This window comes from Stegostoma tigrinum, chromosome 19, assembly GCF_030684315.1.
Source record: "Stegostoma tigrinum isolate sSteTig4 chromosome 19, sSteTig4.hap1, whole genome shotgun sequence".
Classification (NCBI taxonomy): Eukaryota; Metazoa; Chordata; class Chondrichthyes; order Orectolobiformes; family Stegostomatidae; genus Stegostoma; species Stegostoma tigrinum.
In genome coordinates, this window is record NC_081372.1 from 58,091,571 (window position 1) to 58,379,928 (window position 288,358).

At 43.2% G+C, this 288,358-nt stretch overlaps 1 protein-coding gene across 1 annotated transcript; it reads right to left on the reverse strand.

The window, feature by feature from the left end:
• Positions 1 to 27,628: 27,628 nt before the first annotated feature.
• bmp7b (bone morphogenetic protein 7b) lies at positions 27,629 to 193,125 on the reverse strand. The gene is made up of 7 exons (XM_059652876.1): positions 192,483 to 193,125; positions 91,478 to 91,670; positions 62,616 to 62,764; positions 56,948 to 57,145; positions 40,535 to 40,611; positions 37,862 to 37,972; positions 27,629 to 30,942 (listed from the first exon to the last, which is right to left on the reverse strand). Exons 1-7 carry the CDS (start codon positions 192,874 to 192,876, stop codon positions 30,793 to 30,795), a joined length of 1,272 nt encoding a protein of 423 aa, XP_059508859.1. The 5' UTR covers positions 192,877 to 193,125; the 3' UTR covers positions 27,629 to 30,792.
• Between the last annotated feature and the right edge of the window lie 95,233 nt (positions 193,126 to 288,358).

Here is a 288,358-nt window from a genome sequence, read left to right on the forward strand (position 1 = left end):
CAATCAACTATCACTTTAATTTAAGCAACTGGGTTAAATTTAAATTTAAAAAGGAAATTCAAATGGACAAACTTTTGGCACTTGATACAAGAAATCCAGTATAACAGCACGTACTCAGTCCAATCACACTCAAAAGTGCAGCAGTGTTAATTGTTAACACACCAAAACAATGCAGAGCACCAAAACTAAGTATATTCATTACATGAGGCACAAATCACAAAATTTCAACATAACTGTGAGAAAATGGGATACACCTAACAAACATAGCAAAATCCACCAGATACTAGTGTTAAGTTGCAATGTGCATATCAATTCCAGCAGACAGCATGAAATCCCAGCACTTCTGCATTGGCAATGTTGGACTGCAACCAAATAAATCTTTGGCAGAATCTTCCAGGGCTGGAGGAGGGATGGCAACTTTATTAGATAGGATAGTGAAGCCCCAGAACCCTGCTACTTACCCCTCTCCACTGGAATTAAGTTCTGATTGGGAAGGTTTTTCTTGCAACTTCCTGCCACCAATTAAGGACCCCAAGTGTTCAGTTAAGAAGAAATTAGGCCTATCCCGTTTGGGATACAATTTTCTCAAATTTCTTGTCACATAAAAGAGTCAACCCAACTGACTAGTACATCAGTGTGATTGGACTGTAAATTGTAACGGGTAGCAGCGGATGATGTCCCTTGATCAACACTACTTTGTGCATGATCACAGAGATGGATACAGGGCAGGAAAGTGGCTAGTACTACCCTGCTGCCCTTGCTTTTTACTTATTCACTCATGGGATGTGGTCACCACAAGCAGGGCCAGGATTTATCCCCCATCCCTAGTTGCCTTTGAGAAGGTGGTGATAAGCTGCCTTCTTGGACTGTTATAGTCTATTTGGTGTAGGTAGAACAACAATGCAGTTAGGAAGGGATCTCTAAGCCCCTACTCCTTTCATTGCACAATCTCTGACCACAAAATCTCATTTTCCACCTCAAAAAACTTGCCAGGACATTTAGATCCATGTGATCCTGGTTACTCTTCTGGCATCAGTGGCAGCCAAGCTCAAAGCACTGAATGGCCAGCAATTCTCATTGCATGGGACTTACACCCCCAGGGACTAGATACCAGAGAAAGACCTACTGCTGGCAACCAAACTGCTTGATTAGAGGAATTTAGGACAGGACCTGCTATGAACAGTCAGCTTGAGTGTCTCACCAGTTTTTGTTTCAATACATGAATATACAAAGACATTACAAGAATTAACAAATCTTCTTTTCTAATATCAAATAAACCAAAGATGACAGAGTGGAAGAATGAACTAACCGGTGACAGTCACAACAATTTATGAGAATCTCTGGGATAGTTGATCAGCTAAAACATACTTTACATTGAAGCCAACAGAAAATGAGAATCGTAGATCCTGACCTCCAGAGGCTTAAAAATTTGCTTTCAATAAATTATAGCTTTTATGTAAAATAACTGGCCAAATAGTTTGCATCCATATGGAACACCTACCACGTAAAAATGAAGCTTACTCGTGGCCAAAGCCACCGCTAGGTGGAGCCAACCGCACACACAATAGTTCCTTATTTGGCTTGTTCATTTAATTTCAGTGAAGTTCTTTGGGATGCTTTCAGTGTTAAAGGTGGTACACAATCTTTTTAGGTTTTTTTCTGCATGTGGAATCACTGAGATTCCTCTCCTTTGTTGTAAAGCTTAAGGGAAAGGGAAAAGAAAGTATGGAAACCCAACCATTGTGGGTGGCAGGGTGGCTCAGTGGTTAGCACAGTGCCAGGGACCCAGGTTCAATTCCAGCCTCAGGCAACTGTCTGTGCAGAGTTTGCACATTCTCCCCGTGTCTGCATGGGTTTCCTCCAGGTGGTCCAGTTTCCTCCCACAGTCCAAAGATGCGCAGGCTAGGTGGATTGGCCATGCTAAATTTCCTGTAGTGTTCAGGAGTGTGTGGGTTATATGGGGATGGGTCTGGCTGGGATGCTCCAATGGGTAGTGTGGGCTTGTTGGGCCAAAGGGCCTGTTTCCACACTGTAGGGAATCTAATCATATCAGTGATCATTTGTGAATAAAATTTTGGTAGTTTCTTATGGGCTTCTTCTCTTCAAAAAAAGGGTGGCACAGTGGTTAGCACTGCTGCCTCACAGCACCAGGGACCGTGGTTCAATTCCAGCTTCAGGTAACTGTCTATGTGGGTTTCTGTTGGGTGCTCTGGGTTTCCTCCCACAGTCCAAAGATGTGCACATTAGGTGGATTGGCCAGGTTAAATTGCCCATAGTGTCCAGGGATGTGTAGGTTAGGTGATTTAGCCATGGGAAATGTAGCGTTACAGAGTAGGGGGTTGAGTTGGTGTGGACTTGTTGTGCCCAATGACGTGTTTCCACACTGTGTGGATTCTAATAATTCTAAGTCACCTGTTTCTGGCAGATAATCTGTGGACAGGTAGATTATTTTCATTTCAGTAAGAAAGAAAGATAATGAGTTGAAACTTCTGAGTTAAATGTTACTTTAAGCAGAAAAAGAAGCTATCAGGATGTTATGGGCAATTACACACGGAGACATGGATCACAATGTCATATTTGCATTGGAAATAAAGACTCCATGAAGATACCTGTAGATCAAGAATCTAACTCTCATTTCATCGGCAAGACATGTCTGTCAGCAAACACAGTTATAGGCAAGAGATAGTAGGAACTGCAGATGCTGGAGAATCTGAGATAACAAGGTGTAGAGCTGGATGAACACAGCAGGCCAAGCAGCATCAGAGGAGCAGGAAGGCTTTGGAAATCCTTCCTGCTCCTCTGATGTTGCTTGGTCCGCTGTGTTCATCCAGCTCTACATCTTGTTATCATTGTTATAGGCAACTTCATCTAAGGAGACCTTATGTATCAGCAGCTCTACATGGGTTCCTCTGCTTAGTGTTCACAATCTGTCATGCACTGGTCTACAATGCAAGTTGAAAAAATACATTTTTAAAATATTGAACAGCTAGAGTATGATTTATTAGAAAATCAATATAAGTAGCATGTAGCATGCTAGCAATTGGTTGGAAGAAGACCATAGCTTTCTGTGTGTTTAATAAAAGGGCCATTTTCTCATGTTTCAGAAAAGGCATTGACAAGACTTTGAACTCTATTTCTGGCGGCACATATAAATATCACCTGCACACTGAAATCCTATGACTGCAGTTCAAGTGGCTTTGATTGAGTGTGCAGTAACTCACTGACCTTGTGATTACCTCATAAGGTTAAAGGTCCAAGTGCCAGATTTAAGTGACACTTAGGCTTGTTCCTAGCCAAGCCAAAGTATCAGTGGCTATTTTTGAGGAGTTTGCAATGCCTGGATTTACTGCAATCCCCGAACCCAAGCATTCCTTTCATCTCCAGATCCCTGGAATTGCTGGCACACCATATACCCTTTTGATACATGTCATCTTGTAGATACCTGGAACTGCCCCTCTGTTAGCCTTGATCTGCCATCATCAACCCTTGTCGTCTTTTAGGCTCGAGTCTCAGAACCTCACCAATGAACATCACTGTATAAATTTTGATTTCCCCACGATCATGCTTTGTTTACCAATCTGTAGATATCGACCTTCCTTGCATAATCTCACTTCCTTCTTCTGTTTCCCATAAGCCCTTATAGGACAACCGTCTCCTTCCCCTAGTCAGTTTGTCATACCCATTCATGTTTCACGGTGTCACTTAGTATGGATGCATCAATGGCTCCTCTCCACTAGTTCAACAAAGCTTCCCATATAAGGCAGTTCCCACTCAGTTTAAATCTAACAGGACAAGTACATCGCCTGCATTCCACTTCCAACCAGACATAATTCTGAAGACATGTGTTTCTCATTTGCTGCATATATAATTCCAAAGGTACAATTTAATCTGGTGAAGTTATGTTTTAATGAGCACGAATAACATACTAATGTATTAAAAACAGGTTCCTACCGATTACTGTCAGGAAGCACAATCCACCCTCAATCCTTTCTAGCCATGTTCCATGCCGCTGTCAAGCTGCTGACATTTTGTCTCCCTCTCAATTCAGTGCCCCATCCACCTTATTTCCCATCCCTGTATGATTCACAAGATTCTGCCTTCTACGTTTCTGTTGTCTCTGACTTTCTCATTATAGATCCCTCATGATTTGAACAGCTTTATAAAATCTTCTCTCTTCCTTCTCTTTTCTAAAGAGAGCCAGCTTATTTCATCCATCCATGTAACATAGGTCTCTTATCTCTGGCACCTTTCAAATGCTTTTTTTTGTATATTCTCCCTTGCATTATCCTTCCTAAAATGTAACAGCAAGAATTGGGTAGAATGTTCCAGGTGAGGCCAAATTAGTGTTTTATAAAGATTCACCAGAACTTTCTTGCTTTTGCACTCTGAATTTCTATTTAAAAAGCTCAAGATCCTGTACACATTTTTAATGTAAAACACCAGGTCCATCTGCTCTTGTCTCCTGTAGAATTGTCTGTTTTACTTTATAATGTTTACCCTAGTTGCTTATAACAAATGGAAGACTTCACAATAAATTTCCAGGTCCACTTATTCCAGCTAGATTTATCATTATCCTCCACACAGTTCACAAAACTTGTTTTTTTTTCTGTCAGTTTTAACGTTATGTCCTTGTGTATACAAATCTACCCTAACATACATCAAGAAAAGGATAGCCTTCAGTACCAATTAATTAATACTAAAGAATGTGGGGAGGAATTAAATACCATCACCAGAGATGCAGTATTATACAAACAAATGGGGCTTACGACAGATAAGTCCCCTGGCTTTGATGGCTTGCATCACAGGATCCTAAAAGAAGTAGCTACAGAAATAGGGGATATATTGATTGCAATTTTCCAAAATTGCTTGGATTCTGGAGAAGTGCCAGAGAATTAGAAAACAACAAGGTGACACCCAACCAAAAAGGACTGAGGCAAAAGGAGACCAATTAGATTAAGAGCTATTATTGGAAAAAATATCAGAATCAATTATTAAGGAAGTAATACCAGTGATAACAGCAGCACATTTGGAAAATTATAACCTAATTGAGCAGAGTCTGCATGGCTTCACATAAAGGAAATCGTACCTCACTAATTTATTACAGATTTTGCTGGAAGTCTCAACTGGAGTGGAGAGAGGGGAACAACAGATGTGTTGTATTTGGATTTTCAGATGGCATTTGACTAGTACCTCACAAAAGCTTATATCATAAGAACCCATGCTGTTAGAGATGGTATATTAGTGAACCTGGTAATGGGCAGGAAACAGCAAGTGAGGCCAAGAGGTTCTTTTTCAGTTTGAATACCTGTAACCACTGGGGTTCCACAGGAATCAGTGGGGACCACAAATGTTTACAATATAAGTTAATGATTTGGAGGAAAGAAGAGAATGTACTGTTGCCAAATTTACAGAAAACACCAAAATAGATAGAAAAGCAAGTTGTGGGAGGGTTACAAGCAATTTACAGAGAGGTATTGATTGCTTATATAAGCAAACATAAATTTGGTAAATGGAGTATCATGTGGAAAAATGTAAAGTTGTTCATTTTGGAAGGGAGTGCACAAGAACAGAACATTATTCAAATGGATTAAAACTGCAGAAAACTGCACACAAAGGGATTGAGGGTAATTGTGCACTAAAAACAGAAAGCTAGCACACAGATATGACCTCTGTAAAGCCATCATGGAGGCCAAGAAGCAGTACCAGACCTACCAAACAGACTCTTGCCATCTATGGCAAGGGCTAAACGACATTACAGGATGCAAAATGAAACAGTGTAAGATAGCAGACAATGACACATTCAATGCTTTCTATGCTTGGTTTGAGCAGAATACCAGTGATGTGGCAAAACCCGCCCCAACAGTCCCAGGCACACGTGTTCCCTCTGTCTCCACTTCAGAAGTCAGATCAGTCTTCCTGGGAGTCAAACCCAAGGAAAGTGATGGGCCTGTGTGGACCAACTGGTGGAGGAATTCACCAAAACCTTCAATCTCTCCTGCCTACAGGCTGAAGTCCCCAACTGCTTCAAGAAGACCAACATCATCCCTGTAACCAAGGAAACACATGCAGTGTGCCTCAATGACTACCGCCCAATAACTCTGACTTTAATAATCATGAAGTGAGCCTGGTCATCGTCCACAAAAACTCCCATCTCCCAAACTGCCTTGATCCCCTACAATTTGCCTACCGACATAACAGATCCACAGAGGATGCCATATCCCTAGTCCTGCACTCATCCCCGGAGCACATTGACAACAAAGACACCTACATCAGACTCCTGCTCATTGACTACAGCTCCGCTTTCAACACCATTATTCCCTCCAGACTGATCTCCAAACTCCGTGACCTTGGTCTCGGGTCTGCTCTCTGAACTGGATCCTCAGATTTCTGGCCTACAGGCCACAATCAATTAAAATAGGTAACCACACCTCCTCCACAATAAAACCCAACACTGGAGCCCTCGAAGGATGCATCTTAGCCCCCTACAGTACTCACCGTACATCTATGACTGTGTTGCCAAATTCTGAATGAATGCCATCTGTATGTTTGCTGATGACACCTCCGTAGGACAGATGGCTAATATCGATGAGTCAATCTACAGGAGGGAGATAGTAGGCTTGGTGATGTGGTGCAATGAAAACAATCCATCTCTTAAGGTCAACAAAACTAAAGAAATGATCATCGACTTCAGATAAAAAGGAGAACACACTACAGCTTAAATCAACAGAACTAAAGTTAAGAGGGTGAAGAACGTCAAGTTCCTTGGAATGATGATAACCAATGACTTGTCCTGGACTTCCCACATAGATGTGACAATCCTCAGAACATCACAGAAGCCAACCTTCCATCCATGGACTCTATTTACATGGCTCACTGCTGCAGTAAGGCGGCCAACATCATCAAAGACCCAACTGCACCCCTGTAATGACCTCCTACAACCCTTCCTTCAGGCAGATACAGAGGCCTGAACACATGCACAAACAGGTTCAGGAACAACTTCTTTCCAGTTGTTATCAGACTAGTGAATGGAGTCTAGCCTCAAAAAATGTAACCTGCGAGCCTCTAAGTCTTTTTGATCTGTACATCCTTTGCTTGCTGTAACCTGCCTGTACTGTTCGTAAACAAAGCTTTTCACTGTATTTTGGTACACATGACAATAAAATTAATCAACCACAGATACAGCAGGAAGTCAGGATGGCTAATGCAATGCAGGCCTTCATTTCAAGGGTTTTGGAATATAAGGGTAGGGAAATCTTACTGCAACAGCACAAGGTGCTGGTAAAACCACATCTGAAGCAACTTGAGCCACTTTGGTCTATTTATTTAAGGAAAGATTATTTGATTGGAGGCAGTTCAGAGAAAGTTCATTAGGATGATGGCCAGTATGGAGGGATTGTCTTATGAGCAAAGGCCAAACAGTAGGACTTGATTCACTGGAGTGGAGAAGAATAAGTAGTAATCTCATTGAAACATCAAGGATTTGTAAGGAGCTTGACTGATAACTGAGAGGGTGTTTCCCTTCATGGGAGTATCTAGTACCAGAGGGCATAGTCTCAGGGTAAAGGGGCACCAATTTAAAACTAAGATGGGGAGGAATTTCATCTTTCAGAAGGTTGAGTGTCCTTTGAACACCTTGCTACAGACAGTTGTGGAGGCAGAGTCCTTGTGTATATTTAAGGCTGAGACAGATAAATTCTTGACCAGTAGGGGAATCTGGGGTTATGGGAAAACACAGGTAAATAGATATGAGGAGTATCAGATCAGCCATGATCCTAAGCTCGAGCAACCTATTTCTCATGGACCACTGGGGAATTGCACTGTACAGTTTCCTCTAGTTTGAAGAACAACTATTCACTTTTACTCTTCATTTGATATTAATTATTTCATTCATTCGTGGGATTGGGTTGCACTGAACCAGAATTTATTTCCTATCCATGATTGCCCTTGAGGAGGGGATGACGAGCTGCCTTCTTAAATCATTGCAATCCATTTGGTGTAAATACACTTGCAATACTGTTAGGGAGGGTGTTCCATAATTTTGATCTAGTGACATTGAAGGAATAGCAATATATTTCAAAATCAGGATGGTGACTGACTTGGTGGTGGTGGCATTCCATACATTTGCTACCTTTGTCATTCTCATGCATACATTTGGAAGGTACTGTCTAAGCAGCATTGGAAAATTGTGGCAGTGAATCTTGTAGATGGTACACACTGTTGCTACTGTGTATCAGTGGTGGAGGGAGTGAATGTTTCCGGATCTGGTGCCATTCAAGGAGCTGCTTTGCTCTCGATGGTGTCAAGCATCTTGAGTGTTACTGGGATAAGTGCAGCTCCAAAAAGCAGGGAGTGTTTGATTGCACTCCTGAATTGTGCCTTGCAGATGATGCACAGACACTGGGCAGTCAAGAACTGAGATATTCAGTGCAGTATTCCTAGCTTCTGACCTGCTTTGGTAGCTACTGTATTTACATAACTTGTCAAGTTCAGTTGGGTCTTGTCAATGCTAGTCCTTGGCATATAGATACTGGGGAGTCAGCAACAACAAATTATTACTGATTGTCATGGTGCAATAACTAGATCAATCTCTTCCTAGAGATGGCCATTGCCTGGAACACGTCTGGCATAAATGTGACTTTACATCTGTACCCCAAGTCAGGAAATTAGTCAGCAGTAGAGAGATAATAGGAACTGCAGATGCTGGAGAATCTGAGATAACAAGGTGTAGAGCTGGATGAACACAGCAGGGCAAGTAGCATCAGAGGAGCAGGAAATCTGGCGCTTTGGGTCTGGACCCTTCTTCAGAAATGGGGCAGGGGAAGGGGATTCTGAAATAAATAGAGAGAGTGGGGGAGGCGGATAGAAGATGGATAAAGCAGCAGATAGGTGGAGAGGAGATGGACAGGTCAATGAGGTGGGGATGGAGCCAGTAAAGGTGAGTGTAGATGGGGAGTTAGGAAGGTTGTTGGTCAGTTAAGGGAAAACGGACAGGTCAAGAAGGCAGCGATGAGGCTGGTAGGTAGGAGGTGGGGATGGGGCTTGAGGTGGGAGGAGCGGATCAGTAGGAGAAAAGACGGACAGGTCAGGATGCCGGGAAAAGCTGGGCTGGTTCTGGGTTGGGGTCAGGGGTGGGGAGATTTTGAAGCCTGTGAAATCCACATTGATACCATTGGGCTGTAGGATTCCCAAGTGAAATATAAGGTGCTGTTCCTGCAACCTTCGGGTGGCATCGTTGTGGTGCTGGAGGCGGCCCAGGATGGACGTCGTCCAAGGAGTGGGAGGGGAGTTGAAGTGGTTTGCGACTGGGAGGTGCAGCCATTTGTTGCAAACCGAGCCTAGGTGTTCCACAAAGCGGTCTCCAAGCCTCTGCTTGGTTTCCCCGATGTACAGGAGGCCACATTGGGAGCAGCGGATACAGTATACCGCATTAAACAAATGTTCACCTGCACATCTGCTCATGTGGAAGGTTTTCTTGGGGCATGGGACAGGGGTGAGGAGAGGTGTAGAGGCAGGTGTAGCACTTCCTGCGGTTACAGGGAAAAGTGCCGGGTGTGGTGGGGCTAGTGGTGAGTGTGGAGCGGACAAGGGAGTCACGGAGAGAGTGGTGCTTCCGGAAGGCAGATAACGGTAGGGAAGGAAAAATGTCCTTGGCAGTGGGGTCAGATTGCAGGTAGCAGAGGAGATGGTCCAGGTGAACTTAAGGTTGGGGTGGAAGGTGTTAGTAAAGTGGATGAACTGTTCGAGCTCCTCATGGGAGCACAAGGTGGTGCCAATACAGTCATCAATATAATGGAGGAAGAGGTGGGGGATAAGGCCAGCGTAGCTGCGGAAGAGGGATTGTTCCACATAAGCTACAAAGAGGCAGGCATAGCTTGGGCCCATGTGGGTACCAATGGCCACCCCTTTTATCTGTAGGAAGTGGGACGAATTAACGGAGAAGTTGTTGAGGGTGAGGGCGAGTTCGGCTAGGCGGATGAGGGTGTCAGTGGAGGGGGACTGGTTGGGGCTGCAGGTCAGGAAGAAGCAGAGGGCCTTCAGGCCATCTGTATGGGGAATGCAAGTGTGGGGACTGGATGTCCATGGTAAAGATGTGTTGGGGACCAGGGAATCAGAGGTTTTGGAGGAAGTGGAAGGCGTGGGTAGTGTCATGGATGTAGGTGGGGTATCCTGGACCAAGGGGTAGAAAATGGAGTTGAGATAAGTGGAGATAAGTTTGGTGGGCAGGAGCAGGCGGAGACAATGGGTTGACCAGGGCAGTTGGGTTTGTGGATTTTGGGAAGGAGATAGAAACGGGTGGTGTGGGGTTGGGAAACGATAAGGTTGGAGTCTGTGGGAGGAAGGTCAACTGAGGTGATGGATGATCTGGAGGATGATGTTCTGTAGGTTGGGGGGGGTGGGGTCATAATCACGATGGCAGTAGGAGGAGGTGTCAGAGAGCTGGTGCCTGGCCTTAGTGATGTAGAGGTCAGTCCGCCATACTTCTACTGTGCCTCCCTTGTCCGCAGGCTTTATAGTGATTTTAGGGTTGGAGTGGAGAGCTGCGCGTTCTGTGGGAGAAGATGTTGGAGTTGGTGAGAGGAGTGGACAGGTTGAGGTGATTGATATCTCCATGGCAGCTGGAGTTGGAGAGGTCGAAGGAGAGTAGGAGGCCTTGGGGTGGTGTCCAGGAGGAGGGTTGAATACAAGGAAGTTACAACATTAATATGAAATATTAATTAGGCCTCAGCTAGAGTAGTGTGCGCAGTTCTGGAATCCAAATTGATCGCAATGGAGACTCTGCATACGAGATATACCAAGAATTTGTCTGGGAGTTTCAGTTCTGAAGAGATTGGGCAGACCGGGGCTGTTTTCCTTAAGGGTTTGAAAGGATAGATGAATGAGATGTAATATTAAGATAGGAGGGGTATAGATAGGGAAACATTTCTTCCTGTCTACCCTTTGGAGGGATCAATGACAAGAGGGCAGAAGGTTTAAAGGAAATGTGAGGAAATCTGGAATCCACTATCTGTAAAAGGATGATAGAGGTAGAAACTATCATAACATTTCATTATTTAGATATACACTTGTGATGCCAATGTACACAAGCGTATGGGCGAAGTGCTCAAAAATGGGATTAGAATACTTAGATAGTTGTCATCGATGCCATGGGCTGAAGGTCCTTTCTCTGTACTGTAGATCTCTATGACTTGTAGAAGTCTGTGCTGGATTTGCTCAATTTATGATTTCTTTACTTTACTGTTTGTAATTTTGCTATGGATAATATGGGGACAAATGTTTTGTGTTGGATGTCCCTATCCTTATGAAGAGGCTGAATTCTTCACTCATGAATCAAGGCCATTATGATTCAAAGTCTGGAATACTGCAACGTGTCATCTGCTTGCAGCCATCCTACAGTGTCACTGATTGAAAAACAATCAATTTTTCCGATTGTTGCCTTTTTAAACATTGGGCAGATGATGTAACTCCTAGCAGGGAGATTAGTTGATGGTGCTGAGGTAAATCAGTTTTTTCAACAGGGAAAGGGTCAAGTCCCCAAGCGTCATCCAGGTTTATTTCAGGTGTTGTGTCATGAGCAGCTCTTTATCTTGCCTAGCTCGGTAGACATCACAAACAGTGCACTGGCCAATGTGGTCTTTTATCTCACTGCTCATGGGTGACCAGTAATGTATTTCTTGCATCATTCTCAGGCTAGAGTCAATTCATGCTGTATCCATTGCAGCACTTCTTTTCTAATTTTCATACAGATAATGACTATTTCTTTGTAGAAAATGGCATCTCAGGCTATTACTTCGCCTCTGTACCTCCAATACTCTCTCATAGTAGCAGGCATGTCATGGATGGTTTCAACTTTTCAATCAGTGCTTCTTGCAGAATTTGCAGAGTTGTATCTTGGTGCACAGGTTTTGATTCACATCTCAGATTCAACGTGTCTGCTCGATTGATGGCTTCAACAACATGTTGAGTTGTTACTTCACACTTGGGAGATTTCACACTATTAGGATCTTTTCTGTTCTTCATAAGGAGTGCTGCTTTTGAAGCACGCTTGTAATGTAGATCTGCTTCCCTTGTTCATCACTTCCAAATAATACCATTTCAAACAAAGTAACATACTTTGTAATCACTTAAGTGCAGATAGAAGCAGTCTGAGGAAGTGGTTTGTGGTCAGATTTTATTACCACTTTGTTTCTTCCAAACAGGTATTGATTAAAATGCTCACAAGCAAAAAAGCCAGGCACTCATTTCCAATCTGTGCCTTATATAATCCAGTTTGTATCAAGGCCAAGGATATAAATCTAACTGGCTGTCCTTACTGCACAAGAGTTATTCCATGTCCTGGAGAAACGCAGGGGGTCTAGTAACATCTGGGGAGAAAGAAGTGGAGTTAACATTTTGAGTCCAATATGACTCTTCTGTGTTTGTTTCAGATTCTAGCATCTGCAGTATTGTGCTTTTATTCTTCCGAGTCCCAACTCATTGACATTACACTGCTATGTGACTTCATCATTGACACAATACCTTAGAAAGGGCATTATCACCACTAGTAGTTTGATTTTGGTAAAAATTCCTTCTTTTTCTGGGTGCAACACTATTGCATATCCTTAGCAATGACCTTGGGTAGAGGTTCACACTTATATTACCTAGTTTGTTATCATTTATCAAAAGTGTTCTTGAAATCTAAGTTACCAATGTCCATCTGCTGCCTTTAAAAATGTTGTTAGTAACAAACTTCTCAGCAAACTCCTCCAATTTAATCAAACCTGATTTCCTATTTGCAAATCCATGCTCACTATGCCCAATCAGATTGTTGTAAATCAGGTGTCTATTTATCTCGTTCTTTTGAATAAATTTTAGTAATTTTCCCTAATTACGAATGAAACAGTAACAGCTCTGTAAATTCAGTGATCCCTCTCACTCCCTGCTTAAATAGTGGTGTGACATTTGCTATCTTCAAATACAGCAAAATCATTCTGATTCTATAGAATTTTGGAAGATAGTTGATGCATCATCTCCATAGCTACCTTCTTTAAAAGTCTGGGATATAGACCACCAAATCCTCATTTTCTCTAGCCAGTTGGATCTCTAGTTCTGGGAGATTTCTGGCATCTACCTGAGTGAAAACAAAAAAAAAGCAGTAATCATTTATATTTCATGACCATTTCTCTATTTGCTACTATAAGTTCTCAAATCTGTGATTGCTGCATCTCTACTCCAATTATCATCTTTTTCGGAATCTTTCCTTGTTAGTACATAACCTATGTATTTAACTTCAGGCATCTTCGATTGCATTTTTTATTGCTTAGCTTAAGGTTTATCTAGAGCTTCTGCAAGTCAGTATATTTTTTGAGTAATATTCCCTCAGATGTTTTTATTGTTGGATTTCTTATTTCAAAAGTAATCCCAAGGACATTTTTCCGATTGTTGTCTTTTTAAACATTGGGCATCAGCATCATAGGCCAGCACTTACTGCACATACTGCACAGACCCCACCACCCAAGATCCTCCGACACTTCCGCCATCTACAATCCGACCCCACCACCCAAGTCATTTTTCCATCCCCACCCCTGTCTGCTTTCCGGAGAGACCACTCTCTCCGTGACTCCCTCGTTCGCTCCACACACCCCTCCAACCCCACCACACCCAGCACCTTCCCCTGCAATCGCAGGAAATGCTACACTTGCCCCCACACCTCCTCCCTCACCCCTATCCCAGGCCCCAAGATGACTTTCCACATTGAGCAGAGGTTCACCTGCACATCTGCCAATGTGGTATACTGCATCCACTGTACCCAGTGTGGCTTCCTCTACATTGGGGAAACCAAGCGGAGGCTTGGGGACCGCTTTGCAGAACACCTCTGCTCGCTTCGCAATAAACAACTGCACCTCCCAGTCGCAAACCATTTCCATTCCCCCTCCCATTCCTTAGATGACATGTCCATCATGGGCCTCCTGCAGTGCCACAATGATGCCACCCGAAGGTTGCAGGAACAGCAACTCATATTCCACTTGGGAACCCTGCAGCCCAATGGTATCAATGTAGACTTCACCAGCTTCAAAATCTCCCCTTCCCCCACCGCATCCCAAAACCAGCCCAGTTCGTCCCCTCCCCCCACTGCACCACACAACCAGCCCAGCTCTTCCCCTCCACCCACTGCATCCCAAAACCAGTCCAACCTGTCTCTGCCTCCCAAACCTGTTCTTCCTCTCACCCATCCCTTCCTCCCACCCCAAGCTGCACCTCCATCTCCTACCTACTAACCTCATCCCACCTCCTTGACCTGTCCATCTTCCCTGGACTGACCTATCCCTTCCCTACCTCCCCACCTATACTCTCCTCTCCACCTATCTTCTTTTCTTTCCGTCTTCGGTCCGCCTCCCCCTCTCTCCCTAGTTATTCCAGAACCCTCACCCCATTCCCCTCTCTGATGAAGGGTCTAGGCCCAAAACGTCAGCTTTTGTGCTCCTGAGATGCTGCTGGGCCTGCTGTGTTCATCCAGCCTCACATTTCATTATACTGCACATATCTAGTTGCCCTTGAGGAGGTGGTGAGCTGCCTTCTTGAACTGCTACAGTTCACTCACAGAACATAGAACATTACAGCGCAGTACAGACACTTCGGCCCTCAATGTTGCGCCAACCTGTGATACCAATCTGAAGCCCATCTAACTTACACTATTCCATTATCATCCATATGTTTATCCAACGACCATTTAATTCCCTTAAAATTGTCAAGTCTACTACTGTTGTAGAGAGGGCATTCCACACCTTTACTACTCTGAGTAAAGAATCTACATCTGACATCTGTCCTATATCTATCACCCCTCAATTTAAACCTACGTCCCCTCATGCTAGCCATCACCATCTGAGGAAAAAGGCTCTCACTGTCCACCCTATCTAATCCTCTGCTCATCTTGTATGTCTCTATTAAGTCACCTCTTAACCTTCTTCTCTCTAACGAAAACAGCCTCAAATCCCTCAGCCTTTCCTCATAAGCCCTTCCCTCCATACCAGGCAACATCCTGGTAAATCTCCTCTGCACCCTTTCCAATGCTTCCACATCCTTCCTATAACGCCGCGACCAGAACTGTACGCAATACTCCAAGTACTCGAGTGTGGGTACACCCACGGTGCTGTTATGGAAGGAAGTTCCAGGATTTTGATTCCAGTAACACTGAAGAAACCATGATATCTTTCAAAATCTGGGCAGCAAGTAGCTTGAAGGGAACGTGCAGGAGGTGGCATTCTGCTTAACTATGTTAACTCAATACTTCAAAGCTCCAAGATAATAAAATGTGAGGCTGGATGAACACAGCAGGCCAAGCAGCATCCCAGGAGCACAAAAGCTGATGTTTCGGGCTTAGACTCTTCATCAGAGAGGCCCGAAACGTCAGCTTTTGTGCTCCTGGGATGCTGCTTGGCCTGCTGTGTTCATCCAGCCTCACATTTTATTATCTTGGATTCTCCAGCATCTGCAGTTCCCATTATCACTTCAAAGCTGCAGACTCTTTTTTTTCTTTCACTACTTCTTTCTGTAGCTGGCTTAGAGCTCCGAAAGTCCACACATTTTCAGCTGCACTACTCTGACACCTTGTAACAAATGATACATGTTTAATCGCTACCAGACTGCACACACAGACTCTTATAGCAAAGCTAGAAGTCACGTGGCTACAGCAAGCCAGTATTTCTCCAAATACTGTCTGAGTTGTTAACTTTGCCTCAAACTAACATTTCTAAATGTTTTCTTACGAGTTGTTAAAATAACTGACCTGTTATCAGTGGATTTAGCCATGCATCCTTTTTTGGAATAGAATTTAATAGTTACAATTTTCCAGCCCTTTGACAATTCCGGTACCTAAGGAGATTGGAAGATCTTAGCCCACACCTGCATTATTTCCTCTTTTATTCCTTCCCCCACCCCAGTATCCTTACATGCATGCCATGCTATTTTGGCAATTCATCACTTTTTATGTGTAGCATGCCTTTCTAATAGTATCTCCTCTTTAGTCAACTGTAAGCTTATTCCAGTATTTCAAACAATCGTCTTTCATTTTACGTAATCTTTTGGTAAACATGGGTGCACAAATCTCATTTAGTACATCAACCATGCTGTGGCTTAATGCCCAATTGTTTTTTAAAACTTAATTAACTCTAATCTTTTTCTACAAATGTCTATAAAGAGTTTATTTATTCCTTTATATTAACTGCCAACTTCTTGTCATATTCCCCTTTTGCTGCTTTTCAGCCATAAATTCCATTTTTCTGCTTTACTTTAGTATCTGTGTCATCCAGGAAATCTTTCTTTAATTGCACAGCCTCCTCCTCTAGCAATAACATACCTCAACAGTATCAAGGTACATTATCAATCTCTTCTCTTTAAAATAGCTCATTGGTCCATTTTGATCGCTAAAGTCTAATTCCAAATTATCTTGGCCATTGCCCCATTAAGTACTTTGACTCTTGCTTTCACTTGTCCTTTTTTCAAGAGTTACCCTCATCTTTAAGGTCGTGATTTTTCCCAACTTGATCCACTTTATTCATTCTTCTATCTAGCCCGTAAGGGCACCATGCCTAGATTTAAGATCTAACCAGCCTGCGCTGGAGAGAATCTACCTTTACCAGAGCCACTTCCAATGTTCTGTGCAGCAGGATCACTGCCCTCAGCAATTTGGAAGGGAGGAGTCCAACTAAGCTTCATGAAGTTAAGCAGTTCCCAGGACAACAGATGAGACATTCAAAAGACGCCCTCCGAGTCTCTCCACCATCAAAATCTCCAACGAGTTATGGGAATCTCTAGATCAGAAATGGCCAAATTGGAACAGCAGCATCTGTGAAGCAGTGAACCATTGTATCTCTCTGACAGAGCCAGATGGAGGGCAAACACAGCACAGAAGGAACATAGAAACATCCAAGCATCCCATCCTCCTATTACAGCAAACACAGTATGGTTTACAGAGACAGTATTGAATTAATTAAACAACCTGAGGACCTAAGGATGGAAAATTCACCCTTGACCTGGAAGGCCAGGCTCACAACAGGAGTCCCAAATATTAGTGCACAAGTACAAAGCTGGAGTTTTTTTCTTCTAAGGTGTCAACAATAGTGCTTAGGAGACGAATTGCCCAAATTGAGAGGATCAGTAAGCCCAACTGGAGATAAGGTGTTGGATAGTTACAGATCATATTGCAGAAACCTGTTGAAATTAAACAGCCCAGAGCGAACAAGCTGGGGCACAAGGGTAACAAAATTGGTAATCGACGATACTTGTTTAATAATTATTTGGAGCATGAACCAACGGTTGTAGAGTTGGGGTAATACACCAAAAATCACTGCTACGAAAAGTATCCTCTTTTAAAGATTGTTCTTTATGATTCGCACTCCATTTATCCTCAAACGGATACTTTTCTTTTACTGTTTGGCAAATTTCCAAGAGCACAATTCCTGCAGGAAGCCATAATTCTTATTTCCTTTAACTATGAACCAAAACTCGTCCATTAAAATCCTTGCAAAATACACTACATAAAACTACCATTGCTGCAAAACAGGTTAACGCTGCAGGAGAAATTCTGAATGGTAAGAGTTGCCGTGATAATGGGAACTGCAGATGCTGGAGAATCAGAGGAGCAGGAAAGCTGATGTTTCACGCCTAGAAGGGTCTAGGCCCGAAACGTCAGCTTTTGTGCTCCTCTGATGCAGCTTGGCCTGCTGTGTTCATCCAGCTCTACACTTTGCTATCTTGAAAGAGCTGCCGTTACTTCCGAGGTTTCCAATGGGTCATTGCCCTCCTTTTTCAAATTTTACCTCATACACATTCGCCCGTTTCTTCTCCGCTGACTGACCTCCATTCTTTCCCGCCTTTCTCCGCGCGCCGTTTATTTCGAATTCAAATCTTCTGTTTCCTAACCGACCGCGTACCTCTTCCCCAGCCTCAACTCTCTTCCAACTGTTAGTGAGACTTTTTTTTTGTTTCCCAACGCGAAGGGCTCATCAACTACAGGTATTTTGAAAGTACGATGGATCAAATGCAAATACGTTTAGACCGAAATATCTTTTAGAAATAGATTAAACTGAAACAGGTTTGCGCAATGTCAGCAGTGTTTAAAAGCCTGAAACAGCGTTGAAAATTTGAAGTGATTTCGATATTTTATATCGAATGCAGATTCACTCCCTCAGACTATATTCAAATCCATTTTAAGCCCTTTCAGACTTCATCCTCCAAATCAAGAGTTAAAAACCAGTAACGAGGGAATTATTTTTCAAGTGTTGCACAGAGGAACTAAAGGCAAGTATCCATAGATGACAAATGAGAACTTAATTTGTTTTGGTGGACTCTACTTTTCTCCAATAATACTGTGGGATATTTTACCTGAGCAAACCAATTCTTCCTTTAATATCTTATCCAACAATTCACCCTTTCCTTCTGGTGGGTGATTAAATTTTCTTTTTAATTTGACAGTTCAGATAATTACATTAAGTTTTCCAAATCTGTACCAAGACTCTTTCCTACTTTTTTCTACTTTCCTCATTAATATGTTTTTACAGAATCTTTCTCTGGCTGAAATGCCAGGTTTGTCATAGATATGAATCCAAATTGCAGTTGTTGGCAAGTTATTTGATTATGAGTGATTTTTCTAGTCTGACCTGTTCTGTTTGCCATAAGATTAGGGGTCATATATCAGACTCACAGAATCCCTACAGTGTGGAAACAGGCCCTTCAGCCCAACATGTCAACACCAACCCTTGGAGCATCCCAACCAATCGCATAGAACCTACTTAATCTACACATCCCTGAACACTGTGGGCAATTTAGCGTGGCCAATTCACCTAACCCGCACATCCTTGGACTGTGGAAGGAAACCAGAGCACCAGGGGAAAAACCCACGCAGACATAGGGAGAATGTGCAAACTCCACACAGACAGTTGCTGCATGGCGGAATCGAACCCAGGTCCCTGGTGCTGTGAGGTAACAGTGCTAACCACTGAGCCACATATTTTGACTCCTACTTTTCAAAGCAAGCTAATGGGTAGCCATTAGGATGGGAACCTTGGGTGACCCTTCTTTTTCATAGTTCATGCTTCTTGAAGCTAATAGCAGCCTAATTGCTGACCTGGCTGAGATCAGCTAATACACCACAGTGATTGAAACAGGGAACATCTGACAGGTAAAAATCAGAACTATACCTTTACTCAAGAGGGCACATTTTGATAAGATGGGAGGCATGGTGGCTTAGTGGTTACCACTGCTGCCTGATAGCATCAGGGATCCATGTTTGATTACACCCTTAGATGACTCTGTGTGGAGTTCCCTGTGTCAGTGTGAGTTTCCGCTGGGTGCTCCAATTCCCTCCCACAGTCCAAAGATGTGCAGGTTATTTGATTTGATTTGATGTATTTATTGTCATGTGTACCTAAGTACAGTTAAAAGCTTTGTTTATGAACAGTATAAGCAGATCATAGTAAGCAAGGACATACAGATCATAGGGTGAATAAAAACTTAGAGGTATATAGGTTACATCGCACAGGACATGCACTAGGCAAGATCAACATTAGAAAAGAGCAATTTTAATAAGTTTTACAGATTTATAATTTATGTTTAAAAGTATAGAACAGTTATAAGAAAATATTAGAGTTAAATCCGCTGTAGGGAGTTCAGGAGTCGCATGGTGTCAGCCCTCTCTTGAATCTTGTTAGGTTAGGTGGTGTGGTTATAGTAAATTAATCCATGGTGTTCAGGGGTGAGCAGGCTAGATGGATTAGCCATGGTGATTGTGAGCTTACTGAGTAGGCTTGGGGGTGGGCCTGGGTGGGATGCTCTTTGTAGGGTTAGTACAGACTTGATGGGTCAAATGGCCGGTTTCTGCGCTGTAGGGGTTTGATGATTCCAAGTCCAAACACAAAGCATCTTATAGTGTGCAATCATTAACAATTATCATAGTACATTCCAATTTCCTTATCCTTCAAAATACACAGTGTCACTTCATGCCTGGGAAGTTCACGTCATGTGTTGTGGAAAATCTGTATGGGGAACATAAAGTTGGCAGGCTATTGAAAAGAATCCTACAGAAGTTTGCTAAAGTCTCCAGCGACTGGAATATTGGATGTTTTGAAGTGAAAAGTGGCAGAAAATGTGTGCAGTTTTAAGAAAATGTTCTTTCACAGCAAGTGTTGCTGGTTAAACCAGTGTGTATTTCCCATCACTGCACATCCTTGAAAAAGTAGTAGTGACTTGCCTTCATGAAGAACTGCAGTTCATCTGAAGTGATACTCCCATAGTGCAGTTAGGGAGCAAATTCCATGATTTTGACCCTGCAACACAAGGAATGGTGACATATTTCCAATCAGGATGGACATTAAGGTCCCCCATGCAGAATACATTCCGCGCCCTTGTCCACTCAGTGCTTCTTCGAAGCAGCGGTCAATATGGAAGAGCCATGATTCATCAGCCAATGGAGTAGTGTGTTCTGCAAAAGGAGGTTTCCTTGTTCATACCTGATCTGTTGTCATGAGACGTCATGAGATCTGAAGTCAATGTTGAGGGCTCTCAGGGCAACTCCCTTTTAATGATATACTACTGTGCCATCATCTCTGGTGGGTTTGTCATTACATTGGAACTAACCCTGCATGTTGTCTGCATTCCTACTCATTCTGGACACCTCACCACCTTGCTCCCACCTGCACTTATGGCTGTGACAGCCACTTCCATTTCACTCATAACCTCCCCTTGTCTCATTACAGGTGAAAGCAGCCCACAATAAGGCTGAAAGAACGAAAACGTGATGGGGGTGCATGGCAGCGTGGTGTGGAGGAGCAGGAACTACTTTTGTGTCTTTAATCTGTGATAGGAGAGAATCCTTATCGTAGCAGGAGAGGACTGTGACTACTCATGTAGTGATGCTGAGACCTTCATGCATCAGCAACCAAGTAAGAATTATTTCAACCATGTGTTGTGCACTCCCCATTACCCCCACTGTCATTGTATTCTTAACATGCCCAAGCTCATTCCTTCTCTTGTCTGCTGTAAGTGCATGTGACAAATTCACAGCCTCTGCCCTGAAGACGCCAGCCCGGCCAGACATCATCTCTTACTCCACCTCTGAGGAAGAAGACTCAAATCTCCCCAGAAGGTACACAGGCAAGGCTGTCTCCTACACCCTCCACCAGCTCTGATACTGATATCTTGGTGGGTACTTCAGCTAGATTAGTGTTAGGTGCACATTCTGGTGAGCGTGTCACTGTTATATTTTTACAGCTGTTTGAGGAGGGACTCCCCACGCCACTGATGCTCAGAGGACTGCCAAAAACCAGGTACCTGCTGAGTGTCAGACAGAAGAGGTACGCAGGTTAGTCAGAGGTACTGAGGAGGTTGGATCATAAGTTGGGCGAGTCATAGAGTCATACAGCACAGAAACAGCTTAGCACCAGTGGCAAAGCAAAGGCTGGTGAGGGTCCTTGATCTCTATCTAGGTCCCCTTTAGAAGGAGACAGGGCTAGGCACTTTGCCTGAGGAAGAACAACATAGAGACTCCCTAAAAGTTTCCTCTCAGGACACTCCAGAGGTGTCCAGAGTCTTCATTACTACCCTACCTGTTATCCAAAACCCTGTGGCAGTTCATGGCAAGGAGAATGATCATCTGGTTAGGACCCACGCAGTTTTTTTAGCCACACTCATCCCTAGGGTTGTCCACCCAAAAAAAACCAAAGCCAACAGGCTAAATTATAGGACAGGCTCCCTCCACACCAGCTGCAGACCGCAAGACTGCACCTATGTATAGGAGAAGGAAACTGAAAAAGAAAATCTGAGGGCACGTGGGTCATATAGGTAAAACCGAGTTGTAAGTACAGCATCATATCTTTAAATCTATCTCCAGCTTTTTCATCATCACTTCTTTGAGCAGCTATCACTGTAGTTGCAGTTGTCTGAGTTAAAGCTACCTTTTCCATAGCACCTGTATTAGCATGAAACTTAGTCATGATTGAATGAGGGAACATCAGATGTTGTGAAGGCTTCCATCAGTTTGAATCTTTTGTTAAACACCTGGAAAAGCATGAAAAGTTCAATCTGATCAGCTGCATTTACAGCGGAATTACTCAGGGTCACAGGCATCAGCAATATCTCATTTGCAGTCATTGAAAGGTGACTTCACAGAACTAAATAGTGATGTCTTGAAAAATGTCCATATTACGGAAGAAGAGATGCAAGAGGTTTTAAAACACACAAATGTTGATGAATCCCCAGGACCTGACCAATTGTATCCCAGAACTTTGTGGGAAGCTAGGCTAAAGGTTGCTGGGCCCCTTGCTGACATAGTTGTTTCATCGACAGTCACGAGTGAGGTGGAAAACTGGAGGATAGCTAATGTAGTGCCAGTATTTAAGAAGGGTGGTAAGGAAATGCCACGGAAATATAGACATTTGAAGTTGATATCGATGGTAGGTAAGTTGTCAGAGAGGATTCTGATGGACTGGATTTACATGCATTTGGAAAGGCAAGGACTGATTACGGATAGTCAGAATGGATTTTTTTGTGGGAAATCATGTCTCATTAATTTTTGAAGAGGTGTGACAAAGAAGATAAAGAAGAAGGCAGAGTATAAGACATTGTCAAATGGACTTCAGTGGGGCATTCGATAAGATTCCACATGGTAGACTGGTTAGCAAGGTTAGGAGTTAGCCGATCGGATACAAAATTGGCTTGAAGGTAGAAGACAGAGGGTGGTGGTACAAGGTTGTTTTTTGGTTCGTGACCGGTGGTGTGCTGCAGGGATTGGCACTGGGTCCACTGCTTTTCATCATTTATATAAATAATTTGTACGTGAATATAGGCGGTATGGTTAGTAAATTTGCAGATGACATGAAAATTGGTGGTGTGGTAGACCATAAAGAAGATTATCTCAGAGTACAATGGAACTTTGATCAGACGGGCCAAGAGCCAAGGAGTGGCAAAGGAGTTGAAAAGTGAGGTATTGCATTTTTGTAAGGCAAATCAGGGCTTATACAGTTAATGGTAGGGCCCTGGGGAATGTTGCTGAATAAAGAGTTGTAGTGGTACAGGTTCTTAGTTCCTGGAAAGTAGAGTTGCAAGTGGATAGGGTGATGGCAAAGGCATTAGGCACATTTATCCTTATTGGTGAGCATAGGAGTTGAGATCCATGTTGTGGCTATACAGGACATTAGTGAGGCTACTTTTAGAATACTGCATTCAATTCTGGTCTCCCTGCTGTAGGAAAGATGATGTTAAACTTTAAACAGTGCAGAAAAGATTTACAAGAATGTTGCTGGCGTTGGAGAGTTTGAGCTGTAGGGAAATGCTGAACAAGCTGGGGCTAAATTCCCTTCAGTATTGACAGCTGAGGAGTGATCTTAAAGAGGCCTATACAATCATGAGGGGTATAGCCACAGTTATTTCCCTAGGGTAGTGGAGTCCAAAATTAGAGGGCGTAAGTTTAAGATGAGATGGGCAAGATTTAAAAAGGACTTGAGGGGTAACTTTGCTCTATTGTCTCTGCCCACTTAAATGTTGAGAGCCCCCTTACAATTTTTATCCCCTTTAAATCTCAGCATTCTCACAATCTCCAATCCTCATAATTGAGTTCCCCAACTTCCCTCCTGCAGCATTGATCCCTGATAAACACCCCATAGCATTCAATAAATGTACACCCAGAACAGATTGAGGCACAGCTCCTTGATCGACTTGAATGGACAACTCTGACTCATGCCTAGCCATTCCCCTGACTGGTCTTTGTGCTGTTTCCAACTGATGTCCGAGATTGTTTGCAGTAGACACACAGGGCTTGCAGACTGTAGAGGTTCAGACTCGGGTCCCATGCCCAACTGACAGTGCCCAATCCCCCAGATTGATGATTGGAGGCTGCTCCTAACTTACTGTGCTGGGAAACCCTGACTGAAGGATGTGAGACTAACTCCCTTTAGACTTTGAGATAAGGCCCTTTGTTTGAAATATGTGCAGTGTGTTTGCCACTATACACAACAGCAACATTCCGGTGAAAAGGGCTGGTACACTCTGAAGTGCAGCATGGAAGTGTTGGATTTAAGTCTTAAGGCTGGTATATTTTGGTTGTTAATGTGCCTGTACAAGCGAGGTTGGGAAAGGTGGTGCCCATAAAGCATGCTCTGCAGTCTTGGTGACTGGTGTGCAAGATGGAGCGCTGGAGGAGCAAACAAAAAGCTGGAATACCGAGTAGCTGCTCTTTCATGTTGGGAGTTGTCACCGTCTAGTTTCTGTTTGACAGGAGAGAGAATATGAAACAGCATATAAATAAGATGAGATTAACTGATACTGAAATGCATGTCAATTGTCCTTTTGCCATTCATTAGGAAGAATTTCATCTCGCCATTAAACACACTGTTGGAATATTAGTCTTTTCGCTCTCAATGTTGAAAAACTCCTCAGTGCTGATGTCTCAGGATTTTCCCAACTTTCTTGCCAGTGCCTATGCTGTTCAGTGCCTGGGAACATTGTGTTCTCTGTGAACGTGATGGAATGTTGAATTAGTATCTACCTCTTAAGAGGAGATGTTAATCAATAACTACTTTAGATTTCATTTTCTCAAAGCTACTTTCTTCTTCAATGCAAAATTCATCCTGTAGTGTTATGTTCAAGTAAAGTCAAAGAAGCCCACAAACAGAAGCATCAGGTGCCCTTTGTGAGGCTTACTTTCTTCATCACCTACTTACACATGCTGTAAATAAAGGGAAACACACATATTTTTGGAGGAGTACTTGTTTATTCTTCTAATTTTTACAAACCACTGTATTTGAGAAACAGAAAACGTTTTTCAAAGTTGAGGGATGGAACAGTATTGCGTATATACATTCTGCCAGTCCAGTTTATAATAAATATGGTTTTAAATAGAAAGGACTTTTTCATTCAGAGTACAAAGATATTTTGGTACGGACCACTTGGAAGAATCTGAAACCACTAAAGAAATAAATATTTCTTTTCTTCTGTGAAAGTATTTACATAAAATATTATACACACACACTCTCGACATCACACAACAACTAAATCATTTGGTCTCAAGTAAAAGTACTTGCATTTATAGGTTCGCTGAGAACAGAGTTACTACAACTCAGAAAATTCAGGCACTTTAACAATTTGGTGGCTGTAGTCAAGAAAGAATTTTAAAATGAACTTACATTGGACTAAAACCACTATATAGACCACATTATTCTTTAAATTTGATCTCACAAGCTGTATTTTAACTAGAACCAGATGAAGATGGTGGGCTAGATTGTACTACACAATGAATTAAATTCAAATCAGCTTCATGTGTACATGCTTAAATGAAGAATCTTGAGCATGTATTTCAGCTTCGCTATCCTTCATCTGACTGCAAAGGCTTCTAAGCTTCATAGTAATAAATCTGTCACAGAATGCAGTTATCTGGTATTCCTGCCACTAATATCTCTCAATAAAATAAAGGTGAAAAGGCAATGCAAAAGGTCATTTTGACTATTCAGTGGATCAAGCAGCACATTATTGTGGGCAAAATGAGTTAAAGGTACTGTAACGTCAGGGTTCTACTGCTCGCCCAGTCTAACTTTCTTTACATTTGCTTGACATTTGGACTAAACATAAATGATTATTCAGGATTGATGTGAAAGATATCTTAATACTTGCTACACCCATTTGTAAATTATTTGCTGATTGCAGAATTTTCTATTGTTTTCTTATCTGGAGGCATAATTTGTTTCATAATAATTGGCCCTTGACATGTTTATGCCTGCAAAATTCTCACTCACGCAAATGGCTTCTCAAGGCTATAGTGAGAGGTCATCCTGAGTAAGCTATAGTAACAAAATGGGTGTATGGACTTTATGTAACATATATGCCATTCTCCAGGAAAGTCAGTAGGCTGACAGGTAAGTGATGGGAGAAATGAGTTGTGTGTTGCTTATAATTTAGTACATCCAATGTTATCGGCCTTTCATTTGTCAGAAGCCAATTGTCTCCTTCCTTAACTGGATGCTGTAGAGTTGTGAGAGAAGGAATCTTCTCACTTCAGTTTTCTTCCTGGCTTTCATTGACATTTTTAAGTTGCAACCTAGAGCAGCAGGCTTCCTGTTTATTCTTTTCCAGAGCAAAGCAATTCAGGATCCACCTTCTAATTAAAGGCACTATGCTTAGAGAAGCTCAAGGGACTTGGAATTTTCAGGCAGCAGCATACATAGGAGTGGTTAGGAGTCTGGAAAAGCTGACCCCTGGGTCTGTAGTGAGGTAAATTTTCCCAAGGACAGGAAGAAGAGAACAGTTTCTTCAATTAACCAGGAATGGATTAAAATGGCCTAGGAAACAAGCAGAAGAAGTGGGATCTCTTGAACCTGCAGGCAATGGACAAGGATGCTCCTGAACCTCAGGAATGCATGTTTGGTAAGGGGCCATGAACTCTGACTTGCACAGTACATCTCAAAAGACATCTGCAGTTCCATCAATTCCTGTCACTGCAGATGCATTGTATCTCCATCTGAGCAACCTAAACTCAAACTAACCCTTAGCCATATTGTCCCTTGTATCCAAGCTACAGGTACCGTACATGTACTGTACATTAATACTTTGAACATAAGGCATTCCTAACACAAGCACACACACACAATTTACCACAACCTGAAAAGCATCAAGGGACATGAAGTTGTTGGAAATGGGAGTTGAAGGTATAAAGTGGAAATGACAGATGACTTGTCAGCTATTGGCAGTTCATGACCACCATGCCTATGCTGAGATGATTGATATTTTGTCTGTAGATGTTTATTTGGGACATCACCTAGTTATTGATGAATCTCGATATCCATATTGTGTGCCCTATGGAGGTATACGTTGATGTGTGTAGAACAGCTAGAGGCCCTGCTGGTATACTCTAGCTGCTTCTGGGCTATGTAGCATTGAAACAATCCCAGCCCCAGAATTTCAACAGAAGGAAGCCGCGTAGCTGCATAGCTACTTCCATTTGCTCAAAAAGCTGGTTTCAGGAAAGTGAAAGTGAGGGTGAGTGAGTTACTGGACTTGTAGACTCCAGCTAGATTCCCCTGTCATTAGGCCAATTGTGTCACTGATATTTTACAAATGACAAGTGGTAGAGGGCCACCCATGCTATCGCATCAGCCATACACTCAAGAAAAATCCACCTCACTCCTGCCTCAATGGGCCCAATGTGCCCAAGTAAACTTACCTGCATTCCCAGGTTTTTCCTACCACTGCTACTGCTGCCTGGTTGCAGCTTCAAGCAGTTGCTACCTGATGCATCCATTTGGCTGGGAGCTCTTGGTGCTGGGCCTTATGGAGCTGCAAGTAACATCAGGCTGGTGCTTTCATAACTAACCTATGTGGTGTTACCCCTGAATCTTTGACCAGTGAATAGAGTCAGCACTTTGCCTTAAAATACTGGACCATGTGCATGTTGTTGATAACTCATTTACATAAATGCACGTCAATCCTTAAAATAAAATCTGTTTTTGGAAGAGAAGTTTGGGTGACTACTCTAAATGAATTAACTAAATTTCCATGGAGAACTGCAGTCTGTGTGATCATAGAATCCCTACAGTGTGGAAACAGGCCTTTTGGCCCAACAAGTCCACACCGACCCCTCATAGCATCCCACCCAGACCCATCCCCTATAATGCACCTAATCTACACATCCCTGAACACTATGGGCAATTTAGCATGGCTAATCCACCTAGGCTGCAAATCTTTGGACTGTGGGAGGAAACCAGAACACCTGGAGGAAATCCACATAGTCATGGGGAGAATGTGCAAACTCCACACAGAGTTGCCCGAGGGTTGAATCAAACCAGGGTTCTTGGTACTTTGAGGCAGCAGTGCTCACCACTGAGCCACTGTGCCACCTGTGCAGTGACAAGATACAATATATGCATAGGCACGCTATTCCATTATTTGAGAAACACTCGTGGTATTCTGTAAAATTCCTTGTTGCTATTTAGAGATAATGCACAACTATGCCTTTTTTTTAATGATGCAGTTCCCAGTCAGTAAATACAAGTTCAAAGGTGTGTGTTAGTCATTTGTGGCACCCGTACCATTGCAAGGAAATAGCAGGGCTACCTGATCTGTGAGAGATTACTGAACAAGATGAGTCAGAAATGAAAAACAGGACCTTAAAAAATGTTACTGAAAATATAGATCTTGAATTAACTTTAAAAAAACATGAAGATTGGATGATTGCTTTATTCAGAACAGGCTTGTGTAACAGCAACTTGGTAGAGCTATTTCCAGATTCATGATGAAAATGAAAATCTGGAAGCAATCATATCTTAGTAGGTAAATGATTTTTGAAGAGCAGTATGAACTGGATCTTGTATACATTGTGAAAGTTTGATCTCAAACTCCATCTCATCATAATCTAATTTAAAGGATATATACAGTCTCAATGTTTTCAGGCCTGTAGTCTTAGTGTAAATCCCTAATCAGTAATTGAAGTGGTTTATATTATTTTGGGGATCCAAGGTAAAGGCTGGAGTAAGAATACCACAACCTGGCAGTACCTCAGTTTTGAAATACAATTTTGTTTCTAAATCCCTCCATGGCCTCCCCCACCTCCAATGTCTGTGATCTCCTCCAGACCTCCAATCCTGTGCCTGTCCAGTTCTGGCCTCTTGCTCATCCCTACTTTAATCATAAATCTTGCCATCTCAATCTTCATATGTTTAAGGCTTTAGCTCAGGAATTTATTCCCTGTACCACTCTAGTTCTTTACTTTTATCTCCTACTTCAGAATGTACCCCAACACCTACCTCTTTGAACAGATTTTGCTCATCTTTCCTAATATCTCCTGAGTGCCATTTCATTTGATTATACTTCTATGAAGGACCTTGAGAGTTTTATATTATTAAAGGTGCTGTGTAAATGCAAGCTGTCCTTTTTCCATTAGCATTCATAATGGACAGCTTCAGATTGTTGTGGGTAATCCAAGGCACAGGTTTTGTTTTATTTTGAATATTGATTGAATAGGATCAATGGCTTGCTACCCATGAACTTGCTAGAAGGTGAGAATGTAATACAATGCTAGGTTTCTGAATTGCAATTTATTGGACAGGACAGAGGAATGTAGAGACTTGCTTTACTCCTTGTGTAGTAAATCATAAATATGACCTTTATGCGTGTTTCCGATTACATAGAGGATTCAGCACAGAAACAGGCCATTTGGCCCAACTGGTTTGTACATTTTGTTCTGCATCCTCCTCCCTTATGTCTTCTTCTATCAGCATAACTCTATTTCTCTCTCCCTCATTTGTTGATATAGCTTCTCGTTAAATGTGTTTATGCAATTTGCCTGAGCAAGTTCCACATAAAGATGTTTCTCCTTAATTCTCCTTTTGATTTTATTGATGATTGTCTTATTTGTATGGCTTCGGTTGAGACCACATGTGGAAACATTTCCTTTATGTCTACCTTATCAAATCCCTGTAAACTTTCAAAGACTTTGAGCCTCTTTCTCTGGAGACATGAATTTGAGCCTTTTCAGCCTTTCTTAATAAGTATATCCTCCTCTGTGCTAGCATCATCCTTGTGTAACATTTGCATATCTTATCTAGTACTGCTATATTCTTATAATATGAAGACCAGAGCTGTACACTATACTCCACAAGGAACTAAGAAACCTCAGGTGACCTGCAAATGAATGTTGCAGGCTTCACACTTCTGTAAATATCTCTTCATTTGCAGTGCTGTTCTTTAACCTTAATCAAAGAAACAAAACAGTCAACTTTCATATGTGCATTTCCAGTTTTCATAACTGCAGCTGCTGTGTGGCATTTTCAACCTCATGTCCTGAGTGTTATCTACTGTGCCAGGTTACCACCCAAACTGTGAGGTTTATAGTTCCGCAGACCTCTGTCCTGGCCACTGACCCTTGCTGCAGAGACTGATCTAATACTTTAGATCCATTCCTGTTAATATGTGGCAAAAATATTAACTGTCTCAGCTATCTGACCACTGCCAACATAACTGAGATCCGCATTTTGCAATGAGATCCTTTGAACAAACTAACCAGTGAGAGTCCTGCTATTTGTCCTTCAACCTCTGCATCACCCTTTCCTGCTGCCGAACCCTTGCACCCACCTCCAAGATGTGCTAAGATCAAATTTAGAGTCCATCACCTCCCTATTAATATCAGTTAACTCAACATAAACTCACAATCAAACTAGCCTCCCTCTCAGCCCCTAAATTCAGTACCTACATATTTAATATTCAAGGCAATTGCTGCTTTCTGTATTCCTAGCTTAAGAAAATAATCATTTTTTCATGGTTAGTAAGAAAATATTTCTTTTTGTGGCAAAGTTTTTTTTGAACCATAATTCCAGAATTTTCCATGAAATCAGTTGTCGAACTGCTGAGCTTCCAGTGAAGTTATGGGTCACAATTAACTATTAACCCAGAAATATCCAGTTATATTGATCTTTAGGCATTGTAATTGGGTTTGTTTTCCTGCTTATTAAATAACAAAGAGGAATAAATCAACTATCCGGAAAAAATCCTCTCTCCGCTAAAAATTACAATCTACCACCAAATACTTCTTATAATTCTGAGTTGTCTAATCCTTTAGGAGGCCATTCATACTCAGAAACTTTGCCATTCTTGCTCTAATTAAAGAAAGACAATGTACAGTCAACCTTAAAAAATAAAAATCGTTAAAAATAATTCAATTTACAGTTAAAATTTCCTTTTAAACAACCTCAGATCATTAGAGAAGTTGACATGTCACGAGGGATCCACGATTGGCAGTCTTCTCAACATCCAATAGATGGAGATTCTTTGTGGTTGAGGCTAATGACAGCCACACGCTCTGACCACCATATTCCTGTACTTTTTCAAGATAACGTTTGAGCTGTCATCAAAGTAAAGAACAGATATGGCATTGAGCTGTGTGGGAGCACAGCATGGCTTTGGGACATTTTCTGGGTTTATTAAATGAACCTGAATGTAAAATAGAGAGAAAAAAAGATGCTTCAAAGAAAAATTAAAGTACACTTAACAATGGGCACAGTCCATGTACATACACAGTTCACACACATATATCTTTAAGCAAGAAGCTCATTGTAGAGTAGCATCTTTCAAGATAGGACAGGAGATCATTCCACATAGAATACAAGTTTTTCCTCTATTAAAACCACTGAGTCTAAATGAGATGAAGGGAACTTCTAGCACCTTGCTCAATTAGTGCCTAGGTTAAAAAAAAGCAATAAAACCTGGAAGAGGCACATATTGGTCCAACTTATCTTGTACGCCTGAAAACAGAACTCCAGTATGCCCAGGATGTTCAGTTTTCAGTTTTACTGGTCTTGTACTTTTTATTCCCCTGAAATAGTGACTGTTTGCACTCTCCCAGCCCTAAATGCTTCCTGACCCTATTTGTCATCCACTGCCATGTTTGCATAATTGCCCTACACCAATATCTACCACCTAGATAACATGTGGTCTCTCCTTTATTCCTTAAACAGTCTCAATCTATCTCCATCCACTACGAACCTTTTCCACCCGACCGAACATGTTTTCATCTTGATTCACTTCTTTGATTCCAATCTTCTACCACTAAATAAGAAATGTTATCTTATGCCCAGACTTCCAACTAGATTTTCCAATTGTTAAGATTTCAGCATTATTCAAACCAATAGGCTCTTGGGTGAGGTGCGATGAAGTAGCTTCCCTTCTTTATTCGCCTGAACTCTGTTGTTTGCAACAAGTTTAATTTAGAAATGAATCCCTTCCCTTGTGGGTATTTCTCTGCCAAATGAAGTTATGTTTTAAAAAGAGCCAAGTTAAGCAGGCTTTTTTTTGAGTTAATAAAGAGTGATTTTATACTTTAGTAAATACAAGAAGAATTACGATGCAATACACATACAGGATTGGAAATAAGAGTAGAACCCAAAAACAAAATATCTTTTAAAAGAATGTAATTCAGATCAATCTTTGCATTGTTCGCAAATGGCAGATAGTTAAACATCCTTGTCATTTCAAGGAAATTTATGGACAACATTGACATTGCCAGGTGAGCAGCTGATTTCAGGATTCTTAGGGTGGAGTCTTATAGGAGTCTGAGTGATGTGAGCCATAGAGAGATGCGTGGCACGGTCAGGCAAAAAGTGCAGTGAGGCTCCTTTACAACTTTGGGAATATCTCCCACCAATGTCAGGCTTTTGCATTAGCAGTGTGAAGAGATTCCTGCTCAGCAGCAGCAATATGTTAATTGACAGGGATGAATGCTTGTCAAATGACTTGTTAATGCCACAACTTGCTTTGTTAATATTTAGACTTCCATCTTATCAACTTGCCAAACAAGCTAGACATTGGGAAAATTTGATAAGGAAACAAGAGCAAGCACCTGAAGGATGCAGCTGGCTGCATGCTCTGAATGACCTTGCAGTGGAAAATGGAGACCAACATCCCAGGGCATGCTTCATGGACAATAGCCACATGCACTCCATATCCATGGATGTTGGCATCCAACATATGTCAGCTTCTAAGCGCTCCATGAAACATCTCTAACCCACTCATAGGACATTTTGTCACTTCAAAACTGTACCTCAGGCTGCACTGGCAACAAGGACACACCCTGAAACATGCACCTAGCTCATGGACTGAACCAGGTTTCCTCCGGGTGCTCCAGTTTCCTCCCACAGTCCAGAGATGTGCAGGTTAGATGGATTGGCCATGCTAAATTGCCCACAATGTCCAAAGATGTGCAGGCAAGATGGATTACTTATGGGTAATGCAGTGTTACAGGGATAGGGTAGATCTGGGTGGATGCTCTTTGTAGGGTCAATGTGGACTTCTTGGGCTGAATGGCCTGTTTCCACATAGTAAGGATTCTGTGATTTAGCGCAGACACAAAATCAAGTAACTTGTCATTGTGGTCAGTAGGCCTCAGTCAAGTCAATGAGGATAGCCTTCCCTCAGGATTAATGCTACATTAATTCAAGAATAGCCATTGATATCAGTCCAGGCCTAGCTCAGTGTGGCCAGAGAAAGGCTATGGTCCTTATCAGGGTAAGGCGCCGATTGATATGCCACACATGTCTTCAGTTTTTCTCCCCAACCGGGGACTCTTCCTCTTGGAATGAGAGAGAGGCAGGCGTTGCAGAAGACAAAGATGGATGGCACAGCAATCGCCAATGGTGCAGGTGAGGATGTGTCTTGAGTGAGCAATTAGACAGCACAGAGAGCATACAGGATTAGAGCTATCAGAGATTGGGTGGGTCAGAGTGGTGGAGCGTGAGCCTTAATGGGAGTTGGGTACATTAGCACAGATGGAGTGAGTATGAGATATTGGAGAGAAGATGATACCACTTATGCCTCCGGAGCAGAGAACAACATTGAACTTCTTCCTACAGTACCATGCGTCCTTCCAGGTGTCTGAGGCTGATTTGTCCAAAGTGGCAATCTTGGATAAGGCCAGCATAGTCTAGTCTCATGGCATCTACTGCCTCATCCTGAAAGAAGACGTTGTCTACCTCTCCTCCACTGCATTGAGCAGGACCTCTAAGATCTTGCCCACAAATCAGAACACTGATTTCTGTCTGTCTACCATGTCTAAGATAAATGTAAGGAGTTGTGGAGGGCAGCTCTGGACTGACAGCATTGTCCAGGTGTATAGCAAGCTTTTAAAGATGGTACATGTACAAGCAATGTTGGTGAATGGAGAGTTGTTTGAGAAATGTGTGTGGTAAGATTGGGCAGAAGTCAGGTGTAAGAAATGTCATGGCGCAGTGAAGATAATTAATGAGGTGAGTATAGTAAGACACAGCAAAAAAAGTCACTAGACTGAGAGGCAAGCAACCCCTCCAAACAATTCATCAAAAGCTAGATTTAGATTCTGTCCATGGTATTGTTTACTTCTGAAGCTTATGGTGTTCTGATTCCTTCAATCTTTACCTGAATTGTAGCATTCAGAATGAGAGAGTCCTTTCATTGTCATGTTTCCTTTTGTCTGGTGTGATAGAATCTAGCATTCAGTTTGAGAGTTTCTTTACTTGCAACATGAGGGTGACTAGATATAATTCTTCAGCTGTGACTTTCATAGCACTCTAATGCTTGAACCCAGGCTAATGCACAGAGCTACCTTAGCCCACTTGCACATACAAGAACCTCAGTCCCCATAGTACCACACAAGAGAACCTGAGTCCCATTAACACACTACAGTAAGAGTGAAGGAGGGAGGTAGAAGCTGATGAAGGGTCTAGGCTCTCTGATGAAGGGTCTAGGCCCGAAACGTCAGCTTTTGTGCTCCTGAGATGCTGCTTGGCCTGCTGTGTTCATCCAGCCTCACATTTTATTATCACAGTAAGAGTGAAACTGGCTTTTTAACCTCTGTGCTTCTGAGGAAACTGAACTCCTTGGACATTTTTCATTAAATCAGGGGAAGCCAGCATAGATTCAATGACACGTAGGCCATGCCTGACAAACCTCAATCCTAATAGGGGATCTAGCCTGTTATCTTTGAATTTCTCTCCAGAGCTGCTGCTTAACCTGCTGAACATTTCTAGTGCTTCCTGTTCTTATTAACTTTTTTTTTAACCTTATTTTTGCAGTAACACACCTCAGTAAATTGTCCAATTATTTGCTTATTTTTTATTCACTTGTGGGGCATGGGTGTTGCTGTCTGGCCCACATTTATTGTGTGTCTTTAGTGCCCTTGAGAAGGTAGTGATGAGCTGCCTTCTTAAACCACTGCTATCCATGTGCTGTAGGTAGACCCACAAGCCCTTAGGGAGGGAATTCCAGCATTTTGACCCAGCAACAGTGAAGGAATGGTGATATTTTCCCAAGTTAAGATGGTGAGTGTCTTGGAGGGGAACTTGCAGGTGGTCATGTTTCCATGCATCTGCTCACCTTGTCCTTCTGTATGGAAGTGGTGGTGGGGTTTGAAAGGTGCTGTCTAAAGATCTTTGACAAGTTCCTGCAGTGCATCTTGTATGTAGTACAGTGTTGCTACTGAGCATCAATGGTGATCGGAGCAGTTGTTTGTGGTTGTGGTGGCAGTCAAGCAGGCTACTTTGTCCTGGATAGGGTCAAGCTCCTGAGTGATTTGGAGCTGCACGCATCCATGCAAGTGGGAAGTATTCATTCACACTCATGACTTATGCCATGTAGATGGTGAACAGGCTTTGGGGAGCAGAAGGTAAATTATTCGCTGCAGTATTCATAGCCTCTGACGTATTTGTAGCCAGTGTGTTTATATGGAAGTCCAGTTGAGTCTCTGCTAAATGGTAATCCCCAGGATGTCAGTAATTGTGGATCAGTGATGGTAATGCCATTGAATGTCAAGGGGCAGTGGTTAGGTTGTCTCCTATTGGAGATGGTGATTGCCTAGAATTTGTGTGAAGTGTATGTTACTTGCCACTTGTCAGCCTGAGCCTGGATATTGTTTAGACCTTGTTGCATTTGAACATGAATGCTTCAGTACCTGAGGAGTCACAAATAGTGCTGAACGTCATACAGTTCATGAGCGACCATCCCCATTTCTGACAGTATGATGGCAGGAAGGTTAATGATGAAGTAGATGAGGATGGTTGGGCCCAGGACACAACCTTGTGGAACTGGTAGAGAGATGCCCTGGAGCTGAGATGATTGACCTTCAACAACTACAAACATCTTTCTATGTGCCAGGTATGATTCTAACCAGCAGAGAGTCTGCCCTCAACACCCATTGATTCCAGTTCTGCTTGGGCTCCTTGATGCCACACTTGTTCAAATCCAGCCATGATGTCAAGGGCTGTCACTCCCACTTCACCTGTTGTATTCAGCTCTTTTGTCAATGTATGAACAAAGTCTGTGATGAGGTCAGGAGTTGAGTGGCCCTGGTGGAACCCAGACTGGGCATCACTGAGCACATGTTGCTTGATTGCACTATTGATGAGACATCTGTCACTTTACTGATGTTTGAGAGTAGTCTGATAGGATGGTAATTGGCCAAGTTGGATTTGTCCTGCTTTTTGTGTACAGGACATACTTGGCCAATTTTCCACATTGTTGTGTAGATGTCGGTGTTGTAACTGTACTGGAAGAGCTTGTCCAAGATGCAGCAAGTTCTGGAGCACAGGTCATCAATACTAGTGTGAGAATGTTGTCAGGGCCCGTAGCCTATGTAGTTTCCACTGCCTTTAACCGTTCCTTGATATCATATGGAGTGAATCGAATTGGCTGAAGACTGGGATCTGTGATGCTGAGAGGACCAATAGAGGATGCCAAGAAGCCCTCTTGCCCACTGACTCCCACTCCCAGTGGTGTGACTGCTCCCTTTTAACTCCTGAGCTCTACTCACTAAGCTGCATTTGAACACCCTGATGATACATCATCCCTACTCACTACTGTAACTGACTCCTCAGTTAATAATGTGACACCACCTCCACTTTTCCACCCTCCCGTGCCCCACCTGAAGATCCTGTAGCCTAGAATGTAGCCTCAAATACAACTCTGAAATGGGAGCTACATCACAATTCCATATGTCAATCCACACCTTAACTCATCTGTTTTCCGTATATTACTCCTAGCACTAAAGTTAAAGTTATCCAACTTGCCTTACTCCGTTGAAATTCAACGTGGCTGACCTCCCTCTTCCTTGGTTCCATTTACTAAAGTTTGCTGTGTCCCTGTTGGATGAACATGGCATCCCCTGCCCCTGCCAAAAGAGTCTAACCTCTTCCCAGCAGCACTAGTAAACCCACCCACAAGGATGTTGGTCTCATTCTGACTCAGACACACACTGTTCTATTTGTGGAGGTATCACCTTCACCAGGAAAGGTCCCAGTCTTCCAGGAATTTAAAAGCCTTCCTCTGTACCAAACAGCTATATTCAGATGTCCTATTTTCCTATTTCTGTACTCAATAGCACATGGCACTGGGTGTTATCTGTAGATTGCACCCTTTGACGTCCTACACTTTAGGCTACTCCCTAAATTTTTGAAGCAAGACCGTAATCCTTATTATACCTATGTAGTCGGTACCAGCATGTACCAAGACCAATGTCTTGTCACCCCCTTTCTTCAGGATTCTCTGCAGCTGCTCAGTAACATCCCTAAACCTGGCACCAGGGGGATAACACACCATCCTGTCTCTGTCTGCAGTTCCTTGAGGAGCCAGCACCTTCATCAGTTTCCAAAATGGAAAATTGATTTGTGAGGAGGACCTCATGGTCTCCTGCACTACCCACCAGATTCTGTTTGATTCCTATTCCCTTCTTTCCTCCAGTCCCTTGTGCGCTTGCGTGACTACATCGCTAACCATGCTATTCAGTAAGTTTCAGCATCGCAGGTGTGTCATAGTATCTCTTGCCACAGCTTGAGTCCCAAAATACAAAGCATAAGCTTCTACAATTGGGAATAATTTGTGCACACGTAGTCATCTAGAATGCTAGTAGAGTCCATGACCTTCCACATATGACAGATCACAAATTTCACATAGTTGACTTCACCGATCATAACTTAAACTGATAGTCTTACATGCTAACTTTTGGAATTATTTAAACATACTATTTTTTAAACCCTAACTTTAGTCTCCTTCTTGTATTCCCTCTGAATTTACTTATCCCTGATGTTTCTTGGTTAATCTCATGATAATTTCTCATTTCTTGGTCCTTGGTCCACTCTTGCCCCTACTGACCTGTGAAAGTAGTTAAGAAAGCAAAACAACAGAAGCCAAGAAAAGCCTCCTTTTCTCCCCTCACAACTGCCACACTCTACTCTCTGCTGGCTGCACTGAGGCCTTTTTTTCCCACACTTTGCATCAGTTGTTTCAGGGAGTGGTTTAAACCAGAGTAACTGTTGGGCCCAGTTAACTGTCCAAGCTACTGCAGCTGCACCCATTATTTCTTTCTTTGTTGATTACATCCAGTACTTACCAGAGTTTGAACAATTGCATGATTCGTAGCATTCATGTATGAGTTCAGTGGGAATGAGCATTCTCCCTCACAATAGTATGCAGCATATCCCTCAGGAGCTATGATCCAGTCCTTCAGGAAAGAGATGAAGAGGACATACTATCAGAAAAGAGACTCTATGTATTGCTATCACTGAATATTTTTGGGTTTTACTCAGCGTTTTCTACATCCTGCATACTAAGTAGACTTCACTTTAAAATGTCAGGTTCAGGGTGAGGCTGAAAAAGAAAAGAGACTACTTATAACATTCACTCAAAAAAGAAGGGGAATTATGTTAGACTGGAATTCACATCTAACTTTTGTAGTGTAATTATGACAACTTCTACAGCAACTTTAAATGGTATAGAACTTGTTCAGGTATCTTGGGTGATCAATATTTTGGTACATCTCAATTGATATTCTGAAGGTTTACTGGGGATTGGAACTGTAATAGACAACCTCAAGGACTTGTCAGTCAGATGCAAAGTGGAACTTCTCTTTTTTTAGTTCCAAATTTATGCCTTAACCTAATTCTGACAATGACTCTATTGCAGCAATGTGAAAATTGTTGGTTTAGCACAACAGCCATCATACTGGGGTCTCTATCAGCAAGACAGCCAGTTATCACTTTAGCTCATGCACCTTGCCCACTAGGAACTGAAGTGAGACTCAGAATCACATAAGATGCTCACTGGTAGCAGATTGAAGAGATGTTCATCTCATTAACCTGAACCAGATTTGAAATCAGGCCTCAAAAATGAAAAGTTAAAATTCTCTTCCCTCTCTGTGCCAGTAGTAAATCATTTATTCAAATGGATTATAGTCAGTAATAAAATAACATGCCAATCAGAAAATCTAGGCTCTAGTTTCTAATCTGGTCCCACAAGTTTTACATAGCAGCATATTTTATAGTTAGAGACTGGTTATAAGCAAACTAAGATTACAGAATTTTAAATAAAGCATGAACAATTAGTTTGCTTTATTGAAGTAGAGGAAAGAGCAACTGTATGTGGTGTTAGCTATGAAAGAAGTGACCTTCCCACTCCCAATATATAATGAAGGGCAGTCCTACCAGTTTCCGTCATCGATTCTGTGAACTGGTTAAGGACATTGCACTTATCTTGCTGACATCTAACATGTTAAATTAATGAGGATTCCACCAGCCCTATGTCGTCAGCTTATTATTGATATACTGGAAACACTGAAGGTCTCTACAACATTTAGTTTCAAATATTTAGGCATTGATTCTGTAGGACATTTATGTTGCATATTTTTAAATTTTTTTGTATTTTTTTCATTTAAATACATTACCAGCAGAAATTATTTTAAAAAGTTGAGTAGCTTCACCCCAAATGCCGTTGTATCTATTTTTAAATGTGATTTCTAATAGGAGAACAGCACCTTAGATTTCTCTCAGAGTTGTACTAGAGTGTCATAGCTTGCTGAAGTCCTGAAGCGGCACTTCAAATTCAACCTACAGATTCATTAAAAGTGTTACCAATGAAGCTAAGCTGACTACTGATGTTGAATATTACAATGTAGCTGCAAAAGTCTGAATGGGATTCTAAATCCTAATTTAGTTAAGGTCTCACATTGAAGTTAATCTGCATGTTTGCACAATAAAGCCCATCACAACCAGGCATGAGAGGAATGTTAACTAAAGAATGTTAACTAATCTCAGTGAGAATTTATAATTTATAATGAATATCTGAGAGTGGATGGAAATTTCTCAAGGAGTTGGTTGGCTAGCCCCAAATGAAAGATGCTTTAACTCTCTAATAAAGAGATAAAAAAATGTAGAGCTGGATGAACACAGCAGGCCAAGCGGCATCAGAGGAGCAAGAAGGCTGACGTTTTGGGCCTAGACCCTTCTTCCTATTTAGACATTGTCACGGTTGGGACCAAATTGGGAAGGCCTGAATTTGGACTGTAGTTCACTGGGGATGATCTGGTTCCGTAGGCAGGTACTAAGAAAGATGATGTGGCTGTAGTACCTGGTTTGCTTCAGGACGTGGTCGAGCAGTTTCAAGGCCGAAGAGATTATGAGAGAATTGCAGTGGGAGAGGGACCCCCTGTGATTTTTCTGGGGGAAGAATAGGGTAATTTCTTCAGGGAAGGCATCCTTAGAAGAGGCTTCACAGTGGGGTTAAAATTGTTTCAGAGATAGTAGGAACTGCAGATGCTGGAGAATCTGAGATAACAAGGTGTAGAGCTGGATGAACACAGCAGGCCAAGCAGCATCTGAAGAGCAGGAAGGCTGATGTTTTGGGCCTAGACCCTTCTCCAATGGACTACATTCAGGCCTTCCCAATTTGGCCCCAACCGTGACAATGTCTATATAGGAAGAAGGGTCTAGGCCCGAAATGTCAGCTTTCCTGCTCCTCTGATGTTGCTTGGCCTGTTGTGTTCATCCAGCTCTACACCTTGTTATCTCTAGCTTCTCCAGAACCTGCAGTTCCTACTATCTCTTTAACTCTCTAACATGCAGGTTGTGGAAGAGTTTATTCTTTATAAGACTTGTTCTGGCTAGAAGATGACTGTGAAACAATAATAAATCAAAAGAAAGAAACTACACAAATTGGAAACTTACATCTGAAATGATTTTGGATGGAAACACAAAAATGTTTTAAAGAGTTCTTTATATTTCGGAGTTACCTGCCATCCTAGGTCACGAAAGCTGACATACAGCTCATGCTTCATGCAGGCTTGCCGTTGGTCACTGCTACCGTTCTCTATTAATAAGAAAGGATAGAGGCCATTAACAATTAGGTATCAGGATGAGCTCTGCTTTAACTATGTAGGAACAAATTACTGCAGATGCTGGAATCTGTGCTGAAAATAAATGCTGGAGACCACAGCGGATCAGACAGCATGCAATGGAGAGTCAGCAAGCTAACATTTCGAGTCTAGATGACTCTTCGTCAGAGCTGGTGAAGTGTGGAGGAGACAGCATTTATGCTATAGTTTGGGGGGTGGGTACTGGTGGAGAAAAGATTTTGATAGTTCAGATTAAGTGATCAGAATGTGGGAATGGCAGAACAATGGTGCGTCCAACTGCCAGACTGGAAAGGACAGACAGTCCCACTGGTGGGGGGTGCGCAGGAGCGAGGGGTGAGAAAACATGATAACAAAGAACAAAGAAAATTACAGTACAGGAACAGATCCTTCGTCCCTCCAAGCCTGCACCAACATGCTGCCCATCACAACTAAAGCCCCCTACCTTCTGGGGACTGTATCCCTCTATTCCCATCCTATTCATATATTTGTCAAGACACCCTTTAAAAGCCACTCGTATCTGCTTCCACGACCTCCCCCAGCAGTGAGTTCCAGGCACCCACCACCCTCTGTGTAAAAAAACTTGCCTCGTACATCACCTTTAAACCTTGCCCCTCGCACCTTAAACCCATGGCCCCTGGTAACTAACTGTTCCATCCTGGGCAAAAGAAACATAATTAAACATAAAAAAAAACATAATGTAAGAAGCTAAGGGAAAGGGAAGAAGTGGGAGTTAGCTTACAATTTGAAGGTGTTAAACTCGATATTAAGTGCAGAAGGCAATAAAGAGTTTAGTCTGAGCATAAGATGTTGTTCCTCCAGTTTGTGCTGTGATTCACTGGAACACTGCAGCATGTCAAGGACTGACGTGGGCATGCGAGCAGGATGCCGTGTTAAAATGACTGACTGCGGACTCATGCTTGTGCACAGATCAGAGGTGTTTCACAAAGTGGTCGCCCAGTCTGTGTTTGGTTTCTCCAAGAGGCCATATTGGGTGCAGCAAACAAGACTGGAGGAGGTGCAGGTGAAATGGTGAGCAGGGAGGAGGTTAAGGGGCAGGGGCACCTTTAGCGCTTACATAGGAAGGTGTCTTGGGATGGGGGACTGGTGTTGATGGTTGTGGAGTGGACTAGGATGTCCCGGAGGGAGTGATCCCTGCAAAATGCAGACAAGGGAAATGATGGAAGATGTATTTGATGGTGACATTCTGCTAGAGTTGTCTGAAATGGCAGAGAATGATCCTCTGAATGTGGAGGCTGGTAGGATGAAAAGTGAGGACAAGGGGTACCTGATCATGCTGTTGTAAATGATGGAAGGGGGCAAGGGCAGAAGCATGGCTGATAGTTTGGATGTGGTTGAGGGCCCTGTCAACCACAGTGGGTGGGAAACCACAGTTATAGAAGAAACAAGCCATGTCAGCAGCGCTGTTTTGGAAGGTGGCATCATCCAAACAGATGTGATGTAGGTGAAGGAGCTGGGAAAATGGGGTGGAGTTGTTGCAGGACGTGTGATGTGACACGCTGTGGTGGAGGTAGCTATGGGAATCAGTGGCTTTGTAGTGGAAGACAGTGGACAGTTTATTCACTGAAATGGAGGCAGTGAGGTTAAGCAAAGACCATAAGACCATAAGGGCAAAGGAAGGGAAGTGTCGAAAATGGACGATGTGAAAGTTATAGAGGGGTGGAAATTGAAGACAAAGTGAACAAATTTTTCAAGGCCCTGGCAGGAGCATGCAGTGGCACCAAAGTAGTCATTGATGTAGCGATAAAAGAGTTGTGGGAGGGCGCCAGTGTGAGACTGAAAACAAGGATCATTCTGTACACCCCATAAAGAGACAGGCATAGCTGGGACTCATTTGGATGCCCATAGCCACCCCTTTGACTTGGCAGAAATGAGATAAATTAAGGGAGAAATTGTTTAGTGAGAGAACAAGCTCAGCCTGGTGGAGGAGAGTGGTGATGGATGGGGATTTTCCAGGCCTCTGGTTGTGGAAGAAACTGAGAGCTCGCAGACCATCCTGATGAGGAATGAAAGTATAGAGGGATTGGACATCCATAGTGAAGAGGAGGCAGGCACCTGGAAATTATCAATATGGTGGAAGGCATCAGAGGAATTGTGGATGTAGGTGGGCAGGATCTGGACAGGTGGAGAGAGGATGAAGTCAAGGTAGGAGGAAATGAGCTCAGTGGATTGATACGATGGGCCTACCGGGGCAGTCTGGTTTGTGGATTTTGGGAAGGAGGTAGAAGCAGGCTGTCCAGGCTTGGGAGACCATCAGGTTGGAAGCAGTGGGGGGAAGACCTCAGGAGGTATTGAAGTCAGTAACAGTCCTGACAACAATGGCATGATGTTCAGATGAGGGGTCATGGACCAGTGGGCGGTAGGAAGAAGTGTCTAAGAGCTGGTGTTAAGCCTCCACAAGGTAAATTTCAGTGTGTCAGACTACAACAGCACCACCTTTGTTGGCCAGTATGATAACAAAGATAGGGTTAAACCTAAGAGAGTGAAGTGTGGCAATTTCAGAAGGGGATAGGTTAGAGTGGGTGAGAGGAACAGAGAAATTGAGATGGCTGATGTCACGGCAGTTTTCAATGAAGAGATCAAGGGCAGGTAGAGGCTGGCGAAGGGAACCAAGTGGACGGTGAATACTGGAGTTGGGTGAAGGGATCAGTGGAACGGGTGGGGGGAGTTCCTGCCTGAAGAAGTGAGCTTGGGGATGGAGGCAGCAGAAAACCTGTTCAACATCATGACAAGCCCGAAATTCATTAAGGTAGGGGTGTGAGGGTATGAAGCTGAGTCCTTTTCCAAGGACAGTCTGTTCAGCCTCAGAGGGAAAGGTCTGGAGGTATGGTGAAAGCACATAAGGGGCTGGGGTTGGGGTTGCGATTGGGGTCAAGTGGTCTCAGATGTACAGAAAATGATGGCATTTGAGGGCTGGAAAGGGAAGGATGCTAAGGGACAGTCTGGATGTTGGAGCCCATAACCTGCTGGAGTTTGTGTGTTATTATGTCTGTAAGAAAGACAAAAAGTGTTTTGTTGAGGTGATGAATGAGACAAAGGACGAGGTGAACCTGGGCACTGGTGCAGCTTTGAAATATGGTGAGTTGAAGTTGCTGCAGAGCGAAGCCTTAATCGTGGATCCCAAACTGGACGAACAACATATCTTCAGATGACAAAGTATGGAGCTGGATGAACACAGCAGGCCAAACAGCATCTCAGGAGCACAAAAGCTGACGTTTCGGGCCGAGACCCTTCATCAGAGAGGGGGATGGGGAGAGGGAACTGGAATAAATAGGGAGAGAGGGGGAGGCGGACCGAAGATGGAGAGAATGCAAGATAGGTAGAGAGGAGAGTGCAGGTGAGGAGGTAGGGAGGGGATAGGTCAGTCCAGGGAAGATGGACAGGTCAAGGAGGCGGGATGAGGTGGTAGGTAGGAAATGGAGGTGCGGCTTGAGGTGGGAGGAAGGGGTGGGTGAGAGGAAGAACAGGTTAGGGAAGAAGACAGGCTGGGCTGGTTTTGGGATGCAGTGGGGGGAGGGGACGAGCTGGACTGGTTAAGTGATGCAGTGGGGGGAGGGGAAGAATTGAGCTTGTTTTGGGATGCAGTGGGGGAAGGGGAGATTTTGAAGCTGGTGAAGTCCACATTGATACCATTGGGCTGCAGCGTTCCCAAGCGAAATATGAGTTGCTGTTCTTGCAACCTTCGGGTGGCATCATTGTGGCACTGCAGGAGGCCCATGATGGACATGTTGTCTGAGGAATGGGAGGGGGAGCTGAAATGGTTCGCGACTGCGAGGTGCAGCTGTTTGTTGCGAACCGAGCGGAGGTGTTCTGCAAAGTGGTCCCCAAGCCTCCGCTTGGTTTCCCCAATGTAGAGGAAGCCACACCGGGTACAATGGATACAATATACCACATTAGCAGATGTGCAGGTGAACGTCTGCTTGATATGGAAGGTCATTTTGGGGCCTGGTATAGGGGTGAGGGAGAAGGTGTGGGGGCAAGTGTAGCACTTCCTGCAGTTGCAGGGAAGGTGCCAGGTGTGGTGGGGTTGGAGGGGAGTGTGGAACGGACAAGGGAGACGTGGAGAGAGTGGTCTCTCCGGAAGGCAGACAAGGGTGGGGATGGAAAAATAGCTTGGGTGGTGGGGTTGAATTTTAGATGGCGGAAGTGTCGGAGGATGATTCTTTGTATCCGGAGGTTGGTGGGGTGGTATGTGAGAACGATGATCTCCATCTTCGACCATCATCTCCAACACCATCCATGACCTCATCACCTCAGGGGATCTCCCACCCACAGCCTCCACCCTCATTGTTCCCCAATCCTGCACGGCCCGTTTCTATCTCCTTCCCAAAATCCACAAACCTGCCTGCCCTGGTTGACCCATTGTCTCAGCCTCTTCCTGCCCCACCGAACTCATCTCCACCTATCTGGACTCCATTTTCTCCCCTTTGGTCCAGGAACTCCCTACCTACGTCCGTGACACCACCCGCGCCCTCCACCTCCTCCAGGACTTACAATTCCCTGGCCCCCAACACCTCATTTTCTCTACGGACGTCCAGTCCCTATACACCTGTATTCCTCATGCAAATGGCCTAAAGGCCCTCCGCTTCCTGTCCTGTAGGCTCGACCAATCCCCCTCCACCGACACCCTCATCCGCCTAGCCAAACTCATCCTCACCCTCAACAACTTCTCTTTCAATTCCTCCCGCTTCCTACAGACAAAGGCGGTGGCCATGGGTACCCGCATGGGCCCAAGCTATGCCTGCCTCTTTGTAGGTTACGTGGAACAGTCCCTCTTCCGCACCTACACAGGCCCCAAACCCCACCTCTTCCTCCGTTACATTGATGACTGTATTGGCGCCACCTCTTGCTCCCCAGAGGAGCACGAATAGTTCATCCACTTCACCAACACCTTCCACCCCAACCTCAAGTTCACCTGGGCCATCTCCAACACATCCCTCACCTTCCTGGACCTCTCTGTCTCCATCTCAGGTAACCAGCTAGAAACTGATGTCCATTTCAAGCCCACTGACTCCCACAGCTACCTAGAATACACCTCCTCCCACCCACCCTCCTGCAAAAATTCCACCCCCTATTCCCAATTCCTCCGCCTCCGCCACATCTGCTCCCAGGATGAGGCATTCCACTCCCGCACATCCTAGATGTCCACGTTCTTCAAGGACCGCAACTTTCCCCCCACAGTGGTTGAGAACGCCCTTGACCGCGTCTCCCGCATTTCCCGCAACACATCCCTCACACTCCGCCCCCACCACAACTGCCCCCAGAGGATCCCCCTCGTTCTCACTTACCACCCCACCAACCTCCGGATACAACGTATCTTCCTCCAACACTTTCGCCATCAACAATCCAACCCCACCACCCAAGCTATTTTGCCATCCCCACCCTTGTCTGCCTTCCGGAGAGACCACTCTCTCTGCGACTCCCTTGTCCGCTCCACACTCCTCTCCAACCCCACCACACCCAGCACCTTCCCCTGCAACTGCAGGAAGTGCTACACTTGCCCCCACACCTCCTCACTCACCCCTATCCCAGGCCCCAGGATGACCTTCCATATCAAACAGATATTCACCTGCACATCTGCCAATGTGGTATATTGTATCCATTGTACCTGGTGTGGCTTCCTCTACATTGGGGAAACCAAGCAGAGGCTTGGGGACCGCTTTGCAGAACACCTCCGCTCGGTTCGCAACAAACAGCTGCACCTCGCAGTCACGAACCATTTCAGCTCCCCCTCCCATTCCTCAGACAACATGTCCATCATGGGCCTCCTGCAGTGCCACAATGATGCCACCCAAAGGTTGCAAGAACAGCAACTCATATTCCACTTGGGAACGCTGCAGCCCAATGGTATCAATGTGGACTTAACCAGCTTCAAAATCTCCCCTTCCCCCACTGCAGCCCAAAACCAGCTCAGTTCTTCCACTCCCCCTTCCCCCACTGCATCACTTAACCAGTCCAGCTCGTCCCCTCCCCCCACTGCATCCCAAAACCAGGCCAGCCTGTCTCTGCCTCCCAAACCTGTTCTTCCTCTCACCCATCCCTTCCTCCCACCTCAAGCCGCACCTCCATTTCCTACCTACCACCTCATCCTACCTCCTTGACCTGTCCGTCTTCCCTGGACTGACCTATCCCCTCCCTACCACCCCACCTATACTCTACTCTCCACCTATCTTTTCTCTCCATCTTCGGTCCGCCTCCCCCTCTCTCCCTATTTATTCCAGTTCCCTCTCCCCATCCCCCTCTCTGATGAAGGGTCTCGGCCCGAAACGTCAGCTTTTCTGCTCCTGAGATGCTGTTTGGCCTGCTGTGTTCATCCAGCTTCATACTTTGTTATCTTGTATTCTCCAGCATCTGCAGTTCCCATTATCACTGATATCTTCAGATGAGGCACTTTACAGCTTTCTGCACTTAATGTGGAGTTCAACACCTTCAACTTGTGAACCAACTCCTATTTCTTCCCTTTCCTTTAGTTTGTTGCATTCTGTTATCATGTCTTTCCCCAGCCCCCACCCTGCCCACTCCAGTAGGACTGTCTGTCCTCTCAAATCTGGCTGGAGACATACCATTGTTCTGCCATTCTCACATTCTGATCATTTAATCTGAACTATCACCACCTTTCCTCCCCCTACACTCACTACTCCACACTTCCCAACCCCTAAACTATCGCATAAATGCTGTCTTCTCCATACTTCAGTGCTGATGAAGCGTCATCTAGACTCAAAGCATTAGCTTGCTTTCTCTCCATTGATGCGATCTGACCGCCCCCCATCCCCGTGATCTCCAGCATTTTTGTTTTCTGCCTCACTTATCTCCTCTAAGGTTTTGTGTCAAATATTCAAAGGTACCCACAGGTCTCAAATAGAAAACAGCTAATTATTTCTCATCAACCTCGTGAGGTTAGAGGGCAGAGAGAAAAGGAGAAAAAACTTGCATTTCCACTAGGCCTTTTGCAATCCCAGGATATCCTAAGGTGATTTTCAGCTGGTAAAGTACTCTGAAGTGTGGTCATTGTTATAATGTAGGAAACATGAGTGCCAATTTGTACACAAGCATCCACAAACAACTACGTGAAAACACTCAGCTAACCTGTTTAGGTGATTGGGAGACTGGTGTTGTCCATGACATCAGGGATAACTCTCCTATTCTTTGAAATAGTACCTTAGGATTATTTGTATTGATCCTACAGAGTGGGCAAGGCTTCAGTTTAGATTTCTTCTGAGAGGTGACAACCCTGAACGTGCAGTGCTCTCTCAGAACTACAGTGGAGTATCAACCCAGATTTTAATTCAGTTTGAATCCACAACTGCTTGGCTTGTAGGTGGGGATTTGCCTTGTAGCCATTGAACCATGGCTAACAAGTAACACCCTGACAGGAAATATCTTACTTCACCTTGAATAATTAAAGTGAAATTGTATCTATCCAAAGTACCACATGATACTTAATCTCATAAATAGAACTGATAGATTAATATTTCTCAATCTGGTTACTTGGAAAATATCTGTTTTTCATGATCTCCTTAAGTGAACTATCTGAAATTACATCTACAGATTTGACTTCACCTGACAAAGGCGCTACGCACTGAAAGGCTGTGATTTCAAATTAACCTGTTGGACGATAACCTGATGTCGTGTGACTTCTGACATTGTCCACCCCAACCCAACACTGGCACCTCCACTCAATTAAAATTAGCTCATCTAAACCACATGCAGAGTGGAACAGACAATTGATTAACTTAGGCAAAGCCACAAATAACAATCAGTTTTTCATAGGTGCAGCAAAGCATGGAAGTAACAACAGATCATGGCACCCAGCAAATCTTTTAAAAAGCAATGCCACATACAATTTTTTCAGCTATTGTGCTGATCATGCACAATACCATCGTCATACAACAGCAGAAGAACACAGTGCAACCACTTTTTGTGGATTGATTCCTAGGACGAGACATTTGTCCTATGAAATGCTGAGTAAATTGTTCTTTTGTTGTCTGCGTTTAAAAGAATGACAGGTAATTTCATTGAAAGATTAAAAGTTCTGACTGGCTTTGAGACGGTAGATATTAGGGGACTGTTTTGCTCATTTGGAGAGTCTAGATACATCAGGTTAAGGGGTTTATTGTTTAAGACAGATAGAAAGAGTAAATTCTTCACTGTAAGGCCATGAATATTTGAAATTCTCAACCACAGTGGAATGTAGATGCTTAGTTGTTGAGTGTCTTCATTCAACAATTCATTGTTATGATAGAGTCTTCAACTTCATCCCACAATATCCAGTTCAAGTTGAACACAGAATTCTGGCAATGTCTATGAAGGAGGTGAAAGACATCACACAAATGAAAAGCATCAAAGCAGCAGGAGTGATGGAATTCTCACTGAAATTTTTAAACAGTACAGGAGAACATTGCAACTCTGCATCCTTGTGCAACTCTGCACGGTTGTCCTAAAAGTCTAGAACGAATAGGATACCCTAAATATTGAAGGAATACATGATTGTGAGAAATATTCAAGAAACAGTCAAAACCCAAATCTGGAAATTGGAGAGGCATTTCTCTCCTCACCATCTCAGGAAGTATTGGAAAAATTGAAGGAAATGGGAATCATGTGAGAAAGTGCAGTTGATCAATTACAATTTTACTGAATAGTGAAACTGGCTGTTACGACATGGAGACAGACAACCAAGTCAAATCAGCTTCTCTGTGATAACAAGGTGTAGAGCTGGATGAACACAGCAGGCCAAGCAGCATCAGAGGAGCAGGAAAGCTGTTGTTTTGGGCCTAGACTCTTCATTTTCTGAAGATGAAGAAGAAAATGAAGAAGCGTCTAGGCCCAAAACATCAGCTTTCCTGCTCCTCTGATGCTGCTTGGCCTGCTGTGTTCATCCAGCTCTACACCTTGTTATCTAAGATTCTCCAGCATCTGCAGTTCCTACTATCTCAGCTTCTCTGTCCTTGTTTTCTCAACACTGCAAGATTAAAATATACAATGCTCAAAATTGATCCAGTGGTTTCTAACTAGACATTGAGTAGCCAATACCAAACAACAGATCTATAACTTAAACAATAGATTTTAATATGTATTAATAATACAGTAGCTTTAACAGAGCAAAGTTCGATCACAGAGTGATCTAAATAATGCTTGGGATTTAACCCAATCTTTGATTCTAGCCCCCATTCACGTAAGCCAGACACACAGATACAGTTAAGGATTAAATCAAAAGCAAATAAATGAGATGTAACCCACCAGTTCATTTAAGCAGATTCCACAATCCATTATCTCACAAGCATATGGGATTGTATCTTGCATGGTTTTTGAAGACACTGACGCATGTAAATAACTTTAGTAGGCACTGAACAGTATTCACTGAATACTTAAAACTCCAATTTCAAATAACCTTCCCACCATTCCTCAGCTCCCTTTCCAGCCCACCTCCTCCCATCCATCCCACCTTCCAACCGTCCCTTCCAGCCACCAACCTGATTCATCGACCAAGCGGTCATACCTACTACCAGTATCCATTTATCGCTACTACTCCACTACCCCCGCATCCGGTCCTGCCGAAGGGAAATACCCAAAATGTTGACTTCTCCTTTCCTCCAGATGCTGCCTGGCCTACTGCGTTCTTCCAGCCTCCTGTGTGTTTATCAGTAGACTACCTGTATTACCAGTGTTAAAGTGATGAAGGCAGACAAATAACAATCTCGTGCGATAATAACTATTTCTAGTGGTGCACCCTTAAAGATAGCTACTGTCTTACTGCCTTTTGGCTGCATGCGGGAACCCAATGCCATCTTTATCAGTTTAATTAAAATAGCAAACACTCCTAGTCTTGGTGAATATGTAAAATTGTCTAAGTCAGGAAAATTAGTGTGGGTGACATATGCTAGACAGAAAAGTTATTGAACATTGTGTTATCACATAGCCTGCCACCATATTACTACCTATTGTTAGCCACTAACTGTCTCCATTAACACCTTATTAACCTTCCTAGCGAGATTGTTATCAATTCCTTTGTCTTTACAACTGTTCTTCTCTCTCGTTGAGCTCTATCCTCACGTAATCGTTCCCTTTCCCCCACCCCTTCTGGATATTCCTAACTACCATCACTTCCGAGGAACTGTCACCAGGCCTGAAACGTTAATTCCAATTTTTCTTCACAGATGCTGCCAAAGTCTGCTGAGCTTTTTCAGCAACTTCTTTTTGTTACTGAGTTACAGCATCCGTAGTTCTTTCAGTTCTTATTGTGCATGTCCTGTTCACAAGACTTACTTCCTGTTGTTACAATTTGAGTACAACCTATCCTGAATTTGATGCTGGTTAATTTAAATAATTTGATAATTCAATTTTGGTGATCAATTTTCCACTTGATTGTTCTGTTTACTTGACATGGTTCAAATTTTTAATTTTTTCTTGGTGAAGTAAGGTGGCTTTGATTATCATTTATGGACTGTACTGTTTGGTTATGTCAATATTTTTAATGAAAATGTTCATGTATTGATTCCTAATTGAAAAATTATGTAAGGCAAATTAATAGCTTTAGATTAGATAAGTCCTAATCGTCACACTATTGTTTCAGAGCTGCTGCCAATGTTGGGGCAAATTTTTCATACAGAAGGTGGTATCTGTATGGAACGAGCTGCCAGAAGAAGTGGTCGAGATGAGTACAGTTGCAGCAATCAAAAGGCATTTGGACAGGAACGTGAATAGGAAAGGTTGTGAGGGTTTTGGGCTCAATGCAGGCAAATTAGACTAGTTCAGTTTAGGAAACCTGGTCAGCACGGACAAGTTGGGTCAAAGAGTCTGTTTCTGTGCTGTAAGATTTTTTGACTCGATGACTTTAACTAGTCAATGTCCAAGGAGAAGTGCTGTCCACATTAATGCATAATTGGTATTCTATGACTTGTTGTGTCTGCAGAGCTGACAGATGAGAAGGAGGATTGGAGAAGGATATGAAAAGTGGACTCACACAGCTGCAGACGGAATGGTGCTAAGAATGATATCTTTATGTTTTAGTGTAGGACTGCTTGGGGCAAACCAATGACTTTATACCATGCAGAGGTGGTGTGTTTATGGAATGAGCTGCCAGAGGAAGTGGTGGAGGCTGGTACAATTACAACGTTTAAAAGGCATCAGGATGAGTATATGTTTAGGAAGGGTTTAGAGAGGTATGGACCAAACACTGGCAAACAAAGTACTGGAAAAACTCAACAGATCTTTAGAGAGAAAAATAGATATTTTGAGTCGAGTGATTTTTCATCAGAACTAAATACAGCACGCAAGCGGTGGTATTTATGCTGATGACAGGAGGGAGGAGACTGAGTAGAGGATTTGGAGACAGTATCCAGAGAATAAGGCAGAAAACGGGATAGGCAAACAAAGATTGCTGATAAGCCAAGAAGGAGACAGAATGTCTGGTAGAGTGCGAATGAAAAGTGTAAATGATTGCTAATGGATTGGCTCTGCTAGGCCCAACCCACACAAAACAGAACCTTGGAGTGTAGGGGCAAGGGTAACAAACATAGAGTGGTAAATCCTACCCTTCCATATGTCTGTGAAATATGGATTTCCCACTCCAGGCATAGTAAATTTTTGGATCAGTTCCACATGAGATGCATTCATAACACCATAGGCATGAAATGGAAGAACAAGACACCAGCATACCGAAGATCAGAAATGTCCAGTGTTGAAGTGCTTATCATGAGAGATCAGTTTGGATGGGCATGTAGTGAGTATGACAGACAATAAAATCCCCAAGGTGGTCATCAACTTAAACTTTCACATCATTGGTGAGGTAGGCCAAGATTATCGTTTCAAGACTCCTTGAATACTAGCCTCACAAAGTGTAGCATGCCCACCTTTTATTGGGACAAAAAAAAACTACCTGGGGAGCCCAGATCATTTTCTTAGGGTGGGCAGAGTCCAAAACTAGAGGGCTTAGGTTCTAGATGAGAGGGGAAGGATTTAAAAAGGACCTGAGAGACAACGTTTTCACGCAGAGGGTGGTGCGTATATAGAATGAGGAAATGGCAGAAGCAGGTAAAATTACAACATTTAAAAGGCATCTGGATGGGGTATATAAGGAATATGGGCTAAATGCTGGCAAATGGGTCTAGGTAAAGTTGGGATGTCTGGCTGGTGGAGATGAGTTGGATGGAAGAGCCTGTTTCCATGCTGTGTGACTCTATAACCCTGAACGCCAACTTCAATAACAGTCAAATGATTGTCTTGAAGAAAACTTAAAACTCTGGATGTATGTATAATTAATGGAGTTGTGTTTGTATGCTGGTGGAGTAGGGGGTAATTTGGTGGGGGGGAGGGAGAGGGTAGAGGCATTTCCCGAGAGAATTCCTATGCTGTGACAGAGATAATGTGAGTCTGGAGCCTTGAGGCAGTTAGAATTGAATTCCATGACCTGTCATGCCAAGGTCCAGGAGCATGGGAGATCAGACTTAGACGTTTACCCAGTGATGATTGGGATCAGGGTTTGGGTGGATGGAAATTAAGGTCAGGGATTGGAGAGGTACACAGGTCAGGCTTAGAACTTTCAAAGGAAGTTCAGGAGTCAAAGGCATTTGGTGGTGGTGGGTAGGGGGAAGGAGGGATTGGTTACGACTAAAAGGTTGAGATTGGGGTCAAAGTTTTGGTTGTAAAATCAGGATCAATAATTAGGATGTTAGGGCTTGGAGAGGTAGATTAAGGTTAAGCTGTTAAGGAGTGGAGAATAAGATTCAGAGCAAGGTTAGTGGTTAGGACTTCAGAGAACATTGGCGTCAGGGATTATGGGGACATCAAGAGTCAGGTCTGCGATTGAGATCAGGGATTACGGTTTCGAGGTAGATCCAAAAGTGGGAATCCAGAATCTGGAAGGGCAAGATTGGGGTCAGCACTGGGGGTGATATCAGGGGAATTGGAGATAGTTTGGAGATCAGGCCTGGGTGTGGGAGAGGGTCAGAATTTTGGAGGAGAGGCTGAAGATTGGAGGAGGGAACCAGAGACAGCCAGTTATGGGGGAATTAGTGTTATAGCCTGGGGAAAAGATTGGGGGTGCAACATCGGAGGCAAGACTCAGTGTTGCAAATATGATAATGTGGATTAGCCAATTAAACATATAATCTTTTCGTCCTCACTGTCCATGGGTATAGTGACGGAAGATTGGAGAGTAGCACATGTCATTCCCTTGTTCAAAAAAGGGAATAGGGATAACCCCGGAAATTACAGGACAGTTAGCCTTAGTTCAGTGGTGGGCAAATTATTGGAAAGGACTCTGAGAGATAGGATTTATGATGACTTTGAAAGGCACAGTTTGATTCGTGATAGCATGGATTTGCGAGGGGTAGATCATGCCTCACAAACCTTATTGAAGTCTTTGAAGAGGTGACCAAACATGTGAATGAAGGTAGAACAGTGGATCTGGTATACATGGATTTAAGTAAGGCGTTTGATAATGTTCCCCATGGTAGGCTCAATCAGAGAGTAGGGAGGCATGGGATGGGGGAAATGTGGCAGATGATTGGATTCAGAATTGTCTGACCCTTAGAAGACAAGGGTTGGTAGTGGACGGAAAATATTCAACATGGTGCTCAGTTACGAATGGTGTACCACAAGGATCTGTTCTGGGTCCTCTTCTATTTGTGATTTTTGTAAATGATCTGGATGAAGGAGTGGAAGGGTGGATTAGCAAATTCGCGGATGATACAAAGGTGGGTTGAGTTGTGGACAGTGCGGAGGGCCATTCTGTGTTACAAAGGGACATTGATAGGATGCAGAGCTGGGCTGAGAAGTGGCAGATGGAGTTTAACCATGAAAAGTGTGAGGTGATTTATTTTGTAAGAACAAACTTGAAATCAGAATACAGGTTTAACAGAAAGATTCTTGGCAGTGTGGAGGAGCAGAGGGATCTTGGGGTTCATGTCCACAGTTCCCTGAAAGCTGCCACTCAGGCGGATAGAGTTGTTAAGAAGGTGTGCAGTGTGTTAGCTTTCATTAATAGAGGGATTGAGTGCAAGAGCCGTGAAGTTATGCTCCAGCTATACAAAAGCCTGGTTTGGCCACATCTGGAGTATTGTGTCCAGTTCTGCTCGCCTCATTACAAGAAAGATATGGAAGCGTTGGAAAAAGTGCAGAGGAGATTTACCAGGATGTTGCCTGGAATGGAAGGAAGGTCTTAGGAGGAAAGGCTGAGAGAGCTAGGGCTTATCTCTTAACAACAAAGGATGAGAGGTGACTTGATCGAGGTGTACAAAATGATCAGAGGTATAGATGGGGTGGACAGCCAGAGGCTTTTTCTTAGGGTTGAGGCAGCTATTATGAGGGGGCATTGTTTTAAAGTGAGTGGAGGTAGATATAGGGAAGATGTCAGAGGTAGGTTCTTCACTCAGAAAGTGGTGGGGGCGTGGAATGCATTGCTGGAGAGTGTAGTGGAGTCGCCCTCATTAGGGGCATTTAAGCGGCTATCAGATAGGCATGTGGATGATATTATAAGGTAGGGGTGGAGGTTAGATAGACCTTAGGTTAGGGTAAAAGTACGGCACAACATCGTGGGCCAAAGGCCCTGTATTGTACTGTAGTATTCTATGTTCTATGTTCTAATCTGAATCCTCCTGACTAACTATGTGCGGAAGGAATTTAAAGTGACCTTCTGTCACTGATAAAAGTTTAGTACCTGACCTTGTTGAGCAGGTAAAAATCCAATTTGAATGACTTTCTTTAAGTGTGCTGTCTTCAAAACATAGTAAAGCATCTTTGTAAAGATTTCACTGACTTCGAATGTTTCAGTTAGGATTTTCTGATTTTACACTTTCCAGATTAGAACCTGGGCGAAAGCAGAGAAACTTTCCTTTGCGGCAAAATTGATGGGGGATATCAAAAATTGCAAATTCTTCCCTTAAACTGCGCACTTCCCATTTCCATGGGGTGGGAGTGGAGTCAGCATGTGTGTCTTGCTTGTGCAGCTTCCAGAGACAGCTGTCGTTTAGATGGCATTTTGGTAAACTCACTGCATGGAACCTAGAGTGTACAGAATAAACCAGCTCACCGCCGTTTATTTTTCACTGCATTTTGAATAGTCAAGTACCCTTTTGGAAGACAGATATTGCAGTGGAAGTGTCTTGGGATGCTTTGGGCCGTGGGGTCAGGCATTCTTTGGGAGGGGATTTCACGTACCCTTTGAATTTGTTAATATTGTCATCAGTTATGTGTGAAAGACATATAAACCTGTTGGAACTGAAAAACCAATAAAAAGACCTGTCAGGAGCTGTTAAGAAATGTCAAGCCACTCAGACCTATCAAACAGTTTCAAGCTTGTCTAGACCTGTCAAGAAGTGTAAAACCTGTCAAGACTTTTAAAGAAGTATCACCCTGTTAAGGGGTGTCAAGGACTGCCCAACATTTGTCCAAATGTGCTTTTATGAATGGAAGTGTGTTGCTCAATAGAGTGCAGTCTGCAAAATACATTTTTAACAATATACCTTCATTCTTTTTCTGTGTGCATGCTTAATCACAGATACAAGGTGAGTTGGCATACGAAGGGTTGCAGGTGGAAGTTGGCTGGGTGTATGGGTGACCATGGGAGTATGGGTCAAGTTACATAGTATTGTATTCGGGCATGATGGGCCGCAGAGGATGTGCAGAGGGGTATACTATAACACAAGGCAAATGGGGATCATGTAAGATTGGTGGAGGGCCTTATGTAGTTTGTTTTGGCATGAATCAGGATGAATAATGTGTGGATGAAGGCGGATCTGATAATTTACATTTATTACTTTAATTTAATTTTGGACAGTCTCTGGAGGTCCAGGACAGGCTTTCTACCCAGCCCACCTTAGAATCTGGTAGCCTCCACATTACTGTCCAGGCTGGACTTCCAATCCAGACCATTACACAACTCCAATATGGAAGTCCATTTTTAAAGACCAAGTTTATGAAGTCGTGCATTTTCCCTTCTCTGTGTACTTGACCCTATAATGAAAATCAGCACCCTAGCTGTTACACATCCAGACATAATCTTGCAAAACAACTTTTGCCCATCGGCTGAAGATACTGAAGCCAGCTAGATGCCCTTCTGAAGTGCCACACAACTGTCTTAATAATACAACCAACATGCCAGCTATATCAAGGCTTGAGCTACAGTAAACTGTCTGGTTTTCTGAGACTCCACTTTACAGATTTTTTTATATTCAAATGTTTAATAGGAGAAATGACACTACAATGAGACCTTTTAGGTTGTGCTTGTAAGAATTGAATTTTAGCATTAGAACTGCATGAACAGTGAATGCCTACCTGTCAAGCTGGTTGCTCTGAAAGATTCCTGACTCTTAGAAGACCGAGAATGTCCCTGGTTCTTCTGTTTACCACTTGCTGATCGTGCACTGCGGATGTGAACCTCAGTGGCTTTGAAGAAGGCCACCATGAATGGTTGTTTAGTCTGAGGCCCTAGTCTCCCTACCAGACCAGCTATCTTGGGATTGACACTCTGCCCTTTTGGAAAAACAAATGTGTTAAAATTAGTTTATTTACCATTTCATATGCCTTTATTTGAGGTAAGGTCTTGCTATTTGTGGAGTTACATGAAAAACAATGTAAATTAATGAGCAGTTAGTATAATTTATAATGGAAGTCAATTGGATAGGTTTCAAACATCTGAAGAATAGAAAATAAAATTCAATTAAAAACAATGATTTCGGTAAATAAAAGATATTTTACTGTAGAAAGTAGCATAGTGTTCTGTATTCAATTATACTAATTCACAAAACAACATTAATGCACAAATTATGTATTGGTAATGTCACTGGACTAGTAATCCAAAGGCTCAGACGAATACTCCTGGGTCATGGTTTAGAAATACAGAAAACAGGAGCAGGACTAGGCCATTCAGCTCTTCGAACCTCCTTCACCATTCAATATGATCATGGTTTGGAGATGGTGATTACTTCAGTTTACAAATATAGAATTAAAAGCTTGTTCAGTGGTGACCACAAAATCATTGTTGATTGTCATAAAAACCCATTTGGCTCACTGATGCCCATTTTACCTTAAATGGTCTGGACTACACCCACTTAAATGGATGGCTTGGAAAAGACCTAGCAAAGCACTCAGTACTGTTCAATGAAGAGTGCAGGACCCAGCGAGTAATTGGGATCTGGCAAGCTTTGCCTTATGGTGTGGTGTCGGCAGGTTCAATTGAAACATTCTTTCTGAAAGGAAATTAAGACTAACATATTGAAAAGAAGAAAGTACACAGCTACAGGAGGAAGGCCAGGAAGGAGAAAAGAAATGGGACTGGGGCAAATAAATCACTTATTCAAAAAGCCACTGCGCATACCATGGGATGACTGGGAGGTGGATTAATAAGTTTGCTGATGACATCAAAATCAGTGGTGTAGTGGACAGTGAAGAAGGTTACCTCAGAGCACAATGGGACCCTGATGAAATGGGTTGATGGACTGAGGAGTGGCAGATGAAGTTTAATTTAGATAAATGTGAGGCGCTGCATTTTGGAAAGGCAAATCAAGGCAGGAGGTATACTCTTACTGGTAAGGTCCTGGGGAGGGTTGCTGAACAAAGAGACCTTGGAGTGCAGGTTCATAGCTCCTTGAAATTGGAGTCGCTGGTAGACAGGAGAGTCAAGAAGGTTCTGAATGTGAGTTTGCTCACTGAGCTGGAAGGTTAGTTTTCAGACATTTCACCATTCTAGGTAACATCATCAGTGAGCCTCTGACGAAGCGCTAGTGTTATGTCCCGCTTTCTATTTATCTGGTTAGGTTTCCTTGGGTTGGTGATGTCATTTCCTGTTCTTTTTCTCAGGGGATGGTAGATTGGCTCCAAATCAATGTGTTTGTTGATGGAGTTCCAGTTGGAATGCCATGCTTCTAGAAATTCTCGTGCATGTCTCTGTTTGGCTTGTCCTAGGATGGATGTGTTGTCCCAATCAAAGTGGTGTCCTTCCTTATCTGTATGTAAGGATACGAGTGATAGTGGGTCATGTCGTTTTGTGGCTAGTTGATGTTCATGTATCCTGGTGGCGAGCTTTCTGCCAGTTTGTCCAATGTAGTGTTTGTCACAGTTCTTGCAAGGTATTTTGTAGATGACGTTCGTTTTATTTGTTGTCTGTATAGGGTCTTTTAAGTTCATTAGCTGCTGTTTTAGTGTGTTGGTGGGTTTGTGGGCTACCCTGATGCCAAGAGGTCCGAGTAGTCTGGCAGTCATTTCGGAAATGTCTTTGATGTAGGGGAGAGTGGTTGTGGTTTCTGAGCCCGTCTGGTCTGTTTGTTTGGGTTTGTTGCTGAGAAATCGGCAGACTGTGTTCATAGGGTACCCGTTCTTTTTGAATACGCTGTATCGGTGATTTTCCTCTGCTCTGCGTAGTTCCTTTGTGCTGCAATGTGTGGTGGCTCGTTGGAATAATGTTCTAATGCAGCTTTGTTTGTGGGTGTTGGGATGGTTGCTCCTGTAGTTCAGTATTTGGTCCGTATGTGTTGTTTTTCTGTAGACGCTGGTTTGAAGTTCCCCATTGGCTGTTCGCTCTACTGTGACATCTAGGAATGGCAGTTTGTTGTTGTTTTCCTCCTCTTTTGTGAATGTTATGCCAGTAAGGGTATTATTGATGGTCTTGAATGTTTCCTCTAATTTGTTTTGTTTAGTGATGACGAAGGTGTCATCCACATAGCGGACCCAAAGTTTGGGTTGGATGATTGGCAGAGCTGCTTGTTCGAGTCTCTGCATTACTGCCTCTGCTAAGAACCCTGATATCAGAGATCCCATGGGTGTACCGTTGGTTTGTCTGTAGGTTTTGTTATTGAAAGTGAAGTGGGTGGTGAGGCATAGGTCCACTAGCTTGATGATGTTGTCCTTGCTGATGAGGTTGGTGGTGTCTGGCGTATGTGTCTTTGGCTCTTCTAATAGTGTAGTCAGTGTTTCTTTGGCCAGGTTGATGTTGATGGATGTGAACAGGGCTGTTACGTCAAAGGAGACCATTATTTCATCCTCTTCTATCTTGGTGTCTTTGATGGTGTTCAGGAATTCTTGGGTGGAGTGAATGGAGTGGTGGGAGTCTTCTACTAGGTGTTTTAGTCTTTGGTGTAGTTCCTTGGCTAATCTGTAGGTTGGTGTTCCAGGTAGCAACATTATGGGTCTGAGGGGGACTCCTGGTTTGTGAATTTTTGGTAGTCCGTAGAAGCGTGGTGTGTTGGATCCATCTGGTTTCATTTTTTGGAAGTCTCTCTTGTTTAATTCTCCAGATTTTTGAAGTTTTTTGAGTAAGGCTGTGATTCCATTCTCTAGTTGTGGGGTCAGGTCTATCGCCACCTGTTGGAATACTGCATTCAATTCTGGTCTCCCTGGTATAGGAAGGTCGTTGTGAAACTTGAAAGGATTCAGAAAAGATTTACATAGATATTATCAAGTTTGGAGGATTTGAGCTAAAGGGAGAGGCGGAATAGTCTGGAGCTATATTCCCTGGCACATTGGAGGCTTGGGGGTGAGCTTATAGAGCTTTATAAAATGAGAGACATGGGTAGGGTAAATAGACAATGTCTTTTCCTCGGGGTGAGGGGGTCCAAAAATAGAGGACATAGGTTTAAGATGAGAGAGGAAAGATTTAAAAGGGACCTGAGGGGAAACTTCACGCAGATGATGGTGTGTGTGTAGTATGAGCTGCCAGAGGAATTGGTGGAGGCTGGTGCAATTACAACATTTAAACAGCATCTGGATGGGTATCTGAATAGCAATATGGGCCAAATGCTGGAAAGTGGGACTAGATTAATTTAGGATATCTGGTTGGCATGAACGAATTGGATTGAAGGGTCTGTTTCCATGCTGAAGAGCTTCTGGCTCTATGATGGGCCTTCTTCTGTACTGTAACTATTCTGTGATTTTAAGCAGCACAAGCATACCAAGAAAAGGAGGTGCTAACTTGGTGAACTGACAACAATGGACTACTTATATGTTAAACAGTGGAAGCAGCATGTGATAGACAAGGAAAACGATTCTACAGCCAACACATTAAGCTTTGCAGTCCTTACACATTCAGTTATGAATGGTGGTGGTAATTCAACAACTAATCGTGGGAGAAGGTTTCACCTTTCATATGGGGAGCCCAGCTGCTCAATAGAGAAGGCAAGGCTGAAAAATTTGCAACCATCCTCAACCCAAATGCCAAGTGGATATTCTATCTCAACATCCTCTTGAGATTCTTCAACTAATTCAATTCATTTCAAAAAAAACATAGCTGAACACACTGGATGTTGCATTAGCTACACCTTCAGCCAAGCTATTCCCTTACAGTTACAAAGAAGTGGAGAACTGCACAGGTATTCCTAGTCCACAAAAAAAAACAGAGCAATCCCATCTGGCCAATTACTATCTCATCGCTGTCCTTGCAATTACCAATCACCAGCAAAGTGGTGGCGTTGATAACAAAACCTTTATCAAGTAGCACTTACTCAGCAATGACCTGCTCACACCAATCCTCAGTTTGGGCTGTTCCAAGGCCACTCATCTCCAGACTTCATTACTGTTTTGCTTCAAACATAGGCAAAAAAGCTAAATTCCAGAGGTGATGAGAGAGTGACTGCAATGGAAAAATTGAAGTTGGTATGAAATAAAGGAAACCTTTCATTTGGTTGGAGTTATATTTACCAAAAAGGAAAATTATAGTGGCTATTGGAGGCCAATTAATGCAGCTCCAGGACATCTTTGCACGAGTTCTTCAGGTCTGAGTTCTATGCCCAAACATTTTCAGCTGCTTCATGAATGACATTGCCTGTTTCCTAAGTCACAATCGGGAGATGTTTACTGATGATTGCACGGTGTTCAGCACCATTCGCAACCCATTAGGAACTGAGCAGTCTGCATTTGAATGACTCAGGATCTGTATCCAGGTTTGAGCTGACAAATGTCAAGTAACATTCATGTCAGACAAGTTCTGGCCAATGACTATCTCCAATAGAAGACAATCTAACCATTACCACTTAACAATCAGTGGCATAACCATCACTGAATTCCCCCATATCAACATCCTTGAGGTTACCATTGAGCAGAAACTGAATTGAGCCAGCCTGAAATATTTTGGCTCGATGAGCAGATCAGAAGCTAAGAATTCTATGGCAAGTAACTCTCCTGCTGACTCCTCAGAATCTGGCTACCATTTATGAGGCAAAAGTCAGGACTGTGAGTAATACTGTCCACTTGCCTGGATGAGTACAGCTCCATCAGCATTAAAGAAGCTTGAGACCATTCAGAGCAAAACAGCCCACTTGATTAGTGCCCCATCTATCTCCTTAAATACACACTTCCTTTCTGATGCAGAGTGACAGCAGCGTATTCTATATCCAAGATAGACTGCAGCAACTCCCCAGGGCTCCTTCAAACCCACTTTCCAAACCTTTGGCCTCCACCACCTGGAATAATAAGAGCAGCAGATTCATGTGAACACCACCAATGCAAATTCCTATTCCAAACAACACATCATCCTGACTTGGAAATATCACTATTTCTTCACTGACACTGAATCAAGATCCTTTATATTACCACTTTGGGTGCATCTACACCACATGGACTACAGTGGTTCAAGAAGGAAGCTCATCATGACCTTTCCAGGTTTAGATGTATGCATGTGTTGCAATATAAAGTGTAAGTTTAAAGTTTAATTAATCTCCCAAGGGGAAGCTGAAAGCTTTGGACCAGACCCACAAAATCTAAGAAAAAGTCAAATAATCTGATGGTTTAAAACCATCCACTTTTTGGTGAGCTGGTTAAGTTAAAGCTACTCACTGGTTCAGATGCAGATATGGATACTAGTGAAGATACAGGGTTAGACACATATAAATAAGTGCAGATAGAATCAAAACCTCGGATACATAGAACATAGAACAATTAGAGATTGCTGGTTAACACACTTTCCTACAATGCAAAGGTAGGATAGCCGGCAGTGCTGGAGTCTGAATCTTACCAGTGGTTGTCTGCACAAAGAGCTGAAGCCCCAGGTTATTGTTTGGATTCACGACCCAATGATTACTTGTGGCTGTAATATCAAATACCAACCACCCTTCCTCTGCAGCCCAGATGGTCCTAGAGTCCAGGGGAAACAAGTCGGACTCACTGAAAGAAATAAAGGGATATTATGCAAAGTCTTGGTAAACTGAATGAAAACAAAGTTACCTCATCTAGCTCTTAATTTATTTTACAATAGTTCCAGTCACACATTTCAATTCATACACATTTGTTCAATGGCAACTGGAAAAAAGGCTGTGGTTGCTGGAGTTTACCAAGCAGTGAGGAAGATAGTTGTGGTTGTTAGAGGTCAGTCATTTTAGCCACAGGAAATCAATGCTGGAGTTCCTCAAGGTATGTCATAGGCCTCTGAAATTTTCAGGTGCTTTGTCAAAGACCTACCTTCGATGTAAAGGCAGAGTGAGGATGATCGCAAATATTTGCACAATTTATAATTCGCAGCTCCTCAGATTCTGAAAGCAGTCTATGCCCATATGCAACAAAACTTGGACAACACCCAAGCTTGTGCTGACAGGTGATAAGTGGCAAGTACCAGACATGTGTCAGTCAATGACCATCTCCAGCAAAAAAGAGAATCCAACTGTTTCAGAGATAGTAGGAACTGCAGATGCTGGAGAACCTGAGATAACAAGGTATAGAGCTGGATGTACACAGCAGGCCAAGCAGCATCCTAGGAGCAGGAAAGCTAACATTTCGGATTTTCTGAATCCAACTGTGCTTTCTTTATCTAAAAAAAACACAATACTGCGAATGCTGGAAACGTTACATGCAAACAGAAGCTATTTCTAGCAGCTTCTAGAAATACTTGGCAGGTCAGGCAGCCTGTATGCATTGAGAACAGAATTAGTACAGAGGGATTTGAATGTTCTGGTATATTAATCACAAAATGTTAGCATTCAGATATGGCAAGTAATTAGGAAAGCAAATGGCATATTGGCTTGTATTGCAAGGGAGATTATGTTATTGTAGGGAGGTCTTGATACAGTTGTAGATGACATTGGTGAGATCACATATAGACTCCTGCATACAGTTTTAGTGTTTTCAAGGAGGAACATACTTGCATTGGAAGCACTTCAAAGAAAGGTCTTGGCTGATTCCTGGGGTGAAGGGTTGCCTCCATGAGGAAATGTTGAGCAAGTTGGTCTGATACTGACTGGAATTTAGAAAAATGAGGAGTGATTTTATTGAAATATAAGATTCTGAGTGAACCTAGAATTAGGAGCATAGTTTCAGAATAATGTGTTTCCCATTTAAGACAGAGATGACAGGAATTTCTCCTCTCAGAGGGTCAGTCGTCTTTGGAATTCTCTTCTGCAGAGAACAGTTAGAGATGGGCTACTGAATATATCCAAAGCTGGTGTGCCAGATTTTTGACTGAAACAGAGTCAAAGGTTATAATTAACAGGAGAGTTGATCTGATCATGATACTGTTGAATGGTGGACTAGGCTAATTGGCTTCAAACGTATATCAGAGTTTGGAGATTATGTAGCAATTAATTCACCTCCTGCCTGCCCACAGGTAGAAGGCAGGAGTCAGGAGTGCAATGGCATACTCTCCTCGTGCCTGAATAAGTGCAGCTCCAACAATGCTCCAGAAGCTTGACACTATCTAGGATGAAGCAACATGCTTGACTAGCACAACATGCACCACCCTGAACATTCATTCCCTCTTCTAGAACACACAGTGGCTGCAGAATATAATATTGTGATATCTTCTCATATCCATGTGCAGCCAAGTGGAACCTGTGATGCTAACAGGCTTATGGTAAATCAAGGGCTGTAGTGAGAGGATATGGTCTACCTAACATTCAGTTCCTAAAGGCAGTCTGACCCTCTAAGGGCAAGCTCCGCTAAAAAAGGAGGATACCACTGTAAGCCCAGCCTCTCTATTTCCTTTTTAAGACTATCACTCTCCTCTTCAGAGTTCACAATGTATCAAAGTTTTTGTATTATCCCAAATGTTGAAATTATGCCCTACATAGCTGAGTAATTAATATATGAATGTACACATTAGGATCAAGGCTGGTTGATCTGGTCCCTTTAGCTGGTCCACCATTTGATAAGATCATGACAGATCAAATTCTGGCCTCAACACCATTTTCTTGTCTACCCCCAATATATTTTGACTCCTACGTCAATCAGAAATTCTAATGCAGGCTTAAAACTATCCAACTACTCTTTGTCCAGTGTTTTCTGTGGAGGAGAATTCCACAAATCAATGACTCTCTCTGAGAAGAGAATTTTCTAATTCAATCTTAAATGAAAGAACCCCCTTTTATTTTTAAACTGTATCATTTAATTCAAGTCTTTCCCAGATGGGGAAGCATTCTCTTGCCATCTACCCTGTTAATTCCTCTCAGGACATATGTTTGAATAAGACCACCTCTCATTCTTCGAAACTATCTCGGATACAGACCCAATTTGCCCAACCTTTCTCAATAAAATACCCTCCTCACTCCAACCACTATACCAGGAATGAGTCAAAATAAACCTTTTTTGACTTCCTTCTCATAATGTTATGCTCTTTCTCATTTAAGAAATGAGTCCAAAACTCTACACAGTACATTAAATTTGATCTCACCAACACACCATAAAACTGTAGCAAAACTTTACTTTTTAATTCCTTTCTCTTTGTAATAAACAACAGTATCACCTTTGCCTTCCTCATCACTTGTTCTACATACATACTAAATTCCTGTGATTCACATACCCGGACATCCAGATCTTTCTGTAGCACATAGTTTTTGCAACTTTTTTTTTATTCATTCATATGATAAGGGTGTCACTGGCTAGGCCAGCATTTATTGCCCATCCCAGATTGCAGTTAAGTGTCAATCACATTGCTGTGGGTCTGGAGTCACATGTATTCTGGATGACATAAGGATGGCAGTTTCCTTCCTTAAAGGATATTAATGAACCAGATGGGTTTTTCCTATGTTATAGTCACAAAGACGGGACTATTACAACCTGGCCAATCACTGCTCAATAATCCATACTAATCCCTTCATTGATGCACATTTTAGATTCTTTTAGGACGATTTGACTCCCTGACCTCGCTACAGCCTGGGTCCAAACATAGACAAAAGATTTCGATTCCTGAGTTGGAGTGATCGCCTTTGATATTAAGGCAAATTTATGTGAAATCAAGGAACTCCTGTAAAATTTACGTTAATTGGAAATTAGGGGAAACTCTCTACTTGTTGAAGCCATGTCTACCACAATGGAAGGCGCTTATGGTCATTGGAGGTCAGTTGCTTCAGCCGAAGGAGCTACTTATAGGAGTTCCTCAGTGTGGTGTGCTCGGCCTGAACATCTTCAGCTACTTCATCAATGACCTTGCCTTCGTTATAAGGTCAAAGTAGGAATGTTTACTGATCATTGCAAAATATTTGTTCATGTTTGGACTTCTTCAGTGAACAAAACAGCCTTGCTGTCTTGCAGGAAGTCTTGAATAAAGTCTAGACCTGGCTTGATAAACACACCACACAATGGCTGGACAATCTGTAACAAGAGTCTAACTACCCATCATGTGGTATTTAGCCAGTGTGTGAAATACGTCCATTCGATAACATACAGCCAGTTGATATTATGCAGCCAGTTTTGTGATACATACGGAGTATTTGATATATGTTCTGTATGTATTATATATGCACTCATTGTGCCCAATAGTCAGCTTAAATGAATAATAATCAGAAACTGAATTTCTTCAATCTCGGATAACAAGATGTAGAGCTGGATGAACACTGCAGGCCAAGTAGCATCAGAGGAGCAGGAAGGCTGCCGTTTCGGGCCTAAACCTTTCTTCAGAAATGAAGAAATTTCTGAAGAAGGATCTAGACCTGAAACGTCAGCCTTCCTGCTCCTCTGATGCTGCTTAGCCTGCTGTGTTGATCCAGCTCTACATCTTGTTATCTGAGATTCTCCGGAATCTGCAGTTCCTACTATCTCTTACTTCAATCTCATATGGCTTTAACTTTAAAATTATACTTTGTCCCTGTGGATTGATATCAAATCAAAAGCAGCCTTGTCTCTTTCAAAATTTAATACAAATGTGATCATGTGTGGATGTTTAAAAATATCCATTCACTAAAAAATAGGACCTCACTAAATGAAAAATATTCACAATCTGCCAGCACAGTGCATCATCCCCACTATGGTAATAAAAGCATACTCTTTAAACTGTACACTGATGAATGTGCTTTCAGAGAAAACAAAGTACTGTTGGTTTTAGTGACCCATACAAAGGTTTGGTGGCAAAGCTTCAGTATTTAATGTCCAATTGAAATGTGTTTATTGATGCAGTAATAAAAATGACATTACCCTTAGTGCACCTTAGCAGAGCTTGCCATCATTTGTCACCTATACCTGATTTTATTCACAAAACTAAATAACTTAACTTGGGACTCTCATGTTGCAGTGGTAATATCTCTACCTCTGGGCCAGGAGACCTGGGTTCAAGACCCACTTGCTATGGAGGTGTATAATAACATCACTGAAAAGGTTGATTAAGAAAAAACAGACAAAAACACCTCAACTAGGGGCTCTTGTGGTACAGACCTGGTGTTCTCATCTCTGAGGCAGGAAACCTGGGTTCATGCCCCAACTGGTCCAGAAGTATGTAATAACCTGAAAAGTTTGATTAGAAATATCTGTAGAATTCAACTATCCTAATCCCAACTTCAACCTTGCAGTTGAAAGCCACCTGACTTACATTAGAAGCAAAAAATTGATGAGAAAAATAGATCAGCTGTATCAAAGATATTTATTTATTTGTGGTAGTATCCCCACCTCTGGTCTAGAAGGTCAGGGTTTAAATCTGACTTCAAGATGTGTTGACCACAGAGGCACTTCATTACATGTCCAAGCAGGTTGTTTAAAAAAATATATATTGCATTTAGGGGAGGCGATGGCCTAGTGGTATTATTGCTAGACTGTTTAATCCAGAGTCCCAAATGACATTCTGGAGACCCGAGTATGAATCCTGCCACAGCAGACGGTGGAATTTGAATTCAGTAAAATATCTGGAATAAAGAATCTAATGATGACCATGAATCCATTGTCGATTATTGGAAAAACCCGTCTTGTTCACTGATGTCCTTTAGGGAAGGAAACTGCCATCCTTACCCAGTCTCCAGACATGTGACTCCAGACCCACAGCAATGTGGTTGATTCTGAACTACCCCCTGGGCAATTAGGGATGGGCAATAAATGCTGCCTAGCCAGTAATGCCCTTATCCTGTTAATGAAAAAAAGATCTACAAGATGCAATGCAGCAACTCACCAAACTTTCTTCAACAGTGCCTTCCAAACTTGCAACTTCTACCAACTAGAAGAACATGGGCAGTAAATGCATGAGAACATCACCATCTGCATGTTCCCATTCAAATCATATACCATCTCGACTTGAAACTACATTGCTATTCCTTTGCTATAACTGGTCAAAAATCCAGAACTCCCTTCCTAACAGTATTGTAGATGTCCATACACCATTATGGCCAACAGTGATATGAGATATGGATATGGATCACCAGATGGCATTCAATAGGTTGACACGTTAAATGATTATTGCACAAGATTTAGATTCATAGTATTGGGGTTAATGTAATTACATGGATTGAGGATTGGTCAATATACAGAAGACACAGATGATGGATTAGTGGATTGTTTTCTGATTTTAGAGATGTAACTAGTGCAGTGCCACAAGGATCATTCCTAGGTCCTTAACTATTTACAATCTATTTTAATGATTTGGAGGAGGGAGCAGATGTAATGTATCCAAATCTGCTGATGATAGGAGAACAGTTGACAGGGTATGTTGTGATGAATACATAATGAAACTGCAAGGGTATGTAGATATCAATAGCAAGAAGTGATATAGGGGCGGAAGTCGTAGAATCTTTGTGGGTAGAGTTGAGGAAATGCAAAGGAAGAAAGACTCTGATGGAATTATGTACAGGCCCTATGGCAGCAGTCAGGATGTGGGGCAGGAAATAAATTAAGATATAGAAAAGACATTTAAGAAAGACACATTGCAATAATTACAGGGGACTTCAATATGCAGGTCAACTAAGTAAACCAAGTTGGTAAAAGATCTCAAGGAAAGAAATTTGTGGAATATTTACGAGATGGTTTTTGGGAGCAGCTTGTGATAGAGTCCACAAGGGAGCAGGCAATTCTGGATTTCGTGATATGTAATGAGATAGACTTGACCAGGGAGGTTAACTTGAAGGAATCCCGAAGGATACAAACCACATATGATGGAATTCACCCTGCAGTTTGAGAGGGGGAAGCTAGAATCAGGGGTAACAATATTACAATTGAGTAAAAGGAACTACAAAGACATGAGAGGGAAGTTGGCCAGAGTTGCTTGGGGGGTGGTGCTAGCAGAGAAGACAGTAGGGCAGCAATGGCAGAAGTTCATGGGGGGGTTAATTCAGGAGGCACAGCAGAAATTCCATCCCAAGGAAGAAGAAACATACTAAGGAGAGGATTAGGCAACATTGGCTAACAAGGGAAGTCAGGGGCAGCATTAAAGCAAAAGTATACAATATGGTGAAAATTTGTATGCATCCAGAGTCATGGGAAGTTTTTAAAAACCAGCTGAGGACAACTAAAAAAGCAAGCCATCATCACCCAGACCATCAACAACCTCACTACCTCGGGAGATCTCCCGTCCACAGCCTCCAACCTGATAGTTCCTCAAATCCGCACCACCCATTTCTATCTCCTACCCAAGATCCATAAACCCGATTGCCCCAGTCTCTACTTGCTCCTGCCCCACTGAGCTCAAATCCACTTACCTTGACTTTGTTCTTTCCCCTTTGGTCCAGGAACTCTCCACTTATGTTGGGGACGCAACTCATACCCTCCACCTTTTCCAAAACTTTCAATTCCCTGGCCCCCAATGCCTCATCTTCACAATGGATGTTCAGCCCCTGTACACCTGCATCTCCCATGAGGATGGCCTAAAATCCCTCGCTTCTTTTCCCTTAGGCCCAATCAGCCCCCCTCGACCAACATTCTCATTTGCTTGGCAGAACTGTTCCTCACCCTCCACAATTTTTCTTTTGATTCCTCCCACTTCATACAAACCAAGAGGTGGCTATGGGCACCTGTATGGGCCCAGCTAAGTCTGCCTCTTTGTAGGGTTTGTGGAACAGTCCCTCTTCAACAACTACACTGGCACCATACCTCACCTCTTTCTCCACTATATTGATGACTGCATTGGTGCTGCCATATGCTCTCATGAGGAGCTCGAACAGTTCATCAACTTTTCCAACACTTCCACCTCGCTCTCAAATTCATTGGACCATTTCTAACACCTCGCTCCCCTTCGTGGATTTCTCTATCTCTGGTAACCAACTCACCACTGACATCCATTTCAAACCCACTGACTCACACAATTCTCTTGACTACACCTCCTCTCATCACCATCCTGCAAAAGTTCCATCCCATACTTTCAATTCCTCTGCCACTGCTGCAAGTGCTCCCAGGATGAGGCATTCTATTCTATGACTTCCCTACTTTAGAGACCACAGTCGCCTCATCTCTGTTAGTAAGGATGCCCTCAACTGCATCTCCCCGATTTCCCGTGTTTCTGCCCTCAAACCCTCTTCCCCCAACAACAATAAGGATGAGTCCCCTTAATACTCACATACCACCTCACCAAACTCCAAATGCAATGCATCATCCTCTGACATTTCTGCCACCTAAAATCAGACCTCACCACCAAAAAGATACTTCCCTCCCCTCTTCACCCAACAACAATAAGGATGAGTCCCCTTAGTACTCACATACCACCTCACCAAACTCCAAATGCAATGCATCATCATCTGACATTTCTGCCACCTAAAATCAGACCTCACCACCAAAAAGATACTTCCCAACCCCTGACTGTTTTCTGCAGGTACTGTTCCCTCCAGGACTCCCTCATCAGCTCCAGACTCCCCACCAACCCCTCCACCACACCCTGTACCTTTGCCTGAAACTGCAGGAGGTGCAACACTTCCTCCTACACCTCTCTCACCTCCGTCCAAGGCCGCCAACAATCCTTCCAAATCTGTCAGAGATTCACCTGCACTTCATCTAACTTCATTTCCTGTATCCATTGGGCCTGATGTGGTCTCCTGTATAGCAGGGAGACCAAACACAAACTTGGGGACAAATTTGCAGAGCATCTGCACTGTACATGCACCAACCAACCCAACCTTCCAGTTGCCATCCACTTTAACTCCCTCTCCCATTGCCCTGGTGACATGTCCATCCTTTGCCTCCTCCACTGTCAGCATGAGGCCAAAGTAAACTTGAGGAACAACAGCTGATATTTTGCCTTTGGAGTTTACAGCTCAATGGCCTGAATATTGACTTAATCAGCTTCAGAATCTCTCCTTCCCCAACCTGTCTATCTTCCGACTCACCTATTCACTCCACCCTTCCCACTGACCAACCACAGTAACCCTGTATCTACATCCACTTATTTCCATCTTACCTATTCTCACCCCAGCCCCGTTCCCTTTATTTAATTTAGGCTCCCCTCCCACTCCCCAGTCCTGACAAAGGGTTTTGGCTTGTTGACTTTCCTGCCCCTTGGATGCTGTCTGACCTGCTGTGTTTTTCCACCTCCACGTTTTTGACTTTAAAAAAACAATAAAGGGGGAGAAGATCAAATGTGAGAGTAAGGTAGCTAGTTATATGAAAGAAGATTTCAAGAGTTTTTTTAGATATACAAGTCAGAGAGAAACAAGTGTACACAGTGGAAGATGCCAGCCCAACATACCAGAACTTCAAAAGAGTCAAGGGTCAGATGTAAGCATAGTGGCCATCAGTAAGGAGAAGGTGCTGAAGAAACTGAAAACTCTGAAGGTGAATATATCACCTGGTCCAGATGGACTACGCCCCAGAGTTCTGAAGGAGATTGCTGAGGAGATTGCAGAGGTATGTGTGGTGATCTTTCAGGACTCACTAGAGACATGGAGGGTCCCAAACGACCAGAAAATGCCTAATGTAATGCCCTATTAAAAAGGGAATGAATCAGAAGACAGAAAGTTATAGGCTGGTTAACCTGAACTCGGTCATTAGTAAGATTTTAGTATCCATTCTTAAGGATGAGATTGTGGAGCACTTGAAAGTGCATTGTGAAATAGGGCTGAGTCAGCACAGTTTTGTCAAGGAGAGGCCATGTCTGAAAAATCTTTTAGAATTCTTTGACGAGTTAACAAGCAAATTAGAAAAAAGAGAGCCAGTGGATGTGGTGTTTTTGGATTTCCAGAAGGCCGCACAGGAAACTGATAAATAAGATAAGAGATCATGATGTCAGGTAGGGACTAGGTACTGGCATGGAATAGAGGATTGGCTGACTAGAAGAAGACCAAGACTGGGATGAAATGGGTGTTTTTCAGAATGGCAACCAGTGACTAATGGAGTTCTGCAGAGGCCACTGTTGGGACCACAGCTATTCATGTTTTACATTAATTATGTAAATGTTGGAACTGAGTGCATTGTTACAAAGTTAGCACATGACACAAAGTTGGTGGAGAGACAGATAGTATTGAGGAAGCAAGTAGGCTTCAGAAGAACACGGACAGGTTAGGAGAGTGGACAAAAAAGTGGCAGATGGAAACAGTAGAAAAGTGTAAGGTTATGTACTTTTGACAGGAAGAATAGAGGTGTGGACTGTTTTCTAAGTGGGGAAAGGCAGCAGAAATCTGAAGCACAAAGCAACTTGGGAGTCATAGTTGAGGATTCTCTTAAGGTTAGCATGCATGTTCTATTGGCAGTTAGGAAAGAAAATGCAATGTTAGCATTAATTCAAGAGGGCTAGAATACAAGAGCAGCAATGTATGGCTTAGTCTGTATTAGGCTGTGGTCAAATTGCATTTGAAATTCTGTGAGCAGTTTTGGGCCTTGTATCTAAGGTATGATGTGTTGGTATTGGAGAGGGTCCGGAGGAAGTTCACAAGAATGATCCTGGGGAATGAAGGGCCTATAATGTGCGGAGCAGTTGAGGACTCTGGGTCTGTACTCGATGGAATTTAGAATGATAAGAGGAGGTTCTCATTGAAACTTACAGAATACTGAAAAGCCTGGATGGAATGGAAATAGACAAGATAGTGTTTTTGGATTTCCAGAAGGCCGCACCTGAAGGAGAGACTAGAGCATAGCTTCAGAGTGAAGAATAAACCTTTAGAACTCAGATGAGGAAAAATTTCTTGAAGCAGCAGGTGGTGAATCTGTGGAATTCACTGCTATGGAAAGTTGCGGAGGCCAAGTCATTTAGTATATTTAAATAAGAAATAGATAAGTTCTTGATTAGTAAGGGAATCAAGAGTTACAGGAAGAAGGCAGGAGAATGGGGTTGAGAAGCAGTCATGATTGAATGTTGGAGCAGATTTGCCAATTGATGAACTGAATGGCTAAGTGCTGCTCTGATATCTTATGGTCTCGTCGGTTATGTGAGTGGGGAGAAAATCTTAGCAGATGGGATTTAATGTAGGAAAGTCTAAACTCATACTTTGGTAAGAAGAATCAAAGGGCAGACCATTATTTAAATGGAGAGAGAATTCAAAAAGGTCCAGCACAGAAGAATCTGTGTGTTCTTGTCCATGAAGAACAAAAAGTTACTATTTGGTACACCAAATTATTATGAAGGCGAATGGAAATATGGCTTTTATTATTATATTTACAGGGTGTTGGTGAGGCTGCACCTGAAGTATTGTGTACAGTTTCGGTTGATAGATTCTTTTAAGAAAGGCTGTACTGGCATTGGAGGCAGTTGAAACAAGATTCATTACGCTGATTTCTGGGGTGAATGGGTTGATTTACCCAGAGTGGTTAAACAGGCTAGGCCTCAATTAATAAAATGTGAGGCTGGATGAACACAGCAGGCCAAGCAGCATCTCAGGAGCACAAAAGCGGGCCTAGACCCTTCATCAGAGAGGGGGATGGGGGGAGGGAACTGGAATAAATAGGGAGAGAGGGGGAGGCGGACCGAAGATGGAGAGTAAAGAAGATAGGTGGAGAGGGTGTAGGTGGGGAGGTAGGGAGGGGATAGGTCAGTCCAGGGAAGACGGACAGGTCAAGGAGGTGGGATGAGGTTAGTAGGTAGCTGGGGGTGCGGCTTGGGGTGGGAGGAAGGGATGGGTGAGAGGAAGAACCGGTTAGGGAGGCAGAGACAGGTTGGACTGGTTTTGGGATGCAGTGGGTGGGGGGGAAGAGCTGGGCTGGTTGTGTGGTGCAGTGGGGGGAGGGGATGCACTGGGCTGGTTTAGGGATGCAGTTGGGGAAGGGGAGATTTTGAAACTGGTGAAGTCCACATTGATACCATATGGCTGCAGGGTTCCCAGGCGGAATATGAGTTGCTGTTCCTGCAACCTTCGGGTGGCATCATTGTGGCAGTGCAGGAGGCCCATGATGGACATGTCATCTAGAGAATGGGAGGGGGAGTGGAAATGGTTTGCGACTGGGAGGTGCAGTTGTTTGTTGCGAACTGAGCGGAGGTGTTCTGCAAAGCGGTCCCCAAGCCTCCGGAGGCTTGGGGACCGCTTTGCAGAACACCTCCGCTCAGTTCGCAACAAACAACTGCACCTCCCAGTCGCAAACCATTTCCACTCCCCCTCCCATTCTCTAGATGACATGTCCATCATGGGCCTCCTGCACTGCCACAATGATGCCACCCGAAGGTTGCAGGAACAGCAACTCATATTCCGCCTGGGAACCCTGCAGCCATATGGTATCAATGTGGACTTCACCAGTTTCAAAATCTCCCCTTCCCCAACTGCATCCCTAAACCAGCCCAGTGCATCCCCTCCCCCCACTGCTCCACACAACCAGCCCAGCTCTTCCCCCCCACCCACTGCATCCCAAAACCAGTCCAACCTGTCTCTGCCTCCCTAACCGGTTCTTCCTCTCACCCATCCCTTCCTCCCACCCCAAGCCGCACCCCCAGCTACCTACTAACCTCATCCCACCTCCTTGACCTGTCCGTCTTCCCTGGACTGACCTATCCCCTCCCTACCTCCCCACCTACACCCTCTCCACCTATCTTCTTTACTCTCCATCTTCGGTCCGCCTCCCCCTCTCTCCCTATTTATTCCAGTTCCCTCCCCCCATCCCCCTCTCTGATGAAGGGTCTAGGCCCGAAACGTCAGCTTTTGTGCTCCTGAGATGCTGCTTGGCCTGCTGTGTTCATCCAGCCTCACATTTTATTATCTTGGAATCTCCAGCATCTGCAGTTCCCATTATCTCTAGGCCTCAATTAATTAGACTTCAGAAGAATAAGGGATGATCTTATTGAAACTTACAAAATTTCAGAGGGGTTTGATGGGGATAGTTGTTGAGAAGATGTTTCCACTCATGGGGAATCTTGAACTATATGACATAGTTATGGAATAATACTCTCCTGTCAGAGGGTAGTGAATGTTTGAAATTCTCCACTCCGGAGAGTTGTGGAAGCTAGATCACTGAAAGTATTTAAAGACGAGATAGATAAATCTTTGAAATGAAAAACAGTTGTAGGCTATTTTGAGTTGGCATGAAAGAGAAATTGAGGACGAGGGCAGATGATCTTATCGAGTGACCTAATCGTGTTCCTGGTTATTATGTTCATATGTTGAGAGAAATTGTATGGGATAATCAGAAGATCTCCATTTCCTTCAAAATTATGTCTTTAACAGATCATTGGATACAGCTGAAACTACTTGGTCAGATTTCTTTACAGGTTAATCAATACATGATTTGACAGAATACTAATTTATGAAATGTATATCAGCATGATTTGATAGTTTGAAGATTTTGGTGGGAACAGTCAAGTTTATCTCCTCGTCAGAAGACGTACATGAACAATTAGTACATTAAATTGTCCTTGAAAGTAACATTTCCTGCCTCAACCAGAACTGAGATACTAGGACATTATTTATCTAATGGGAAATTGTTTGCACACATTTCTTTGATGTAGTCAGCCAGATGTATCTATGCTGGGGGTTGTTAATGCTGGGAATTTATCTTTTTATGTTTGTTTCAAAAAAGAGTTTCATACTAATCTAACGTCTTGGCACTTGTACATCTAATGACATGTTGTGCCCTCATGGTGAGGCTGTGTGCAATACAGCAAATTATGACAGGTTTTGACAAACAGTTCCAGCGCAGTTCAGGCATTGGACGTGCTGTTTAAGTACTCAAGTCTCTCAGTCACAGTCCATGAGACAGTATAATAAAATGTGAGGCTAGATGAACACAGCAGGCCAAGCAGCATCTCAGGAGCACAAAAGCTGACGTTTCGGGCCTAGACCCTTCATCAGAGAGGGGGATGGGGAGAGGGAACTGGAATAAATAGGGAGAGAGGGGGAGGCGGACCGAAGATGGAGAGTAAAGAAGATAGGTGGAGAGAGTATAGGTGGGGAGGTGGGGAGGGGATAGGTCAGTCCAGGGAAGACGGACAGGTCAAGGAGGTGGGATGAGGTTAATCCAACCCCACCACACCCGGCACCTTCCCCTGCAACCGCAGGAAATGCTACACTTGCCCCCACACCTCCTCCCTCACCCCTATCCCAGGCCCCAAGATGACATTCCACATTAAGCAGAGGTTCACCTGCACATCTGCCAATGTGGTATGCTGCATCCACTGTACCCGGTGTGGCTTCCTCTACATTGGGGAAACCAAGCGGAGGCTTGGATGACATGTCCATCATGGGCCTCCTGCAGTGCCACAATGATGCCACCCGAAGGTTGCAGGAACAGCAACTCATATTCCGCCTGGGAACCCTGCAGCCTAATGGTATCAATGTGGACTTCACCAGTTTCAAAATCTCCCCTTCCCCAACTGCATCCCTAAACCAGCCCAGTTCGTCCCCTCCCCCCACTGCACCACACAACCAGCCCAGCTCTTCCCCCCCACCCACTGCATCCCAAAACCAGCCCAACCTGTCTCTGCCTCCCTAACCGGTTCTTCCTCTCACCCACCCCTTCCTCCCACCCCAAGCCGCACCCCCATCTACCTACTAACCTCATCCCACCTCCTTGACCTGTCCGTCTTCCCTGGACTGACCTATCCCCTCCCTACCTCCCCACCTATACTCTCTCCACCTATCTTCTTTACTCTCCATCTTCGGTCCGCCTCCCCCTCTCTCCCTATTTATTCCAGTTCCCTCTCCCCATCCCCCTCTCTGATGAAGGGTCTAGGCCCGAAACGTCAGCTTTTGTGCTCCTGAGATGCTGCTTGGCCTGCTGTGTTCATCCAGCCTCACATTTTATTATCTTGGAATTCTCCAGCATCTGCAGTTCCCATTATCCATGAGACAGTATGTTGCGTTTATTGCGTATGTGCTGCTTATGCTGTACACCAGTGTCAAGAGTTAAGTGGCCAGTTCATAGCCCTCAAAACGCAGTAATCAGTCTCTGGTTTGTGGCACTGGCTCAAATTCTGATGGTACAGCCTACTGCTGTGGAATGACAACATTATGGCTGCTGCCAGAAGAATGGAAATTGACTTATATGATGCGCTGAATTTGGTCACACCTGTGCTGGATGGCTGTCTGAGCGTGTGAAGTTCCTTGCTGTTGAACATAGGAAATAGATGCAGGAGCAGGCAAATCAGTCCTTTCAGCTTGCTCTACCATTTTCTACCATAATACCTTTTTCCTGCACTATCCCATATCCTTTGAAATATATTATCTCAAAATCTATTGATCTCTGTCTTGGACATATGCAATAACTGAGTCTCCACAACCTTCTGGGTAGAGAATTCCAAATACTTGCCTCCTTTGATGGAAGGAATTCCTCCTCATGGTTACCATTTAATGTGAAATCATGTTCCTTGTTTCCAGACACTTCCAGGCAATGGGAAACAGCTTTCCTGCATTCATCCTGTATGATTTTTGCATGTTTCAATGAGCTCACCTCTCATTCTCCTGAAATACTGGCTCCTTGATCTCTTCTCATTAAACAATCTCAACATTCCATTAATCTGTGTGGCTATTCTTAATTGCAAAATCTATGGCAAGTATATCTTTCCTTAGGGAAGGAGACAAAAAGGCACGGTGGCTCAGTGGTCAGCACTGCTGCCTCACAGTGCCAGGCACCTGGGTTTGATACCATCTTTGGATGACTTTCTGTGTGGAGTTTGCATGTTCTTCCTCTGTCTGCATCGTTTTCTATGGTGTGCTCAGGCTTCTTTCCATACTCTAAAAATGTGCAAGCTACATGGATTGGCCATGCTAATTACCCATAGTGTTCAGGGATGTGTAGGTTAGGTGCCTTAGCCATGGGAAATGCAGAGTTATAGGGATAAGGGTAGGGGGAATGTGCCTGGGAGGGATGCTCTTCAGAGGATCAGTGTGGACTCAGTGGGCCAAATGACCTGTTTCTACACTGTAGGGATTCTATGGAAAACTGTACACAACACTCCATATACAGTGTCACTGGGTCCCTGCACAATAAAAGTAAAACTTGCAGTTCCTGTATTTCTCTTAATAGATATGCAAAGCAATGTGGGTGCAGTTAGTGTCACTGTGAGAGAGAAGCTAACATTTCTCAGGAAGGGAACGCTGACTCCACTTGCTTCTCTCTATTGAGAGAAAGTAGAATAAATGCATTTCATTTGTATGTAAAGCCTTAATGAGCTCTCTCAAGTACCAGTGGATGGCAGACAATGAGATGTTGCAAATATCACCTGTTGCAGCCTGGAAAGAGATACACGAATGAAGTTTAATTACCAAAGCCACCTTCATAACCAATGATAATGCCATTTTTGCCTTGCTGTGAGCCTATAGTTCTGTCTACATGAGGCCTTAGATTTCAGTGATTGCTTCTTCACTGGCATGGAAAGGCAGTTGGTTTAGCTTAGTTGCCTGGAGACTGGTTTGCGATGCAGTGTAAACAGCATGGGATCAGAGATAGTAGAAACTGACGATGTTGGAGAATCTGAGATAACAAGGTGTAGAGCTGGATGAACACAGCAGGCCAAGCAGCATCAGAGGAGCAGGAAAGCTGACGTTTTGGGTCTGGACCCTTCTTTAGAAATGGGGGAGGGCGTGTGGGTTCAATTCCTGCACTGGCTGAAGTTACCATGAAGAATTCTTCTCTACCTCTCCCCTCGCCTGAGGTGTGGTGACCCTCAGGGTAAACCATCAACGGTCACCTCTCTAATGAGAAAGCAGTTCAGTGGTCTGGTAAGACTATAGTGTCTTTTTCTTTACTAATGTGGAGCTATCTGATGTACTATGGTTCACTTTTATTTCTCAAGTGCCAGAACACTCTTGAGAAGTGTAAGAATGGCAAACACCTCCCAGTTGCAAACCACTTCAAGTCCCCCTCCCAGTTCTTGGACGACATGTCCATCCTGGGTTTCCTCCAGTGCCACAAGGCATCCAAAGGTTGCAGGAACAGCACCTCATATTTCACTTGTGAACCCTTGAGCCCAATGGCCTCAATGTGGACTTCACAAGCTTCAAAATCTCCCCACCTCATCCCAAAACCAACCCAGCTCGTCCTCACCTCCTTGACCTGTCCATCTCTTCTCCCACCTATCCGCTCCTCCCACCTCACTGACCAACCCCTATCCTAAAACGCACCCAGCTTGTCCCTACCTCCTCTGAACAACCCCCAACCTAAAGTCACCTTCACTGGCTCCATCCCCACCTCTTTGACCTGTCTGTCTTCTCTTCACCTATCTGCTCCTTTATCCATCTTCCATCTTCCCCTTCACCAGCCCCCTCTTTGTTTATTCCAGAGTCCCCTTCCCCTTCCCCTCCCCCATTTCAGAAGGGTCCGGATCCGAAACATCAGCTTTCCTGCTCCTCTAATGTTGCCTGGCCTGCTGTATTCATCCAGCTCTACACCTTGTTACCCCATTACCCTACCCCTGATTTCCCCATGTCTAACCCAAACATCCCTGTGCACTATGGGAAATTTAGCACGACTAGCCTGCCTACCCTGCACATCTATGGACCATGGGAGGAAACCAGAGCACTCGGAGGCAACCCGCACAGACACAGGGAGAATGTGCAAATTCCACACAGTCACCCAAGGCTGGAATCTTTGGATTTGAGAGGCAGCAGTGCTAACCACTGAGCCACTGTGCTGCCCTACATTCTGGATCACCTTATCTTGAGATTGCAATTTGAGGTTCAATAAGCTGCCCTTATATTTTATCCACTTTACATTGGACATGCATCATTACCGTTTTCTTTTAAATTTCCATTGCATGTGTGTATGTATGTCAACACTTTTAAACACAGTACAGCAAAAAGGAATAACAAGTACATAGTATGTAACCTCTGTAGATCTTTATTGTACATGCTTTTTGAATTGCCTGAACATTGAAAGTGCCAAAAAAACCCCGAAAGGACCACAGAGGCTGGAAATCGGAAATCAGAAACAAAAACAGAAGTTGCTGGAAAAACTCTGCAGGTCTGCCAGCATCTGTGGAGAGAAATCAGAGTTAATGTTTTGGGCCCAGGGATTCTTTTTCAGAACTGATGGTAGCCTGGAAAATGTTGGTGTTTATGCAAAAGTTGGTGTGGGTGGGTTTGAGGAATAAATGATAGTGGAGATAGATTTGAAAGAGAGAGAAAAACAGTTGTATTGGGAAAGTATTGGGTAAAGGTCAGCCTGGAAGAATAAATAATTGCTAATGGGGATCATTAGTAACTGACAATGTAGTTACAGCCCATTTCAGGACAAGGCCTGAAGGATCGGGGTTGAGTAGCATCATGGGAGAAAATGCTGAAGACCTAAAATTGTTGAATTTGACTTTGAGTCCAAAAGGCTGAAGAGTTCCCCAAAGGAAAGTGAGGTGTTATTCTTTTGCTGGAGCATGACAGCAAGCCTGAGACAGAGATAGTGGTCTGGGAACGCGGCAGTGTGTTGAAGTGGCTGACAACTGGAGCTCAGGGTCTTCTTTGCAGACAGACGTAGGTGTTCTGTAAAGCAGTCATCCAGTCTGCTCTTCGTTTCCACATGGTGGAGGTGGCATTAGTCACTGGGAAATGCCAGATCCCTTGCTAAGTCCACAGTGAAAGTTAATCATATTCTTAGGGGCAGGGTTAGTGTTACTTACTAAATAGACAGTTTTGGTCTCTACAGAATAATTCATATTCATGTTCAATTTAGATTTCTTCTTATTTAATTAATAGATTTACATCAGGAAAGTAGGAAACTGTAAGCGGGTTAGCTTAACATTTGTTCCAGAGAAAATGCTCAAATCTATTAATGAGGAGGTCATAGCAGGGAACTAAGAAAATCTCAGCGCAATTAGGCAGAGTCAGCATGGTGTTATGAAAGGAAAGTCATACTTGATCACTTTGTTGCAGTCTTTTGAGGAGACAGCAATTAACATGGATAAAGCCGGTCTGAGGTGTGCTGTATATGGGTTGCCAGGAAGCATTTGATAAGGTGGCACATCAAGGGTTACTACACAAAATAAGAGCTTGTGTTGTAGGAGGTATCATATTATCTCAACATGTTACCTCAAAGTGGATTGATTATATAACAGGAAATAAATGGGATAGTTTTGAGTCAGCAAGACGTATGAGGTTGAGTACCACAGGGATCAGTGCTGAAGCCTCAATTATTTACCGTCTATGCAACTGTCTTAAATTAACGTGTGGTTGCCGATTTTGCTGATCAGTAGGGAGAAAAGTAGGATTATCTCAAAGCTTTTGGTCTTGTGTTCACAATGACATATGCGAGAATACTAATGTAAAGGGGAGCGACATTTTATACTGTATGAGAAGAGAGCACTGATGAGTTGGCAAGTAGATTTGATTGGTGGAGATGTTGCAAGCTAGATGATGACTAACTGTTAATTCCCAAGCTTTGCTTAAATCAACAAGGCATGATGACTTCAATTGGTCAAAGCATTGCCCTGAGGAATGGCCCAGAGAATGGCTGCCGCTATTGAAACAGACACAATGTATGTGTTCTTTCTCTCTGCACATAATGAGGTCTTGTATATTAACTAATATAACTTTCCGTAAGCACAAGTGTGTCAAACTGCGAACCAGACAGACAACCTTAAATTGGTCAATGTAATTTTTGGCACAGACAATATAATTTAGCAAGTATTGTCAACTTTCGAAATCACATTTAATGTTGGACACTATGTTTTGATTTGTACAAGTACAGGTTTGTATTGGGTGCAGTAAAATAGTATGCCTGTTGCAAACATTCAAAGGGGTATGTTGTTTGTGATATACGACACGACATACATATTGAGCATCACATCGGAACTTAACTTCATATACCACATTACTCATTTGTATGATTGGAAGGATGTCTCTTTTCTCTTTTTTTCAGCAATATTCAAGATCTGTACTATCAATAACTATGAGTAGGACGTTTAGTTATCAGTAAGAAGTGGAGTCTGCACAGGGATATAGATAGGTTAAATGAATAGGCAAAGGTTTAACAGATGGAGTAGAATAATGGAAAGTATGAACAATTGGCTTCACACAGCCAGTTGGGAGAAGGCACATCCACAGTGAAGTACGACCCATGTGAGTGTGTGTTACTAGAAGTCGGGTGTACTATGGGAATTCACTGTGCAGGGCAGAGGTACTTGAGGTTTTTTCGTTCATAGTTGTAAGGTCCTTTTCAGGGTTTACAGTTTGTAAGGCTATGTTCTTCAACTGAGCAGAGAGAAGGGAATCCTCGTTTAACAGCTATAGCTTCAGGGGCCTGCTGATTGGGAAAATAAATCAAAACAGTAATTCCACAGAAAAGTGGTATGTTGATTGGTTTATGATTTTTTTAAAAAATTGAAGAAGGGATTGACTGAGAAGTGATAGGAATAAGTGAAAGTCAGCCGACATTAGCAACAATATAAGCAAAGTAGCAACCAGCATAAGGGAAGTAAGTTAGAAGTATTTTTACTTAAGCATAATTTTTTTACAAAGGAAAGTTACTTAGGAGTTGAAAAGAAGTCATGGCAGCAGAGCCCACACCTGTGATACGTGGCAAATCATGGAAGCTTCAGTTTGTCTGCGGTGAACATGTGGGGAGGCTATCATTTTGGATTCTGTTGGGGGAGGTGATGGTGTGAGGGAAAGCAATGGCAGCCAACTTCATAGCTTCATGGATAGGTCTGCTGCATGGGGGGAGGGGAAACAACTGCAGAGTTGTAATGGTAGAGGATTCAGTTGTAAGGGAAACATTCAGCTGTTTCTCCAGCCACAAAAGTGATTCCAGAATGGTATATTGCCTCTCTTGATGCCAGGATCAGGGGCGTCACTGAATGCCAGTTAGCATTCTGAAAAGGAAGGGTAAACAGCCAGAGATTGTGGTACATATTGGTGCCATCGACCAAGGTAAGAAAATGGATGAGTTCCTGAAAGCACAATTCAGGAAACTAGGAAATAGATTAAAGAACAGTGTCTATTCACCCTATCCATGCTCCTCATGAATTTATAAACCTCTGTGATGTCACCCTCAGAATCCAGTGCTCCAGGGAAAAAAGCCACAGTCTATTCAGCCTCTCCCTATAACTCAAACCCTCTAGTCCTGGCAAGATCCTTGTAAATCTTTTTCTGGACCCACTCAAGTTTAACAATATCCTTCTTGTAGAAGGGCAATCAGAATTGTAAACAATATTCTAAAAGTGGCCTCACCAATGCCCTATACAGCTGCAAAATGACATCCCAAATTCTCTACTCTATGGGCTTCAGATTGGTATGACAGGTTGGCACAACATTGAGGGCCGAAGGGCCTGTACTGTGCTGTAAGGTTCTATGTTCTATGTTCTAACAGGAGGTGGTAATCTTTGGATTACGTCAAGTGCATTGTATGAGTGAGTGAGTATGGAAATAGAAAGTTAATCCAGCTAAATTCACGGCTAGAGAGATGATGCTGGAGGGAAAGCTTTCAATTTTTGGGTGGTAAATTGTAAGAAGGATAACCTTACACTACTAAAGGATAAAGACAGGCTGATTTATTTAGGCCAGTCGGTGACAAATGGAATTCAATCCAGATGAATGTTTGGTAATTGACATGGGCAGGACAAACCAGGCAAGGGGATGCATGATGAATGGTAGTACCTTGGGAAGCACCAAGGATGAGAGAGACTTGGATTGCATGTTCACTGGCCCCTTAAAGTAACAGGACAGGTAGATAAAGTGGTTAAGAAGGCATATGGTGCACTTGCATATATTAGTCAAATCATAGAGTTTAAGAGTGGGAAGGCTATGCTGAAACTTTATAAAACATTGGTTAGGCCACAGTTGTGTGTAGTTCTGGAATCCATGTTATGGGAGAGATGTGATTGCACAGGAGAGGGCGCAGAGGAAATTTCCTAGAATATTGTCTGGTCAGCAGAATTTCAGATTTGAAAAGAGATTTGAGAGACTGGGGTTGTTTTCCCTAGAGCAGAGGATGTTGACAGGAGACATGGTTGTAATGTATAACATTATGAGATCATAGATAGGGTAGGCAGGAGGAAACTTTCCCCCCGGAGGATTCAATAATCAGGAGGCAGGGATTGAAGCTAAGGAGCAGAGGTTTATAGGAGATGTGAGGAGAAACTTCATCACCCAGAGAATGGTGGGAAATCAGGAACTCACTGTCTGTCAGGGTGGCAGAGGCAGAAACCTTCATAACATTTAAAAATGTTTAGATGTGCACTTGTGATTCAAAGGCATATAAGCCACAGGCCAAGTGCTGGAAGATAGGATTAGATCAGTTAGGTAATTGTGTTTGACTGGTCTAGACAGGATGGGCCAAAGGGCTCTTCCTGTGCTGTTGATCTGTGACTGTATCCATTCCATTTTGGCAGGATGAGTAGAAAAGAAGCATATTGCTGTATTTAATTGGAGAGCGATAATGAACTGTGAAGGACAGGTGGATCTGAGTGTCTTGATATATTGATCACGTAAAGCCAGTATGGAGGTACACTAAGTGATTAGGAATTCAAATGGAATGTTGCATCTTGTGCAAGGCGAGGGAATACAAATGTGGTAACACTTTGCTGACATTGAAAGGGCGTTGGTGAACTCACATCAAGAATACTGTGTACAGTTTGTTCTGTTTATTTACAAAAGAGCATAACAGTATTTAAAGCAGTTCAAAAACGATTCATTGGACTAATTCCTAGGAATGGTGGAGATGGGATTAACTTTTGAAGAAAGATTGCTCAGATTGGATCTGTATCCACTGGAGTTTTGTAGCTGAGAAAGAAAACTATAGACTGAATTCTACTTATTCCACTGTGCCCATTTTGTTGAGTTTTACAAAAGGTTTCTGTTCATGACACCGAACAAGTTTACTCAATACATTTTGCGTCATTAAGTACCTACTCCACACTTACATCTTCTCCAAATCTAGCCCCATTCAACCACTCGCTGTACCCAGAACAACTTGGCACTGCCAGATTATCCTAGAATGGACTGGGTCTGGTGCCATCTTTAAATGGCTGTTGCATACTCAGACCAGCGCTATTAGTACAGAACTGTTTTTCATGGTTTCTGAGTTTTGCTGCAGAGATGGCAGGCAAGCAAAGAATGGCGCCCTGTCTTGTGGGCAGGGACCCGGGGTTTATGGTGGGCCCTCCCCAACCCTCGGCACCACTCACCTTATGCTATCCTCTGCACTGACCACTCACTCATTCAAGACACCTGTCCCTTTCAAAAGTAAAAGCTATGCCACACACTTTAGTTTCCCTTAATATCTGCCTTGGTCTCACTTCAGGAGGAAACTAACCCTGAATAGAACAATAACCCTCCTTAATAGGCAACTGTCCACTGCCTGGCGAGTATTTCACCTTGACACCCAGAACAAAGTTCCAAGGTGCAGTGTTCCTGACACAAGATAGGCCTTGATGATACAATGTGAGGCTGGATGAACACAGCAGGCCAAGCAGCATCTCAGGAGCACAAAAGCTGACGTTTCGGGCCCAGACCCTTCATCTGATGAAGGGTCTGGGCCCGAAACATCAGCTTTTGTGCTCCTGAGATGCTGCTTGGCCTGCTGTGTTCATCCAGCCTCACATTGTATCATCTTGGATTCTCCAGCATCTGCAGTTCCCATTATCACAAGATAGGCCTTGCTTTTTCTCACATTTCTCACGAGAACCCACATCGTGCAGGCTGCTACAAGATTCTGCCCTGACAGACAGATCTTGTGGAAACACATAAGATCCTGGGAGGATCGGTCAGGGACTGCTGGGAGAATCTCTCTCCTTGTGGAAGAGCCTAGAACCAGGTCAACAACAATCTTAACGGATGCAGGAGGTGGCTTGAGGGGCAGTTTGACTCACTTCTGCCCCTGGTTTGTATGTTCATGTGTTCATTATCTAGAAATTGTTCTAAATTTCGTGACGTTGACAAAGCTGAGTTGACAATTTGATTCTTTTTAAAACCATACTGATTTTGACCACCTCCCCTCTGGTTGTGCTGTCAGATAAAAAGAAAGACCTTGCATTTACATATTTTTCAAGATCTCAGAATGATATAATGTGTAACACATTTGATGAAATAATCTGAAGTGGGTAGTTACAATTACTATTGTAATGAATGGAAATGCAGAAGCTAAATTGTTCATAGCAAACTCCCATAAATAGCAATGAGATAAATGCCCACATAATCTGCTTCAGTGATTTTAATTGAGGGATAAATGTTGGTCAGGATATCAGAAGAACTTATCTCTTTTTTTAAACAGTGTCAAGGAACCTTGATTCAACTATCAAAGATGTCAGATGAGGAATATTCTGAAAATGGGCTAGTGTGGATACAGGCAAGATGTTACCTCTTGCAGGAGAGGCTGGAATTAAGGGATGTAGTTTAAAAACAAAATTTCTCTTTTAAATCAGAGATGATGAGAAATTTTCTCTCCTGCAGCATAGTTAGCCCGTGGAATTATCTTCCCTAGAAAAAGTGGAGGCTGTATCATTGAATGTATTCAAGGTTTAGTCAGATTTTTGATAGACAAAGGAGTCAAGGGTTATGGAGCAAAAACAAAGTTTGAGTTCTGAGGAAGGGTCACAGGACCCGAAATGTTAACTCTGTTTTTTCCTTCACAGATGCTGCCAGACCTGCTGTGCTTTTCCAGCAACTTTGTTTTTGTTCCTGATTTACAGCATTGTCAGTTCTTTTGGTTTTTATTAAGGGTTATGGAGGATGGTGTAAGATGTTGACTTGAGACCACAACCAAGTCAGCTTGACAGTTCTGGTCTCCCTGCTAGAAGAAAGATGTTGCAAAACTTGAAAGGGTTCAGGAAAGATTTACAAGGATGTTGCCAGTGGGGAGGTTTGAGCTGTAGGGAGAGCTGAATAGGAATAGGAGTGTCAGAGGCTGAGGGGTAACCTTATAGAAGTTTATAAAATCATGAGGGACGTGGATAGGGTGAATAGCCAAAGTCTTTTCCCTGAGATAGGTAAGTCCAAAACTAAATGGCTTTGGTTTAAGGCGAGAGGGAAAGATTTACATAGAACATAGAAGAACACAGCGCAGAACAGGCCCTTCGGCCCTCGATGTTGCGCCGACCTGAACTAATCTAAGCCCCTCCCCCTACACTATCCCATCATTATCCATATGCTTATTTAAAGAGGACCTAAGGGGCAATTTTTTCACGCAGAGGGTGGTGCATGTATGGAATGAGCTGCCAGTGGACATGGGGGAGGCTGGCACAATTGCAATATTTAAAAGGCATCTGGGTAGGTACATGAAGAAGAAGAGTTTAGATGGGCCAAATGCTAACAATTGGGGCGAGATTAATTTAGAATATCTGGTCAGCATGTATGAGTTGAACCAAAGGGTCTGTTTCCATGCTGTACATCTCCACGACTGTATGACCAAATGGCCTACTCTCAAGTGTAAATCCTATGATCTTTTTGCTCAAATCTCTGGAATGGGTGTTAAACCTACGACCTTCTGACTTAAAAGATGAGAGTGAGCCAAGTCTAACTCACTTTAACATTCAGAGGTGATTATAATCAATATTTTACATTGTACTCTAAGCCCTTGGACCATGCACTCCCCCAGTTCTGTATTTACACCCCGTGCCCTGTAACCCTCATTAAAAGGTACTTTATGTTGCAGTTTCCCAATTAATCATCAATGCTAAGCTTTCTCCAGCCATCAAAAAAGATACAGCGGACACAAATTTGCCAACTTTTGTTTTTGTGTAATTTGCCATACAATGTCAAGGCACAATAAATGGTGACAGCTCCTACAGGCAAACAAGTGGCAAATACTATCTCAGTATTGTTACATGTATAAATTCCACAGTGGTCAAAGTATATGTGTTATAAATGTACAGTGACTGATACTGTATTAAAAGCCATCAAAAACAAATATCATAGAGACATCAAGATGCAAATTCCTTTAACATGGTTCATCTACTTCGTAGTTTAATGTAAACTGACAAAATGCAATCTGAAAGAACGAGACTCTACTCCCACTTTCCAGTGGAAGGAGCTTTACGTCAAAGCCCAGTCTAATAGTGGAATCTCTGATCCATTTATTGTTTCGAGCATTGCAACACTGAAACAATCAATGCACATCCATTTGTAACTACAATAAAACATATTTAATCCCTTACCAATCCAGCTGGGAGAGAGTAGGTAGTGTAAACATGACAATGCATCCAACAACTATCTGTACAAAAATCATACAGACCTCAGCCTAGTCTCTGCTATGCCCTACTCTCATATAATTTCCTTACATGAATATATAATGCAGAAACAGGCTATTAAGGCAAACTAGTCTGCCTTGGTATTTATATTCCATATGAACCTCCCCGCTGCTACACAACTACTTTGTCTAATGCTATCAGCATAACAAAATCACACAGATTCACAGACCTCTATTCCTTTATCCGTCATGTGTCCATCTAACTTTCCCTTAAATATGATGATGACGACATTCATTTCACATGGTAATAGTTCTGTATGCTAACCACTTTCTGAGTGAAGAATTTGGTTCGGTAATCTTTATTCAATTAATGAGTCATTCATATGTATTTATGGACCAATTTGGACTCCGTCAAAGGTGAAATACCTTCGTTATACCCAAAGTTTTCAGAAAGCCTTCAAATAGTTTACACTTCGGACTTCTTTTCTAAAACAGACTTCTTTTCTAAAACATCCCAGTTCTGTTTTTGCTTTGTTGCTTTGACTGAGAGGTCAATCAGGAGGTATTTGGTCACTGCTTTGATGACATTGGTTAGCAGACAGGCGACAGAGAGTAGGAATAAAGGGATCATTTTTGAATTGGAAAGCAAGAATGAGAGTTGTGCAGTGTCCAGTGCTTTGGCCCCGCTACGCATAATATATATTGATTATTTGAATGAGAGAATCAAATATAATATTTCCGCATTTGCTGACAACATTATATGAGGTAGAATTGTGAGTGGCAAGGAGGATGTAATTCTGAGTGTGTTTTATATAAGTTGAGTGTTTGGGCAAATCAGTAGCAGATGGAGTACAGTGTAGATAAGTCTGAAGTTGTCTACTTAATTAGGAAAATCAGAATTGCGGTGTAATATTTAAATGTTGATAAATTGAGAAGTATTGATATTCAAAGGTCCCAGGTTGCCCTTGTATGTCAGTCACTGAAAGCAAGCGTTCAGGTACAGCAAGCAGTTCAGACTTGGTGTAATGGCCTTCAATACCAGAGGACTTGAATACTGGAGCAAGGAAGTCTTAGTCCAACTGTGCAGACCTTGGTGAGACCAAAACTGGAGTGTTGTTTGTACTGTTGATCTCTTTACCTAAGAAATAAACTTATCGTAGAGGGAGTTCAGCAAAGATTCACCAGACTGATTCCTCATATGGCAGGTTTGCCATATGAGGATAGATTACCGTATTCACTGGAGTTTAGAAGAATGTGAGGGGATCTGAGTGAAACATAGAACATTCTGAGAGGGCTGACAAGACTAGATGCAGGTGTAATGTTCAGAACATGGGTTTATGGTCTCAAGATACACAGTAGGCTATTTTGAACTGAATTGAGGCCACGTTTATTCAAAGGGTGGTGACTCTAGAAGTCTCTACCACAGAAGCCTAGGAGATCAGTTCCTGAACACAGTTAAGAAAAAAAAGAGTTCTGGAAGCTAAAGGTGTCGAGCGATATGGGGAAAGGGATACTGTGTTCAGAGGATCAGCCATGAATGGCAGAGAAGACTTATGGGGCTGAATGGCCTGCACCTGCTCCTAGTTTCTATGTTTTGTGTGTCCTATTTCTATTCTGGAGTTACACTCGATTTCTAGAGGACGCTTGATTGGTTAGGGCATTCACAGAGAACTAAGGACATTGCTCCTAGTAGCTTTTCTTTGCCTCAGGCACTAACACTATTTGTATAACATGCGGTAGTGTTTCGAATGAGGGCCAGTTGGATCTCATTGAGTATGCATTCCCTGAGTGGGGCTGTTAACCTGGACCAATCAGGAAGTTCTGTTGACAGATATAAACAGCAGTCCCAGAGATTCTCTCTCTCTACCTGATTCTGAGCTAGCTGGTTAGTGTCCTTGTACTGATCACGTGTAAATAAAGGGTGATGGGATAGTAGTCTCCATGGATTTATTTCACAGACCATTTTTTTTTCATAGAATCCCCACAGCATGGAAACAGGCCCTTGGGCCCAACAAGTCCACACTGACCATCCACTCAGACCATCCCCCTACAACCCACCTAATCTACATATCCCTGAACAATACGGGAAATTTAGCGTGGTCAATCCACCTAGCCTGCACAGTTTTGGACAATGGGAGCACCCAGAGGAAACCCAGGCAGACACGGGAAGAATGTGCAAACTCCACACAGACAGTCATCCCAGGGTGGAATTGAACCCAGATCCCTGGCACTGTGAAGCAGTGATGAATTAGAGGTAATATTAAACATGGAATGGAATTTAGTCTCGTGCCAAAATTGTTTCAATGATAGGAAAGTCTATGGAATTGGATGGGAGCAAACAAGTAGAAAGCCTGATGATTGAAACTGTGTGTCAAATAAATGAAGTCCACAGCGAAGTGGCAAACCTGCAACAATGTGGGCAGGCATGCCCATTTCATTAAGAAGGCTGTTAATATGCATTTGTGTGTTTCTGAATGTATTACAGGTAGCCTTTTGGTTTAAATGAGTGAGAGTCTCAGCCATCAGTTGAAGGGTGAAAGCCAGCCATTTCCTTTCACAAGAGAACTACATTTCCATCTGAGGGGCGCAGATCAAAGGGAGAGGGAGGGCAGGGCCTGAAGATCAGTCTGAGCAACACAGATCATAGGGAGAGAGGAATGCAGGGCCTGATGGCACAGTCTGAGGGGCACAGATGAGAAAGGCAGGGGAGGATAGGGCCTGATGGAGCATGGAACAGAACATCTAGTATAGGAACAACAGTCAGACATTTTTTTCACCTTAACCTCGGTAGACTACACCCTCTTTGGTATTAGAGTTTGTGTTACGAGCCAGCTGAACTTTACATTATAGAATATAATTATCGATTATTATTGAGAATTTATTAGGGGTAGTTTAATGGGGTAGTCTTTTGGTATGGAAATATTTTCTCAGTCATAAATTCATTCTGTACTTTCTACAGCATTATAATTCAGCTTTCATTGTTTTGTGCTGGAGATCAGAATGTTGCATATAGAGCAGAGTGGTGTCTGAACAGGCAAAAGCGGGCATTAGAACTATCACTAGCTCCTTCCCGTCTTCTCAAGAATCTGATTTACTTCTAACTATGCCAGTGTAGGGGCTTCCTGGATAAAGCATTGCCCATGGTGTCTAAATGCCTTTGTCAGTGTTCAACACTTGAGTCAGATGTGCTTTGAAACTCTCTTTTACTTCTAATCAATTTCACCATGTCCCTCTTCCTTCACTCACCTCTCTGTGTTTTCTTCCAGAACCTGGTAAATTGTTATGTGGAAAGTCTCGTTTTCAAAACGTTCCCTGGTATAGTCCTTATAGATTCGGAATTCTGCAGCTGTCACTGCCTCCCCTTCTGGGATCTTTGAGAGGTCAAACCTGAACTCTCTGTGATGTCGCCGCTGGTGGAAAATTTCCTTGTCATATTCCACTAGAAACAAGAAACAAGAAACACAGGAGGATATTCAGCAGACAGAACGTAATGTAGTACTGCACCTTATAACCAGCTGTAAATCTTTACTTTGGAGAAATGAACTAAATTGAAAACACACTTGCATCTGTTACATTTTTGCATTGTGAGGAAGCACACGAAAGTTTTGTCTATTCATGTTTTTTAATTGGTGCCAGTCTAAGATTAGAATTCAGCTGACCAAGATTTGTGACATCCTCATGTATCATTTGACAGCACAGAACTTGAACATTGCTGAACAAGAATGTACTTGTTGAAACTTTTCTTCTTGCAATCAAGGCAATTCACAAAAACAATTCAAAGGGAAAACCAAGCACTCTCTCCTCATGCAGTCAAAACATTGGTTTTTCCCTTGAATGGTTCTTCTTGTGAATTGCCCTGCTGAGTGCAAGTTAGAAAGCTTCTACAAATGTATCTTTTTATTAGCAGTAATTCATTTTGAGTTTGAAGCTAGAAGTTGATTTGGACTGTGGGACATATTTTCCACTTATATTCTGGGGTCCATACGAGAAAATAACATGAAAGGGAGGAAAACCATAGTTTTGTTTTGACTGATTACATGTCTGTGAAGAAATGAATGGCCTGGTGATAATTGCTGTATAAAAGTAAAATGCATTGACAGCCAAATCAGAGAATGATACAGCATTGGGGCAGGGGTTGTTTACCAAAACTGTACAAGGCATTAGTCAGTGAAATAACCCCTCAGAGGCTGCCATCCTGTCACCAAGTTACCTTTTATGTACACGTGGAAAGACCTTGATATTGATCCAGCTCCTTGAGAGCCAGCTCTCAGAGTGAACGGAATCTTTGACAATTCTGTTTATACTTGTCAACCAGCCCCAATCATGGAACTCACACTCTGAGGTCCACCTGGGTGACCTTGTTACAATCACGCATCGTTCCCTCTCTGAATCCAAGGACACAGGCCAGTTTTTTTTAAACGTAGCTCTACCTGTGGCGTTTCAGCACTGGGTCAGGTACCTCCAACTCTGCCTCTGATATGGATGGCATGTAACGCACAGCAGCTTGCCTCTTGCGCCAGGAGCATCTTGGATGAAATTCGTTCTCCTCTTCAAAGGTGTTGAGATGGTTCATTCCACACAAAACCCACTCTCTCTTTGAAAAGTTGCCCTCATTTAATTTTTAATATCTTTCTCTGCACATCTTAAAGGGCAGTAAACATGGGCACGTTCAGGAGTTGAACGCAGAATCACTCACGTGCCATTGCTCAATATATTCCAAAGCAAGAACCATACCCCTAGACCAAAGACGAAGGCACAACCTGGGCATGCACCCAAAGCAGATCCAGTGGAGGCAGGCGTCAGTTAAGTCCTGACTGGCTTGTTGCACCTGATGAGGCACCACTGATGTTGATGTTCGTCCTGATCATCTTCCCTGGAAGACTACTTTCATTGTCCCAGCTCTCCAGCATCTTTCACACACGCCCCCCTCTTTTTGCAAAGCACAACATGAAAGGATTATACAGCACGCTGTTTCTGTACTGTACTGTAAAACCCCCACAGACTGATTCAAGCATCAGAGCCCCATCTTCAGGAGGCCTATTGTCTACTTATTGGACTCATCAGTCACACTCACTGTGGGTGAGTTACCCAGTAACTATCCATGAAATGCAGCTGCTCTTGAACTGAAGCAAGAATATGGGAGTTCTTAAGGACGTAGGCTTCAGTGCAGATTCCAGGGTACCTGGCGCAGACTTCTAATGTGGTATCGATGATCACGTCAGACTTGTAGATTGATGAAATTGGAACCCTTTCCTCTTGATGAAGTTAGCTTATGATATGGTGCTCATAATCTATCCACAGTCAATAGTGCTCTGAGCCCAGAGAAGGGCAGCAATGTTGGCAAAGCCTGCCGTCTTGGCTGCAGCATTGACTTTGCCATAGAGAATGCAAAGCAATGTGGTCTGTCGCAAGCCACACTGGTAAAAGCCTTAATATGTTTGTGGGTTGAAGAAAGAGAGATCCTGCACAGGTTCCCACTGGAGCACTGGGAGCATCCAGTTGTTCAACAATTTAGCACTGTTGCGTTGATTATCACTCGGACAGGATGGGCACTCATTCTTTGAGGCCACAAGTCCCAATCAAGCAGATGATATATATCGATAGCTATTGTCTTGGGACATCTGCAGTCTGTGGTGGCATTGAACATTGCTTTCCTGGTGGAAATAGCAACAGGGACAATAGACTGTGATCCTCCTGTACCTTCTCTGCACCCTGATCTTCAACTGAGACTTCTTCCTGTGGAGGCTTTGACATCTGCTGGAAGTTGTGCTGGTATTAGACTTGCTGGCCCAGTTTCTCTGTGCCTTTATTGTAGCACAGTCATTCTGACGATAACCCCTGCAGCAGTTGGATCCATTGGTTATGGTTCCAATGAATGTAAGTGGGTAAATTTGGAAACAGAACTAGTCGTTAGTAGTATGAACAGTCAACATTTGCAACAGACACAATTGACAATTTAACATAATCCTCCATACAGTGGAATTTGGAGAACTTTGATAAGTAGAACCATGTAGTCGTTGTACATGGTACTTTGACAAAATGGACCTTATTTGGATGCATGCAATACAGGCTTTGCTGTTCAAATGTAGAAGAGATCATAAATGTGGTTGGATTACTGAAACCTTGTGACCCCCCTCCACATTCCCAGAGAAAAGCAACATGATATATAATAACATATTGGCAAATGCTCACAGTTCAAAATGAGAGGAAACTAGGCCTGTGCCCTTGTGTAGTCTATGAGCCCTGAGATTGTCTTTGTGAATTTGGCTTGCAGATGACACTTTTAAGGTTACTTGTAATTACTTCTCCTTCGCAGAGATGACTATGATCAATTTATAATGATATAGTCAAGATTGCTTATGGCCATGATTTTTATACAACACGGGTAGGAGCAAGTTACTGCAGATGCTGGAATCTGTACCCAAAACAAAAATGCTGGAAATCGCAGTGGCTGAGGCAGCATCCATGGAGAGAGAGCAAGCTAATGTTTCAAGTCTAGATGACTCTTCATCAGAGCTGATAGAAGGGTGGAGGAGGCAGTATTTATTCAATAATAGGAGTTAGAATACTGGGGCAGAAAGGGTGTTGATATTGCAGATTAAGTGATTAGGATGTGAGGATGTGAATCAGCACTATCAACATCCTTTCTCCCTCAGCACCCCGCCTCCCCATGTACTGCATATTTCACTTTGTGTACAACACAGCTGGTCACTGCATACATTTCATGTTAAGAGTTATTTGAATTCAGGTTTCTTTAACTTAAGTATAGTATTAAGTAATAATAATTGCCTTATTAATTCAGTAGGTTTTTGAAAGGCTTCACATTGCTTATAAGTTGACCCTGCATCCTCAGATGGAAAACAACTTCTTCTTGAAGTGCCTCTTGAAATCAAGGTGGCAGCAACGGAATAGGCAGCATACGGGCTCCTGTGCCTGGGATTACTCTCTTCATCAGCAATTTTTTTTCTTTCTCTATTTCTGTCCACCCCTTTTTTCTCAAACTTACCTGATTGATTGTTTGATTTATTGTTATGTGTCCTGAAATACAGTGAAAAGCTTTGTTTACGAGCAGTACAGACAGGTCATAGTAAGCAAGGATGTACAGATCAAAATGACTCAGACAAGTTACATTGCACTGGGCATGCGGTAGGCAAGATCACATTAGCAAGATCAATCATTATTTGAGGCTAGAGGGTCCATTCCTGAGGGAAGAAGCAGTTCCTGGACTTGTTCGGGTGTGTGTTCAGGCTTCTGTATCTTCTGCCCGATGGAAGAGATTGTAAGAGATCATTACCGGGGTGCGATGGGGCATTGATGATGTTGGCAGCCTTTCTGTCACAGCGAGCTGTGTAAATGAAGTCCGTGGATGGAATGATGGCTTCTATGATGGTCTGGGCTGGGAACACCACCTTCTATAGTTTCTTATGGCCCTGGGCAGAGCAGTTGCCATACTAGGCTGTTGTGTACCCAGACAGTATGCTTTCAAAGGTGCATTTGTAGAAGTTGGTGAGGGACTTTATGGACGTGCCAAATTTCCTGAGCAACCTGAGGAAGAAAAGGCCTTCTTGACTGTTTCATCTATGTGGGCAGTCCAAGGTAGGTTCTTGGATATCGTTACTCCAAGGACCTTGGCACTGTCCACACTCTCAAACTCAGCTCTGTTGATGTAGACTGGGTTGTGTTCTCCTTGTTTCTTTCTGAAATCCATGATCAGTTCTTTAGTTTTTCTGACATTGAGAGAGGTTGTTTTCATTGCACCATGTCACCAAACCCTCCGTCTCCCTTCTGTATTTTGACCTGTTGTTGCTAGATATCCATCCTACTACAGTGATGTCATCAACGAACTTGTAGATAACATTCGTTCAGAATTTTGCAGCACAGTCATAGGTGTACAGGAAGTACAGTATGGTGCTGAGGACACATTCCTTGGGGGGCTCCAGTGTTGGGTGTTATTGTGGAGGAGATGCAGTTGTCTATCTTCATTGATTGCGGCTGTGGGTCAGAAAGCTGAGGATCCAGTTGCAGAGAGCAGAGCCGAGACCAAGGTCACGGAGCTTGGAAATCAGTCTGGAGGGAATAATGGTGTTGAAAGCGGAGCTGTAGTCAATGAGCAGGAGTCTGATGTAGGTGTCTTTGTTGTTCAGATGCTCCAGGGATGAGTGCAGGACTAGGGATATGGCATCCACTGTGGACCTGTTATGTTAGTACAAAGAACAAAGAAAATTACAGCACAGGAACAGGCCCTTCGGCCCTCCAAGCCTGCGCCGATCAAGATCCTCTGTCTAACCTGTCATCTATTTTCTAACGGTCTGTGTCCATTCGCTCCCTGCCCATCCATGTACCTGTCCAAATATATCTTAAAAGACACTAACGTGTCTGCGTCTACCACCTCCGCTGGCAATGTGTTCCAGGCACCCACCACCCTCTGTGTAAAGAACTTTCCACGCATATCTCCCTTAAACTTTCCTCCTCTCACTTTGAACTCATGACCCCTAGTAACTGAGTCCCCCACTCTGGGAAAAAGCTTTTTGCTATCCACCCTGTCTATACCCCTCATGATTTTATAGACCTCAATCAGGCCCCCCCTCAATCTCCGTCTTTCTAATGGTAGGCAAATTGTAGGGGATTGAGGCAGACTGGGAGACTGGATTGACGGGGCCATGACCAGCTTCTTGAAGCACTTTGTGATAATTGAGGTCAGGGCCACTGGGCAGTAGTTATTAAGGCACACTGCATGTATTTCTTAGGTACAGGGATGATGGTGGTCTTCTTGAAGCAGGTGGAAACTTCAGATTGTAGGAGGGAGATGTTGAAGATGTCAATAAATACCTCCAGTAGGTCCGCACAGGATCTGAGTGCTCGGCTGGGGACACTTTCCTTGGATTGACTCCCAGGAAGACTGATTTGACGTCAGCAGCAGTGACGGAGGGAACAGGCGTGTCCGGGGTTGACGAGGCAGGCATCACTGCACTGCTGGCATTCTGCTCAAACTGAGCATGGAAAGCATTCAATGCATCGGGGAGGGATGTGTCTTTGTCCGCCATCTTACTCTGCTTCATCTTGAATCTGGTAATGTTGTTTAGGTCTTATCATACACTGCAGGAGAGTGTTTGGTAAGTTTGGGCCTCTAACTTGATCTGGTACTGCCTCTTGGCTTCCTAGGTAGCTTTGTGGCGGGCATGTCTGGATTTCTTGTATTGGACTGGGTCATCCAACTTGAATGCTGCCCTTCGGGTCTTCAGTCAGGAGTGGATTTCCTGGTTCATTCAAGGTTCACAATTGGGGAATACTCAGACTGATTGTTTTGGTACACTCCACGAAATCCCTGGCAATGGCGGCATATTCATCTAAGCTTGCTACTGAATACTTGAACACAGACAGTCCACCGATTCCAAGCAGTCCCAGACACGGTCTTCCACAGCCTTGGACCAGCATTGTACTTCCTTTTGTGAAGGATCCTCCCGTTTCAGCTTCTGCTTGTAAACTGGGAGGAGGAACACAGCGCTGTGATCGATCTGATTTTCCAAAGTGTGGCTAGGGATGGAGCAGTATGTGATTTTGATGTTTGTGTAGCAGTGGCCCAGAATGTTCAATCCTCTGGTGGGGCAGATGTGTTGGTTGTACTTTGGCAGCAGCCTCTTGATGTTGGCTGGTTGAAGTTGCCAGCCACAATGAATGGGGCTTCGGGGAATTTTGTCTCCAGATTGTTTGTGGTGATGTAAATCACGCCTAGGGCATTCTTCACATCCGAATGGGGTGGTATGTAGACTGCTGTCAGAACAGAGGAAGTGAACTCTCATGGTAGGTAGATGAAGAGAGCTCTTCAGCAGGGGGTGGCTTCAATAGGCTCCAGAGCAGTGGTGGTGTCTTCAGAAGCAGTGTGGCTACAGAATCGGTTGGTCAGCCTGTGAAGCCAGTGAGCAAGATTCTTACTTCCGCATTGAGTAGGCCCTTGGTAGCAGCATGGTGCGGTCTGGAAAGCCGGAGTGGGGCATTCTTGGTGGCATGGTGTGGACTGGTGAAGCCTGGAGCAGGCTCTGGTGGCAGCCTGGCGTGGACTGGTGAAGCCTGGAGCAGGCTCTGGCGGCAGCCTGACGTGGACTGGTGTAGCCCGGAGCAATCTCTGGCGGCAGCCTGACGTGGACTGGTGTAGCCCGGAGCAGGCTCTGGCGGCAGCAAGCTGGAGCAGTGGAGAAGGAAAAGTTGGACTCTCTTTAAGGATTTTATTTTATTCTAGGTTAAGGTGAATGTTGTCCACATATGGACGATGGTACTCACTTCTCACTGTATTTAATATTGAATGCATGTGACAATAAAGGACATTCTAATATTCTAATTACTCCACCCATTTGATCTTTCAGTTCTATTGTGCATTTGTGATTTGGATAAAGATGTAAGGTAACACAAGTTATGCTTCACAGAGTGAATGAATCTAGGTGAGCCCCAAACCTTCATGTTTCTTTAACTTTTACACTCCCTGTCAACCCTATCTTTCACACAAAACTCTTTCATTTAAGATGTAATATCCCAACATTGCCCCTTGAGCCCCAGGTTTACAGTTCAGCCGTGCTAATCATTGCACTGTCTCACCATCAAAGTGAAGGTGATGATGATAGTCACCGACTTTCTGATCCCCACCACAGAGAAAGGCCAGGCAAAGGAGAAATACAGTGAATAGGTGTGAAGTGAATTAGCGCTAAGAAAGCAACTGAAAAGCCCTGAGATACACCATGCTTTGATGCATGAGATGGGTGTCTGTCCCTGCATGCAATGTGGCCTGTCACTAACCTTCCAAAGAAAGATGTTGGTGCGCTCCAAAGTGGAGCATTGAAGTAGATAACTATCTTATAAAGTGGATCAGAAGTGTGCCATGATGATGTGGTGAGGCTCGAGCATGTCCAATGCCAACCTCCATGGACAAAGGATAGAGGTGGTTGTGACCCATTTAGCATGCTGGGAATGGTGGCCAAAACAGAGGCCTGGAGGATCAAATAGCAAGCTGGAATCAATAGGTATCCGATCTGACTTCCGTGACAGGGATTGTTGCTGTTTAGTTTCTGTCATCTGTGTGGGAGAATAGCAAACTGCATATAAGTGAGGTGAAAATAGGTAATAATGAGACATAAATGCAGCTAAATAAGCTTATCACTGCTCACCTGTGAAATTTTCATTGTTCAAACATTGGGTGGAAAATCGGTCTTTGGTCTCTTGATGTTGAGAATCTCATTTTTCTGATTGCTGCACATTTTCCCAACTGACTTATCATTGCACATTTTGCTCTGGGGCTGAGAAATTACTGTCCAGTGTCTTCAAGTGTGGCCTAAATGATCATCTCTACTTTTTTAACCTCATTATCTTAATTTCCAATGTAAAAAATCCAAAATTTCATTACTAAGTATAATCACAGATTCCAAACTCTCTTCTGTTTAGTTCTATGAAGAACTCTGCTGCTTAGGGTGTAATTTCTTTCACTATCCTATTTCCCAAAACAATTTCATATTTCTGTCTATTAAACAATATTTTCCCCTTATTGGCCTTCTCCTGCAATCTCTTCAACTTTTCTTGACTCGTTTCCATGCTCACGAACCAAATATCAGCAGTATACTCTTGTTTCTGTGTCCAAATTATTTATATTGCTTGTTTTTGAACCACTGATGTGTAAAAACATTGAGGCAATTCTCTTCTTTAAAACTAATCCAGACGTGAAGCCCATCACTTCTGAACAGAAGGCATTCGGAATTTGTCCTTGTGTGTTATACTTTGACTGAGTTCCTGGCAGGACCACAGACAGCCCTTAAAAATCCCTCTGTAACAATGGATTTGCTGTTTGATTTATATCAGCAACATTTCTTCAATTCAGTGCCAGGAACTGAGCATGTAATGTGGGATGCGATTGAGCTGGAGTGATTAAAGATAAGTAGTTGAGAAAAGACCAAATTGCGAGAGAGGCTTTGAAGTGTCTGGATTTGGAGGCATGTGGCATATGTTTAAACCTGTTTAATATTAAGCTGCATTGAATTTTATGGCCTGGGGATATCCACAAGATTATAAAAGAGAGACAGATTTCAATCAAGTGCAATGCCAGTCCTAAAATGTCCCAGGGACATTGTTTTCATGTTCTTCTTATTGAGGAATAAGCCAACCAAATTGTTCATAGCACTCAGCAGGATCTGAATTGCTGAGATTGGAGAGGAGAGTATAATGTCTTCAGGAGGGCAGCAGACCAATGTGAAAAAGGGAAAATTTGAAAAAACCATTTGACCATCCTTTGAGATAAGAGAATGTTAACGCTGAGTGATCCTGCAGAAGATTTGAGTGGCTAGCATGTCTTTCACTGGAAGCAGTGGTCTGTTGAAGGAGCCTGATTGACAGACTAATCATCCTGGATTTCCTGTCATTGCTGCAATGGACTCATTAAGCTTTCCCACATTTCTTTCATAACAATGGCACTAATTGTGTCACAGCATCCTCACAGTTCATGTAAAGAGTGAAATACAGTCACAAAAATTTTAAGTTTTACCCTTATCCCCATATCCTTATCTCCTCTCTTCCCCAATATGTTTTAAAGTTGCATCGATGTATGTCTGTATTTCATCGCCTCAAATGGCCCGTATCATTAATGTCAATGGTGAAAGATGAAACAAGTTTATTGTATAAGCTGTGTTAGTCACCAAAACTTGGCTCAATTTTTATTCTAATTATATATTAGGCAAAATCACAACTTTGGTCAGGATTAGGATTAAAGACGGCCCCTCACTTACCCACTGATCAGGATCAATGACATTGTGACTTCCCTCGTGGTAAAACAAACCAGAAGCACATAATGTGCAAGCAGCCCTATGAAAGAAAGAATTTATGTCTTTGTAGAACCCTTTACATCCTCAGGATGTGCCAAAGTGCCTATAACAGCCAGCGAAATGCTGTTGAAGTGTTGTATCCTGATGTGTAAACATGATAGGCAGTTTTCATACAGCAAGATCCCATAACCAGCAATTAGATTAATGACCAGATAATCTCTTTTATTGATAGTGGGTTTGGGATCAATTTTTCAGAGTCATAGTCTCAAAGACTGGTACAGCATGGTAAGATGCCCTTCAGCTCATGGTGGCTGTGTCAGACATTAAGCATCCATCTATTCTAATCTCTTTTTCCAGCACTTTGTTCATTGCCTTGTATGCAATGGCATTGCATGAGATCACATGAACACTTCTTAAATGTCTTGAGGGGTTCCACCTGTACCACCCTTTCACTCAGTGAGTTCCAGATACCAAAACCTGCTGGGTGAAAACGTGTTTCCTTAAATCCACTATAAGCCTCCTTCTCCTTATCTTAAAACTGTTCCCTTTGACTATTAACCCCACCACTAAGGAGAAAAGTTACTCCCTGCCTTTGCCCTTCAGATTTTTATACGCCTCAATCAGATCCTCTGTCAGTGGTCTGGACTCTCAGGAAAATGACCCAAGCCTGTCTAGTCTCTTTATAGCTGAATCTCTCCAGCCCAGGCTGCGTCCTGGTGAGTCAATAAATATTGATCTGATAAAGCACAACAGGTCAGACAGCATTGAGGAACAGGGAAGTCAAGGATTTGAGCTGAAACCCTTCATTAGGACTGGGAGAGGAGCCCAGAAATAGAGGAAGGGATATAGCTGGGTGGAGGGTATGTGTGATGGAGATAGTTGGATGCAGGAAAGAGTTATTGTGGTTGCTCAGTGGGTAGGGTGGAGCAGAAAGGTGAGTCAGAGGATGGACAGGTTGGGGGAGGAGAGATTTTGAAGCTGGTGAAGCCAATGTTCAGGCCATTGGGCTTTAAACTCCAAAGGCGAAATATCAGGTGTTGTTCTTCCAGTTCATGTTTGGCGTCACTCTGACAGTGGAGGTGGCAGAGGATGGGCGTGTCACCAGGGGGTTGGAAGGGGGATTTAAAGTGGCTGGCAGCCGGAAGGTTGGGATGGTTGGCGTGTGCAGAGCGCAATGCACCATCTCTAATACAGTCACCAGTTTTTTACACTTAGCAACGAGAACCACACAAGCCTTCCAGCTGTGGCCTAACTAATGTTATATACAGCTCCATCATAACCTTCCTGCTTTTTAAGTCCATACCTTGACTAATAAAGGCAAATATTCCATCTGCCTTCACTACCACCCTCTCTACTTGTCCTGCTACCTTCAAGGATCTATGGACACAGTCACCATGGTCCCTCTGATTCTTTGTACTTTCTAGGATCCTACCATTCAATGTGTACTCCGTTTCATTGTTAGTCCTCCCAAAAAGTATCACTTCACATTTTTCAGATTAAATTTCATTTGCCACTATTCAGCCTATCTGACTATCCTGTCTATCTGCTTTTTCCAGGATATTGAGGGAGAATTGTCTTCCAGGTTTTCAAACTAGTGGCATAGGATCACTTGCATTCACCTATGAGAGCAGATGAAGCCTCAGTTTAACATTTCATCCAGAAGATTGTGTTTACAACAATCCAGTGCCCCCTGATTTATGGCATCAAGTCGTTGGAGTAGAACCTGAATTCACAATCTTCAAACCCAAAATGAAAGGTTCCTTAGTAGAAATAAAAAGCCAAGGTGGCATACTAATTCAAAGACAGGGCTCGCCTGGTAGCTGAGTTCATAAACGTAGCAGGTCTAGTCATGCAAATCAGGAAAATTCCAAGATTGACCCTTGGCCAAAAACATCAGGCTGGCCGTGCAAACATTTTAATTCCTACTCATGTGCTTTACCATGATATGCATGTGTGAACCCTGAATAAGAGAAAGATTAGTGTCAGCTTTGATACCATCACAGTTAAATAACTTGCCAACAAGCACTTCCTTAAACTCAAAAATGAAGAACATCCTTTAGAAGAATTATGAGAAAGAAACCACCACATCTTCAGGAATGGGGACAGGTAAAAGATGAAAAAGTAAGAGGGTAGAAAGAAGTAACATAATTTATTGACAGCTACGTTCCCATCTTTGCTAATCCCATACTTAAATTTGCAGAAACCATCTTGTTTCGGGATTATATATTTTAAAGTGAGTGACTGAGTAGTGATTGCTCAATGTAAATATTGTTTGGATCACCAGCTTACAACTTCAAAGCAGGTTCACTTTCCAACACTGACTCAACGCTGGATGATACCAGACCCTTCACATTTTGTTTACAGCTTATTTGTAATGCTGTCACTAACAGGCAGATTCCAAGTATGCTTTGAACACATACACCAGCTAAGAAGTAGCTTTAGGAAGACACCATGATGAAAGTTAAGAGCAAATCATTAACATAATCTGGAACCCAGTCATCTGAAAGTTGAACTGTAGAATTCTGCCTTTGTTTGTGCATCTAAGTGAATCTTAGTGAAAGTGTATACTTAAATATACCACACACATATTTATATATGTATTTATTGAAGAGTCCACCATATTTTGCAAGAATTTTAAAATAGATCCCATGTATTTACCCTCGCTCCATATTGGATCTCAGAACACCTCTGAAACATTTCATAAGTGTCTGAATTAATATGAAAATTCATAATAATGTGTGAGTCTGTGCATTTGTAAGTGTGTGTGTGTGTGTTCACATTTGTGTGTTATTGTCAATAATGCAGAGCAATACCACAAACAACAGAATTCCGTTCATTGACATGGCTTCCAGCCTCTTTGTAGGGTCAAACTGTGAGGGAAATGTGGTATTTTCCCAGATGACCATCACTGGCATGTGTGCCACCTTTCTCAATGTGGTTCTGAGTAAGTGTTGTTTGAAACAGCCCACCCCACCAATCTGCCTCTGTCTTTGTTTCTGTCTTATGCCTATCTATTGACTAGTCATGATGTGGAGATGCTGGTGTTGGACTGGGGTGGTCAAATTCAGAAGTCAAACGACACCAGGTTATAGTCCACCAGGTTTATTTGAAATCAATTGAATTCTCCTGATGAAGGAGCAGCACTCTGAAAGCTTGTGATTTCAAATAAATCTGTGGGCATTTACCTGGTGTCATTTACCTTCTGACTATTGATTAGTGATTGGAGGAAAATTACTGTAGATACTTACAGAACAGGCTGTTCTTAGGTAACAAGGATGTATATTGCATGACAGAAGTATAATAATAAATACAACTACACTTGGTCATATCTAATTACCAGCAACTTACGTAGCTGATACAAACACATATTCCTCCAAAAACTAGAGTAGAACTCCTTGTTTCCATCCACCATCTGTATGGCATCAAAAGAATGGTTGGAGCCAATGTAAAATGAACACTAACTCCTCCAGAACCATTGCCTTATACAATTTGAAACACATGGCTGCTAGATGTTATATATAACATACGTCGTCTCAAATGTCTGGAGATTGATGATGCTCACTACTGTATATCCATATCCGTTATTATATCAAGACCCATTCCATCAACCAACAAGCCAGCTTTGTATCACCCACTGCCTTCTCTCCCTACAAGCTGACCATCCATTTCATCCTGTCAGTCTACAACTGGTCACCCTCTACGAGTGATTTAAAGCTGCTTGGACACCCTGCATGCTGCAAACCAGGCTAATTCTAACATGAGCTGAAATTCACATTCCAACTTAAGTATCAGGAAACAGTAAAACTCTCCTTAGCCTCAGACCCAATTGTGTAACAGAGGTAAATTTCACAATACCTGAAAAATTGATAATGCTGTGGAAGCAGAGGTTTTGAGGCTAATCTTGTTCATAATGCCTGCGCAGCATGTTTGGGCCAAGTAGCTTCCCCGTGATATTTTATAATATCTCTTTCTTTTGGATACGGGAGCAGAACAGGTCTGAACTATCAAAGCCACATGTTGCTGGACAGCATCTCAGTGGTAAAGGATTTATAGAGGGATTACCAGCTATCCACAGCTGCTGGCTTTCTTTCAACCTTTGTGAATTCCATTCATGTCTGTTCCCCTCCCACTTGAATTGATTTGCAGACAAGACTGTTTAGTGTAGCCATGCTGAACATGGTGTTTCAATCCACTACAGGCTGACTAGCTGAGTGTGAATGCAGCTTGTGGTCTTCTCTGGAATTCCAAATCTCTGCACATCCTCAATTACCCTGTCACTGTAAACGTTACAGTATTAAGTTGGTTTCAGGATCTGGCATAAATCGCTTTGGCTACATCTCTAACCTGTTTGAAAGAGAAGTAGAGAGAAAATGTTCCGTGATTCACATCAAAGTGATCAAAAGCAGGCTGATTTTAGATTTCAGTTGGGAGTGAGAATTTAAATACATGAAATAAAGGCTTGTGCCAACACATTGTCATAAATACAAATCAAAATACTGTGCATGCTGGGAACCTGAAATAAAAATAGAAAATGCTGAAAACACAGTGCAGGTCTGGCATCATCCGTTAATAGACACATAGAGTTAAATTTGATTAATTTTCATTAGAAGGGCCTGTTCTAATGGAAATTCATTGAGCTGGGTGGAATATTTGCCATGGAGAGAGGCAGGAGCCAGGTTTATTTTAGGATCAGGAAACAGTGAAAAACAGATTAAAATTACAAAGTTTTTACATGTGGCAAGCAGGACCTCTTAAAGCTAGAGCTCTTGCTGTTTCAGGAGCGCCCAGCTGCAGTACAAGGTCATTAACTCGGAGCACCCTTAAACAAGAAGATGCCTCTCAGAACACTGGGCAGACTGTCTTTGGCTATAACCTCAGTCAAGCAGGCAGGCAGGGAGAGCTTGCAGGCATGCTGGAGTGCTGGCTGATATTGCAGCATACTGCTAGGTGCTCACCTCCATCCAGCTGAACTGCCTGAAAGACTGAAGACTGACTGGAAAATTCCAGCTGACGTCCCAAAGGTATCTTTAGCAAGATTCTTACTGAAACTACTCATCTTGTGAGGAAGCTGGTTGTGTCAGGCCCAAGCCTGCCTCCCTTGCAAAATGGTCATTGCCCATATTGGCATCCCAAAACTGACAAGCCAGCATTTGTAGGACTGACCCCCACCACCAAACATTCCCAGTTTTGAGAGGATCTGAAAGTTTCATCCACTAACTCTGTGCCTCTCTCCAGATGTTGTCTGAACTGCTCACGTAACAACTCCGAACTTTGGAACATCAGAAAAAATTGCACTTCATGTTTTCTTTCACCTTCTGGTAAAATTGGTGGCCTCAAATATTTTTTCCTTTTCTAGGTGTAGTAATGATTCACGCTATAATCACTCTGTTTTACACAGTTTGTGGTTGAAGACAGAAATTCTACTCTAACTTTTGGAGGGAGTAGATTTATATTTACCGGCACCATAAGGCCCCAGTCATTGTGCCTGATTAAATATAGTTATATACGTATCATTATCATGCAGTAAACCTTTTTGTTAACCATAGACCATAAGACAGTAAGATTTGGGAACATAATTAGGCCATTTGGCCCATTGAGTCTGCTCTGCCATTTGACCTTGGCTGATATGTTTCTCAGCTCCATTCTCCTGCTTCCTCCCTGTAATCCTTGATCCTTTTACTAATCAAGAACCTGCCTATTTCTGTCTTAAACACTATGAACACAGTCCGCCGATTCCTCAGCAATAAACCCAAACAAACAGACAAAATGGGCTCAGAAACCATAACCACTCTCCCCTACATCAAAGACATTTCCGAAATGACTGCCAGACTACTTGGACCTCTTGGCATCAGGGTAGCCCACAAACCCACCAACACACTAAAACAACAGCTAATGAACTTAAAAGACCCTATAGAGACAACAAATAAAACGAACGTCATCTACAAAATACCTTGCAAGAACTGTGACAAACACTACATTGGACAAACTGGCAGAAAGCTAGCCACCAGGATACATGAACATCAACTAGCCACAAAACGACATGACCCACTGTCACTCGTATCCTTACATACAGATAAGGAAGGACACCACTTTGATTGGGACAACACATCCATCTTAGGACAAGCCAAACACAGACATGCACGAGAATTCCTAGAAGGATGGCATTCCAACTGGAACTCCATCAACAAACATATTGATTTGGAGCCAATCTACCATCCCCTGAGAAAAAGAACAGGAAATGACATCACAAATGCAGGAAATGACATCACCAACCCAAGGAAACCTAACCAGATAAATAGAAAGCGGGACATAACACTAGCGCTTCGTCGGAGACTCACTGATGATGTTACCTAGAATGGTGACGAAACGTCTGAAAATGAACCTTCCAGCTCAGCAAGCAAACTCACATCCAGAACCTCAACCTGAGCTACAAATCTTCTCAAAACTCGCTAACTATACACATTTCAATACAAGTTGCAAGTGATTCTATAAGCTACCAGCCTTTGCTATGTTATGGCAGAAAGACTTTAGATGGAGAACTTCCCTGTAGTACCTTGGTGGTGGCTTTAGTGCGCAGTCCAAGACCTTGGACTATGCCAGTTTCCAATGCTCAGTTGAAGACAGCTTGTCACATTAGAGGAGCAACATGTTTTGGGCAGACCAAAAACTGCCTTTGACTGAGCAGACAGTTCTGCAGCGCAGTAGAGGTTTGTTTCAGTATGTGTCCCAGGGATCAGCCCATAAAGAGTCTTACATCACAGAGCTGCTTGGTACGAACCTTGACCACCTCTGAAACTCTCTTCAGACTTGCCTTACAACGGTACGTCTCAGAAAGAGACTTGCAAACTCAGCCATCTTGAGGCTAGTATGTGGTCTACCATTGATCACTATATAAGCCCAAGACAAAGTCAAAGGAGGAGTGGTGGCAGGTAACTACGTCAGGCAACACTTACCAGTACCACATTGCACAACAAAACACAGATATCGCAAACCAGGGTCAACGTAGACAGGGATAATGGGAACTGCAGATGCTGAAGAATCCAAGATAACAAGGTGTGGAGCTGGATGAACACAGCAGGCCAAGCAGCATCTTAGGAGCAGGAAGCCCCTGCTCCTAAGATGCTGCTTGGCCTGCTGTGATCGTCCAGCTCCACACCTTGTTATCTTGGATTCAGACAGGGGATAGACAGAAAGAATTGATATTTGCACAGCATCTTTCAGATGACATTCCTAATTCCTCCGCCTCCGCCGCATCGCTCCCACGATGAGGCATTCCACTCCCGCACATCCCAGATGTCCAAGTTCTTCAAGGACCACAAATTTCCCCCCACATTGGTCGAGAACGCCCTTCACCGCGTCTCCCGCATTTCCCACAACACATCCCTCACACCCCGCCCCTGCCACAACCGCCCAAAGAGGATCCCCCTCGTTCTCACACACCACCCCACCAACCTCCAGATACAACGCATCATCCTCTGACACTTCCACCATCTACAATCCGACCCCACCACCCAAGACATTTTTCCATCCCCACCCTTGTCTGCTTTCCGGAGAGACCACTCTCTCCGTGACTCCCTTGTTCGCTCCACACTGCCCTCCAAACCCACCACACCCGGCACCTTCCCCTGCAACTGCAGAAGATGCTATACTTGCCCCCACACCTCCTCCCTCACCCCTATCCCAGGCCCCAAGATGACTTTCCATATTAAGCAGAGTTTCACCTGCACATCTGCCAATGTGGTATACTGTATCCATTGTACCCAGTGTGGCTCCCTCTACATTGGGGAAACCAAGCGGAGGCTTGGGGACCGCTTTGCAGAACACCTCCGCTCAGTTCGCAACAAACAACTGCACCTCCCAGTCGCGAACTATTTCCACTCCCCCTCCCATTCTTTAGATGACATGTCCATCATGGGCCTCCTGCAGTGCCACAATGATGCCACCCGAAGGTTGCAGGAACAGCAACTCATATTCCACTTGGGAACCCTGCAGCCCAATGGTATCAATGTGGACTTCACCAGCTTCAAAATCTCCCCTTCCCCCACCGCATTCCAAAACCAGCCCAATTCGTCCCCTCCCCCCACTGCACCACACAACCAGCCCAGCTCTTCCCCTCCACCCACTGCATCCCAAAACCAGTCCAACCTGTCTCTGCCTCCCTAACCTGTTCTTCCTATCACCCATCCCTTCCTCCCACCCCAGGCCACACCTCCATCTCCTACGTACTAACCTCATCCCACCTCCTTGACCTGTCCGTCTTCCCTGGACTGACCTATCCCTCCCTACATCCCCACCTATACTCTCCTCTCCACCTACCTTTTCTCTCCATCTTCGGTCCGCCTCCCCCTCTCTCCCTAGTTATTCCAGAACCCTCACCCCATCCCCCTCTCTGATGAAGGGCCTAGGGCCGAAACGTCAGCTTTTGTGCTCCTGAGATGCTGTTGGGCCTGCTGTGTTCATCAAGCCTCACATTTTATTATCTTGGTTTCCTCCGGGTGCCCTGGTTTCCTCCCACAGTCCAAAGATGTGCAGGCTAGGTGGATTGGCCATGCTAATTTGCCTGTAGTGTTCAGGGATGTGTAGATTAAGTGGGTTATAGGGGGATGGGTCTGGGTGGGATGCTCTAAGGTTCCTGAAGGGCCTGTTTCCACATTGTAGGCATTTAATGATTAACTAACTGACACTCCTTTGAAATTGAGAATCAACAATAATGGGATATGGGCCGAAGGAATTTATGTGGAGTTCGACCACAGATCAGCCATGATCCCATTGAAGGACAAAACACACTTGAGGTCTGAATGGACTACTCCTGTTGTGGAAATTATGAGGTTTGTTTTCCCAGGGTGGAACGGTCAATTACTAGGGGGACACAGGCTCAAGATGCTAGCGGGCATGTTTAAAAGAGAAGTACAAAGCACGTTTTTCACACGAAGCATGATGAGTGCCTCGAACACACTGCCAGAAGAGATGGTGGAAGCAGTCTCAATAGCAGATTTCAAGGAGCACTTGGACAAATACATGAACAGGAAGGGAATAGAGGGTTACAGATCCTGTAAGTGAATAAAGTTATGGTAAGGAAGGGCGCACGCTTGGAAGGCCAAAGGTCCTGTTCCTGTGCTTCATTTCTCTTTGTTCTTTGCTCTTTGTCAGTTCTAACGTAAAGATTCCTCCACACTGACCTCATTAAACACATCAAGGACAGGTAAGCAGGGGTTTGATCAAGAGCAAAGCTCTCTCTATACTGTCCCCATCGAACTCTCCAAGGACAGGTGCAGCATTCTTGCAGAGACAGAGTAAAGCTCCCTCCAAATTCTCCAAGGAAAGATAAAGCATTGCATTTGATGCAGAATAAAGCTCCCTCAATGATGTCCCAGTCAAAAATTTAAAGGGCTGATGTAATCTGAGGTGAGATGCAGATTCAAACTCACTTTCAACAATGCCCTTCTGACCCCATCCTCATGAGATGCACACACATGCATGCACACATACTCACACTTAGACACACACATTCAGAATTCTCGACTGTGATAGACAGCGTCAAAATATCAACAATTCAAAATTATCAACAAAAACAGAACTACTCCAGAAATTCGACACAAATTTAGGGTGCAAAGGAGGTTTCCCAGGATGCTGCCTGGAGTGGAGGGCTTGTCTTACGAGGAGAGGTTGACTGATCTTGGACTTTTCTCTCTGGAGAGAAGGAGGAAGAGAGGTGACCTGATCGGGTTGTACAAGGTAATGAGAGGCATGGATAGAGTCGGTAGCCAGAGACTTTTCCCCAGGGCAGGATTGACTGCCACGAGGGGTCATAGTTTTAAGGTGTTAGGAGGAAGGTACAGAGGAGACGTCAGAGGGAGGTTCTTCACCCAGAGAGCTATGAGCGCATGGAATAGTTTATCAGTGGTAGTTGTGGAAGCGGAGTCATTAGTGACATTTAAGCGACTGCTGGACATGCACATGGACAGCAATGAATTGGGGGGAATGTAGGTTAGGTTATTTTATTTTTGGATTAGGATTATTCCACGGCACAACATCATGGACCGAAGGGCCTGTACTGTGCTGTACTTTTCTATGTTCTATGGGTTCAATGTATATTAACATAAAAATTGTCGTTCATGAATTATAAATTATCCATTAAATAAAAACTGACAGAGCTGTGGATGTTGTAGATCAGGAACAAAAACAGAAATTGCTGGAAACGTTCAACAGGTCTGACAGCATCTGTGAAGAAAAATCAGAGTTAATATTTCGGGTCCAGTGACCCTTCATCAGAACTGATGGTAACTAGAAAAATGTCGGTTTATATGCAGAAGATGGGGAGGGGGTACAGAGTAAATTATAGGTGGGGATACAGCCGAAAGAGAGAGAGAGAGAGAGAGAGAGCAGTTGGATAGACAAAGGAGGTAATAATAATCTGGCTAGGAGGGTGAATAGCTGTTAATGAGGACAGTTAGTACAGTCAGGTCAGTACACCAGACTACAACAGCACCACCCTGTCAGCAGGCTTAATAACCAAGTCAGAGTAGGATCTCAGCGCACAGAGTGCAACCTGAGGATTCCTCAGCACCATTGCTGATGGGGCATTCAGCTGGGTCTGACCCACAATCTAGTCTACTGCACTCACTGCAGTAGTCTCCTCTATATTGGGGAAATGAAGCATAGACTGGGTTCAGAGATAATGGGAACTGCAGATGCTGAAGAATCCGAGATAACAAAGTGTGAAGCTGGATGAACACAGCAGGCCAAGCAGCATCTTAGGAGCACAAAAGATGACGTTTCAGGCCTTGACCCTTCATCAGAGAGGGGGATGGGGAGAGGGTTCTGAAATAAATAGGGAGAGAGGAGGAGGTGGACTGAAGATGAATGGAGGAGAAGATAGGTGGAGAGGAGAGTGTAGGTGGGGAGGTCCGCCTCCCCTCTCTCCCTATTTATTTCAGAACCCTCTCCCCATCCCCCTCTCTGATGAAGCGTCTAGGCCCAAAATGTCAGCTTTTGTGCGCCTGAGATGCTGCTTGGCCTGCTGTGTTCATCCAGCTTCACACTTTGTTATCTTGGATTCTCCAACATCTGCAGTTCCCATTATCTCTGATCACAACTTTCCTAGCTATCATCAGTCAGAGGAAGGGACCCAAAATATTAACTCTGATTTCTCTTCACAAATGCTGCCAGACCTGCTAAGCTTTACCAGCAACTTCTGTTTTTTTTTATAAACTTACATTCACTGGTTTTTTACAACAAAGCCAGTTCTTACAAATTGACTTGACTGTCCACTCAGCACATATGGGCAGAATGTTGACAGCTAGCCAATTGGCCTGAAAGAAGCTTAACCTGCAGTCTTGAGGGCTAACAGAGTGAATTGTGGGACTTCTGTCCCTCAGTGGAAGGAAGGCCCACCCTCTGTTCGGCAGCTCCACCAGTCCAACAGCAGCAGAGCTCAAGAGTGGACATTGCCAAGTTTGCATCCAGCATCAGGATGAAGGCCAGATGGACTACATCAAACTAAGGGACATTGGGCAGGGAGGGCTTTGCTTCCTTAGGGACAGGTAGAGGTTGAAGGATGTTTTTTAAAATCTGTGCAGAGGTGAAGAAAGTGGATGTACTGTTTTCTGGGCAAGTGCACCAGATTTGCAAGAGGCACCGTCCAAAGACAGTTCGCCCCTTCCTTCTACCCTTTTAAAAGGTAAATGGAAAATCTCTGCTGCCCACTCTCAACTGCCTGCTAAAGTGAACCATATAGAACATAGCCATAGAAGAAAGCCATTTGGCCCTTTGAGCATTCCCTGCCATTCAGTATGATCATGGCTGATCATCCAACTCAGTCCCCCTCCCTGTTGCCTATGCATGTCCTTTGATCATTTCAGTCTGATGAACCATATCTTTGTCTTTCTTGAAAGCCTTCAATGTTTTGACCTCAACAGGTTTTAAATGCTCAAATGAACTGTTATTATTTCTTTAAAAAAGGCAGGAGTACTGCTAATCTTGGCATCTGCCCACCTTCTGTATTAGAAATTGAGTTCAAGGGTGAGTAGGTGGATGGTGGGCAGACCCACCTTGTGTGGGTTATATAGTGTCCAGTGATGGGATGTCACCAGTCTCAGCCAGAAATTCCTTCAACCTTATGTCCTCCTCAACAAGAATTTCCATTTCTTTTCTTCTAGGATTTAGCCTGATCCCCAGGTGTCAGTAGATCAAAACTAACACAAGCTCCATCTGCGTAGTCTTCACTAAAATGGCACACATCTACAGAATTGCTTCAACACTGCTTATCAGTTAGTTTAGTCCTTACTGATGGGAGTCCTTAGTTGATCAGCCGTTATGGATCAGTCTGTCATGAGGTTTTAGACTTTAGAATCCCTGCTGTTGAGGGACTGCTTCCCAAGACTATCCTGTTCTTGCTGCGCAGACTGATTATGCTCTGACTCATAGGAGTTTCAGCACACTCTTTTATTTATGCACTATTTTAATGATAAATTATCCTTTTTGTGGATTGCTGCCTTGCTGCACTGGAGAAACTTGAGTGTTCCGTTGACCCTGAGAGCAATGCCATCAGGAGTTCTCCACTCCTGGCAGTGCCACCCATGGCGGGGGTAAGGTCAGAGGGAAGGAAGCAGACCAAGCTCAATCCAAAACAAGCCCTTGACCCCAGTCCAGGCAGAAGATGCTCATGTGATATCAACAGCTATTACAGCAGATGAAGGCTGGAGTTGTATCTGGGAAGCTACCTTTTGAATAAGGCTGATATTGCATTAACATTCAAGATTCTACATCGAATCTATTCTCTGAGTGCCTAACCTTTGACAACCATGTCATCTGTGCTGATACCAAGATCCTGTGGATAGGCAGTGTTATAGACCAGGTTAGACCACCTTGAAATATTTTCAGACAGAAGCCTTTACCCTAACTTTTTCTTCTTTTTAAGGCAGATGTGAAGTGTTCCAGATATGATGCAACTGGTCAATCCACTTGGCTTTCAGCAAAACAAAATTTATTTAAGCACTGCAGTTGAAACATGAACAAAAGAAAGCAGAATTTAGAATAACTTAACTATTGGAAAACCTAACTGACCTGATACAGCAACTTAATTAATTAACTGTTCCGGTGTAGTAACATCTCATAAACATACCCCTTGGCATAAAAGTAAATTCAAACACAAGATTCTTACAGGCAGGAGGGAACAACACCCAGAGAGAGATTTCAGTGAAAGTCAGAGGAATCTTACTGAAGCTTGCAAATACTTCTGGTTCTCAAAACATCTTGTGACTGCTAAAGCTAAAAGCAACTAGAAAAAACCTGATAACAAAGTGTGAAGCTAGATCAACACAGCAGGCCAAGCAGCATCTTAGGAGCACAAAAGCTGACCTTTCGGGCCTAGACCCAAACCTGAACTGGGAGAACGGGCCGCTCCCCTTTCATTGTTAAATTCTAACCCCCTAGGTTCTTCAGGACCTCTGCCTTTACAACCTCTCTTCCACAAAAAACCCAGGACAAGACAAATGTTTTAAAGTGACAGCATTGTCACAGCAGTCACAACAGTCATCCTCCAACTCTTCTATATGGTTTCGAAACTTGGACCAAGTATAGATGACACCTCCAAACCCTTGAGAAGTACTGTTAAACGTGGTTTGAGAAGGTTTCTGCACTTCAGCTGGGAAGACAGGTGTACTAATATCAGTGTCTTTGAAACAATTAACAGCAGCAGCTTTGAGACCATGTTCATCCAAAACCAACTCCGTTGATCCAGCCACATGCTTCGGATGTCTGAGTTCCAATTGCCAGAGCAACTCCTATTTGCCTAGCTCAAGAAAGGTACTTGAACAAGAGGAGGACAAAGGAAAAGATTCTGTGAAAGCTTCCTTCAAGAAATGTATCATAGTTTTTTGTTTATTCATTCACAAGATGAGGGTGTCGCTGGCTAAGCAGCATTTATTGCCCATCCCTCACTGCCCAGGGGGAAGTAAAGAGTCAACCACATTACTGTGGGACTGGAGTCACACATAGACCAGACCAGGTAAGGATGACAGTTTCCTTCCCTGAAGGATATCAGTGAACCAGATGGGTTTTTCTTGACAACAGATTTGTGGTCACCATTAGATTCTAAACTTCAGATATTTATTGAATTCACTTTCCATCATCTGCCATGGCAGGATTTGAACCTGGGTCCCCAGAACATTATCTGGGCCGCTGGATTAACAATCCAGTGATAATACCACTAGACCATTGCCTCATTGTCAACACGTGGTAGAACCTCGTTCAGAATAGTCAGACTTAGAGGATAGTCCTGTATGGAGAGAGACAATCCTTCAAGAACTCCCATTGGCAAGAGGAAGTATAGAAAAGAGAAAGGAATGTCAAAGATCTTAAGATCCAATTCCACCTCCTGGAAACACTTGCCAAATGTGTGCTGGGAAATGTGGCTCTTAGATCAGCATCATCGGCTACACAAGGGCCCAGAGAACCCATGACCAGTAATACAGAATTTCCTAGAAGGACAACTATACATATTAGTGACTGATTGCTGTTGTATGTAATCCTGCTGTCTGGTTCAGATTATTCCATCTTCTCTTGGGAGTTTTGATATCGTGACTGCTAATGTTCTTATAATCTCATGTTATATGTCATCAAGCATCTAATAATCTATTTTCATAGAATCCCTACAGTGTGGTAACAGGCCCTTCGGCCCAACAAGTCCACACTCTCCCTCAGAGCACCCCACCCAGACTCATCACTATAACCCACCTAATCTATACGTCCCTGAACTGTGGGAAATTTAGCATGGCCAATCCACCTAGCCTGCACATTTTGGGACTGTGAGAGGAAACTGGACCATGCAGAGGACACCCATGCAGACACGGGGAGAATGTGCAAACTCCATACAGACAGTTGCCTGAGGGTAGAATCGAACCCGGGTCCCTGGTGCTGTGAGGCAGCAGGGCAAACCACCGAGCCACTGTGCTGCCCTGTCATCACACCATTAACATATGCATTCTTATTATTCAACATGTACTAATGGTCTTGCTAGCTGAAATCCATCAATATTTCCTGCAAATAACAGAAACAGTTGCAGTGACTAACGACTAATTCTCATCACTAGGAGCTAGCCTCTGTCTTCTTCAGCTTGTCTGTTCTGCACTACTCAACTGATCATCGTCACTACCTCAGCTCTGATTGCTGTGCGTACTTTTCATAAAAAAAGTGTGGAGCTGGAAAAGTACTGCAGGTCAGACATCATCCAAGGAGCAGGAAAGTCAACGTATTGGGCAGGACCCCTTCTTCAGCACCCGAAACATTGACTTTTCTGCTCCTCAGATACTTTTTGACCTGCTTCCCTTTTCCAGTTCCATATTTTTTATCTCTAGCTTCCAGAACCTGCAATCCTTTCTGTCTCCAAGTATGTGCACTTTTATATGGTTCAACAAGTTTCAGTTTTCCCAGAGGTTTTGGTTTATATTCTTAGCTTCAGTTTTATATTTAGAGAAACTTAACACAACAGTGTTCTTTCCCAGTATCCCTTTTCAGTTAGGATCAGCCTGAAAGATGAAATGCAGGATTTGAAATTACAGATTCTATCACCACGCTGATGCATCAATTGAATTGTGGTTGTACCCTACTTGATATTCCTGAAAAAAGACATATTTTGTCAGAGTTGTTTGCCTTGCACTTTTCAGGACAGTTTGCAAGAAATACCTACAAAGGGGGAAAAACCAACATTTCTATTAATTGAGAAGAGCGTGTTGATTGGTTGACAAATGAACTCTGATTGGTATAGGCATTGTCATGGAGAATGTAGCGTGAAATGATGATTCACTATTTACTGCCAGGCTTTGTTTACATTTCAAACCAGACAGGTTGACTCTGGTAAGGTCATCACCCTGAGAACTGAACCTGCAATTGGTTGTCACCTATTTTATTGGGTTAATATGGGAACAGTGTATGCCACATGCCTTGCTGACTGTAAAGGACAAGGGTCCTGTGATGAAATATATTTATAACTTTCAGTATATGCAAATGTGTACCATACTGTGATTACAACTGACAATCCTAAACAGGTTGTCAGTGTTATTCATTGCGCACTCAGAATTATCCAGGAAACATTGTCCCATCACAGTATGTCAACGAACTAGACACACTGTGTTGCAAGTTTTACAAGTATAGGCTGGCTGGTTATGGTAAGTAGCTCACTTGTTACAAACAGCTAAGGATATGCTGTTCAATATGATCTGCCAAACTGTGTCTTGTACAGTGTGACATCACACCAACACTGAAATTCGTATACTGCATTACTCAATTGTCTGATAGATGGTATAGCTTTTTGGCTTGATAGCAGCATCCATCTTGTGGTGAATGTCATTTGTGTTCCTGCTGCATTGTATCTGTGTGAAAGAGGTGGTTTCACCTGTTACTCAAACTTTTGTGTTACCTTACAAATCCAGGGCAATCTGAGGTAGCACCCAGTCAGGATCAAGAATAGTTCTGAGGAAGGGCTACCGGACCCAGAACATTAACTTTGTTTTCTCCTCCACAGATGCTGCCAGACCTGCTGAGCTTTTCGAGCAACTTTGTTTTTGTTCCTAATTTACAGCATCCACAGTTTTTTGGTTTTTATTTCAGTTATTTAACGGGTTTACTTCCTTTCCTTCATTATAGATGCCATTACTCAACAAAAATATAGCAATGTCAAGCTTGAAAACTTCAAATGCTACTCAGCATCCACTGTTTTATAGTGAACTGAAAGTCCAGGTTACCACTAGTCTTAGTGTGAAACCATGAATCTTGCATACAGCGACAGCTATTGCAGTGCCTGGGTTATAACGTAAACTGGTTCTGACCTTGTGCAATATTATTCGAATAAGCCAGCATTACAGCGATCCTGGCAGGAGGTGAATGCAGGCTTCAGTCTGCCAGTCCTAAGCTGTGTTATACTCTGGCAGCAGACAGCATATGATCTGCTGTTTAATGTTATGGGGTTTGACCTTTTTCAATATCATTGTGCTGTGGACCAAATACTCCTCAAAAATGGTAACAGAGCTAATCAGGACACCAATACCCAAGTCTGAAACAAAATACAGTGTGGACTTGGATTCAGAGATAATAAGAAGATGTGACAAGACTTGTAATATATAACTTTGGAACTGAGCTCGTACAAACATTTACCAATCTTTGGGCTATTGGAAAGATATTTTTGTGTACTCTTATGTTCACAGAAATGAAAGAAGGATGGCTTTTCTGGAATATTTTTATTGATAAGTAAGATAGCCAGGCTTACCTAGAGTGTTACAGGGATTACCCACTTGCACTTAAACAGCATTTTAGGACTTCTTGAAGTGCTTCACGAACTTGTGCTCCAGAGACAAAAGTTAATACTGAATTAATGAAGGAGGTCTTAAAAAGGCTGACAAAAACTGTGGTCCAAGTGAAGAGATGATCTTTAGTGATAGAGAAGTGAACAGATTTAGTTAGGGAGGGATCCCAGAGCTATGGGCCTAGGCAACTGGAGACATGTATGATAGTGGTGGAGGGAAGTGACTGGAATATGCATATAAAGAGCCAGAACTGGAGCACACTGTTATCTCTAAGGATTGTAGAGCTGTGGGATTTTACAGAGATGCAAAAGGGTGAGAACATAGGAGGATATGAAAATGAGAATTTTGAATATGATTTGGTGATGGATCAGACACTAGCTTGGATCACTGAAAGCAGGGATAATGGATGACTGCGTCGTATTGCTTTAGCAGGCTAAATCTGTTTTTCATTACCTTACAATACATCTTGAATGTTCATTCTCTCAACAATTAACTCAAAAAGACTAGCAATCCTATTATTTGAAGATTGTCCACTATTGTAAACCAGTCTTTAGGTAGTAGTGAAAGTGCTGATCGCTTTCCATTCCATGCCTGTGATAATAGTTGACTTTTTTTGTGACCTGGTCTGAGGAGTGCACTGTTACTGCAGTTCCACTATTCTATGGATCACAGCATAAAATAAAAGTGCCAGGTTTTAAATAACGAGATCTCTCAACCAGATTTCTTAATAAAATCAATTATGGGTTTATTATCAACATAAAATATATTCAGCAACAGTGCAATTATTGGTTCACCTGCACAATCACTAGTATCGAAGTAGAAATGCTTGTCACTCTAAAAATACCCAAATTACATACACAGACTTGCACGTACTCTTCACATTAAGAAGTTGAAAAGAATTTCTCCACAACATTGGATTTCTGGGAAAAATAAATAGTTTGGCCATTGGATTATTCCTGAAGACAAAATGATAAAACTTATCCGTAAAGCAGACTCATTTTCTTCACTTTACACCTCTGTTTACCATCCCCTTTTTACATTTCCATCTTCCTTTCATGAACATTACCAAACACTCTGTTCTTGGCTCTGAGCACCCTTGCAATTTATTTGACTTGCTTCTCCTCCCCCTTGTCTACAGCACAAAAAACAGTTTTGCAACCCTTTCGTTTCTGAAGAAGTCATGTTGGACTTGAAACATTAACTCTATTTCTGTCTCCACAGTTGCAGTCAAATCTGCTGAGTTTCTCTAATACTTTCTGTTTTTATTTAGGATAAAGCATAGGATGTTTCAGAATCTGCGTTCACTGTTCTGCATATGTAGTCAAGTCACAAAGCACACATAGTTGTCTCTGAAGTCTTGCAAACACACTTTGTTGAGTAAGTATAACTTTGAGATGTTGCATCTGTCATTCTTTAAAAAAAACAATTAGGTTTCACTCTGAACTGAATTTTCAGAAATGAGAGAAATCAACTCTGTGATTTGTTCTTAGCAAGCTTTCCTTCAACTCTGCTTATTCTTGGCACCCAACCCTCTTAGTCAGCTGGTTCTTAGCAGGCTTACCTCTTAATCAGCTTATTCTAAATGGGTTTTGCTCCAACTCAGCTTATTTTTTACAACATTCCTGCAAATCAGCTGGTTCTTAGCAAGGCTTCCTCCACCTCAACTCATTCTGAGCAAACCTTCCTCCAAATCAGCTTGCCCTTAGTCAGCTTTTCTTTCACCAAGTTGGGTAAAACAAGAGCCTCTCCAAGCAAGTCACTTCAAAATCGATGTGGTGGGCTTATTTTACAGCTAAACCGGCACTTTTCACCAGTTTTAGGAAACCTAGATAAAAACAATCCCCAATACCTACAGTCAACTTTCAATGACCTCTCTTAAAGCAACCACTTCAAGTAAGAATTGAAAAATAAATGTCTTTTTCCATATTTCTTCAAAACGTAAGTTCTCCAACCAATATTAAGTATTAAACATCTTTGTAACAAATTGAAAATGCGATTGTTAGATAGGGTTTCATTCACATATAGTGCAAGAAAAACAAGTTTCCTGCTAATGCAGGGCATCACAAAGTGCTTCATAACTAGTGAAGTATTTTGAAGTTTAATCAATACTGTGATGTAGTAAGTAGTAGCCAATTCACACCTAAGGTCCTGCAAACACCATGTGTAGAATGACTAGAAAATCTATTCTACTGATGTTTATCGAGAGAGAAATATTAACCAGGACATTGAGTGAACTCTCCTTCTTTCCTTTGAAATAATAGCTCAGAATGATATGCATCACCTTTAGAGGTGGCTTAATATCACATCCAAAAGAGAGCACCTTCCACAGTGGAGCACCCCTCAGTAATACATTAGAGCATCAGCTGAGACAATGTGCTCAGCTCTCTGGAGTGGGTTGATGAACCCACAAACCTGTGACTTAGTGTTATCCACTGAACTGTAGCTGAGATTCAATTCAAGAATCATGTGAGTGCTAGATCAATTTTGTAAGATCAATTGCTACCAGTGCTAGCAGAGGAAGAGAGTCTTCTCTGTCTTCTCTAAATGAAGTGCATTTGGAATATAGAAAACTATAGTCAGAGGAAGTCTAAAATACAAAATTGTTTGTCCACAAGACAATGGCCTGAATTTTCATCATGCCAGTGAGAATCTTTGGTTTTGCCAAAATAGCACTGGAACCCTATTCTCAAATCCTGTCCCTGAACCTGGCAGTCATCATAATTACAGGAGAGTGGACGAAGGTTGTGTTTTGCATATCTGTAGTTCACAGAAGCTGCTCCCACATTGGCTGATGTTACCATGAAGGACTCTCCTTCTCAACCCTTCTCCTCACCTGAAGCAAGGTGACCCTCAGGTTACCACTATATGATCTGGTAAGACTGTGGTGATTTCTTATATGTTAATTGGAGCTGCCTTAAGTCAGATTCAATTTTATCTAGTGGAATGTCCAAGACATAATTACAAGCTTCACATGTTTAAAGGGGGTATCTAGCATTGCCAAATTGCTTTGAAAGATAGGAGTATCCTTTTGGATGGGTACAGGTATGCCTTGGGAAAGATATTGGAAATATGAAGTTGCCAAAAGAATGGCCAAGTTAATTAGAATTGTTGACTTGTCAAGGCATTTAATTCTCCTAGTCCTTAAATGTTTTAATAAACTATCTGCTGCTTAAAAAAACAAAGTGTGGAGCTGGATGAACACAGCAGGTCAAGCAGCATCTCAGGAGCACAAAAGCTAACATTTCGGGCCTAGACCCTTCATCAGAGAGGGGGATGGGGAGAGGGTTCTGGAATACATAGGGAGCGAGGGGGAGGCGGACCGAAGATGGAGAGAAAAGAAGATAGGTGGAGAGGAGAGTATAGGTGGGGAGGTGGGGAGGGATAGGTCAGTCCAGGGAAGACGGACAGGTCAAGGAGGCAGGATGAGGTTAGTAGGTAGGAAATGGAGGTGCGGCTTGAGGTGGGAGGAAGGGATAGGTGAGAGGAAGAACAGGTTAGGGAGGCGGGGACAAGCTGGGCTGTTTTGGGATGCAGTGAGGGAGGGGACGAGCTGGCCTGGTTTTGGGATGCATTGCAGTTCCCATTATCGCTGCTTAAAACAGCCCTTTCTATTTCAGTCAGTCTGATGACTTAAGTTTGAAGCATTATATGTTTTATGCTGAATGACTGATTTCACAATGTAACACTATCACAGTGGAATAACTGTCAGTTCACAGTTCAATGACAGCTCCAAGTGCTCATAAAGTAACTCTATGAATGCAAATGCTTGTTTTTGTACGGGATTAAGTAGTTGAAGAAAGATTATGTCGGAAATGTGTTTTGTTAATAAGAGTATTTACTGTTTAATGAACTGAATTAATCAATTACACACGTGGATCTTTGTTTTATTTCATCTCAGCTTGGGTGCTGAAGTGTGTCCAAGGTGGATACTGGGGACCAGGGCAAAAGTTGATGGGTAGAGACTTAGGTTGGCCCGAATTGTCATGATATTGGCATAGAGGCTATAAAGGCTCATGAGCCGGTAGGGGGACGGACGGGGTGCATGGGAAATAGGATGGAATGGAGAGATATGTGGGGCCATCAGGGTTAGTGGAAGGTGGGACATGGCATTTGTTGGCATTTACGGAGCATAGGAAATGGGAGTTGTGAGTAATGAAGGCTGGAGGGCTTAGTTTTGTTTTAACAGCCCCTGCAAAGATCTGGAGCACCGAGGAGTCTACAGGTCACTTTAGAACCCGATGCTCCCTGTGGCTATCTCTAAAATCATTATGGATCCAGAGAGTAAAACTCGGTTAGTAAACTGAACTATCCCTCCTGGATTTGCAGAGCCACTATTTTCCCAACCTTGTGCTCCTGTTTGGTCACAAAAATTCAGGCCTCAGTTACCAAGTACACATAGAGAATTCAGAGCTAGGCACCAGAAATGTAATAATGTTGCATCAGCATTAAGTTGGAAATCAAAAGTTAAATAAAAGTCAAATCTGAATGTACTTTAAATGAAGGTCCAGCCCAACATCAGGTTGGGATAAAAGGAAACTAAAAGTAAGAAGGTTAATATGATATTTTAAATGGTTTCCTGTTTATGCAAAGTAGGCAAAAATAATTTGTGTGCATTGATGATTGATGAATACCTGTTGCTCATTGTCTGGGAAATCTCTAATCTCTTTCAATCTGTTTCTCATCTTCTCTACCCAAAGGCAACTCTGACACATTGTGTCATCACTCTCACCATGAGTGACCATGGAGGCAGGTTCTTGACACATTCTACCTAGAATGGGATTGAATCCTATGCAGTTGGTATCAATCTACAATGGTCGCTCAGCCAACTGCCCCACTAAAGGATTCTGGGTTGCGGTAGCAACATATACATTTATTTGTGTGTTGTCGCCCAGAGATACAGATTATGATAGTTGTTGCTCCAATTTCTTTACATCACATGGCTGACCAGGAATCTCTCTCGATTTTGCCACCTGTCATTGATGCACATTGGAAAGATTTACAAGTTGTTACTTTTTGTCTGTGATATGAGCACACATTCCTTGGCTATCAACTCCTGGAATAGGACTGAAGCTAGAATTTTGGCTCAGAGGCAGAGCCAATACAACTGCATCACAAGATCTCTTAGCCTATTACTAAAAGGAAATAAAACTGACAGTCAGGGACACGGTCAGTTCTGTTGTGTGAAACTGGAATTAAAAAGCAGTTAGCAGTTAGTAACATCCAACAACTTCTGCCTGCAGCAGTCTGGTTGGAAGCTGTTGGATGTTACTTTGTTTCCCACATACAAAATAACTGCTTGATGTGAAGCAGTGTAGCAATTTGTACTGATTGCAGTCAATGCATCCAATTATAACTGTGATTCTGAGAAATAACACAGGATTTGTAACTTGTATCATTTTATCAAATGTACATTCTGGCCTATTTTTGCAAATACTTAGGAAGAAATATGCATAACCTGTTCTGATTCCTGAGGGATACTATATGGGCTGTTCATCATATATTTAAATATTGGCTAGAACAGGCATGGCCCTATTTGAAAGATGGTCAAATTGGAATTAGAAACAAATAAAAATAAACCACAGCTAAGTTATGGAAACAAATTGGAGTTGATTTGCTACTGTCAATCAGTGCGAGTCCCTTATCTTACCAAGCACAAGCTGTGTGTCTTTTAAAAGGTTTTGTTGGAAGGGCAAGTTCACAACCTGATTGCCCTTTTCTCTATCTCTGCCCTACTGATCCTCGATCAAATTCCTCTTTCAGGGACTGATCCCTAGGCATCTTTTTGATTACTTACCCTTACTTTCTCTCTCTCTCTCTCTCTCTGATACTCATGCATACCTTTCTCTCTCTCTCTCTCTCTTTCTCTTTCTCTCTCTCTATCCCTCCATCTGTGATACTGATCAATTCAATTTCACATTATTGTGCATTTGAAAATCCATTTGGGTGTGTTATTAATCTATTAAAATACAAATAAATTATAAAAGTAAAGGAAATTATTCTATTACTGTGATTTAGCTTGAGTTAAAATATCCATGTAAATCTATTCCAATGCATTAAAGTAATCGGTCATTATATGCTATCCTGATCACATATTCTTGTCTACATTTCAACTTTCTGTTAAAAGTTCTAATCGAGAAGAGGGTAGAGGGGTTCAGGAGTAGATCCTGCTTTTTAGCCTTTTCCCTGAATGCATCGAGTAGTAACACTGAGACACAAGGTGATTCTCATTGTTCACTGCTTTATTTTGCCATCTTTTATATCATTTGTAAAGAGCTTAGAATTGCTTGTTTTATGAATATATATTCACAGTGCCACATACACTGAGGCACTGTTATTGTGTGGAGGGTAACAATGTACCAGTCAACCAACCACATAAACATACTTATTGAAGTTGCAGCATTTCGAATTGAATATTTATTACTAAGCTATTGGATACAAAAGCTGTAACATGTTGGCAATGGGAGTCTGCATAAGAATCCAGATATTTTAAGTGGATTTAAGGCTGAACTAGATTGATAAAAAAAATCTCAATTAGAGAGAGAGATAAAAACTGACTAAACGACGCAAAAACTAAGTGGTCACTGCAGCAATGAATGTACACCTTTGGTCCAGGAAGCTGACAATATGATGGAAACATTTGAGAAGTGCAAACAGAGGGCAGAGTTACATTCTGCAGCTTTCTTAAAAGATACACCAGAAGAAGAATGGATAAACTATATTCTTTTGTGGATGGGAGAGAGAAGACAATAAAAATCCTGACAAGGTGCACAATCCAGTAAACACCTCCAGCTGAAATTACACCACTGGATTCATTAATACAATTTTGAAAGATTAAGGGAAGAGCGTATAATTTCCTAACAAGACTGAGAAATTTAGCCGGCAAGTTTTAATTCAAGGACATAAATGAAATGCTGCTAGATCAGTTCATTTATGGCTCTGTATTCCCTGAAGTACAAAAGAAATTGATTGAAAATCAATTACCCAATATCACAGGTTGTACGTTCTGTCCAGAGCATGTGAAAACACAAGTAGACAGGTGAAGATGCTTTCAGTTAAGGCAGGGAAAAGGCAGCAGGATTGATTCAGTGAAACAGCAGTAAAAGAATGCTCTCTGAACAGAAAGAGATGCAAGAGCTGTGGGTTCCTGTTCAAGTTCACAGACCGAAGGAAATGTCTCACATATGAAACAAATTGCATAGTTTGTGGAAAGCCCCATCAATGAGAAATTATAAATAGAATTAAGAAAGAAGACTGTAAATGAGTTACTAGAGACAGACTAACAGATCAAAAAAGAAAAATAGAAACCAAACTATCCATATCCTGGAAGATGAGGACGTGTTTGAGATGATAATAGATACAGGATGAGGCACTTGCAATTGGATTGGACAGCTCAGAGAGAAAAGAAGTTCACACAATGATTCAGATCAGGAAGCGGGTGGGAAATAAATACACACCATAAATTTGAAACTGAATCTTGATATCAGAGCTCGAAGTAATGTCATCTGACTCAGACCAGAAAATCTCTCCTGGAAAGTTAAAATAAAGTTACCCAAGGAAGGGAATAGTGTCATGCTAATGGCATAGGTAGGGACTGAAATTCAATAGTTAGAATCTACCAAAGTCAGAGGGTCACAAAAAAAATGTCAACTCTATGTTCTACACTATTCACACAAATAATCCTGCTATATGGAGCTGAGTAGTTTCACAGCACTGCAGTGCATCCCATTAAACCATGAGATAAAGGAATCAGCATTAAGGGTAGAAGGACGTACATCCTTTACAAACATCCACTGATCATAAGCAAGGAAGATCCCAGAGTGTTTCAGTGGATGCTTTTGAGAATTTTAATATCATATCACTGTTGACCTTGTGATGAGACTGGTGATTCACACCTAGGCAAAATACCATTTGAACTGAAAGGGAAGTTTTTAGAGAGAGTGCCAAGGAATTGAAGAAACTAAGAAAGACAGACTGGCAGAATTTAAATATTGGATAAATTCCATTGTGATGAGAGGGAAGGCAAAACGATGCCAAAGAATTTGCCTGGCTTGCAAAGATCATAACCAAGAAATAGGGAGGAATTACAACCCTATTACAGCACTGGAACAGGTCACACCAGCACTGGCAGAGGCAAACATTTTAGCAAGCTTGATTCATTAACATGAAGCTTGCCAAAGTATCTTGACAACATTCAGTACATCTGTTGGCTGGTACAAATTTCCTTTTTTTTTGATCTAAAAAATGAGCCGTGATGTATTATGGCAGAAAGTAGACAAGGTGTATTTAGTATGCAAAGGAGCAGTCAGCTGCTGATGATACCCAGTTCTATGTTGTAGATAATAAAGATCATGACCACCAACTACATGAAACCACAAAGAGAACCAGCAGAGCTAGTATCAAACCAGACAAAGTCAAATACATGATGGAGGTGACAGTCTTTCGGAATGGCATACACAACTGATCAAGTCAAGCCAGGTCACAAAAATGTCACAGCCATCTCTGAGATAGAAACTTCATGAGAAAAAGAGTTGAAAAGGAGTTTCTCTGTCTTCTTCCAGTACATGAGCTGTTTTCACATGTCAAAACATGTAGCATGCCTGAGGAAGATGTTGAGTACCAGTGATCAGAGTGACAAGAGGTGTCTCAACAAACTCAAAATGATACTATGCAAGTGCTAGATCTATCGTATTACAACAGAGAGAAACACATCACTCTGTATGTTGATGTTTCCACAAAAGGGTTGAAAAGTGAGTAGTCTTCAATCAAGTTAAGCGAGACATCCTTCAGGCAGTGGAGGCAAAAGCCTAGTGGCATTATCTCTGGACTACTAACCCAGAGACCCAGATAATATTCTGGAGACCGGGATTGGAATCCCACCACAGCAGATGTTGGAAATAGAATGTAATAACAAATAATAGTGTGAAATTAAGAGTCTAATGATGACCATGAATCCATTGCTGATTGTCAAGAAAAACCCATCTGGTTCACTAATCCTCTTTATGGGAAGGAAACCGTGATCCTTACCTGGTCTGGCCCACGTGTGACTCTAGACACATAGCAATGTGGTTGACTTTTAACAACCCCCAGGGCAATTTGGGATGGGCAATAAATACTGCCATGACCGGCAACGACCTCATCTTGTGAGTTAATGAAGAAGTCAGGGTCTTCCAACACCGATATCAGACCAGCAGATTGGGCATGGTCAGATGGCTCAGGCCAATCTCCTCCCTGAATTTTGGGGATTAGGTAAGGAGTGGAATTTGGGCATTTCACAACCCATTTTGGCTTGTTCAACCTACTATGGGCAATTTTGACCTGGAATAAGATAATGGAAGGGATTGTGTAAGGTAAAATTAGCTGGCACAGCTTTTCATGTTAGTGTATATGGGGGAGAGGTGGTGAGTTATCCCGTGTGGGTGAGGAGGAAGAGCAGAGGCAATGCAGGATTTGTTGTCCAGGAGGACTGGGTGGGTGAGAGTGAGTGTGGGAAGATGTTATATGCAAATATGAGAGTGGTAGAGCATGAGTCTTGGTGGTGTGCAGTAGCAGAGTGAGTGTGAAGTGGTACAGACAAGACATTAGCACTTACCAATGGTAGAGTAGAGAAGGACATTGACCTTCTTCCTGCTTTGTTGGGCATTCTACTGAATTGTTGGGACTACACCGACCCAGGTGACAGCACCAGACCAGGCTGGCAGAATCCGGTGTGATGGTCTCCTCTGCAGGTCCTGGAGAAAGAAGACAGCCCCCCTCTGTACCAAGTTATCTGTCAGAGCTTTCAGGTACCCGTCTGCAAAGTAGTGCTGCAATTTCCCCTTATTTACCATGTCCAGGACAAATGTCTCAAACCATGCAGGCTAACTCCACATTGGCAAGCTTGACTGGGTGTACAATGGCCTTTTAAGTATGGCACCGGTGCTGGGGATTCTGGGATATATAGGTAGTGATTCATACCCTATCTACAGTGAATGGGATAAATGGGCTAGCATCAGACACCGTAGGCATGTGGTACCTAGTTAATGCGACAAACTTGGGGTAGTAGTATGACAAAACCTGCTGGGTTCTTGCAGAGAGAAAACCTTGATGAAATTTCCTTTGAAGTTCAGCCCAAGCCTGAATGTTGTCCATATGAAGACTGCACATGTACGCAGCTCTGCTTCCATATCTGAGGAGTTGCAAATGGTGCTGAATATTGTACAGTCATCAGTGAACATCCCCAATTCTGATGGTGGGAAGGTTATTGATGACGCTTTTTGTACCTAAGAGACTACCTTGAGGCTCTTCTACAGTAGTATCCTGGACCTGAGATGAATGATCTGCAGCCCACACAAACATCTTTTGTGCCAGATATGATTCAAACCCATGGAATTACCATACTCCCTAACCCCCACCCCTGCCATTGCCATCTGCTTCCCACTGACCCCAGTTTCACTGGGGTTCCTCGATACCATACTCAATTAAATGTTGCCTTGGTATCAAGGGTTGTCACTCTCATCTCACCTCTGTAATTTTTTTCATAGAATCACATAATAGAATTCCTATCGTGTGGAAACAGCCTCTTTGGCCCATTGAGTCCATACTGACCCTCCAAGCAGCATCCCACCCGGACCCACTCCACTACTCTAGCCCTGTAACTCTGCATTTCCCATGGCTAATCCACCTAGCTTGCACATCCCTGGACACAATGGCCAATTTAGCACGGCCAACCCACCTAACTTGCAAATCATTGGACAGTGGAAGGAACCAGAACACCCGAGAGAAAACCCAGGCTTCAATGTTTGGACTATGGGTGTAGTGAGGCCAGGAGCTGAGTGACCCTGGTAGAACCCAAAGTAGTTGTCAGTGAGCTGGTTACTACTTAACATATGCTGCTTGATAAACCTGTAAATGACCCTTCTTCCCATCTCTGGCTGCGATACTGACTCCTAGTCATTCACTCTATCACTTTCTCTCAGCTTCTGTTACTGATCCTTTCCTTTTCCCTGTCTCTCTGATTCCTTTCCTTTCTCTGTCTGATCCTTTATTCTGTTGCTGTGCTGTTCTAGGAAAGGGCAGCTTAATGTATTTGGGACAGTCTTGACTCGCAGTTTTTTTGGGTTCAAAGTGGGAGGTCAGCCACAGTCACATTATAAACAGGGAAAATCCTGTTGTATCAATAAATGTGATGTTTTGGTGCACATTTTGACCTCATGTCTGTTTTTTGTATCATACCTTATTTCCAGTGTTGAAGGAAGAAAACACAAACTCATTGAAAACGCAAGATTTAATTGTGTGACTTTCTGCTGTACTTGTCACTACTTTGCTGTTTGCAGATTGCTGTTAAGCAGCTCTTTGAAATGTTGGATTAGTTCTTTGTGGTTTTAATTGATAGAGAACACAATGTTTCAACCATCCACGAGCAAGTTCATAAGGAAATTTACATGAGCCATGCAGTATCATACAAAGCCTGACTGGAAAATGTGACAGACCAAAAGCACTCCAAATCTTTGTTTTAATAAGGAAGATGGATTGGCATTATGTTCATTTCCTTTCAGAATCTCATTTGTGTCTACTGATGAATACTTGAGCGGTTTGGCATGTCCAAGTTAACTGTCTGAAACTATGGGGGTACACAATCTGACACAAGTTCACTATTGTTTTTAAAACTTCTTCTAGCTTCTCATTTACCTTTGCCATATGTGATTCCAAAATTTTCAAGAACAATCTACAAACAATGGCCAACTAGTCTTAGTGTTCTTAAAACATGTTTTTTGAAAGTATTTAATGAATATAGTATCTGTGATCTCAATGTATAATTAACAAGTCCAGTCATGCAATGAATTGTTGGATTTTGCTTCATCTGGAAGAGTTGATTCTCATGGGGCCATTATTCGTTACATAAGCTAACCTATGCTTAATGTCTAAGTAAAATCCTAAACAGATGGTCTTGAGTATTGCAGTCCTTTCAGATTGACTCGCCTGACCAAGGCACAGTGCATTAAGTGTAGCTCCACTATTACTTACTTTCTCTTTTCTGCCTAGGGGGTGGTTTGAGAGTAGGAGACTGCAAAGGATTCAAACACACAATTTAGATTAGGATTTCAGTGCAGTATTGTGGGAATGCTGCATTGTCAAAGGTGTGGTTTTATAAGGTGCGACATTAAACTGAGGAGATATCTGCCTATTTGGGTGGAAGTGACTTGGCTGAACAAACAAGCTAAAACCTGTAAGTATGGTGGCACTTGTGCTGCTGAAGGCTCCTTGTTGCCCATGAGCACAGTATTTCATTCTGTTTATCACCTGGCCATTCAGGCCTGGAGGCTAAGCAACAACTCATTTAAATGTTTACTCGATCCATTTATGTGCAAATTTCTAACAGCAAAGTGAACATAAATGAATATAAAATTTGAACCAGAGTACTTTACTCTATTTACATCAACACACAAAAACAAATTATAAAATGATTAAAATAGTTATAAAAATTCAGGAAAGGCTTCGCTGGTATTGAAACTAAAAGGGAGGTGCTGAATTTAAATTGAGATTTTTGTAAAAGCAAATATAATTGAATAAATATTTCACAAAGAAGGAAAAAATTAAGTGTTATCCCTTTCTTGGTTTTCGCAACCCTTTTCGAAGGATATATACTAAACAGGCAGAGACTAAAGGAAGAATTGTTGCTCAGGCTATAGAAAGAAATGCACTTATTTATATCACCATTATATGAGGGAATAAATAGCTTGTATGGTGCATAAACACAGTGTAAAACAGTTGGCTTGAATATCTGACTTCTGTGAGGTAAATGCAAAATAATTATATGTGAAATATTCATCCTTTAATACAGGAAGGATGTAATTCATTGATTTACTTATTTAATGTTTAGTTTGCCAGGAACACATCAAAACAAAGGAACATCATTGTACCCAGCTGAGTGTCTTATTGATGAGCACAATTATCCAAACCTACACATTGTACTCCTCATAGTAATAGTGCAAGTTGACACACCAATCAATACTACACAAGTCTAACTGAATTCCGAAACGTCAGCTTTTGTGCTCCTGAGATGCTGTTTGGCCTACTGTGTTCATCCAGCTCCACACTTTGTCATCTTGGAGAATATGTCTGCTGGCTCTCCAACTGTTAATGCCATAATACGCGTCCCATTTCACCAGGGTACTTGAGTGCTAAGCTTACATTTATCTTCTTTAGTGTCTCAAGGCAAGTCCAAACTATGAAAATCAGCAATACGCCCAAAACGTTATGCTAAAGTCAAACTTTCAAACACAACATTTATTTAGTGTACTTTTTCATCTTTCGGCAAAATAATCTAGATTGAGTTTCCAGCACAGAAACAGGCCATTCAGTCCAACAGGCAGTTATACTCCGGGGGTAGGTTACCTGCTGCCTTACTTTATTGGAATCTGTCACCGTACACCTCTATTCATCTCACACTCAAATAATTATCTAACTTTACATTAAATGTAATGAATCTATTTACCTCAACCGCTGCTCGTGGTAATGAGTCCCACTTCTTAAACACTCTCTGTATATAGATGTTTTAACTGAACTCTCGATTGGATCTGAGATAACAAGGTGTAGAGCTGGATGAACCCAGCAAGCCAAGCAGCATCAGAGGAGCAGGAAAGCTGATGTTTCGGGTCTAGGCCCTACTTGTCTTGAAGAACGGTCTAGACCCAAAGTGTCAGCTTTCGTGCTCCTCTGATGTTGCTTGGACTGGTGTGTTCATCCAGCTGTACACCTTGTTATCTCAGATTCTCCTACATTGGTAGTTCCTACAATCTCGATTGGATCTGTTGGTGACTATCTTGCATCTATGAGCTCTAGTTTTGAATTCCAAGTAAGTGTAAACATTACCTGTTTGTTTATTTAATTATTCCTTTTGCTAGGAGCCTTGTGAGATAAACTAGAGTAGTCAAATTTACTGAATGAACCCCAAATTTGATTTGATTTATTTGTTTTTTTATTGTCACATATACGAAGATCCCGTGAAAATTTTTGCGTGCAATTGAGACAAAGGGGTTCGAACTAAGTGAGAGGCTGAATAGGCTGATGCTGTATTCCCTGGATGTCCGAGGCTGAGGGGTGATCTTATAGAGGTTTATAAAACTATGAGGGGCATGGATAGGGTAAATAGACAGGGTCTTTTCTCCGGGGTAGAGGAGTCCAAACCTAGAGAGAGGGGAAAGATTTAAGAGGGACCTAAGGGGAAATGTTTTTATTCAGTGGTTGGTCCGTGTATGGAATTAGCTGCCAGAGGAAGTGGTGGAGTCTGGTACAACACAACATTTAAAAGGAATCAGGATAGGTATATGAATAGGAAGGGTGTATAGAGGGATGTGGGCTAGATGCTGGCTAATGGGACTAATTTAGTTTGGATATCTGGTTGGCATGGACAAGTTGGACTGAAAGTTGGAGTTGAACTCGTAGCTACAGGGATGGTGCAGGAGGGAGGGTTTTGGATTCTTGGATAATTGGGGCTCTTTCTGGGGTAGGTGGGACCTCTACAAGCAAGATGGTCTTCACCTGAACCAGAGAGGTACCGATATCCTGGGGGGGAAATTTGCTAAGGCTATTCAGGTGGGTTTAAACTAATTCAGCAGGGGGATGGGAACCAAAATTGTAGTTCGAGTATAGAAAAGGTTGAGAGTAGGGAGGTCCGAAATAAAGCTTCAGGGACACAAGATGGCACCGGCAAGCAAGAAGTTGGTTTGAAGTGTGTATCCTTCAATGCCAGGAGCGTCCGGAATAAGGTGGGTGAACTTGCAGCATGGGCTAGTACCTGGGACTTCGATGTTGTGGCCATTTCGGAGACATGGATAGAGCAGGGACAGGAATGGTTGTTGCAGGTTCTGGGATTTAAATGTTTCTGTAAGAATAGAGAAGATAGTAAAAGGGGGGGAGGTGTGGCATTGTTGGCCAACGACAGTATTACAGTTACAGAAAGGATGTTTGGGGACTCATCAACTGAGGTAGTATAGGCTGAGGTTAGAAACAGGAAAGGAGAGGTCACCCTGTTGGGAGTTTTCTATAGGCCTCTGAATAGTTCCAGAGATGTAGAGGAAAGGATAGCAAAGATAATTCTCGATAGGAGTAAGAGAGACAGGGTAGTTGTCATGGGGGACTTCAACTTTCCAAATATTGACTGGGAACACGATAGTTCAAGTACCATAGATGGGTCAGTTTTTGTACCGTGCATGCTGGAGGGCTTCCTGACATAGTATGTAGATAGGCCAACAAGGGGCGAAGCCACATTAGATTTGGTACTGGGTAATGAGCCCGGCTAGGTGTTAGATTTGGAAGTAGGTGAGCACTTTGGTGATAGCGATCACAATTCTGTGACCTTTAGTGATGGAAAGGGATAGGTGTATACCACTGGTCAAGAGTTCTAGCTGGGGGAAAGGCAATTATGATGAGATTAAGCAAGATTTAGGGAGCATAGGATGGGGAAGGAAACTGCAGGGGATCGGCACATTAGAAATGTGGAGCTTATTCAAGGAAAAGCTCCTGAGTGTCCTAAATAAGTATGTACCTGTCAGGCAGGAAGGAAGCTGTCGAGCGTGGGAGCCGTGGTTTACAAAGGAGGTGGAATCTCTGGTCAAGAGGAAGAAGAAGGCTTATGTTAGGATGAGATGTGAAGGCTCAGTTAGGGCGCTTGAGGGTTACGAGGTAGCCAGGAAAGACCTAAAGAGAGAGCTCAGAAGAGCCAGGAGGAGACATGAGAAGTTGTTGGTGGATAGGATCAGGGTAAACCCTAAGGCTTGCTATAGGTATTTAAGGAATAAAAGAGTGACGAAAGTAAGATTAAGGCCAATCAAGGATAGTAGTGGTAAGTTGCGTGTGGAGTCAGAGGAGAAAGGGGAAGCACTAAATGAATATTTTTCGACAGTATTCACTCTAGAAAACGACAATGTTGTTGAGGAGAATACTGAGATACAGGCTACTAAACTAGGTGGGATTGAGGTTCACAAGGAAGAGGTATTAGAAATCCTACAGAGGGTGAAGATAGTTAAGTCCCCTGGGCCAGATGGGATTTATCCTAGGATCCTCTGGGACACCAGGGAAGAGATTGCTGAGCCTTTGGCATTGATCTTTAACTCGTCATTGTCTACAGGAATAGTGCCAGATGACTGGAGGATAGCAAATGTGGTTCCCTTGTTCAAGAAGGGGAGTAGAGACAAGCCTGGTAATTATAGACCAGTGAGCCTTACCTCAGTTGTTGGTAAAGTGTTGGAAAAGGTTATAACGAATAGGATTTATAATCATCTAGAAAAGAATAAATTGATTAGGGATAGTCAGCACGGTTTTGTGAAGGGAAGGTAGTGCCTCACAAACCTTATTGAGTTCTTTGAGAAGGTGACCAAACAGGTAGATGAGAGTAAACCAGTTGATGTGTATATGGATTTCAGCAAGGCGTTCGATAAGGTTCCCCACAGTGGGCTATTGTACAAAATGCGGAGGAATGGAATTGTGGGAGATATGCCAGTTTGGATCGGAAATTGGCTTGCTGTAAAAAGACAGAGGGTGGTAGTTGATGGGAAATGTTCATCCTGGAGACCAGTTACTAGTGGTGTACCGCAAGGGTCGGTGTTGGGTCCACTGCTGTTTGTCATTTTTATAAATGACCTCGATGACGGTGTAGAAGGATGGGTTAGTAAATTTGCAGACGACACTAAGGTCGGTGGAGTTGTGGTTAGTGGCGAAGGATGCTGTAGGTTGCAGAGAGACATAGATAAGCTGCAGAGCTGGGCCGAGAGGTGGCAAATGGAGTTTAATGCAGACAAGTGTGAGGTGATGCACTTTGTTAGGAGAAACCGGAAGGCAAAGTACAGGGCTAATGGTAAGATTCTTAGTAGTGTAGATGAGCAGAGAGATCTCGGTGTCCATGTACACAGATCCTTGAAAGTTGCCACCCAGGTTGACAGGGCTGTTAAGAAGGCATACAGTGTTTTAGCTTTTATTAATAGAGGGATCGAGTTCTGGAACCAAGAGGTTATGCTGCAGCTGTACAAAACTCTGGTGCGGCTGCACTTGGAGTATGGCGTACAGTTCTGGTCACCGCATTATAAGAAGGATATGGAAGCTTTGGAAAGGGTGCAGAGGAGATTTACTAGGATGTTGCCTGGTATGGAGGGAAGGTCTTACGAGGAAAGGCTGAGGGACTTTAGGCTGTTTTCATTAGAGAGAAGAAGGTTGAGAGGTGACTTAATTGAAACATATAAAATAATCAGAGGGTTAGATAGGGTGGATAGGGAGAGCCTTTTTCCTAGGATGGTGACAGCGAGCACGAGGGGGCATAGCTTTAAATTGAGGGGTGAAAGATATAGGACAGATGTCAGAGGTGTTTCTTTACTCAGAGAGTAGTAAGGGAATGGAATGCTTTGCCTGCAACGGTAGTAGATTCGCCAAATTTGAGTACATTTAAGTCATTGGACAAGCATATGGACGTACATGGAATAGTGTAGGTTAGATGGGCTTGAGATCGGTATAACAGGTCGAAACAACATCGAGGGCCGAAGGGCCTGTACTGTGCTGTAATGTTCTATGTTCTATGAAAGGCCTGTTTTTGTGCTGTACATCTCTATGACTCTAAATCATACCTTATGTATTAACTTAAGGGAATTGGAACAGAATGCAGAATATAGTGTTACAACTACAGAGAAGGTGCAGAGAAATATCAACTATAATATATGAGAAGCCCATTCACAAGTCTGATAACATTGGGTAAGAAGCTGTTCTTGAATCCATTGGTTTCTGTTTTCAAATTTTTGTTTCTTCTGCTCAATGAAAGAGGATGGAAGAGATGTAACTGGGGTGGGAGGTGCCTTTGATTGTGTTGGCTGCTTTCCCGAAGCAGCGGGAAATATAGATGGAGTCACTGAATGAAAAGCTGGTTTTTATGATGGACTGGGCTGCGTTTGCAGCTGTCTGTAATTTCTTGCGGCCTTACCATACCAAGTATCCAGATGGGATGGTTTCTATGATGCATTAAAAAAAATTAGTCAGCGTCATTGTGGACATGCAAAATTTCCTAAGCCTTCTGAGGAAGTAGAGGCTTTGGTGTATTTTCTTGTCTGTAGCGTCTTTGTGGATGGACCAGCATAGATTTTTGGTGATCAGAAATAATGGGAACTGCAGATGCTGTACCTGTTGTGGCTACCTCTACATTGGGGAAACCAAGTGGAGGCTTGGGGACCGCTTTGCAGAACACCTCTGCTCGGTTCACAATAAACAACTGCACCTCCCAGTTGCGAACTATTTTAACTCCCCCTCCCATTCCTTAGATGACTTGTCCATCCTAGGCCTCCTGCAGTGCCATAATGATGCCACCCGAAGGTTGCAGGAACAGCAACTCATATTCCTCTTGGGAACCCTGCAGCCCAATGGTATCAATGTGGACTTCACAAGCTTCAAAATCGCCCCTCCCCCCACTGCATCCCAAAACCAGCCCAGCTTGTCCCCGCCTCCCTAACCTGTTCTTCCTCTCACCTATCCTCTCCTCCCACCTCAAGCCGCACCTCCATTTCCTACCTGCTAACCTCATCCCGCCTCCTCAACCTGTCTCTCCTCCCCGGACTGACCTATCCCCTCCCTACCTCCCCACCCATACTCTTCTCCCAATCCATCTTCTCCTCTATCCATCTTCGGTCCGCCTCCCCCTCTCTCCCTATTTATTCCAGAACCCTCACCCCATCCCCCTCTCTGATGAAGGGTCTGGGCCCAAAACGTCAGCTTTTGTGCTCCTAAGATGCTGCTTGGCCTGCTGTGTTCATCCAGCTTCACACTTTGTTATCTTGGATTCTCCAGCATCTTAGATTTTTGGTGATATTTATTCACAGGAACTTGAAACTCTTGACCACGTCCAGCTCAGCACCATTGATACAGACAAGAGCGTGTTCTATCTCTGCTTCCTGAAGTCTATGACCAGCTCCTTTGCTTTCCTGACGCTGAGGAAAAGATTGCTGTCTTTACACCATTCCTCCAGGTTCTCCATCTCTTTACCTACAGTTCTCTATCTGAATATCTTAATGTAGAAGTTATCAGCAATATTCCATTTTTTGAACATTAATGTTAATCAAATTATTGTGATTGGAACCACGGACAGGTGGACTATCTATCTGCAACCAGCAAATGCAAATGCCTTCAGCTGCCTCCCACTGGCAGACACTCCATCTGGCCATGGTCCCAATCACTACAAAAATCAATACAAATTACACAATAATTAAGAAGCAATTGATACTGCAGTTGAAAGGAAAACATTCACAAAGACATAACTCTCACTTTCACATACTGAGTAACAATGTCACTTCTTGATAGTGTGATGGTCTGTCCAACTCTCGCTGAGTGAAAACGCTTCTTTCTACCAAAGTGTTTGGCTCGCATTAAGTGACAGTCTTTTTCTCTCCCAAAGTGATTGGCTCTCATTGAGTGAGTCTTTGTCTCTCCCAAAGTGATAGGCTCTCACTGAGTAATAGTTTTTCTGTCTCACAGTAACACCCTCTCTCTCGGGTTAGTAAGGTCTTTATAATCCTCATGCAATCCGATGATGATACCACAAGCAGCTTCCTAAAGGGAACAAATAGCACAGTGTGGGCAGAGTTAGTGAGATAGGTAGGTAGTTAGAAGATGAATAAATAGTAGATTTGAAGAGAGAAGTATGTGTCACTAACAGTCACTTAACAGTAACAATAACATAGGAACCTGGAGTAGCTCAGATTATCACAAATAGTTGTATATAATGTTAAAAATGCAATAAACTGACTTCTACAGAAGCCTGAAGACAGTTCTTGACTTTGGGGAGCAAAAATGGTTCTGGACCTTCAAATTTTAGAGCCCTAACAATGAGATTAGTTAATTCTCTATTACTTAGACAGTTTCCATGAGGAGTACATGTTCTATTCAGTAATCATGAAGTTTTATCAAGTTTATATGTTAAAAAATCAAAGACTGAGTCCCCAATAATGTGCTGTCAAGTTTCATGTGAAAATACCTTGGATGTGGAAAAAAAATTGGTTTGAATGACATCACGACAACCATCTTTGCTACAGTCAAAAATCAGTGAATCTTACTGATTGAAGCCATTCTGAGACAATTTCTATCCAACAAACTTTTGGAAATCCCTCAGGCATTGTGGAAAAGGAACAGATTCATTCATCTCTATTGAGATGATGTATTGATAAAGGAAAACTGAACGTTACGTTAAAAGCAGCCAAAACGTCAACAGCTTTCAGTTTTAGAGATAATGGGAACTGCAGATGCTGGAGAATCCAAGATAATAAAGTGTGAAGCTGGATGAACACAGCAGGCCAAGCAGCATCTCAGGAGCACAAAAGCTGACGTTTCGGGCCTAGACCTTTCATCAGAGAGGGGGATGGGGTGAGGGTTCTGGAATAAATAGGGAGTGAGGGGGAGGCGGACCAAAGATGGAGAGAAAAGAAGATAGGTGGAGAGGAGAGTATAGGTGGGGAGGTAGGGAGGGATAGGTCAGTCCAGGGACTGTACAGCGCATCATCCTCTGACACTTCCGACATCTACAATCTGACCCCACCACCCAAGACATTTTTCCATCCCCACCCTTGTCTGCCTTCCGGAGAGACCACTCTCTCTGTGACTCCCTTGTTCACTCCACACACCCCTCCAACCCCACCACACCTGACACCTTCCCCTGCAACCGCAGGAAGTGCTACACTTGCCCCCACACCTCCTCCCTCACCCCCAACCCAGGCCCCAAGATGATTTTCCACATTAAGCAGAGGTTCACCTACACATCTGCCAATGTGGTATACTGTATCCATTGTACCTGGTGTGGCTTCCTCTATATCGGGGAAACCAAGCGGAGGCTTGGGGGCCACTTTGCGGAACACCTCCGCTCGGTTCGTAATAAACAACTGCACCTCCCAGTCGCGAACCATTTTAACTCCCCCTCCCATTCTTTCAACGACATGTCCGACATGGGCCTCCTGCAGTGCCATAATGATGCCACCCGAAGGTTGCCGGAACAGCAACTCATATTCCGCTGGGAACCCTGCAGCCCAATGGTATCAATGTGGACTTCACAAGCTTCAAAATCTCCCCTTCCTCCACCGCATCTTAAAACCAGCCCAGTTCGTCCCCTCCCCCCACTGCATCCCAAAAGCAGCCCAGCCTGTCTCTGCCTCCCTAACCTGTTCTTCCTCTCACCCATCCCTTCCTCCCACCTCAAGCCGCACCTCCATTTCCTACCTACCACCTCATCCTACCTCCTTGACCTGTCCGTCTTCCCTGGACTGACCTATCCCCTTCCTACCTCCCCACCTATACTCTCCTCTCTACCCATCTTCTTTTCTCTCCATCTTCGGTCCACCTCCCCCTCTCTCCCTATTTATTCCAGTTCCCTCTCCCCATCCCCCTCTCTGATGAAGAGTCTAGGCCCGAAATGTCAGCTTTTGTGCTCGTGCGATGCTGCTTGGCCTGCTGTGTTCATCCAGCTTCACACTTTATTATCCCAGCTTTCAGTTTTAATGTCAGTAGTGCAACAACAATCTGCAAAATGACAAATTTCATCAGTTTTAACCATCCGGAGAATGCAAAAGGCAACAAAATGAGTACAGTACATAGAGATCAAGAGAATCACCTCTTTAATCAAGAAACTTTTTCAACAATCTCCTGTGCCTGTCAGCAATCAGCCAATGCAACAAAACTCAGTGGCACCAGTCATTCCACCACAAATATTTAAGCAATCAAATCCATTTGATATCCAGAAAACTGTGTGAATACAATTTTTAACATTTTGAATGGCTTCAGCATTGGCAACATTTCAAATGCAGAACACATTACTATATTTCTGCACTATATGGAAGGAACATCAAATCGTGTCACATGAGCAACAGACCAATGAGAAAGGTATTACATTTGACAAACTCATAGTTATTGATAAATGTTTCATTTCAAGAACAAATAAGATACTGGTGATATCATGCTTAAATAACAACTCTGAGGCGAGTCTGTAGATATACCTATGTGTATGTCTAATATACATATATGCATAATATACATGCATCTATATGTATACGCATCTATGGAAATGTACAAAAGCTCATTTGTGACAGAATCAGATAAATTAGTCGTTGAATTTCATCAAACAAAAGAAGCTGTAATTCTAGAGTGAGCAGTTGAAATAGCAGTGGAGAGAGCCTGGAAAATTGGTCAAGAAGCATTATGCAGCAGAAGTTCCATATAGCGCAGAACATTTTATGTTGACTACTTAAAGCACAATGCAATATTCTATCAGAGAAAGCTGTCAATTGAAAACTATTTTGTATATGATAACTTCAAAGCAAAGTAATAAATAATCTAATGCTGCAGCATCTTTTCCAAGGCCTAATTCCAAAATCCAACATCAGTGGAGACAAAACCATCCAGTCTTACTCCAACAAGATACTTATTGTAGGAAAAGAGATCACTTCTTAAAGATGTGTTACAGGCTAAAGAATGCACCAAATATCAAACCAAGTCATATTCAATCCGACATGTATGTTCATGGCTTGGAACAGAACCTTGAAAAATGGGTTACTACTGCAATGTAACATGTTTCTTCATATGAGGAACAATCAACAATAGAAAACTAATATTTCCCTTCCGTAGGAAAAATTAAACGGTCACCTGATGTAGATTTGATGGAAGCCATCTACGTAAATGGTTAGCCAACCAAATTTAAGTTGGGTACCGTGCCAATGTCATGGTTACCTTGGGTGATACTCCATGGTTAGTTAAAGTGAACATATTAACACCTGATTTAAAGCAGTGTTCAGCCAGGGATCCAGTCAGTGTCTGTAGAGTATACCATCCACATGATGCACTGCAGAAATTCACCAACGTTGCTTCGACAACACCTTCCAAACCCCTGAACTCCATGAGTTAGAAGGCAGAAAATGCATGGGATTACCACAATCTGCAATTTCCCCTCCAGGCCACACATCATTCTGACTCAGAAGTATATCACTACTCCTTCACTGTCATAGAATCATGCAATCCCTACAGTGCGGATACAGCCCATTCAGCCTATCAAATCTACACCAACTCTCTGAGGAGGAGCATTCTACCCAGAAAAATCCAGATTTCTTTATCACTCTGTTAATTTATCACTCCAGCCAACTCTCCTCAGGCCTGTCCCCATCAGAACCCCTAATGGACACAGATTAAAAATCAGCTTCCTACATTGCTAATCTGTTTCCCTCCAAAGCACAAAAGTAGGGATATTCAAATTGTTTCCCTGGAGGAACAGCAACTCCGGAACAAGCAGGCTCAACACCATAACAAACATTACTGCACCAATAACCAATACTTAAGAGCTTCTTCCTGAGGCTTATCAGTTGCAAGTAAGCATCCTATTCAGACATTGGTAGAATTTGCAATCGAAAAATAAATAGTATGGGATTTGTGGTTTCGACCAGACAAGCTAGAAATAAAAAACAAAATTATCATTCTGAAATATTCATAAATAGAACTCCCAGAAATTTTAAAAACTTATTTTGATGAGCATTAAGTATTCAGGATCTAAAGAAGCAGCAGTTCTGGTAGGTAATTATGAGATCTTGAACAGACAATTATAATGGTAATCCTCAAGGAAATCAGTGAAAGAAAATAATTGTGGGTAGAAGTATGAGTTTTTGAGAACACAAAGAAGAATGTCAAAATAATAAAGGAGAAAGGATAAACGTACTTTCAATGTATTAAGATTGGAGATACCAAACCTAATTGCTGGATAATTAAATGGGACATCAATTTCATCAATAGGAAACCTTAAGGGGTATATGGATAAGGAGGCATCCAGAAACAAAGTACGTACTAACTGTAGCAGTGGTACAAAGACAATGTTTCCTTAGAATGCTTTAAGAAGACAGAATTGGCTCAGGACGGTCATGAATTTTCTTTTTCACACATTGACAGATTGCTGGGAGTTCTGAGTATTTTACTTCAGAAGGGGAGGGGAATATTTCCTTACGGTTCAAATCAAGGAGGTGGACCATAAGGATATTGAAAGACACTGGAGCAAGTCAGTCACTGATGCTGGCTGATGATGCTATTTATCTTCTGGAGGTGTTGATGAAGGAGAAAAAAATAACTTGGGGCATACATGTGGTTGCAAACCAGTATTATCATACAGAGTTGGGTGAAAGAGTTACTTGGTAAATGGAGATGTTGTAGTTAGTGCAGTGAAACAAATTCCTATAGAAGGAAGTCATTTTAGTTTGGAAAATGACTTGGTAGGTTCAAAAGCACTAACTTCACTCGGATGACAGAAGAACCAATGGAGGTAAAATAAACTGAAATGTTACAGAAAGAACATCCTGGGTTGTTTCATGAGTATTCTATAACCAGTTCACAAACACATAAAATTAGACAAAAAGAAAATGAGATCATGAAGCAGAGAGATAGTTTGGAAATCCACTTGTCATACAATTTTTGAAAACTTTGAAAATAATTCAGGCAAAGAGAATGAACTGTTATGTTTTGCTTATTTTTAATACAAATGCAATCAATAATAGAACATAGAACATTACAGCACAACACAGGCCCTTCGGCCCTCGATGTTGTGCCGACCTGTTATACCGATCTCAAGCCCATCTAACCTACACTACTCCATGTACGTCCATATCCTTATCCAATGACGCCTTAAATGTACCTAAAGTTGGTGAATCTACTACCGTTGCAGGCAAAGCGTTCCATTTCCTTACTACTCTCTGAGTAAAGAAACACCTCTGACATCTGTCCTATATCTTTCACCCCTCAATTTAAAGCTATGCCCCCTCGTGCTTGCTGTCACCATCCTAGGAAAAAGGCTCTCCCTATCCACCCTATCTAACCCTCTGATTATTTTATATGCTTCAATTAAGTCACCTCTCAACCTTCTTCTCTCTAATGAAAACAGCCTAAAGTCCCTCAGCCTTTCCTCGTAAGACCTGCCCTCCGTACCAGGCAACATCCTAGTAAATCTCCTCTGCACCCTTTCCAAAGCTTCCACATCCTTCTTATAATGCGGTGACCAGAACTGTACACAATACTCCAAGTGCGGCCGCACCAGAGTTTTGTACAGCTTCACCATAACCTCTTGGTTCCGGAACTCAATCCCTCTATGAATAAAAGCTAAAACACTGTATGCCTTCTTAACAGCCCTGTCAACCTGGGCGGCAACTTTCAAGGATCTGTGTACATAGACACCGAGATCTTTCTGCTCATCTACACTACTAAGAATCTTACCATTAGCCCTGTACTTTGCCTTCCGGTTTCTCCTACCAAGGTGCATCACCTCACACTTGTCTGCATTAAACTCCATTTGCCACCTCTCAGCCCAGCTCTGCAGCTTATCTATGTCTCTCTGCAACCTACAGCATCCTTCATCACTATCCACAACTCCACCGACCTTAGTGTCGTCTGCAAATTTACTAACCCATCCTTCTACGCCCTCATCCAAGTCATTTATAAAAATGACAAACAGCAGTGGACTCAACACCGACCCTTGTGGTACACCACTAGTAACTGGTCTCCAGGATGAACATTTCCCATCAACTACCACCCTCTGTCTTCTTTCAGCAAGCCAATTTCCGATCCAAACTGCTATATCTCCCACAATCCCGTTCCTCTGCATTTTGTACAATAAGTTTGGAACAAAAGAGTTATGTGGACCAGCCTAATTAGAAACTGAATCAAAAACAATACCGGAGTGTTATTACTTGAAAAGCAAAGTCTTAATCAGGAAATTGAGATCACCTCAAGTTACCAGGTGATGGGTATTGAGAAGTGGTCCATCAGGTGGTAGGCACATTTGAATAGTCATATGAAATATTATGAGTGGCTCACAAACTCCTATCACAAGTCATTCAGGCTTTATAAAAAGAGGGTAAATTATGAAGAATTTTTTCATCACCAGGATACATAAAGCTGAAGTCAAATTTTGTCAGATATGCCATACATGTCATGTATTAGGGAAACCCCAACCATCAATTTTTAATCCCAATACCAATTTTTGAATAACCGTTTAGCAGAGTCTTTATAGAGATTGATTCAGGTGAGGGAAGAAATTAAGTTTATGATGGAAAATGACAGTATTAAACTAAGTCAAAGTAGTTGGAGCTCATCTATTATGATGTTGCCAAACTAGATCAGTCACAAAAATTCTGCAAGATTACCTTAAAGCCAATGTGGTGTGAAAAGTGCTCTTATACACTATACTATGATTGGAAGAATGTGTCAAATGAATTGGATGCACCAACTTTGTCTCAAAACTCTTACTAAAGGGGACTGGAAAGTTTCTTTAATTGAAAGCAAAAGAAATCCTCAGCTTTTGTAACACAGGGTGGATTTTATCTAATCATGTAATCAAGAACGAAAATTGCACCAGCAATGTTTCAGTGGCTAACCAATCAAGTCATCATAGGAATTAAGCAGCAACTGTGAATGCAGATACATAATTCTTTGAAGTTTGCATCATATGTAGACAGGATGTTTAAAAAGGCACTTGACACTTGCTTTCATTGCTCAGTCCTTTGAGTATAGGAGTTGGGAAGTCACATTGAGGTTGTACAGATCTCTTCTGGAATACTGTGTCCAGTTCTGGTCGCCCATTTATAGGAAGGATATTATTAAGCTGGAGGTAGTAAGAACTGCCGATGCTGGAGTCAAAGATAACACAGTGTGGAGCTGGAGGAACACAGCAGGCCAGGCAGCATCAGAGGAGCAGGAAGGCTGATCATTCGGGTCGGGACCCTGCTTCTGAAGAAGGGTTCCGACCTGAAACAGCAGCTTTCCTGCTCCTCTGATGCTGCTTGGCCTGCTGTGTTCCTCCAGCTCCACACTGTGTTATTATTAAGCTGGAGAGGGTTCAGAAAAAATTTACCAGGATGTTGTCAGGTATAGAAGATTTGAGTTGTAAAGAAAGGCTGGATAGGCTGAAGATTTCTGAAGAAAGGTCTAGGCCCAAAACATCAGCTTTCCTGCTCCTCTGATGCTGCTTGGCCTGCTGTGTCCATCCAGCTCTACACCTTGTTACCTATGTATAGGCTGGGGTTTTTTTCTTTGGAGCGTGAGAGGTTGAGAGATGACCTGATAAAAGTTTATGAAATGATGACAGGTATAGATAGAGATAATGGTAGTTGTCTTTTCCTTAGGATAGGGTATTTCAAGACTGGAGTGCATATTTTTTAAGGTGAGGGGAGAAAGTTATATACAAAAAATGAGGAGAAAATTCTTTGCACAGAGGGTGGTTCATGTGTGGAATGAATTTCCTGAGGAAGTGGTGGCGTGCATACAATTACAGCATTTAAAAGACACTTGGATAGGTACATGAATAGGAAAGGTTTGGAGGGATATGGGCCTGGAGCAGGCAGGTGGGACTGGTTTAGTTTGGGATTATGTTTGATATGGACTGCTTGGACTGAAGGGGCTGTTTCTGTTCTGAATGACTCAATGACTCCATGACTCTTTGACTTGGTAATTATACTGATTACATTGATAGTTTGATTTTTTTAATTTAAGAACATAAGAAATTGGAGCAGGAGTAGGCCATCTGGCCCCTCAAGCCTGCTCCGTCATTCAGTAAGATCATGGCCGACCTTTTCATGGACTCAGCTCCACTTCCTTGCCTGCTCAACATAACCCTTAATTCCTATTGTTCAAAATCTATCTTTGCCTTAAAAACGTTCAACAATGTAGCCTCAACTGCTTCACTAGGCAGGGAATTCCACAGATTTTTGAGGTTATGCCTCCCAGTTCTAGTTTCACCGTCCAGTGGAAATAATCTCCCTTCTTCTATCTTGTCTATTTCTTTAATAATTTTAGATGTTTATGTAAAATGCCCCTTTATTCTTCTAAATTCCAATGAATATAGTCCCAGTCTGTTCAATCTCTCCTCACAAGCCAACACTGTCAACTCTGGAATCAACCTAGTGAGCCTCTACTGCACCCCGTCCAGTGCCAAAAAATCCTTTCTCAAGGAAGGAGACCAAACCTGTACACGGATACCACGTGTGGCTACACCAGCATGCTACACAGTTGCAGTATAACATCTCTGTTTTTTAACGTTTTTAAACTTAGGAGGGACATTTACACCATTTGAGTGACCCGTTTGATTGGCTACAAATAGCTAATTTGGAGATAAATTTAGACTGGTGAGAATTTACCAAGAGCAAGGTGACTTATTTTGTCCTAACTATAGGACAAGGTGAAGTAACATCAAGAGAAGCAAAGGCATAGACTATTTTGGACTTTCCAGTGCTTAAGGTAAAACATGAAATTTCATGTTTTGTTGGTATGAGAAGTTTCTTCACAGATTTGTTCTGAGTTTCAGTCTTGTCATCGTACTCGACAAATTTGTTGAGAAAACGGATAAAATTTGAATGGCTGCCATGCTGTTAAATTACCTTTGAAAATTTGGAAGCTGTGCTAACAATAACACTAGTTTTAGCCATGCCGGCTTATGCAAAACCATTCAAATTGGCTGCAAATGCCAGAAACTGTAGTGTGGGGCTGTTCTGCTGCAAGATGAAGATATTGGGATTGAATGATGTGGTTATTTTTCAAAGAAACTGGTTACATATCGACAAAAATATTCACTCATTGAAAAAGAGACATTGAATCTTATGCTGGCTCTACTCCAGTTGGAAATATACATTACATATAATGTGAAATTGTTACTTAAATGGGCCATAATCCTTTGATTTTCTTAGAAAATTTCAGGATAAGAACTTATGAGAATGTTGATGGACCTTAATTCTTCAAACATTTAATCTTTTTCATTTATTTGTGGGATGTGCACCAGCTTTTATTGCCTGCCTCTAATTGCCCTTGAGAAAGTGGTGGTGAACTGTCTTCTTGAACTTCTGCAGTTCATGAGCTACAGGTTGATCCTAGGGAGGGAATTCCATGATTTTCACCCAGCAACAGTGAAGGAATGGTGATATATTTCCAAGCCAAGATGGTGAGTTATTTGGAGGGGAACTTGCAGGTGGTGGTGTTCCCATTAACCTTTTCCTTGTTTATTAGGGCATCACTAGCCAGACATTCATTAGCTATCCTAATTGCCCAGAGGGCAGTTAAGAGTATACTACATTGCTGTGGGTCTAGAGTCACGTGTAGGCCTGACCAGGTAAGGATGACACTTTCCTGTAGGACATTAGTGAACAGATGAGCTTCTGACAATAGATAATTGATTCGTGGTTATCATTAGACTCTTACCTCCTGTTAGACTAGTTCTAGTTTTTTAAATTCAAATATTTTTTGAATCCGTATGCCATGATGGGATTTGAATCTGAGCCCTCAGAATATTATGTGGGTCTCTGGATTAACATTCCAGCCATAATATCACAAGGCCTTTGAGCTCCCTTGTGCTGCCCTTGCCCTTCAAGATGGAAGTGACTGTGGGTGTGGATGATACTGTCTAAGGACCTTTGGTGAATTTCTGCAGTGCATCTCGTAGATGGTACACACTGCTGCTACTGAGCATCAGAGGTAAAGGGAGTGGACTCTTACAAATGTGGTGCCAATCAAGAAGCTGCTTTATCCTGGACAGTGTCAAACTTCTTGAGTGTTGTTGGAACTGCACTCCTCCAGACAAGTGGGGAGTATTCCATCACATTTCTGAATTGTGCCTTGTAAATAGTGGACAGGCTTTGGGGATTCAGGAGGTGAGTTACTTGCCTTAGTATTCCAAGCTGCTGGCCTGCTCTTGTAGCTACTGTGTCTATGTGGTGAATCCAATAGAGTTTCTAGCCAATGGTAACCCTGGGATGTTGATAGTGGGGAATTCAGTGATGATAACACAACTGAATGCCACGGAGCAATGCTTACATTGACTCTCTTATTGATGATGGCCATTGCATGGCTTTTATTTGTGATCGCCATGTGTCCAAAAAAAACCCAAAATATCACCATGGATGACCTATCAAGAGCGTACATGCCAGAGACTGTGTGATATGTCACAATTATTGTTGTGTAACTCAGGTACCTACTAACCTCATCCCACCTCCTTGACCTGTCCGTCTTCCCTGGACTGACCTATCCCCTCCCTACCTCCCCACCTATACTCTCTCCACCTATCTTCTTTTCTCTCCATCTTCGGTCTGCCTCCCCCTCTCTCCCTATTTATTCCAGAACCCTCACCCCATCCCCCTCTCTGATGAAGAGTCTAGGTCCGAAACGTCAGCTTTTGTGCTCCTGAGATGCTGCTTGGCCTGCTGTGTTCATCCAGCCTCACATTTTATTATCTTGGATTCTCCAGCATCTGCAGTTCCCATTATCAGTGAAAATACTTTATTCTTCTTTGGAGTAAGGTGTGATGTAAACTGTGGCATTTCAATGTATAATGTTGAATGTTATTTGGTTGTGAGTTTGGATTTCTCGTTTTAGAGTCAGTAACTTGCGAGTTTTCTGTGTGTCTTATGTTAATTAACTTGTAAGTATTTCTGTAGCCATGTTGACTTCTTATTAAGACAGATTTGCAACCAGGCTTTGGAGTGAATGGGTTTTATGTAACACTAATGGACTTCTGTTTATTTTAGATTGTTTTGTGATTCTGCAAGGGTAACTAATTGGACCTCAAGAGTTTGTTAGAGACTTCTGGAACTTGTTCTTTTTTCAGCTTTGATTTTGTTTCTATTTTTAATGTGATTGTAGTAATATTGTGAAGTGCTTGGACTGGGACGACTACATAGAAAAATATTACTGAGAAGGAAAGGATATATACCAAACTTAGTTACTTTAGGGTGAAGTGTTAGTGTAAGTTTCAGATCAGAAATGTTGGAATAAAACCCTGAAGTGGTCACTTAAAGTTGAAAGTATTGAAGCTAAGGTGTAAGATAGCTTCAGGAAGAAGATATCTGCAATTCCAGTTTAAAAGTTGAAGGGACAAGTGAGTTCAACATACCATGTTGTTAGATACAGGGAGTGTGCTGGTCTACAGTATTGGTGGTATTTTGGGTGCTGTACCAGTAAAGTGTTTTGAGTACTAGACAAAAACTGTTTTGTTTCTTTTCAATTTATAAAGTATTTTTGGGATTAGTAGGATGATATTAGTACCGTGTTTCTAAAAATGTTTGAATTTGTATTATAAGTAATTTGGGTAGTTGTATTTTAACTTTTTTTGTCATACACTATAGGTTTATTGTTAATGAAAAAGTCCACATCAATGTGCACTTATGTTTTAGCCAGAGACCACATTAAAAACATGATTGATTACCAAATAAAAATATGATCAATCAATCCAAGTTCATGCCTGGGATCTGACTTGTCAGGTATTAACTTCAATTAGGGTCATAACACAATTTCTCCCTCTCTTGCTGTGTAACAGTCTTTTTTTCTCTCTCTCTCTCAATTTTGTGACAGCCTGTTTCCCTTGATCTCACTGAGGATAGAAAGGATCAGGAATCTAGCTTCCGGCACAGTAGATAAGACGATAACTTTAACTCACCTGAGAAGGTGAGTAGTCAATGCACTACTGAGAGTGTTGTACTAAATACACGCACAACATGAAAAAAGGTAACAAGGTGTAGAGCTGGATGAACACAGCAGGCCAAGCAGCATCAGAGGAGCAAGAAACCTGACGTTTTGGACCCAGACCGTTTTTTAGAAATGGGGAAGGGGCAGGGGGTTCTGAAATATATAGGGAGAGAAGAGGAGGCGGATAGAAGATGGATAAAGGAGGATATAGGTGGAGAGGAGAGGTCAAAGAGGTGGGGGTGGAGCCAGTAAAGGTGAGTGTAGGTGGCAAGGTAGGGAGGGGATAGGTCAGTCCAGGGAAGACGGACAGTTCAAGGGGGTGGGATGAGGCCAGGAGGTAAGAGATGGGGGTGGGAGGAGGGGATAGTTGGGAGGAGGGACAAGTTAGGAAGGCGGGGACAAGCTGGGCTGGTTTTGGGATGCGATCGGGGAAGGGGAGATTTTGAAGCTTGTGAAGTCCACATTGATACCATTGAGCTACAGGGTTCCCAAGCAAAATATGAGGTGCTGTTCCTGCAACCTTCGGGTGGCATCGTTGTGGCACTGCAGGAGGCCCAGGATGGACATGTCGTCTAAGGAATGGGAGTGGGGGAATTGAAATAGTTCACGACTGGGAGGTACAGTTGTTTGTTACAAACCGAGATAGGTGTTGTACAAAGCAGTCCCCAGTCCTCTTGCTTGGTTTCTCCGATGTAGAGGAGACCACATTATCATATGTGCAGGTAAACTTCTGCTTGATGTGGAAGGTCTTCTTGGGGCCTGGGATGGGGGTGGGGGGAGGGAGGTTTAGGGGTAGGTGCATGAAACAAGGTAAATGAGCTTGTAGTGCAGATTTAAATTGCCGAATATGATTTTGTGAGAATCACAGAAGAATGGCTGCAAGGGAATCAGCCTGGGAACTACATATACACAGATATGCATCCTCTCAAAAGGACAGGAGGTGATTTTGCCTTATTAGTAAGAAATTAAATTAAATTGGTAGCAAGAAATGATATAGGGACAAAAGGTGTAGAATTTGTGCACGCAGAGTTTGAAAACCGCAAGGTTAAAAAAAAATTCTTGATGGAATTATAAACAAACCCCCTATCAGAAGTCAGAATTTGGGGCTGAAAATAAATCAGGAAATAGAAAAGGCATGGAAGAAAGGCACTGTTACAATAACTATCTGGAACTTCTGTATGCAGGTGGACTAGGAAAATCAGATTGATAATAGATCCCCAGAAAGGGAATTTGTGAAATGTTTATGAAATTTTATTTAGAGCAGCTTGGGTAGACCCCACTAGAGAAAAGGCAGTTCTGGATTTGGTGATTTATAATGAGATAGACTTGATTAGGGAATTTAACTTGAAGGAACCCCTAGAGGGCAGTGATCATAATATGACAAAATTCCCCCTGCAGTTTGAAAGGGAGGAGCTGGAACCAGATGTAACACTACTACAATAGAGTAAAGGTAACTACAAAGACATGAAGGAGGAGCTGGCCAGAGTTGATTGGAAGGGGAGCCTAGCAGGGAAGACAGAGGAGGAGCAACTACAGGAGTTTCTGAGGATAATGTGGGAGGCAGAGCAGAAATTAATTCCAAGGAAGAAGAAACAGACTCAGGGGATCATGAGCCAACCATGATTGACAAGGGAAGTCAGGGACAAGATAAAAGCAAAGAAAAAGCATGCAATGTAACGAAGATCAGTGGGAGGCCAGCGGATTGGGAAGCCTTTGAAAACCTGCAGAAGGCAACTAAAAAAGCAATAAGGGAGAAAGGATGAAATTTAGGGTAAGCCAATTAGCAATGTAAAAGAAGATTGCAAGACATTTTTTTCAAATACTTGAAAGGTCAGAGAAATGCAAGAGTTGACATTAGACCACTGGAAAATGAAGCTGGAGATGTTGTAATGAGGATTTAAAAAGTGGTAGAGGAATTGGAATAAGTGCTTTGCACCAGTTTTCAGCAGCATACCAGAACTTTAAGAGCATTGGGGGCCGAGATGAGTGTAGCTGCTGTTGCTAAGGAGAAGGTGCTGGGAAAGCTGAAAGGTATGAAGGCAGATAAATCTTCTGGACCAAATAGGGTGCACCCCAGGATTCTGAAGGGGATAGCTGAGGAAATTGTAGAGGCATTGGTGGTGATCTTTCAGGGATCACATGAGTCAGGAAGGCTCCCAGAGGATAGGAAAATGGATAATGTAACATAGCTGTTTCAGAAGAGATGGAGGCAGAAGACTGGAAACTATAGCCAGTTAGCCAGTTGTTGGTAAGATTTTATGTAGGATGAGATTGTGGAGTTCTTGGAAGTGCATGGTAAAATAGGGCTCAGACAGCATGGCTTCATCAAGGGGAGGTCATGCTTGACAAATCTGTTAGAATTCTCTGAGAAGGTCGTGAACAAATTAGATAAAGGGAGCCACTGGACGTGATCTACAGGTAGTTCTGTTGTAGATTGTGTTTCATTACTGCAACTTGACTGTAACATAATTGATGAATAGTGGATGCTGTTTGGATAACACAAACTTTCTGCAATTTTCCTGTAACGTGATTTTTGATGACAATTTTCTATCGCATGAGGTCACACAAGAATGCAAGTAACATGTTATTGGAGAACCATCTATACTTGGATTTCCGGAAGGCCTTTGAAAAGGTACTGCACAGGAGGATACTAAATGAAAAAAGAGCCCATGGTGTTAGGGAAAAGGTACTGGCACAGATAGAGAATTGGCTGGCTAGCAGAAGGCAGAAAGTGGGGATAGAGAGGTCTTTTTCAGGATGCAAGCCAGTGACTAGTGGAGTTCTGAAGGCGTCAGTGTTGAGACCACAACTATTCACATGATGCATTAACGATCTGGAAGGAGGAACTGAGGGCATTGTTACTAAGTTTGCAGTTGAAACAAAGATAGGTGGAGGGGCAGGTGGTGGTGAGGAAGCTGGGAGACTGCAAAAAGACTTGGACAAGCCAGGAGAGTGGGCAACGAAATGGCAGGTGGAATACAATGTGGGAAAATGTGAGGCTATGCACTTTGGTGAGAAGAATATAGACATAGATTATTTTCTAAACAGGGAAAATCTTCAGAAATCTGAAGCATAAAGGGATTTGGGAGCCATAATTCAGTATCCCATTAAGGTTAACATACAGCTTCATTTGGCAATTAGGAAAGCAAATGCACTGTTTGCATTAATTTCAAGAGGGCTAGAATACGAGAGCAGGAATGTATTGCTGAGGCTGTATAGTGCTCTGATCAGACCGCATTTGCAATATTATGAACCATTTTGGGCCCCGTACCTAAGGAAGGATGTAGTGGTCTTGGAGGTAGTCAAGAGGAAGTTCACAAGATGATCTGAAGATGAAGGGCTTGTCACATTGAGGACTCTGCATCTGTATACACTGGAGTTCAGAAAGATGAGGTGAGATCTCACCAAAACCTACAGAATATTGTGAGGATAGGATAGAGTGGAGGTGGAGAAGATGTTTCCATTAATAAGAGAGACTTTGACTTGAGGGCGCAATCTCAGAGTGAAAAGACAACCCTTGAGAACCAAGATGAGGAGGAATTCTTTCAACCAGAACGCGCTAATTCTGTGGAAACCATTGCTGCAGAGGGCTCTGGAGGCCAAGTTGAGTGTACATTAGATGGAGACAGCTAGGTTCATGATAGTTAAGGATTATTAGGGAGAAGGCAGGAGAATAGAGAAACATATCCGTCATGATTGAATGGCAGAGCAAATTCAATGGACTGAATGGCCTAATTCTGATCCTAAATCTTACGATCTTCTGGACAATCTCTCTCTCTCTCTTTCTGTCGTACTGGTGACAATCTCTCTCACTCTGTAATGAAGTGAGTGACAGTCTCCGTCTCTCTCTCTCTCTCTCTCTCTCTCTCTGATTGAGTGACAGTCTCTCTCTCTCTGATTGAGTGACACTCTCTCTCTCTGATTGAGTGACACACTCTCTCTCTCTCTGATTGAGTGACAGTCTCTCTCTCTCTCTGATTGAGTGACAGTCTCTCTCTCTCTCTGATTGTGTGACAGTCTGTCTCTCTCTCTCTCTCTCTCTCTCTCTGATTGAGAGACAGTCTCTCTTTCTCTCTCTCTGATTGAGTGACAGTCTCTTCTAATGAAGGGTCTAGGCCCAAAATGTCAGCTTTTGTGCTCCTAAGATGCTGCTTGGCCTGCTGTGTTTATCCAGCCCCACACTTTGTTATCTCTCTCTCTCTCTGATTGAGTGACAGTCTCTTTCTCTCTCTCTCTCTTTCTGTCTGATTGAGTGACAGTCTGTCTGTCTGTCTCTCTCTTTCTCTGATTGATTGACAGTCTCTCTCTCTCTCCCTCTCACTCTGTCTCTCTCTGATTGAGTGACAGTCTCTTCTAATGAAGGGTCTAGGCCCGAAATGTCATCTTTTGTGCTCCTAAGATGCTGCTTGGCCTGCAGTGATCATCCAGCCCCACACTTTGTTATCTCTCTCTCTCCCTCTCTCTGATTGAGTGACAGTCTCTCTCTCTCTCTTTCTCTGATTGATTGACAGTCTCTCTCTCTCTTTCTCCCTCTCACTCTGCTCTCTGATTGATTGACAGTCTCTCTCTCTCTCTCACTCTGCTCTCTGATTGAGTGACAGTCTCTTTCTCTCTATCTCTGATTGAGTGACACACATACTCTCTCTCTGATTGAGTGACACACTCTCTCTCTGATTGAGTGATAGTCTCTCTCACTGAGTGAGTCTCTCTCACACTGAGTGACAGTCTCTCTCTCACTGAGTGAATCTCTCACTGAGTGACAGTCTCTCTCTCACTGAGTGAATCTCTCACTGAGTGACAGTCTCTCTCACTGATTGATTGTTTCTCTCTATCACTAAGTGACAGTCTCTCACTGAGTGACAGTCTCTCTCACACTGAGTGACAGTCTCTCTCACTGAGTGACAGTCTGTCACACTGAGTGACAGTCTCTCTCTCACTGAGTGAATCTCTCACTGAGTGACAGTCTCTCTCACTGAGTGACAGTCTCTCTCTCATTGAGTGAATCTCTCACTGAGTGACAGTCTCTCTCACTGATTGACTGTTTCTCTCTCTCACTAAGTGACAGTCTCTCACTGAGTGACAGTCTCTCTCACACTGAGTGACAGTCTCTCTCACTGATTGATTGTTTCTCTCTATCACTAAGTGACAGTCTCTCACTGAGTGACAGTCTCTCTCACTGATTGACTGTTTCTCTCTCTCACTAAGTGACAGTCTCTCACTGAGTGACAGTCTCTCTCTCACTGAGTGACAGTCTGTCTCACTGAGTGACAGTCTTTCTCTCACTGAGTGACAGTCTCTCTCACTGAGTAACAGTCTGTCACACTGAGTGACAGTCTCACACTGAGTGCCAGTCTCTCTCACTGAGTGACCGTCTCTCACTGAGTGACAGTCTCTTTCACTGATTGACAGTCTCTCTCTCACTGAGTGACAGTCTGTCACTGAGTAACAGTCTCTTTCTCACACTGAGTGACAGTCTCTCACTGAGTGACAGTCTGTACCTGGGTAACAGTCTGTCACTGAGTAACAGTCTCTCACTCTGAGTGACAGTCTCTCTCACTCTGAGTGTCCGTCTCACTGAGCGACAGTCTCTCTGTCACTGAGTGACAGTCTCTCTCTCTCACTGAGTGACAGTCTCTCCCACACTGAGTGACCGTCTCGCTGAGTGATAGCCTCTCTTTTTTGTGATTATGTTTGGCATGGTCTGGTCAGACCAAAGGGTCTGTTTCCATTCTGTAAGACTGTATGACCAGTTTGAAACAGCCACTTGAAATGTAGCCTGAGGATTCATGGTGTTTCCTTTCAACCAGTTGAAGTATTGATCTTCTGCAGAGAATGTGGGAACTCAGTGATAAGAGTTCTTTGGAGGACATGCTATCGCTCAATCCATGAACTGTCAGCAGTATTAATGTGATAAACACATCTATCTTGCCAATGAAGAGATTGTACTGGGATGAAGCCAGCTCCATTGAGTGAGTGAATAGGAAGCGGTTAATTGCATCATTTTCGATACCTAGATGTTCTGTTTGTTCCTAGAAGTTAAATTTGCTTTCTCTGCTTAGAGCCCTACTTAGCACAATTTTTTGACATTCTGACATTTTTCAGAGAAAGTTCGTGCACTTTTCCACCGTTGAAGTGTTTCCTGCAAATATTCATTTTGCTTTTCCTTGATAACTGGAAATTTACCTAGGACCTGGAGTTTCTAGCCTTCCCATTCAGTGCTGAGGGTCGATTTCAGCCTCAACCTTTACGCCAATTACTTAGCCTTCTACCTCCCTGTTTCCCTCTCACTATTTTGTGCTACCCCCTCTGGCCTTGCACTATTATTAAACATTCCCATCCATCCATTTTTCCACTTCCATGTCCAGTACGAACACATGCTGATGCAGGAAGATGAAGCATTTTGTGAGAGGAAAAGAAATTTTTCAAAAAAGTCACAAATACAAATCAGGTTAAACATTACAAATGGAGAGCAATTTCAGAAAGAAAACGGAGGCACTGCAATTGATAGTATGAGCTCATACTACCTCCACCAGGGAACATTATGTGCTTGGAATGTTCAGTTTGTGGCAGTTCCCTGACATTTTAGATAGATTTTTTAAGAGTATCCTTCAGCATTGCTGGCCATGCCAGTTTGACCAATAAAAATCCAGGGCACTTATTCACTTAGATGAGATATGAGGAAAAATTTCCTTGGGACTTCACCATCATGCAATCCAACCAAAAAAAACTCTTCATTCAGTGTATTTTCACGGAGCCCTTGTGTTGACATCGGAAACATGAAATGAATCAGAAGTAGTCACAGCTTTCAGTCCAGATGGTAAAAGCAGTCTCTTGCTGTGCAGCTGCAGTCTCCAGTGTGACTGGGAGAAACGCAATCCTTTATTCTGGATTCAGTCAGATCCCTGGGCAAGTGGCTGAGTGCAGTTTTAGACCACATCTTCGTTCCGTTTGTGCACTTTAACAGGAAAGTGTTGTTTCTGGGTGCAGACTGCACTGTACCGGCCTGACCCTTCCTGGAGGCAGCCAAATTGAGCCAGGCACACCCCTCTTGGCTCAGTGAGTAATACTCTTGCCTCTGAACCAAAAGTCAGTGGGTTTAAGACTCTAATGCATCTAAACCAAGGCTGGCAATATAGTGCAATGCTGTCAATGGAACTGTCTTTTGAATGAGGCATGAAACTGAGGATCTTCAGTATTTGTCTTTAAGAGCATTCACCTTAAAGGACTCCATGTGCTCTGCATATACCATATGGTGACAGGTCTCTGCCAGCACAGTGGTGGTGTCCCAACCTCTGAACTAGGAGGCCTAACTTCAAGTTCCCACCTGCTCCAGAGATGTGTTATAATGTCTTTGAGCAGATTGATTAAGAAAATATCTGCAATGCTTGGTTGTTAGTCTGTAGCTGGTTTGCAAGCTGCCCACGCAGAAATTACATCATATAACTTATAATGTTATAACTTTATAACTGCTTTATAACTTACAATGTATTTTACCGTTGTAAATACATGAATAAATAGAGTTGATCAATCCTTGACAAGCGATAGATTTTTTGACCATTATCATTAACACTGTACATCTTCTTGTTCAGATGAATGTAAAAGATCCCATGGCGTTGTTGAGTCCTCCCTGGTGTCCTGACTAAAATTTGTCCTTCAATGTATCTTATTAAAAAAGATAATCTGGTCTTTATCACATTCTCAGCCAGTATTGGCATCACATGGATGTGAGTCTGTGATGCTGACTTAAGCAAAACAGCCCAGTCCCGGAGAATGGCAAATCCACGACCAGAAGTGGCTCTCATCACTGATAAAAAAGTCAGTGTTACCTCTACTTTTTTTTATTCACTCAAGGGACATGGACTTTGCTGGCTGGCAGTATTTGTTGCCCATCCCTAGTTGCCCTTGAGAAGGTATGGTTGTGCTGCCTTCTTGAACTGCTGCAGTCATATGCTGTAGGTTAACCCACAATACCCTTAGAGAGGGAATTCCAGGATTTTAACCCAGGGACAGCGAAGGAACTATGATACATATCCAAATCAGGATGGTAAATGGCTTGGAGGGGAAGTCATAGTTGTTGGTGTTCCCATGTATCTGTTGCTGTTGTCCCTCTAGATGGAAATAGTTGTGGGTTTGCTTTCTGAAATAACTCCACAGAGGCCAGTATCCCGTCACTGAGTCACCCTTTATTTACATGTGCAGAGTCCTTGACACTAATCCAGCTCCCTCTGAGCCAGCTCCTAGAGTGAAAAGAACCTCTGACACTTCTGTTCATATCTGTCAGCCAGGGCTCCCTGATTGGAACAAATTAACAGCCTCTATCAGGGAACTTGTGTTCTATGAGGTCCATCTGGCAGAACTTGTTACAATCACTACACAGTCTGAGGATCTTTGGTAAATTTTTGCAGTGCATCTTGTAGATGGTACACACTGCTGCTACTGACGTCAGTGTGGAGGAAGCAGATATTTATGGATATGGTGCCAATCAGGCAGGCTGCTTTGTCCTGGATTGTGTCAAACATTTGTTGTTAGAGCTGCACCCATCCAGGCAAGTGGGGAGTATTTCATCACACTCCTGTCTAGTGCCTTGTAAATGGTAGACAGACTGTGTGGCGATTCTGAAGGTGAGTTGTATGATGCAGTATTCCTAGCCTCTGACCTGCTTTTGTAGCCATTGTATTGGTGTGGCAAGTCAAGTTAAATTTCTCATCAATGGTAACTCCAAGGGATGTTGATAGAGGGGCATTCAGTGATGGTAACACCACTGAATGTCAAGGGAAACTGGTTAAATTGTCTCTTATTGAAGAGTGCATAGCCTAGTACTTGTGTGTCGTGAATGTTACTTGCCACTTGTCAGCCCAAGCCTGGATATTGTCCAGATCTTGTCGCATTTGAACATGAACTTGTTCAGTACCTGAAGAGTCGCAAATGGTGCTGAACATTGTGTAATCATTGGCAAACGTCCTTACATCTGACCTTATGGCAGATGGATGTTCACTGACGAGCAGCTGAAGATGGTTGGGTCGAGGGCACACCTGCAGAAATGTCCTGGAGCTGAGACGACTGATCTCCAACAGCCTCAAACATATTTGTCTGTGTCAGGTGTGGCACCAACACCCTTAGCTGAAGTATTCAATTCAATAAAATAAAAGGGGCCACAGCTGCCAGGAAACCTCTCTACAGGATATCCAGCAGCTGCAGCTGTGGCTCTCATAGGTTTTGCAGGTCAGACACCTGCTTGACTTGACCCTCACTGGAGGTCCCAACCTCAAGTGGCACAATCCCAGTACTGAGCCAATTCTGTTAAAACTGTTCAGCCATTTCTCCAGATTGAGCACTTGTTGCAGCCAAGCGCACAATATCAGCTGAGAAGGACCTGCCCTCGAGAGGAATGTCAGAAGTGCTGGCCCCTGCTCTGTGCCTATATATTTTACATACCTGCTCGCGTCAGGTCCACAAATGTCCACTGCTGTCCCCTCATGTTCACCACTCTCTCCTTGTGTTCACCTGTCTCCCCTCATGTTCACCAGTCTCTCCTCACATTCACCAGTTTCCTCCTATATCCAATGTTCTCTCCTCTTATCCAGTTGCAACATGGCTGAGAGAATTTATCCTGAAGCAGCACACGTGAGCTTTCTAAGTTGATTATGATTATATTTATATCATGGCTGATCTGTATCTCAACTCCATTTATGCACAACTATTCCATGGTCCTTTGATACTTTAATTAACAAAATCTATCCAGCTCTGTTTTGTTCTTCTGTCACCAAGAGCCTTTTTGCAGGAGACAGTACTGGATTCCTACTGCAATTTGCATGAAAGAAAGTTCTCTGTTTTCATTCTTAAATAGATTAGTTAGAATGTTAACAACCTATCTCTGAAATTCAGTTCCGTCACCTGGAGAAATAGTTTTTTCTGCGTTTTTGTCTCAGGCCTCACCAGGTCTCAGAAAGTCACATGCCAAAGTATTTTTGACATCACCTGATTCTTCAATCAAATCAGGAAAGACCTGTCTATATTCATTTGTAGCTTACTGTTTTTATTGTCATTTATATCGTTAATATAAACTGCAAAAAGCTGGGGGCCCAGCAGCAATCTTTGTGTGACCCAATGTCCCATTTTCTGCCATTCTGAACAACCTACATTTGACGTCATGTTCAGCTCTATCTTTCAGCTAACTAGCTGCTCATTCAGCTACCTGTTTTCACAGCCCACATGCTTTGATTTTTTTTAGTCTGTTACACGGTACCTTATTGAAGGACATTTGTAAATCTAGATATATTGCATCTACTGCTTTATCCTTGTCTCTCATTTCTTTGTTACACTTTCAAAAACAAAATGAGGTTGGTGATATTGACTATTCAGTCATTACTACATTGTTGGCTTCTGGATGTTTTTCTAACCTCCTGTTTGCTAGGATTCCACAGTTTTTTCTATTTCTGATGTTAAACTAACTGTTCTTTAATTCCCCGGACTAGTTTCTTAAATATAGGTATAACATTATCTATCCTAAGATAACAAAATGTGAGGCTGGATGAACACAGCAGGCCAAGCAGCATCTCAGGAGCACAAAAGCTGACGTTTCGGGCCTAGATGAAGGGTCTAGGCCCGAAACGTCAGCTTTTGTGCTCCTGAGATGCTGCTTGGCCTGCTGTGTTCATCCAGCCTCACATTTTGTTATCTTGGAATTCTCCAGCATCTGCAGTTCCCATTATCTGTGACATTATCTATCCTCCTGTCTTATGGCACTTCATTTTAAAAAATAATTAGTTTTATATAACAGTATAATAGTGAAACTATTACTTGTGAAATTCATGCATATCATGTGTTTTGAATTTATTATTGATGCAAATAAGAAAATCTAATGTTTTCACAATGAAATCAAGTAGAACATTTTAACATTTTAATTCCAGTATTTCATCTTGGTGTAAAGGAGAATTTGAGTCCCAGATGATTTTAATGTCCTGGAACATTGTAGGTTGGGTCTGCAAGTTGCCATGGTAGTAGGGTGACTCAGAAACCAGCTGTCGATGATGTTAAATAAGTGTGCCCAGTTGCCTAGGAATCCAGCACTGGTTTGTATTTACACAGGATAGTGCATTGGATAATAGAGATTCTGATTAATGGTTTACTGAGAGCCTGTTAGAAACAGATCCATTTGGCAAATCAAATTATTCTCTTGTCATTTCCATTGGCAAGGCATCTTGAACTGGTTCTGCTAAATCAAACAGGGTGAGGACTTTCCAAGCCACAGGACACTCTGTCTGGTTTCCATATCCTAGTGCGGTATTTGCAGGAGGATCTGATTAAGTAGAATATGTGCTAATGGCAAATGTGTAATCAGTTGCTGATTAATATTGACTTCCTGATTGCCATTGTGCAACCCAGCCTTTCTGCTGTTGTATTAAACCCAAGCAGACAGTCATACATCACATGCATATTAAGTGTACAAGTGTACAAACATGTGCGATAACAATGTGTAGAGCTTAAGATTTTCTGAAGAAGGGTCTAGGCCCAAAACGTCAGCTTTCCTGCTCCTATGATGTTGCTTGGCCTGCTGTGTTCATCCAGCTCTATACCTTGTTGTTCTCAGATTCTCCAGCATCTGCAGTTCCTACTATCTCTCTACAGACATATGCGTGGGGAGATGACATAGTTGCCAGAAGCTGCTTCTGATGTAGAGGTACTGGGGTGGACAAGGTCAGAAACCACACAAGACCAGGTTATAGTCCAACGGGTTTATGTGAAAACAAACCCGTTGGACTATAATCTGGTGTCGTGTGATTTCTGACTTTGAAGCTGCTTCTGGCATGCTCACTTGCACTTTTCATTGAACCATTACGTCTTCACATTCAGTGGCATTACTATCACTGAATTGCCCATTATCAACATCTTGGGGGTAACTATTTACCAGAAATAGAACTGGGCAAGCCATATAGGTACTGTGAGTACAAATCCAGGCTAGAGTTTAGAAATCCTACAGTTCACATTATCCTACATTAGTTGTAGAATTTATGTTAAGTATATTTTTAATCTATAAGAGAAAAGGCAGGAAAGTGGAATTAAGGACTCCTGGCTGAAAGTGACAGCAATATGTACCATCTACAAGATGGATTGAAGTATCTCATCAAGGCTCCATCGACAAACCTGTGACCTCTAACACTTAGAAAGACAAAGGCAGCAAATACATGGGAAAACCATCATTTGAACATTTCCCTCAAAGCCACTCTCCATTCTGATTTAGAAATATATCGTGGTTCCTTCACTGTTAATGAGCAAAAATCCTGGAACTTCCTTCCTAACAGGAGCTCTATGTGTACCCACACGCCATTGACTGCAGTTGTTAAGAAGGAAATTTACTACCATTTTCTCATGGGTAGTTTGGGATGGGCAATTAGCATTGACCCAACCAGCGACTCCCATATCCTGTGAATGAAAAATTTAAAAGGAAAATTCACAATGTAATCACTGGAGTTCATTCCTGCACATCCATGGGTGAGGGTGCTAAAGAATCGGTGACCGGAATCTGGCGGAGTTTCTCGGCTCACCTGCAGTTTCTTCTTGCCTCCAGCCTGGCCCCAGGGGGCCCTTAAAAGACCACACCTTCGGTGTTGGTTGGATGGACAGGAGGTAGGCAATCTGGCACGGCTGTTTCCAACTGCACCTGTTCCGACAGAATGGATCCCAGGAGAGCTCAGCTCCCAGGCACCACTCAACATTTCTGCATTCACACAGCAGTCATTCAGGTAGGAGCCAGCAGTAAGACAGAGGGAAGGAATTTCAGTGAAAAGATAGAGCCAAGACTAAGCAATCAGTTCCCCTCAGCACGTGTGTAAAATACTAGGGAGAGGCACATTGCTTACTACAAGCTGGTACCTTTGATCCACTGTGACCCATTTATAGAGGCAGATCCCTCCATCTTCATATTTATTTCCTTTCATTTCAGGAATAATACTGCCTGACAGGAATTTTATTTAGACCCCAGAACAACATGTAGAAAATAGAATTTAAGCGTTCTCAATGTGAGTTTTGTAATTTCTCTTTGCCTTGGTTTGAAATGAATTCTTACGTAGTACACACAATCCTTGTACACAAAGGTTAATGTCAGAACAGGTAGTCTCCCTACCCTTCCCGGTAGATCACAATCCTTATCTGCAGCATAGTGCGTCGAAGACAAGAAGTCTTTTACCTCGTGCTCTCGAGTATGTTAGGCTGTCGATGACTGTAAATAGGCTGTCTCCGGGGACGATGGCTCCTTATCTCTAAGTAAGGCTGTTATGTACAGTAAGACTTCTTATTTTTGTATATTGCAGATTAGTAAATATAGCTGTTAATGGTTAAGACTTCATTCTTTTCATCCGGCTGACTGATGTTTTATTACTTAACTGATGTCAGAATCATTATCAGTTACATTGTCATCATTTATATAAATCCCATTATTCTAGAGAGTATATTAACTCACATAATACTAACAGTGACCCAGCTCAAGCCCTTTTGCACCCTAGTTCTGTTAACTAACACTGCATGGTCAAAGGTTCAGGGAGGACAAATCTCAGCATGATCTCAATAATGGCAGCCTACAGCTGAAACTCTACATGCACAAGTATGTAGCCCCGTTACCTATCACTACACAATACATCACTAGCCTGAATATTAAAGGGGCCATACAGCATAGACGAGGCTATTTCGCTCGTCATGCCTGTGGCTCATTAAAGAAGAAAACAAATTAATCCCACTCCTCATTCTCTTTTCCCATAGCTTTTCTATGTTTTCTTTTCAAACCTAAACCAAATTCCCTTTTGACAATTACTATTAAATCTGATCCACCAGCCTTCCAGGCAGTGCATTCCAGATCAGAACAACTCATCATATAAAAGCAACTTTCCACATATCCCTGCTAGTTCTTTTGCCAATTATCTTAAAGATGCAACTTATATCTGCAATTGAAAGAGAAAGAAATGGTGTCCCCTAATGCTTCAATTCTGGATCTAATTAAAATAGAAAGTTCACATTTTTGATTCTACTTCAGAAGGGTTACTGCGACCCTCAGAGGGTTTCAGCAATTTGTAGACTCCAACACCCCCGACTTCACACTGGAATGCAGATTGATCATTTGCCTCAGTATGTGTTCTTTCCACATTGAACAAAAGCCAGAGGAATGAAAATACAATCCAAACCTCCGCCATCCCGTAACCTTCAACGAGCTAAGTGATGAGATTCATGTTGGCTCGGACTGTTGCTTACAATCGAGTGCATGTACACAGAATGAACTGGCCCTTTTCCTTGACTCAAATTCTAAAGCAATATTTTTGATGCTGTTTTCGGCACTGATGCCATTATGTTTATCATGTCAATAGTTAGAATCATTCACTCTGATTCTTTTGACCCAGTGTAAGGTTATTTAAGGTGATTGGCGAAGATCTGGGAAAAAATGAGGAGAATTCTTTCTGACACAGTGAGTTATTGTGATCTGGAATGTGTTGTCTGAAAGTAGTGGAAGCAGATTTAATGCTAACTTTCAGGGCATTTGGTAAGTATTTGAAGGGAAATTGTTTTGGGCCTCTGGCGAATGAGCATGAGAGTGGAACTAAATGACTATCTTTCATAGGGCTTGGCAGGCAGAATATGCTGATTGGTCTCCTGTGCTGTTTCATTCTTTAATCTTATGATTACAGCTTCTTATGCAGATGCATTATTCAATGAATTGAAGACATGATCGAGTGGCACATTGAAGTATGAATGAAGCACATGAGCAAAGGAATTTTAAATGCGATTGGAGTCAAGTTATCAGCCCCACCCCTAGTCTGAGTCTTTTTCCCTGGATGGAAATGTCAAAACTGGGGTGTATAAGTTTAAGGTGACAGGGAAAAAGTTTATAGGAAATGTGTGAGCAAAGATTTTTACATTAAGGTTAGTAGGTGCCTAGAACATGCTGCCAGGGGAGGTGGTAGAAGCAGATGCTATAGCAATGATTAAGTGGCATTTAGACAGACACATGAACATGCAGGGAACAGAGGGACACGGACCATGTGCAGGCAGATGGGGCAGTTTGGAATAGAGTCATGGTTGTCACAGATATGGTGGACCAAAGGGCCTGTTTTCCTTGCTGTACTGTTCTATGTTCTATACTTATATCAAGCCTTTAATGACTTCAGCAGGTTGTGAAGCACTACATAGCCATTGAAATGTTTTGTGAAGTTGTTTGCGGTTGTGTGGCTGCCAATTTGTGAAGCGCAAGCTCCCGACACACAGCAATGAGCTAAAGGATTAGCTTGTCTCTTTTCATCATGCAGGTTGGAGGCTAAATACTGGCCAGGATGGGGACACTGACAGAAAGACACACATCTTCTTCAAATAATGCTGCAGGATCTTTTATACCCACCTCACAGGTTTATGTGGGTCATCTGGTGTCTCATCAGAAAAGTTAGATATTATTGTGAGCTGATTATGAAACAATGACCACTGTGAAATAGCATAGATTGAAGTTTGGCTGGTTGTTTCAAATGGAGCTAACAGCCCTACTCCAAAATGTAGAATGGTACAATCTATTATCATCAACTGATCACCATCATTAGAGTGTATTTTGAAGGTTCTTTGAATCATTGGATCCTTTTGCACTCAGCTAAACCCAACTGCCATTGCTTAACAGAGGCTGAAATGATGGATCCAAACCTCTGACACATGTGAACCAACATGTCATTCCTTCATAAAAACAAAACAAAATCACCTCAGTGACATGAAAGGAAACTCAATTGTAAATGCCTTTTACAACCTTTGGATATCCCAAAGCACAGCTAGTAACATATTTCATGCAATGTAGTTGCTGCCATGATGTAGGAAACATAACAGCCAATTTACACACAGGCTCCCACAATCAGCTATGGGAGAAATGACCAGACAGTCTGTTTTAGGAATGTTGGTTGAAACTTAAATATTAATCAGGACTGTCCTACTCATTCTTAAGTAATACTGTAATAATTGTAATGAGGTCAGCCAGGGGGATCTCATGGAAGACATAACAAGGTGTAGAGCTGGATGAACACAGCAGACCAAGCAGTGTCAGAGGAGCAGGAAGGCTGACGTTTCGGGCCCAGACCCTTCTTCAGAAATGAAGTTTCTGAAAAGAAAATAATGTGAGTTTCCTGATTGGGGTTGTTAGTCTGATCTAATCAGGGACCCCTGACTGACAGATATGAGCAAAAGTGTCAGGCATCCTGTTCACTCTAAGACCTGGCTTAGAGAGAGCTGAATCAGTAAGAATGACTTTCTGCGTGTAAATAAAGTGTGATGATGACAGGATACTGGCCTCTGTGGAATTATTTTAATATGATGGGATCTTTAGCACTCATCTTAGAAAGCAGTTTCCATGGAGGCATTCCTGACAGTGCCACACAACAGTATCAATTGAGATTAGAGACTCAAGTCCATGGAGAGGAGCATTTCATTCTGATTCAGACGAAAAGGCTACTCTCAACCAACAGCTCACACTATAAAGGACAGCATTCCAAACTCCAGCCTCCTCTCAACAGAGAATAAACAAAAGAAAAGCCATAAATACTCAATAAGAAACATTTTGAAGTGTATGTCCAATGCATTTGTTATTCTGTTGCTGTGCAACCCAAAATTGAAGGTATTAAATGTAATGATATGTTAGTGATGAGTAATCTGTAAATATGCCATCACTTTAATTTATGTTTGGAATCCACCCTTAGGGTTGCTACATCTAAGACACTTCTGGTGTCTCAAAGAATGCATGGAATGGGATGAGGCCACTTTCTTGGCTTGTCAAGCTGGTTCAGGTTTGCTGATTGGTGCTGCAGGCAGCTATTGCACTCCACCCCACCATCAGAGTTTGTACAGGCTTGTGGCTAGTCATTGAACCTTCTATGCTTTGTAATTTCATCCTGTCTACTCCTAAAGCACACACAAGCAATGATGGTAATGCTCTCTTTAACCCAGTGCTTCCCATTTTTTCCCTTTGTGATCACCGCGGCCTGGTGGCTCAGTGGTTCGCACTGCTGCCTCACAGTGCCAGGGACCCGGGTTTGATTCCAGTCTTGGGCGACTACCTGTGTGGAGTTTGCACATTCTCCCTGTGTTTGCATTGGTTTCCTCTGGGTCCTCCGGTTTCCTCCCATAGTCCAAAGATGTGCAGGGTAGGTGAATTGGCCATGCTAAATTCCCTGTAGTGTTCAGGGTGGTGTAGATTAAGTGGGCTATAGGGGAATGGGTCTAGGTGGGATGCTGTAAGGTTTGGTGTGGACTTGTTGGGCTGAAGGACCTGTTTCCACACTGTAGGGGTTCTATATCTACATTGGGTCTTGTTCCAACTCTTGTCAGTGAGAATTGTAGAAGTCAGGTAGGGACTATGAGAATAGGAGCTTGTTAGGATGGGAGCACAATCACTTTTACTTAGTTGCTATGCCATAGCTGCCTCAGAGCTTGTGATTTCACTTGGGGTCCCAACCCTAATGTTGGAATGCACTGCTCCGCTCTGTCACAAAAATATGTTTCACCTTACATCTAAGGAGCTCATTCCCTTCCTCTGCAAATATGTCAGATCTACTACACACAGCAGTCCCACTCTGACATTGCTGTGTGATGTTGCCAGACTAGTCCCTTATAATAGGTTCTTTCTCACTCACTTTAAAATCTGTACAAAGGAAAAGACAGGATATAGAGCACAAACCTTTGCCGTAAAAATTCCAACAACATAGAATAGATAGCATGAGAGCATGGAATGCGTTGCCAGCAGCAGTTGTGGGAGCAATGTCATTGGGGTCATTTAAGAGACTGCTGGACATGCATATGGTCACAGAAATTTGAGGGTGCATACATGAGGATCAATGGTCGGCACAACATTGTGGGCTGAAGGGCCTGTTCTGTGCTGTACTGTTCTATGTTCTATGTTCTATGCTGGCTTCTAGCACAGAGGATCTGCCTTTGAATTTGACCCATACTATTCGAGTGAAAGGCTTTTTTGTCTAATGGTTGAAAAAGTGATGGTGGTACGCACCAGAAAAAATTTCCGCTGTATTCAGGCTCATGGCCAACATTTATGTCTAGTTTGGTAAAAGAGCCTTCTCGCCGCTAGAGGTCATTAGCAAGAAAATGTGGGCAATGAAAAACTTGTAATGTTGGAGTTCAGGGGGTGATATTTTGAAATTGGGGTTCAGGCAGGGTTCCAATGCTGGATTGATTTTTAATCACAAAGGTTTTTTTTTCAAATGAATGCTCTTTCCAAATCCACGCTGTCAAGATGGAAGTGCTTAGGAATGTGGAATTTTCCTTGGAGGCATTTCCGAGTGGATTGATAATGCATTCTGGTCAGTGGTGGTATACTGTACAGGAGCAAATAAACGTTGACTAGATAGACCCCACCAGGACACTATGGTCAGAAATCCCCACAAAAGTTAATGCAGATCTGCAAAACTTACCTTTGCTTTTCTCAGCAGGATTGTGAGAGAATAAAGACAGCTCATTTCTCTCCTAATGAATTAGCCAGCGCAATGACCAAATCAAATCCTCATCCTGCCCTGTGTGCTCCAAACAGCATTGTGATAATGGCAGTAAGCAGTAACTCTGAAGTTCAGACAGTCAGGGTGATCTCCAGCCCAGAATTCCTGGTTCCCACTCACAGAGACATAACTGATAACTCATTCTGAATCATTCTCGCATAATCCCAGCTATGCACGTTGGACCAAGATAACAGACTTACCTTTCGTCAGTAAGGTATCAATGGATAACATGCAATGTGTTACAGTAGTCTTGCTCCTAACCTTTACCTTATGACTCTAATTGGAAATCTGTGTGTGTGAGTGAGTGTGAGTGTATGTGTGCTCATGTGTTTTACATACCCATTAAACTATACTTCAACAAGAGTCAGTGTCCATTCAATAAAAGCATAAGTGCTCCATCTAATAAGTGTAAGCCTTCATGGAACTGTACCTAAGGTGCCCAATCGAATCAAACTGCAGTTGAGTGTAAACTTGCATTTATATGATACCGTTCATGATCCAAGATGTCTCAAAGTGTTTTGTGGCCAACTGAATACTTCTGAAGGGATAGTAGGAACTGCAGATGCTGGAGAATCTGAGATAACAAGGTGTAGAGCTGAAGAAGGGTCTAGGCCTGAAACATCAGCCTTCCTGCTCCTCTGAAGCTGCTTGGCCTGCTGAGTTCACCTAGTTCTACACCTTGTTATCTCTGAGTACTTCTGAAGTCTAGTTACTGTTGGAATTTTGGAAAACATGGCAGCCAGTTTTTTTGGACAAGTTTTCACCAACAAGCATGGAAATAAAGGATCATAAAATCTGTTTTCTTTAGTGTTGATTACAAGGTACATTATATTAGGACAGTTATTGGAATATAACATTACAAGTACTGATTCAGGTTCATCAAAAAAAATTTTTGTAGCGTCAAATTCTAGGTAACCATTCCCTGTTGTTTAAGTTGGTGGAGAATAGAACTGAAATCGATCTATAGAATCACATTGTAAGGATACACTCAGTATCATGGGAAATAACAGCGCATAATAATGAGTAACTATTGAACTGTACCCGAGCCAGAGTCAGCACTGAACTTAACTATTGCGTACTATTCTTGGGCATCCATACCTCATGGAGTAGGAAACTCTCAAAACTATTCCCCAGTGAATGTCAATATCATGGAAACTGTACTCTTGTGAAAGTCATTAGCCAGGGAACTGCATCCCAGTGACAATCAATGCCTTATGAACGCTACTTATATAAGTCAATGCCCAGCAGACAGTCAGTGCCTGGGGAATGTAAACTCCGTTGAAATTTTCTGTACTGGACACCAGTGGTTCTGTAGCCAGTGAACTGTATTTCACTTTTTCAGTAATTGTATCTTAAGTGATGGCCAGTAGCAATGGGGACTAAGCCTGAGTTGAGTCAGTAACTGGGTCCTGTTTCTTGGTAAATTGAAGCATAAGAAAACCTAGTGGAGAGTAGATTATAGAAGGTTAGGATTAGGAAATGAAAATGTAGACCTCTGATTTGCAAAGACAATGTTTATTGGTATTACCAATAGTAACACTACTGCTTGTATGCAGCACATGCATGACTCTTGGCTCCATCTTTCCATGCAATCAGCCTTTAAATAAGATATACGTGCAAACTTAGTAACTGAATTCTAAAAGTGAGGAGTACTGACCCTTTACTTTCATGCAGTATTCGATCAAGTGTGCATCAAGGACCTCCAGAAAAATTGAAACAATTGGGAATCGGGGGAGACACTTCCACTAATTGGAGTCTGACTTAGCAGAAAGGAAGATAATTATGGTTGTGGAGGCCAATCATCTCAGCTCCAGGACATCTCTGCAGGAGTTCCACAGCGTAGTGTCCTAGGCCCAACTACCTTCAGCTGCTTTACCAATGACGTTGTCTCCAAAATAAGTCAGAAATGGGACTTTTATTGGTGATTGTGCAGTAATGAGCATCATTCAAGACTCCTCAAATACTGAAGCTGTCCATGTCCAAATGCAGCAAGACCTGCCAATAACCAGACTTGGTATATTTAAGTGGCAAGTAACATTAGTGACACATAGTACTAGATAATGACCATTTCCAGCAAGAAATGATCTAACCATTGCCCCTTTATATCTGATGGCATTAGTATCACTGAATCACTGTCAACGTCCAAGGGAGTTACCATTGACCAGCTATTGAACTGGACAAGTTATATGATGCTGAGGCAAAGTCAGGTCAGAGGCTGGGAATTCTGTAGCAAGTAACTCACCTCCAATCTCTCTAATGGCAGCCTACCCCAATGGCTTGACTCTCATTCTCCATCCTCTAACCCAATCCTCAGTTCGACTATCAATCCTAACCCCGCCCCAATGGCATGACTCTCATAACCCACTGCCATTTCCACCCTCATTCCAATTCATGCTAGCTGCCTGACTTTCATGTCCCACGTCTTCCCACCCAGCCCTCACTTGACTGCTTGACTCTGTTGACCTATCAGCAGCAATGGTGGGAGAGAAATGGCCATTGATTAGAGCAGCAGTTTCTTGAAATATCTTGCACATACTTATGTGTAATTTGAATAATCATCTTGTGGACTACACAGGACCCCTCGGTGAGCTACATTTTGGCCCATGGGCCACCTGTTAAACAAACCTGATCTAAAAAGATCTGTTTCTGAAATTTACCCAAGCCTCTATGTCTGCACCTTCCAAACTCAGGAACTTTGCCATCTCAAAGGACAAAGGCAACACATACATAGGGACACCGTCACCCACAAGTTCCCGTCCAAATTGCACATCATCCTGATTTGGAAATATATTGTTTCTTAGTGCCACTGATCAAAATCCCAGGGTTCCCTTCCAGCAGGATTGTGGGCATCCCTGCCTCGCACAGTTGAAGAAAGAAGCTGTCCAGGGCAATTAGGACTGGGCAATAAATGCTGCTGTAGCCAGGGATGATGCCATCTGAAGATAAGTGTAAAACTGCCTTGGATGTCTTTTTGGATTCCATAAAAGTGGGTTCAAAGATTAATTCCTCCTTCTTTTCATTAGGCATAAAGCACACTTTTCATTTAAGTTTGCTACTCTTTGCCTGTAGCACCACTCTAGACCTGTCTTATGCTCAAGATGCATTCCTTCCACATATCTGACAGGCAAATGGGAAACACATCAAGATGATTAAAAATTAATAGTAGAATCTTGGCTTAGAGGCAGACATGTGTCTGGGAATAGCAGGTTAAGCGGTTTACATTGATCAATGCAATTGATCAATACTAGCATTGATTAATGCCAGTATTGTTTCCAATGTCACAGAAATAACTTTAATATTCTGGAATGGTTTTCCATCACCATTGGTTCATGCATTTGCCTCTGCTTTTTATCCACACAGCTAATTTTATTCCGATCTTATCCCAAAAAAAATTTCATAAAACCACATTGTATGTATATGTGTAGCAGATTTTGTGCATTGCCAAGTTGACCTGGGAGCAGTGATTTTGAATTAAGGTTGCAAAAATTAGGATAATTGGGCTAGTTCCTGGTCTAAATAAATTGACTGCTTTACTTAAAGAACTGGTTGGTGTTCAGACCATCACCAGTAAACTACACCTTACCCAGCCAGTACATTTTCCAGCCAATTCCAAACTCCGATTAAGGAACAGAAACATTCTTACAAGGAAAAAATTTCAGACTGTTTATTCTCTGTAACAACCCACTAATAAAGTTGTTGGAACTTGCCACGTCGAAAACTACCGTTTCTTAGTATTTGATCTTGTTGTGGGTTTTTAATTAAGGAGAAAATAGCATCCTCCCTTTAAAAAGACACACAACGTCGCCGAAGTACTGATCAGGCTGATACACCTCTGTCTGCATCCTGCATAGCCCCATGTGATCTCCATTATCACCTCATGGAAAATGAAAGGTATTCGCCAATTTAAGCCAACTTTTCTCTGCTGGATTTAATTAATTTTTGATGGTTTCTGCATAGAAGGACAGGCAGAACCTTGGTTTAATGACTTAGCTGGAAGAGAACACATCTGACAGTGCATCACTCCTTCAATACTGCGCTGAAGTGAAGCTGCAATTTTTCTTTGGCAGCCTCCCAGGTTGTGAGAGGGTGACAGTCAGCTCATTGGTTACCTTTGAGTTAACATTGCCTGCTGTGAATCAGAAGCCTACTTGCTATGGAGTGGGACTTAAACACATGGTCCTCTGACTCAACAGCTAGACATACAACCAAAACAAAACAATTACAGTCGTTTGGCAACTGTCTCAATCTTGTGGAATGTTTCCTTAGTGTTGGGAGGTTGGATCTGCACAAGATAACACTATAAAATTTCCTTGATTATGTTTGTCTGTATGGATTGAGTGTATCCGCATCCCCAAGTTTTCTTGTTGCTGTGATAGGCTTTTCATCCTGATTAGGAAGAAAAATCATTTATATATGATCACTTTGGTGAGAAATGTGGTGAAAACCCTTCACATACAATGTTTCTTATAGTGTAGGTGAATGTGTGTGCCAATCTAAGTGTGACCATAGATCATAGCACTCAGTGAGATAAATATCCTTTTGATGGCAATGATTTAGGAGAAATGTTTTTTCAGAGTGATGGGTGAATTCCAGCTCTTCTTGAGATTTTTAACGTTCATCTGAACCACTATCCCCAGTTTCTGGTTTCCTCTGTTTGCTAATCCTGCTCCTGCTCCTAATAACCTAGCATCCCTCACTTACAGAAAATTTAGCCACCTGTGCCTTAAAAATGTTTTGCAGCTACTGGAAGAGAGTTCCAAAGAAGCTGACATTTCGGGTTGGGACTCTTCTTCACCCGAAACGTTAGCTTTCCTGCTCCTCTGATGCTCCCTGGCCTGCCGTGTTCCTCCAACTCCACACTGTGTTATCTCAGACTCCAGCATCGGCAGTTCTTACTATCTCTACATTTTAAGTGTATTTTGCTATCTGTTTGGCAATTAATAATGACCTGTAACTTCTCTATAAAAACAAGTGTTTTCTTTTAAATTTGGCCAATATCATGTGGCACAATTTTAACAGATTGTACCTGACTAACTGAAAGAGGTTCAAATGAATGTTAGCTTCAGTTTGGCTTCCAGCTAGCTAATTCCTTTGTACCAGTGCCCCAGCAGTCATGCAATGATTTACAACAATTCCTGCATTTCAAGATACACCCCTCTGCTCCACCATGAAAACTGCTGAAAAACACCTTCAGATTAGATTGACTTTGACCCCAGATTTTCTTATTGATCTGAGGTGGGTCTTGGCTCCTTAATAACTGCAGGGGAATTAAATACATGTAGTTACTTGGGCCCCAATTATTCACAGTAACACAAACACTCTGGGTTATGTTGCTATTGTTTCCTGTAACTTAAGCTAAAGGTTTGGTTAAGTCTTGTGTTTCAAGCATTTTATTTGATTAATTTCTTGCATGAGTCACTCTCGCAGGCCAAGAAATCCAGACCAGAACACTCTCAGTTTGCGTTAGGTTGCCATGGAGTGAGAGACAGCCTATTGGACCCAATATCTGACCACACGTGATGTTAGTGTTAAAGGTTCAGTGGATTTAAACTGAAGTCAGAAGGAAACTTCCAAATTAAAATGCAGTCCCGTTTTAAGGAGAGATTAATGGTTGCTGGGCTGCAGTGTTCCCCACTCTCTGGTAATGGTTAAATGCTCTTCCAACTTGACATCACCACCTCTCCCCCAAGAACCCTGCCCTCCTGTTGATGCTACTTTCTTGCACAATGTCTTTCCCTTGAGCATTGTTGTCCGTCTAAATTCTGAAATCTGAAATTCACTCTGTAAACCTGCTTGCCCTTCTGTCTCTCCTTCACCATTTATGATGTACCAATATTCATTCACTCAGTATTTTGGCCTGTTATCCCAATATTGCTTTCTTTGGCTTGGTATCAATGCTTTTCCAACGCTGCTCTTGTGATGTACTTAATGATTTTGTGTTATGTTAAAGTTGCTATCTAAATGCTCAGGCAGTGAAGGCTAAGTTGTTATTTAATTGTGGAGGCAACACAGTGTGAACCTGTCTTTATCCAATGTTTCCCTTACCAAAATATCAACAAAAACATAAACACAATCACAGACTCATAGGATGGTTACAGCATAGAAGAAGGCCATTCAGTCCTTTAAGTCCAAGTTCTCTCTGCAAAAGCAATTTAATTGGGTCCTGCTTCGTGCCCTCTCCCATAGCCTTGTAAATCTTTATTATTTCAAGTGCTTATCCAATTGCATTTTGAAAGCATGATCAAATGTGCCTACACTTTACTCTCTGGTAGTACATTCCAGACACTAGTCACTCACTGTTTAAATAAAAAAACTTACATTTTAGTTCTTTTGGTTCATTTGCTAATTCAGCTTAAATGTGGTTCTCCAGTTCTCAATCCTTTCACCAATGAGAAGTTTTGTCCTATTTACTTTGTCTAGACTCTTCTTATTTTGAACACCTTGACCAGATAGCCTCCCAGTGCCCTCTTCTTTAGGATGAATAACTCTAGTTTCTCCAATTCATTTATGTAGTGCAAGTACCTGAACCCCAGAACATTTTTTCCTTAAGAGCAGCACTCAGAACTGGACACAGTACTCCAATGGAAGCTGAAACAGTGTTTCATAATTTTCTTGTTTTCTTACTCCAGTGTACTTATGGAACCCAGCATCCCATATGTCTTTTGAACCACTTTTTAAGACTGTCCTGCCAGCTGCAATCATTTTATCACTGTTCCCCTCAAATTTCACAAAAATTTAAAATTGTGCCCTGTATGCTCAAGTGTAAGTCATTGACATAGATCAGTGCTTCCCAAACATTGGGTAATGACCCCAAATAAGATCAGAGCCAGCAATGACTGCTGTGGAGAAATGACTGAGCATTAACAACTGTGAGGCCCTTCTAAATCCTTGTGATCTTACTGGTGTCAGTAGCCTAACTGACTGATCCATCAGGCTTGATTTTTGCTGCCAAGCCAGTGAAAGGCTAGATTGTTAAAAATCTTTGAAAGTTAAACACTTCGCCCACCTCCACCTGATGCCATCTACATTTCCCACCACTCTTACAGTTTGCATTGAGGATTCACGGATTATTTTCAAACCTTGAATTGGGTCACAGTGGAGAAAGGAGCACTGACATAGATCAATAAAGCAGTGGTTCTAGTACTGAGCCCTGGAGAACTCAGCTGCAAACCTACCTCCAGTCTGAGAAATGACTGTTCACTGCTGTTGCTTCTTGTCACTTATCCAACTTTGTGCTCATGCTGTTACTGTCCCCTTTTATTCCATGAGCCCCACCATGGCTTGGCAGCCTCTTGTTTGGTGCTTTTTCATATTGCTTTGGAACTGCAACTACACCACATCAGCCTCACCAGCTGTCATTGTTACCATTGTAAAAAAAGAGTCACAGCATAAGTCAGCAAATGAGTCAACCTTTTGCACCTCAGAAAATGCCTTCAAAACAGGAGTTATCATGGTCGCCATTTTGATATTTTGTAAACGGCAGGTGTGTGTTAAACTTCCATGCACTTTTGCTTCAGCCGCTATAACCTGCTTGATCTCTCATGTCCAGTCACAAAGGACTGGCAAGTAAAACTGAGTGGAAAATGTAGGCTAATTACGAATGTAAAATTCATACCATGACAGAAAGGGGCAAAAACATGATCTTTCGGGGCTGGGAAATAGTAACGATTTGTATGTTGGGTAGACATATACACCATGATTTCTGCTAGTTAAACATGATTTAACTTTAACAAATTTGTGCCTTTCTTAATAAATCCGTATTTGTCCAAATGGCTGTTAATTTGGTTCTGAATTAGCACATGCAGACAAGGGTTCAGAAAAGGTATCTTCCTAGCCTACCTGGTTCAACCATTTATATCACATGACAGATATTACCTCTACACATGTTGCTAATTAAAAGCAGAGTCGTTCTCCTGTGGGTCCGCCAGGGCAAAGCTGAAGGAACTGCATCTACATATCGCAGCTCATCTCTGTGTTCACATTACTGTCTTGACAACCTCACATGCCCCTCAGTACATTTTACACCTGTCAGTCCACCTGGGTCTGGAGATTTCCCACAGGATGGTGAGATCAGAGTGAAGTATTACATTTTCCAGCAATATTAAACTATGATTTACAATGTCCTTGTGAGACAATGTATTTTTCAAATTAATGTGTTGTTTGTCTACAGGATCACAGAATTGTTACCATGTAAAAGGAGGCGATTTGGCCCATTGTGTCTGCATCAACTCTCTGATCATTTTAACTCAGCGTGAAACTCCTATTCCCTATATTCCTACATATTGTTTCCATTTAAATAAGTCCACATACCACTTGGATACCTTAACTGAACTTGACTCCACCATATGTCCATGTGGTGCATTCCAAAAACCTGGCCACTGGCAGTGTGAAAATAAAAACCAACAGAACTGCTGAATGCTGTGAAACAGGAACAAAAACAAAGTTGCTGGAAAAGCTCAGCAGATCTGGCAGCATCTGTGAAGAAAAATCAGAGTTTTCCTTCGCAGGTGCTGCCAGACCTGCTGAGCTTTTCTAGCAACTTTGTTTTTATGGCAGTTTGAAAATGTATTTTTTCCTCACATGCATTTACTTCTTTTGCAAAACGGAATTTAAAACTGTGCCCTGAGATTCTCAACCCATTGATAAGTGGGAACAACTTCTTCCTATCCTCTTTTCAGATTCCTCGTGATTTTGAAAACTGCTATTGAGTCTCCTCTCAGTGGTTCACACCGCTGCCTCAGTGCCAGGGACCTCGGTTTGATTCCAACCATGGGTGACTGTTCTGTATGGAATACCTCTCACAGTCCAAAGATATACAGATTAGGTGGATTGGCCATGGGAAATGTGGAGTTACAGGGATAGCATTGGAAGTGAGGTCTGGATAGATTGCTCTTCAGAGGCTTGGTGCAGACTTGAAGGGCTGAATTGCCTCTTTCCACGCTGTCGGGATTCTGTGATCACAACTTCCAGGAACTATTTTCATAAACTGGTTCTCACCAAGTGTTCACATCTTTTCTAAAGTATGGTGCCCACAGCCGCACACAATACCTTAGCTGAGGCCTAACCTCAGTGTCCGATATGAGTTCAATGTAACCTTCCTGCTCTTGTACTTTATTCACCTGTTAATAAAGCCTAGAATGCTATTTGCTTTTGTAGCCGCTCTCTCTACTGTCCTATCACCTGTAATGACTCACCCAGCTCTCTCTGCCCCTTTTATACTGTCCATGTTCATTGTACCAAAGTGTAATACCTCACACCTTCTCTGCATTGAAATTCATCCGCCACTTCACTGCTCAATCCACCAAATTGTCAATGCTTTTATGATGTACCACACTATCCATCTCACAGTTTACGTTTCTTCCAAGTTTGGTATTGTCCACAAACTTTGAAATTGCCCGCTGCATACCAAGAGCTAGAAAATTTACAAATATCAGAAAAAGGATCCCAATAGCGAATTCCACCCCCCCACCATATCCGGAGAACTCTACTATAAACCATCTCAACTCCAAAAAAATCACTTAGCCATTACTGAGATAACAAGATGTAGAGCTGGATGAACACAGCAGGCCAAGCAGCATCAGAGGAGCAGGAAGGCTGATGTTTCGGGCTTAGACCCTTCTTTAGTCAATACTGTCTGTTTTCTACCCCTCAGGCAATCTTGTATTCATGTTGCTGTGTCCCCTTTATTCCATGATCAATTACGTTTTTTGCTAGTCTGTTGTGTGGCCCTGCATCAAGTGTTTCTGGAAGTCCGTGTACACCACACAAATAGCTTGGCCCTCATTAATCCTCTCTGTTACCCATTCAAAAAACTCCAGCAAGTTAGTTAGACATAATCATCCCTTAGCAAATCTATACTGACTCTTCCAAATTATCCTATATTTTTTCATGTGACTATTAATACTATCCCAAATAATTTTTTTCTGCAAGATTACCCACCACCAAAGTTAAGTTGACTGGTCTTGCGATTGCTGAGCAGGTCTTTGCAATCTTTCTTGAACAAGGTTGTAATATTTGCAATTCTCCAGTCCTCCAGCACCACCCCCAAACTGAGGAAAGATTGAATGATTATTGCCAGTACAAGTGCACTTTCAACTGTCACATCCTTCAATATCCTTCCCATTCCATCCTGGTGCCTTATTACCTTTAAATACTAACAGTTAGCCAATACCTCCTCCTTATCAATGTCATACCTTTCTACTGATTAAGGTTTCTCTTCTGTCACCATTGCCTGGGTAGCACCAGCCTTACAGGTAAAGAGAGATACCAAGTATTAAAGTCAGAAGCAGATGGTTTTTAAGTGGTTAGCATTCAGCATCAGGGACCTGGGTTTCATTCCACCCTTGGGTGACTGTCTGTATGGAGTTTGCATGTTCTTCTATGCCTGCCTGGATTTGTGCTGTATGCTCTGGCTTTCTCCCACTGTCTGGAGAGGTACAGATTATATGGATTGGCCATGCTAAATTGCCCATAGTGTTCTGGGATGTGTAAGTTAGGTTGGTTGGCCATGGGAAATGTATAGGCATGGATGCTGGTTGGAAGATTTGCATGGACTTGTTGTTTCTATACTGTAGGGATTCTGCAAGATTAACACCTTAGCCTGCCTGTTGCTTCTCTATGTAAATCCCCTTTCTGGTTCCTAATCTTTGATTTGATATATTATCCACAGGACACCAGGTTATAGTCCAACAGGTTTATCTGAAATCACAAACTTTCAGAGTGCTCTCCTTCATTGAGTGAAGATGCTGTTAAATCTTTAGTCAGTTAGAAAGTTTTAATTGATTAATATGCATATGTAAATCCTCAAATTTCTTTCAAGTCATTGCCCTGAGAGAACTAAATCTTTTAACAGTGTAAAGAAGAGATGATATTTTAGCTCACATGGATCCTGTTAGGTGTGAGACTTTGTTAGAATCCGTTTGTGTTTTGGTTTGGAGTTAGACTGGTTTTATTTCAAAAGTAGGAATTTATGAAACACCACATTGACTGACTGTCTATAAATTGTCTGCTTTATGAACAAAATAGAATGTATCTGCAAACACACATTCACGCCATAGATTTAAATATGTGCGTGTGTGTGTGGTGGGGGAGGGAGAAAGAGTTAACAGCATCTCAGGTTTGTTTAATACGTTGTCATCAGTTGTGTGACATTTTGATCTTTTACTTATAAAGTCTGTGTTCTGTGTGCTTCTTTCTCACTTCACCTGGTAAAGGGGCTACAGTCCGAAAGCTTGTGTTTTCAAATAAACCTGCCGGAATATAACCTGGTGTCGTGTGATTTTTGACCTTGTCCACCCCCAAGTCCAATACCGGCACCTCCACATCATGATATCCATGTAGGGGATCTAAGTATATAAGTTGGAAGAATGCAGCCTGGTAATCAGTGCCAATGTGTTGGCCATGCCCACGTTTATCCATTATTTCAAGTTCCTAATGAGTCAGAACTCCCTGTTAATGCCACCTCCCTCTTGTTGTGGGATATATTTTGGGATAGCTTGGTGGTACTCATACCTCGGAGGTTGTGAAGTCCTGAATAAATAAGACTGCTCTGCTTGGTGCTTGGACCTGCTGTTTATGATGTACAGTTTCCATTTGAATATTTAGAATTCTCTCCCCGTGTAATAAAATATTTACTTAAATACTGAAGTAATGAAAGTGTGACAAATGAAGCACAGTGTGACAGCACAGACTCGATGGTGTAATTGAAAAGCTGTATCTTTCGCATTCAGCTGCTCCCTTTGATCTTGTACCATTTTTAAATCAATGCAAAGGGCTCTTAGTTTGCACAGGAAACCGACATGTATTGGGCCCCTAGAGGCCACAGCGCATGTACGAACTATTCTGTAGGTGTCTATAACATTGGGGAATCCTACTGTATTGTTGCATGAAGTTCAGTAACATGTTCGATGTTGTTCATCATGCATAAAAATATTCTTTGTTTTTTTTAAAACCACAGCGTATATTGTTTCTAAGTAGTCGTCGCTCTTTCTGTTCGTGGATCGAGGGTAAATCTACCCGCACCCCTCCGCCTTTGTGATACAGAGCTACATGTCAAAACGGACACTGTCCAATCCACAGCTCCACGTTGGTTTAGTGACTGTACGTCAGATCCAACACAGGGCCGTATAGCACATTTTCCAAAGCACTGTCTCTCACCCGGAACCAGTAGAGCTACAGAATAGGGAAATGTAGCGAGCAGCTACAAATGCTGGAGCTTTGATGTGAAAGCAGCCCAGCTGGTTGTATGCTGGACTCAGTGGGGTTGTTGCGAGAGCCTGGGGATTGGCCACACTGACCTTTGGCCAGGCTCCAGTGAAAGCCACAGCCAGTTGGAACACAGGGCTGCACGTTCCAAACTCTTAACACAACACAGGTTGCAGCTGTGGGTGTCTCACTCCTTCAAACTGCTCCCTGGAGCAGCTCTTACAACTTCAAATGTCCCAGTCACCTAACCCTGTGGGGACCCAACAAAATGGAAGGGGACATGACAGTGTCTGAGACTCAGTCTCCCGGACAGGGTGGAGTTGTTCTTTTCAGAACTGAATTAACAATCTGAACAATCTTTTTAAAGCTGAGTTTTTCCAATGGAAATTCTCCGATAGTGTGTTTGGATTTCAGATGCTGATCACAGACTTTAACATTAAATAGGAAAGGAGGAAGACTTTTAAAAAGCGACATGAAAGTTACATACTGTGTGTTACATGATGGACATGTGGTCTCAATGGTATATAGAAGGTATTTGCTATATGCTATACGAAATATACTAGCCATATGCTATATGATATATCTGTATATACACCACTGCTATGTATACTGTATGAAACATGCTCTACACTATATATGCTATATCATATTGCTTTACTGCCTTTATGAGCACCGGGCATCCAGAGCACTTTTACATCCAGTTAGGTACTTTTTGGAGAGTTGTCACTCTTGTCGGTATCCATGCTGACCTGTAGGTGCAAGTATGATTGGGTGAATGGCCTTTGCCTACACTCTCAACAGTTCTGTGATTCTGTTGGGCAAGAAACGTGGCAGCAACTGTGAACAACACAAGATCCGAAGACAGGATTTACCCCGTAGTTGGGGATAGAATAAAATGAAAAGTAATGTATTGTCACTGTATTTTTACAAAAAATACAGTGAAAAGTGTTAAAGTTGCCATATTCCTGTGCCTATAATAATGAAAGAAATCACATATATATAAAAATTAAAACAAAGTGCATCTTTGTTCAATTCAGGTTATGGGTTCCCAAGGTCCAGAAAAAGACAGGAACCGCATTCCCCACTGTTGGTGAAAGCCAACATCAAAGCTTCCAAATCTTGAGCCATTGGAATCCCGGGCAGGATCTCCATGTTGCCAGAACCCAACTCATCACCGAAGCCACTGTTGAGGCAGACCACCTCCGTGGGCTGTTGGAATCTCAGCCTGGAAGATTATGCAGAAGCTGCCTTAAGGAATCCCAGACTGTTGGAATCCTATCCAAACTCATGTCACCATGGAAGATGCTGTTGGAATCCTGAGCCTAACCCACCTCATGCACCGCTCTGCAGGGCCCACCAGGACAGGGCGCAATCGCCATCAGGGATGGACCATTCCGCCTTGCCGCTGCAGCAGCCTCCTTAAACATCCTTCCTCCACTATGTTAAACACGAATAAACAAAAGAATAAAAAAAACGAAGGATACAACACGCCTGGTGATCAGAAGCAGATGGTGTCAGGAGTGGGAACACTTCTGACTTACCCTGCCGCCGCCATCTTGAGGAGTTTGGTTTTGGTGATGGTGGTGTAGTGGTAATGTCATTAAGCAAGCAAGCCAACGGTTGACACCAGCTCTCTTGTAATAGTTTCAAATCCCACTACAATGCCCGACAGGGCTTGAGTGTAAACTGAAGAGATAACACAGTATAGAGCTGGAGGAACTCAGCAGGCTGGATGGCATCAGAGGAGCAGGAAAGTTGACATTTAGAGTTGGGCCTTTTGTGTTCCTCCAGCTCCACACTGTGATATCTCTGACTCCAGCATCTGCAGTTCTTACTATCTCTGATTGAGTGTAATTGAACTTCTGATTGCCTACTTTAAGGGTCTTGTGGTGCAATGGAGTATCCTTATCACTAAGTCAGAAGGTGCAGGTTCAATTCCTATGTACCCTAGTGGTGTGCCACAGCATGTTCAAACAGGTTGATGAAAAAAAAATTACATCTGTGCACACTATCAAATAAAGTCTGGATGCAGTTTATTTCATGTTTCAGTCTAAGGGAATGGTGCTGAAATGTACTGAAATCAGTGCTTGGAGAAGCATAGGGCAATTAAATGCCAAATGTGCTTGACTCACCTGCTGTAAGTCTTTAATTAAGGGTGGTTCAGTGGTTAGCACTGCTGCTTCACAGCACTAGGAACCCAGGTTCACTTCCAGCCTTGAGTGACCATCTATGTGGAGTTTGCACATTCTCCCCGTGTCTGTGTGGGTTTCCTCCAGGTGCTATGATTTCCTCCCACAATCCAAAGATGTGCAGATGAGGTAGATTGGCCATGTTAAATTTTCCAAAGTGTGCAAGCTAGTTGGATTGGCCATGGTGGATGCAGGGTTGTGGGGATGGGGTGGCGGCCCCGTCTGGGTGGAATGCTTTTCAGAGGGTTGGTGAAGACTCAATAGGCTGAAAGGTCTCTTTCTGAGCTGTGGGGATTCAATGATTAAAAGTAACAGAGAGGCCTGATGATGACAATTGTGCAATGATGTTTTATAAGCATGACATTTGATAAATGTCACTAGAACAGATATTTGGAAAACAAAAGCATGTGGGTTATCTTGAGTTCTTAACTGGCTAAAGAATAGCAGTCAGAGAGTAATGTTGAATTGATATATTTCTGACCAAAGAGAACAATGCCATGCGTCCCTCATGGTTTGATATTGGATTCATTCCTTGTTATCTGTAAATATGCTATGACCTTGTTCTGTGTGGCATGAATCTGACGAGTGTAGTTTATTCAGCCAGAATATGCTGTGATGTTTCAGTGTTCAATTTACTGAACTATTGGTAATACATTATCACCTATCACTCCAAACAGCACCTATGCTCACACAGACAACATCACTGGAAAGTAGCTCTATCAGGCATTGTTTAAATTGTACACTTGTATTATCTTTTGTATGTTTAAACAAGGTTTGGACTCTTAAAGGGTTAAATTATTAAATCTGTTTGCTGGTAAGGTTATACCAGCAGCTGGGAGATCCGGAAAGGGATACATAATAAATTAAGCCTGGGAACCTCTGGATTAGGTAATCTATAAGTGAAAGAATTCTTGGAGAGACATTAATAATTTCAGATCATCTAACGCTGTTGGACCTGATACATTGGCCAAGCTTCCAGATGTGCTTCTTCTGTCTTCTAGGCATCTGTCATCACTGTGAAAACTATCAGTGACCTCCTATTTAAAATGGATACAGACAGCCTTGTAGTTACAGCACTAGTTTAGCAATTGAAAGGCAGTGAGCTCTAATCCCACCACAGTAAGCTGAGTAATATAGTTTGATAAATCCATCATATTAGGACCAGATAAAATAAAAGGTGAAACATTTTTGTCACTATTCGCCTATTGTGTCTCACTGAATCTTGCCTACATATGGCTTATAATTGCCCTGTTCCAGGAATTAAAGACTATTTGCGAGAGCACTTGTGTGATTGATATGTAGGGTAGGGCAGGGGGAGTGGTGTTCATAGAAGGTGTTGTGCTGTGGGAGCTTTTTGGAAGAAAGACCTTTACTCAGTGTTTAATCAAAAGGTTATTTTCTCACTTGGTTTTGAGAAGGTGTCAGTAATGGTTTCGAGCTCAGTTTCTGACATGACTGTCATCTGCATATTGGAGTTCAATGACAGAAGTCAGAGTGAGTTTATTTTTGGATGGTGATGTCGGCTGAACAGTTTCCCATCTGCTCTTTAGACGATTTCCGTGCCTGTGGGTAATTTACTGGAGGTGAAGTGCAATATTGTAGTGAGTAAGATGGAGAAGGGAGTTGATGTAATCGCAGAGCCTTGATTGGCCCCAGTCATCCCCAGTCTTGTTATCTATGGCAGTTTGCTGGTGAGAATCACAGTTTGTGAGTCATTGTGGTGTAAATGGAGGATGGTGGCACATTTATGATGGCAGCTAAATTTGAAGACAATACTCTGTAGGGTTGACTGAGTCAAAGAGTCTGATGAGGTTGAAAGAAGTTAATGCTGTTTGATGAAGATCAATGATGAGATCCTGGAAAATTTGGGATACTTTCTATATCTTGGGACGTCGTCCCAGTGAAGACAGACATAGATGATGAAATTTTACATTGCTTCAACCTTCACCCTAACCCTATAACAACCAAGATCTGACACCTGAGACTAAGATCATGGTTTACTGAGCAACAGCAATCCCTGTGTTCTTATAGGCTTCAGAGAATTAGACAACCCTCAGCAGATGCTCAAAGCACTTGAGAATTACCACTAGTGGTGACTTTGCCAGATCCTCCAAATCTAATTACTTGAAAAGTGGTCCAACAGCAACATCTCCCAAACCACTTGCCCAGCATCAAGATGCTAATCATTTAAGAACCATTTCACTGGACTGACATGTCATTTGACTGTATAATATCTCCAGACACAACAACTAGAGTTGAAACTCCATCACAGCTGGACTCCCAGGAGGAAACATATTATTGATATTCACAAATCATTCCAGAGATGTCAAAACATCCCCATTAACTCATAGGAGACTCTGATTTGTGACTCAGCAAATTGAATTATAGACTTATTTGGGAATGTGCCAAACGCATCTAGAGACTTCATCAGAAACATACAGAGGTGAAGCCGAGAAGTTGAAGGGAGCTCACAAGCCTCTAAATAACTCACGAACCCAACCCGTCCAAAGCCACGTGCCCCACATTTGGCAGAGTCCACACATCATGCATTAGAGTCATCATCCATCTTTGAATGAACTGACCCAGCATGGAATGAAGCCATTCTCAATTCCAAGAGACTGCCTAAGAAGAAAAGTTCATATTAGCAGTCTGGGAAGAAAAATAAAGGCGCATTAAGAACTATGATCTTTTAAATAGCGCGTGCCTTCTAAATTCCTGTTTGCAAGTTAAAAAAAATGTTGGTGATAAGAAGGCAGTTTGACTGATGGCAAAGGATCATCCATTTGGGTAAAGAGTTCTTTACTTTCTGATTGATGTAGGAAGTTAGTAGAATAGATATCTCAAGTGACCAATGGTGGAAGTGTGAGGATAGGATATTAGAGGCAAGAAGTGATAAGGTCCCTCCAGTCCTACAGCCGCACGCAGCTCACAATGCTGTTGTGATTCTAAATCCACACCAATGTAGCCACGCCTTCACTAAGCAATGGAATGGCCTAGAAAACCACTAAACTGTAGTAAGCAGTTACAGAGAAGCAGATTTATGACCACGTACTGAGGGACATGACAATAAATGTTCAATCTTGACAGAATGGATGTAAAAAAATCAAAGCCATCTAGTGCCTTTGTTAAATGATAAACTTTCTGCCTGTTTAAAGTGATGAGTCACAAAGCTCATGTAGGTTCTCGATTTGATCCTGTACTGTGCTGAAACAGCTGGCCTAGGACACAATGTGGTCGATTTTTAATGTTCTCAGTGTTACTGGAAATGGTGAATGAATGCAAACTTGGCAGCACTGCCCATACCCTGAGACCAAAGGAAAAAAACGGATTGGCTAACAACCAAGAAGCCAATTGCCAGCATTGGTCAGATTCAGATGAAAGCCTTTCAAATTAAAGGCTTTCAGCGAGCTTCAATTTGATGAATGGGCCCTGAAGATTTCTTCTGTAGTTAAACTGGGCTGTCAGAAGGCATCACCTGTGTTCAAATGTCACTAACCAGACTCAAAGGCAAACGTTGCAAGATTTCCAGTAGTGCCAGAATCTTTGGCACTGCAGCTTCTTTGTGAAACTGTTTCCTGAGAAAGATTCTGCGGTTCCTTGCATTTGCATTTGTCTTTCAGTTGAAGGAGATGATATTGATGTTATAGTAGAGAAGGGGGAGTTGAGGGATTGTCCAGAGCCAATTTCCACTAAATTACACAACCTCTTGTTGCTAAAACATAAATCAAAAGATGTAGACAGAGCAAAACAAAAGAACATTATTCAGTTAGGGTGTTTTCCCTCTTTAAATGGATTTAAATTGGAAATGGTTCTTTAAAAGGCTTCAGATGTAAGTGCAAATGGATGACTTGCTGACAGGGAATTTGTCCAAATTGATGGTGAGACCCTCTTTGAAAAGAGATGCTATGACTCTCTTCGAAACAAGGAATTACTGAGCGATTGACTCTGCCTGCAAAAGTCTCCTGAAAATGAGATTCTCTTTATTAGTTCAGTCTTATAACAGTGAGATAGCTGGGAGTCTGTTTCTGTATAACTTCTGTATTTTATACCTATATTAATCTCACTTGATTCAATTCTTGTGTATAATGCTTCAACTGGTATTAGTAAATATTGAGTATATTTTCCAGAAACACAGAATGGTTACAGTACAGAAGAAGGCCGTTCATCCCATTGTGTCTTGGTTAGCAGCCCTGCCATCTCGCTGTGATTTGCTGGACTGGTGGTCTTGCTTTGTGTGAACATAGGGAAAGGTATTGCTCATTCTAACCCTTGAATGCCTCTGGCCTGAATGAGACAACATCTCAAGGCTCTGAAAAACATTGGACAAATGCAGTCTTTCTTCTTTCAACTTCCCTGAAGGTATAGAGCTGCAGTGAAGGAGCTGATCAGATGCACCACAAGTCGTGACCAAATGGAAGTTAGCTTCATGCTGATTTTACATTTGCACCTTAATGGCATCAACACATAACATAGTGCCACATACTGGCACCTGATCTGGTGATTCTGGTTTAGCCACTGTTTTACACATTATGATACACTTACCTCATTTGTGTGCACATGCAAAATAATCAGACACATGATTGAGTGAGGTAGCATATTTGGTTATATCACAGTGGGATAGCTTGGTTTAGTCAGTGACCAATAAATCACTGGCAGGATAGAGAAGTGCTGAATTCAGAGAGCTTTTACCCAGAGGAAACTCCAGTGCTGCTTGCTAATGCATACAGCATAGTGGAGGCCGCCTGCATATTTCTCAGTTTTCTCAGCTGATACCTAGCTGAGGGGTGTGGTGATAGTTGACCATAAATAATAGATACAGGGGCTGACTGCATGACCCTTCCCTCCGTTTCCAGTTTCCCTTCCCCTTTGTGGAAAGGCTGAAGTTTCTGTCCATTAGGCTAATTTTAAAAATTACACATTATCACTACAGTTTGGTTGGATTGTTTCTCTCTGTGTAAAATTGAACTCATAGCCAACATGACTGAATCTGTATCAACTGAAGACCATTGACATGTAAAACTGGGCAAAACTGAAAGCAATCAGTGAGGCTCCTACATAATACAGATTTGGAGGTGGCTGAGAGCTTTGGAGCATGAAGGAACAAACTCCAACCCCTCTTTAAAGAAATACCTGGGGCTCTGAAAGACACATCACCAGAAAAGAAATCTGAGAGATGGCCTGTTAGAACTCTTTAAATTATCAAGAATGTTGATTAGGGTAAACAGTAGAGAAGATGTTTCCATTCTGGGGTGACAAAAACTAGATCAATAAGTAAACCCTTATAAATGTGATAATTAATTCGGGAAAACAAAACTTCTTCACCTAGCAAGAGATCAGAATGTGAACTTGCTAACTTGAGGAGCTGTTGAGCCAATTCACATAGATACTGGTGCAACACGGTGGGGGTGGAGGGTGGTGCAGTGCTGTACTGTCAGATGTTTTATCTTTCAGCAGAAATATTAAACTAAGGTCCTGTCAACTATGCCAGGTTGATGTAAAAGGTTTCATGGCTCAATTTCTAAGAAAAGCATAAGTCTTAAGTTTCCTGGCCAACATTTAGCCCCCTCCTTAATCAACATCCCTCAAATCAGATTATCTGGTCATTGATAATTGTGCAATCTTGTACATGATTGGGCTGGTGTGTCTTCTGTGTTAGAACAGTGACTACACTTCACAAGTGATTCATTAACTGTAAAACACTTTGGGATGTCTAGACATAGTGAAGGACATGTTAGAAATGTAAATCTTTTCTTCCTTTACTGAATCCTCTCAAAAGGAGCTCAGCTATATGGTGGATCCCACTCCTCATAGTGTCCAGCACAACTTATTTTTTATTAATTCATGGAATATGGGTGTTGCTGGCTAGGCAAGCACTTATTGCAGGTTCCTAGTTGCTCTGGGGTAGTGAGCTGTCTTCATGAACTGCAAAATCCATTTGATATAGGGATGCCACTGTGCCATTAGGAGGGATTTCCAGCATCTTGATCCAGTGCAATATATTTCTAAATAAAAATGGTGAATGATGTAGTGGGACATTTGCAAATGGTGGTGTTCCTATATATTTTCTGCCTTTGTCCTTTGAGATAACACTGGCTTTATATTTAGAAAATTCTGTCCAAGGGACTTTGCTGAATTTCTGCTGTGTGTCTTGTAGATGGTACACACTACTGCTACTGAGCGTTGGCTGTAGAGAGAGTTGATATTTGTCGATTTGGTGCCAATCAAGTGGGCTGCTTTGCCTTGGATGATGTCAAGTTTTTTGAATGTTGTTGGAACTGCAGTCATCCAGGCCAGTGGAGAGTATTCCATCCCACTCCTAACTCATGTCTTGTTGATGGTGGACAGGTTTTAGGGAGTCAGGAAGTGAGTTACTCACTGCAAGAATGCTTGTTGGAAATGTTTGTTGCACTTAAGTAGTGTGAATGTTACTTACCACTTGTCAGCACAAATGAGGATATTGTCTGGGTTAGACATAGACTGCAATTTGTAATGGTGCTGAACAGTATGCAGTTATTGGTGAACATCCCCACGTCTGACCTTATGATCAAGGCTAGGTCAATAATGAAACAGCTGAAGATGGTTGGGCCTAGGACACTACCTCGAGGAACTCCTGCAGAGATGTTCTGGAACAGAAATGACTAATCTCCCAACAGCTGCAACCATTTTCCCATGTGCCAGGCCTGACTCAAACCAACGGAGTTTTTTTCCTTGATTCCCATTGATCAGTTTTGTCAGGGCTCCTTGATGCTATACTCTGTCAAATACAATCTTAACATCAAGGTCAGTCACGCTCACCTCTGGAGTTCAGCCAATTTGTCCATGTTTTTATCAAAGCTGAAATGAAGCCAGGATCTGAGCAGTCCTGGAAGAATCCAAACTGTGTTTCAGTGAGCAGGTTATTGATTTGCAGGTGCTCCTTGATAACACTATTGATGATATCTTCCATCACTTTGCTGGTGAATGAGATTAGTCTGTTGGGCTAAGAAATCGGGTGGGTTGGAATAGTTTGGTATTTTTGTGTATGCGACATACCTGGGCAACTTTTTGTTGTTGGATAAGTACCAATTTTGCAGCTATAATGGACACTTTGGATGAGGACATGGCATATTCTGGAGTACACTCTTCAATACTATTGCCAGACTGATGTTAGCCTTTGTCGTATCCAGCCCCTTCAGCCATTTCTTAATACCATGCAGTGTGAATCAAATTGGCTGTAGCCTGGTGTCTGTGTAGCCTTTTCATTTCTAATCCTTTCATGAGTGGGAATATTTTCACCCTGTTCACTCTATCTAGACCCCCATAAGTTTGAGTGTTATAAATCAGTCCCTGAGGCTGCGCTACATTCATAAAGAATGTTTACTGGGGAGGCGCCTTGTCCATTCTCACCGCTTCTTCATAACTTTGCTGTTACAGAACATGGACAGAGCTTCTGCCCAAGTTACTGTGGATATGCAGGATGTGTGATGTGCTTTCCATTGAGAGATGTGCTGTGTACATTGCTGGTTTTTAGCTGGCTGTCTGGGTGTAAAACTGGCATTGCTGATTAATTGAAAACAGCTCAGCCTCTTGTTCCCAATGATCCATGAGATGACAATCTACCTCAAGTGACACAAATTCTGGAGTAGGTACATAGTATATTCTGAGAGCAAGGGGAGATAGATTTCGGTCTAATTGTCCTCAGCTGATGTGGAGTAAAGGACTGTTCTAAAGTAGGGTTTAGGTCTGAAACTAAGTTACTTAATCTCAGGCAGGAATTCGGTAGAAGATACATTGCATTGAGTATTGGAGTTAGGATATCATGTTACGGCTATGCAGGACATTGGAATACTGCATCCAATTCTGGTCTCCCTGCTATAGGAAAGATGTTGTCAAACTTGAAAGGGTACAGAAAAGACTTACCAGAATGTTGCTGAGATTGGAGTGTCCGAGCTATAGCGAGAGGCTGAATAGACTGGGGCTATTTTCCCTGGAGCATCAGAAGCTGAGGGGTGATGTTGTAGAGGTTTATGAAATCATGATGGTTGTGGTTAGGGTGAATAGCCATGGTCTTTTTCCGGGCAAGTGAGCCCAGACCTAGAGGGAATATGTTTAAGGCAAGAGGGGAAAGATTTAAAAGGAGGGGCAACTTTTTCATGCAGAGGGTGGTGTATTTATGGAATGAGCTGCCAGAGGAAGTGGTGGATGCTAGTAAAATTACAACATTTAGAAGGCATCTGGATGGGCATATGAATAGAAAGGGCTTATGGGCCAAATGCTGGCAAATGGGACGAGAATAATTTAGCATGGTTGGCATGGACGAGTTGGACCGAAGGGTTTGTTTCTGTGCTGTTTAACTGTATGACTGTAACTGCTGTTGGCTCTCCTGCGTTAGAAAATGCTTCAGATCGTACTCCTGGTCACCACCACCACTACCCTGCTAGAAACTGGTTGTGTGAAGTTTCAGTTAGGATCACAATCTGACTTATCAGTGAAACCTTCACTCCATGGGTCAATATACATCACATAAAGCTCTATACATGAAAAATGGGTAGTCTACTAAGGGGGTTTCCATCAGCTTGGAGTTGTATGCCAGGAGAGAAGAATTTGGGAGAGGGGGAAAGGTGGAAAAAGAAAGGAAGTAAACTTAAGTATTGAAAGGGTTAACAGAAATGCTCCCAACTGCTCAATTTGATTCAGGTGACTGCATCAACTGAGCTTTATGTTCAACAGCCTCACACAACAGAACAGTGGTGTGACAGACTGGTGCAATGTGAATATTTCACTGAGAACCATTTCCCTGCATCTGTGAGCTAGATTTTAACCCTTAAATTGCAGCATAAACATCAATACTGTGCCAGCGCGAAAACAAGCAAGCCTACAGTAACTACCGAAGCATTTCAACTCATTCCTTAACTCTTTGTATGCAAAGTTGAGGTTGAACGATTGAATGAAACTGCTGCCAATTGTGGACTTTCTAAAAGAGTCCCACTGATTAGTTCTACTCGCCTGTCCACTGTCATATATTTCTGCTTTTCAACAATTTGCCCAAGCTTCTGTTGAAAGTTGCTATTGAAAATGTTTCGAGTACAGTTTCAGGCAATGCATTCCAGATCTTATTTTGAAAATGTTCCCACATCACACTGCCCTTTTAATGATTATCTGAAAGAAAGGTTTACATTTCCATGATTGTTACTCTGTTCCCTGCTAAAGCCTGCTTCTGTGGAGACTGTGAACTGGCAGGCTCCCATGGCTTAATCTGCCTACATATGTCTGCCTACTGCTACTTTTAATCAGGTTCAGAAAGTTAGATATTTGTTGTAACAAAGGAAGGTAGGGCTTGCAACGAAGGAAGATACAGGTGGATGTGAGAGAGAGGGGAGAGGTGGAATCGAAATCAATAGCGTGCCTGGCAGTAGCTTCCAGTGGGTGGTGGAGAGCAAGTACCTGGGTAAGGACCACAAGTAAAGACTACTGCCGAGCTAGTAGAAAGAGTGAGTAGCAAACAGGAAAAGTAAAAATACGAATGAAACAGTGAGGCAAGTGGTGAAGGGGCGGGGGCAAGAGTACAATATGCTCCTAAATAAGTTAACCGATCTTGATTCAGCATCTGTGCTGGCCTTCAAGTCAAGGAGAGCCTTTAATGTTTTAACAGCTTGTGTCCCCCCTGAAGTTGGTTCTTACTCAAGATGCAAGTTTTGTTTAGAAATGTTACACCTGCCTGCAACAAGTCGTGCGCTTGTGAAAGGGCCAGCGCAGAAGCGTTAGATTCAATAGATGTGATTCAAAAGGTGTTCTCAACTCACCCAGGTTGACGAAGCTCATGACCATGTCGGCATCACTGAGGAAGGTGCTGTCGTGTAGCCTGGCCAGCGGAGGTCCCTGGGTGGTGAAGAGCGCCCTGTACGGATACGAATATCCCCCTGCCTCCTCCATCAACATGGAGTTGTAGAGGTCCAGCATGAACATGGGGGCCGAGTTGTGCTTGCCATGCAAGTGGGGCCTGGGGCGGTGAGGCAGACCTAGGATTGAGAGGATTTCTCTCTGCATTTCCCGCTTCTCCTGGCTCTTTAGGCGCCCATGGATGAAACTGGAATGGATCCCATTGTCAGTGGTTAGACTTCCAAAAACTGACTGCAGCAAGAAGCAGTTCCAGAGAAGTCCTGTGACAGGTTTTCTAATTAACAGCAGGAAGCTCATTCTTACTCTCAGGTTGGACTGTTGTCTGATCCCTCTACACAAACATGGTCACTTTCCCTCTTCTCTTTCTCTCTCTCTCTCTCTCTCTCGTCTCTTTCCTTCTTTCACCTTCCCTTCTTTATTGCTCAGTCAAAGCAGTCAAGGCACAGTGCAAAACTATCTGAATGAAGGTATAGACAACCCATGTTGTCTGAACTGACTCCCACAGTTAAGCGAGAGAGCTGGAGTGTTTCTTCACCTACAGGAGCTGCGATCCCTTTGCATGTAAATCTGTGCAGTTTGTCTGGTTCAGACGGGGCCAGCAGGAGGCTGCTTGTGTGGGAGGAGCACCCTCTAGTTTAAACTCAAAAGTAACAACAGCAAATTATCTGAATGTCTTAAGGGCGTCTGTAATTAAGTGAGAGGGATTGGCTTTCGAATTTAACTGCTTGCTGATGAAGAGATGAGGGGGTGAGGCTGATGGAGGGCAGGATAGCTCCCTGCTTTTTTTTAATTGCATGGAACTATTTTGAATTCCCAGGGATTTTCACCCCACTTGTCTCTTGTTTTATCAATGTGCCTTTCTGCAGACCTGTTAAAGTGGGAGGGCAGTAGGGAACAGAGAAAGAGAGAGAAAGTATATCTACTCAGAAACATCCTAACCTGCTTCACATAAATTCTTTGAAAAGCTGTCACTGTTGTTTCCCCAAGCTAGTACTTTAGTCATTTTATGCATGTTACAATCGCACCAACAACAGTTAGACCAAAGTCTGATGACCCTGAAGAGAGAAGTCTTCACATGATTACATTTTTCAACATTGACCAAATGTTTGCCTTGATTAAACTGTGATGGGGGGGAGTCATTTTTAAGTTTTTTATCATTAGCAGCCTCTGACATTATTAACTCCTTGTGAAGGCATGTTCGCCTCCTGTACTTTGCTCATGGAACCATTCATAACGTGTAAACCTTGTTAGTGAGTTTGTGCAGGGCTGTTAGACTCTTGGGGGGGTGGGGGGTGGTATTACATCCAATCCTGCTTCAGTCCACATGTCAATTGTATGATCTCTGGGAAGCAGCCAGAAGCCAAAAGCCCACCTGAACTAAGATAATGAAGTGTGGAGCTGGATGAACACAGAAGGCTAAGCAACATCTTAGGAGCACAAAAGCTGACATTTCGGGCCAAAACCCTTCCGTCAGCTTTTGTGCTCCTAAGATGCTGCTTAGCCTGCTGTGTTCATCCAGCTTCACACTTTGTTATCTCGGATTCTCCAGCATCTGCAGTTCCCATTATCTCTGAGCCCAACTGAACTGTCTGTTCTGTCAGCATGGGGCACTGAGACCAATTGCAACATTTCCAATCATTGTGAAATTGGTCAGATGGGCACAAGCCAAGGAACAAAGCCAAAAGTTTTCCAGTCAGGATGAGCTGAGCCATGGTTGCAAGGTGGGGGAATCAAGGTCGAGTGATGATCACATCATCAGGTGCATTATCTGATCCCACCATCTGAGGAAGCTGAGTGTAAACAGCAGAATTGTGGTATGATGGGCCTGTATAATTTAGTGATGTTATATGCCTTGGTGGACAGTTTTAATGAGACAACAACTGTGTCAGAGACCACATAGCTTCAGTCATCGAAATAAAGTGGATCACTTGGCATAGAGCTAGGTCCATTAATCTTTTTGCTTCTGATCCGACCCCAGTCTGTCGTCAGTACAATGCAGTTATTCAGGAAAAGAAATGGCTTCGCGTTAAGGTTGAGTTTTGGGTTTGAGTTTGAGTAATGGTTGGGTTTGAGGTTGAACTTATGAGTCAAGGGCTAGAACTATGAATATTAATACATTCCTGGGTAGATGAGCTGGGAGTCAGGGTCCAGGATAGGATCAGGGTCACAATAAGGAATAGGGTTGGGGTTTGATGTCAGGGTTAACATCAATATTAGAACTGATGATAGGGTTAAGTTGCAGGTTAAATGTCAAAGCCCAAAGATGGAGTTGTAGATGACAGTCAAGGCTCATCAGGATTAGGGAACATGGGTCACATCCTGAATCTTTCAGCTTCGGGTTGTATCTTGTGCCTCAGGTTGTATCTAGTTAACAACAGAACATGAGGTAACAAGGTGTAGAGCTGGATGAACACAACAGGCCAAGCAGCACAAAGGAGCAGAAAGGCTGATGTTTCGGGTCTAGACCCTTAACACCAGCTTTCCTGCTCCTCTGATGCTGCTTGGCCTGCTGTATTCATCCAGCTGTACACCTTGTTATCTCGGATTCTCCAGCATCTGCCGATCTTACTATCTCTGAAACAACAGTACATCAACAGGTGGAAAAATTGTTGGAAACTAGTCACAGTGTGCGAGTAGTTCACAATGACATAATCGTAGATAATACATTGATCAAAAGTAGCCTCACCACACTGAGCACAGCACTTACAAAGAACACAATCAGCATCAGCAGTAAGGGCTAACATTCACTGAATACCAGTTGAAATAGCAGCCGCTAGTAATACACTATTAATAGCTGAAAAATCATATATAATAACCTCATTATGGGTTAATAATATCCTCATTGTAGCTGGAAGAGGAGTTAATAATATCCTAATGAGAGTTGAGCTGGCTGGTGGGGGTGAGGTGTGTTGCCCTATGGTTTAGAGAAAATGGGGAAGCAGCAAAGATCGTATGAATCTTGATGACAAGGAATCCATGGTGGGTATCTTTACAGATCAATGATTCAACCATCTGTGATGGTTCAGCACATTGGAAATGCCAACTTATTGCTGCTGCAGCGGAGATGATTTTGAATTCCCAGTGTGCCTGTGCCCAGTGCACATCCATGGAGGCAGCAGTGAAGATAAGTTTGGGCCCAGCATGAGACCCTGCAGCATTAGCAGCTGCTGCATTGGTGATGTGGGTGTGAAGCAGACATATGGCGGCAGCGGAGATGAGTTTGGGCCAGTGCTGTACCCAGTGGCATCAGTGGCATCTGCATTCACAAGTTCTCAGAGTGATGAGGGCACCATTGGAGGTGAGATGATGCTAAAGAGTAGTGACTTTCATTCCAGCGGCAACACAGCAAAGGGGGTCATGCCTGGCCACTTGGCCCATGACAGAGCACTTAACAAGAAGAACAGTAAAGTTGAACACTTATTTAAAATTCTTCTGCCTTTATATTCTATGTTCTCGTTTATTTATCTGTGTTTTATGATGGAGCTGGAGAGTGGTGACAATATGCAACACTTTTCACTGTATTCCATAACATAATACATGTGACAATAAAAAGATCAAATCAAATCAGATCTGTGGGTCATAGATTATTTGCAAGTCAGATATGAATTTGCTAAAGGCCACATTCAACCTCAGAGAATAGCCATGGGGAGGGATGAAGTCAGTAGTTAGGGACCAGAATTTGAGACAGCGTTTGTAAACAAGGACTTGCTGATATTTACTTGGAAGAACTTTCTGCATATACCATACTGGATGTCAGAGAAGCTGTGCAGTTAACAATGGTCAGATTGAGCTTTGCTTCATCATTCTACATCTGGAAACTAAATTTGCCGCAATCTCATGTTGAAACATTTCAGTTGATGTCATCATGGACAGATTTTAGACGAGACAAAGAAGAAAGGTAAGGATGTCAGAGCGGGAGACCTGAAGGAGCCCTGCAGGATAGATAAGAATGAAATCAGCCAAAGTACCGTACCAAATGGTCACAATAAACAGGGGAGGTTATATGTTAATGTGCCAAGAAGTGGCGCAGCATATACATAATATATGGAACACAAAGGTAGATACCTGACGAGATTCAAACATGGAGTTAAGACCATAAGACATAGGAGTGGAAGTAAGGCCCTTCGGCCCATCAAGACAACATTTAAATCATGGCTGATGGACATTTCAACTCCACTTCCTGCCCTCTCCCCATAGCCCTTGATTCCTTATGAGATCAAAAATTTATCGATCTCTGCCTTGAAGGCACTTAACGTCCTGGTCTCCACTGCACTCCGTGGCAATGAATTCCACCACTCTCTGGCTGAAGAAATGCCTCCTCATTTCTGTTTTAAATTTACTCCCTCTAATTCTAAGGCTGTGCCCACTGGTCCTAGTCTCCCCGCCTAACGGAAACAACTTCCCAGCGTCCACCCTTTCTAAGCCATACATTATCTTGTAAGTTTCTATTAGATCTCCCCTCAACCTTCTAAACTCCAATGAATACAATCCCAGGATCCTTAGCCGTTCATCATACATTAAACCTACCATTCCAGGAATCATCTGTGTGAATCTCCGCTGGACACGCTCCAGCGCCAGTATGTCCTTCCTGAAATGTGGGGCCCAAATTGGACACAGTATTCTAAATGGGGCCTTATAAAGCCTCAGAAGCACATCACTGCTTTTATATTCCAACCCTCTTGAGATAAACGACAACATTACATTCGCTTTCTTAATCACTGACTCTACCTGCAAGTTAACTTTTAGAAAATCCTGGACCAACACTCCCAGATCCCTTTGTACTTCTGCTTTACGAATTTTCTCACCGTTTAGAAAATAGTCCATGTCTATATTCTTTTTTCCAAAGTGCAAAACCTCGCATTTGCTCACGTTGAATTTCATCAGCCATTTCCTGGACCACTCTCCTAAACTGTCTAAATCTTTCTGCAGCCTCCCCACCTCCTCAGTACTAACTGCCTGTCCACCTATCTTCGTATCATCGGCAAACTTCGCCAGAATGCCCCTAGTCCCTTCATCCAGATCATTAATATATAAAGTGAACAGCTGTGGCCCCAACACTGAACCCTGTGGGACACCACTTGCCACTGATTGCCATTCTGAAAAAGAGCCTTTTGTCCCAACTCTCTGCCTTCTGTCAGACAGCCAATCCTCAATCCAAGCCAGTAGCTCACCTCGAACACCATGGGCCTTCACCTTACTCAGCAGCCTCCCGTGAGGCACCTTATCAAAGGCCTTTTGGAAGTCTAGATAGATAACATTCACTGGGTTTCCCTGGTCTAACCTACTTGTTACCTCTTCAAAGAATTCTAACAGGTTTGTCAGGCACGACATTCCCTTACTAAATCCATGCTGACTTGTTCTAATCTGACCCTGCACTTCCAGGAATTTAGAAATCTCATCCTTAATAATAGATTCTAGAATTTTACCAACAACCAAGGTTAGGCTAATCGGCTTATAATTTTCCATCTTTTGCCTTGATCCTTTCTTAATCAAGGGGGTTACTAGAGCAATTTTCCAATCATCTGGGACTTTCCCAGACTCCAGTGACTTTTGAAAGATCACAACCAAAGCCTCTGCTACTTCCTCAGCCACTTTCCTCAGAACTCTAGGATGTAGCCCATCGGGGCCGGGAGATTTGTCAATTTTTAGATCTTTTAGCTTCTCTAGCACTTTCTCTTTTGTAATGCCTACCATACTCAACTCTGCCCTGTGACTCTCCCTAATTGTTGGCATACTACTCATGTCTTCCACTATGAAGACTGATGCAAAGTACTTGTTACATTCTTCAGCTATTTCCTTATCTCCCATCACTAGCCTTCCAGCATCAATTTGGAGTGGCCCAATGTCTACTTTTGCCTCACATTTGTTCTTATGTATTGAAAGAAACTTTTAATATCATTTCTAATATTACTAGCTAGCCTATCTTCATATTTGATCCTCTTCTTCCTTATTTCTCTCTTTGTTATCCTCTGTTTGTTTTTACAGCCTTCCCAATCTTTTGATTTCCCAGTGCTCTGTTCTGAGAAAACTGGGAACAGATTTTGCAGGAACCAGCACATTCAAGATCATTGCGGCCTTGGAGAGGAAGGTGACTGAAAGTAAGAGAAATTCATAAGGATAGAGATGTCAAGTGGTGGTTTTTGAAAAGAGACGTGATAATGGCAGATTTGATAAAGATGGACAGAAGAGATAATCATGAATGATGGTTTTGAAATGTTAACTCTGCTTCTCTCCCCATGCTTGCTGAGTTTCTCCAGCATTCTCTGTTTTTGCTTCCTTTCTGCGTAGGAATCGAAGAATGCTTGGGAATGATTGGAGGCCTGCATGGGGATGTGGGAGAGGGGGAGAAGTTTCTGGAGAAAAAAAAATTTTATTCTGTCATGCAGGCTGATTCATTTTACATCTTGCGGCTCCATCTTTACACAAGCAGTTGCTTCCTGTCACTTTAGAATGGTATCAGCTTTGTTTTTACTCTGCACTTCAGTAGAGTTGGTGTTCGTAGGCAATTCAGCCTAAAGTTACATAAATGTGTAGAAGTGTAAAAAACTGTCAGATCTTTGAACTTGACCAATTTTGCCCTCAGTGGCTAATTTCCTAAGTGTCTGAATCCCTTCCTATATGTCATTGCCTCTCTACCTCTTTTTAAATTCCTCTAATAAATATCTTTGAACCTATTCATTTAATCATGCTTTTCATTATCTAGTCTAATATCCCCTTCAGTGGTTTGGCATTGAATTCTATTCCAAAATCTCTCATAAAGTATTTTGGGTTGTTTGATTACAGTGAAAGCATTATATAAATGCAAGGCACTGTTGCTATTGCAAAGAAGCCAGGGAGTAAACAGATAATGGAAAGGTGTAGGAGAAACAGGGTGGTGGTGATGGGAGATTTTAATTTTCCCAACGTTGACCGGGATTCACTCAGTGTTAGGGGTCAAGACGGAGCAGAATTTGTAAGGTGTGTTCCAGGAGGGTTTTCTAGAGCAGTATGTATGCAGTCCAACTCGGGAAAGGGCCATACTGGACCTGGTGCTGGGGACTGAACCCGGCCAGGTGCTTGATATTACAGTAGGGGACTACTTTGGAAATAGCGACCACAATTCCGTAGGTTTTACAATACTCATGGACAAGGATAGGAGTGGTCCTAAAGGAAGAGTACTAAACTGGGGGAAGGCCGACTATACCAAGATTCGGCAGGATCTGAGGCATGTAGATTGGGAGAAACTGTTTGAAGGTAAATCCACATCTGATGTGTGGGAGGCTTTTAAGAGAGGTTGATTTGCGTGCAGGAGAGACATGTTCCTGTGAAAATGAGGAATAGAAAAGGCAAGATTAGGGAGTCATGGATGACAGGTGAAATTGTGAGACTAGCCAAGAGAAAAAAGGAAGTATACATGAGGTCTAGGCAACTGAAGACAGACGAAGCTTTGCAAGAATACCGGGAATGTACAGCGAATCTGAAACGAGGGATTAAGAGGGCTAAGAGAGGACATGAGGTATTGCTGGCAAACATGGTTAAGGAAAATCCCAAAGCCTTTTATTCATATATAAAGAGCAAGAGGGTAACTAGAGAAAGGATTGGCCCACTGAAGGAAAGTTATGCGCTGAGTCAGAGAAAATGGGTGACATTCTTAACGAGTACTTTGCATCGGTATTCACCAAGGAGAAGGACATGACGGATGTGGAGGTTAGGGATAGATGTTTGCTTAGTCTAGGTCAAGTTGACATAAGGAAGGAGGAAGTGTTAGGTATCCCAAAAGACATTAAGGTGGACAAGTCCCCAGGTCCAGATGGGATCTAAACCAGCGAGAGAGGAAATAGCCGGGGCCCTAACAGATATCTTTGCAGTGTCCTTAGACACGGGTGAGGTCCCAGAGGACTGGAGACTTGCTAATGTTGTCCCCTTGTTTAAAAAGGGCAGCAAGGATAATCCAGGTAATTATCTACTGGTGAGCCTGACGCCAGTAGTAGGGAAGCTACTGGAGAAGATACTGAGGGATAGGATCTATTCCCATTTGGAAGAAAATGGGCTTATCAGTGATAGGCAACATGGTTTTGTACAGGGAAGGTCATGTCTTACCAACTTAATAGAATTCTTTGAGGATGTGACAAAGTTGATTGATGAGGGAAAGGCTGCAGATGTCATCTACATGGACTTCAGTAAGACGTTTGATAAGGTTCCCCATGGCAGGCTGATGGAGAAAGTGAAGTCACATGGGGTCCAGGGTGTGCTAGCTAGATGGATAAAAAAAACTAGCTGGGCAACAGGAGACAGAGGGTAGTAGTAGAAGGGAGTTTCTCAAATTGGAGACCTGTAACCAGTGGTGTTCCACAGGGACCTGTGCTGGGACCACTGTTGTTTGTGATATATGTAAATGATCTGGAGGAAGGTATAGGTGGTCTGATCAGCAAGTTTGCTGATGACACTAAGATTGGTGGAGTAGCTGATAGTGAAGGGGACTGTCAGAAATTACAGCAGAATATAGATAGACTGGAGAGTTGGGCAGATAAATGGCAGATGGAGTTCAATCCGGGCAAATGCGAGGTGATGCATTTTGGAAGATCAAATTCAAGGGCGAACTATACAGTAAATGGAAAAGTCCTGGGGAAAATTGATGAACAGAGAATTCTGGGTGCTCAGGTCCATTGTTCCCCGAAGGTGACAACGCAGGTCAATAGGGTGGTCAAGAAGGCATATGGCATGCTTTCCTTCATTGGGCGGGGTATTGAGTACAAGAGTTGGCAGTTCATGTTGCAGTTGTATAGGACTTTGGTTCGGCCACATTTGGAGTACTGTGTACAGTTCTGGTCGCCACATTACCAAAAGGATGTGGATGCTTTGGAGAGGGTGCAGAGGAGGTTCACCAGGATGTTGCCTGGTATGGAGGGTGCTAGCTATGAAGAGAGGCTGAATAGATTAGGATTATTTTCATTAGAAAGACGGAGATTGAGGGGGGACCTGATTGAGGTCTACAAAATCATGAGGAGTATAGACAGGGTGGACAGCAAAAAGCTTTTTCCCAGAGTGGGGGACTCAATTACTAGGGGTCATGAGTTCAAAGTGAGAGGAGGAAAGTTTAAGGGAAATATGCGTGGTAAATTCTTTACACAGAGGGTGGTGGGCGCCTTGAATGCGTTGCCAGCGGAGATGGTAGATGCAGACACGTTAGTGTCTTTTAAGATATATATGGACAGGTACATGGATGGGCAGGGAGCAAATGGACACAGCCCGTTAGAAAATAGATGACAGGTTAGACAGAGGATCTTGATCGGCGCAGGCTTGGAGGGCCGAAGGGCCTGTTCCTGTGCTGTAGGTTTCTTTGTTTCTTTGTTTCTTTGAGTTGGTGTGCTTTCTTAACAATCTCCTGAAATCATCCTGGCATATTTAAATAATGGTGTACGTTCACCTTCTCCTCTGGTGACTCACCTGGTCACTCTGTGGCTGCACTTGCTTTAAAATTGTATCATTTAGTTTATGTTGCCCCTCCTCACCTTTCCCAGCAAAATGAGTCAGTTCATATTTCTGTATGTTAAACTGTGGCTGCTCATTTTATAGTCTGCCTCTGTCTTCATGAATAATATGCTCCTCACTATCAACTATGCATCTGAATTTTGCATTAAATTCAAACTTATGAAACTATACCTTGAATCCTAGGTAATTTATATAAATTTATCAAAAGGGTATTGCTTCTAATGCTGATCTTTGAGGATCACTTCTAAATATCTTCCCTCCAGTCTGAAATAAGCGTTCACCACTGTTACACGAGGGTGTAAGCGCTCTGAAAGGGTTAATAAAGAGATATGCTTTAAGCTGTGCTCACTATCATGACATCAAATTGATGAGTGGCACAATAGCTTGGTGTAACCAGAAGGCAAAGTACAGGGCTAATGGTAAGATTCTCAGCAGTGTAGATGAGCAGAGAGATCTTGGTGTCCATGTACACAGATCCTTGAAAGTTGCCACCCAGGTTGACAGGGCTGTTAAGAAGGCATACAGTGTTTTAGCTTTTATTAATAGAGGGATCGAGTTCCGGAACCAAGAGGTTATGTTGAAGCTGTACAAAACTCCAGTGCGGCCGCACTTGGAGTATTGCGTACAGTTCTGGTCACCGCATTATAAGAAGGATGTGGAAGCTTTGGAAAGGGTGCAGAGGAGATTTACTAGGATGTTGCCTGGTATGGAGGGAAGGTCTTACGAGGAAAGGCTGAGGGACTTGAGGCCGTTTTCATTAGAGAGAAGAAGGTTGAGAGGAGACTTAATTGAGACATATAAAATAATCAGAGGGTTAGATAGGGTGGATAGGGAGAGCCTTTTTCCTAGGATGGTGACGGCGAGCACGAGGGGGCATAGCTTTAAATTGAGGGGTGAAAGATATAGGACAGATGTCAGAGGTAGTTTCTTTACTCAGAGAGTAGTAAGGGAATGGAACGCTTTGCCTGCAACTGTAGTAGATTCGCCAACTTTAGATACATTTAAGTTGTCATTGGATAAGCATATGGACGTACATGGAATAGTGTAGGTTAGATAGGCTTGAGATCGGTATGACAGGTCGAAACAACATCGAGGGCCGAAGGGCCTGTACTGTGCTGTAATGTTCTATGTTCTATGTTCTATTGCCTAATTGTGAGACCTAACATCTGATTCTCCTCAAAGCTTCTGTAACAATGTCTGTCATATCAATGTAACCTGCAACTAGTTGTTATTGTTTAATAAACTGCATCTTGAAGAGAATGGTGGCAGCAAGCCTCCCATAAACTTGGGTTTACCGCACATACAAATACCACTCTCTGGTCCTTAGTCCATTTTGCGTCAGTGCTGCTGCAAGCTCTTTAATCTCATAGGTTTTAATGTTGTAAACAAGTCTATTATGTGGTATGAGAGATAGTAGGAACTGAAGATGCTGGAGAATCTGAGATAACAAAGTTATCTGAAGAAGGGCCGAGGCCCAAAACGTCAGCCTTCCTGCTCTTCTGATGCTGCTTGGGCTGCTGTGTTCATCCAGCTGTACACCTTGTTCTCTCTATTAAGTGGTGTGTTGTCAATTAGCTTTAGAAAGTTCTTAGACACAATATCAACCACATTTTCTGCGTCTGACCTCCACATTTTTCTAAATGCCAATTAACATTGCCCTGGATTATTGTGACTAAGAGCTCCCCCACCAAGGATAGTAAACTGACTAGGCCTGCAGCTGCCTGGTTTATCCTGCTCCTCTTTTATAAGCAGGGCAGTAACATTTGCAATTATCCACTCTTCTGGCCTGCTGCATGTTCATGGATGATTCAAAAGTCATTGAAATTATTTCCTCCTATTGTTTCATTCAATAACCTGGGATGTATTTCATCCAAGCTGGGTGATTTTTCTACATTATAGGCACCTCAGGCTAACTCTTGAAATTGAGTGGATAACGGAATGCAGCCCTTTTGTTTGCATTGTGGACAGTCGTGATGAATTCATTTTGCTTTTTGCTTTCATTATTCCATAACACGATGGATAGCAAAGAAAGAGGCCATTCAATCCATCGAATCTATGTCAGCTGAAGAGAATAACTGTCTATTCTAATTCCACTTTCCAGCACCTGGTCTGTTTTAGAAGTGCTTCTAATCTGTTCTAGGAGTTTACAGTGCTTCTAATCTGTTCTAGGAGTTTACAGTGCTTCTAACCTGGTCTAGCAGGTACAGTGCTTCTAACCTAGTCTAGGAGGTTACGGTGCTTCTAACCTAGTCTAGGAGGTTACAGTGCTTCTAACCTAGTCTAGGAGTTTACAGTGCTTCTAACCTGGTCTAGCAGGTACAGTACTTCTAACCTAGTCTAGGAGGTTACGGTGCTTCTAACCTAGTCTAGGAGGTTACAGTGCTTCTAACCTGGTTTCGGAGGTTCCAGTACTTCTAACCTGGTCTAGGAGGTTACAGTGCTTCAGATGCCTTAAATATGTACCTCCTGAAACAGGCCCTTTCCGTTAACCTTATCTTATATACTTTGATTAAGTTGTTCCTCAGCCTCTTCTGTTCTAAGGAGAACAACCCCTGCTTAACCAATTTAGCTATAATTTTCAAGCCTTGGCAGCAATCTTGTATATCTCCTCTGTATTCTCTCTACAACAATTATATTCTTCCTGTGATCAGAACTCTACACTGAACCCTACTGTGGCCTAACCAATGTCTTCTATAGGTCCAGCATTACATTCCTGTACTTGTTTTGAATACTTCATCCCAATGAAGGAAAACATTACATATGCCTTCTTTACCATGTGATCTACCTGTACTGGCACTTTTAGGGACCTGTGGACATGCATGCCAAGGTCATTCACTTCCTCTGTCCCTCCCATCCCTTCATATTTAATGTGTGATCCCGTAGTTTGTTTCCCTCCATCAAATGTCCAACCTTGCAAGTGCATGTTTGCTTGAGAAAATAACCACTTTTCCTTGATATTCAATGGCATTACTATCACTAAATCCCCATTTTCAACATCCTGGGATTACCATTGATCGGAAACTGAACTAGACCTGCTGGTTAAATACTGTATTTAACCAGCAGGTCAGAGTCTAGGAATTCCGCAGCGAGTAACTCACTTCCTGACACCCCAAGACCATCTATAAGGAGCAAATCAGGAGGGTAGTGGAACATTCTCCACTTGCTTGGTTCAGTGCTGCTCCAACAGCACGCAAGAAGTTTGATATCATCCAAAGCGAAGCTGCTCCCCCCACCTCACTGGCACCCGATCCACCATTTTCTCCACATGTCCCTCCACCACCTGTGCACAGTGGCAGCAGTGTGTACCATCTACAAGATGTACTGCAATAACTCACCAAGGCATCTTCAACAGCACTTACCAAACTCATGACTTCTACGAACCAGAGACACAAGGGCAGTAGATATATGGGAAACCTGTAAAAAAATAATATTTTACTTTTGACTCTAGGGTTTGAATTAGAGAATTTTGAGAAATAAGGAGACCATATTCAAAGCTCAAGTTAAACACTGATAATGGGAACTGCAGATGCTGGAGAATCCGAGATAACAAAGTGTGAAACTGGATGAACACAGCAGGCCAAGCAGCATCTCAGGAGCACAAAAGCTGACGTTTCGGGCCTAGACCCTTCATCAGAGAGGGGGATGGGGAGTGGGAACTGGAATAAATAGGGAGAGAGGGGGAGGCGGATTGAAGATACGGTCCGCCTCCCCCTCTCTCCCTATTTATTTCCGAACCCTCTCCCCGTCCCCCTTTTCTGATGAAAGGTCTAGGCCCAAAACGTCAGCTTTTGTGCTCCTGAGATGCTGCTTGGCCTGCTGTGTTCATCCAGCTTAACACTTTGTTATCTCAGATTCTCCAGCACCTGCAGTTCCCGTTATCTCTGATGGAATTTTGACAAATGTTCACATGTATGAAAAAGGCAGGAGACTGATATTGTTCTGCTGTTGCCCTTTGTTTTAGCTGGCTACAGGAGAATATTATTCCAATATCATATTTTAACTGTTAAATGTCACTTTCACTTTTCTCCATCAACCAAAACTTTGGAATAAAGAATTGTCTATTTCGAGGTTCTTTAGTGATAGTTGATGTGAGTGGACTTCATCACGTCTTTATTAACGCCAGACTGGGGGGGGGTTCCTTAAAGCACATTAATCATCACCTCTGTTTTTGTGGCCGTCTGCCAGGATGTGTGGAGTTTTAACCTGTGACTATATTCCTTGTGTGTGCTCAGCTAAAAATTTTCACCTGAAAATGATTTCTTTCCCTTCTGTCTGGAATATAGAAAAGGTACAGGACAGAAACAGTAGGAAACACACAGTCACAGCCATGAGGTCAAGGAGGATATTATGCATTGGAGTTGATGGCTAGTGATATTACTGCTGGTCTTTTAATCTGGAGACCCAGGTAATATTCTGGGGAAATCATGACAAATGGTGGAATTTGAATTCAATAAAAATCTGGAATTAAGAATGACCACAAATCCGTTGTTGATTGTTGGAAAAACCAGTCTGGTTCATCACCTCATCACGTCAGGGGACCTCCCACCCACAGCCTCCAACCTCATTGTTCCCCAACCCCGCACGGCCCGTTTCTATCTCCTTCCCAAAATCCACAAACCTGCCTGCCCTGGTCGACCCATCGTCTCAGCCTGCTCCTGCCCCACCGAACTCATCTCCACCTATCTGGACTCCATTTTCTCCCCTTTGGTCCAGGAACTCCCCACCTACGTCCGTGACACCACCCACGCCCTCCACCTCCTCCAGGACTTCCAATTCCCTGGCCCCCAACACCTCATATTCACCATAGACATCCAGTCCCTGTACACCTGCATTCCGCATGGAGATGGCCTCAAGGCCCTCCGCTTCTTCCTGTCCCGCAAGCCCGACCAGTCCCCCTCCACCGACACTCTCATCCGCCTAGCTGAACTCGTCCTCACACTCAACAACTTCTCTTTTGACTCCTCCCACTTCCTACAGACTAAGGGGGTGGCCATGGGCCCCAGCTATGCCTGCCTCTTTGTAGGTTACGTGGAACAGTCCCTCTTCCGCACCTACACAGGCCCCAAACCCCACCTCTTCCTCCGTTACATTGATGACTGTATCGGCGCCGCCTCTTGCTCCCCAGAGGAGCTCGAACAGTTCATCCACTTCACCAACACCTTCCACCCCAACCTTCAGTTCACCTGGGCCATCTCCAGCACATCCCTCACCTTCCTGGACCTCTCAGTCTCCATCTCAGGCAACCAGCTTGTAACTGATGTCCATTTCAAGCCCACCGACTCCCACAGCTACCTAGAATACACCTCCTCCCACCCACCCTCCTGCAAAAATTCCATCCCCTATTCCCAATTCCTCCGCCTCCGCCGCATCTGCTCCCACGATAAGACATTCCACTCCCACACATCCCAGATGTCCAAGTTCTTTAAGGACCGCAACTTTCCCCCCACAGTAGTTGAGAACGCCCTTGACCGCGTCACCCGTATTTCCCGCAAACACATTCCTCACACCCCGCCCCCGCCACAACCGCCCTAAGAGGATCCCCCTCGTTCTCACACACCACCCCACCGACCTCCGGATACAACGCATGATCCTCCGACACTTCCGACATTTACAATCCGACCCCACCACCCAAGACATTTTTCCATCCCCACCCCTGTCTGCTTTCCGGAGAGACCACTCTCTCCGTGACTCCCTTGTTCGCTCCACACTGCCCTCCAACCCCACCGCACCCGGCACCTTCCCCTGCAACCGCAGGAAATGCTACACTTGTCCCCACACCTCCTCCCTCACCCCTATCCCAGGCCCCAAGATGACATTCCACATTAAGCAGAGGTTCACCTGCACATCTGCCAATGTGGTATACTGCATCCACTGTACCTGGTGCGGCTTCCTCTACATTGGGGAAACCAAGCGGAGGCTTGGGGATCGCTTTGCAGAACACCTCCGCTCAGTTCGCAACAAACAACTGCACCTCCCAGTCGCAAACCATTTCCACTCCCCCTCCCATTCTCTAGATGACATGTCCATCATGGGCCTCCTGCAGTGCCACAATGATGCCACCCGAAGGTTGCAGGAACAGCAACTCATATTCCGCCTGGGAACCCTGCAGCCATATGGTATCAATGTGGACTTCACCAGTTTCAAAATCTCCCTTTCCCCTACTGCATCCTTAAACCAGCCCAGTTCGTCCCCTCCCCCCACTGCACCACACAACCAGCCCAGCTCTTCCCCCCCCACCCACTGCATCCCAAAACCAGTCCAACCTGTCTCTGCCTCCCTAACCGGTTCTTCCTTTCACCCATCCCTTCCTCCCACCCCAAGCCGCACCCCCATCTACCTACTAACCTCATCCCACCTCCTTGACCTGTCCGTCTTCCCTGGACTGACCTATCCCCTCCCTACCTCCCCACCTATACTCTCTCCACCTATCTTCTTTACTCTCCATCTTCGGTCCGCCTCCCCCTCTCTCCCTATTTATTCCAGTTCCCTCTCCCCATCCCCCTCTCTGAAGAAGGGTCTAGGCCCGAAACGTCAGCTTTTGTGCTCCTGAGATGCTGCTTGGCCTGCTGTGTTCGTCCAGCCTCACATTTTATTATCCTGGTTCATTAATGTCTTCTTTGCGATGAAACTGTGTCCATACCTTGCCTGGCCTACATGTGATTGCAGACCCACAACAAAGTGGTTAACTCAACAATTTGAGATGGGCAATGAATGCTTGCCTAATCAGTGATACCCTCATCCTGTGAATGAATAAAAAAAGTTATTTGGAAAGGACAATGACTATGAGCAATGTGATCTAACATGCTGCCTTTTGTTTTACATCTCAGAGAGCTTGTACCAAAAACCAGTGAGAAATGATTTTAGTAGGTGTTATTTTATTGTTATCAATGGTCAGTTAGCCTAGTGAGATAGTAGGAACTGCCGATGCTGGAGAATCTGAGATAACACGATGTGAAGCTCGGTGAACACAGCAGCCAAGCAGCATCAGAAGAGCAGGAATGCTTGACGTTTCGGGTCATGGCCCTTCTTCAGAAATCTGAAGAAGAGTCCTAACCCACAACTTCAAGCTTTCCTGCTCCTCTGATGCTGCTTGGCCTGCTGTGTTCATCGAGCTTCACACCTAGTTATCTCAGTTAGCTTAGTTGTTGGATGATCGGTTTCTATTGTATCATATCTTCAAAATTGAGGATTCAATTCCTGCAGCAGCTCAGGTTATCATGCCTCTCCAATGAGAGGGCAGCTCTATGGTCCAATAGGACTACAGTGACTTTACCATAACCTTATCTTTAGAACCAGCACTTGGTCTGGTTAGTGCAGCAAGGTGACCCAATCTCTCCTCGACTTCTTTCTCTTCTGTCTGGGAAATGAGAAATCAGTTTGAATGCTTTTAATCCAGTTTTCAGAATTTTGGATATGGGAGTACAAAACTGCCCATATACTTGCATCATATTAACCATGTTCCTCAGATAACACACAGCATGGATGGCGTGGAAAAAGGCGACACTTATGTGGGCGTTGCTGGAAAACTGGCATTTTTTTGCCCATCCTGAAGTGCCTGGAGATGGTGTTCTCCTTAAGATGCTACAGTCTGCATAGTGTAGGGACAGAATACTGTTAGAAAGGGTGTTCCAGAATTTTGACCTGACAAAAGAACAATCATAAACGTCCAAGTTGGGAGGAAGTATGACTTGGAGGTCCCCTTGGAATTGGCAGTGCTCCCATGTTATATTGTGCCCTTGTTGTTGTGGTGGAAGTACTGATATAGAATCCACGGTGAGTTGCAATGGTGCAGCCCGTACATGATAAAACTGTAGTACACTGGTGATGGATAGAATGGCTGCAATAGGGAAAACCCTTCTTCAGTTAAGGACCAATGTCATATATTCTGGGACAGCGGCGAAATATTTGTGTTACAACCAGTCTCTGGGCAAGGTTTCCCAATGTGTTAGTGCTCCAGACAGGATATCAGGCGAGGAGGGGTGAATGAATTGGGTCACCTTCTTTACTCATTCACCCCTTCAGTTGGTTGCAACAAGATTAATTTTTAAAGGACCCAGTCCCTTGTGAATACCTTTTTCCAAGGCTAAGTAAACTTATGTTTTAAAAGGAACCAATTTCAACAGGCATCTTGAATTCTCCCAAGGTGTGAGCATATTCATTATGAAATACAAAAAAAGAATATATATGAATAGGATGGGTTTATAGGGATACTTGATCAAATGCTGGAAAATGGGACTAAATTTATTTAGGATACCTGGTTGGCATGGATGAGTTTCTGTGCTGTGCATCGCTATGACTGTAAACAGTAACACAACATATTTACACTCTGATGAGAAATGAGAGGTTAACTTAAAAAGGGACCTAAAAGTTAGCCTAGGAACTTGAAGCTCTTGACCACCTGAAGAAGGGTAACTGGACGTGAAATGTTAACTGATTTTTTTTCTTCACAGGTGCTGCCAGACCTGCTGAGCTTTTCCAGCAAATCCATCCAGGCTAGTCACTTTCTATGGGTTCATTCTCACGCAGGCCAATCTAATGTCAGCGGTGGTGACTGTGGATATAGGTGCACCCGACGCTGTTGGGATAGTTGAATCATTTTGCTGACCTTCTGTTCAAACCTGACCTTCCGTTCAGGGAGGGATGCACTGTTGTCAATGGTTTTACTTCGCTTTGCTTTGTAGCCCGTTATATCATATAAGTCTTGCCACAATCAACATGTGTTCGTGTGGTTAGTCTGGGACTCTAATTCAGTCTGGCATTGTCTTGTGGCATCCCTGATGACTGAAGCATGTTTTCTACTGGAGGGATGAGGTAGTCTGCTGATGAGTTTCATGAGGATCTTCCATCTGGAATTGTGGATAGTCTTCTTCTGCAAGAAAGCAGGGAATTTGGCCATGACACTTTTGTGAAGTGATCAGAGACTTAGCCTATCATGTTTATATCACTGCGATGCAGTTGCGAACTGTGAGAAAGGAAGGGTTGCAATGGTGTTCAGTATAAGTAGAAGGTGGTGTTTTGACATGCGGAGAAGAGTAAAGGGAGGCAGGATGGGGAGATTGTGAGCAGTGAGGTTGGAGCTGGGGAGTCCGGAGTACTGCCACTATGCTGGGTGATTGAGCATTTACAATCATGTTGTGGGACGAAGTTCTTAGCATTGAGCTTGCCAGTGACAGACTTGTAGCTTCAGGCATGTGAAGACAGAAGGTAAAGAAATTGGTAAAACAGTTGTAAAAGCAAAGCATGTACATCCCTCAGTCTTATCCTTGAAGAAGACACGGTAGACATCAGAAACCTTCAAATGAGCTTAGACAACAATTCACAGAGCCACAGAGATGTACAGCACAGATACAGACCCTTCGATCCAACTTGTCCTTGCTGACCAGCTATCCTAAATAAATCTAGTCTTATTTGCCTGCATTTGGCCCATATCCCTCCAAACTGTTTCTATTCATAAACCCATCCAGATGCCTTTTAAATGTTGTAATTGTACAGTCTCCACCACTTCCTCTGGCAGCTTATTCCATACACACACCACCTGCTGTGTGAAAAATTGCCCCTTAGGTCCCTTTTAAATCATCTCTCATCTTAAACATGTGCTCTTTACTTTTGGACTCCCCCACACTGGGGAAAAGATCTTGCATATTTACCCTACCAATGCCCCATATAATTTCATAAACCTCTGTAAGGTCACCCCTCAGCCTCCGACACACCAGAAGCTTTTTAAAGACCTAAAGGAGAAACTGAACACTGAGTACTCCATCATATTGAAGGCAAATGCTAAACCAGTCTGCTTGTTCATATCCAGGAATTACCCACTTAGAATCAAAGTCAAAGGAAATTGAGGCCATATTCCAAAAGGGGGTCACCTCAAAACTCATGGTGCCATGATGGTGTCATGGTGTTATGGTGTCATTCCAAAATCAAATGGATCCATTAGAATTTGTATTAATTTAACGCATTTGAACAAGTTAATGCAACAAGAGATTACAGTTATGCTTGTAAACATGAGCTCAACTATACTTGTAAATAGTACACCTTCACCAAGTTAGACATGCACAGCTGCTCCTTCAAATCTCCCCTGGATGAGACTCCAACCTGTTAATCATGATCATCACATTCTGTGGAAGCTGTTGTTTTAACCACCAGCCCTTTGCACACCTGAGATTTTCCAGTGGACATGGTGTAACATACTTGAAGGTTTAGAAGGTGTTTTATGTCACATGGGTGATATTCTTATTCATAAAGACCAGCATGACAACAGATAAATGAGAGACTTGAGTAAGTTGTGGGATCCTGAGTTGGTGCTTAGTGACAGGTCTGAATTCTTCCACAGTAATTACATTTTTGGATAAGGTTGTTCAACGAACAGCAATCATGGAAGATAGAAGCCCTCAGGCCAATTCCACCACCCAGCATATTATGGAACTCTATGAGTTCTTGGAAATGGTGAATCCAATGGGAAAAGTCTTACTCCACTTCACCCACATTAATGAACCTCTCAAGCAATGTTTGAAGAAAGATTGGGTGTGATGTTGGACTAAGCTAAGCACCAACAAACTCATTTGACCAAATCAAAAAGATGTTTATTTTGTCTTTGTGCATTATAATCCTTCCAAGTATAATAGTGGCTATACTGTATCATCCAGCAGTCTGGAAGGAATCTAATTCCAAATTCAACGTGATGGGACCAGATGGCTAGTGCACTGCACTTCCATAGGACAAAGATATACCATGATTGAGAAAAATGTGCTCACAATAACTTGGGCATGGAAGAAATTCACTGAGTTCATTTAAGGCGCACTGTTTAAAAATGTAAGTAACCATAAGCCATTGATGAACTTACTAAACACAAAGGAACTCACAAAGATGTGTAGCAGAATCCAGAGATTTTGACTGTGGATATGCAGTTTTACACGGTCATGAAGTATACCCAGATGAAACACCAAATTACTGCTGACACTCCATTACAGATTCCTATCAACAGCCCAAGAGAGGAAGATTAAAAAAACAGTTTAAGAATTTGAGGATTTCGCATCCTGAACCGTTCATTATGTGTGAGCCATAATGGAGAAGTTATAGTTGGGAGGGTTGTAGTGTTGTGGTATTCTTAATTGACTAGTAACCCAGAGCCACAGGGTTGTTCAAAGCATGTGTTTGAAATCCCTTTATGGCTGATGATAACATTTTAATTCAGTAAAAAAAATCTGGCCCAATGGTGACTATGTAATAATTGTTGTAAAAATCCATCTGGTTCACAAATCCTTTAGGGAAGAAAATCAGCCATCCTTACATCCACAGACTGACCTACGGGTGACTCCAACCCACAGAAATGTGGTTGATTTTTAATGGCAATCTGGGATATTATTGATGGGAAAAGAATTCTGGCCTGGCTAGCAAAGCCCACATCCCATGACTGAGTTAAAAAAAGGCTTAGGTCTGTGATGAAAAATGTGTGCAGATCCGTGTGTTCTTTCGGGAGGGTTGATTGTTCAAAATATTCAGTTCAGTCATTTTGACAGTATTAATGATCACCTCTTGGACTGCAGTAAGTGGTTGGTGGTCCTATGAACTGTCCATATGGACACTGTCCAGAGGATCTGCCAGGGACATCTGAGTACTTCCAAATATCAGGCTATGATACAGCAACTTGCAAATATATTGACCTCATATTCTTTTAAGGACATGGTCTCCAACTGCACTACTTGTGCCACTCACTGACAGAAGCATAAAGAACCATTCTGCCCTTTTTTTCCAGTCAAGCCACGGGCTTAAGAGGATGGCTTTTATCATCCTCGTTAACTAGTATTCCTGATGGACTCAGATCTAGAAGCTGAAAAGACCCATCTCAGAATCTATGATTGTTGCCTTGAAGAACATGTTTTCCCTGCATGGAATCCTGGGTGTAGCCACCACTCTCAATGAGCCAACATTTATTAATGAATGCTTCCTATCTTCTGCAGCCTCATGGTGATTTTTCCATGTTACCAATTCACTGGGGTGTCTTCAAGCCAGTGCAGAAGCTGAGAAGGGGAAGGGACCATAAAAAAAATCTTCAGAAAGAATCATGATGTTCATTTAGCCCCACTCAATTAGTACTCCAGACTGTTACAGAATGATTTCACTCCATGCCACCTTTGATGGTTTCAAACTGCAAGCTTAGCTCATCTAAAGAAAGGTCAAACCAGATTGGAAGCATTAACTGTTTCTTACTCCACCGATCCTGCCAGACATGCCAAATTTCTCGAGCATTCTCTGTGTTTGTATCAGATTTCCAGAATCCACAGTATTTTACCTTTATTTACCCCTCTTTTCCCAGGCACTAATGTCAAGTAACACCATGAACAAGCTTGAGAGAACAAGCTTGTAGCACTGACTAAGTTTGCACTTTCAGCCTGCGCCGTGGGTTGGCAAAATACCCCTTGGAAAAGGGAGCCCAGATATAGGTCAGGGACGAGCACAAAGGCATTGTTCATTAGCCAAGATCATACCTTGCCTGAACATCAAATGGCAGGATTCAAAATAAAAAAAAAACCCTGACTTTGCTAAAAAAATGTACATGGTTATAGGACCTGTCAATCCTGAGCCTGAGGAGAAACTGTAACAACACAGCCAGAGACAAATGCTGAGGAATCTCAGAGAATTAATATGGAATGCAATGACCCTCTACAGCCTCCAAATGAACTCTGTACATCTTCAGGGTGATTGGTTAGTGGAGAATTGGAAAGTTGTGGAAATAGTGTACATAGTTGATGGGCATAAAGCGTTGATGGAGAGGTGGAGTAATGTGTTAATTATAGTTTAGGAATAGCATGAATGAAAGAAGTGACATGATACTGGATCCTTAAGAGTTTAGGTTTCCAGAAGATCTCCTGTCTCATTGTACGTAGCTATGTTTAACATAGCTTGTTCGTGTTCATCTACAAGAGTGTAGACCTGAACTTACTTCTATACAGTACCAATCGTCTCTGTAACAGCGAGAGATAGCTAGGGTGCCTTATGGACAATGGCTAATTACCACTTGTTTGGGTACTACATCAGAAGATCTTCGCAGACAGCTGGTCTCTGGCTTAGCTGAATAGGACTGTGCTTTGCTTGTATTTTATAATATCCGCTCAATGTCAAGCTTATCAGGACTTTTTCCTTTGATCCGTTTATAGAAGGTGATCATTCAGAACAAATGTTTGCTTTCACCCATGTGGTAGACTGGGTTTTTCTCACAAGATTGCTTATAACAGGCCCACCAACTTGACCTTGCATAATCAGATTGATGCACATCGAATGAAAAATATCATTGCTTTTTTAATGGTTTGGGTGTGGAGAATATCTTTTAAAAAGACAAGTGCAATTTAAATCCCTGAAGTTTAATCACACAGATAAAGGACTGTAGCAGAGTCAGCAAAAATTGAGCCACGATAAGCGCAAATGGGGTTTTAACAACTGTTTATTATTATTAGTCAGTAGTTACCCCTGTTCTGTGTCTATGTGGATAGAAAGCTGGTGGTCAGAAATATGTATGCATAATTCAGCAAAATTCATTGCACTATGCTGGAAAACTGGTTCGGAGACCATGACACTAGCTATTACACTTCAAGACTGCCTCACAGTAGCATTTTTAAACAGTAGGAAACATGAGGGCAGATGATCAAAAGCTTGGTGAAAAAGGTTTTTAAGGAATGTTTAAAGGACAAAATTGAGGTGGAGAGGTTTAGGGAGGGAATTCCAGAGCTTGGAGACTAGACAACTGGGTGCACGGCCCCCACGTGGAGCCAGTTATATTTGGGGGTGCACAAGAGGCCAGATTTAGAGGGGCACAGCAACGTCAGAGAGCTAAGGGCTAGAGGAGATTACAGAGTTTGGGGTAGTGAGGTCATGGAGAGAATCAGAGAAAGAATGAGATATGTACTATCATGATGTTGCTGGACTTAGAGCTGTTGTAGGTGAGAAATGGGTGAGGAAATGGTTGTCCCTATGATGGTCCTCATACTTGTATTGCTGACTAACATTCGTTGTGTGGATCATATTCAAAGAAGGTGAATGAGGGGGCTCTACCTCAATAACTGTGTGAAAGGAAGGAACACACAGGTTAAATCCAAATATAAAATTATATTAAAAAATAACCACTGTTTCTTCACTCCTGAAATGATTCAGATATAGAGGTCACATGGGATTGAGTGGAATCAGAGCATCAGAGCTAACTTAAATGCATTGTTCATACCTTGCTCATCCCTTCTGACCAAGGATGAGGAGCTTAGCTCCAAGTGCCATAATCTTTCACATCCTTCCCTGTCCGTTCCAGAATGTTCTGCAGCTGGCTGCATGGTTTGGGCAGTGCAGAGACTTGGTACAATGATTTAGTTGCTATTGGTCACCTAGTCAGAATGGCAGAGAATTTTTATGTAGTTAGGTGGGACAAGGTGAATGCTTGTAGTGTTCATAACAAATTAGATTAATTAACAACACAAATATGCATTAATGATATGATCTAATAGCCATTATGGGGACATGATAACAAGGAGGCCAAAGCTTGGAACTAAATATTCAGCAATATGTGATTTTTAAATGGACATGGAGGAAGGAAAGCATGGTGGTGTTGCATTGTTACTACGGCGTAGAATAAGTATGAAATCATCTTGGATCAGAAGATGTAAAGTCCATCTAGGTGGGGTAAGAAATAAAAAAGATAGAAGTAGTCTATACATCCTCTAACTAGCTACATCATGAGATAGAAAATAAATCAGGAGATAATGGGAGCATATAACAGAGGCAGAACATTAATCATGGATGCCTTTAATCTTCATGTAGATTGGAACAGTTAAATTGTTAGAGAAAGCCATGAGGAAGAATTCATACAGTTTGGACCGGTGTCGTACTGGGCATCATTGGTGCTGTCTGTATTGGCGAGGTCCAGTGAGGACTCACAGATGCAAGGGCACCGGTGGAGGCAAGATGGCACTGAAGAGTGGTGACTTGCGTTCCAGCGGTGATGAGTGGTGAAGGAGGCTCGTGCCTGGCCACCATGGCCCATGGCAGAGCACTTAACAACAAAATTGGACACTTTTTATTTTTTTTTTCATTTCTGCCTTTATATTCTGCTTTGGTCTATTTTTCACTGTTTAAAGATGGCACCAGAGAGTGGCGACACTAAACAGCACTTTTAACTGTATTTTTGTTACAAGATATGTATGACAATAAATGAATCAAATCAAATCAAATCAAAAAACATATTCAGCACAGTTTCCTACAACGATAAGTTGTGGATCCAGTCAGGGATCAGGCCATTTTGGATTTGGTAATGCACAATGAAACAGTTTCAATAAATGATCTAAGGATAAAAGATCCCGTTGATAACAGTGACAATAATGTGATATAACTTAGTAAATTCATTTGCAAGGAAGCAACTTGAGTCCGAAGCAACTAGGCTAAACTTAAATAAGGGCAATTACAAAAGAATGAGGACAGAGCTGGGGAATGAGTTTAATAGCAAAGATGGTTAAGGAATAATGGCAGACATTTATGAAAATAGTTCATGGTTCACAGCAGTGACATATTGTGACATAATGAGAAAGCGGAAACCCATGAATGGTGTAAACCAACCATGGTTAACCAAGGAAAATAGGAACAACATCAAATTGAAAGAAAAACGAATGCAATGTAGCAAAGATTACAGGATTGTGAAAGTTTTAAAAACCAGCAAAAGGATGGCGAAAAAATAAAGACAAAGAAAAATAAACTGTGGGGGTAAACTTGTGAGTAATATCAAAACAGCAGCAAGAGCTTCATTAAACAGATAAAAAGAAGGAGAGAAGCTAAAGTGAACATCGGATTCTTAGAGAATGAGGCTGAGGAAACAATAAAGGGGAGCCAAGAAATTGTAAAAGAGTTAAATAAATACTTTGCATCAGTTTTCAAAGTGGAATACACTAATGGCATTCCATTTCACAAATACTAAATAGTCAAGGGGCAAAAGGAGGAGATGAATACAATAACTATCACTAGAGAAAATGTGGTAGGAAAACTAATGGGGCTGAAGACTAATAAACCCCCTGGACCTAATGAAATGTATTCTAGGACACTAAAGGATGTAGCTACAGAGGTAGCGGATGCACTTTAGTAATCTTCCAGGAATTTTTAGATTCTGGAAGCGTCCCCAGAAAATTGGAAAATGGCAAAGTTGTACCCTTATTTGAAAGGGAAGGAGACAAAAATCAGTTCGCAGTAGGCCAGTTAGTTTAACTTCTGTAACAAAAACAGAAGTTGGTGGAAAAGCTCAGCAGGTCTGGCAGCATCTGTGAAGAAAAAGATCAGAGTTAACATTTCGGGTCAGGTCACCCTTCCTCCGAGGAAGGTCACCGCACCTGAAACATTAACTCTGATTTTATCTTCACAGATGCTGCCAGACCTGCTGAGCGTTTCCAGCAACTTCTGTTTTTATTCATGATTTACAGCATTTGCAGTTCTTTTGTTTTTTATTTAGTTTAACATCTGTTATTGGGAAAATGTTAGAGGCTCTTGTAAATGATATAATAGCAGAGCATTTACAATCACAAGTAGAGTCATGAAGACTGAGTTTAGAATACAGTGGAGGGGGCATTCAGGGTTGCACCCTGTAACTTATGGTTTTATCACAAGGATCAGTGCTGGCACCGTAATTATTTACAATGTTATTGAGTTAGATGAGAAAAATGAATGTACTGTAGCAAGGTTTGCAGGTGGCGCACAAATAGGTGGGAAGGTGATTGGTGGGAATGATGCACATTGTCTGCAGAGATATAGTCAGGCTAATCAAGTGGGAAAAAGCTTGTGGAAAGCTACAGAATGAGAGAGTGAATATGGAGAAAATGTTTCCACTGGTAGGATAGACTAAGATTTGAGGGCACAGCCTCAGACTGATTGATGATCCAAGAACTGAGATGAGGAGTCCATCTGCCACACCTTGGCCCATCTGATCAAGATTCCATTGTACGCTGAGGTAACCTTCTTTGCTGCCCACTATACCTCCAATCTTGGTGTCATCTGTAAACTTACTAACCATACCTGCTATGTTCACATCCAAATCATTAAATAAATGACGAAAAGCAGTGGACCCAGCATCGATCCTTTTGGCACGACACTGGTCACAGGCCTCCAGTCTGAAAAGCAAACCTCACCACCACCCTCTGTCTTCTATGGAGATGACAAATGCATCAGCCATGATTGAATGGTAGAGCAGACTTGATGGGCCAAATGCCTAATTCTGCTCCTATATTTCATGGTCTTATGGATCAGAGCATTTTGGGCCATTAAGCACAAAATGCTACCATCCAAGTTCACTGGGTAGAACTGAATAGAAATGGAATCTTGACCTATATTTCTTAGGAAATCGATTATGAAAGTCAGGAGGTTTTGCTAAAAACTATACAAGACACTAGTTAGACCTCATCTGGAATACTGTGAACAGTTTTGGGCTCCTTATCTAAGGAAAGGTGCACTGTCATTGGAAGCAGTCCAGAGAAGGTTCACCAGAGATGATTCCAGGCATGGAGGGACTGTCTTGTGAGGAGAGAGTGAATAGATTGAGAGGTGACTTAATTGAAACATACAAGATGCTTAGGAGACTTGATAGGATAGATTGGAAAGGTTGTTTTCCCTTACTGGGAGAGTTGTGGAGGGAGATGGCACACAATCTCAATATAATGGGTCGCACATTTAAGTCAGAGATGAGAATGAATTTCTTCTCTCTGAGGGTAATGAATCTGTGGAATTTGTCACCGCAGGGGACTACAGAGACTGGGTCATTAAATATATTCAAGGCGGAGAGATTTTTAATCAGCAAAGGGATTCAAGGGTTATGGGGAAAAGACAGAAGAGTGGGGTCGAGAATAATCAGATAAGCCGTGATCTCATTGAATGGCAGAGCACATTTGATGGGCTGAATGACCTGGTTACGCTCCTGTGTTTAATGATCTTATGGATGCAGCAGCTGGCCTCTAGTGGGCAGGCAATTCAACCATGCCATGCATCACTGTCACAGAGATCATTACTTCATTTAGCATTCATTCTCTTCATTTTAACAGGACAGAAAGTACCTCAGGACATTCCAAAGCACTTTAGGCCAATAAAATGTGGTCACTGTTACAATGTAGGAAGCCTGGCAGCTTATTTACGCACAGGATCCCACAAACTGTAAATGAGATGCATGACCAGTTAGTTGGTTTGGGTCATGTAGGTTGTAGGATAATTCACCCTGATTGCTACCTGGCTGAGATTGGAGGGCATCTGGGATCTTACTGTTTGACTGGTTCGGTATCTGAACTGGCAATGATCACTGAGCCTTCAGTGCATTTGAGAAAAACTGATCTAAGCAATTCACCAGTGACGAGTGAGAGAGATAATGGGAACTGCAGATGCTGGAGAATCCGAGATAACAAAGTGTGGAGCTGGATGACCAGTGACGAGTGTTGCTTTGTTGGCAGATAAGCCAGAAAACTCGCGACATATGCTGTGTTTCCCCCATTATAAGACACATAGTCACTCAAATCCTATCTCAGCCTTGTGGTGTCCCATGGTGTTACAACCAGACTCTGTGCAATGTTCCTCAATTTGTGATACTCCAAATAGGTGAGGGGGTGCGTGGAATGAACCGCCTTCTCTTCTTTATTCATCCATTCCCCTTGGTTGATTGCAACAAGATTTAATTCAGAAACAGATCCTTTTTCTTGTAGTCACAAGGGATCACAGCCCAGCTGGCTGAAATATTTTTGATGCCTTTAGGTCTTGTATCCCATTGGTTCCATGCAGAATGTAATTTACACCTGCAGTTATTTCTGTCTGTATAGAAGTCCTGTTTCAAAAACAAAACATATTTTGGAATTAAAGCCTAAAAGTATCTGTAGTATTTAGGGGTTCTAACCCGTTGTCACAAAAGAGTTGACAAGTATGTTAAATGCAAGTAAAGGTTTTGCACAGATACTGCAGTGTGCTGTAGGTTTGGAGGAGGTTACAGAGAGAGGAAGGAATGAGGCCATGGAGAAACTGGAACACAAGATAGGGAGCTTTAAATCTGAGGAGCTACAGCCTCAGGAATTAAAGTAGTGAGCCCAGGAACAATGAGTCACTGATGAATGACTTGGTGTGAGTTAGGATATGTACAGTAGAGATTTCAGAGGAGCTTAAATCTACAGATAGGGCAAGATGGGCCGGGGACGGGGAAAGCATATTACAAACACATACAAATCCCAAAAGCAGGAATAGGGCATTAAGCCGCTCAAGCTGCTGTGCTTTTCAATAAGATCAGAGCTGATCTGTTTATAGCCTCAACTCTACATTCCTGCCTGCCTCCAAATATAAATATTTTACATATTACATTATTATTTTATTGGCTATTTTCATTTATTGGACTTTGTAAAAGTGCAGCTTTTCAGTGGAACAAAGAACATTGACTGAAACCCAATGTGGCTGACACTAATTTGGATCACTCCACTGTGTAGCCATGTAGCACCTCCTTGGGCTGGAAATGGAGACTTACAGTGAAAGTGGCGTCACATGTAGACAGGGTGGTGAAGGTGCTGTTTGGCACACTTGACTTCATCGGTCAAAGCATTGAGAACAGGACTTGGGACATCATGTTATTGTGTAAAAGACATTATTTAGGCCATATTTGGAGTATGCATACAATTCTGGGCACCCTGCTATGGGAAGCAAGTTATTAAACTAGGTGCAAAAAATGTTTACAAGGATATTACTGAGACTGGAAGGTTTAAATTACAGGGAGATGATAGATAAGTTGGGACTTTTTTTCTTGGAACATAGAACACTGAAGGGTGACCTTATAGAGGTTTATAAAATCGTGAGGGGCAGAGATAATGTGAATAACCAAGGCCCTTTTCCGAGGGTAGAGGAATTCAAAACTAGAGGGGAATCTAGAATCTAGAAAGAACTAGATTTAAGGCGAGAGGGGAGAGATATGAAAAGGACCTGACGTGCAGCTTTCTCACACAGAGGGTGCGAATATATAGAATGGACTGCCAGAGGAAGTGGTAGAGGCAAGTACAATTTCAGCATTTAAAGGACATTTGGACAGGGACTTGAATAGGGAGGATTAGAGGGATATAGGAATGCAGAATATAGGAAACGTGGTCAACATAGACAAGCTGGACTGAAGGGCCTGTTTCCATGCTGTATGACTCTGTGACTGTATGACAAAAATCCCCTGAAAGTGTGCATTCTCTCAGTCCACTTGCTTTAAACTGAAGGATGGATCATTTGGAAGTAGTGGATGAGACATTAAAAATCGGTTACCTGCCTGTCACACAATTCTGAGGAGAAGCTGTGTGAGGTATTCTATATTCTTTGGAATATACAGCTGCTGTGGGGAGAGATCATGTGACAAAGTTCTTTGTGTGTCTGAAAGCTGGATTTAAACTTGCAGAGATTGATATAGGCCTATATTAATAGCTGCCCTGCCCCATCATCCTTTTTCTGTGATTTCTCAAGCAAACTTTGAGCCCTGTATGTGGCTCTTGACTGGAAAAGGAAAATCTCAAAGTAACGTTTCAAGCTAGCAACAGTGATTCCCAGAGAAGTGAGTTTTGACGATAAATCTAATTCTGTACTTGTTTAACTCAAGAATACGCTTCTGACTTATTTGGTACAAACTGCACATGGTCAAAAACATAGTGACTTCCTAGCATCCTTTTAAAAATTCAAAATTACAGCCAAACAGAGGAGAATGGAAAAGTAGTCTACCATCACTATTTAAAAAGACAGATTAACTTTCATTACAAAGCACACAATTACAAGTCTTGACACCAGCCTGGAGATAACACTGTGCTCTTGTAGGACTTGACAACATGCTGACATTTTGCAGCCTTGGTACAATACAAAACAATTGCTCAGCAGAGTCTGGGCACTATTTTGCACAGCTTGATTGATCACAAGTAATTCATCTTTGAAATCTGCTGTCTTGCTGATCAGTGGGAATTTGAGTCCCAGGCACAGGGGAATGAGAGGGCGTGATGAAAACAGCACACTCTGGGCTCTTTCTGTGAGTGAGCCCCCTAACCAATACCCACTCAGGTAGGGTAGTTGTGTGAGATGGCTCAGACAGTAGGCAGGTCACAGCCATCTACAAATCCGGTAACAGCCAGACCTATTTAGTCCTGATGATCCAGCGGTGACTGGCACTGGCCGGATGGTTAGGCATTATAAAATTCAAATATGCACTCAGTATTGGCGCAGTAGCTTCCCTCTCCTGTAAACCCAGGATGACGGTGCTATTGGCAAACACACAAAAGCAAACAAATACAAGCAGTTAGGCTGCTGCTAGGAACTCTGTGTCCAAACTTGTTTAAATCTGGATCTGAACATAACCACCCGTATGACCACAGACATTGTGAGACAAATCAGCCTGGTCTGGCACCTGGCTCTTTTCAAACATCACTGTCTCTGATAGCAAGTGATAACTCACACTGAAAAGTATGTGGCACAGCAATACTTATTCAATGATGTTAGATGAATGAATTCAATGCATAGAGGGAGGATCAATGGCCTAGTGATATTGTCACGAGATTAATCATCTGGCGATGCCGTTAATGTTCTGGGGGTCAAAATCCCACCATGGCACCTGTAGAATTGGAATTCTACAGAAATTTGCAAATATCTATTGTCATGAAAAACCCATCTGGTTCACTGATAATAGGAGCTGCAGATGCTGGAGAATCTAAGATAACAAGGTGTAGAGCTGCAGGAACACAGCAGGCCAAACAGCATCAGAGGAGCTGGAAAGCTGACGTTTCGGGTCTGGACTTTTCTGAAGAAGGGTCCAGACCCAAAATGTCAGATTTCCAGCTCCTCTGATGCTGCTTGGCCTGCTGTGTTCCTCCAGCTCTATACCTTATTGTCCCATCTGGTTCACTAATGTCCTTTAGGGAAAGTGCCATCCTTACCTGGCCTGGCCTACATATGATTCCAGACCCACAGCAATGTGGTTGATTCTCAACTGCCTTCTTGGTAGACAGGAATGGACAATAAATACAGGCCTCACCAGTGACACCCACATCCTGTGAATGAATAAAACAAAAATGTTTAACCTATTCTGTCAGCTCAGGGAACACCACCATGAAGGAATTTATAAGGTGCACATATAGGTGCACTATACTGTCAAGATCAATCATTAAAACAGGCCCCATGGTGTTGAACCTCCATTTCATTGACAAGCAAAACTCAGTGTGTGATGTGTGCTGTAGGTGACAAGAGCAGGGAGTTAAGACCTCTGCTCCTTTACTATAGTCACCACTTTGGTGAAATATAGTAGACCATGGATTGACTGTAGCCCCAGTGGGTTTGCAGTATCATTTGCTTGGCTATTAAAAGCTAACAGCCTTGAATTCAGCATCTGGATCAGCCTTGGAGGAATTACTGCACTGGTGGTACATTCTGAGATTTGGCCAGCTCTTTTTGGAAAGTTATCCATCAACACAACATTCATTGTTTACTTCTGGCCTCTCAATTCACAAACCTTCTGAGGGGAATTAAATCCCACAGAGAAAAAGGCCAGTGCGTCAGGGGTTGTGTTCTAACTGTACATTCAAAAACCAAACAGAAAATTCTAGAGGCTTTGCAGAAAGACAGAGAGGGAGAAATGGAGTCATCAGACTCTTGTTTTCCTTACAAGACCATAGGCTACACTTAGTAAACAAAACGAACCAAACATCAGTTTTTAATAACTCCCTCTACCCCACGCAATACTGCTTGAACTCCATGTAAATACACTTTAATGTCTAGTTGCTTTAATCACAGAAAGTCACAAAACTCACTGTTTTCCTGCTTGCTCAGAGTTTGAGTGAGGGAGAGGAAAGGTGTGGGGACTTTGTATTCTGGAGCCACATCCAAAACCTAAGTGTAGGTGCACAGCAAGGACAGAAGACATGGTATCACCCTCAAACAGCAGTGCTTACTGCCGAGGATTGTTGTCTAGGGTCTCCCACAGTGATTACAGGTTCCAGTTTGTTTGGCTCTAATTCTACATCCTCGTATTTTTGGATGCGCTGTAGACTTGGCTGGATGGTTAGGCACTATAACTTTCTCAAATATGTGCTGGATATTGGCACAACAGCTTACCTCTCCAGTCAGCCCAGAATGACACTGCTGCTGGCTAACATCGCTAAAGATTGCCCCACCTCCAAACCCACTGAGGCCAAGTGATTGCACTGTGGTTATCTGCCAAGATTGAACACAGCTCAGAATCACAACTCTCTATGGAGCACACAAGGGAGTTTACATCACAGAATTAACATGCATCCACTGGGGTGCTCAAAGCCTGCTATTGGACTGCGGCACAGAGCAGACCTTTTCCAAAAAAATGAAATTTCAAGTACCTGGTCAGAGCATGCAGTGGAAGATTTAACATAGCTCAATAGGTCCTGACCATATGCTGCTGATGCTCCTGTCCAGTGCTCCCTCTGCTGATGTGAAGTGATCATTGGGAATTAATTCTGTGCTGCAGCATATGGCGTAATTAGTAGGATCATAACCTGCAGAAAAAAAGGTCAGCAATGCCTGTGTCCATTCGCTTACTTCATTGAAATGTCCCTGAGCTTTGATGAACTGTTAGTTTATTTAGCTCCCCATTTTCAAGCATTTTTATTCTTCAGATAAACATTCCCGCGTCCACATTGTCCACAAAGAGGGAGTGACTGACCTCTGCCCATCGCCACTCTGTGTCACTGTACCCTGCGTAATGCTGCATCTGGTGTCACTCTCTGTATCTAATTACTGTACCCAGAACCACTCCAAAACTAGTGGCTTTGTTCCCGATGCCACTCCATACCCAGTGTAATTTATACCCAATACTGTTCTAACAACAATTTATATTTTTACAGCATCTACAGTGTGCTGAAACATCTTAGTGTGCTTCATAGGAATACTGTAAAACAAAATATGACCCTGGGATGATAGTAGGTCAGAGACAAAAGTCTCATTCTGAAGTGATAGGTTGTAGAAAGTTTTCTGAAGGAAGAAAGTGATGTGGAGAGGTGGAAAGGTTTATGGAGATCCCAGAGCCTGGAACTTCAACAATTGAAGACATGGCCACCAATGCTGGAATGAACAAAATATATCTGGTGGTGGGGCAGAGCCCAAAGGCAAGTGCAGAGAGTGCAGGACTGGATGTGATTCACAGAGATTGAGAGGGAAAAGATCATGGAGGGTTTCAAAAACAAGGATGAGAATTTTAAAGCATGATGCTTGACAGTGAGCCATGAACAAGGCAGAATGGGACCTTCTGTGAATTCAGGCATGAGCAGCAAAGTTTTAGATGACCTGAGGTTTATGGAGGGTGGTGTAGGAGACCAGTTGGGTTGCATTAGTTGAGTCCAAGGATAATGAATCATGACTGAGGACTTTACGGCAGATGAGCTGAGACAGTGATGAAGTCAGGTGATGTTACTGAGGTTGAAATGAGTAGTCTCAGTAATGGAATGAATATGAGAGTAGAAGCCAATCTTAGGAAGGTGACATTGAACTTGTGAACTGATTGACTTAATCTCAACCTATTGCCAGGGAGAGGGATAGAGCCAGTAGCTAGGAAACGGAATTTGGAGTGAGAAACAGAAACAACAACTTTGGTGTTCAGTCTCCCCTACAGTGGTAATTTCTACTCTGACGTTTCTGGATGTTTTGTTAGGCAGAGTGATAGTTTAGAAATGGTGGAACCTTTGAGTGATGTGGCGAAGTGGTAGAGCTGGGGGAACCTCCATGTACTTGTGGAAACTAACGCTGCCTTCAGATGATGTCATGGAGGGGCAGTTTGCAGATGAGAAATCATATGGGCCAAGGAAAGATGTGGCTATGCGGTGCTATTCCATGTTTGGTGCCATTCTATATCCAGTGTCATTTTTTTCCCTGTGCTATTCTGAACACAGCAGAGTCAAGATTACTCCAACTAGGCTTTCCAATCCCATGACATCTGCCATTTAGAATGGCAAGGACAGCAGATACATGGGAACACCACCACTGGCAAGTCCCTGTCCAAGCCATTCACCATCCTGATTTTGGAAATATATCACTGTTTCTTCACTGTTGCAGTGTCAAAATCTTGGGATTCCCTTATAAACAGTATTGTGTGTGTGCCTACAACACATGGACTGCAGTGGCTCAAAAGGACAGCTCGCCACCACCTTCTCAAGGGCAGTTAGGCATGAGCAATGGAGGCTAGCCTAGTCAATTTTATCTACGTCCTGTGAATGAATAAAAAGAGCCTTCCGTACCCAGTGTTATTCTGCATTCAGTGCTGTTCTGTGCCAAATACCATCCTGTTTCTATTATCATTCTGGAACAATTGACAGAAAGTACACAAAATGTTTATCAAGTCTAATAACATCAGAACACCATCTGTGTGCTCAACCTTTCTCTGGCAATGACCATTGTTACAATGATGGATCAGTATTTCTTGACACGTTTTACTTTTAATTTCAAGATGTGCTGCTTTTAAAAGGGGGTCTGCTACAGAAAATGAATGGATTTAAATTCTGCAACTGTCTGGAAAAGGCTTTTATGAAGCCCATGGAATCTCACACACACACACACACACACACACACACACACACACACACACACACACACACACACACACACACACACACACACACACACGGGGTCTTCAAACATGGAGAGACTTAATTATAAAGTTAATGAGAGGATGAAAATCTGTCCCCCCCTTAGCAGAAGACTGTCTTGCAGTCGTGTCTGTTTTACCCTCCAGGAATAAACAAAAAAACAAAAAGCTTAAAAAGCTGGTTTCAATACTACTGCAAAGGACTGGTGGGACTAAATGTTCTATCATTTCTATCACAAATGAGGATTTATCTATGTTGCAGGCAAAGCAAGATTCTCTCTCACTCTGAATACAGCAAACCAATGAAGAAAGGGAGTCAGGACAAAAGACCTTCAATCTGCCTACAAAATCGAGAATCTCAAAGGAACACTTTCTGGTAACCTCGATAGCTGAGACTTACAGCCATGGCTGTAAGTCTCAGCTATCGACTCTTCATGACCAATTCAGAAACTAATCTATAGCTGTAAGACTTCTATCCTTTTGCACTTGCCTCGTATTTATAATCTGTGTGAATGTAGGAATATAGGAATGAGAGTAGGCCATTCAGCCCACTGAGTTGCTATTCAATGTAATTTTTGCCGAAGTTCTGAAGAAGAATCACACTGGACTCAAAACATTATCTCTGTTTTTTTCCCCACAGATGCTGTCAGATCTGCTGAGGTCCTCCAGCGTTCTCTGTATTTGCTTCACTAAGTTTTCATTTATAAACTCGCACTTAGTTACCTTAAGAAAATGTGGCTAAATTGGCTCCTTTTAAAGCATAAGAAGTTCTTTTAGGTCTGGGAGAAAGTTAATCACAAGGGAAGGAATCCTCTTCAAGTTAATCTTATTACAATCAACCAAGAGTGTGTGTGAATAAAGAAGGGGAGCCAGGTCATCCCTCTTTACCCTGAAACTTAACATTTTGGGGTATTCCATCTGGAACTGTAACAAATTGGAGAACTCACTTGGTCTCTTATTGAAACAAATCCTTTGCTGCACCACTGATGGCATTGCTCTCAGATCATTAACAGTGATATTCCTTTCTCTTTCCTTTCTATCTCTCGATCTTTCTCACCTTCATTAAATTGTGGTTGACAAATTTCCCTCTTTCCCCCACACTTTTAGTCACCTGTCCAAACTTTTCTTCTTTCAATGGTGTCAAATTTTCTTGCAAATGCACCTGACAAGCACTCGGGTGTGTTTTAGTTCATTGAGGTGCTGCATAAATGAAGGTTGTTGTTGCAACACCAATTCATTTACTTAGTTAGCGTGCAGCAGTTGGGTCATGCCTGTCCAGGAGACTGAGTCTCAGACACTGTCATGTCCCCTTCCATTTTGTTGGGTCCCCACAGGGTTAGATGACTGGGACGTTTGAAGTTGTAAGAGCTGCTCCAGGGAGCAGTTTGAAGGAGTGAGACACCCACAGCTGCAACCTGTGTTGTGTTAAGAGTTTGGAACGTGCAGCCCTGTGTTCCAACTGGCTGTGGCTTTCACTGGAGCCTGGCCAGATGTCGGTGTGGCCAATCCCCAGGCTCTCGCAACAACCCCACTGAGTCCAGCATACAACCAGCTGGGCAGCTTTCAAGGGGAACAAACACAACCCAATCTACATTGAATGACACTTTTAATCCACTCTGCCTTTGCAGCATTGACTTTTGCTGGGCTGCATTTCTGCAGAAAAGCTGATCTTCTGGCGCAAACCCAAATGAGGTTCTACCTACGTCATTAAGGGTAACAGTATGGATCACATTGAGTCTGTACTCACATGTGCACATGCAGTCACACACATTGATGTACACACAGGCACATGCACACAGAGGCATAGTCACTGACAGAGGAACACATTTACACACAAAGCTACCCATTTACATACATGCAGGTACATACTCACAGAGCATAGAAAAGTACATCACAAGAGCAGGCCTTCGGCCCACCATGTCTGTGCTGACCATGATGCCATTCTAAAATAATCCCATCTGCTTGCATGTGGTCTGTATCCCTCTATTCCCTGCCTGTTCATGTGTCTGCTTAAATGCCTCTTAAATTCTGCTAACTTATCTGCTTCTTTCACCTCCCCGGCAGCATGTTCCAGGCACCTACTATCCTTTGTGTAAAAAATCCGCCTCGCACATCTCCTTTAAACTTTTCATCTCTCGCTTTAAATCTATGCCCCCTAGTATTTGACATTTACACCCTGAGAAAGAGACTTGGACTCTCTATCTTATCCATCTCTCTCATAATTTTATATATTTCGACCAGTTAGCCCCTCAGCCTCTCCTGTTCCAGTTAAAACAATCCAAATTTGTTCAACTTTTCCTTCTAGTTACTACACTCCATTTCAAGCAGCATCCTAGTAAACCTCTTTTATACTCTCACCAAAGCCTCCACATCCTTCCTGTAGAGTGGTGACCAGAACCGCACACAAATACTCCAAATGTGAACTAACTAAAGTTTTATATAGCTGCAACATGACTTGCTAAGTTTTGTACTCAGTGCCTCAACTGACGAAGACAAGCATGCCATATGCCTTCTTTACCATCTTATCCACTTGTGTTGCTACGTTTGGGGAGCTATGGATTTGAACCCCAAGATCTCGCAGTATGTCAATGTTCCTAACGGTCCTGCCATTTACTGTATATTTTCCTCTTGCATTTGACCTCCTGAAATGCGCCACCTCACACTTGCCTGGATTAAATTCTATCTGCCATTTCTCAACCCAATTTTTCTAATCATCTGTATCCTGCTGTATCCTCTGACAATCTTCCTCATTGTCCACAACTCTACAGATTTACATGCCATCTGCAAACTTTTTTTATTAGACCACTTACATTTTCATCCAGATCATTTGTATGTATTACAAACAACAGAGGTCCCAGCATTAATCCTTGCAGGACACCACTGGTCATAGACCTTCAGTCAGCAAAACACCCCTCCACAACTACCCTCTGCCTTCTATGGTCAAGTCAATTTTGTATCCAATTTACCAACTCACTGCAGTCCCATGTAGAATAGCCTACCATGAGGGAAATTGCCAAATTCAACATCCACTGATCTAACCTCAATCATCTGTCACTTGCTCAAAAAACTCAGTCAAATTTGTGAGACAATACCTCCCCTACTGACTACCCTTAATTAAGTCCATTCTTTTCTAATTGTGAGGAAATCCTATCCCTAAGAATCTTCTCCAATAACATCCCTCCTACTGATGTAAAGCTCATGGCCTATAATTGCCTGAAATTAATTCCCCGTTGCTCTTCTTAAGCACCAGAACAAGATTGGCTATTCTGCAGTCTTCTGGGACCTTGCCTGTGGCCAAAGAAGATACAAAGATTTCTATCAAGGCTCCAGCAATCTCCTCCCTTGCCTCCTTCAGTATCCTGGGATAGAGCCCATCAAGTCCTGGGAACTTATCTATCTTAGTGTTTTTAAGACACCTGACAGTCTGAAAATTTGGAGACTGGGAAGGAATTGAGAGAGGTGGTAATGATGTCAAACTGGGTTTTGTCAGAGCACATACGAAGGTGAATCCTGTGTTTTGAACTGATGTTGCCAAGGGCAGCATGTAGATGAGAAATAAGAGGCAACCAAGGATTGATCCTTGATGAACATCAGAGGTAATTGTGCTTCTGAACATTGACATGCCCTGGAAAATTGGTGTACTGCTCCCTAATCTTACCAACATCCATGTCCTTCTCCTTGATGAGTACGATGCAAGGCATTCATTAAGGATCTCACCCACTTAAGCAGGTTCCATGCATAAATTCGCTCCTTTGTCTTTGTGTAGCTTCGCTAGCTACACTCTTGCTCCAAATATGCGTTTAAAATGCCTTGTCCTTAATCCTACTTGACAAGGACATTTCATGGCTCCTTTGAGCCCTCCTAATTCCTCACGTGCAGTGGTATGGTGGTATACAAACTTATTTGAATGTACATAGACACAGTAAAGCACACTATTACACTCAGAGACACGTGTACACTTGGAGAGTCATTCAACTCACTGTCAGAGAGATAGATGTTCACACATAGACATGAATGGAACTTAATGCTTCAAAATTCTACTCAAACAAAGATACGGGTAGTATTTACTGCATAACAATTTGCATTTATATCTTATCTTTAACACAATAAAACATCCCACTTTCACAGGAGCTCTGTGAAACAAACTATAACACAAAGCCCTATAAGAAGATGTTAGGACAAGTGGCATAATGCTTCATCAATGCAGTAGATTTTAAGGTGTTTCTGAAAGGAAGGAATATAAGGGAATTCCAGATGTTGGGATATTGGTAATTGAAGGCATGGCCACCAGTGGTGGAATGATTAAAATCAGGGATTTTCAAGGTCAGAATTAGAGGTGCACAGAGATCTCTGAGTGTTGTGGGGTTGTGATGAGATTTCAGAGTCAGTGAGGGGCAGCACCATGGAGAGATTTACAAGTAAGGATAAAAATTTGAAAACTGGAGTGCTGCTGGAATGAGAGCCAATGAAGGTCAGTGAGCTCTGGACTGATGGGTGAATGGAACTTGACAGGACGTGGGCAGTACAGACTGAATGATATCCTGTTTATGGACGTTAGAACATGGGAACCTAGCCAAGAGTGTTTTGCAATTGACAAGTCCTAGAGATAACAAAAACCTGGACGAGAGTTTCAGCAGTAGATCAGCAGACAGAGGAGTGATGCTGGGTTATAGAGATGGAAATCGCTGGGTCCAATGATGGCACATTTGGACTTCCCAAGAAAAGTGATGATATTGGCACTGAGGGACATTATTTTTGGTGCTGCTTGAAGACACTGAGTTCGATCTTCATAGTACTTATTCTGCAGAAATTTCTGCTTATCCTGTACAGCATATTGAAAATCAGCCTGACAATTTAGAAGCAGGGAAAGAATCGAGAATGGTATTGGTGATGTAGGGCTGGGTTCTGTCAGTGTACGTACAAAATTGAATCCCGTGCTTTTAACTGATGTTGTCAGGGGCATCATGTAGATGAGAAATAGGAGGAACCAAGGATTGATCCTTGATGGAAACCAGATGTAATGGTTTAAAAGCAAGAAGAGAAGCCATCGCCAGTGTGTCTGTGGCTATAACTGATTAATAAGGATGGAATCATAGGCAGCTGGGTAGAGGGATGAACTCTATTGTCAAAGGTTTAAGACACTTTCACAAGGACCAAGAGAGAAAGTTCACTTTGTCACAGGATATTATATTTCCTTAGAGCTGTTTCATAACTAAGTCAGTGCAAAGAGGGATTCTGGAGTCTCTGGAAAGTAATAAAATGTTTTGGGATGTTCTCGGACTTTGGAAAAGACATGGACAATGAAGATGGAACTGAAGTTTGCAAGAGAAGAGTGATCAATGTTTGATTATATTGAGGAGAAATAGTGGCAGATTTAAAAGAGGGAGGGATAGCCCCTGCGGAGAGAGAATCATTAGTAACAATATCAATTAACATTAGCTCAGTACAACTGAACTATCTTAATGTATTCAGTAGTTTAGTAGGAGTAGGATAGAGAGAGCTGAAGTTCAGTCTCAGTGATAAGATGGAATCAGAGAAGAATGGGGTGAAACAAGAGAGAAACTGAAGAAGGATTTGTGTTCAGTGCAGGGGTGGTGGAAAGTCGCACAATTATAATGGTCCACAACACAGAAAAACGCTCTTCAACCCGTCAACTTTTGCTGGTAAAAACAGCTACCAATCCTATTTTCCAGCACTTAGTTCATAGCCTTGTATGCCTTGGTATCGCAAATGCACATTTAGATAGTCCTTCAATGTTATGAGGGTTTCTGTCTTTACTGCCATAACAAGACAATGAGCTCCAGATTCCCACCACCCCCTGGGTAAAAAAGGTTTTCCTCACATTTCCGTTTAACCTTTACCTCTTAGCTTAAATTCCCCAGTTATTGATGCCTCCACCAAGGGGAAATGTTTCTTCCTGCTTACCCTGTGTCTATGTCGCTCACAATTTTATACGTCTTCATCATGTCCCTCTCAATCTCTGTTTCCAAGGAAAACAACCCCAGTCTGTCCAATCTCTCCTCATAACTAAAACGTTCCAGCCCAGGTAACATCCTGATAAATCTCGTCTACATCCTCTTCAGTCCAATCACGTTCCTTCTATAATGTGGATTCCAGAATTGCAATACTCCAGCAGTGGCCTAAACAACATTTTTAACAGTTCCAATATAACCTCCCTGCTCTTAAACTTCATGACTTGCTAACATTCTATATGCCTCCTTAACCATTTTAACTACCCGTCATGCTACCTTAAGTAACTGGTGGGCAAACACATCAAGGTGTCTCTGATCCGCAGTGCTCTGCAGGATCCTGCTGTTTAGAAGCTTTATGCAGCAGTGAAAAGAAACCTGAGTTTATCTTTGTATTCCAGAATGATTCTGGAGTAGAGAACAGTTTTGGCAGAGAGAAGCCAGATCTGGTGTTAGAAGGGAACTCCAATTGTCTGCTATATCTCTTCAAGTGTGACTTCTTGGGATCAGGGGAGGAGAGATGATGGTTGTACTGGAGGATTGGCCAGGATGAGGGAAAGTCATAGTTTCATTAAATGCTAGGGCATTGTAGATGGAGATGAGGGAGTGGTTAAGAAGACTTAACTGCAGAAATATCATGGTAAATGGAGGGCTGAAATGGGATGTTGATTTAAGGCAAGGTGACAGTTTTAACCTGGGGCAAGTACTGAATGAGGGAGCATTTCAAGGAGAAGGTGTAGCATATTGCATGAGCTGAATGTTTTGTTACATTTAGATTTCACTGTTGCCCCCCTTGTTAGGGAAGTTTATATAAAGTTTGTTCAATAATGGCCATTTGAACATGTAGAACATGTGTCAGCCTTGTTCAAAGTAGTCCACAATAGAAAGATGGTGATCAGGATGGGATGGAATTCTTTTGTACACTTCATTTGAGAAATGAAGAACTGATGTACATTAGATAATAAAATGTGAGGCTGGATGAACACAGCAGGCCCAGCAGCATCTCAGGAGCACAAAAGCTGACGTTTCGGGCCTAGATCCTTCATCAGAGAGGGGGATGGGGTGAGGGTTCTGGAATAAATAGGGAGAGAGGGGGAGGCGGACCAAAGAGGGAGAATAAAGAAGATAGGTGGAGAGAGTATAGGTGGGGAGGTAGGGAGGGGATAGGTCAGTCCAGGGAAGACGGACAGGTCAAGGAGGTGGGATGAGGTTAGTAGGTAGGAGATGGAGGTGCGGCTTGGGGTGGGAGGAAGGGATGGGTGAGAGGAAGAACAGGTTAGGGAGGCAGAGACAGGCTGCACTGGTTTTGGGATGCAGTGGGTGGAGGGGAAGAGCTGGGCTGGTTGTGTGGTGCAGTGGGGGGAGGGGACGAGCTGGGCTGGTTTTGGGATGCGGTGGGGCAAGGGGAGATTTTGAAGCTGGTGAAGTCCACATTGATACCATTGGGCTGCAGGGTTCCCAAGCGGAATATGAATTGCTGTTCCTGCAACCTTCGGGTGGCATCATTGTGGCACTGCAGGATACCCATGATGGACATGTCATCTAAGGAATGGGAGGGGGAGTGGAAATGGTTTGCAACTGGGAGGTGCAGTTGTTTATTGCGAACCGAGCGGAGGTGTTCTGCAAAGCGGTCCCCAAGCCTCCGCTTGGTTTCCCCAAGGTAGAGGAAGCCACACCGGGTACAGTGGATGCAGTATACCACATTGGCAGGTGTGCAGGTGAACCTCTGCTTAATGTGGAAAGTCATCTTGGGGCCTGGGATAGGGGTGAGGGAGGAGGTGTGGGGGCAAGTGTAGCATTTCCTGCGGTTGCAGGGGAAGGTGCTGGATGTGGTGGGGTTGGAGGGCAGTGTGGAGCAAACAAGGGAGTCACGGAGAGAGTGGTCTCTCCAGAAAGCAGTCAGGGGTGGGGACGGAAAAATGTCTTGGGTGGGGGGGTCGGATTGTAGACGGCGGAGGTGTCGGAGGATGATGCGTTGTATCCGGAGGTTGGTGGGGTGTGAGAACGAGGGGGATCCTCTGGGGCCGGTTGTGGCGGGGGCGGGGTGTGAAGGATGTGTTGCGGGAAATGCGGGTGACGCGGTCAAGGGCGTTCTCAACTACTGTGGGGGGAAAGTTGCGGTCCTTGAAGAACTTGGACATCTGGGATGTGCAGGAGTGGAATGCCTCATTGTGGGAGCAGATGCGGCGGAGGTGGAGGAATTGGGAATAGGGGATGGAATTTTTGCAGGAGGGTGGGTGGGAGAAGGTGTATTCTAGGTAGCTGTGGGAGTCGGTGGGCTTGAAATGGACATCAGTTACAAGCTGGTTGCCTGAGATGGAGACTGAGAGATCCAGGAAGGTGAGGGATGTGCTGGAGATGGCCCAGGTGAACTGAAGGTTGGGGTGGAAGGTGTTGGTAAAGTGGATGAACTGTTCGAGCTCCTCTGGGGAGCAAGAGGTGGCGCCGATACAGTCATCAATGTAACGGAGGAAGAGGTGGGGTTTGGAGCCTGTGTAGGTGCGGAAGAGGGACTGTTCCACGTAACCTACAAAGAGGCAGGCATAGCTGGGGCCCATGCGGGTGCCCATGGCCACCCCCTTAGTCTGTAGGAAGTGGGAGGAATCAGTTACAAGCTGGTTGCCTGAGATGGAGGTTCCGTCGGCGTACCACTGCGCCACCCTTGTCTGCGGGTTTGATGGTGAGGTTGGGGTTGGAGGCCAGACGCCAACTCTCCGACACCACCTCCTACCGCCCCCTCGATCATGACCCCACACCCGAGCACCAAACCATCATCTCCAACACCATTCATGACCTCATCACCTCAGGGGACCTCGAACCTCATTGTTCCCCAACCCCGCACGGCACGTTTCTATCTCCTTCCCAAAATCCACAAACCTGCCTGCCCTGGTAGACCCATCGTCTCAGCCTGCTCCTGCCCCACCGAACTCATCTCCACCTATCTGGACTCCATTTTCTCCCCTTTGGTCCAGGAACTCCCTACCTACTTCAGTGACACCACCCACGCTCTCCACCCCCTCCAGGACTTCCAATTCCCTGGCCCCCAACACCTCATTTTCACCATGGACGTCCAGTCCCTATACACCTGCATTCTGCATACAGATGGCCTCAAGGCCCTCCGCTTCTTCCTGTCTGCAGGCCCGACCAATCCCCCTCCACCGACACCCGCATCCGCCTAGCTGAACTCGTCCTCACCCTCAACAACTTCTCTTTTGATTCCTCCCACTTCCTACAGACTAAGGGGGTGGCCATGGGCACCCGCATGGGCCCCAGCTATGCCTGCCTCTTTGTAGGTTACGTGGAACAGTCCCTCTTCCGCACCTACACAGGCCCCAAACCCCACCTCTTCCTCCGTTACATTGATGACTGTATCAGCGCCGCCTCTTGCTCCCCAGAGGAGCTCGAACAGTTCATCCACTTCACCAACACCTTCCACCCCAACCTTCAGTTCACCTGGGCCATCTCCAGCACATCCCTCACCTTCCTGGATCTCTCAGTCTCCATCTCAGGCAACCAGCTTGTAACTGATGTCCATTTCAAGCCCACCGACTCCCACAGCTACCTAGAATACACCTCCTCCCACCCACCCTCCTGCAAAAATTCCATCCCCTATTCCCAATTCCTCCACCTCTGCCGCATCTGCTCCCACAATGAGGCATTCCACTCCCGCACATCCCAGATGTCCAAGTTCTTCAAGGACCGCAACTTTCCCCCCACAGTGGTTGAGAACGCCCTTGACCGCGTCTCCCGCATTTCCCGCAACACATCCCTCACACCCCGCCCCCACCACAACCGCCCCCAGAGGATCCCCCTCGTTCTCACACACCACCCCACCAACCTCCGGATACAACGCATCATCCTCTGACACTTCCGCCATCTACAATCCGACCTCACCACCCAAGACATTTTTCCATCCCCATCCCTGTCTGCTTTCCGGAGAGACCACTCTCTCCATGACTCCCTTGTTTGCTGCACACTGCCCTCCAACCCCACCGCACCCGGCACCTTCCCCTGCAACCGCAGGAAATGCTACACTTGCCCCCACACCTCCTCCCTCACCCCTATCCCAGGCGCAAGATGACTTTCCACATTAAGCAGAGGTTCACCTGCACATCTGCCAATGTGGTATACTGCATCCACTGTACCCGGTGTGGCATCCTCTACCTTGGGGAAACCAAGCGGAGGCTTGGGGACCGCTTTGCAGAACACCTCCGCTCGGTTCGCAATAAACAACTGCACCTCCCAGTCGCAAACCATTTCCACTCCCCTTCCCATTCCTTAGATGACATGTCCATCATGGGTCTCCTGCAGTGCCACAATGATGCCACCCGAAGGTTGCAGGAACAGCAACTCATATTCCGCTTGGGAACCCTGCAGCCCAATGGTATCAATGTGGACTTCACCAGCTTCAAAATCTCCCCTTCCCCCACCGCATCCCAAAACCAGCCCAGTTCATCCCCTCCCCCCACTGCACCACGCAACCAGCCCAGCTCTTCCTCTCCACCCACTGCATCCCAAAACCAGTGCAGCCTGTCTCTGCCTCCCTAACCTGTTCTTCCTCTCACCCATCCCTTCCTCCCACCCCAAGCCGCACCTCCATCTCCTACCTACTAACCTCATCCCACCTCCTTGACCTGTCCGTCTTCCCTGGACTGACCTATCCCCTCCCTACCTCCCCACCTATACTCTCTCCACCTATCTTCTTTTCTCTCCCTCTTTGGTCCGCCTCCCCCTCTCTCCCTATTTATTCCAGAACCCTCACCCCATCCCACTCTCTGATGAAGGGTCTAGGCCCGAAACGTCAGCTTTTGTGCTCCTGAGATGCTGCTGGGCCTGCTGTGTTCATCCAGCCTCACATTTTATTATCTTGGATTCTCCAGCATCTGCAGTTCCCATTATCACCGATGTACATTAGAGCATGTTTTTGGAAATTCGATCTATACAAAGGGATTGGTGTAATTGCAAGACAAAGGTTACATATTTATCTGTAAACTACTTAAATTGATAAAAACAAAATAAATGTTTTCCTCACCATAACGGGACCAGATGTGTTTGAGATAACGACAAAATCAATGCTCCCCGCTAGACTCTGAACCTATGAAATTCTGGACTTCTATTATGGTGAGACGAAGAGTGAGATTGCACTGAGAGTTATATTATGTAAAATGACAGAAGCAGGGAGGCTGCAGAAGGGCTTGGACAGGCTAGGAGAGTGGGCAAAGAAGTAGCAGATGGAAAACAATGTGGTAAAGTGTGAGTTTATGCACTTTGGCAAGAAAAATAGAGTCGTAGATTATTTTGGGCAAGGGTTCAGAAATCTTGATCATGAAGGGACTTGGGAGTCCTAGTTGAAGGTTCTCCTAAGGTTAACATGCAGGCTCAGTTGCTGGTTAGGAAGGAAAATGCAATAGTGGCATCATTTTGAGAGAGCTATGGTACAAGAGCAGAGATGTACTGCTGAAGCTGCACAAAGTTCTGATCAGATCACATTTGGAATATTGTGCTAGCATTGGACAGGGACCACAGGGGGTTCACAAGAAATATCCTCGGAATGAAGGGCTTGTCGTATAAGGAGTGGTTGAGGATTCTGGATCTGTACTTGATGGAGTTTAGAAGGATGAAGGGGTGATTTGATTGAAACTTACCAAATACTGAGAGGCCTGGATGGAATGGACATGGAGAAGATGTTTCCACTAGTAGGAGAGACTAGGACCTGAGGGCACAGTGTCGGAGTGAAGGGCAATGCTTTAAGACTGAGATGAGGAGAAATTTCTTCAGCCAGAGGCTGGTGAATCCGTGGAACTCAATGCTACAGAGGGCTGCGGAGGCCAAGTCACTGAGTGTATTGAAGACAGAGATATAGATAGATTCTTGATTAGTAAAGGGATCGTGGGTTACAGGAGAAGACAGGAGGATGAGGTAGAGATACATATGAGCCACAATCGATTGGTGGATTAGACTCAATGGGCCGAATGACTTAATTCTGCTCCGATGTCTTATGGTCTTATAGTGACCTCAACAGCCTATGGAGAGCGTGATTAGGGTGATTTTTCTTTGTGTTATTTAACAACTATCAGTTATTTTGGACAGTTGTTTTGCAAACTTTTGCCTATTGACTTTGGTGAATTTAAAAATTAATGACCTCCATATGTTTTGTGGCTTTCAGCATAATGGGACGATATGGTAATTATCGAGGATATTGATGAATTATCTAAAATTTGCTTCAGTATGAGTCCAACCATTCTGCACATTAGCTCAGATGCAAAAGGTGTTATTAGTTGACTGCATTATCTCATAAAGAAGTTAGTGAGAATGAAAGAGGAGCCCCTATAAACTAAACATTAGCATTTGTGAAAATTTCAAGAGAAAATGGAAAATAAAATTGTGTCCAGAAACAGTGAGAATGATAATTTGTAATCTGGAACAAGGTGAGATACTTGAAGGAGATAACAAAGTGTGAGGTTGGATGAACACAGCAGGCCAAGCAGCATCTTAGGAGCACTAAAGCTGATGTTTCGGGCCTAGACCCTTCATCAGAAAGGGTCTAGGCCCGAAATGTCAGCTTTTCTGCTCCTAAGATGCTGCTTGGACTGCTGTGTTCATTCAGCCCCACACTTTGTTATCTTGGATTCTTTAGCATCTGCAGTTCCCATTATAGAACATAGAACATAGAACATAGAACAGTACAGCACAGAACAGGCCCTTCAGCCCACAATGTTGTGCCGACCATTGATCCTCAGGGATGCACCCTCAAATTTCTGTGACCATATGCATGTCCAGCAGTCTCTTAAATGACCCCAATGACCTTGCTTCCACAACTGCTGCTGGCAACGCATTCCATGCTCTCACAACTCTCTGCGTAAAGAACCTGCCTCTGACATCCCCTCTATACTTTCCACCAACCAGCTTAAAACTATGACCCCTCGTGCTAGCCATTTCTGCCCTGGGAAATAGTCTCTGGCTATCGACTCTATCTATGCCTCTCATTATCTTGTATACCTCAATTAGGTCCCCTCTCCTCCTCCTTTTCTCCAATGAAAAGAGACCGAGCTCAGTCAACCTCTCTTCATAAGATAAGCCCTCCAGTCCAGGCAGCATCCTGGTAAACCTCCTCTGAACCCTCTCCAAAGCATCCACATCTTTCCTATAATAGGGCGCCCAGAACTGGACGCAGTATTCCAAGTGCGGTCTAACCAAAGTTTTATAGAGCTGCAACAAGATCTCACGACTCTTAAACTCAATCCCCCTGTTAATGAAAGCCAAAACACCATATGCTTTCTTAACAACCCTGTCCACTTGGGTGGCCATTTTAAGGGATCTATGTATCCGCACACCAAGATCCCTCTGTTCCTCCACGCTGCCAAGAATCCTATCCTTAATCCTGTACTCAGCTTTCAAATTCGACCTTCCAAAATGCATCACCTCGCATTTATCCAGGTTGAACTCCATCTGCCACCTCTCAGCCCATCTCTGCATCCTGTCAATGTCCCGCTGCAGCCTACAACAGCCCTCTACACTGTCAACGACACCTCCGACCTTTGTGTCGTCTGCAAACTTGCTGACCCATCCTTCAATTCCCTCGTCCAAGTCATTAATAAAAATTACAAACAGTAGAGGCCCAAGGACAGAGCCCTGTGGAACCCCACTCACCACTGACTTCCAGGCAGAATATTTTCCTTCTACTACCACTCGCTGTCTTCTGTTGGCCAGCCAATTCTGTATCCAAGCAGCTAAGTTCCCCTGTATCCCATTCCTCCTGACCTTCTGAATGAGCCTTCCATGGGGAACCTTATCAAATGCCTTACTGAAGTCCATATACACCACATCCACAGCTTGACCCTCATCAACCTTACTAGTCACATCCTCAAAAAACTCGATAAGGTTTGTAAGGCATGACCTACCCCTCACAAAGCCGTGTTGACTGTATTTGATCAAGCCATGCTCTTCCAGATGGTCATAAATCTTATCCCTCAGAATCCTTTCTAACACCTTGCAGACGACAGACGTGAGACTTACCGGTCTATAATTGCCGGGGATTTCCCTATTTCCTTTCTTGAAGAGAGGAATTACATTTGCCTCTCTCCAGTCCTCAGGTACGACTCCAGTGGAGAGCGAGGATGCAAAGATCTTCGCAAGTGGCGAAGCAATTGCATTTCTCGCTTCCCAAAGCAGCCGAGGACAAATCTGATCCGGGCCTGGCGACTTGTCAATCTTAATGTTTGACAAAATTTTCAGTACATCAGCTTCCTCTGATCTCTATACTTGAAGGAGAAATAAGTGAAGCAGAGAATGTGTGCTGTTAAGACCCACGTCTTCACAGTGATAGCCTGACCAGGATAAATTGTGATAGGTCTAGCAGGGGTGTAGGCTTTACTGAGGGCAGAGCTGTCATGACCCCTCAGCCATGTTCCCATCATAGCCAGGCTGTCTATTCAAACAACCACAATAAGCTCATAGATGACAAGAGCTTATCAAAAAGTATATGGATAGTGTGCAGAGAGAGAGGGAGATGGGCCATGACAACGGCAGACAGAAACCTAGAATTACACCCTTCACCATTCAGAAATTGCTGGCCCAGGATTATTCTTCTTAAGCAGAAAGGTGCTTCAGTTATATCCTTCAGGACTTGGACAGCTCAGTTAAGAGTGATGCTATCGCCCCTCAGTTATGCAACACGCAGAATTTATCAGCTGAAGGGAGGGGAGACATGATTGGTGCTAATCTGCTGGGAGTTCTCTTGCCCAACTTGACTTCAAAGTATGAGACTTCATGGTATCCGGAGAAATTGTTGAGTATTGCAAGGCCATTCTCTTCTGGCTGTGCACTGATCCATGGCCCTCTTTGGTAGTTCGGTTCTGTGGCAGGCCAAATTTGGCATTGATTAAATGTTAGGTAGTGCCAACATAATCATTCTATCACCTTCATTTTGAATGTAGAATAGCTGTTTATCATACATTACAAGGTGAGGGAATATTGCAGTGTTGCTAGGGATTAGCATGCCTTTGTAAAGTCCAAATCCAATGGATGTTATTCATTTTTGTAGCTATTTTTTAAGTTCCCCTTCAAATCACACACCATCCTGACTTCCAAATTTATTCCTGTTTCTTCAGCGATGCTGGATCAAAATCTTGGAACTCCGTGTCTAACAGCATAGTGGGCATATCTTCCATAAAATGGACTACAGTGGTTCATGAGCGCCGCACACCACCTTTTTCAGGGCCATTAGGGATCGGCAATAAATGTTGGCCAGCCAGGGATGCTCATATCCATGAAAGAATACTAAAACATTCTTCTGTTTATTTTCTAAAGCTTACAGCACAATTCATTCTGCCATGGCTGTATCAATACCAAACAGGCAAGCTAAAGTGTCAGTGTGACATTGGGCCATAAGACTATAAGAAATAGAAACAGCAGTAGACCATTCGGCCTCTCAAGCCTGCTTCGCCACTCAATAGGATCATGGCTGGTCTGACATTCCTAATATCCATTTTCTTGTGTTTTCCCTGTAAGTTTCAATTCCCTCACTGATTAAGAAGATCAAGATCACTAGAGTGTGACATCAAAGCGGAGCATATTAAATCCAAAGCTCCAGAGGTCTGTTCGAACCTAATTTATACTACTGCAGATCAGAACCTCAAGCAGATGAATGAAGATCTCAGCAATACCTCATAACGTGAGGCAGGACAGAGAACTGCAGATTGTTCTGATTGTTTTTGGAAATGTTGTTGTTTATGATGTGGATTCTGCTGATGTTGGTGTTAATCCTGATTATTCCTACCTGTTGATGTTAGTGTTGTATTCTGATTGAGATGATAGCTTTACACTTTCAGTCGGCTGTGTTGTACACTTACAATGGCCTAAAATCACTGGCTACCTAACCCTTCACTGCTGGATTCAAGCATCACACCCTGGCCCTCTGTTTGTTCCAGCAGCTAAACCCTAGTGAGGGGAGAAATGATTAATGTGGGCGATTTCTTCCTTGGAAAAGACAATGGCCATGGTGGAAAGATTTCAAGTAGACCAAATGACCAAAGTAAGTATCATATTGTGATCCAAACCTGGCTGCACATATTGCATTGATTATGGTTGTTAGTCTGCTAGCTATGGATAAAATAATAAAGGATAAGGAAATCAAGCTTGGTCACAGCCCAGTCAGAAGATTAACCTCTGATCCAAAGCTATGGTCCAAAGCTGGCACCATCCTAGCTCACGACAGGTGAACTCCAGACTTAAAGGGTAAGGTCAGTAAGTGTAAACTGTATTCTACAATAAAACAAGATAAGGAACTGTGGATGCTGAAGATCTGAAACAAAAAATAGAACTGTGGATGCAACTCAATAGCATCTGTGGGGAAAAAACATTTTGAGTCCAGTGACGCTACACCAGAACTTTATCAGAACTGACACCTTAAAGCATTTGCACATGGGTAGGAAGGAAAAGTAAGTGTTGGAAGAGAGCAAAGAAAAAGATATGAGATGTCACTGAGAGGCTTAGTTCCTGTTCAGCATGCAGCTAACTCAGGGTACTGCCTGTTTCAATGATGACCTGGACGTATCACTACCCAGAAACACCCTGAGCAGTCTTTTGCTTGCTGCTGAATTGGAGAGGGATGTGGAAAAGGCTGCTTAAATACATATCCATCTCCCACCATCTATTTGGCGTAAAACAGTGAATTGGGATCTCTTAATGTGACTGGGAATAAAATGCTAAGTCCCAACCTCACTTCAGAAGGGTGGAAAGAAGAAAATTTCAGAAGCCTACCAGCTGGAATGTGAGAACAATGCTTGACCCTGGTGACAAAAGTTGCTCCCAATGACACTTAGCAGTGGTGGCCCATGGGCTAACCAGACTAGATGTTGATACAATGTCTGTGAGTGAGGCCTGCTTTTTGGAACACAACACGGACTGTACCCTTAGTCAGGTAGACCACAAGGTGAAGTACACATCCTCGGTGGCAGCTCCATGGTGAAAAGGTCTATTGCCAGCCACAAAACATTCAAGCCTGCCAATTGGCCATACTGAATGTGGGTTGTCTCTGTGTTTACTCCTCCTAGGCCAGCAGCATGTAGACCTCACCAGCATGCTTCAAATCTGCAGGCTAATCCAACCAACAATGACAAGTTTCACAGTCATCCAGAATGCCCTATCCAAGAACAAAATTTTCCTCTTGCAATTTCATTGCCAGAATTGGCCTATGACAGTGTGCAGACTGTGTCTTTTTATTCTTCTATTTTTAATTGAGAACTGAAAGGAAAAGGTACTGTTTTAAAACCAGGAATTGCCAGATTTAAAAGCAGTCATTGACATAGAGTTTGCATTTGAGCTGGAGCTGAAGGATCCTTTAAAAATGGAGGTTTGGTCATAGAACAGAGCTATCAGAACCATGGAGTTTCTTTAGTCACCCACTCTTCGACCTCTGTGCAAAACACCAACTGTCCATAAACAACATCCTCTTTCGACAAAAAATTGCTTCAAGCTCACATAGATACATCCTCATGCTGAACATTGTCACGTGATAAACAACATCTTGGTCCACCATTGTGACCTCAATTATCTCCTGCAAAGGCAAGTCATGCCCCTGCTGACTGTCATAGAAAGAACCAGCTTGTTCATTCAAAGCGGAACTTCTGTCTGAAGCCGAAACTCAAAAACAGACCTGGAGACAACCAGTCATCAAAATGGAATCAGCAATCTGCATCCTTCTCCTTGCAGACTGAGCTATCAAGCACCATTCCAGAGCAGATAGAGAGGGAGAGATCTAATCTCACTTCGAATTCCACTCCAGGGAAACTTTGGGAACAAAAATATCAAAGCTGCTGTCCTGGATACTTCCAGTGAGATGATTGGACTTAATGTCAAGAAGAACAGGGACCGGTTTGAAGAAAATGACAGGGAAATATGTGATTTGTGGACAATAGATAGTCAGCTTGTTCACTCAGACAGCCAACCAATAGAAAAAACAGCTGACCATCAAACATACAGCATCCATCAATGTGAAATGATGCACATCCAAAGTGACTATTGGATTGTTTTACAGAAATAACTCAACTGTTTGCTAACAGTAGCAACATAGGTATTGGTGTTGATATTGATGCTGGTGCTGGTCTTGGTATTAGTTCTGGTGTTGGTGCTGGTCTTGGGCTTTAGCGTTGATGTTGTTTGTGCTGGCGTCAGTGATAGTATTTGTATTGGTGTCAGTGTTGGTGTTAGTGGTGTTTTTGTTTTTGGTGTTGGTGGTGTTTTTGTTTTTGGTGTTGGTGGTGTTTTTGTTTTTGGTGTTGGTGGTGTTTTTGTTTTTGGTGTTGGTGGTGTTTTTGTTTTTGGTGTTAGTGGTGTTTTTGTTTTTGGTGTTAGTGGTGTTTTTGTTTTTGGTGTTAGTGGTGTTTTTGTTTTTGGTGTTGGTGGTGTTTTTGTTTTTGGTGTTGGTGGTGTTTTTGTTTTTGGTGTTGGTGGTGTTTTTGTTTTTGGTGTTAGTGGTGTTTTTGTTTTTGGTGTTGGTGGTGTTTTTGTTTTTGGTGTTAGTGGTGTTTTTGTTTTTGGTGTTGGTGGTGTTTTTGTTTTTGGTGTTAGTGGTGTTTTTGTTTTTGGTGTTGGTGGTGTTTTTGTTTTTGGTGTTGGTGGTGTTTTTGTTTTTGGTGTTAGTGGTGTTTTTGTTGGTGTTGGTGTTGTCAGTGGTGGTGACATTATTTAGTGCCCTTTCCTCTTCCTGTATACATTTGCTATTTGTCGTCTCCTGTGCTCCCTACATGGATGTAGTGATATTAAAGCTGGCAATATAAGTACCCTGAGTTTCTTGGCTACTGTTCTCATGTCACTTCTGCTCCCTGTTCGACATTGAAACTGAGACTTTGTCAGTCTGTGAGTCAAAGTTCTAATTCTTACATCTAATTTTTTCCTGCCCACATACTTCTACCCTCTTCTGTCTCCCACTTCCTGCAGCCCTATTGTTTTTTTTCTCCTTGTTCTTTCATTAGATCTGGCAGTTGTTGGCAAACCAATATTTATTGCCCATCTCTAATTGCCCTTGAATTGAGTGGCTTGAGAAGTTATTTCCAAAGACAGCAATGAGTCTACCACTCTGCCTTGGATCTGGAAGTACATGTAGGTTAGACCAAGTAAGGACAGCAGACATTCCTCCCCAAAGGTCATTAGTGACCCAGATGAGGTTTTACAAAAATTGAGGACAGTTTCATCGTAACCGTAACTGGGATTGACTTCATCTACCAGGTTTATTATGTTGCGCGATCTCTGTGCTTTTCCAGTTCTGGCCACCTGAACATCCCTGATTTCCTGTGCCACACCATTAGTGGTTGTACCTTTATCGGTCTGAGCTCTGGAATTCCCTCCCTATCCCTCTTGGTTAGTCTACCTTATTTCCTCCTGTATGACAATCTTTAAAGCTGATTTCTTTGAGCAAGCTAATGAACAGCTCTCCTGATGTCTCCTTTTATGATTCAGTGTTAAATGTTATTCCTGTGGAGTGCCTGGGGACTGACATGCTTTACTAAAGGCTCCATATGAATTCACTTCAAGAGGACCAGGAAAGTTCTTACTATCTCTGATATGAATTCCACTTGTTTTAAGGGAGAAACTTCAATGCACCACCCTCCTCCCTGGCCAACATCTCTCTCTGGCTTGCTACAGTGTTCCAGTGAAGCCCAGCACAAGCTGGAGGAACAACACCTCATTTTCTACTTGGGAACCCTACAGCCCTCTGGACTCAATACTGAGTTCAATAATTTTAGGGCCTAAACTCTCCCCTGTCCCAGCCTCCCACCCCACACATCAGGCCTTGTTACCACACAGCCTGCCATTTCACACCCCCTGTTGTTAGTCACTAACAGTCCCCATTAACAACTATTCACCCTCCCAGCCTGATGGGTAGCAACTCCTTTGTCTGTCCAACTGCCTTTCTCTCTCTTTGGGCCTTATCTTATCATTTACTCCCTACTCCACCCACCTCCCTATTTTCTGCATATAAACTGATGTTTTCCCAGCCACCATTAGTTCTGAGGAAAGGTCACCGGACCTGAAATGTTAACTCTGTTTTTTCCTCCACAGATGCTGCCAGACCTGCTGAACTTTTCCAGCAACTTTGCTTTTGTCTTAAAGGAGTAAGTTCCAAGTCTCTTTTATTGTAAAAAGCACCAGGGGAATAGGCAAGAAAGGGAAGGAGTGAGGAATTTCAGCAGATGTGATGCAAGAATTTGGAAATGTCACACGTGTGTGTGTGTGTGTGTGTGTGTGTGTGTGTGTGTGTGTGTTTGTGTGTGTGTGTGTGTGTATGCGTATGTGATATATATCACTTTAATGGGGATAAGTAGGGTACTGTTGCTTTAATGGGTATGATTGCCATCTGCTCTGTTTAATCTGGTAGTATGTGGGGCACTATCCCCTTAACTGGGTGTGTGTGGGTACAGCTGCAGCTATCATTACTTGCCATGATGTTCCAAATGTGGAAATCTGGAAAGACATCAGTTTGATTTAGCTAAACACATCTGTTTCCCCTCACTCTCTGCACACTTGGTGTGGTCATGCACTTTCGCCTATGATTGCATTATATGGCAATGTTTACACTGAACCTGTCCTTTCGGGGTTAGTCAGAGTTGGCAGTCTGTTCATTTCTCAAACCACAGCATGCAAGCAGGGTGGAGCAGTGGGACTGCTGTAAAGACAAACATATTTGGATATTGAAAGGATAATTATGAAAAAGGAACCTTTGGGCTATTTAAACTGGTGTGTATTGTCTCAGATCCTTTGTGGCTGACACATTAGGAATCGTTTCCTGATTTACGGTCCCAGCAGACAGCCCTGCTCTGCTTATGGCAAGTTGGAATTTGAGAAACTAATTTTTTTGGAGGACAGAATCACAATGTTGTCTCCATTATATAAATGTGTGAAAGTGCCCAAAGCCTCACTGAGGGGGAATGTTTCCTCTTGCTTTTGAAATGATACGCCACTAAATTTTCTGCTCTTCCTTTACCGTATATTGATGGAGATACATTTTGTTACTTTTTTATAAATTTTGGAGATGACACTTTGATGAATGACTTTGACAGTCTGCTTAGGGAACCATCCAACAGAACATGCCCCCTCCTGTACATTTAGGGCATAAAGGATATTCTGTTCTTGACAATACTCTTCATGACGGATGGCACAGTCTAAAACTTGGAGGATCTTGAAGTAATTTGGCAGACTTCACTCCCTCAAAACACAGAGGACAGGTAGAACTTTATTTGAGACTGACGGTCTATATGCAGCTTGATGTAGCTGCACACAGACATGGCCATTATGCTGAGGATGATGTTGGTTATGATTTCTCTCTCTCTTTAATGTAGAGGTGTGTACATTGTGTCTCTGAGAACATGGCCCATCTTTGGCCTCCTCAAAAAGTGGAAGGTGACTCGGGTGACCAGTGCCGGAATGGGAACATACAAACAGATGAATCAATAGGTCATTCAGCCCTTCTAATATTAACTCAGCATTCAATAAGGTTATAGTTTATCTGATTGCAATCCCAAATCCACATTTCTGCCCATCCAGATAGCATTATAATTCCTCGTTTAACAAGAATTAACCTACTTTTGCCTTAAAAATCTTGAAGGACTCAATTTCCACTGCCTTCTAAGGAAGAGAACCCCAAAGACTCATGATTCTCTAGGAGCAAACGTTTACCTCAACCCAGTTTTAAATATATGACAGAGATAATGGGAACTGCAGATGCTGGAGAATCCAAGATAACAAAGTGTGAAGCTGGATGAACACAGCAGACCAGGTTTGTAAACTGCGAGGCTCACCTGCCCAACATTTCCTCATCTTTCCAAGTATTAGTCCAGTAAATCTCTAAACTACCTCTAATGTATTTAAATCCTGCCTTTCATATGAAGACCAGCAATGTGCATCGTATTCCAGATGCAACTGAAGCATAACTTCCCAGCCTTTGTATTCTGTTGTCATTATGATAAATGATGACATTCTATTAGCTTTTATAATTAAACTAACATTTCAAGTTCATGCACTAGGAAACTCAGATCCCTCTGCGTCTTCAGTTCTGTCATCTCAGATTTCACATGGAAACCAAGCAGAGGCTTGGGGACTGATTTGAGGAACATCTATGCTCAGTTTGCAACAAACAACTGCACCTCCCAGTCGCAAACAATTTCTTCTCCCCATCCCACTCCTCACTTGACATGTCCATCCTGGGCCTCCTGCAGTACCACAACGATGCCACCCGAAGGTTGCAGGACTGGCACCTCATATTTTACTTGGGAACCCTGCAGCCTAATGGTGTCAATGTGGAGTTCACAAGCTTCAAAATCTCCCTTCCCCTGAGCACATCCCAAAACCAGTTCAGCTAGTCCCTCCTCCCTATCCTGTCCTTTCTCCTACCTATCCCTTCCTCCCACCTCAAGCCTCACCCCCATCTCTTACCTACCAGCCTCAACCCACCCCCTTGACCTGTCTGTCCTCCCTGGATTGACCTATCCCCTCCCTAATTCCCCACCTACACTCACCTTCACTGGCTCCACCCCCACCTTTTTGACCTGTTTGTCTCCTCTCCACCTATCTTCTCCATCCGCCTCCCCCTCTCTCCCTGTTTATTTCAGAATCCCCTTCCCCTCCCCAATTGCTGAAGAAGGGTCGAGACCCGAAACATCAGCTTTCCTGCTCCTCTGATGTTGCTTGGCCTGCTGTGTTCATCCAGCTCTACACCTTGTTATCTCATCTAACTAGCCACTTCACTTAAACCCCTGGGATGAAATCCATCAGGCCCCGGGGCATTTTTCAGCCCCCAGCTCTGACAATTTACTCAGTAATAATTCTCTTCCACTTCCTTATTTATCACTGCTTCTGGGATGTTACTTGTATCTTTCATAGTGAAGACTGATGCAAAATACCGTTTCAATTCATCTGCCCTTTCCTTATTTTCCATTATTAATTCTTCAGTCAGTCTCACTTTCTGAAGGTCAAATGCTCACTTTGTAAACTTTTTTTTTCTTTAGATATTTGTAGAAACTCTTACTTTGCCATATTATATTTCTGGTTAACCTTTTCTCATGCTCTAACATTTCCTTCCTTGTTAATCTTTGTTTATTCTTTTCTGTATTTTTACATTCTCCCCAGCCTTCTGACTGCCACCTCTCTTTGCATAATTATATGCTTTTTCTTATAGCCTGATACTATCTTTAACACATTTTCATGGTGGGCCCATCCCTGAGAATTTTTCTTACTTATTAGAACACATTGATATTATACAGATATGTCTGACATATCCCATTTAATGTCTCCCACTGCATCTACATTCTGACACAAAGTCGTTAATTTTATTCTTTTACTCTCTTTCTAAATTCTAATCATATCTGTTTGCCAAATCTCATACTGTTTATCTCCTTCTGTCATGGTCACTATCATTTCCTGTATTATACCTTTCCTTTTGTCCTTGACTCTACAGTTTATTTTACTGTATCTTGTCAGATTTGATCGCTTAAACCCACTATTCAGTTTAAAATCCTGTCTACTTCAATGTGCCTGGCAAGGATATCAGACTCCCGCTTTAACCATGCTGGGACTGTATAGATCCCACTTTTACCAGTACCTCACAAACTTGAAATCACTTCTCCCACACCTTACATTCATCTCTATCTCTTTGATCTGATTTTCCCTATGAAAATTTGCATGTGCCTCAGGCAATAATGCACAGTTATGGCCTTTTGAGTTTCTCATTTTTACTTCGGTGCCTTGATCCTCAAACAAACCATATAGGTCCTGCTTCTCTGTCCTGCCAGTGTTCATTGGTATTAAATGAACCACAATGACTGGATCCTTCCTTCTCAACCCCTACTCAAAATTCCTCTCCAGCCAGAACAGATCATAGAATTCCCACAGAATGGACTCAGGCCATTTGGCACATTGAGTCCACACTGCCCCTCCGAAGAGCAGACACCCCCAATCACGCTATTCCTGTAACTCTATCCTTCCCATAGTTAATCCACCTAGGACATTATGGGCAATTTTACCATGGCCAATCCATCTAACCTGCACATCTTTGAATTATGGGAAGAAACCGAAGCACCAGAGGAAACCAATGCAGACATGGGGGGAATGTGAAAACTCCGCACAGTTACTTGAGGCAGATGTCCCAAACTCCAACACTGGGTAGGCAATCCAGCCATCTTGAGTTTCACTCTTTGCTATGCAGAATGGTGTCAATCCCCCTTGCTATACTGTCTCCTACTAGCACTATTTTCCCCCTTTTCCCCCCCAACCCCTGAATAGCTTCCTATACCATGGTGCCACGGTCAGTCAGTTCAGGAACCCTGCAGCCCTCACCCTCATCCAGATACGCTGAAAGCATTTCCAGTCTGTTAGACAGTTGCAAAAGCTGAGGCATTTGACTTTAAACTAAGCCACACTCTGTTCCTGACCAAATCAGACAATCCAGCCCTAGGAGGCGTAACTGTCTCCACATAACATTCCCCCACTCCGCAATTCACCAGAGTCTGATGTTCAGGCTCCAGCTCATAAACTCTAAGTTGAAGCTTTTGATGTTTATTAACTTTACCACCAGCTACTAAACTATTTTGAGCCTGAGGAATAGAATAACCCTTAATCAATTATCAGATACTCACCAATTAATGTTCTTGTGTAGCAAAGGAAGAGTCATTTCCTGGAGGCTGAAAAATTTAGGCCAATGCAACTGAACACTTCTTTCCTTTCTTCCTTCTGAAGTACCTGAAGCATTTAACTTCAGCATTCATGTGTTAGTTGCACTAGCCTAGGTACTTAAGCATGCTCCTAACACAATAGGCTTATCTGACCCACTTACTTGGGATCTTGTTTCAACTGGTTCTCAATTAAACTGCTCTTTCACTGGATCCCTTGAAAACTCCCTACTTAAGGCTGATAACTACTGAATTTAAACTGTTACTTTAAGGTTAATATCAACTCCAAACTAACAAATAAAACATGAGCCTATCTTACCCAATAGCTGTATGTCCCAGCCCTAGTATGGGAAAGGGTCAGACCTGCACCATGTACAGTGACTTTGAGACCACATCACACCAGGTTCTTGCCCATATGGAGAAGAAACACTGTTCCACAAGCCTAGGTTTTGTTTGACCATGGATACTTACTGCCCGTCAGATCCAATTCCTGAGCAATTTTAGGCCATCTGACCTGACTAAATGGACAAGCATTTCCCTAGTCCCCAACAACATGGTCTCATCCTTGCATTTATTGGCTTCCAATTTCAGTTCCACCTGGTAGCAGATCCTCATCATTCTGTGCATCAACAGTGGACTCTTGCGGAACATGGTGACATGATCTATGTAGAGGGAGGCTTTGGCCTGCATTCCTCCACTATCCAAGATAGTCAGTCCTCTTATACCTGCATCCTTCCCGCTGAACCCAGCCAGAAGTTCTCTGCAATTGACAAACAGGTAAGAGAGAGAGGGCAGCCCTGCCTAACTCCAGGTTTGACCAAAAAGCTTTCCATTTCCCACCCATTCATAGAAAAGGTAGAGAAGTTGGATCCAATTGCCGATTCCCTCCTCATTTTGGAGAGCTGTAGCCGTGCGATGTCTGTCAAAGGCCTTTTCCAGACCACATCGGTGAGATGATGTTATGATCATCCCAAAGCCAAGGTTCCCCATTGTTTTTATGGTTCCTCATGGACATCCAACTCATTAAGCTTCTTGGTTGAGGAGGGAGGAACTGATTCCCTTTCTTTATTCACCTGCCCCCTCTGTTGATTGCAAAAAAGTTATGTTATGAAAGTCCCTTCCCTTGTGTACACCTTTCCCCCAGACAAAGTGAACCAAGAGGATGAATTTTATGTTATTTTGGCTAAATCCATATTGTATCAGATTTTGTTTTGAAGTTTGTCTCTCCATGAGACCTAGCGAGTTCCCTAGCTGTATCTTACCAACTCCCTTCACTAATTTTTAAGGGGTCTGTCTCATCCAATTTCTGCCACATCTTAATACATGTCATTCCCAGAAGAACCCACCATCCAGAAGATATTCATCAAAAGATTTGTGTCCCTTGTACTTGTGTCATCTGTAAATTCCCAATTTGCCTCCAGATAAGCACCATTAACCTGGAGGTGCAATGTATGGTTCCTGAAATTTGCTAAAGACATTGCACACTGGTGGAAATCAGCACCTGCTTTTTGGCAGGGTCCCGGAGGTCCTATTGAATGGTATGATGTAGACGTATGATGTCCTTTATCCCCAGGACGTGTGGTGGAGCCATGACACCAGACCATGCCAGTGTGTTAGGAGGCTGCTATTCAGACCAGTGCAGCCTCAGCTGTATAGACAAATGTTCAGTAAAGAAGGTGGTGGTGAGCCTGTGGAATTCCGTGCCACAGAAACTGATTGAGGCTAAAATGTTGACTGTTTTCAAGAAAGAGATGGGTAATAGTTCATAGGGTGAAAGGGATGGAAGGGTATGGGGAGAGCAGGAACGGGGGACTGAGTTGGATGATCAGCCATGATTGGTTTGAATAGTGGAGCAGGCTTAAAGGGCCAAATGGCCAATTGTTGCTCCTTTTTCTATGTTTCAAAGTTTCATGGAGGTCTGGAGCTCCACCTTGCCATTGGTCATTTGGATATAGAACTGACTTGAAGGTACAAGACAGAGGCTACTAGTGGAGGGTTATGCACTTAATGGTAAGGTCCCGGGAAATGTTGCTCAACAAAGAGACCTAGGAGTGCAGGTTCATAATTTCTTGAAAGTGGAGTTGCAGGTAGATTAGATAGTGAAGAGGGTGTTTGGTATGTTTGCCTTTATTGGTCAGTGAATTGAGTGTAGGAGTCAGGAGATCATATTGTGGCTGTACAGGATATTAGTTAGGCCACTTTTGGAATACTACGTGCAATTCTGGTCTCCCTGCTGTTAGGATGTTATGAAACTTGAAAGGATTCAGAAAAGATTTCCAAAGATGTTGCCAGGGTTGAAGGGCTTGAGCTATAGGGAGAGGCTGAATAGGCTGGGGCTATTTTCCTTGGAGCATTGGAGGCTGAGGAGTGACCCTGTAGAAGTTTATAAAATCATGAGGGGCATGGATAGGGTAAATAGGCAAAGTCTTTTCCATGGTGTTGGAGAGTACAAAACTAGAGGGCATAGGTTTAAGGTGAGAGGGCAAAGGCCAGAGAGGAACTTTTTCACACAGAGGGTGGTACATGTATAGAATTAACTGTCAGAGGAAGTGGTGAAGGCTGGTACATTTACGACATTTAAAAAGCATCTAGATGGGAAAATGAATAGGAAGGGTTTAAAGGGATAAGCTAGCAAATAGGACTTGATTTATTTTGGATATTTGGTTGGTATGGATGAGTTGGACCAAAGGTTCTGTTTCCATGACTCTACGACTTATGAGTCTACAACCCCCACTGACTGCAGCCAGAGTGCATTTTGCAATGTTTCTGTACATGTTGCATTTCACTCTGTTTCTGTCTTGCCTTCTGAACACCTTTGGAAGATGTTTAGAGATAATGGGAACTGCAGATGCTGGAGAATCCAAGATAACAAAGTGTGAGGCTGGATGAACACAGCAGGCCAAACAGCATCTCAGGAGCACAAAAGCTGACGTTTCGGGCCTAGACCCTTCATCAGAGAGCTGTCTCTGATGAAGGGTCTCGGCCCGAAACGTCAACTTTTGTGCTCCTGAGATGCTGTTTGGCCTGCTGTGTTCATCCAGCCACACACTTTGTTATTTTGGAAGATGTTTGCTTTGATTCCTTCCCAGCAGAATTCTGGGCATTCCAAGAGGTTATTCATAATTCTCTGACCTTGTCATCCCTTCTGATCTCTCTCGATGTTTTCTGGGATCAGCAGAGTCACATTCACTTACCCAGTCTCCTACCTCCCCTCAGGTCTTCCTGTCGGTGACAGTCAGCCAGTAGGGGGCAGTGGTCAGAGGAGAGAGATGTCCAGCCAGATTGATGGTGCAGTTGCAGTCACTGGATGTTACCAGCAGTGATGGCAGCTGCTGAAGGATGAGTGGCTGCCCACTGTTTGGGCCAGGGTATATACATTATTTAGTAAGAAATGAGGCATTTTTATACATTACAGCTGCCCACCCACCCACGCCTTCAGATTGGAGATGGTGAAGTTGCCTCCCGGAGACAGGATTCCCAGGCCTGAGGACCATGAGTTATTTCTACCTGACTGAATCAGTCTATGGGACTTTGATTGTGAGCACTATTTGTTGGAGCTCTGAGACAGCAGCAGCACATAATCCTGCTGAAGCAGCCGTTTAGCTGTAACCTTGACATGAAGCTCCACACATCCTCTTGCCACAGGATTGAACCTTCTTACATGAATACTACTTAATCTGGCCAGATTTTTTTCCAACTCACCAAATAATCAGCCTATAGAGTCGTAGAGATGTACAACACCGAAACAGACCCTTTGTTCCAATCCGTCCATGCTGACCAGATGTCCCAAATTAATCTTGTCCTATTTGCCAGCATTCAGCCCATATCCCTCTAAAAACTTCCCATTCATGTACCCATCCAGATGCCTTTTAAATATTGTAATTGTACTAGCCTTCAAATCTATTCAGACACAGGGAGAATGTGCAAACTCCACATAGTTGGTCATCTGTGGTTGGAATCGAACCCTAGTCCCTGGCACCGTGAGGCAGCAGTTCTAACTTTTGTTCCTATGCGCCACCATGCAGCCCCCTTTACAAATTGATAATTGATAACTCTTAAATCCATGGATTACAAGTTTAGCTGCATCAGCATTAAACTGCAGGATGCACAAACATGTGGCCATAGTATGTAGTATTTGTGCGTAAAGGCTCAGCCCTGTGGCAAGAGAATGTGTGGAACCTCATGTCGAATACATTGGCTTTGACATCTCCAAGTGCTCAAACAGCAGATGTTCAACCCCATGAAACATACTAACAAGACTTAACCGCAGGACCCCAGATGTAGGATTCACTGCAGCACATCTCCTGAAGTTTAACATGACCTCATCCAAACTCCAACTCATGTATTCACTGTCAATGTGTACTTGTTTAATATTTTAAACGTTTGACCTTTAAGCAAAATTCTGTTTTCGATTACTTGACAACAGTAGCCCAATTAAAGTATTTTTAAGAGTGGTACGAATGGAAAATTTGTGTTTTCAATTTCCCTTACCTTCCGGTCTTCTTAATGCCAAGTTCGATTTTTTTCTGCCTCGCTCTCACACCAGAGAATCTGAATATCAGTCAGTGATTCAGTCCATGCAGGCCTTGTGGCAATGTACAATTGTACAAAGGAATTTGGCTGCCCTGTTTTACAACATCGGAAGAAACGCAGTCAGGTTCAAACTATGTAAGAAATGGGGTTAGCCAAGTCCAGGCAAATTAAGAGTCCTCAATGTGGGTAGTTCACTGCTTTTTTCTTTGAGGTACTGCACCTGGCGTAAGCATTGTTTGGGGTTGGTGATATGCCAGGACTGTGGCTTCACCTTGGCTGCCCCTCAAATTGCTGCTTTCCTTGTTCCTCCTGCAGTAAGTAGACTGAAGAAAGCTCATTATTTGTGAATGGCCAAATGATGACATTCTTTCCGCATTGATTTTCATTCAGCTTCATGTTGCCAGTGACCTCGGAAAGACTGACATTTATTGCCCATCTCCAATTGCCCCTTGACAGTTGGCTCTGTGTAGTGGTTTGATAGCACTTGTCAGCATAGAAGGGCAGTGAGAAGGCAACCATATTGGTAGCGCTTAGGCCAAAGCAACTAAGGAGGTGTGGTTCTTAATTTTGCCACTTCCCACAGAAATTTCCTAATATCGGCAGCTCCTGCCCCAAGCATTACGTTCCGCAACCCAGTGATGTAAATGTTGCTGCACAGTACACCCTCTAATCTATTATTTCATTGGACACTGGCAGGACACTGGGTAGCTTAAAGAAACAGAGGGATCTAGGGTAGTTATTCATGGATTGCTGAAGTCGGCAGAGCGCATGAATAAGATAGTTTAGAAGACATATGGGACACTTGCTTTCATCAGTCATTGCATGGAGTATAAGAACAAGGAGGTAATGCTGGAGTTGTACGGAGTGATGGTCAGGCCACGGCTGGAGCACTGTGTTCCTCGTCACCTCACTCCAGGAAGGACATGAAGGCATGAGAGGAGGATCACCAGGATGTTGCCTAGGATGGAGAAATTGAGTTATAAGGAGAGACTAGATAGACTTAAATTGTTTTCTTTAGAGCAGAGAAGACTGAGGGAGTGGACATGTTTGAGGTAGAGCAGATCAAGAGGGGAATAGACAGGGTGAATAGAGAGCAACTGTTCCCCTCAGTTGAAGGGTCAGTCATGAGAGGGCATAGCTTTATGGTAAGGGGCAGGAAATTCAGAGGGATTTGCGAAAAAAACCTTTCCTCTCAGCAGTTGGTGGTCATCCGGAATGCATTGCCTGGTAAGGTAGTGGAGGCGGGAAACCTTACAACCTTTAAAAAAAATTTGGGCAAGCACTTCAAATATAATAACATTGAAAGATATGGGACAGGTCCAAAGATATGCAGGCTAGGTGGGCTGGCTGTGATAAATTGCTCGTAGTGTCCAGGCGTATGTAAGTTAGACATGGGAAATGCAACGTTACAGGGAAAGGGTAGGGGAATGGGTCTGGGTGGGATGCTGTTCAGAGGGGCAGTGCAGACTTGGTGGGCCAAATGGCCTGTTTCCACACTGTAGGAATTCTGTGATAATAAAAGATGAATAAAGGATTGAGTGTGACCATAAGGAACAAGCAGGGTAAGCTGCTGACTGAAGCAAAGGATATGTTAGAGGTACTAATTGAACACTTAGCTTCTGCCTTAACAACTTAGATGATAGTGACAATGGCCCAGTTAAAAACTTGGATGTTGAGCAACTGAGTAATATAGTGATAAATAAAGAAGTGCTTAAAAAGGCTGGCAGCACTTCAAGTGGAGAAATCACCAGGCTGTTCCGGTGGAAAAACCAATCAAGGCCATAATACAGGACCAGATAAATATAAACTTAGAGAAGAATAAGTTAATAGCAGACAGTCAACATGGCTTTGTCAAGGGCAGGTCATGTCTGACAAATTTAATTGAGATCTTCGATGAGGTGACACAGGCAGTGGATGAAGGTAGTGCTGTAGATGTTACATATTTTGACTTTCAGAAAGAATCTGATACAATGGCACATGGAAGGTTGGTTAGCAAATTAGAAATGTTTGGGATTGATAAATCATTCACAGCATAGATTAGAAGTTAGGAAAAGATAAGAGAAAGAGGGTAGGTATAGATTGGCACTTCTCAGATTGGAGATGAGTTGAAAGTAATGTTGCCCAGGAATTGGTGATGGGACCCTTGATTTTTCTGATTTATATAACTGATTTGGGAATGGGTGTTTATGGCAGAAGCTCTAAATTTGCAGATGACATTACGCTAGGAAGAATAGTGAAATGAGACAAGGTGGTTCCAGAGAGACATTGACAAGTTGGCCAAATGGGTGGACACCTGGCAGATGAATTTCAATGCAGAGAGATGTGAGGTGATGAATTTTGATAGAAGAAGCATTAAGAGACAATACAGGTTCAGGGATACACGTTTGAGGGGAGTACAGGAGCCGAGAGACCTTGGGACTCATGTATATGATTCCCTAAAGATGGCCAGGCAAGGTGAAACAATTATTAGGAGGCTTCTTAGAATCCTTGGGTTTATAAATAGAGGAGTAGAGTTTAAAAGCAAGGAAGTGATGCTGCACCTCTACGAATGATTGATCACACTATATTTAGAGTATTACATTCAGTTCTGGGCACCTTACTTAAAGAAGGATGTTCAAACCCCGGATGGTGTGCAGAGGAGGCTTACTAGAATAATACCAGGAATGAAGGATTTTAGAAAAAATGAATGATTAAAGAAATTGAGCTTAAATTCCTTGGAGCAGAGAAGATTAAAATGTAACCTCATTGGGGTGTTAAAAATATGAAAAAATGTTGATAAGGTAAAGAAGAATATTCTGTTTCCATGAATTGGTACATGCAGTAGTCACAACTTCGTGATTGTCAGCAAGAGAGTTAGGAGTGAGATCAGGAGAAACTTCTTTGCTCAGAGAGTCGTTGGGCTTTGGAACATGCTGCCTGGGTGGATGGTGGAGGTGGGTTCCACAGGAGGTTTCAAAATGGAGCTGGATATATATTTGAAAGAGATGGAGTTAGAGGGTGACAGAGATAGGGCTGGACGGTGGGAACTAGCTAGGTAGCTCTTCTGGGAGCCGGTACAGACACAATGGGCCAATGGTGTCCTTTTGTACTGTAAAATTCTTTGAATCTATGATTCTAATAGACCGTGTACCTGACTATTAAGACCAAGTGATAGTCTTGATGCCATGACTACCATGAGTTATTATCAGGTACAAATGAGTATTATTGAACAAGAACCAGCAGGAATTCCATGAGCCAACCTATGGGGCTTCCTCAAGTAGAGATTTGGATACTTTGACCAGTCAGGATGTTTTTGACTGTGAAAGTGAATCAGATTTATAGGGTCTTATTGAATATGTCAGAATCTGATCATTGTGATGAGAAAAAGCCATTTCCACCAGCTACTGGGGCAGAAGGACAAGCTTAGGGGCTGCAACAAGAGGGAAAAAGTGAAAGACTTGAAAGAGGAGTTGGAGAAAGAGGAGAAGGAGATGGAAGAGGAGGAGCGGATAGAAGTGGGGGGGTGTTGGGGAGGACGAAGAAGAGAAACAGGTGATGGAAGGAAAGTGGCAGAAAGAAGAAGAGGAGGAGGAGATGGAAGGAGAGAAGGATATGGAAGGAGAGAAGGAGATGGAACGGGAGGAGGTGGTGGAAGGAGAGGAGGAGATGGAAAGGGAGGAAGAGATGGAAGGGGAGAAGGAGATGGAAGGAGGTTCAAGGCAAAGGTTCAAGGGGCTAAATAGCCTAGTCTTGTACCTATGTCCTGTGTTCCTATCTACACTCAAATCATTTCAACCGTTCATATTAAGCTCATCAACAAAATCCACCACTATCCAATTGGCATCATCACTGTTTAATCACATTTAAAAACCAACAGTAAAAAGATTCCTTATACATATTAAACCAGTCGCTCTGTGAATTGATGGATAGTAACTGCCAGTTACTCACCCACCACCTTCAAGACCCTGAATAAGAGCAACACCTATTGGGTCTGAGATTCTGAACATACAGTTCAGATCAGTATTTGCTAAAGTGTGGTTGTTGTGCGTAGCCAATTTCTTCCAGTCTCTGGTTTGCATTTGCATCGCTGTGCATGTACAGACCATGTGTGCCTTTATGGTGTTCCTCAAACTGCACTGGCTTGAGCCATCCTGGCAGCCTGATGGCAAATACCTGCAAGGGCAATGGTAAGGTGTTAAAGGAATGGGCAGCAATGTTGCTATCTGGATAGAGTGATGCAGATAGGGAGCAGTATGCTTCTGCTGCTCTGTGAATCACATACCCACTACCTTACAACTGTTCTACCAGCCTAGTGATCTTGGGCAAAGAAGTTGGGAATCAGAAACCCTTTCCAAGCAAAGATGCCAGAGATACCTAAGTTGCCCAAACTTGCCTTGCAGCCATTTGACCCTCCATGGACGACAGGATGACTACAATGCCAGGCTGTTGCTATAGGAGAATTTGTGTGAGGACCCCATAAAAGGAATTAGGAATTTAGAAAAGTTGTGTATATTAAGAAAGCTGCAGTAGTCATGTATATCTCTTAGCTACATGGTCTACAGAGTTGCGAACATCATCCAGTCCATCACGCAAGCCAACCTTCCATTCATTGACTCCATCTACACTTCTTGAAAGGCAGCCAACATAATCAAAGACCCCTTCCACCCCACTTATAATCTCTTTTCTGAATGAATGTCTCAAATTTTAAATTCTCTGCTGCCATAACATTGTATTCCTCTCTCTGTTCTGTTACCCCAATGCACGGTATATGGTATGATTTGTCCGTACTGCACACAAAACAAAACTTTTCACTGTACCTAGGTACATGCGACAATAACAAATCAAAGCAAGGCAATCACCTTTGCCTGTGGCTGTAACTCCCTTTCTTTTACCCGTCATGGGGAGGGGTCTCACTGAAGTCCTAGGATTGGAGTCATTGGATGCCTTTTATGGTGGAAATAGCTTTTAGATGTGCCTGAGTTGTGAGCATTGGCTGTGAATATTGGTCTTGGTGAACTATTTGCCTGTGGAAGGCATCACAGGTAAGCCTGATTCCATCCATACCTGATGCCCGCATGGGTTTTCCACAGAGATCAAGACCCAGAGTCACAGAATCACACAGCATGGAATCAGGCCCTTCAGTCCAACTCATCCACGCCAACAAGGTTTCCTAAACTGAACTAGTCTCATTTGCCTCCAGGCCTCCTACCCTCCCTTGACCTCTTCATCTCCAACTGCCGTCGAGACACCAACCTCCTCAACCTCTCCACCCCTCTCATCCACTCCAACCTCTCCCCAGCAGAACAGGCAGCCCTCCGCTCGCTCCGCTCCAACCCCAACCTCACCATCAAACCCACAGACAAGGGTGGTGCAGTGATAGTATGGCGCACTAACCTCTACATCACCGAGGCCAAACGCCAACTCTCCAACACCTCCTCCTACCGCCCCCTTGATCATGACCCCACCTCCGAGCACCAAACCATCATCTCCAACACCATCCATGACCTCATCACCCCAGGGGACCTCCCACCCACAGCCTCCAATCTCATTGTTCCACAACCCCACATGGCCCGTTTCTATCTCCTTCCCAAAATCCACAAACCTGCCTGCCCTGGTCGACCCATTGTCTCAGCCTGTTCCTGCCCCACCGAACTCATCTCCACCTATCTGGACTCCATTTCTCCCCTTTGGTCCAGGAACTCCCCAACTATGTCCGTGACACCACCCACGCCCTCCACCTCCTCCAGGACTTCCAATTTCCCGGGCCCCAACATCTCATTTTCACCATGGACGTCCAGTCGCTATACACCTGTATTCCTCATGCAGATGGCCTCAAGGCCCTCCGCTTCTTCTTGTCCCGCAGGCCTGACCAATCCCCCTCCACCGACACCCTCATCCGCCTAGCCGAACTCGTCCTCACCCTCAACAACTTCTCTTTCGATTCCTCCCACTTCCTACAGACAAAGGGGGTGGCCATGGGTACCCGCATGGGCCCAAGCTATGCCTGCCTCTTTGTAGGTTACGTGGAACAGTCCATCTTCCGCACCTACACAGGCCCCAAACCCCAGCTCTTCCTCCGTTACATTGATGACTGTATCGGCGCCGCCTCTTGCTCCCCAGAGGAGCTCAAACAGTTCATCCACTTTACCAACACCTTCCACCCCAACCTCAAGTTCACCTGGGCCATCTCCAACACATCCCTCACCTTCCTGGACCTCTCAGTCTCCATCTCAGGTAACCAGCTAGAAACTGATGTCCGTTTCAAGCCCACTGACTCCCACAGCTACCTAGAATACACCTCCTCCCACCCACCCTCCTGCAAAAATTCCATCCCCTATTCCCAATTCCTCCGTCTCCGCCGCATCTGATCCCAGGATGAAGCATTCCACTCCCGCACATCCCAGATGTCTACATTCTTCCAGGACCGCAACTTTCGCCCGCAGTGGTCGAGAACACCCTTGACTGCGTCTCCCGCATTTCCCACAACACATCCCTCACACCCCGCCCCCGCCACAACCGCCCCCAGAGGATCCCCCTCGTGCTCACACACCACCCCACCAACCTCCAGATACAACGCATCATCCTCCGACACTTCCGCCATCTACAATCCGACCTCACCACCCAAGACATTTTTCCATCCCCACCCTTGTCTGCCTTCCGTGACTCCCTTGTCCGCTCCACACTCCCCTCCAACCCCACCACACCCGGCACCTTCCCCTGCAACTGCAGGAAGTGCTACACTTGCCCCCACACCTCCTCCCTCACCCCTATCCCAGGCCCCAGGATGACATTCTATATCAAGCAGATGTTCACCTGCACATCTGCCAATGTGGTATATTGTATCCATTGCACCCGGTGTGGCTTCCTCTACATTGGGGAAACCAAGCGGAGGCTTGGGGACCGCTTTGCAGAACACCTCCGCTCGGTTCGCAACAAACAACTGCACCTCCCAGTCACGAACCATTTCAACTCCCCCTCCCATTCCTCAGACGACATGTCCATCATGGGCCTCCTGCAGTGCCACAATGATGCCACCCGAAGGTTGCAGGAACAGCAACCCATATTCCGCTTGGGAACCCTGCAGCCCAATGGTATCAATGTGTACTTCACAAGCTTCAAAATCTCCCCTTCCCCCACTGCATCCCAAAACAGGCCCAGCCTGTCTCTGCTTCCCTAACCTGTTCTTCCTCTCACCCATCCGTTCCTCCCACCTCAAGCCGCACCTCCATTTCCTACTTACTAACCTCATCCCACCTCCTTGACCTGTCCATCTTCCCTGGACTGACCTATCCCCTCCCTACCTCCCCACCTATACTCTCCTCTCTACCTATCTTGTTTTCTCTCCATCTTCGGTCTGCCTCCCCCTCTCTCCCTATTTATTCCAGTTCCCTCTCCCCATCCCTCTCTCTGATGAAGGGTCTAGGCCCGAAACATCAGCTTTTGTGCTCCTAAGATGCTGCTTGGCCTGCTGTGTTCATCCAGCTCCACATTTTGTTATCTTAGTCTCATTTGCCTACATTTGGCCCGTATCCCTCTAAACCTTTTCTATCCATGTACCTGTCCAAATATTTTTTAAATGTTCTAATTGTACCAGCCTCTACCACTTTATCTGGGAGCTTGTTCCATATACACATCACCCTCTGTGTGGAAAAGTTGTCCCACAGGTCCTTTTAAATCTTTCCCTTCCTACCTTAAACCTGTACCATTTAGTTTTGGATTCCCTCATCCTGGGGAAGACCAAGGACTCCAGATGACTTTGAACCCTGCAGCTTGCTAGAGCTGGAACTGAATCTTGTACTGGAATAGAATAGAAATTTATTGTCACATGTACTTTTACATGATAAATATATTGAAAGGTTATATTAATCACCGTACTAATGTGCCTATATTTATAACTGTTCATGGCTCCTTGACTCGGGAAGAGCCTTTTAAGGAACAATGCAAAATCCAGAAGATGCAGCTAGGACAAGGCTGCCATTCCTGGATGGAAACATCACACTGGGATGAGACCACCACACCAGGCAGCAGGAATACTGGGCCGGAAGCATCTGAAGAAGACCACCATATTGGACCTTGACCACTACTCAAGGATGAGACAGTCATTCCGTGACAGGGACACTGCTCCTGGACGATGCCAAAGAAGACCTCCAAACCGGAACAAGATCTTCATGCCTGGATGGGATCTCCACACCGGGAGAGTCCCTTGTTGAGCCGAGACCTCCACTCTGGGCCAATAGAAGTGACCTCATCGTTGGTCTAGGAGAAGCCTTCCGCCAGAACCATTAAAAGAACGCAAGATGAATCTTGATAAAAACTATAATATCTGGAAGCGTTAAAAAAAGTAGGGAAAGAGGTGGTCCTGGCCTCCTACACTAAGGAGCTCATACACTATGCTGCTACCCTGCCACTATCTTAAACACTACTCCTACATAAGAGTAGCTAATTTTTCAGCAGCAACTGAAATGGGGGAATGTTAAGATTCCAAAAGGATGAAGAATGATGCACTGAATAGCCTCCCCCATCTGTAATGCTCTTATAAATGCAGATCACCCTGGGGACGGAAGCTAATACATGTATTTTATGGCTTCACCCCACACCAGGCAGTTATTAACACAGCAAGCTGCTCAGGGAGTTTCAACCTAAACCTCTTTATTGGCTACATTGAACATTTTCTGATTTCATTATAGCCTTTGGGCAAATAAAAACATTCAATCTGGGAAAAAAAAGTCTAAATTTGAGTCTTGTTTTCACTCAGCTGATCAGATATAGCTTCAGAAGGGAAGAATAGTAATTTTGGCCTGGTGTTCAGAAACAAATTCCTCATCCCCGTTTTACTGCTGGCTCCAAGCTGAATGATTGCTGTGTGAATGCAGAAATGTTGATGAGTGGAGTGGTGCCTAGGAGCTGAGCTCTCCTGGGATCTATTCTGTCTGAACAGGTGCAGTTGGAAACAGCGGTGCCAGATTGCCTACCTCCTGTCCATCCAACAAACACCGAAGGTGTGGTCTTTGATCAGAGGCTTTGAAAGGCCCCCTGGGGCCAGGCTGGAGGCGGGAAGGAACTGCAGGTGATCGGAGAGAAACTCTGCCAGATTCCGGTCCTGGAGAACTGACAACATTCTCAGATTAAAAATCCCTTCCCTTGAAGTTATGGGAGTGAAAATACATTTATCTTTTGTTTTCCTCTGAAGGATAGGATGGGGACTAGTGTATTGAAGAGGCATGGTTGATGGACACCAGCATTCTGTTATTAACTTAACTTAGTTACAAGCCTCACAAATGTGGCTTCAGCCTTTGTGGCATTCCTTATAAATGGCAAGATTTAGGCAGCATAATCATCTTTACTTCTTTGATATTGTGCTTACTTGAAGGTACTTTCTTTCCAAACTACACTCACCAAGGCATTAAGTACAGTTGGTTCTGCTATAACACAATAGTTGTGTTGCTGCGCAACATTGCACCGTAGAAAATTGCGCTGAGAAATAGCAGGGCCTATGGGGAAAGCGAGGATAGTGTCAGACCTTCAAGAAATATCACTCAAAATCGCTCAAAAATCACTCAAAAGCCTGCCACGAAGAATAGTACAATTTGAATAAATATTTCATTCATATTTAATCATGAAATAAAAGTAAATTTAACGCCTTATCTTGAAAAAATGTCAAGTTGACTTGATGAGGGAGGATGTTTTGAGGCTGCTCTGTTGTTATTGCAGGGGCTGAGGGTCGTCCTCACCATCATCATTACTTTCAGGTGCAGTTGTGGTTGCAGGGTTAGGGTGGAAAATAGTTAATCCAGAAGTGGGTGACTGTAGTTCATTGTCTTCTGACTATTTTTTGGGGGTTGGCTTAAAAAGACATTCAGTGTTTTGCTGCTTCACCCTTTCTCTTCTTCTGTGAAGGAGCTGTTCATAAGGTTCCGATTAAGATCTTATTCCACAAACTGCAACCCTGCTGCATTCTGCATTTACTCATTGTCCTCTCAGAGCTGAAACTGCTTCTCAATCTCCCGCAGGATAGAAGACAAAAGTGGAAAGCTCTTGTGGTGCTGCATCCTGGATTCTTTTTCTTCATCTCCAGCTTGCACTTGCCCCTCAGCGACAAGTTGTTATAGATCAGCTGTAGAGAGGTCTTCACAGTGGAACTCAAGCAGCTCTTCAACATCCTCACTCCCCATTTCTTCAAATCCAACTTGCTTTGCAAGGTCAACATAATGTTATTTGATCTTTGGGATGGATCAAAGGTTTTAAAATCTTGAAAAAAATCTGGGAGAAGCTTCTGCCAAACTGCATGCAAGCAGTCCGACTGACATTGCCCCAGGCCTCCTCAATAATGTCAACTGCATTCTTGATGTTAGAGCTCTTCCAAAATTGAAGAACTCTGTCCTTATCCCACTCAGTGGCTTCAATCAGCCTTTTAAAAGTGCACCTTAAATAATAAACTTTAAAAGCTGCTATTGCACCCTGGTCCATGGGTTGAAGCAGAAAAGTTGGAATCCATGGAATTCCATTATAGCCAACACAAGTTCACATTTTAGAAATAATGTCCCCTTACTCGTCTGTCGTGTTCTAGCCAATTTGTGTTGGTGGAAGACGCACTATAGTAGAACTCCCTATGCTTATTAAAGGAATGTAAGAACTGGAGGAGGACATTCAGCTCCTCAAGCATGGCCTATCACTCAGTTAGATCAGTTGATCACAACTGATCCATAGTTGCACATTTACACAACTTTGACTTGTATCATGGAATCACAGAATTGGTTACAGCACAGAATGAGGCAGTTCAGCTTATTGTGCCTGTACTGGCTCTCCGAAGGAGTAATTTATCCATTATCATACCCCCTACTTTCTCTCTGTAACATTGCACATTCTTCCTTTTCAGATATAAATTCTAATTTCCTTTTGAAAGCCTTGGTCAAATGCACCTCCACCACACTGTCAGGCAGCCATTTTAGATTCTAACCACTCACTGTGTGCTGCACTCTTCTTTCAACCAGGATTGATCCCTTGGTTTGACAGGAAAGGCAGAGTGACGGGAATGTTAGCTATGGGATTGTGTTTGAACCCATCTCTGCTGCAGCTGGTGGCACATACCATCTCATGGATGCCCGGTCTTGAGCTGCTAGATCTGGTCTGAATAACATTAGTGATCCACTCTGAAAAAACACAGCCAAGGCAAGTGCTTTGCCTTTGGCGCACATTGCTGAAATGAAATGGAGTAGATTAACTTTTTTAATTGCTGGAAGTCTTTTGAAACTTGTATATTTGTATAGAGCCAAAAATTATTTTTCTTCTGTTCAGAATCTACCCTATTGAGTGCAATTACACTGCCAGACAACAAGGTCAGCACAGTTTGAAGACATGACTTTGACTCGACAAGATATGTGCAGTGGTCACTCCTGCCAATTTTGTCAAGGACAGATGTATCTGTACGAGGCGGATTGGTGAGGGCAAGATCAAGTAGCTGTTCCCCACCTTTTGATTCCCTTATCCACTGCCCATACCCTGGAACTAACAAACTGTTTCAGTCATGCTGACACTCAGAGTTCACAGTATTTTCTGTCTAAGCATCATCAGCAGCCTCTGGGCCCAGGAATGCATGAAGACTGTCCACGATACTTTTCCAAACTAGTAACTTTTATCAGTTATAAACCCGTAGTATGCCCAGAGCTAATGCCTGATTCCTAGCGTCATCGAGGTGGTTCCTGGTTGCAGTTGCAGCAGGCAGGGCAGTGGTGGCAGTGCAGTGGGAGACTTCTGGTTGTAGGGTGAGTGTGGGTTACCATGGAACCTAGCATCGGCAGTAACATTGCGAGGTGGGCCTAGCAACGAAGAGATCTCGCCTAAAGAGTGGTGACTCCTACATGGTCAGCCAGGTGCAGGCAGTGACAAGGAGGTGGAGGAGGGCCAGTATACACTTTCTGAAGTGCACACGGCACACAAGTTTGAGTCTAAGCAAGGTATTAATAAAGCTTGTCACAGAGATAGTAGGAATTGCCAATGCTGGAGAATCTGAGATATCACGGTGTGGAGCTGGATGAACACAGCAGGCCAAGCAGCATTAGAGGAGCAGGAAAGCTTGACGTTTCGGGCCTAGACCCTTCTTCAGAAATGGGGGAGGGGAAGGGGATTTTGAAATAAATAGGGAGACAGGGGGAGGCGGATGGAGGATGGATAAAGGAGAAAATAGGGCGAGAGGAGACAGACAGGTCAAAGAGGCGGGGTTAGAGCCAGTGAAGGTGAATGTGGGTGGGGAGTTAGGTGGGGATAGGTCAGTACAGGGAGGACAGGCAGGTCAGGGGGGTGGGATGAGGTTAGTGGGTAGTGAATGGGGGTGGGGCTTGAGGTGGGAGGAATGGTTAGGGAGGCAGGGACTAGCTGGGCTGGTTTTGGCATGTGATCGGGGGAGGTGAGCATGACAGTGGAGAACTTCCAAAGGACATTGACACATTGGTGAAATGGGCAGATTCAGTTCAGGTGTGAGGTGACACACTTTAGAACAAAGAATATAGAGAAACAGTATGAAATAAACAGTACTATTCCAAAGTCAGTAAAAGTGACACAGGTAACACAGAGAGAACTGATAATAAAACATTCAGGCTTCATAATTAGGGGCCTATAGTACAAGAGCAAGAAGATTATAATGAACTAATAAAAAACACTGGTTAGATTTCAGCTAGAGTATTGTGCACATTTTTGGAAGCCTCACTATATGAATGATGTAAAGGCATTGCAGCAAGTCCAAAAAAGGTTTATGAGATTGGTTCCTGGGATGAGACATTTTAGTTGTGAAGAAAGATTAGAGAAGTTGCAATGATTTCCTTGGAGAGGAGAAAGTGAAGAGGCAATTTGATAGACATTTTCAAAATCATATGGGTCTGGGTAGAGTGGACATGGAGAGCGTGTCCCCACTTATAAATGGATAGAGAACCAGAGGGCGCAGTTTTGAAGTGTTCTAAAACAAAAGCAAATGCGAGGTGAGAAAACGAAGGCATACAGCGAGTGGTCCAGGTTTGAAACGTACTGCCTGGAAGCGGGGTGGAAGCAAGTCCAATTGAGGCATCCAAGTTTATTTAAACAGAGACAACTTGCAGATTGACACTGCAGAAAATTGCAACACAAAGTGGCTTAGGGGTACTTGCGTTAAAGACACAGAAAGCTAGCACACGGGTGCAGCAGGGAATCAGGAAAGCCAATGGGATGTTGGTCCTTATTTCAAGGGGGTTGGATTGTAAAAGCAGCTAAGTCTTACTGCAACTGTATACGGTGCTAGTGAAACCACATCTGGAATACCGTGAGCAGTTTTGGTTAACCTTATTTAAGGAAAATATTATTTCATTGGAAGCCATTCAGTGAAGGTTCATGAGGATGATCCCTTCATATGGAGGGTTTGTTTTATGAACAATGGCTAAACAGGTTTGATCTCTATTCCCTGGCGTTTTGAAGAGAGATGTGGTCTCATTGAAACAACTTAAGGGGTTTGAGGGGTAAATGCTGAGAGGATGTTTCCCCTCTGGGAGAGTCTAGGACCAGAGGACATAGTCTCAGAATAAAGGGGCACCAAGTTAAGACTGAGATGTGGAGGAATTTCTTTTCTCCAAGGGCTGTGAGCCTTTGGAACTCCTTGCCACAGAGAGCTGTGAGGTCAGAGTCCTTATGTGTATATAAGGCTGAGACAGACAGATTCTTGATCATTTGGGGAGTCGGGTAAATGGCAGGAAAGTGGCTTGAGGAATGTTGGGTCAGCCATGATCTTACTGAATGGCGGAGAGGACTTGAGGGGCCGAATGGTCCACTCCTGTTTCTGTTTCTTATGATCTTAAGGTAAAATGCTCAGAGGGCCAATGCAGACATGATAGGTTGAATGGCCTCCTCTGCACTGTAACAGTTATGTTATTGGGTATTGCTAAGTGTACACACTGCCAGTAGATTAAAGATCTGAAGCCCTGCCACATCCAGGCTAGAATGATGATAGATAATTGAACAACTAACTGGATCAGGAAGCTCCAAGAACATTCTCTCCTCAATGATGGGAGGGGCTGGCACAAAGCTCTGGGAGGGCACACTGTAATTAGCTACAATGTAGACATGCTTCTTTACTTGATGGCAGATATTTTTAATGTCGATTTAAATATTTATTTCATAATGCAGTGCCAGTACTCTTTGAAGAAATAACCCGTTTTTTAAAGAGATTAAATAAAATTAGAATCATTTTCCAGGAACTTGCAAAAAACTAAGTTGCTGGTGCTGCACTGGGAACGTAAAAGAGAGACATGCCCTTTCCATGGTTTGGACAACAATTTGTGTGGCTTACTTGCTGTCTGTCAGGATGTGTATTAAAACAGTTTTTTTAAAAAACTGTGTCGTTCAGCAATCCACAGGCAGCATCAAACTTGCAGTGTATCTGGAGATTTTACAGTTTTACAGCTGCCTTATTGAACAGAGATATTCTGTCTTTTACAAGGCAACAGAAAAGTGACTGTCCTTTTTTCAAAGCAAAGGATTGTCTGCAACAGGGAACAATTAGTGAGAGTCTGCAGCACCAGGCACTGCCAGCTGTGTTCTGCCTGGCTGCTTTCAATTAAAAGCTGCAGTCTTTGTATCTGTGATAATAAAATGTGAGGCTGGATGAACACAGCAGGCCAAGCAGCATCTCAGGAGCACAAAAGCTGACGTTTCGGGCCTAGACCCTTCATCAGAGAGAGCTCTCTGATGAAGGGTCTAGGCCCGAAACGTCAGCTTTTGTGCTCCTGAGATGCTGCTTGGCCTGCTGTGTTCATCCAGCCTCACATTTTATTATCTTGGAATCTCCAGCATCTGCAGTTCCCATTATCTCTTGTCTTTGTATCTGTGTTCGATGCTTTCCTCCCAATATAGAGAAAGGGAGGTGGGGAGAGAGAGAGAGAGATACACAGGGAAAGAAGAGGGTAGAGAGATGTGGGCAGGGCAGAAGGAATGAAGAGGTTGAGAGTGAGTGACAGAGAAGGAAAGAAAAGGAAATGAGAGTAAGAAATAGAGATAGAGGGAGGACAGAGACAGAGGGAGGGAAGGCTAAAGGGATGGAGCGCATAGGTAGGTAAGAGAAGAGCGAGACTTGATGGAGGTGAGAGGGAGGGAAAGGGGAGAAAACAGAGCACCAGGCTGTAGGGTAGGTAGCAAGGCTAACAGAGAAAGGGAGAGGCAGCAGAATCTATCAACCACTGAGGATCAATACTCAGTCAGCATAGGAATATTGTAAATTAGGTAATTCCCTCGAATAGGGGCTCAAAACATGAGGCATGTACATTAGAGAGAACAGTAGGAACTGCTGATGCTGGAGAATCTGAGATAACGAGGTGTAGAGCTGGATGACACAGCAGACCAAGCAGCATTAGAGGAGCAGGAAGGCTGACGTTTTGGGTCTAGACCCTTCTTCAGAAATAGTGATACTAAATACTTTAGTTTCAATCCAGACAGACTAAGAGGCACTCTACTCCAAACAGACTGGGAGGCTCTCTACTCCAGATAGACAGGGGATGCTCTGCTCCAGATATACAGGGGGGAGATCTTCGCCAGCCAGACAAGCCTACGCCTGCACAAATGCTACATGTCCTTAATTCATTATTTTTACTCCTAATATTCTTTACATTAAAGTAGAGGTCATCCAGTTTCACCTTGTTTGCTTGAGGCACAATATGGACAAGCTTGCTCTGTCTTGGTTCCTTTAGTAAGATACGCCGATATATAGTTGGTATTAGTGATAATTAGTATAAGAGATTCTTAACTGCACAAATTTGAGCCCTGGGTTTTGAAGCTTGCACAGCGACTGGAGATGCTGTGGTACATCAGAGACTTATGTGGGAGTTTAAACTGGTTTGGCAGGGACAGTGACCCAGCAAATCTTAGAGAAGCACGCTTAGAGAGGTGGTCATACCGCATTTGTAGGGACTGGAAGATAGAAGGGAATGGACGACCACCAGGGAGTCAAACAAGAGCAGGCAGGTAGTGCAGGAGTTCCCTGTGGTCCTGCTGACAAATCAATTCCTGTTTTGGAAGTCGATGAGGTTGCTCACCCAAAGGGAGTGCAGAGAGAGTCAGGCTTCTGGCTCTACAAGCTGCCTGACTGTACAGGAAGGGAGGAAGAGGAAAGAAAGAGTAATAAGACAGGTGTATCTGTAGCCACAGACATGGCTCCAGGATAGTGTGTTTCCTCCCATGGTCAAGGATGTCACAGAGCACTTGCAGGGGTGGGGTGATAAGAGAGAAGTTGTGGTACACATTGGAACCAATGACATAGGTCGAATGAGAGATGAAGTCTTGCATCAGTAGTTCAGGGAGCTAAACAGTAGATAAGGAAGCAGAACTTCCAAGGTTATAATTTCAGGCTTACTCCCAGTACTACCTTGTAGTAAGCATGGGAATAGGAGAATAGGGCGTATGAATGTGTGACTCAAGAGCTGGTGCAGGAGGGAGGGCCTTAGATTTCGGGATCATTGGGACTGTTTCTGGGGGAGTTTAAACTGGTTTGCCAGGGGCTGGGGACACTGCTCTAGATCAACAGTGACACAGCACATCTTAGAAAAGGAACCAAATCAGAGCAAGTGTAACCATATTGCGTCTCAAGGGAGCAAGGTGAAATTGGATGGCCTCTACTTTAATGCAAGGAGTGTTAGGGTTACAACAGATGAGGTAAGTGCATGGACTGACACGTGGCATTGTGATTTTGTTGGCATCACAGAGGTGTAGCTAAGGCAGCAATAAGACTGTCAACTGACATTCTGGGGTAGAGGATCTTTAGGTAGAATAGGGTGCAAAAATGAAGATGGCGTCACATTATCAGTTAAGCAATCAGGAATGGAATGATTAAGGAGGGATGATATTTTGGAATGGTCATCAAATGAGGTTTTGAGGGTGGAATTTAGGAATAAAAAGGTATAGTCACACAGTTTGGAGTGTACTATACCCTGCTAAACTGTGGGCAGTTGAAGAGCAGATATGTAGACAATTCACTGAGGTTTGTAAAGATAGGATAATTATATTCGGGAATTCAACTTCCCTAAAATTAATTGACATAATCATAGCGTAAAGGGTTTACAGAGGGCTGGATAGTATTCAGGGTGACAATGGGGGTGCATTTTTGTAATCATGACGACAACATAGTACATTTTAAGTTTGTTGCTAACAGGAAAAAGATGGTCCAAAAATCGGGGTTTCGTTTGGGGTAAGGCAGATTTTATTAAAATATGGCCAAAATAGACCAGAAGCACTACTTGTGGGTAATTCTATGGCAGAACAGTGAGAGGTGTTCAAGAAGGTCCTTGGGGAGAGAGTTAGGTTGAAATGGAGCAACAAGCCCAGAGAACCCTGGATATGTAACGAATATTCAGAACTGGATAAAAAGGAACATAATGTTGGAGGCTTTAGAGGAGTATAGTGTGCAGGGGAAACTCAATAAAGAGAAAACATTGGTGGCAAGATTAGGGAGAATCTCAAAATATTCTACAAGTATATCAAGCAAAAGGGACTAAAAGAAAAAGGGAGAGAAAAGGACGTATTAGGGACCATGAGGGTTGTCTGTGTGTGGAGCTGGAGGACATTGGTAAAGTGTTAAGTGGATATTTTACATCAGCCTCTACTCAGGAGAATGATGCAAGTACAGAATTCAAGAAGGTGAAGTTCTTGAACAGGTTGATATAAGAAATGATGTGGTATTGGAGGTTTTGGCAGATTTAATACTGGACAAACCCCCAGGCCCAGATGAGTTGTATCCCAGACTGTATTGAGAGGTGATGGAGGAAATTTCAGGAGCCCTGCTCCAAATTTTCGCATTGTGTCTGGCCAGAGAGGAGGTGCCAGAGGACTGGGAGACAGCTAATGTGGCTCCACCTTACAATAAGGGTGGTAGAGATGAACCAAGAAACTGTAGCCCAGTGAGTCTCACACACCAGTGTTTGGGAAACTATTGGAGAAAATACTGAAGGATAAAATTAATCTCCGCTTTAGTGTCAGAGGGAGGTCATGTCTAATAAATCTGGTGTAATTTTTCGACGAGGTTCCTAAGTGTAATGCAGTTGATGTAGTTTATCTGGATTTCAGCAAGGTTTTTGACAAGGTCCTGCATGGGAAGCTGGTAAAAAAGGTCAAACTTCATGGGGCCCAGGGTAACTTAGCAAGATGTATTCACAATTGGCTTCATGACAGGAGACAGGGGGTGGTGGAAGGCTGTTTCTGTGAATGAGGCCAGTGTGCAGTAGAATACTGCAGGGATCAGTGCTGGGGCACTTATTGTTTGTGATACCCATAGATGATGGAGATGAGAACATGGGAAAGATGATAAGTCTGTGGATAACTCAAAGATTGGCTGAGTGGTGGGCAGTGAAGAAATCGTTTTTAGGGTACAGGTGCTGTAAAAAGATTGGTCAGTCAGGTAGATCAATGACAGATGGAACTTAACCCTGAGAAATGTGAGGAGATGCACTTTGGAAGAAGGAACAAGACAAGGAAATACACAATGAATGGGAGGACACTAGGAAGCTCACGGGAATGGAGGGATCTGGGGATATTTGTCCACAGATCCCTGAAGGTGGCAGGACAGTTTAACAGGGTATTTAAGAAGGCATTGGTGACACTTGTTTTATCAATTGAGGCCAACATTATAAGAGCAGGGAGGCTGTGTTGGAATTGTATTGAACTTTGGTTAGGCAATAGCTGGGGCACTGGGTGCAGTTCTGGCCACCAAACTATAGGAAGGATGTGACAGCAGTGAAGAAGATGGAGAGGAGATTCACTGGGATGTTGCCTGGGATGGAGTAGTCTAGCTATGAAGGGAGGATGGATAAGTGCCAGTTGTTTTCTTTGGAGTAGAGAAGATTGAGAGGGGACCTGGTAGAGGGGTAGGACATTATGAGGAGCATGAACAGGTTGGATAGACAGAGCTGAAAGTAGTTGAAGGTTCAATAACAACAGGGAATAATTTCAAAGTGAAAGGCAAGAGGTTTAGGTGGGATTTGAGGAAAATCACTTTCACAGAGTGTGGAGGGGGTCTGGAATGTCTGCTGGGAGGGTAGTAGCAGCAGGCAGCCTCACAACTCCTAAAAGGTTATTTGATGAGCACTAAAAGTGTAATAACATTCAAGGCTATGGGCCTGATGTGGGAACGTGGGACTAGTGTAGGCTGTAATATATTTTTGGTAGTACAGATATTAAGGGCCAAAGGGCTTTTTAAAAATTTCTTTCTAAGATTCTCCATTCCACACAGACAGGGGGAGATATACTCCAGAAACAAAGGGGCATACTACTCCAAACAGACAAGGGGAGCTTCATTCTGGAAAGACAGGCATTCTCCACTCTAGACAAATAGGAGGCACTTACAGCTAAGATAACAAAGTGTGAAGCTGGATGAACACAGCAGGCCAATCAGCATCTCAGGAGCACAAAAGCTGACGTTTCGGGCCTAGACCCTTCATCAGAGAGAGGGATGGGGCGAGGGAACTGGAATAAATAGGGAGAGAGGGGGAGGCAGATCGAAGATGGAGAGAAAAGAAGATAGGTAGAGAGGAGAGTATGGGGGGGAGGTAGGGAGGGGATAGGTCAGTCCAGGGAAGACGGACAGGTCAAGGAGGCGGGATGAGGTTAGTAGGTAGGAAATGGAGGTGCGGCTTGAGGTGGGAGGAACGGATGGGTGAGAGGAAGAACAGGCTAGGGAGGCAGAGACAGGCTGGGCTGGTTTTGGGATGCATTGCAGGGAGGGGAAGAACTAGGCTGGTTTTGGGATGCAGTGGGGGAAGGGGAGATTTTGAAGCTTGTGAAGTCCACATTGATACCATTGGGCTCAGGGTTCCCAAGCGGAATATGAGTTGCCGTTCCTGTAAACTTCGGGTGGCATCAATGTGGCACCGCAGGAGGCCCATGATGGACATGTCGTCTGAGGAATGGGAGGGGGAGTTAAAATGGTTCGCGACTGGGAAACCCCCACTGCATCACAAAACCAGCCCAGTTCGTCCCCTTCCCCCCTGCATCCCAAAACCGGCCCAGCCTGTTTCCGCCTCCCTAACCTCTTCTTCCTCTCACCCACCCCTTACTCCCACCTCAAGCCGCACCTCCATTTCCTACCACTAACCTCATCCCGCCTCCTTGACCCGTCCATCTTCCTAGACTGACCTATCCCCTCCCTACCTCCCCACCTATACTCTCCTCTCCACCTATCTTCTTTTCTCTCCATCTTCGGTCCGCCGCCCCCTCTCTCCCTATTTATTCCAGAACCCTCTCCCCATCCCCCTCTCTGATGAAGGGTCTAGGCCCAAAACGTCAGCTTTTGTGCTCCTGAGATGCTGCTTGGCCTGCTGTGTTCATCCAGCTCCACACTTTGTTATCTTGGATTCTCCAGCATCTGCAGTTCCCATTAGCACTTAAAGCCAGACAGGCAAACACAGGGCATGCCACTTCAGGCAGATAGGGAGCGCTGTACTCCAATGGCAGGGGGTAAACTGCTTCAATGAGAAGGGGGACACTATGCCAGTCAGATAGGGGTGCTTCACTCTACGCTGACAGGGGGCACTATACTCTGCACAGATAGGGGGCATTTTACTCCTGACAGGCAGGGGAGCTCAACTCCAGCTAGCCAGAGAGAACTCTATTTCATACAGACAGAGGGCTGTACACGAGACAGGTAAGAGGCTTTGCTTCATGCAGAGAGGCCACTGTATTCCGCAGAGATAGGGAACAGCCTGTAGCAGCCAGACAGTGGAGCTTAGCTCCAGATACAGCGGTGAGCCAGACAGATGGCTGCTGTACTCCAGAAAGGTAATTCCCCATTTCATACAGACAGGGTGGCACTACTTGAGACACAGACGGAGGGTAGGGTCCTCCCGCCGGATGGGGAGCACTCCACTCCAGATGGGCAAGACATCTTTAATCTAGACACCTGCTGAAGCTGATGTTAGACTGATTGGCAGTACTGGGGGGAGAATGAAATCACTGCACCATTGACTGGACAATACTATGTGCTTAATACAATGAGTGTTCAAATTCCACCCTAATTGGAAATGTTTGGACAGTACAATTTGCTATCAGGAAAAACCTGTCTCTGAAACATAAAAATCTGACTGGTTCGCTGAGGTTATTTTGGGAAAGAAGTCTGCCGATCTTACCGGGTCTGGCATCAATGTGACTCCAGTCCCATAACAAAGGACAGCCCTTCTCTGCTTTGTGAAAGGGCCCAGTAAATCACACTCAGGTGTGTCAAACAGCATCACAAACCAATAGCAGCTGGGACTGTACCAAATGAAGCAGGGAGCGTTGTCGAACAGAGAGACCTGGGGCTTCAGGTACATATTTCCTTGAAAGTTGCATCACAGGTAGACAGGGTGGCAAAGAAGGCATTTGGCATGTATTCCTTCATTAGTCATTGCATTGAGTACAGGAGTTGGGACATCATGTTGCGGCTTTACAGGACATTGGTGAGGCCACTTTTGGAGTTCGACAAATAGTTCTGGTCACCTAATATAGGAAGGATATTATTAAATTAGAAAGGGTACAGGAAAGATTTACAACAATATTACTGAGACTGGAGGGTTTGAGTTATTAGGAGAGGCTGCATAGGCTGGAACTTTTTTTCTTGAAGCATAAGAGGTTGAGGGGTAATCTATAGAAGTTTATAAAATCATCAGGGCCATTGATAAGGCAAATAGCAATGATCTTTTCCCAATATAGACGATTTCAAAACTCGAAGTGAGAGGTGAAAGGGGAAAGATTTAAAGGCACCTGGGGGTTTCACACAGAGGATAGTGCAAATATGGATCAAATTGGCAGAGAAATTGGTGGATGCAGGTACAATTACAACATTTCAAAGAAATTTGCACAGGTACATGGGTAGTTAAGGTTTAGAGGAATAGATGCCAAATGTAAGCAAATGGGATGGCTTAATTTGGGAAATCTGGTAGGCATGGGTGAGTTGGAACGAAGGGTCAGTTTCCATGCTGTATGACTGTATAAGACTACCATTTATTAGGACTATAATGGAGGGACAACCAATTTCATCCTGAGAATTAATTCACAATATGACTGCCAGCTCGCAGCCATGGAGTGTGGTGGTGGTTGTGTGACATTTCTAACATTCCCTCTCTTGTGCGACATGCCCTATGGCTGGAATGGTTCAGTGGAATTGGTTTAGGGAATACATGACTCTACAGTTTCAGTGAGATTTTCATCCAGAAGCAGCCGGAATTGCAGTGCCTGCAGCTTGTGCTTCACACCACACTGGGAGTGCACTGATCCCTAATCCAGAACTGTTCATACAATTTTCAATCTTTTCATTCCTGACATTAAGATCCCAGCAGACTTCCTCCTCCAAGTTGGCCAATGCTGCAGGAAGCTGAACTTGGATGCCTGGCAATCTGGGATCTAATATCACGCACCATGTACCAGGCTTTGAGGACTTTGTACTCCCGATTGTGAGAAAGCTATGTTCCGACGGCAGTGAGTTGTGAATGAGTTAAACAGGAAGGACTTCACCTCTGGGACAGTTCTCTCATTGTGCTTCAATCTGGTGACTTATCGGCAAATTACTAGAGAATTTTTATTCATAGTTCTTACAGCTTTTGGCTCGATACTTCCTTACAGAGGAAGTAATAAATGCAGCCACTCGCAGTTTACTACCTCCCCGCTGTGTCATCCAATTACAGCCTTACTCTCTCCATAGGCGAAGGAGGTGAAGACAGGCATCAGCACTGACAATTAGGCCACATTGTTGCTTAGCAACAACTTTGGCCTGGGCAGAGTTTCTCAAGTGGCACAGGCTGATGAGACAATCAAATGAGAATTAAGGTGCTCTTCTTTAAATTTAACAGCAGAAGTTTAATGATTACTGTATCTAGGAGACAATGATTATTTCCATAAAGCTGACCTGTTTTCTGTCTCCTGAACAGGATGGATTTGTTGCCGCTTTCAAACAGGAGGCACAACACTCCTGTGTGCCATGCCCGAGGATGAGGCCCTAGAGGGTATTTTCACATGTGCCAGGGCTGCCTCTGCTGTTTCCCAACCTTACCGGCAAACCGTGGACAAAAGAGGGTGGGAAACAGCATTTTCCAGTGCGATTTAAGGGGATAGTGACTTGCTGTCATTGAAATCCTCAAAAAATGATTGGCAGGTATCTTACACGTCATTTGTTGTTTGGTTCCCGAGCCACAGTTCGTGTTCGAAATAATTGGGAAGCTTGATGAGGTCCAGCAAATTCTGCAGGGAGATAAGAGAGGAGGAGAGTTCACATGTAGAGGTCCTTAGCTTCACAGGGATACAGGTGTACATGCCATTCACCCCAGAGGTGCGGCAGAACATGATTCTCCAAAGAGACTGTCTCCGCACTTTGTGATCCATGACCACAAGTGTTAGCCTTTAGCTACAACCCTGCTTCCACTGAAGAAGACCCCAGAAAAACCCCTGTTTTGCTGTATTTGTTGTGTTGGCAGCCGGCCTGTGGATTTAATGCTGGGCGGTATTCAGCCTTCCAACGGACACAACAGGGAGTGAGGTTGTTCATAAAGAAATGCAGTCGATGGAACGTAATTGTGGACACAGAGATGGTTATAGATGTGTATACTTCAATGCTAGAAGTATCAGAAATAACGCGGATTAACTTAGAGCATGAGTGGGTACTTGGAACTACAATGTTGTGGCCATTACAGAACCTTGGGTAACTCAGGGAGAGGAATGGTTGTTGGAAGTTCTGGGATTTAGATGCTTTAAAAGAAATAGGGAGAGTGGAAAATGAGGCAGGGGAGTGGCATTGCTAGTCAGGGCGAGTGTAGCAGCGACTGAAGGGCAGTTCAAGAATGCTATGTCCACAGAGCCAATTTGGATTGAGGTCCAGAACAAGAAGGGAGCAGTCACTTTGTTGGGAGTTTTTTACAGACCCCCTAATAGTTACAGAGAAGTGGAGGAGTGGATTGGGAGGCAGACACTGGAAAGTTGTCATCATGGGTGACTTCAACTTTCCAAATATTGATTGGAAACATTTCACTTGTAATACTTTAGATGGAGCGGATTTTGTCCAGTGCATTCAGGAAGGATTCCTGATATAGTATAGAGATAGACCAACACAAGGAGAGGCCACTTTGGATTTGGTGCTTGGCAATGAACCGGGCCAAGTGTTAAGCCTGTTGGTAGGAGAGCATTTTGATGCTAGTGATCATAACTCTGTTACTTTGACAATGGTCAAGGAAAAGGATACGTACACACAGCAGGGTAAGGTTTATAATTGGGGGAAGAGTCATTACAATCTGGGAACAGATGCTGTCAAGGAACAGCACTATAGAAATGTGGAAATTGTTTAAGGAATGCATACTGCGTGTGCTCGATATGTTTATCGCTAGCAGGCAGGGAAGATGCGGTCGAGTGAGGGAGCCTTGGTTCTCAAGAGAGGTCGAATGACTGGTCAAGAGGAAGAAGGATGCTTATGTAAAGTTTAGGAAACAAGGATTGGAAAAGGCTCTAGAGGGATACAAGTTATCCACGAAGGAGCTGAGGAGAGCTAAAAGGGGGCATGAGAAAACCTCGGGAGATAGGATCAAGGAAAACTCCAAGGCTTTTTACATGTACGTGAGGAATAAGAGAATGACCAGAGAAAAGGTAGGGCCGATCAAGGATTGTAAAGGGAATTTGTGCACCAAGCCTAAAGAGATAGGAGAGGTCCTTAATGAATACTTTACTTCAGTATTCACCACTGAGAGGGACCTAGTTGTAGAGGAGGACAGTGTGAAACAGGCTGGCCGGCTAGAGGGGGTTGATGTTAGTAAGGAAGATGTACTAGGGATTTTGAGGAAGTTGAAGATAGATAAGTCCTCCGAGCCTGATGGGATTTATCCAAGGATTCTATGGGAAGCGAGGAAAGGGATCGCAGGGCCTTTGGTGATGACCTTTTCATCCTCACTGTCCTCTGGTATAGTGCCGGAAGATTGAAGTCACACATCATTCCCTTGTTCAAAAAAGGGAATAGGGCTAACCCCGAAAATTACAGGCCAGTTAGTTTTAGGTCAGTGGTGGGCAAATTGTTGGAAAGGGCTCTGAGAGATAGGATTTATAATCACTTGGAAAGCACAGTTTGATTCATTAAAGTCAGCTTGGATTTGTGAGGGATGGATCATGCCTCACAAACCTTACTGAATTCTTTGAAGAGGTGACCAAACACATGGATGAAGGTAAAGCAGTGGATGTGGTACACATGGATTTAAGTAAGGTGTTTGATAAGGTACCCCACGGTAGGCTCATAGCGAAGGTAAGGAGTCATGGGATAGGGAGAAATGTGGCAGATTGGATTCAGAATTGGCTGACCCTTAGGAGACAAAGGGTGGCAGTGGATGGAAAATATTCAACATGGTGCTCAGTTATGAGTGGTGTACCACGAGGATCAGTTCTGGATCCTTTTCTATTTGTGATTTTTGTAATTGATCTGGATAAAGGAGTGGAAGGGTGGATTAGTAAGTTCACAGATGATACGAAGGTGGGTCGCATTGTGGATAGTGCAGAGGGCTGTTCTAGGTTACAGAGGGACATTGATAGGATGCAGAGCTGGGCTGAGAAGTGGCAGATGGAGTTTAACCCTGAAAAGTGTGAAGTGATTCATTTTGGAAGGACAGACTTGAAAGCAGAGTACAAGGATAATGAAAAGATTCTTGGCAGTGTGGAGGAGCAGAAGGATCTTGGAGTTCATGTCCACACTTCCCTGAAAGCTACCACCCAGGTAGAATTAGTTGATAAGGCGTATGGTGTGTCAGCTTTCATTAATAGAGGGATTGAGTTCAAGAGCTGTGAAGTTATGCACCAGCTATACAAAAGCCTGGTTTGACCACATCTGGAGCATTGTGTCCAGTTCTGGTCGCCTCATTACAGGAAAGATGTGTAGGCATTGGAAAAGATGCAGAGGAGATTTACCAGGATGTTGCCTGGAATGGTGGGAAGGTTTTACGAGGAAAGGTTGAGTGAGCTAGGGCTTTTCTCTTTAGATCGACGAAGGATGAGAGGTGACTTGATAGAGGTGTACAAAATGATGAAAAGTATAGATAGAGTAGATAGCCAGAGACTTTTTCCTAGGGTGGAGGTAGTTATTACAAGGGGACAGAGTTTTAAAGTGAATGGAGGTAGATATAGGGGAGATGTCAGAGGTAGGTTCTTTACTCAGAGAGTGGTTGGGGCGTGGAATGCATTGCCGGAGAGGGTAGAGAGCGGCAGGAGCCAGGCGGACGTGAGGTCAGAGCAGAGAGGCAGTTGGGAAGGTAAGTGAGAGCTATTTAAGTATGTGTGTTCTCGGCCTGAGGTCCTACACGGTAGGACCTCCCTCCCACCCTCTTCCTCTACCTAATTAAGAGTCCACAGACTCACAGCAAAAAAAACAGGAGTTGAGGGAAGTGCCTGGTGAGTAAAGTGCAAGTCTTTGGCTCAGGAGTTTTTGGCGAAGAGGCTCAGTGAGGAGATTACGCCACTGTTGAAGAGGGTGAAGACATGACTGCCAAGCTGATTCAGTGTGCTACTTGCATGATGTGGGAGGTCAGGGACACTGATGATGCTTCTGGCACCTATAGCTGTGGAAAGTGTGTACACATTCAGCTTCTGAAGGAGTTTGTTGCAGCCCTGAAGAAAGAACTAGATTACCTCAGGCTCATCCGAGTGAATGAGAATTTTCTGGACAGGACCTTCCGCGAGGTCATTACACCGAGGATACCAGAAGAGAGAAGGGGGATTTTGATGAGGAAGGAAGACATGAATGAAGTACATGAGACCCCAGGGGAAGCACCTATTGTAAACAGGTTGACTCTCTTGGAAACTGTTGAGACAGACGACACTGCCAGTCCGAGAGGCGGACAGGTCTGCGAGTCTAAAATTGGTGTAGAGGCAGAGCCAAGAAGTCAGACATCACGCAGAGCTGTGGTGATAGAGGACTCCATAATGAGAGGGGATAACTGAGATGTGGCTTCAAGTGGACAGGGCCTGGGAAACACCAGATCCAGAATTGCCTCCTCCCTGGCTATATGTGCTATCGAAAGGACAGACTGATGGGCAGAGGGGGTGGGGTGGCCCTGTTGGTGAGGAATGATATTCAGTCCCTTGCGAGGGAGGACATAGAATTAGGAGATGTAGAGTCAGTATGGATAGAGCTGAGGAATTCTAAGGGTAGTAGGACCCTAATGGGAGTTATCTACAGGCCCCCAAACAGTAGTCTGGATGTAGGGTGCAAGTTGAATCAAGAGTTGAAATTGGCCTCTCGCAAAGGTATCACTACAGTTGTTATGGGAGATTTCAACATGCGGGGAGTCTGGGAGAATCAGGATGGTACTGGACCCCAAGAAAGGGAGTTTGTGGAGTGCCTCCGAGATGGATTCTTAGAACAGCGTGTACTGGACCCCACCAGGGAGGAGGCAATTCTGGATCTGGTGTTGTGCAATGAACCGGATTTGATCAGGGACCTCAAAGTAAAGGAGTCATTAAGAGATAGTGACCATAATATGATAAGTTTTAATCTGCAGTTTGAGAGGGAGAAGGGAGAATCGGAAGTGTCAGTATTACAGTTGAATAAAAGGAACTATGGAGCTATGAGGGAGGAGCTGGCCAAAGTTCAATGGTACAATACCCTATCAGGGATGGCAGTGGAACAACAATGGCAGGTATTTCTGGATATAATGCAGAAGGTGCAGGATCAGTTCATACCAAAGAGGAAGAAAGATCCTAAGGGGAGGCAGGGGCAGCCGTGGCTGATGAGAGAAGTTAAAGATTGCATAAAGATAAAAGAGAGAAGTATAACATAGCAAAGATGCGCGGGAAGCTGGAGGACTGGGAAGCTTTTAAAGAGCAACAGCGGATAACTAAATAGGCAATACACAGAAAAAAAAAAGAGGTATAAAGGAAAACTGGCCAAAAATATAAAGGAGGATAGTAAGAGCTTTTTTAGGTGTGTAAAAAGAAAAAAAATGGTTAAGACTAAAATTGGGCCCTTGAAGTCAGAAACGGGTTAATTTATTATGGGGAACAAGGAAATGGCAGAAGAGTTGAATAGGTACTTTGGATCTGTCTTCACTAGGGAAGACGCAAGCAATCTCCCAGATGCAATAGTGGCTGAAGGACCTAGCATAATGGACGAACTGAAGGGAATTTATATTAAGCAGGAAATGGTGTTGAATAGACTGTTAGGTCTGAAGGCTGATAAGTCCCCGGGACCTGATGGTCTGCATCCCAGGGTACTTAAGGAGGTGGCTCTAGAAATTGTGGACGCATTGGTAATCATTTTCCAATGTTCTATAGATTCAGGATCAGTTCCTGCGGATTGGAGGGTGGCTAATGTTGTCCCACTTTTCAAGAAAGGAGGGAGAGAGAAAACAGGAAATTACAGACCGGTTAGCCTGACGTCAATGGTGGGAAAGATGCTGGAGTCAATTATAAATGATGAAATTATGACTCATTTGGATAGCAGTAACAGGATAGGTCAGAGTCAGCATGGATTTACGAAGGGGAAATTGTGCTTGACTAATCTTCTGGAATTTTTTGAGGATGTATCTATGAAGATGGACAAGGGAGAACCAGTGGATGTAGTGTACCTGGACTTTCAGAAAGCCTTTGATAAAGTCCCGCATAAGAGATTGGTGAGCAAAATTAGGACACATGGTATTGGGGGCAAAATACTGATTTGGACTGAAAGTTGGCTGGCTGACAAGAAGCAAAGAATAGTGCTAAACGGGTCCCTTTCGGAATGGCAGGCGGTGACCAGTGGTGTACCACAATATTCGGTGCTGGCACCGCAGCTGTTTACAATAAACATTAATGGTATAGATGAAGGCATTAAAAGTAATATTAGCAAATTTGCTGATGACACAAAGTTGAGTGGCAGTGTGAAATGTGATGAGGATGTTATGAGAATACAGGGTGACTTGGACAGGCTAGGTGAGTGGATGGATGCATGGCAGATGCAGTTTAATGTGGATAAATGTGTGGTTATCCACTTTGGTGGAAAGGACAGGAAGGCAGATTACTATCTCAATGGAGTCAAGTTAGGTAAAGGGGAAGTACAATGAGATCTGGGTGTTCTTGTACATCAGTCAATGAAAGCAAGCATGCAGGTACAGCAGGCAGTGAAGAAAGCTAATAACATGCTGGCCTTCATAACAAGAGGAATTGAGTGTAGGAGCAAAGAGCTCCTTCCGCAGCTGTACAGGGCCCTGGTGAGACCGCACCTGGAGTATTGTGTGCAGTTTTGGTCTCCAAATTTGAGGAAGGACATTCTTGCTATTGAGGGAGTGCAGTGTAGGTTCACGAGGTCAATTCCCAGAATGGCGGGACTATCGCATGTTGAAAGATTGGAGCGGCTGGGCTTGTATACACTTGAGTTTACAAGGATGAGAGGGAATCTGATTGAGACGTATAAGATTATTAAGGGATTGGACACTCTGGAGGCAGGAAGCATGTTTCCGCTGATGGGTGAGTCCAGAACCAGAGGACACAGTTTAAAAATAAGAGGTAGGCCATTTAGAACAGAGTTGAGGAAAAACTTCTTCATCCAGAGGGTGGTGGATATATGGAATGCTCTGCCCCAGAAGGCAGTGGAGGCCAACTGTCTGGGTACTTTCAAGAAAGAGATGGATAGAGCTCTTAAAGATAGTGGAATCAAGGGTTATGGGGATAAGGCAGGAACAGAATACTGATTGTGGATGATGCTCTACTGTTCTATGTTTTGTGTTCTAAATTGCCCATAGTGTTCAGGAATGTGTAGATTAGGTGGGTTATACAGGATTGGTCTGGGTGAGATGCTCTGAGGGTTGGTGTGGACTTATTGGGCCGAAGGGCCTGTTTCCACACTGTGGGGATTCTATGAAGTCAACATTTGGCCAATACAGCAAGGCTTATGGGAACGGATCATTTTTCTTCCTCATATTGCGAGTCAGTTCATTGGCTGACAGCTCTTGAATGTCAGCAGTGTTAACAGGACAATGGTATGGTGGAGGAATCCCCATATTTCAGCCCCACCCTCTGCTCCATCTCACCAAGTGGTGTCATCACCTCCTAACATTGGCAAAACCCAAAGCAAGAAGAGATGTTAAGGGTCAGTGAGGACCTCAGTTGAGGTGAGAGTGAGCAGGCCACCTGACCTCTCCTTTCCTTCCAGTAAAATACCACAGGAGGTAGCTGCAGTGACATCACCAGGACTGCCAGGTTTACGACCATTCGCCTGCTATTCCACGCCCGAGGGGCTGCAAGATTTCCCCTGATGTTTCCACAGATTAGCTGAAGATCTAAAGATATACAGGGACTTATAACCAAAGCTTGCAGCTGGCCTGTACCAACTTGATTGAGATGCAAGAAACAGTTAGCAAAAACAACCTGTATTTATATAGAAACACACAAAAAGGAGTAGGCCATTTTGCCCTTCAAACTTGTTCCACTTTTAAATATCATGATATCTGATCATCTAACTCAAAAGCCCTGTTCCCACTTCTCCCCCATATCCTTTGATCCCTTTAAGCTTAAGAATATATCTAATTCCTCCTTGAAAACATTTAATGGTTTTGCCTCGACTTCTGTGGCAGAGAATTCCACAGACTCACCACTCTCTGGGTGAAGAGATTTCTCCTCATCTCAGCCCTAAACGGCCTACCTACCCCATCTATGACCCTGATTCTGGATTCTCTGGTCATCTAGAACATCTTTCCTGCGTTAATCCTGTCTAGGCCTGTTTGAATTTTGTAGCTTTTCATGAGATCCCCTCTCATTCTTCCAAACTCCAGTGAATACAGTCCGAACCAATCCAGCCTGTCTTCATATGTCAGTCCTGCCATTCCAGGTATCAGTCTGGTGAACCTACACTGCACTCCCTCCATAACCAGAACATCCAACCTCAGAGAAAGAGACCAAAACTGCACGCAATACATAGATAGTAAAAACTGCCGATGCTGGAGTCAGCGATAACACAGTGTGGAGCTGGAGGAACACAGCAGGTCAGGAAGCATCAGAGGAGCAGAAAAGCTGACATTTTGGGTTGGGACCCTTCTTCAGAATACTCCAGGTGTGGTCTCATGAAGACCCTATACAATTGCAGCAAGATGTCCCCACACCTGTACTCAAATCCTCTCACTGTGGAGGCCAACATACCACTCACCTCCTTAACTGTCTGCTTCACCTGCTTACTTTTAGTAACTGGTGTACAAGGACCTTGCACACATGTCCACACTTTTCCAATCTGTTGCCATTCAGATAATAACCTGCTTTCCTGTTTTTGTTACTGAAGTGGAACTCACACTTATCCACAGAATGCTTCATCTGTCATACATTTACCCACTCATTCAGCGCGTCCAAATCACACTGAAGCATCTCTGTACCCTCCTCACAGCTTACCTCCCACCCAGCTTTGTGTGGTCTGCAAATTTAGAAATATTACCTCTAGTTTCTTCATCTAAATCATTAATAAATATTGTGAATCGCTGGGATCCAAGCTCTGATCCCTGTGGTGCCCCAGTAGTGACACCTACAACTTGGTTGAGAGACCTGTTTATTCCTACTCTTTCTTTCCTGTCTTTCAACTAGCTCTCTCCAATATGTCAGTAGCTGTACCCAGTCCCAGGTGC

Bases quoted from the DNA above. Each gene is read 5' to 3' on its own strand.
- bmp7b (XM_059652876.1), bottom strand. From the start codon at position 192,876: ATGAGCTTCCTGCTGTTAATTAGAAAACCTGTCACAGGACTTCTCTGG. The intron at 37,973-40,534 runs GTAACTCCGAAA...TCTTTCCTGAAG, and splicing joins TTCGTGACCTAGGATGGCAG to GACTGGATCATAGCTCCTGA. The intron at 30,943-37,861 runs GTAAGTACTGGA...TTTTACATTCAG, and splicing joins ATGCAATTGTTCAAACTCTG to GTTCATTTAATAAACCCAGA.